The sequence below is a fragment of the Cynocephalus volans genome, chromosome 13 (assembly GCF_027409185.1).
Source record: "Cynocephalus volans isolate mCynVol1 chromosome 13, mCynVol1.pri, whole genome shotgun sequence".
In the NCBI taxonomy this organism is placed as follows: Eukaryota; Metazoa; Chordata; class Mammalia; order Dermoptera; family Cynocephalidae; genus Cynocephalus; species Cynocephalus volans.
Window position 1 is genome coordinate 22386609 of NC_084472.1, and position 269277 is coordinate 22655885.

At 37.3% G+C, this 269277-nt stretch overlaps 2 protein-coding genes and 2 pseudogenes across 8 annotated transcripts; 2 read left to right on the forward strand and 2 right to left on the reverse strand.

Annotated features, from left to right (window-relative positions):
- Nucleotides 1-12706: 12706 nt before the first annotated feature.
- PSMA8 (proteasome 20S subunit alpha 8) lies at nucleotides 12707-61105 on the forward strand. Of its 3 annotated transcripts, none has more exons than XM_063077431.1 (7): nucleotides 12707-12808; nucleotides 33258-33384; nucleotides 41107-41249; nucleotides 44874-44996; nucleotides 59887-60006; nucleotides 60122-60184; nucleotides 61013-61105. In XM_063077431.1, the coding sequence occupies exons 1-7, from the start codon at nucleotides 12707-12709 to the stop codon at nucleotides 61103-61105; spliced, it is 771 nt and encodes a 256-aa protein (XP_062933501.1). The 3 variants fall into 3 exon arrangements, with proteins under 3 accessions (XP_062933501.1, XP_062933502.1, XP_062933503.1); XM_063077432.1 differs by having other exon boundaries at nucleotides 41125-41249; XM_063077433.1 differs by having other exon boundaries at nucleotides 33258-33270; nucleotides 41125-41249.
- A 30364-nt stretch (nucleotides 61106-91469) lies between these two features.
- Nucleotides 91470-238561, forward strand: TAF4B (TATA-box binding protein associated factor 4b). Of its 5 annotated transcripts, XM_063076909.1 has the most exons (15): nucleotides 91470-92227; nucleotides 105415-105560; nucleotides 107159-107266; nucleotides 112571-112732; nucleotides 112840-112962; nucleotides 116677-116766; nucleotides 119473-120090; nucleotides 124420-124555; nucleotides 125359-125464; nucleotides 156261-156430; nucleotides 160991-161121; nucleotides 167207-167332; nucleotides 173650-173706; nucleotides 201236-201343; nucleotides 236809-238561. In XM_063076909.1, exons 1-15 carry the CDS (start codon nucleotides 91888-91890, stop codon nucleotides 236971-236973), a joined length of 2586 nt encoding a protein of 861 aa, XP_062932979.1. In that variant the 5' UTR covers nucleotides 91470-91887; the 3' UTR covers nucleotides 236974-238561. The 5 variants fall into 5 exon arrangements, with proteins under 5 accessions (XP_062932979.1, XP_062932982.1, XP_062932983.1 ...); XM_063076912.1 differs by lacking the exon at nucleotides 201236-201343; XM_063076913.1 differs by lacking the exon at nucleotides 112840-112962.
- A 2105-nt stretch (nucleotides 238562-240666) lies between these two features.
- LOC134362217 (adenylyl cyclase-associated protein 1-like) lies at nucleotides 240667-242043 on the reverse strand (annotated as a pseudogene).
- Nucleotides 242044-264699: 22656 nt separating this feature from the next.
- On the reverse strand, nucleotides 264700-265212 carry LOC134361606 (eukaryotic translation elongation factor 1 epsilon-1-like; annotated as a pseudogene).
- Nucleotides 265213-269277: the final 4065 nt, after the last annotated feature.

Sequence of the window (269277 nt, forward strand, 5' to 3'; positions counted from 1 at the left end):
TTAAGTTTTACCTTTCTTTGGTGACATAAACATGTCTTAGTTTTTTGTTAAGGTCTTGAATAGGTCTCAGAGTGACTTGACATAGATTCCTAGTTGTTACGTGGGAAGCCTTAATGAGTCCCATTGCACAATTAACCAGTGACCAATTTGTTCCCAAATTTTTACGTTAAGGACAAGGTTGTTTAATATACACTAACAGTTTTACAAGCTGCCATTCAGTTGCTTACAGCCTCTGCTTTAAGGAGACATTGGAGTTGTAATGTATGTTCAGTCTCCCCTTTTAACGAATTATCCATATTTTAAAAGTAAAGGGAAGGAACAAAATACCTCTGGGGCCGAAAAGACCTAACTTTGACCCGCCACAGGCATGCAATCGCTAATCAAAAGCCACCTGTGACTCCCTTACCAGGATGCAACTCCCTAATCAGGGACTCCCTTGGTGGGATGAATTGGACGTCTTATTCCTCTCCAATGCTTGGCAGGTCAGTCTCCGATCCGTGGAGACAGCCTCACATGGGGCACCATTTTGTTGCTTACTCCCACATGGATTTGTCACCCAACTTCCCCTGGGTGACAGAGCCACAAAGGATTATTCAAAGCCCATCTCTTCTGAGCAGTGAGAAGCCCTAAAGTAGTTAACTTCCCTGGAACCCTCAAGCGAGAGGCATCCCTTCCTTGGGAAATTAACCCCAAATTGGGGTTCTCTTCCTGCATTTATTTTCCAGACCAGGAAGTTACAGGAAGAGAGCATAGGTAGGGTTATAGTTTAACAATATAGGCTGGTAATTCTCAGTGAAACAAGTCAGATGACATTCCCTTAGACAATTAAATGATCCATTAACAAAAGCTTGATCTTAGCAAACATTCCCTTCTTACAGCAATTTCCCAGTATCTTTACATTTCAGTCAGTAACTAGTCTGTCCTTGAATTAGCAACCTTGCTGTGCCACCAATCTTTATCTTACACCAGAGACTTTAAAGCTTGAGGAAAATTTCCAGTCTTCTGCAAAGTCAATATTTGAAACTGCAAGGCTTTGGAAAACCAGGCCCTGTGAAGTACATTTGCTTTAAGAATCCTCTCCAATACATGGTGTTTTCTACTTATGTTGCTGTTACTGATTTCTGGCTTAATTCCATTAGGGACAGAGAATATACTCTGTATGCTTTTAATCCTTCCAAATTTGTAAAATATGCTTCATGGCTTACTATATATTCAATTTTTGCAAATGTCCTGTGTTTGCTCCAAATGGATGTGTAGTCCACAGTTGTTTTGGTATAGTGACATGTATATATAAATATGGTGAGACACACACAGAGAAAGCATGCCAAGTTTATTAGTTGTGGTATTTCAATATTCTATATCATTTTAATTTTTTGTGTCCTTATTTGCAGGGGCACGCCAGGGGTCCTCCCACAGACCCAGAAGGAGAAGGAGCTGACAGGATTACCCCTGGTGTTGGGACCAAGGGATCTCGGGGAAAAGTGAGCCTGCTGCCCGCCAACCCAGCCCCATGAAAGAGACACTCAGACGTGGCAGGGGTTCTGTCAGGGCAGTTCCACTTTATTGCCATTGCACTGCAATTTATATAAGCAAGCAAGTAGGTGCTTTCCATGAACTAACCAATCAATTAAAGGATCACACGGGCATGCATTTTGTACTAACATGTTGAGCATAGCAATCACACAGGGTTCATGAGTGTGGAAATACTGGAGGACCAATAAAAACCTTTTGGAGCTATCTTGGGTTACACCTCCCCTACTTCCCATGGGCGCCATCTTCATCCTCCACCCATAGGCACCATGTGGCTCACAGATAATGTTTGCTCCTAAAAATGGACCCAACACTTATTTTATCAATAACCAAGAAAACAGTGTAACATTTCCAACTCCAGTAGTTCATATTACATACAAATTTAGAATTTTTAGGTTTTCCTGGTAAATTAAAGCTTTTATCATTGCAAAATATCCTTCAGTATCTCTTGCTATACATCTTGACTTAAGGGCTACTTTGTTATACTAGCTCTCTTTATTTAGATCCCATGATGTATCTTTTTCATCCTTTTACTTTCAAATATTCTTTACTCCTCAGTTTAATGTTTATCTCTTGTAAGCAGCATTTAGGTGCATTTATTTTTATCCAGTCTGAAAAGATTTGTCTTAGAATTAAAACATTTATTCATTATAGAGAATATAAATATCAATATAGCTTTAAATCTACTATAATACTATTCACTTTCTATTCTTCCAGCGTGTTATTGTTCCTTTTTCTTCCTTTTTAATGTTCTCTTTACTGCTTTTTATTATTTTTGCTTATGTATTTTTTGTTTTTTGTATTTTTTTCTTTTTCTTTTTGCTTATGCATTCTTGTGTGATTCTCTTAGTGTTTTCCCAAAGATTATGTCTTCTGGATCACTTAAAGTTTAATATAAATTAGAAGTTTTCCTACTTTCTGCTACAATGAAAGGAAATTAGGACACTAAACTTCATTTTCCCTCTTACCCAAGTTATATATTATTTTTGTCACAAATTTTAATACTATATTATCTTTATAACCTCATAAGAGATTGTGATTTTTTGTTTGCTGTTTTTTTGGCAGCTGGCTGGCATGGGGATCCGAACCCCTGACCTGATGTTATAAGGCTGCTCTCTAACCAATTAAGCTAACTGGCCAGCACATGAGAATATGCTTGTTTTAATCAGTTAGTGTTTATTTGAATTTATACTTATATTTACCCTTAATGCTCTTCTTTTCTTCCTGCATCTCCAAACTTTCATTGTTGATCATTTTCTTCTGTCTGAAGAACCTTCTTTATTATTTCCTCTAGTGAGTATCTGTTGGTGACCAGTGTTTTCTGTTGTCTGTGCATGAAAGTTACCTTAGTTTTGCCTTCAATTTTGAAGGACATTTTTCACTACATATAGAATATCATGGTTGCATTTATTTTCTTTAAGCATGTTTAAGATAGAATTCCCTTATGTTAGTTTAGAAACAAGCTGGCAGTCCTATCATTGCTACTTTTTAGTAATATGTCTATTATTTTTTTTCCCTTTAGATAGCTTTGAGATTTTTGCATTGTCTTTGGTTTACAACAGGACTATTGTTTTTTTTCTAAATGTTCATTTTAACCTGCCTGATGCTCAGTCTTTCCTGAATCTGTTGCTTAATTCTTTTGTCAGTTTTGAAAAATTCTAATCCAAATTTCGTTTGTTTTTTTTTTTGTCTTTTTCGTGACCGGCACTCAGCCAGTGAGTGCACCGGCCAGTCCTATATAGGAGCCGAACCCGCGGCGGGAGCGTCGCCGTGCTCCCAGCGCCGCACTCTCCCGAGTGCACCACGGGCTCGGCCCCAAATATCTTTATATATAGTCTTTATTGCCCTATTTTTCTATCGTCTATCCTTCTTTACATGTTGATATTACCCTATTTTTCTATCTTCTATCCTTCTGGTACCCCACTATACATACGTTAGATTTTTTGACATATCTAATGTGTGTTTGTGTTTGTGTGTTTTCAGTATTCTCTATCCTTTTATTTATGACTGCTTTGATACAGATTTTTTTTTTTTTTTTTAGTGGTTGGCCAGTATGGGGATCTGAAGTTTTGATCTTGGTGTTACCAACGCCATGCTCTAACCAACGGATCTAACTGGCCCATCCCTTACTCAATTTTAAATCCATTAATTGAGCTCTTTATTTCAATTAATGTAGTCTTCATTTCTACAATTTCCAATTGACTATTGATAGTTCTAGTCCCTGCTGAAAATCTGAATATTATCCCTTTAATTCCTTGAATATAATTATTTGCTTTAAAAATCTCTATCTGATAATTCCATTATCTGGATCTTATATTAGCCTGTTTCTACTGTCTATTGTTTCTCTTGTTGGATCACACCATGTCTTTTGTGTGCATGGTTATTTTTATTTGGGCACAGGATATTGCATATGAAAAATTGCAACAATTATTTGAGGCTCTGCATAATACTATATTCCTCTACAGAGGATTTACTTTTGCTTCCAGCAGGTAGCTAGTCATTTAATGGCACTAATAATGCTTTATTGCAGTACTTACAAACTTTTGCCCTCAAGAACACTTTGATCTTTTAAAAATTATTAAAGACTTCAAAGAGGATTTTTAATGTGGGTTATACCTATCAATACTTACCTTATTAGAAATTACATGTTAAATACTTTACTTATTATTTCATGAAAAATAATAATTACATAGTGACACATGGAACATATTTCTATTTTTAAAAACTACATTTTCCAAAAGAAAAAAAAATGAGTGAGAAGAGTGACATTAAAAATCCCTTCAATATTTGGGTTAATAGAATATAGCTGGATTCTTGTAATTGCTTCTACTTTCAAACTTCTGCAATGCTATTTTGGTTGAAACATAGGGGGAACTATTGAGCCTCACAAAGATATATATTAGAAAAGAGAGGAGTATTATTTAAATAGCCTTTACAGATCACTTCAGATCAATTATTCAATAATATCAGATCATTAGACATTCTTTGATACTAGACACAAACTCTAAAAGTGGTGGTTTCTTAAAGATTAGTTAAAATGTGTAATCTAAAATAATGTCAATGAACTTTCACTACTTTAATATTAAAATCTATAAGCCTATCTATTCGATTGAATGTCTCTTTTACTTATACATAATTGTGTATCACATTTTGGTTACTGGAAAATAGTCGATCACAGAATCATGCATATCTTCCAAATGTACTATGTCAAAAATTACATTTGTTAATATCACTATCAATCTCATCAGTAAAGTCTTTTTTTATTGTTTGCCATTTATTCTTTTTTTAATTGGTTATAAATATTCATGAGGTACAAAGCAAATTGTCACCACTTATACCTAAGATGTGATGGCCAGATCCATACTGGCAGCATGCCCATTAACACAAATTGTGATTATACCCCATGTCCCCCCCCCAATTTTTCCCCCAATTATCCCCCACCTACCTCCCCATCCCCCTTTCCCCACTTTGTATCCCTAGATATGTTCTCTCCCTCTGCAACTCCAACACACCACTGTGGTCTTTCTTTCCTTCCTTCTCTCTCTTAGCTCCCACTTATGAGTGAGTACATACAATATTTATCCCTCTGTGATTTGCCTATTTCACTCAACATAAGTTTCTCCAAGCTCATCCATGTTGTGGCAAATGGGAGAATTTCATTCTTTTTTATGGCAGAGTACTATCCCATGGTGTATATATAACACAGTTTCCTTATCCAATCATCTGTCAATGGACATTTAGGTTGGTTATGTGTCTTGGCTATTGTTAACAGAGCTGCGATGAACACAGGAGTGCAGGTATCCCTTCCACACGATGATTTTCATTACTTTGGGTATATACTCAGAAGTGGGATTGCTGGATCATATGGAAGATCTATCTATAGTTGTTTGTGAAACCTCCATACTGTTTTCCATTGTGGTTGCACTAATTTACAGTCCCACCAACACTGTAGGAGCATTACCTTCTCTCCATACCCTTGCCAGCATTTGTTATTCTGTCTTTTTTATTATAGCCAGTCTAACTGGGGTGAGATGATATCCTAATGTGGTTTTAATTTGCAGTTACCTGATGACTAGCAATGTTGAGCATTTTTTCATGTACCTATTTGCCATTTGTATGTCTTCCTTTGAAAAATGTCTATTCAGTTCCATTGCCCATTTTTTAATTGGGTTATTTGGTTTTTTACTGTGTAAACTGCTTGAGTTCCTTATATATTATGGATATTAATCCCTTGTTGGATACATAGTTAGCAAAAATTTTCTCCCACTCTGTTGGTTGTCATTTTGCTCTGTTGATTGTTTCCTTTACTGTACAGAAGCTTTTTAGTTTAATATAGTCCCATTTGTTTTTCTTTTGTTGCTTGTGCTTTTGGGCTCATGTTCATAAAGTCTGTGCCCAGACCTAGTTCCTGAAATGTTTCACCTATATTTTCCCTTAGTAATTTTACAGTTTCAGGTCTTATACTTAAGTCTTTAATCCATTTTAAGTTGATTTTAGTATATGGTGAGAGGTGAATGTCTAGTCTCATTTTTCTGCATATGGATATCCAGTTTTCCCAGCACCACTTGTTGAAGAAGCAGTCTTTTCCCCAATGTATGTTTTTGTTCCCTTGGTCAAATATCAGATTGCTGTAAGCCTGAGGGGTGATTTCTGGGTTCTCTATTCTGCTCCACTGGTCTGAGTGTCTATTTTTATGCCAGTACCCCACTGCTTTGGTTACTATAGCTTTGTAGGATAATTTGAAGTCAAGTGGTGTTATGTCTCTGGCTTTATTTTTTTTTGCTCAGGATTGCATTGGCTATTCGGGTTCTTTTGTTGTTCCACATGAATATTCAGATTTTTTTTTCCATTTCTGTAAAGAATGTCACTGGTATTTTGATGGGGATTGCACTGAATCTGTAGATTGCTTTGGGTAGTATAGACATTTTCACAACATTAATTCTTCCAACCCAAGAGCATGGAATGACTTTCCATCTTTTTGTGTCTTCCTTAATTTCTTTCAACAGTGGTTTGTAGTTCTCATTGTAGAGATTTTTCACCTCCTTGGTTAAATTGGTTCTTAGGTATTTTATTTTCTGTGTGACTGTTGTAAACGGGCTCACTTTCTTGATTACTCTTTCTGTTAGCTTATTATTGGAGAATATAAATGCAATTGATTTGGGGACATTTATTTTGTATCCTGCAATGTAACTGAAATTATTAACCAGTTCTAGGAGTCTTTTGATAGAGTCTTTAGGTTTTTCTATATATAGTATCATGTCATCGGCAAATAGGAACAGTTTGACTTCATCTTTTCCAAACTGGATACCCTTTATTTCTTTCTCTTGCCTGATTGCTCTGGCTAGTACCTCCAGAACTATGTTAAATAGAAGTGGTGAGAGTGGGCATCATTGTCTTGTTCCTGTTCTTAAGGAAAAAACCTTCAGATTTTCCCCATTCAGAATACCGGTGGTAGGCTTGTCATAGATGGCTTTTATTGTATTGAGATACTTTCCTTCTATATTTAATTTGTTAAGAGTCTTTATCATGAAGAGTTGTTGAATTTTTTCAAATGCTTTTTCAGCATCTACTGAGATAATGATATGGTTTTTGTCCTTGAGTTTATTGATGTGATGTATCACATTTACTGACTTTCGTGTACTGAAACATTCTTGCATCCCTGGGATGAATCCCACTTGATCATGGTGTATAATTTTTTTGATATGTTGCTGTATTCTGATTGTTAGTATTTTGCTGAGGATTTTTGCATCTATGTTCATGAAAGATATTGGCTTGTAATTTTCTATTTTTGTTGTGTCTTTATCTGGTTTCGGTATCAGAGTTATGTTGGCCTCATAGAATGAGTTTGGGAAAGTAGCTTCTGTTTCAATTTTTTGGAACAGTTTCAGGAGAACTGGTATTAATTCCTCTTTAAAGGTTTGGTAGACTTCAGCTGTAAAACCATCCGGACCTGGGCTTTTCTTCATTGGAAGATTACTGATCACTGCTTCAATCTCATTGCTTGTTATTGGTCTGTTCAGATTTTCTCTTTCTTCTTGGTTCAATCTGGGTAGTTTGTAACTGTCTAGAAACATCCATATCTTCCAGGTTTTCATATTTGTTGTCATATGTTGTTTATAATAGCCTCTAATGATTCTTTGCATTTCTTTTATGTCAGTGGTAATGTCTCCCTTTTCACTTCTGATTTTTATTTGGGTTTCTCTTCTTTTTTTTTTTTTTTTTTTTTTTGATTAACCTAGCTAATGGTTTGTCTGTTTTATTTATCTTCTCGAAAAACCAGCTTTTTGTTTTGTTGATCTTTTCTACCGTTTTGGGGGTCTCTAATTCATATAGTTCTGCTCTGATGTTAATTATCTCTTTCCATCTACTACCTTTAGGATTGATTATTGTTGTTTTCAAGTTCTTTGAGGTGCAGTGTTAGGTCGTTTATTTGAAGTCTTTCCATTCTTTTCATGTATGTGTTTATTGCAATAAATTTGCCTCTTAGTACTGCTTTTGCAGTATCCCACAGGTTTCAGTATGATGTATCTTTATTTTCATTAGTTTCAAGAAATTTTTTGATTCCCTGTTTAATTTCTTCTTGGACCACAGGTCATTCAGGAGCCTGTTGTTTAGCTTCCATGTATTTGTATACTTTCCAGTGTTTTGCTTGTTATTGATCTCCAGTTTTAGTCCATTGTGGTCTGAAAAGACATTTGGAATGACTTCAATTTTTTTAATTTGCTGAGACTAGATTTGTGACTGAATATGTGGCCTATCCTGGAGAATGTTCCATGTGCTGACAAGTAGTAAGTATATTCTTTAGTTCTTGGGTGAAATATTCTGTATTTATCTGCCAGGTCCACTTGTTTTAAGGTGTAATTTAAATCCTGTGTCTCTTTGTTGATTTGTTGCCTGGAAGATCTGTCCCATACTGAGAGAGGGGTGTTCAAGTCACCCACTATTAATGTATTAGGGCCTATTTCATTCTCTGGGTCTAATAGTGTTTGCTTTATATATCTGGATGCTCCAGTATTGGGTGCATACATATTTATGATTGCTATGTCTTCTAGCTGGACAGATCCTTGATGGAGTTTGGATGTGTTGTCCCCTCCAAAACTCATGTGGAAATTTGATCCCCAGTGTGGCAGTGTTGGAAACTGATTGAGTCATGGGGGTGGATCCCTCATGAATGGATTAATGCTCTCCCTGGGGGGGTGGATTAATGGGTGAGTTCTCACTCTATTAGTTCCTCTGAGAGCTGGTTGTTTAATAGACCCTGGCACCTCTTCTCTCTCACCATGTGATCTGCTTGTACCCACAGGCTGCCTGCCACTTTCCACCATGAATAGAAGCAGCCTGAAGCCTGTGCCAGATACAGCTGTCCCAGAATTGTAAGCTAAATAAACCTCTGTTCTTTATAAATTACCCAGTTTCAGGTATTTCTGTTATAGTAACACAAAACGGAATAATACAATCCTTTTATCATTATACAGTAGCCTTCTTTGTCACTTTATTTATTTATTTTTGGTATAAAGTCTATTTTATCCAAAATAAGAATAGCTACTCTTGCTCATTTTGGGTTTCCATTTGCATGGTATATCTTTTTCTTTTCTTTCTTTTTTTTTTTTTTTTAAAGATGACCAGTAAGGTGATCTTAACCCTTGACTTAGTGTTGTCAGCACCAAGTTCTCTGAAGTGAGCTAACCAACCATCCCTATATGGGGATCCAAACCTGTGCCCTTGGTGTTATCAGCACCACACTCTCCCAAGTGAGCCACAGGCTGGCCCTGGTATATCTTTTTCCATCCCTTCACTTTTAGTCTGTCTGTGTCTCTATAGGTGAGATGGGTCTCTTGAAGACAGCATATACTTAGGTCTAGTTTTTTAACCCAACCAGTCAATCTGTGCCTTTTGAATGTGGAGTTTAATCCATTCACATTTAGGGTACGTATTGACAGGTATTGTTTAATTCCTGTCATTTAATTGGTTTTTGTTTAGATGTTTTAAATATCTTTTGATTATTACTTCCCCTTTTATTCCTCTTCTTCAATGTTAGTTGGAAATTTGAGGTGGTATAATTTAGCTTCTTACTCTTTCTCACTGGCGTTTTTGTTTCAATGGCGGATTTTGCTCTTTCTTGTGTATCCATGATAGTGATCCTCATTATTCAGATTCCAGATGCAGGACTCCCTTGAGAATTTCTTACAGGGCTGGTTGTGTGGTGGTGAACTACCATAATTTCTGTTTGTCTGGGAAATACACTATTTCTCCCTCATTTTTGAAGGAGAGCCTTGCTGAATAAAGAATTTTGGGCTGGCAATTTTTTTCTTTTAGTATTTTGAATATATCATTCCACTTTCTTCTGGCCTGTTGGTTTCAGTTGAGAAGTCTGCTGTTAGTCTGATGGGGATTCCCTTATTGGTAACTTGACGCTTTTCTCTTGCTGCTTTTAGAATTCTCTCCTTGTCTCTGAGCTTTGCAAATTTGACTACAATGTGTCTTGGAGATGATCTTTTTGGACTAAATCTGTTTGAAACTAAAATTTACTTATTGTAAAAAAATTTTAAACAATACAGAAATATATATGCAGTTTAAAATAGTAACTTCTCTCTCCTTACCATGTCTTCCCATTCTCTTTCCAAACCCTGGCCTCCTGCAAAGAAAACCATGTATGTCAACTTGTTGTATGTACTTTCACTCTTCTGTGTATATTTAGAAACATAATTTGTATAAAGATACATTTTTTAAAGTATAAATGGGTTCATGCTACATTTTTATTCTTCCTAATTTCTCCCTAACAGAGTAATCTTAACTTTTTAGTTACCTCAATGATAAATAACAATAACTAACATTATTCAAGTGCTTACTCAGTGTCAGGCACAGCCCTAGGTGCAGTAATGCATTATATCATTTGTTCTTCCCAACAAACTGGTGACATCAGTATTATCCCCATTTTACACTTCAGGAAACTGAGTTTTAGTGAAGTGAAATATACCTACCCAAGGTCACACAGTTAAGTTATAGTGTCAATATGGTGAAGGCTGATTGTGTTAACAGTCCTTGTCAACATTTTAATGCTATCATATTCCTGAAATATATATTATAATACATTATAACATTTACAAAATGCCTTTCAATCAAAGGTATAAACATGCTTCATACCAATGTCAATTTTTTGGTTTTGATATTGTACTATAATTATATCTGATGTAACAAATTGGGGAAACTAAGTGAAGGGTGCAAGAGACCACTCTATACTGTCATCTTAACATACTGAGAGTCTATATTTATTTATTTTTTTAAAGTCACAAAAATCTACATACTATATGATTCCATTTATATTTAAATATTTTTTTTCTTTGTTTGGCAGCTGGCCAGTATAGGGATCTGAATCCTTGACCTTGGTGTTTGTTATAAGCACCAAGCTCTAACCAAGTGAGCTGATTGACCAGCCCACATAAAATTTTTGAAATTACAGAACTACAGAGATGGAGCACAGATAGTGGTTGCCAGAGGTGGTAGGGGGGAGAAAGACAGATATGATTTCTAAGTAGATAACATAAAGGATCTTTGTGGCCATGGAATACTTCTATATCTTGATTATGACAGTGGTTCTACCAATCTACACACGATAAACTGCAGAGAAACACACCCACACACCCATGGAAGAGTGAATATAAAACTAGTGAAATCTGAAAAAGCTCTGTGGATTGTACCAATTAACACTGGTTTCCTGGTTTTGTTATTGTATGCAAGATATTGCCATTGGAGGAAATTGGGTCAAGGATAAAGAAAACCCCTCTGTACTACTTTTTTTGGCAGCTGGCCGGTACAGGGATCCAAACCCTTGACCTTGGTATTACAACACCACATTCTAACCAACTGGGCTAACTGGCCAGCCCTCTTTGTACTGTTTTTGAAACTTCCTGTGAATCTATAATTATTTCAAAATAAAAAGAAAAAATGATCATTATTTAATAAGTACACTAAAACACTTCTCAAAAAACAGCTTCTGGCGAATGTTGGTTTTTTATAATATTGTAAAGTAAACATTTAGAGCGAATTGTTTTGGTTAGAAATTATTGTTTTTGTCAGTAAAACCAAATATTTCAAGAGTTTCTAATTCTGAAGAAAAAGGATAGGGGAATAAACACACACTGCTTTCAGAAATCAACTAAAATTCTAAATTAAGGATTTGGAATTGAGGGAATCAAGCTTTCCTCTTTTGTGGATGATCCTTTTTTTCTTATTTTACTTAAGGTTGATTTAACCAACTTTAAGATCCTCTGCAATGGAAAACTGCATATATTAAACAATGCACGAAAAGTAATAACTAAACTTACCTGGCTATTACTACCCAGCAGGCACCATTTTAAGTTCTTATGCATATAAACACATTTTAACCTCAGAATACTTTGCTGCAGATTTTTTAATATTCCCATTTTACTGATGAAGATAAAGAAACAGAGTTGTTTCACAGGTAGTAATAAACCAGGTTATCCAGAGTTTCGGCTACAGCTAAATTTCCAGACATCTTTTAAGTCGCATAGGTTGGGCTTTTACAAAATTTCTTCAATTTCAACAGTACTATCTTAATTCCCATCATTAGCATTATTTTGACGGACTATTTGCTCTTTTCAACGAACCATTTGCTCATCTCCTCTATCTTGCTAACAAGGCAGAAAATAGAAGAGGGAACACTATTCTGAATTATCATTTCTTTCCTTGCTTTTAAATAGCAAAAGATAATCTGAAAGAGAAAAAAAAAAAAAGAGTAGGAAATTTAGAATTTGAAACCAAAGGGAAGGGATTGAAATTTAACTTACCACAGTTCTCTAACAGGTAAGCTAGAACAAAAATACCTGATCTTTGAAAACCTCTTCTTTAAGACCTAACCTTTGATATCATTTTTATAATCCGATGACTGGAACATATGCGCCAGGCTCCAAGCGTAGGGCAGGGACGCGGTCAACGCTGCCAGCATCACACAGGTTGGCGGGCGCAAGGATTTCTGGGAGGCAGCGGGAAGAGCACACGCAAGCACTTCCGGGCGTCTGCAGGACTTCCGGGTGGCTTCTCAAAGCGGGTCTTCAGGCAGTTACCGGCTGTGGCACGTGGTGGCACAAGCTGCCGCCTGCCAGCCTCAGCTGCAGTAGCTTTGGAAGCTCCACGAGAATCCTTGTAGTCCCGTGCGATGTCATCTCGGTACGACAAGGCAATCACCGTTTTCTCCCCAGATGGACACCTTTTACAAGTGGAATATGCCCAGGAAGCGGTGAAGAAAGGATCCACTGTGGTGAGCGAGCATCTCCCCAACTGTCGACCCATGTTCCCTGTCAGGCCTTCCTTACCCCACTGCCCCAGATCACCGCCCCGGCCTAGGGGGTCTAAAGAGGAGAGTCCCCCACTGGTGAAAATTGCTTCCTTCCTTTTATTGAGGGAGATGCTGCTTCTGAGATTTAGGCTGTAAGTGGCCTAGTAAAAGTTAGTAGATTTCATCGCGTTTCTGTTGTACAGCAGCCTTTTTTAATGTTAGCTACAGAAACAACTAGGGGTGTGGATGTGTGTGTTATATCCTTTACTCTAGAAGAGATATTAATGCTGTGTCTGACTGTAGGAAAAGAATAGAGTTCTTCTAGCCTGTGACAGCTTACCTCATGCCCCAATTCCTAAGGAATTCACAGGCCCATGGAAAAGTTAACAGTTCCTTCATGTTGGCAACTATTGTTTAATAACAGTTATGATAAAAGTTAAAAATTGGCCATGCGTGCCCTGGAAATATGGACTAAGCCAATATAAAATTAAATCCTTGTCGACGAGGAAATGGTTAAAATGCTAAATCAAATACTTAAGCCTGTTAAAAATAATTGTCCCCAAATTGTTTCAATAATTGGCGGCCTTTCAGAGGCTTAAAAGCCCAGGAATCTCCACTTACTTACTTGCCACATTTTTTGGTTGTTTTTAAATAATTTTGGAAGTTTCTTGAGAGATTATAGCTTCCTTTAGATGTATGTATCCACATTACTGAGAAACTTTTTAATACTCAGGGTAGCAGTAATAATGCTGCCAAATTTTAACTACATTTAATAATCTTAGCGATTTATAAAAATTAAAAAAGGACAAAACTGCCCTAGTGACCCAAGATCTATTACTCCAAAGCTTCCAAGTCCTACCCTATGAATTCAAAAGGATCCAATTTTTCTTTTAAATCTCTCAAATGTCATGAGCATGTTTGTTGTGTATTTTGGAAATCAAGACAGTAGCTATGAGAATACACAGTGCATTTCTAAGTCTAGCAGTGTCTGTATTTTCTCTCACCTTTCATATTAACTTTTTATGCAAGGAAATAATCCATTTTTGTTATAAATCTATCAAATATCAAACGGTTTTTAAAAAACTAGAAAATAACACTAGAAAGAAAAATCATTTTTAAAGTATTTTTCTATTTAATTGGGCCCACCAGTTTTGTTTCTGTTTTATAAGTAATTTTTTTAGAATTGTAAATTTAAGAAAGTGTGATGTAACTTAAGCCAAAAGGGTACCATTTTGATAAAAACAAAAAGTTATATAGTCCCCAGCATGGCATGTAGCATATGGTTAGAAAATAATGCCCAAGTTTTAGAGCCTAAAATAAAGGGAGTAATGGGAGAAGACTGGGGTGTAATAAGAAACCACATTGGCTCATTTAAAATGTTTTAAGAGCGCTGTAGAACTGATTGATAGTTCCTTTGTAATGAGCTGTAAAAGGGTAAGGATATAAAAATACCTATAGTGGGCATTTTTAAAGATGCATTGGAAAGATGAGGCACTTTTGTCTCAGGATTCTGAAATTATAATTTGCATCTTAGTATGGAGTCATTCATTGTGTTTGCTTGAGGGTGCTATGGCCTTTTACACAGGGTAAAGTTTATGATGACACTTGTTTATTAAAATATGTCACAAAATATTCTGTCTATAAGTGACAGTGGATATGATGAATTATAAATAAGTCATGGTTGACTAGTTTTGACCAGTACGTTAATGTGATATTATTCAGTAATATAAAAATTTATGTAGGCCACAATTAGAGGCCTTGGGTTCTACTTCCTTCTTGATGGTTATATTACAACATGAAGTGAGACAACAGGCCTGTTTTCTTTTTCTTTTGTTCCCTTTTCTATAAATGCAAAATATGTTTGAATAACATTTTGAGAGGTAGTACTTTTCTTCTTCGGGAAAAAAATGAATCCTTCACAATATTCCCATGAAAAAGATAAGATTAATTATATCATTCTTCATTCTGTCCTTTTCCTTGATCCCAAACCGTTATTAGCTCCATATTTCCTACTTAATCAAATCTCACCTCCACGATCTAGCCATCAGAATGTTCCATAATCCTTATCCACCCTCTTTAATTAAGAGGGAAGCTTCTTGGTTTCATTGATGTATGCTTTTGCCCATATAGCAGGGATAGGGGAAAACACCTTTCTGCTGCTCTGCATCCTGCTTATCCTTTAAAAATTTCTGCACATTTCTGCTCCTTCATGATGCCTTCTCTGATCCACTCCAGTCATCATGGATCTTTTTCTTCTTTTGAATTATAATCTGTATCACAGAGTAAATATTTACTATTTGGCCTCATATTCTCTTTAATTTCAGGTATATTTAATAATCTCACACCAACTGAGTAGTAAGATCTTTGAGGTGGCATAATTCCTTTTTGTGTTTCTACAACACAGTATACAATGGAGGGGCTAGAAAGGAAGTAACTAACATTTAAGTAATACTTTTACCAGGCATTTTTTATGCATTATCTAATATTAAGGACATTATTTATCTCCTTTTTATATATGTGAAACTATGATTTAGAAGCTTTCATAGCTTACCGAAAGTACCCAGATAGAAAGTGATGAAGCCCATATTCGTACTTAAATTTTTCTGGTTCCAGAGCCTCTGCTCATTGCATTGTACTATGAAATTTGTTCATTAACTATTTGTATAGCTATTACCTGTCGTTATCATGATGTGGAAACCAGAAATGTACCATTTAAAGCAATTAACTTCTCTAAGCTTCAGTTTCTTTAGTAGTAAAATAAGCATCAAAATAGCACCTGCTCCACAGGGTTGATGTGAAAGTTGAATGAATTAATAATATATGTTAAGCAACTTTCACCATATCTAGTGCACAGAAAGTATTTAATAAACTGTAGCTATTACTATTTAGTGTTCCTTTGTTTTTCTTTTTTCTTCAATTTTTAAATTTTTTTATTTTTGGGGTTTTTTTTTAGGTTTTTTTCATTGTACATGTTTATAGGGTACAGTTTGTTGTTTCAATACATGCATATGTTGTACAATGATCCAATCAGAGTAGTTAGCATATTTAAACATTTACTTAAACATTTATCATTTATTTGTGGTTATAACATTCAAGATCCTCTTCCTGGCTATCTTGAAATATACAATACAGTGACATCAGCTATTGTCATCCTAGTGCACCAGAACTTATTCTTCCCATCTAACTGTAACTTGTAGAGTCTACCAACCTTTCCCTGTTCCCTCACCCACTCCCTTTCCCTGCCTCTGGTAACCACTATCCTACTTTCTATTTCTTTTTTTTTTTTCTTTTAAATTTATTTTTCTTAATTGACCCCTGATAATTGTATATATTTATGGAGTACAATATGATATTTGGGTACATTCATACTGTGTGCAGTGATCACAGCAGCACGCCTAGTATATCCATCACCTCAAACACTTGTCACCTTTGTGTTGGTAACATTCTATATCATCTCAACCATCTATACAAAGATACACAGTACTTTGTTGTTGACTGTAGTCTCCCTGTATGACTATAGAAACCTAGATCCCATTCTTCCTCTCTCGCTACGGTTTTGTATCCATCGACACCTTCTCCCCATTCCCTCTCCCCACTCCCCTTACTAGTCTCTAGTAACAACTATTCTACTCTCTACTTCTGTAAGGTCAGCTTTTTTAGTTCCCGCATATGAATGAAAACATGTGGTATTTCTCTTTCTGTGCCTCGCTTGTTTGACTTAACATAATTTTCTCCCAGCTCATCCATGTTGCTGCAAATGGCAGAATTTCATTCTTTTCTATGGCTGAGTAGTCATCCATTGTGTATATATACCACTTTTTCTATATACAGTCATCTGTAGAAGGACATTTAGGTTGGTTCTAACTCTTGGCTTTGTGAATAGAGTCATGATAAACATGAGAGTGCAAGTATCCCTTCAACTTGCTGATTTCCATTCCTTTGGACATATACCCAGTAGTGAGATTGCTAGATCAAATGATAGTTCTATTTGTAGTTGTTTGAGAAATCTCCATACTGTTTTCCATAATGGCTGTACAAATTTACATTCCCACCAACAATGTATAAGAGTTCCCCTTTCTCTGCATCCTTGTCAGCATTTGTTATTTTCTGTCTTTTTATAATAGCCAGCCCAACTGGGGTGAGATGATATCTTATTGTGGTTTTGATTTGCATTTCTCTGGAATGCAAGGAATATTGAGCATTTTTTCATATACCTGTTGGGCATTTGTGTGTGCTCTTTTGAAAAATGTCTATTCAGTTTTTTTGCCCATTTTTTAGTTAGATTATTTGATTTTTTATTATTGAGTTTGAGTTCTTTGTATATTCTTGATACTAATTCCTTGCTGGGTGCATAGTTTGCAAATATTTTCTCCCATTCTGCCGGTTGTTTTTTCACTTTGTTGATTGTTTCCTTTGCTGTACAGCAGGTTTTTAGTTTGATGTAATTCCATTTGTTAAATTTTGCTTTTGTTCCCTGTGCTTCAGAAGTGTTATTCATAAAATCCTTGCCTAGTCCTATGTCCTGAAGTATTTTCTCTATGTTTTCTTCTAGAAGTTTTATAGTTTCAGGTCTTACATTTAAGTCATTAATCCATTTTGAGTTGATTTTGGTATATGGTGAGAGATAGGGGTCTAGTTTCATTCTTCTGCGTATGGATCTTCAGTTTTCCATCAATTTATTGAAGAGACTGTTCTTTCTTTGATGTATGTTTTTGGCTCCTTTGTCAAAAATCAGTTGGCTGTAGGTATGTGGATTTATTTCTGAATTCTTTATTTTGTTCCATTGGACTATGTGTCTCTTTTTGTGTCTGTACTGTGCTGTTTTGATTACTATAGCTTTGAGTATATTTTGAAGCTAGGCAATGTGATACTCCCCACCTTGTTCTTTTTGCTTGGGATTGCTTTGGCTATTTGGGGACTCCCGTTGTTCCATATAAATTTTTGAATTGTTTTTTCTATTTCTGTGAAGTATGTCATTGGTAGTCTGAAGGGGATTGCATTGAATCTGTAGATTTCTTTGGGTAGTTTGGTCATTATGATATTGATTCCAATCCATGAACATGGGATGTCTTTCCATTTTTTGGTATCTTCTTTAATTTCTTTAATCAGTGTTTTACAGTTTCACTTGCCTTTATCTTTCACCTTCTTGGTTAAATTTATTCCTGGGTATTTCTGTTGTCGTTGTTGCTATTGTAAATGGGATTATCTTCTTGATTTCTTTTTCTGCAAGTTTGTCATTGGTATATGAAAATGTTACTGATTTTCATATGTTGATTTTGTAGCCTTCAGCTTTACTGAATTTATCAGGTATAGGAGTTTTTTGGTAGAGTCTTTTGGTTTTTCTCTCTCTATAAGATCATGTCATCTGCACCCAGGGGACAATTTGACTTCCTCCTTTCCAATTTGGATGCCCTTTATTTCTTTCTCTTGCCTAATTACCTTGGCTAGACTTCTAGTACTATGTTGAATAGAAGTGGTGAGAGTGTGCATCCTGTTCCAATTTTTAGGGGGAAAGATTTAGGCTTTTCCTATTCAGTATGATGTTAGCTGTGGAATCGTCATATATAGCCTTTATTGTATTAAGATACTTTCCTTCTATACCTAATTTGTTGAGAGTCTTTATGATGAAGTAATGTTGAGTTTTATCAAATGCTTTCTCTGCATTTATCAAGATGGTCATATGTTTTTTTTCTTTCATTCTGTTGATGTGATGTATTACATTTATTGATTTGCATATGTCAAACCATCCTTACATCCCTGAGATAAATTCCACTCGATCATGGTGTATAATCTTTTTTATGTGCTATTGGATACAGTTTGCTAGTGTTTTAGTGAGGATTTTTTTGTATATGTTCATTAGGGATATTGGCCTATAGTTTTCTTCTTTTGTTCACTCATTGCCTGGTTTTGGTATCAGGGTAATGCTAGCCTCACAGTATGAGTTTGGAAGAACTCTGTCCACTCTGATTTTTAAAAATAGTTTTAGAAGTATTGGTATTAGTTGTTCTTTAAATATTTGGAAGAATTCAGCAGTAAAGCCATCTGGTCCTGCGATTTTCTTTATTGGGAGGCTTTTTATTACTGATTCAATTTCATTGTTATTGTTCTGTATAGGTTTTCTATTTCTTCTTAGTTCAGGCTAGCTAGGTTATATGTGTCCAGGAGTGTATCCGTTTCCTCTAGGGTTTCATATTTATTGGCATATAGCTGTTTGTGATAGTCTCAGATGATACTTTGTATTTCGGTAGTATCTGTTATAATGACTCCATTGCGTTTCTGATTTTATTTATTTAGGCCTTTTCTCTTCTTGGTTAGTCTGGCTATTGGTTTGTCAATTTTGTGGATCTACTCAAAGAACCTACTTTTTGTTCGATTGACCTTTTTTGTGTTTTACTTTTAGTCTAAATTTCATTTATTTCTTCTTTGATTTTTATTATTTCTTTTCTTCTACTTATTTTGAGTTAAGTTTGTTCTTGCTCTTCTAGTTCCTTGAGGTGCCTTGTTAGGCTGCTGTGTTAGTCCATTTCTGTTGTTTATAACAAAATACATGGAACTGGGTAATTTATAAGAAAATGAAATGCATTGCTTACAGTTCTGAAGTTGGGAAGTCCAAAGTCCAAGGACCACATCTGGTGTTAGTGACAGTGACTCAAAGGTCTCACGTCACAAGATGGTGAAAGCAAGGAGAGAGAGACTCCTTGCTCCTCATTTGCTCTCCTTTTAAAGCCTTCCAAACCACACCTGTGATCACCATTTTTAATCCATTCACTATGGCATGGTCCTACAACCTAATCACCTTTTCAAAGCCCCACCTTTCTATTACTATAATAGGATTTTCCAGCCTCAACAGTTACAGTGGGGACTAAGTTTCTAATATATGAAATTTGGGGTACACAATTCAGTTAATCCACAACAGCTGGATGATTTGAAATCTATTTTTTGTTTGTTTGTTTGTTTATGTTGGCATTTATTGCTGTAAACTTTCTTCTTCATACTATCTTGACTGTATTTCATAGGTTTTGGTATGTTGTGTTTTTGTCTTCATTACTTTCACAAAATTTTTTTATTTCCTTCTTAATCTCTTCTTTCACCCGTTAGTTGTGCAAGAGCATGTTGTTTAATTTCCATGTATTTTTGAAGTTTCCTAAGTTTGTGTTATTGCTGATTTTGAGTTTTATTCCATTATGGTCAGAAAACATACTTGATTTTATTACTTTTTTTTTTTTTCCTTTGGCAGCTGGCCTGCCTGGTATGGGAATCTGTACTTGATATGATTTCAGGTTTTTTGAACTTGTTGAGACTTATTTTGTGGCCTAACATATGGTTGATCCCAGAGAATGTTCCACATGCTGATGAAAAGAATGTGTATTCTGCAGGTGTTGGATAAAATGCTCTGTATATGTCTATTAGGTCCATCTAGTCTATGGTATCATTTAAATCCACTGTTTCCTTGTTGATTTTCTCTTTTAGTGATCTGTCCAGTGCTGAAAGTGGACTGTTAAAGTCCCAAACTATTATTGAGTTGGTGTCTATTTCTCAGTTTAGATCTGATAATATTTGCATTTTATATATATTTTCTCCAGTGTTGGATGCATATGTAATTGTTATATCCTCTTGGTGTATTGATCCCCTTTTTTATTATATAGTTCCCTTCTTTGTCTCTTAGTACAGATTTTGATTTAAAGTCTGTTTTAGCTCATGTAAGTATAACTGGTCCCGCTCACTTTTGTTTTCCATTTGCATGGAATATCTTTTTCCATCCCTTCACTTTCAGTCTGTGTGTGTCTTTGTAGGTAAGTTGTGTTTCTTGTAAGCAGCATATGGATGATTTATGATTTTTTATCCATTTGGCCAGTCTGTGTCTTTCAACTGGGGTGTTTAATCTACTTACATTCAAGGTTATTATTGATATCTGGTCTTACTCCTGTCATTTTGTTAGTTGTTTCTTGATTGTTTTGTGTATCCTTTGTTTCCTTCTTCCTCTCTTATTGCTTATCCTTTTGGTTTGGTGGTTTTCTTTCTTTTTTTTTTTTTTAATTTTATTTTGTCGATATACATTGTGGCTGATTATTGTTCCCCATTGGTTTGGTGGTTTTCTATACTGATAAGTTTTGATTCCTTTCCCTTTCTAATTTGTGTATCTACTCTACCAGTGAGTTTTATATTTTCAGGTGTTTTCATGATGGTTCTTACAATTCTTTCTCTTCTGGATGTAGGACTCCCCTAAGCATTTCTTGTAAGGCCAGTCTAGTGGTGATGAATTCCCTTACTTTTTGCTTGACTGAGAAAGACCCTATTTTTCCTTCAATTCTGGAGGGTAGCTTTGCTGGGTATAATATTCTTCACTGGCACTTTTTTTTCTTTCAGTACATTGAATATATTATCCTATTCTCCCCTGGCTTGTAGGGTTTCTGCTGAGAAGTCTGCTGTTAGTCTAATGGGATTCCCTTATAAGTGACTTGATATTTTTCTCTTGCTGTTCTTAGAATTCTCTCTTGGTCTTCAACTTTAGATACCTTTACTACAATGTATATTGGAGAGGACCTATGTGAGTTGAATGTATTTGGAGATTTTTGAGCTCCTTGGATTTGGATGTTCATATCTTTACCAAGTCTACAGAAGTATTGAGCTACTATTTCATTAAATAGGTTTTTGATATATTTTTTGTTTGCTTCTACTTCTGGAATGTTTGCAATTCAAATATTTGCTCACTTAGTAGTATCTTATAAACCTTATAAGATTCGTTCATTCTTTTTTATTCTTTTTTACTTTTTTTGTCTTCCTGTGTTATTACAAAAGTGCTATCTTCAAGATCAGAAATTCTTCTGCTTGATTTAATCTGTTATCAAGACTCTCACATGTATTTTTAAATTTCATTTAATGAAGTATTCAATTCCAACATTTGTGTTTTTTTGTTGTTGTTGTGTTTTGTTTTGGCAGCTGGCCAGTATGGGGATCCAAACCTGTGACCTTGGTGTTACCATGATCTCCCAAATGAGCTAATCAGCCAACCCTTGATTTTTTTTTTCAATGTTACCTATTCCTGTCGAATTTCTCATTGAGATTTTGGATTTTTTTCCTGATTTTGTTGAATCATTTGTCTGTATTCTCTTCTATCTCAGTGAGTTTCCTTAAGATAATTAATTTGAATTCCTTTTCTGGTAAGTTGGCAATTTCTCATTCTTTGGGATCAGTTATTGGACAGTTTTTTTTTTTTTTTTTTGATGGTATCATGTTACCTTGTTTTTTCATGTTTCTTTATTCTCTGTGTTGAAAACTGTGCACCTGGTGGAACAGACACCTCTTTGAGTTTTTTACAGTGGCTTACATGGGGAAAGACTGTCACCTGCAAATGCGTCCATCTGGGTAGAGTGCAAGGGCTTTGTTCAGGATAGATGCAGTAGTGTAGACTGTGTAGTTTCTATAGCTATAATCCACTTTTGCTATGTCTGTGAGTGACTCAGTGACATGCTTGGGAGGTTGTGGTAGCAGTGGCACAGCTTTGTCAGGGGAGGGATCACTAAGTTGGTTCCCGGGCTGAGATGTGCACATGCACCCTGTGGGTCAGTCATCTCAGGAGCTGGCTCACTGGGGATGTGGTTGCTGATTGATTCTTGGGCTTGGGGTGTGGACATATGCCATGTCAGGGTCTCTGGGACTGATTTGCCAGTGGTAGAGTCACTGTGCTGCTTCTCTTAACAGGCATGGTCCCACCAGGGGTACATCAGCCATGCTGTTTCTCACTTATGTGAAAGTGCATATGATGGCTCAAAGATTCAGGAGCAGGTCTTGCAGGGGTGTGACAGCTAAGTTGTGTCTCTGAGTTTGCGTGGCTCAGCTAGCTGAGTGTGGGTCTACCCGTGGCCCTTCCACTGTGCCACTTCTTCGGACCCAGTGCAAGGCTGTGCTTCCCTTACTGGTTTAGGAGCTGTTCGGCCAAAGGCAGAGCTGCTGTGCCACTTTTCAGGAAGTGGTGAGACCACTTGGCAGGGCTGCATTGAGGGGGTCCACTTAGCTGCTTCTGGATGTTGGGTGGGGCCACTAGGCAGGGCTGAAGTGAGGGGACCTGTCCAGCCACTTCTGGGACTATTGGCAAGCTTGCTATGTAGGATTGTTCAGGATGGAACCACCTGGCCACTTCTCCAGGAGAGTGCAGATGTGCTTTATTTCCACTGGCCCAAGGGTGTATTTGTTTAGGGTACAGACCCCTGAGCTGTTTTCCAAGTTGAGGACTCAGATGCACATGACTCAGCTTGTGGGGCTAGGAGGAATGAAGGGGTGGTCTGCTTGAGATGAGTATGCCTATGTGATCTCTGGCTGGGGACATGGTGATTCATCAGTTCTGCAGGTGTAGGGTTGGCTTCCCAGTCTGCAAAACTAGAGCTACAGCCAGTGTGAGCCCAGACTTTAATCTGCTGGAATCAGAGTATTATAACTTCCTGTGTGACTGTGCTGAGAAAAGGGCAAATCCTTATAGCTGGGGAAGCACTGTGGCTACTGGCCCCAGGGCAGGATGCATTCCTGGCAACAGCTCTGGTTTCAAGATGGCATTGTATAGTGTCAGCTTAGGTCACAAGGGCGGGGGTGGGGTGGGGAGTGCACAGTTTGTGCTCCTGTTCTAGAGTGATACAGTGTGTGTATTCTAGACAGCTCCCCATGCTTGGCTCCAGGCTTGTCCTGCAAAAGGATCTGCAAGCCTCAGTGGTGGTGATGGAGGTTGGTGTGGGTACTCTGCTTACCTTTGTGCTGCAAGGAAAAATTCCTCCTGCCATTCCCAGTGTTGGAGATGTGGTGGGTTAGGCCATGTGTCTCTGTCTTCTCTCTATACTGCCATCCTGGACTTTCGTTCTTCACAGGGATCCCACTAGTCTCCTGTTACACTCCTGTGCTTTTCCACAGATCCTCCTACCAGCATTTAGCTTTTATTAGTTATGGTTCTTTTCTGTGGGAGGAGTGCACTCTGGGCACCTGTAGTCTGCCATCTTCTCCTTCAATTTGTCTATGGTTCTTCATGCATATTCACTTATTATTTCAAGACATTTTTGTTGTGTACTTAACATATGCTAAACAAGGTACCCCAGCACCCTAGGGTTTCACTGTGAACAAGGTAGACTCAATCCCTGTCATCAGAGTGCTTATTATCTAGCAGTAAAGTTAGATGATTAAGTAAATAGTCCTAACAAGGCCTAGAAATGAGTATTATAATAGGGAAAGTATGGGGCACTATGGGAACTCTGGGTGTTAGGGAAGTTTTCCTGAGGAAGTAATATTTAAGTAGATACCTGAAAGATGCAAGGTAGTGAAGTGAAGTAGTGGAAAGAGTGAATAGTATTTTAAATGTAGGAAATAGTATGTGGGAAATCAAGTGGCAAAAGAGCTATGTTCTGTGAACTGGAAGGCATTTAGGATTGTTGAAGCAATGGAAAAATAGGAGGAAAGATAGAAACAGAAGCCAGATGATGGAATGACTTGAAACCATAATAGTGAGACTAATCTTTATCCTGAAGGAATAAGAGGCCTTGAAGGGTTTGGATGTGACTATTGTCATTCTCTAGATTATTACTGTTCTGTTGTTCTACTAACAGAGTGCATTTGTCCAACCACAGAGATACTCTCATGATCCAGGTAGAGTCATTCATAGTTTCTGTCCTCTTGGCCACAGCAGTGAGCATGTGACTCAAATCTAGCCAATATAAGTCCACCCTTAGAACTTTTCTGACTAGAGATAGTGGTAGTTTTTCTTCTCTGGGAAAACTGTGGGGATGTGAGTCCAAGGTTGCTGGTGGTTATGATTTTTTTCTGTTCAGAGAAAGCCTCTGCATTAAGAGAGCAAAAGACCAGTATGGAGAGTGAATGTTGTGACCACAGTATTCACTTAGAACCTTTTGTCCCAAGTCTAACTCTGGGCCATCTTGGTTTGCTTAGTGAGAAATGGTCCTTGCCTATACAAGTTTTAAGTAGAGGAATGCCACATTCAGGTCTTTTTTTTCTTCATCATTTTCTTTTCCAAAGATTTCTCAGGCTGCATTGTGGTCAGCTTGATGGATTGGGTGAAATCAAAACTAGAAGCAGGGAGACCATTTAGAATCCTGTGGAAATAATCTAGATGAAAAATGATACTAGTTTTTACTAGGGTTGGGGCAGAAAGAGAAATAAGGCAGATTCCAGAGAAATATTAGCAGTACAGTTGATAAAATTTGATGATCATTTGGATGGTGTTGGTTGGGGAAGAAAGAGATATTGGAGAGAGAGGAGTCAAAGTTGGTGCCTTCACTTCTGGATTTGGCCACTAAGTAAATGGTGTACCCATTTAATTAAAGAATATGAAGCACTAAGTTTGAAGAGGAATATAACTCAGCTTGCTGAGGTTGATACCTGTGGAACTATAGTAGGGAGCCTCTAAAATGGTCTGCAATGATCCCCACGTTGTTCATGCCCTTGTGTAATCTTCTCCCCTTAGGTGTGGGCTGAACCTAGTGACTTGCTTTTAAAGAATGGAATAGACAAAAGTAGTGGAATGTCACTTAAGGGATTAGGTTACCAAGAGATGGTGACTTCCATTTTTCTCACCCTCTCTCTCCCTTGTTCTCTTGCTTGCTCACTCTGGTGGAACCCAGCTGCCATATTGTGAATTGCCTTATGGAAGGGCATATGTGGCAAGAAACTGAGGGAAACTTCTGTTCAAAAACCAGTACAGAACTGAGGTCCTTAGTCCAGCAGCCCAGGAGGAACTGAATCTTGCCAACAACCATGTGAGTGAGCTTGGAAATGGATCATCCCCCAGTTGAGCCTTGAGATACATGCAGTCCTTGTTTGCAGCCTCGTGAAAGACCCTGAGCCAGAGAGCTTAGCTGAACTGTATCCAGATTCCTGACCCACAGAGACTGTGAAGCAGCTGAACATATGTGTTTGGAACTCAGTAAATTGATCTTGGCTGGAGATGATAATTTTGTTTTAAGAGGTTTATTTTATTTATTTCTTTTTGGTGGCTGGCTGGTATGGGGATCTGAACCCTTGTCCTTGATATTACAACACCATGCTCTTACTGACTGAGCTAATCAGCCAGCTCTTGGAGATAGTAATTTTGAAGTTCATCCTTTATCTCCCCTGCTTAAAACCTATGTTGAAGGTCAAGTAGGGCTGAGCCCATGGCGCACTCGGTAGGGTGCTGCGCTGGGAGCGCCGCGACGCTCCCGCCGCGGGTTCGGATCCTATATAGGAATGACCAGTGCACTCACTGGCTGAGTGCCGGTCACGAAAAACCAACAACAACAACAAAAAATAAAAAAATAACTTAAAAAAAAAAAAAAAAAAAAGGTCAAGTAAATGAGTACTCTTTTTCCTTCAAGAAGAATAAATTGTCAACTATGTAAAGGATATCTTACAGCTGAGTTTGGAGGGAGCTTAATAACCTATGTATAACCTGGCTAAACTCTGAGAGGAGTGGGGTAGAAACCAGGTTGCTGTAGGCTGAGGGATGATGACAATATTTGTATTTGAAGGGGTTAAGAGAAAAAAAGGTATGATAAAAATGGAGTGGTCTTTTAATTTTTTGTTTAAGATAAGAGAGACTTTTGTAATATTCTTTACAATAAACCAGAATATTTAGTGTTTCCCTGAGTTCTGTGAACTGCTCTAGCAAATTAATCGAAACTGAAGAGGAGGTTGTGGGAACCTCAATTTATAGCCAGTCAGTCTGAAGCACAGATAGAATAACCTTGGCCTTGCGATTGGCATTGGAAGTGTGGGGCAGTCTTGGGGACAGAGCCCTCAACCTGATGCTATATCCAGGTAGATAGTGTCAAAACTAATTGGAGGACACCCAGCTGGTGTCTGCTGCAGAACTGATTGCTTGCTTGCTTGTGGGGAGAAATATATACACATCCAGTGTCAGAAACGTGTTGTAAGAGCATAGTGGGAGAAACAGAGATTGTTTCCCATTCAGCTTGTAATTTTGTTTTCTTCTAATGTCCTTCTCTGACTTCAGTTTAGAAGTGATACCTCCTTTCAGTTTTTTTGGAAGAGTTTCAGAATTGGTATTAATTCTTCTTTTAGTGTTTGGTAGAATTCACTAATGAAGCCATTAGGTCCTGGGCTTTTCTTTCTTGGGAGAGTCAGATTACTGATTTGATTTCCTTACTAGTTATTGGTCTGCTTGGATTTTTTTATTTCCTCATGAAATCACCTTGGTAGGTTGTATGTTTCTAGGAATTTGTTCATTTCTTCTAGGTTATCCATTATATTGGTATATAATTGTTCCTGGTAGTTTCTGATAATCCTTTGTATTTCTGTGGCATCAATTTTAATTTCTCCCATTTCATTTATAATTTTATTTGAGACTTCTATCTTTTTTTCTTAGTCTAGCTAAAGGTTTGTTGATTTTATCTTTTGAAAAAAATCGTCTCTTAGTTTCATTGATCTTTTCTATTTTTTTTTCTAGTCTCTTGTGTATTTCTGCTCTGATATTTATTTCTGTCTTCTGCTAACTTTGGGGTTTAATTTGTTCTTTTTCTGTGTCTTTGAGGTGTAAAATTAGGTCTTTTTTTCAGATCTTTCTTTTTTCATAATGTAGCCTTTTATCAGTATAAGCTTTACTCTTTGAACTGCTTTAGCTGCATTTGGTAGGTTTTGGTATGTTGTTTTTCCTTTTTCATTTGCCTCAAGTTTTTGATATCCCTTTTTATTTCTTTTTTGACCAATTGGTTGTTTAGGAGTATGTTTAATATCTACATATTTATGAGTTTTCTAGTTTTCTTTCTGTTATTGATTTCTAGTTTCACATCATCATAGAAAGAATAATTGCTATGACTTCAATCTTTCTGAATTTAAGATTTGTTTTGTGGCTTAACATTTTATCTCTCCTGGAGAATGTTTGTGCTTGAAAAGAATGTGTATTCTGCGGCTGTCATGTAAAATGTCCTCTATGTGTCTGTTAGGTCCATTTGGTCTATAGTGTTATTCACGTTTATTGTTTATTTGTTGGTTTTTTTGGTATGAATGATGTACCCATTGTTGAATGTGAGGTGTTGAGGTCCTTTATTATCAATGAATTGCTGTCTGTTTCTCCCTTTGGTTTTACTAGTGTTTGCTTTATATGTATAGGTGCTTCAATGTTGGGTGCGCATTTGTTTACAACTGTTACGTCCTCTTGTTGAACTGACCCCTTTCTCATTACATAATGATCTTCTTTGTCTCTTGTGACAGTTTTTTACTTAAAGTCTATTTTTTCTGGTATAAGTACAGCCACTCCTGCTCTCTTTTGTTTACCATGTACCTGGAATGTTTTTTTCCCATTCCTTCACTTTCAGACTGTTTGTCCTTAAAGCAAAAGTGATTCACTTGTAGAGAGTATATCATCAGATCTTGCTTTTCAGTCATTCTGTGTTTTTTGATTATAGAATTCACTTATATTTAAAGTATTTATTGATAGCCAACTGGTTAGAGTGCAGTGTTGTAACACAAGGGTCAAGGGTTCGGATCTCCATACCAGCCAGCTGCCAAAAAAAATACAAAATAAAAATAAAGTATTTGTTGATAAGTAAGAGCTTACTATTGTCTTTTTAGTTGTTTTCTGAATATTCTGTAGTTCCTTTGTTTCTTTCTTTCTCTCACTGTCTTTGATTTGATGATTTTTGTGGTCTTGATTTTTTTATCTTTTGTGCTTCTACTGTGCTTCTAGGTTTTGCGTGTGTGTGTGTGTGAGTTTGTGTGCACGTGCGCGTGTGTGGTTATCATAAAGCTTACCTAACACACCATATAGTTATATCAGTCTGTATTAAGCTAATAACAACTCCAATTGTATGCAGAAACTCAGCACTTTAACTTCTCCCTCCACATTTTGTGTTATTGATGTCACAACTTTTTTTTTTTTTTTTTTTTTTTGTCTTTTTGTGACCGGTAAGGGGATTGCAACCCTTGGCTTGGTGTCGCCCACACCATGCTCAGCCAGTGAGTGCACCGGCCATCCCTATATAGGATCCAAACCCGTGGCGGGAACGCCGCTGCGCTCCCAAGCGCTGCACTCTCCCGAGTGCACCACGGGGCCGGCCTGTCACAACTTATTTTATATGTTGTGTATCTATTAACAAATCATTGTAGATATATTTATTTTTAAAACTTTTGTCTGTTAAGTTTTTTTTTCTTTTAGCATTTATACTAGAGTTTAAAATGATTTATGCACCACCATTACAGAATTAAAGTATTCTGAATCTAACTACATTCTTACCTTTATAGTAAATTTTATACTTTCATATGTTTTCATATCATTAGCATCTTTTACTTTCAACTTGACAGAACTCCCTTTGGCATTTCTTTAAGTGAGGTCTAGTGATGATGGATTCCCACAGCTTTTGTTTGTCTGGGAAAATCTTTATCTCTACTTCATTTCTGAAGGGTATAGTAGTCTTCATTTGCAGTTGTTTTCTTTTAGCACTTCAAATATATCATTCCACTCTCTTTTGGCCTGCAAGGTTTCTGCTAAAAAATCGCTGATAGTCTTATGAGGGTCTCCCTGTACTTGACAAGTCACTTTTCTTTTGCTGTTTTCAAAAATCTCTCTGCCTTTGGCTTTTGAGAATGTGATTATTATGTTTCTTGGTGAAGATAGCCTTATATTTAATCTACTTGGGGTTTTGGGGGATTCCTGGATGTGGGTGTTCATTTCCTTCTTTGGATTTGGGAAATTTTGTAATTATTTCTTTAAATGAGCTTTCTGTTCATTTTTTTTCTTTGCTCCTTTTAGGACTGTCATAATGTAAAGATAGGTTCACTTCACAGTATCCCTAAGTCCTATGGGATTTCTCAGGCCGGCCTGTGTCTCACTCGGGAGAGTGCAGTGCTGATAAGTCCTATGGGATTTCTTTACTATTTTTCTTTCTTTTCCTTTTCTTCTTTTCTTTTCTTTTTTATTTGCTTTTCATTCCTCCGATTGAATAATTTCAAATTGCCTGTCTTCAAGCTTGCTGATTCTGTTTTTGTTTGTTTCATCAAGCAACTGTTGAAGCTTTCTATGGAGTTGTTTTTTTTTTTTTTTTTCAGTTCAGTCATTGTGTTCTTTAGCTCCAGAATTTATTTTATTCCTTTTGTTCATCATCCTTGTGTCCTTATATTGGTGACTGCACATTTGAAAACATAGGCACCTCTTCCAGTCTTTACAGACTGGCCTAGGCATGGAAAACCCTTCACCAGTCAGATCATCCAGAAATTCTGGGTGGGCCTTCTGCTAGAGTCTTCAGGCAGACTGGCCTGGTGCCTATGTTAGTGGGTGGTGCCTGAGTTCACAGGGGCCAGCCTTGTGCCAGGGTTCAGCAGAACCCAATGAACTCGGTTCCTTGTGGAACCCAATGAACCTGGGTCCACAAGGGTGGGCTTGGAGCTGGATCCATGGGGTCCACAATGAAGTTGGGTGTGCACTTCACTTTCCTTACCCTACATGGAGGGTGTCTCTCTCTGTGCTGCGTTGCCCAGGCTTGGAGGAGGGGTGACATGGATAATGTGAAACTGTCTTTCCTACCCTCTTTGATGCATCTTTTGTTATTTCTGTGCTTCCCCCAGGTGCTATAGTCTCTCACATGGATTCCTTTGCTTTTATGAAGGTATTGTCATGTGTAGCTGTTCAAATTGATGTTTCTGCAGAGGGATGAATGCTGGAATCTCCTATTCTGCTATCTTGTTGATATCGCTTCCCTCACTTTTTTCTTGAATATCTTGTTTTGAATTTTTTGTGTCAGCTTTTCTAAGTGATAATTATTGCTACTTTTCTTTATTTAGAAAGTGTTATGTTTGCCAGATTTTAGCATTCTTACATAGTTTTTCTAAAGAGAGTTAGGAACTTTTCCACTTTTATCTGTTCTGTAGAATAATTGAAATAGTATATAGGAATTACCCATAACAAGATTAGAAAGAATTAATTCATGAACCTTGTATATCTGAGACTTGTTTTTGGGGGATAGTTCTTTTCTGAAATTATTGCATGTTTGTTAGTGAGACTGAATTTTCTGTCCTTTCTTGAGTCCATATGGGCAGTTTTTAATTATTCTAGCCCATCATCCTCTTCAGTCAGGTTTTCAAATTTATTAACTTAGGGTTACAATTTTCAAATTGCTGTTTCTTCACACTTGTATATATTTCTGTCTCCTTGGATAGATTAACTGAAAGACCTACTTTAATTATTTGTTTCAAAAAATTCAAGTCTTGTTATCATTTACCAATTTTATTATTTTCTTCCCTAACCATTAATTTCTACTTTTTCCTTTTTTTTTTTTTTTCCTTTAAGCTTAGGTTAAATATTTTTATTTCTTTTTATTCTTCTCGAATGACTTATTAATTTCTTTTAATTTTTTTATTATTTGATCAATAAAGTAAGCATAAATTTTCTTCTTAGCATAATTTTGACCACATCCAAAAGACTTTGATATTAATGTTTATTATCAACATTTTCTAGATCGTCTGCATTGGCAGTTTTAACTTCTTTCCTAATTCAAAAACTATTTAGATGAGAGTTATAAAAATTATTGTGTTGTCTTATAATCAATAAATTTAATTTGATTTATTTCAACTGGGAATATTTCAAGATTTTCTTTGAGTTCTAATATATGTATATTAAATTTTTACAATGTCGCATGACTTGATGAGAAGACATGTTCCCTATAGTGTATAAAGTTCAACATTTGTCTATTTGATGAGGGATGTGGAGGGAGAGTTTCTGATTTTAGATAAGATGGTTAAGGAAGGACTCTTAGATAAACTGACAGATTGTAATGAAATGAGGAAACAATAAGAGCAAAAGCCTTAGTAAATTGTTTCTGCTTTCATTGAAAGAGGTAATCTCAGATGTAGTTCTATATCTAACCTGTTCTTTATTTTTACTTCAATGAAATGCTAATTCAGAGCAGTCCTTTTGCATAGTTGTTTTGTATAAAACAATACTAGTAACATCACATTTGGCCACAAGGCAATCATTAATACAACTATACGTACATCAACATTTTTAGATTACCATTGTAATACAGAACTAAAATTGTAATAGACTACTCTTGGACCCCCGAGAGTATGCCTCTGTTTTTTCATAAGTCCCTGTTTGAGAACTACTACCACTGTAGATTTTTCTTTAGAATTTTTTCCACTTCCTTCCACAAAACAGGGAGAGAGGAAAGAGTAGTAGTTACTCTACTTGTTTTATTCATGTTGAATTGAGACTTGCTTTACCAGTGTTATAGGGCAAGGGCATGTGGTCTTTCTCTTGGCTGCTTATGGTCACTGTCCTAACTTAGTTCATTCAGGCTGCTCTAACAAAATACCACAGCATAGGTAGCTTATAAAAACAAGGTATTTATTTCTCACAGTTCTGAAGGCTGGGAAATCTGAGGTCAAGACTGATTTGGAGGGCCAGCCTGTGGCTCACTTGAGAGAGTGTGGTGCTGATAACACCAAGGCCACTTGTTTGGATCTCTATATAGAGATGGCCAGTTAGCTCACTTGGGAGAACGTGGTGCTGACAACACCAAGTCAAGGGTTAAGATCCCCTTACTGGTCATCTTTTAAAAAAAGACTGATTTGGTGTCTGAGGAGGGCCCATTTCCTGGTTCATAGATGGCACCTTTTTGCTGTGTCCTCACATGGTGGAAGAGGCAAACAAACTCTCTAGGGCCTCTTTTATAAGGGTACCAATTCCATTCATGAGGGCTCTACCCTAAGGACCTAATCACCTTCCAAAGGCCCTACTTCTTAATACCATCACCTTGAGGATTAGGATTTCAATGTATGAATTTTGGGGGAGAATAAACATTCAGCCCACAGCAGCCCTCGTTTACTATTCTTCCAGATTATGAGATATGTGTGAGAGCTTTTGAAGAATTTTATCTACTTAACTTTCTATACTACTACTACCAGTACTTGCACTACTCACTCTATAAGGAATCCACATGGATTCCTAACATCTTCTTTTATTAAGGTTAAAATTTTAGTTAATTTAGGGCTGGCCCGTGGCTCACTCGGGAGAGTGCGGTGCTGATAACACCAAGGCCACGGGTTTGGATCCTATATAGGGATGGCCGGTTGGCTCACTGGCTGAGCGTGGTGCTGACAACACCAAGCCAAGGGTTGAGATCCCCTTACTGGTCATCTTTAAAAAAAAAAAAAAAATTTAGTAAATTTAGATACCATTTTTTCAGGTGTATTGTATAAGATTAGGATACTCATGTGGTTTCAGCATTGATGGTATTTTCATTGCATTTCTAACTATTTGTGTTCTTTGCTTTGAGTTTGGGGAATGGACTTCCAGTAAGCCTGTACCTATGTAGCTATTTTCCTAGTAGTCTACTTTTCTCATTTTTATTGAATGTCTAAGAAACTTTTCTCCCAAGTCATGAGTTAGAATAACTTGATTTTAAACTTAAAACTGACAAGTTTTGTTTTTTTAATTACTTGACAGGTCGGAATTCGAGGTACCAATATAGTTGTGCTTGGGGTAGAAAAAAAATCTGTTGCCAAGCTTCAAGATGAAAGAACTGTGAGGAAAATTTGTGCCCTTGATGACCACGTCTGTATGGCTTTTGCAGGTATTTATGGACCTACAATAATGATGCATTGTATCTTACTGTGCTAGGGCAACACTATTGGCCCCCTTGCCACAGTTGTGCTGTATTTGTACAACACATCAAGTTTTACTTTATCTCTTATTAAAAGCAAACAGTATATCCTATTATTGAAAGAAAATCATACCTCTGTAAACTGAGAGTTCTGATAACGAACTTTGATAAAGCGTAAGTGTTAGAAGATATATATTATATTGCCTTACTTATAACTTTAGGTAGCTATTTCTTTTTAAACTTCTTTTTTTTTAAAAAAATTATAGACTTGCAAGAATTTAACAAAAAACACAAGGAAGTCTACTTTACCTTTTACCCAATTTCCTTCAATGGTAATACCTTTAGGACCAGAAAATTGACATTCATACAATCCACAGAGCTTATTCAGATTTCACCAGTTTTACGTGCATTCATTTGCATGTGTATGTGTGTAGTTTTGTTATGCTTATCACATGCGTAGATTCATATATCCATCACCATAGTCCAGATACAACTCTTTCATTACCACAAAGCTACCTCATGCTATTCCTTCTCCTATCTCTAACTTTTGGCAACCACTAATCTATTCTTTATAATCTTATCATTTTGAGGATGTTGTAATGATAAAATCTTATGATATAAACCTTCTCAGATCAGCTCTTTCTATCCAGCATAATTCCCTTGCAGTCCATCCAAGTTGTTTTATGAATCAATAGTCCATTCCTTTTTATTGCCGAGTAGTATTTTATGGTATGAATGCACCACAGTTTATTGATAACTCAGCCATTGAAGGACATTTGGATTATTTCCAGTTTTTGTCTGTTATAGTAGTTTCTTCTTATTGATAGGAGATATATTCCAAGACTCCCCTTGGATGCCTGAAACCTTGGATATTACCAAATGCTATGTACCTATGATAAAATTTAATTTATAAGCTAGACACAGTAAGGCATTAACAATAATTGATAATAAAATACAACAATTATAATAATATGCCAGTATCACTACTCTTGTGCTTTAGGGCCATAATTAAGTAAAATAAGTGTTACTTGAACACAAGCACTGCAATACCAGGACAGTTGATCTGATAACTGAGATGGCTATGGGTGGGTAGCATATACCATGTGGATGTGTTGGACAAAGGGATGATTCACATCCCAGGTGCGATGGAGTGGGACAGTATGAGACTTTATCACACTACTCAGAATGGGGCACAGTTTAAAATTTATTAATTATTTTTATTTGGAATTTGTATTTAATATTTTTGGACCATGGTTAACTTCAGGTAACTGACACTGCAGAAAGCAAAACCACAGATATGGGGAGAACTTTTGTACAAGTAACATTTCCATGAACACTTCTGGACAGATTTTTGTGTGAACATAGGTTTTTATTTCTCTGGGATAAATTCCTAAGAGGGTAATTGCTGGATTGTGTAGTAATTCATGCTTAGTTTTATAAAATACTGCCAAATTGTAGTCCAGAGTGGCTGTACTATTCTACATTTTCACTAACAATATGAGTGACTCATTTTCTCTGCATCCTCAGCAGCATTTAGTGGTGTTACTATGTTTTATTTTAGACATTCCTATAGGTGTGTGGTGATGTCTACTTGTAGGCTTAATTTGTATTTCCCTCAAGGCTAATGATGTTGAACATATTTTCATGTGCTTATTTGCCTCTGTACAGCAAATAAGACATGTCCCTTGTCATTTTTTTAGCTTGTTTTTTAATTGTGTTTTTAAAAACTAGAATCTTATATTGAAGTTTAAAAACCTCATTCAGCAAAAGATAGCCTTTATCCTACTGTTTTAAAAAAAGAATTATCTTGCCACAAAGCAGGTTTTAATAAATTTAGAAAGATTGAAGTCATCATACAAAGTATCTTTTCTGATCAAAATGAAATGAAACTAGAAATCAATAGCAGAAGGAAAACTTAAAAATTCACAAATATGTGGGTATTTAACAGTATACTCCTAAATCACTCATGGGTCAAAGAAAAAAATCTCAAGAGAAATTAGCAAATATCTTGAGAGAAATGAAAATGAAACCACATCAGAATTTAGGGGATATAGTGAAAGTAGTGCTAAGAGGGAAATTTATAGCTGTAAATGTTTGTATTAAAAAAGAAAGATCTTAATTCAACAACCTAACTTTATACTTTAAAACTAGACAAAGAAGAAGAAACTAAATCCAAAGTTAGCAGAAGGAAATAATGAAGATCAGAGTAGAGACAAATAAAAGAAAATAGAAAACGATAGAAAAAATCAACAAAACCAAGAGTTGGTTCTTCAAAAAGATCAACAAAATTTGCAAACCTTTAGTTAGATTGACTAAGAAAAAAAGAGAGAAGACTCAAAACAAGAAATGAAAAGGGGGACATTATTGCCAATTTGCAGAAATAAAAAGGATTTATAAGAGAGTACTGTGAGCAGTTGTGCACCAACAAAATTTCTTGAAACACAAATTACCTAAAGTTAATCAATAAGATATAGAAAATCTCAGCAGATATAGCAAGAAAAGACACTGAATTAGTTATCAGAAATCTCCCAACAAAGGAAAGTTCAGGACCTAATGGCTTCATTGGTGAATATTACCAAACATTTTAAAGAAGAATTAACAGTAGTCCTTCTCAGACTCTTCAAAAAAATTGAAGAGTGAACTCTTCCAAACTCATTCTGTGAGCCAAAGCCAGACAAAAACACTACAAGAAAACTACTGATCAATATCCCTTATGAAGTGATGCAAAAATTGTCAAAATACTAGCAAACTGAACTCAGCTTATTAAAAGGATCACACACTATGACCAAATGAGATTTATTCCTGGAAAGCAAGGATGGTTCAACATATGAAAATCAATCAGTACAATACACCACATTAACAGAAAAAGGAAAAAACTACATGATCATATCAATTGACAGAAAAATTTGACATAATTCAACATTCTTTTTTGTTAAAAACACCCCAAAAACTAGAAATAAAAGAAAATTACCTCAACATAACTAAGGTCATATGTGAAAAACCCACAGCTAACATCATAGTCTGGTGAAAGACTGAAAGCTTTTCCTTTAGAATCAGAAAGAAGATAAGGATGCCCACTTTTGCCACTGCCATTCAACATAGCAATGAAAGTCCTAGTGAGAGCAATTATGCAAGAAAAATAGGTAAAAAGCATCCAAGTTGGGAAGGAAGAAGTAAAATTATCTGTGTTCACAGTTAACGTGATTTTACATGTAGAAAATCCCAAAGATTCCACAAAAGAATTGTTAGAAGTAATGAATGAATTGAGCAAAGTTGTAGGATATAAAATCAACACTCAAAAATCAGTTGCATTTCTATACACTAACAATGAACAATCAGAAAAGGAAATTAAGAAAACCAGTTCCAGTTACAATAGCATCAAAAAGAATAAAATACCTGTATGGAATAAACTTAACTAGAGGAAGCAAAAGGCACTGAAATATACAAAACATTGATAAAAGAAATTAAACACAAGTAAATGGAAGGACATTCCCTATTTATGGATTGGAAGACTTAATATTGTTAACATGTCAGCACTACCCAAGGCAATCTACAGATTCAGTGTTATCCCCATCAAAATCCCACTGACTTTTTTGGTAAAAATAAAAACTTCTATCCTTTAATTCATATGAAATTTTAAGGAATCCTGAATAGGCAATAATCTTGAAAAAGAAGAACAAAGTTGAATTGATTTCAAACATCTTGATTTCAAAACTTACTACAAAGCTACAGCAGTCAAAACAGTACTGGCATAAAGATAGACACATAAACCAGTAAAGTGGAATAGAGAGCCTAGAAATAAACTCTTGCATATATAGTCAAATGATTTTCAACAAGAGTGCCAAGACCATCCAATAGGGAAAATATAGTCTTTTCAACAATTGGTGCTGGGCTAACTGGATATCCACATACAAAAGGTGAAGTAGGATCCTTACCTAACACCATATGCAAAAATTAACTTAAAATCGATTAAATACCTAAACATAAGAGCTAAAACTATAAAACTTAAGGGGAAAGTTTCATGAGATTGGAATTGTCAGTGATTTCTTGGATATGACACCAGAAGCACAGACAAAAAAAAAGAAAAGAAAAAAGAAATTGGACTGCTTCAAAATTTAAAACTTTATAAAAAATAAAAATTTTTTAAAAAATTAAAAAAAGAAAACAATCAAAATCTTTAGTGTAACAAAGGACACAATTGACAGAGTGAAAAAGCAGCCTACAGAATGGAAGAAAAAATACAAGAGTACTTCAAAAAGTTCATGGAAAAATAGAATTAAAAGATAATATGAATCTTTCCAGGAACTTTTTGAAGTACTCTCATATTTACAAGTCATATATCTGATAAGGGATTAATAGCCAGAATATATAAAGAACACTTAAAACACACAAAAACAAACAACCCAATTCAAAAATAGGCAAAAACTTGAATAGACATGTCTCTGAAGAAGATATATGAATAGCCAATAAGCATGTGAAAAGATGATCAACATTACTAGTCATTAGGGAAATGCAAATCAAAACCACAATGGGATACCACTTCACACCAATTAGTATGGCTGTTATCATGCAAACAAACATAAAACAGAAAATACCATTGGTGGGAAAGTAAAATGGTGTAACCCCTAGGGAAAACAGTATGGCAACTCCTCCAAAAATTAAACTTGGAATTACCATATGATCCAGCAATTTCACTTCATAAATATCTCAAAGAATTGAAAACAAGGACTCAAACAGGTATTTGTATACTGTGTTAACAGCAGCATTTTTCACAATAGCCAAAAGGCAGAAGCAACCCAAATGTCCATTGACAGATGAATGAAAAAGCAAAATGTGGTAAATACATACAATACACTCTAATTCAGCCTTGAAAAGGAAGGAAATTCTGACATACTCTACAATATGTACAAACCTTAAAGACATGCTATGTGAAATAAACCAATCACAGTAGGACAAATACTGTAGGATTCCACTAAGTACCTAGAGTAGTTGGATTTATAGAGACAAGAAGTAGAATGGTACTTGCCAGGGTGGGATGGAAGAATGGGCATTTATTGTTTGATGGGTACAGAGTTTCAGTTTTGTAAGATGAAAAACATTCAGGAGATGGATGGTGGTGATGGTTGCACATGTGAATGTACTTAATGCACTTTAAAATGGTAAATTCTATGTATATTTTACCACAGGAAAAGAAAACAGAAAAAAAGGAACTTATTTTAATATTAATGATGTGAGGGTTGGCTGGTTAGAGTGTGTGGTGCTGATAACACCAAGCCCAGAGTTTAGTCCCTGTGCTGGCCATCAGCCACAAAAAAAAAAATAGCAAACAAAAATAAATAATATAATTTATGTGGAATGGTTTAATTTCTGGTACTCATACATACCTTTCTGACTTTAATATAAAAATAATTTTAATATGTACATATCTTTTTTGCAGAGTAAAATAAACATTTACAAATATTCTTCCCCTTTCTGGCCAGTTAGCTTGGTTGGTTAGAGTGCAGTGTTATAACACTAAGCTCAAGAGTTCCGATCCCCATACCGGCCAGCTCCAAAAATAAATACACATACATACACACACACATACATACATACATACATACATACATACATACATACATACATACATACATACATACATACATACATACTTCCCCAGATGTTAATTGGTTTTATAATTGAAAAATACCTGAATATCTATTGTTGAAGAATTGGTGTAATGAATCATGGTATATCCATGCAATGACTTCAAAGTATAGACTTCGGAGTAATATCAACTGGAAGGTAAGCCAGACTCCATTGTCTACAACACCTGTGACTGTGGGCAAGGTACTTAACTGCGCCTTGCCTCAGTTAACTCATCTATGGGAGTACCTTATTGAATAAAGGGAGTTAATACATGTGAAGCATTTGGAATAGTGCCTGACATGTATGAATGTTTAACAAATATTGCTACTATTATTACCATTACTATTACTACTACTACTACTATATTATCATCATTATTATTATTACTTAGTACAAAATTTAAAAAGGTGGTAGGATCTGTATGTATTGACATAAAGTATCCATGATATATATTTTTAAAAGTGGGTTAAAAAAAAAGATAAGAGTAGGTTACAGAAGAATGTATATAATATAGTTATATTTATTCATTTTGGAATTATATGGTAGCTTTTATTTGTTAGAATACTTTATAGTGAGCCCATATCAGAGCAAAAATATAGTTCCATTTTGAAAAAAAATCGCACTCTTGATGATGTTGTATTGTGCCTTTAACATTTAGAAAACAAGTCTTAGGAAAAATCAAAGAATTTGAAAAAAAATATTTCATGTAGCATGTAGAATTTCATTTAGTACAAATTTTATATTAAGATAGTATCTTCAAGGTAAAGTTGTGGTATAAATGTAAAAGCATTAGAATGAGAGCTCATCGATTCTGTAGATAGCTTATATATAAACAAAGTGAAAGTGTAATTTTAAATGTTTTCTTCAAATAGAATTTGTTGTCTTTTGCCTAGCCAATTAATATTGATTGGCATAATTGCTATTTCTTTTGTTAATAACAGACACATACACATATACTGTGTTTCTCATATAGTTTGACAAATTTATCACTAATTTTTTCCCCTTTATTCAGTTTTATTATTACTAAGTATGTTATTTTTATATTTCTTCAGGTTTGGATTATATTAACATTAACTCATTAAAGAGGAAATACTTAGAAATATTCTATTTGATCATATTTCTAACTAAGTGAAGTTTTAATCCATATGGTAGACTACGTCAATCTCTTTCCATTTCTTTCTCTTAGATAACATTTGCAAAGAGAAGAGAATTAGTTTCTCTTCCTTTAACTGAGTGTCTGATTACAGTTTTTACCCTACCTATGAGTGTTAGGATGATTGTTCACAGTGGCATAATCTGTCAACTTCTTCATTGTTGATTAATATAAACTGTCTTTGGGGGCTGAAGATTCTTTCAGATTTGTAGAGATGGTGTGGAAGGGAAACAAGGTTTGTGACTAAAACACTAATGGTTATATGAGAAATGGCTACGTTTCCAAGATTTTGTGAATAAATTTTCTTGGCAATTTAGTTACTATTAAGAGAGCGGTGAAAGAAACAAAATGGCCATCGAAAAGTCAAATGCCAAAGAAGTGTTTAATAGAAATGTTTGCAACCATTGCATAATGGTTCCATTTGTTTCTCTTTTAATAAAATCACATTCTCTTTCCTTAGAGAAGTGTTGAGAATTAAGCACATGATGTTTTGGTATTGCAAAAGCAAGGTCAAGCATTTTCTCTGTCTTAACATTCTTGATTTTCAAACCCTTAGTCGCAGAGAAAAAACTGAAAAGTAACATGTCACACTTATATTGAATGTAGTTTGAATTCATTGGATATATGTTTGGCAATGAAATAATAACTCTTGTTTTCATAAGAAGAAATACTGCTATTAGTGTTTAAGCCACTATTCTTTAAAACCATTTTCCTTAAAAATTCAATAAGAATGCGTCAAATTAATTCTTAAAGGAAATAAATCAGAATGTAGGACAAGTGATACTTTATTTTACAAATCCTTTATAATGGGCATGTAGTGAGGGGGAAAAAAGGATGTTATAAGAAAGTTTTCATGGTGGCTAAAACCTTTTGACAAGGAAAAATATTGTAAAAAAATTTTTTTTGTAAAGTTTTGACTATTTTTGTAGGACTGACTGCTGATGCTAGAGTAGTAATAAACAGAGCCCGTGTGGAGTGCCAGAGCCATAAGCTTACAGTTGAGGACCCAGTCACTGTAGAATATATAACTCGCTTCATAGCAACTTTAAAGCAGGTAAGCTAATATTCTAACAGATTTCTTTAAGTTTTCTCCTTTTCCTTCATTATGGGCCTATCATAGAAATACTACAATCACTCCAACCATTTAGCCTATTAAATCTATTAAATTCCTTATTCTTTCTCACACTTATTTCATACTCACACTCTTATTACAGTAGAGTAAATTGATTTAATCACTAGAAATCTCAATCAGTATCAGCTCTGGGAATTATATTAAAAATAAGTCTAATCTTTCAAAGGGATTTCTACACCTCTGGAAATGTAGAAAGAACCATTCTTTAAAGTTTTCCAAAGAAATATCCATTATTCTTTTACCTACAAACCTTCTATGGTTTGAATGTGTCCCCCAAAAAGCATGTGTCAGAAACTTAATCCCCAGTGCAACAGTGTTGAGAGGTGGGGTCTAATTGGAAGTGTTTATGTAATAAGGGTTGCACTCTCATGAATGGATTAAGGCCAGATTATGAAATGGCTTGAGGCTGCAAATTCAGTCTCTTGCTGTCTCTTGCTTGAGCTGTCTTGTCATTCTGCCGTGGGATGATGTAGCATGAAGGTCCTGGCTAGATGTGGGCCCCTCGATTATGGACTTCCCAGCCTCCAGAACTCTGTTCTTTATTAATTACCCAATCTCAGGTATTCTTTTATAGCAGCACAAAACAGACTAAGACAAAACTTAAACACAGCTGATCAAGTTTAGATGTGATTTCTGGGCTGGCTGGTTAGCTCAGTTGGTTAGAGCTCAGCTTTGTAACACAAAGATCCCAGGTTCAGATCTCCATACTGGCCAGCTGCCAAAAAAAAGAAAAAGAAAAAGAAAAAGAAAAATTCTATTAAAAAAAGAAAAAGGTATGATTTCTTCCAAATCTATTCATAAATACATGGCTTAACATGAAGTATAAGCATGATATATTCAAATACAGCATTATTTTTTCACTTATTTTGTGTGTACTTTATATATAGCAACATCATCCTTATCATTCTTACTAACGATAAGATTATAATACTGTTTCTAGTTGCTGATAATTTAGTTACATTGTTTCATTTCTTTGTTCTCCTTCCCTCTCCTTCCCCTCCCCCACCTCTCTCTCTCTCCTCATCCTCCTCTTTGTCACAGCTTTCATTTTTTTATTTTGAATTAGATTGTTAAATTAATTTTTAGTATAGGATTACTAGATTAGAGATGGTAATTGGTTTTAAGACTCTTGTTATGTGTAGCTAAATTGCTTGCCAGAAATATTGAACCAATTTTTATTGTGCAACTAGCAATGCATAAATGTATCCCTGAAGAATCATCAACATTGGGTTTTTCATTTTTTCTTTGATTTTGCAAATAAGTATCACATAGTACTGTAATAGTTGTTTTAATTTGTGTTTTATAATTAGCAGTGAGGCTGAATTTTTTTCCACATGTTGGTTTGTTATCTCATTTCTGCTAGTGTAAACTATCTTTACTTTTGACAGGAATTCAAATGATTAAGAGTGTTCCTGTAGGAGCCAGAATTTGGGGGTTTGGATCCTGGCTTTGCTACTTCTTAGTGCCTTTGGCACTATTTAGCCTACTTTTGCTCCAATTTCCTTTTTTATAAGATGAGCATTATAATAATACCTACTTTCTTGAGCTGCATGATGGGTTAAATGATTCAATACATTTCAGACATTTAGGATACTTTCTGGCATGGATTTAACCAATTGTCCATGTTACAGATTTTTTTATAAACTCTATATATTCTAAATATTAAAGTTGTAACTGATTGGCTTATAACAAAATTGCCCTATTTGGGTTTTTATAGTTTGTTCAAGAAAATTCAACAGTTTTATATTATTCTACTTTTCTATTTTATTTGCTTTGATTTTCCCAGTTAAAAGGTATTCACCAAAAAAAGGAGACAACATCATATATACAAGGTTTCCAATTGGTATTTTTTGGTTTTCTTCTAGAAATATGAAGGCTATGCATAGAATATTTATGGAAACATAAATCTGTAACAGTGGAATTGCCACCGGGGAGGCCTGGGGTGCTGGGGCAAAATATAGATATCTCATATGTACCTTTTGTACTTCTAAATTATTTTAACCCTGTGCATGTATTACTTTTTCATATGTTCTGTTTTATTGATTTTTTATGCAATTTATGTTGCTAAACTTAGATATTTAATTTCTGTTCTTGATTTCTTATTATTAAATGGACTGGATTTGCTTAAAAATTAATTTGCCTTTGAGAAGTTTATTCATCTTCCTCTGAAATTAATTTGATATTTGCATGCTTTTGGAAGACTTAAGAGAGCTATATCAAATAATTGTAGAAATTATAAAATGAAATATGTAAATTTTAATGTTTTACATCTCCAGTTTTTGTGAAAATTTGAAGCCCTACTTCCTACAGAGTATTATGTTATTCGTCTGTTATTTAATTTATGTATTTGTTATTTGAACAAATAAATGCATATCCTTTAAAAAAAACAATAAATGTTTGCTAAATAAATGAAGAAATAAGTATGGGTAAAAAATGAATAAATAAAATAAAGTGAAAGGACTTGGAATCACAGAAAAACAAAATCAGAAAACATGGTTGATTAAGCAAATAAAGCAAAAGTGTCTCTCCTCTAAGGTATATTTACAAAGCATCTACTCCATACCTAGGTATGAACTAGAAGCATTAGAAAGTGCAAAAGAATTAAGACATAAACCCTATTCTTTAAGAGTTTATTTATGTTCATAGCCCAACTATTTGCATTCAGAATTTCAAGTGGCTTTTAAAAATACATATAATTAAATTGAAAAATAAAAAAAATAGATCTGATACATAAATAAGACCAAAAAGAAAGGTAGTATAAAGCTATTTCAAGCCATAGTTATATACCATGTTGTGTACAGCCACAGGGTTATATGCGCTTATGTAAAGTTGCCTATCAAGGCTGCCTCTTTAAATGACTTCTAGGGACACCAGTCTCAGTGTGAATTCCACTCCTTGGTGCACAAATCCAGGAAGTTCCCTAGCACTAAAATAAAAAGAAATACAATTGGTTTCCAGTGCTCCATTGTCTGTTAAGGAAAAACATACTTTTTCTTCAAGAGATACAAAGGTTTCCTTGTCTTGGGACTGAAAGAATTGTCTTACTTGGGTTATTAAGGAGAGATAACTTGTTATATAATGAACAGAATATACTGGATAATAACAGTATCAAGTAAGGATTCTTGATAATAATAGTAGTCATTATAGTGTTCCTCAAGGTAAACTAAGGACATGCTTCTAAAGCATAGCACATTGAAATCAGCTTTACTGAGAACCAAAATGGCATGGCATAAATACACTTCTCTGCTGTTAAAGAGATTACAATCTAGATATGTTATCAAAATGTACACAAAGCAACAAGAAAACAATTTTAAAATAATATATAAGTAAACTTATGATTTTATTGTGTAGACTATATATCTTAGTTTCTTAAAAATTTTATCAGAAATTGAGGTTAGTCCAGAGAGGGTTAGGAGAAGGATCTCAAAAAATATGTAGAATAAGAATCAGGAAAGTAGAACATTTTGGCAGCAATGCTTTATTTTTATTAGAATTTTTTATTTGATAAGTAATAGTATTGTGCTAAAAATACATTTTATTTTTCAGAAGTATACCCAGAGCAATGGACGAAGACCTTTTGGTATTTCTGCCTTAATTGTAGGTTTTGATGATGATGGTATCCCAAGATTATATCAGACAGACCCCTCTGGTACTTATCATGCTTGGAAGGTGAGTCATGAGTTTGTTAATTTTTTTTAGAAGTTGACTAAATGTATTCACTGTAAAAGCTTTATTGCTTTCAAGGGCGTGACAAAGTTATATTGTATTAAAATATTGATGGTGGCACAAACTTCATAAATGTAAATAAGCTAGTCAGAAACTATAATGGTTTTGGATGTATAGAGAAACACATTGGTTTATTAATCACAGGGTCTTTTCCTTACTTTTGAATAAAATGTGACAAACCTACATGTTTATAAATGGCCAAACAAGAGAAATATTCAGTTTCTATTCATTGTTCATTCTTCCAAATTAGTATTGCATCATATAGATGCTTGCTTTGAATAGAAATAGTTTTTCTGCTTTTAATAAAGAATTAGATGGGCATTTAAACTCCATACAGGAATATTTAGTGCATCATCTATTCTAGGAGAGACAGAGCACCCCTATGAATCTATACTTATTTACGTGTTAGTATGTGGCGGTGATCTCCATGTAATTCCTGGAATATAGTTTGTTTTCTGGACAAATTATTCTTCTTTTGTTGTTGTTTCTTTTTTTTCTTTTCTTTTTTTTTGGATAAATTGTTATTCTTGTTCCAGTACCTAACTACTAACTTTGTTTAATAGTGCACTCAAATCCAATATAAAAGTCTAGGGCCTGGAAAAACTATTGGCAGTTCCCAGAAGTGAATTTTCGTATATTCTTGTATATAGGAATAAATAAGGTTAAACTACAGAATCTAATATAAGTGACTTTAACTTAATTAAAAGTTTAAATACCCAGGCCTAAAATAATTTCATGCAGAGTTTATGTTACTATTTTTAAGAGCCAAATAAGTTAATGGGGAAATATTGTTGTGGTCTTTATGGCTGTGTTAATTAAAGGATTTGATTTCAGCTGACCATGCTCATAATATTCTTTTATATACTAGTTAATCAGGCCAGCAAAATAGTGGATTATGTTCTCACAACAAATATACTTGTGTCAGTTGCACATCTTCTTTTAACGTACTTGGGTAATCTGATAATCAGAAGGCATGGATTTACCTGCTGCAGGTATCAGAAATTTTTTCTGCCAATGAGACGTCTCTTACAAGTACTAGATTTCTTGTGCCTTCCAAATCTGTACCCTAAATAAACCAAGTTATTACACTCAGTCTTTAAATATTTTAAGCCTGCCATCTTCTGTTTGCATTTATCATTACATCATTACCCTCCATTTCAATATGCAACAATTTCTAAGTTTATATAATTTGTCATTTTAATTTGATTGCTTTCTGGGGACATACAGAGAGGTATTTTTATTTTATCTCAGTCAGTTAGAAAATTATAGAATTTTCAGATTATTGGGAATTTTTTTGATCATCTTGGTTTGAAACTATGCTCTGCTGTGCTATCTTCAGGCCACGTGGTGGGCCAGGGAGAGCATGAACAGTGCGTGCACATGCATACACTGTACACCCCACTATCATCATTTTATGTGTGTACTTTCTTATGAGATTTTGGTTGAAGGAAGTATTAACAGCTTTAAAAAAATTATAACGAAAACATTTGAAACCATTTTTATTTTACACATTTGTAAACCGAGATTCAGGGGTTAAGTAAATTTTTATGTTCACACTCCAAGTTAATAGCAGTACTGGAATTAGAGATCAGGGTCTTCTATCTTGAAAGGTAGAATAAAATCTTCTCATTGATTTCTACTTCTGGGAATTATAGCCCTTTAGCCATGAGATCAAGCTTTCTTTATTTTTATCTATTGTTTATTTTTTTGTCTTTGTTTGTTTGTTTTTATTCTGGCATATTATACTAGGTAGCCTAATAAAATGGTGCAGTGGGCTTTTGAGGACACAGCTATGGCACTGGCATGACAACACTTTGCAGAACTAGTTTGTAGTTTTATAAAGTGCAGGTAAAGGAAAATGTGGAATAGGTAGCAGAAATAGAAAGGTATAAATATTAACTGACCACATGATCTGTTGCAAAAATGAGAATAGAAATAGCTGATACCAGCACTTTGGTTTGTTGGGGTTTTTTACCTGGCGTGTGGCACAAACATTTCTTTCTGAAGATTCTTTCTAGTGATTCTGCTTTAATGGGTTACAGAGCCTTCCTTTAACTTTTTTCACTTTACATGGGAGTACTGAGACCTCTAGAAAATCCCTTGAGTTGTAGACACTTCTTCCGTAGTCCCATTATATAACAGTGACTTTATTTCCCTTGATAATCAAAACAAATCATACTATCTGCTATGGTTTATCCCCAACAAAACCCATGTTGAGGCTTGGTCCTTAATGTAATGCTGTTCAGAGGTAGTGGGACCTTTAAGAGGTATTTGGGTCATGAAAGGATCTGTTCTCGTGAAGTGATTAATGTAGTCTCAAGGGAATAAGTGAGTTCTCGCTCTCATGTGATTAGTTACCTGCGAGAGCAGGTGTTATAAAGTGAGGTTGCCTTTGGTTTTTGGTCCCTTTTTCCATGCACCTGGTTCCCATTTTGTTTCTTGGCCATGTTTTGACGTAGCACGAGGCCCTCACCAGAAGCTGCCAGATGTGGCTGCCCAATCTTTAATTTCCCACCCTGCAGAACCGTGAGCTAAATACACCTCTTTTCTTCATAAATTACCCAGTATCAGGTATTCTGTTATAGCAACACAAAATGGACTAAGACACAATGTATGTTAGTCCATTTTCTGCTGCTTATAACAGAATGCCTGAAACTGGGTAATTTGTAAAGAAACAAAATTTATTTCTTACAGTTTTGGAGGCTGGGAAGTCCATGGTCCAGGGGGCACATCTGGTGAGGGCCTTCTGGGTGGGAACTCTCTACAGCATTGCTGTAGTGAGAATGGTATGAACAAGAGAGTTAACATGCTCATTTGTTCTCCTTATAAAACCATCAGAACCGTTCCCATTAAACCATTAACCCATTACTCCTGAATGGATTAATCCATTCACAAAGGCACAGTCCTTATGATCCAATCACCTCTTAAAGGTCCCACCTTGCAAATACCATAGTTGGATTTCCCATCCTCTTAATATTGTTGCAATGAGATCAAGTTTTCAACACAAACTTTTTGTGGGGGACACATTCACCCATAGCATCATCCTTACAATAATCCCTTCCTTGCCTACTGGTTCAATGGCTTGAGGAGCCCAAAATGGCCCAGTCTCAAAATGGCAGTCTCAGCTTCAAGTTCAGTGAAATTATTATGTTCCCTGATAGAAACATCCTTCCCTACCCCACTTCCTCCTCTACCTTAGAAACTAGGACCTTTAAACTAGCAGAAGCAGGTGGGAACTGGAACCAAACATTTTACAGGTGGGCTAGTAGTTGTATTAATGAGATACATATATTCTTTGACTACTAGATTTGTGGCTATGGGAGAAATTAATTACTGGTTTATGGTTCAGGGTACATACAAAATCTTATAAAACAGAACCCTAGCCCTGGAAGATGTCACCTAGCTGCTGCTGAAACTGAGTCTTCAGTAGCCTATCCACCTTTCTATCAGGCTGGCTACTTCAGGATGATAGAGAACAGGATAAGACCACTGAATCCCATGGGCATAAGCCCATCCCCCTATGTCCTCACAATCAGTTTCTTGCTCTGAAGCAGTGCTTTGTGGGATACCTTGGTGGTGAAAAAAGCATTCAGTAATTCCACGGGTGAGAGAACTGACAGAAGCATTTGGCCTAGGTAAGAGAAACTTATATCCAGAGTAAGTTTTTCTTCCAGTGAGAGCAAACTGCTGCCCCTTTCCTGACAGAAGAGTCTAATGAAATCAGTCATGTTAGCAGGTTGCCATGAAGCTCTGCCAGTATCCAGATCAACTGTAGTGAGGAAACAACCATTTTTAGATTTTTTTTTTTTTTTTTTTGACAGCTGGCCAAGACAGGGAATCGAATCCTTAACCTTGGTGTTACAAGTTTGTACTCTAACCACCTGAGCTAACCAGCTAGCCCCTAAATTTTTTTTCTTCACATGTTTTCATACTGAAGAAATTCTTTTTCACTTGTTTAATGAACAAATGGAAAAATTGTATATATTTATGGTGCAAATGTGATGCTTTGATATATAGCATGTATACATTGTGAAATGCTTAAATTAAGCTAATTAACATATCCATCACTTCACTTACTTATTTATTGTAATGAGAACATTTAAAATCTACTCTTTTTAAGTACTTTTCAAGTATACAATTCATTATTATTAACTATATTCACCATGTTTTACAGTAGATCTCCAGAACTTATTTCTCCTGAACAGAAACTTTGTACCCTTTAACCGACAACTTTCCATTCCTGTCTCCTCCTTCTTTCCCTCCCTCCCAGCCCTGGTAACCACCATTCTATTCTCTGCTTCTATGAGTTCAATTTTTTTAGATTCCACATGTAAATGAGGTTATGTAGTATCTATACCCAGCTTAGAAGAAAATATTTTTTAATTGGAGCAATAGGTTCTGGGGTTTGGCAAATTATGTTAACTAAAAACTCTCATGCTGTAAACACCTACAGTGTTAGAATGATCATTAACATTTTTTAATGTATAGCTGAACTCACAAGAAAGAAAATCCTAAAGGGCCAAAAATAAAGAAAGAATGGTGGGATTGCAAAATGGTGCAGCCTCTATGGAAAATGGTATGGAGGTTCCTCAAACAATTGCAGATAGATCTACCATATGACCCAGCTATCTCACTGCTGGGAATAAACCCAAAGGAAGGGAAATCATCAAGTCGAAGGTATACCTGTTCCCCAGTGTTCACTGCAGCACTCTTTACAATAGCCAAGAGTTGGAACCAGCCCAAATGTCCATCATCGGATGAGTGGATACGGAAAATGTGGTACATCTACACAATGGAATACTACCCAGCTATAAAAACGAATGAAATACTGCCATTTTCAACAACATGGATGGACCTTGAGAGAATTATATTAAGTGAAACGAGTCAGGCACAGAAAGAGAAATACCACATGTTCTCACTTATTGGTGGGAGCTAAAAATTAATATATAAATTCACACACACACACACAAAAAAAAAACGGGGGGGGAGAAGATATAACAACCACAATTACTTGAAGTTGATACGACAAGCAAACAGAAAGGACATTGTTGTGGGGGAGGGAGGAGGGAGGGAGGTTTTGGTAAAGGGCAACAATAATCAACCACAATGTATATCGACAAAATAAAATTTTTTTTAAAAAAAAGTAAAAATAAATAAATAAATAAAGAAGAAAATTTGAAATAAATAAATAAAGAAAGAAAGAATTGAGTACCAGAGCAATAAGCATGTGTGTTGATAATACTTCTGCACATAAGAGTTATTATAGTACAAGATTTTCAAAGATAATTCACCATCAAAAGTTGTAAAATGTGGGCCGAGCCCATGGCGCACTTGGTAGAGTGCTGCGCTGGGAGTGCGGCGACGCTCCTGCCGCGGGTTCGGATCCTATATAGGACTGACCGGTGCACTCACTGGCTGAGTGCCGGTCACGAAAAAACGACAAAAAAAAAAAAAAAAGTTGTAAAATGTTTAAACAGTCCATCATTTAACAAATATTCAGTCTATAAGTATTGAATTCTTATTACATATCAAGTACTGTTCTAGGTTCTGGGGATATAGAGATGAACTTCGGACCAAAATACCTGACCCTATGAAAAAGTAGGGGAAGGGGACAGACAATATAGAGATATATAATATGTCCAGTGGTGGTGTGGTATAATATGAGTGCTGTGAACAAAAAAAGAAAGAACAAGGTTAGGGAGGATAGAGAGTGACTGGTATATACAAAGTGGTCAGGGAATGCCCTTTGAAAAGGTGACATTTGAACAGAGATCTGAAGAAAGTGAAAGAGCAAGCCAGATAGTTATTTGCTATGGAATTCCAAATAGAGGAAACAAAGGGCAAGATCCCAAGGCAGCAGCATGTTCCATATGTATGAGAAATAGCACGGAGGATGTTGTAGCTAGAGCATATGACTATGCTATAGCAAGTCAACAAGAAAGATAGTGGTAAGAGATTGTATTAGTCCATTCTCTGATGCTTGTAACAGAATACCTGCAACTGTGTAATTTATAAAGAAGTGGAATTTATTTATTACAGTTTTGGAGACTGGGAAGTCCAAGGTCAAGGGGTACATCTGGTGTAGGCCTTCTTCTTAGTGGTAACTCTCAGCAAAGTCTCCTGGCAATGCAGGGTATCACATAGCAAGAGCTGAACAAGAACATATCCACATGCTTTCTTCCTCTCCTTATAAGGCCACCTGATAACTGTTTAAACCATTAACCCATTATTCCATGGATGGATTAATCAATTCATGAGGGCATAGTCCTCATGACCCAATCACCTCTTAAAAGGCCCCACCTTTCAAATACCATAGTCGTATTTCCCACACTCTTAACATTGTTATAATGGGGATAAAGCTTCCACATGAGCTTTGTAGGGGACAAATATTCAGACCATAGCAGAGACAAAGTAACAGAGTTAGGAGGGGGCTTGATCTTGTAGGACTTAAGAATAGAGTAATATAGAAATCCATTTGAGGTTTTTGCTTATTGGAGTAACATGATCTGGTTTATATTTTTAAAGTATCTCCCTAGCTGCTGTATTGAGAACAGATTGTAGGGAACTAGGATAGAAACAGAGAGACAAGTTAGAGGCTGTGTTCAGTAATCCAGGCAAGACATGATTTAGATCGGGGCATTGGACCAGTGGAAGTTGGGAAGGACCCTGCATAGTGTGTGAAGGAAGAGATCAGTGTCCTAGATCCCAAGTGGAAACAGTATTTGAAGAAGGAGTTATCAACTCAGTCAGTGCCACTGATGGGTCAAGTAAGAAGAGGACTGTGAAATGATTGGATTTAGTAATGTGCAGCTCATTGGTGACCTTGACAAGAACATCTTTAAAAGAGTGATGGTGATGAAAGCCTGATTGAAGTAGATTTAAAGGAGAAATGGAGGAAAGATCAAGAATTATTAAAGGATGCTAAAACTATCGGCTAAAAAGAGGGTTGAGAAAAGGATATTCACATGGTTTCACATATTACTTATTAATCATAAAGGCAAAAAGGTACCTTTTCAGTGGAGAGATCTGGTAGACACCACCATCACCATCAAACTTTGCATCACATATAATGGGATAAACTGATATGTGCCTCATGGTGTGGTGCAATGGAAAAGAAATAATATCACCTTTGTAGTATTCTCGCTATTGGATTTAAGTTAAATCCAATCAAGAGGGAACAATCAGACAAATTTAGATTGTGGAACATTCTACAGAACATTTCAAAATGTTCATGTTATTGAAAAACAAAATAAAGGCAGGGAGATTTTTCTAGTTTAAAGGAGACCAAAGAGACTCACTAAAGAGATTGTGCTAAAGAGAACAATCCATGATCTTTGATTGGATTCAGCATGAGGGAAAAACAGACCCAAAGGACATTTGGGGGACAACCAGAGATACTTAAATATGGAGTATAAATTAGATAATAATATTGTGTCAGTTTTAAATTTCTTGGATGTGATAATTGTAATGTAGTTATCTAAGAGAATATCCTTGTTTTAATGGGATAGATACTGAAGTATTTAGGGATGAAATACTATGATGTCTGCAACTTTAGCATTAAAAATTATACGTGTGTAAATGTATATAAATGAAGAGAAGTAAAAAAAATCTCAAAATGTTAATAGTTCATTAATCCAGGTAAAGAGTATGTTGTCAGTTCATTGTACTTTCAACTTTTCATAAGTTTGACAATTTTCAAAATAAAAAGTTGGAGAAAAGGGAATAGGAAGGAAGTAGAGGTAGTCTTTTAAGAAGTTTGGCTGTAAGAAGGAGCAGAGAGATGGAGTAGTAGCTAGATATGGGTTCAAGAGAAGTTCCACCCCCAGACTGGCAACACTACAGGATTCCTCCATTCAGTAACAGTATTCAGCTCTTACTATGTGCTAGGCACTCTTCTGGGCAGTGGGAATGACAGTGACTAAAACTAAATATCTACATTCTAGATGTAGAGAAAGACAAGTAAATGCATAGTATATTAAGTGGAGTTAAGAAGGATCTATCCAAAGATTCTGTTGATCTGCCAGATTTGAAACCCATCATTTAGACTTGAAAAACTGTAGCATTAGGAACTGTAACGTTAGGTCTGTGTGGAATTCTTACTATGTAGGACTTGCTCAGCCTTATAATCTTAAAGGACTTAGCCAAATATGATATAAATTATAAAGTGGCAAATTATTATAAAACTAGTTTTATAATAATTCTAAGACGGTATTTCCTTTTTCCACTGTGTAGACATATGCATCAATAGTGGATAAACTTGCTTGTACCTTAGTACCCAACTGTATTAGTACTCATTTTATTCTTTATTATCACACATTTGCAGTAAACAAAGGAATACATTCTTTCTCATTAATTGTCTTTGAAGAAATGGTAACAATTACTAATTTTATTAAATCTGGACTCAAATACACATCTTTTTAGCCTTCCATGTGAAAGTACGCATAAAGCATGTCTGCTGCAGGTACGGTGGTTATCTTGAGGAAGACCAGTTGTGCAGTTGTTTGAGTTGCAAGCTGAAAATAGTTCAGTTTTTTTATAGGATTTCATTTTTACTTGATAGAACAACTGACAAAATAACTATGGTTATTCAGACTTGGAGATTTGGCAGGACACGGTCTCAAGAATGAGCAAACTGTGCCTATTACTTTAAAGAAAAAACTGACAGTTTTTATTGCCAATGATAAAAACCAAGTTTTCAAGCAAAAATATTAGAATTGTGGAAAATATTTATTTGCCACAATGAGTCTGACAGTTTCTCAGTAGTTAAAGACTTCTCCGATAATGGGTGGTAAAATTAATGAGCATAATTATTTGATATCTTAGAGATCAAATGGGTCAACATTTGGAAGAGCTGCATAAGTAAGTGAACCAGTGTTTTCCAAATGAACAAAGCATGATATTACAAAATCTTGCAAGATGAGTGATCTATTTAAAGCAAAATTACGTAGGTTTTACTGATCCCTATTGACTATTAGAAATTAAAATTGAGAAATTTAAAATATTTATTAATTTATTTAAGAATATTAATAAGTCTAAGAGACTTTAATATAACACAGTACAAAAAGTTCATTCATGTGGTTGTAGATTGCAGGTTGCAATTAACTTTTAAGAAACCACCACCTTTTGATTGGAATATCCACGTTTTTCTGAGAAGGGTGTTAAAGTATTCCTACCTTTCCTAATTACATATTTGTGTAAGGCTGTACTTCAGCCACAGTACGATATTGCAATATATTGAATGCAAAACAGATAGAAGAACTCAACTTTCTCTTATGAAGTCAAGACAGTAAAGATACATACCTGTATAGATAGACAGATATGGACTTTTTTTTTTTTTTTGGTGGCTGGCTAGTACAGGGATCTGAACCCTTCATCTTGGTGTTGTAACCACACTCTAACCAACTGAGCCAACCCTCCAGCCCAGTAAAGATACTTTTAAAAATATAAAACAGTGCCATTCTTCTCATAAAATAATTTTTTTGTTTGTTTTGGGAAATAGAACTTTTTATATAAACATGTTATTTATATTAACATGTATTATAGACTGAATTGTGTTTCCTAAAATTCGTAGGTTGAAGCCCTAACCTTCAATATGATTGTATTTGGAAATAAGGCCTTTAGAGAGATAATTAAGGTTAAATGAGGTTGTAAGGGTGGGGCCCTAATCCCATACGACTGGTTTCCTTATAAGAGGAAGAAGAGACCCCCAGAGAGCTCTCACTTTTGTGTGCAGATGCACTAGCACACTCACACAGAAGAAAGGCCATGTGAACACAATGAGAAAGCAGTCATCTGCAGGCCAGGAAGAGAGCCCTTACCACAAACCAAAATTGCCAGCACCTTGATCTTAGACTTGTAGCCTCCAGAACTTTGAGAAGATAAATTTCTGTTGTTTATACCATCCAGTCTGTGGTACTTTGTTATGGCAGACCAAGCAGACTAATACAACATGTAATGGGTTTATTATTTTAAATTAATTAGATATTTAAAATTTTTTCAGTCCTATTTTTTAATCATTGGGTCTGGAGTTTGATTTTACAATACTTACACACTGATAAATTAGCCTGCTACTGTTTCATGGATACCAGAAGAAGACTGAAGACACCTCTGGGTCAAAAACCAAGGACTTTATTAGTCATGGCACAGCAACCAGCATGAGTATCAGCATATTTGCATAGATTTCCTTTTGCCCCAAATCCCACAGGGTTGATGTAATATGGCCTGCTTAGATGCTATGCATAAAGTTGGTTTGGTTCAGGGCAGAAGAACATGGATCATGGAGAACCTGTTGTTTTTATAGCAAGTAGTAAGCTACCCTGCCTTTTGTTTGAGGAAAGACATTACTGTATCTCAATATTACCAGCTGCATAGACAACCCTGTAAAACAGAACCTTGCCTAGGGGCCCAAGGAGCCTGATCTCTCTCAACAATAATATGGTAAATACAAGTAAGTATAACACAATCAAAATACTTTGGAGTTATCAATACAGGTTGAGTATCCTGTATCCAAAATGCTTGGGACCTGAAATCTTTTGGATTATGATTTTTGGGGGATTTTGGAATATTTGCAAGATACATACTGGTTGTGCATCCAAAATCCAAAATGTCCCAATGAGCATTTCCTTTAAGTGTCATGTTGTTGCTCAAAAACTTTAGGATTGTAAGCATTTTGAATCTTGGATTTTTGGATTAAGAATGCTCAACTTGTAATTTTTAAGAGTATAAACTGCTGGTCTATAGCAGGGATCAGCAAACTTTTTCTTATAGGGCCAGATTATAAGTATTTTAACCATGTAGGCCATATAGTCTCTGTTGCAACTACTAACCTCTGCCATAGCAGCCTAAAACCAAGACAAGACATGTAAGTGAATGGCTGTGCACTAATAAAGCTGTATTTATAAAAACAGGGAACTGGCCATAGGCTATAATTTTCTGACCCCTGGACATTGGTTTATATATCTGTAATGAGCCGACACAGACCTTATAGAGTAAGATTCCTGAGCATAGGGTTAAGCTATATATGGAAGTAACCTTTCTTAGACACCAATTGGGAAGGCATAAACCACTCAGGATATCCAGTCTATTATTATGTAGTAAAAAGTCAACCTAAAAGTACTCTTACATCTTCCATCATACAAGAAAAGAGCCTCTTGATCACACTTTGCATTTCAAGTACCACCTCATTTCACAGCAACCAACATGAGCTTCATGGTGGGAGACATTACCTCATCCCTCAAAGTTGTTTGCTGCTAACACAGTCCTGAGGAATGGCCCTGTCAAGAGTGGTCAGTGCCATGCAGTCTAATTGTCAACAGGGCGATTCTATGAAAATTTAAATCAGATCAGGTCACCCACTGTTCAAAATCCCCTCTTGCCTCCCATGTAATTTAGACTAAAAGCCAAAGCCCTTAAAGAGGTCTACAGGCCTTGCCTTATCTGGCTCCCCTTTAATTCTCCAGTCCACATTTTACTAACTCTCCCCTTGCTTCTTTGCTCAGCCAGACTGGCCTCTTTATTGTTCTTCAAGAGCTTAGACATACGCCTTCTTCAGGGCTTTTATCCTTTGTCCTTATTTTTCCCTCTGCCTGGTCTCTTTTCTTACAGATGTCTGCATGGCTGCCATTTTTACCCTTTGTGTGAAGCCTCTCCTAACCAGCCTTTCTAGCATTGCAGCCTCCTCCAGTGCTCTTTATTCCCTTTCTTAGTTTTATTTTTCTCCTTGCCACTAACATACTGTTTATTTTACATATTTTCTTGTTTATTATGTTACACCCCCAGCCCCTGACTTTAAATTCATGAGTGAAGGGATTTTTTCTACTTTTTGTACTGTTGAAAGACCAGTGCTTAGAATAGAACCTTATATGTAAGATGATCATAAATATTTAATAAATAAATAAATAAATAATGAATAAATAAATGAATGTATATAATGCTATCTACTTATTCTCTCCCTTTAAACTTTTTATTTTAATTTTTATTGAATCAAAATTGATTATACATATTTTGGTGGTTCAACATTGAGATATGTTGATCAAATCAATATTACTAGCATATATATTGTCACAAATAGTAATTATCTTCATGCTCCTTGTCCAATCTCTCCCCATCTCCCTCTCCCTCCCTGTTCCCCCCTCTAATTACCCTAGATTTCATCTCTCCTCCTGAAAGAATAATGGTTACTCTGTTGATTTGTTGTCTAGATGATATGTCCAATGCTGAGAGGTGTGATCAGGTCCCCCAATATTATCATAGAGCAGATGCATTAGTAATTTTTTAATAGTTTTTTTTTTTTTTTTACTTGTTTTATTTCCTTTACTAACTAAAAATATATTAGGGGAAGTTTATGTCTTAAGCATACAAGGTCTGTTTTATAGTAAACACTAATCATGTATTTTAGGGTGAAAACATAATATTTATAGCATTCAGATCATGAAACTATGTGCCTAAATGCCTACTTTGACAATAATTCTACTTTATAGATTTTTTTAAAAAATAATATTTTATAGACATTTATTTGTTTGTTTTATGATGGCTGGCCAGTGTGGGGGTCGATGTTTCTCAAAGTGTATTTCTTTTTACGTTAATAGGTATAAGGTAAACAAGCTCTCTAGCTAAGTAAATCGGGAAAATATTTATCTAAAGAAATTAGTAAGTTTCATTACTGAAGTACTTCTGGATCTTCTAAAAACATTGTAAATCTAGAAGCAGGTAAAATAGTAGTCCCCAAGATAACTTGAATTTAGAACCTTTTTATCATAGGTTGTCTTTTCACTTGGTATTGTGTGGAACTCACTTTGGAAAATGCTGTCATAAAGATACAGAACCTTCAGGCTAAAAAGACTTTAAAAGCTGTTTAATATAACCATCCAGTTCACTGTTACTGACAACACTTGGCCAGTTTTACTTTCTGTTGTTGATATTTAAAAGATAATGGAAATTGTAATTAATTTTATTTATTATAGTAAATTTTCTTATTCATTCCCACATCTCTTTTTTTCTTAGTATGAACGAGCACACTCAAAAATATTTACTCTGGAATTTTGCAAAACTTCAAATGGGAAAAGCTGCTATGTACATATTACCTGAGGTCTTGTCCTTCCTGGGATCACATAGCATCAAGGGAAGATAGCCAGGGGACCAGAGACCCTTGTCTTGATCTTCTTTATGTGTGTCTTGTAAGAATCATGATCACTGGCAGAAAGCACAGGCATTAAAGGGCAGAACAAAAAGTAATTTCTAGACTTTGAAAGATTATTACAAGTTAAGTTTCATAAAAACCAACTCTGAGACAGGGATTATAATTTTTAGGAAATGTATTAGGAAATACTTTGGGGATCAGCATTTGTTGAAGGGAAGGGATTAGGACTGGGTAGAGTGAGAAGCTGGGCTGCAATGCAGTCTTAATAAAGGCTTCAGTTTGTGCCATGGGAAGCTCTGGACCTGTGGTGACTTTTCAAAATTGTTCCAAGTTGGGGTAAAGGGACCAGACATTAATAGCTCTTCATCACCCAGTCATTTGATAGGGCTGCCCCTAGAAGAACATGTGACCTTACATGAGGCAGCTCTTGTTAATGAAGGAACTTCCTAAAGAAGATTAAGAGCTGAGCACAGTGTGCTGTCAGCACTTCCAGCAGCTGCAGGAATAAGGCTTAAACATTTCTAAAGTTATATGGGGCAGTGTGTCAAAGGATCCGCTTCAGAGGTATACCAGAGAGGTATTGTTTTTGGCTGCTAACAACAAAGACCTGATGATACTTAAAGACTGATTTTTCTCACATAATGAGAAGTTTGAAGGTGGACAGATGCTGGCATTTGCTGCTTTTATTCTTAGTCTTTTCTCATGTTCTCAAGGTGGCTACTAAACCTCCAGCTAACATGTCTGCCTTCCAAGCAGCAAAGGTTCCTAGAAGCTCCACCCAGTGACTTTCACTTGTATATACCTATTTGAACAGAGGCTAGGAAATTACGTTTTTCAGCAGTCACATCGCCTGGAGTTCTGTCACAAAGGAAAAATGGACATTGGGATTAGCTAATAGTCTTTGCCACAGAAAATCATTACTAACCTGGGTAGGCAGTAGGAAAAACATTGCAAAACTATCAGTCTTTTTGAAGTGGGCTGCGGTGGATGATGAGGGCCAAGGGTGGTGGGGGTGGGTGGGACAGGAGATGAGTGTGGCAAGAACAGGCTAGATTTGAGGAGACCAGTCAGGTCAATAACCAGTACTGCCTATAGCCATGCAGCCAGGGAAATCCATTTGCCTCTTTCCTTCATCTGATGAAAATTTCTAAAGAACAAAGAAAATCGGGAATGAAATAGAAGCCCTTCTTGCTTATAGAATCAAAGAAGATAATTAACTATAATTAGGTGACCACCGTGCTTTACTCTAAGTTCTAAAAAAGTGGTACTCAGTCCTTCTCACCTAGGCAGCTTTCTTCTTCACATCGATGTCTCTTTTTTTTTCTCATTTCTATTTTGTTTTTACACCATATTGTAAAGTTACAGCTGCTTTTCTCTCCATATCTTTTGGAGTTTCACTTTTTTTCAGTCTTTTCTGGTTATCAAAGACTTGGGAGTCATTAAACTAATAGAAAGCATTGGCCAAAACAAAACATTGGTATATTTGAAAATAAAAGTATGCCACCATTACAGATTATTCATATAGTAATCAAATGAGCTGCTGAAATGTTTGCTGAGTTTTTAAATCCACAATTTTTTTTTTTTGTATTTCTATTAAGGAATACTGGAGTAAACTCTAACCCCCTAAACTTCACTTAGTAACCATAAATTTATTCATATTGCAATGATGTTAATAATTATCTTTTATTTTTCAAGGCAAATGCAATAGGCCGAAGTGCTAAAACTGTTCGAGAATTTCTAGAAAAGAATTACACAGAAGATGCTGTAGCAGATGACAATGAAGCTATCAAATTAGCAATAAGAGCTTTGCTAGAAGTAAGTGATCTAGTAAAGCATATTCAGAAAAACATGGGGTTTTTCTTCTCATTCATTTTTATTTGTAAACAAAATTTGCTGAAGTAATTCCAGGATTGTACTTGTTCTACATTAGGTTGTCCAGTCTGGTGGGAGAAACATTGAGCTTGCTGTAATAAGAAGAAATCAACCTTTGAAGGTAAGTAATTAACCAAAGAAGAAAGACCATCTGTAGTATAAAGTATTTCGACAAAAGTGAAAATGTTGATAGCTGTGAATCTTTATTATAAGCGTGAAATATTCATTAGCACTCATTGACACCATGATGACTTACTCTGACCTGTCCTTGACAGTTCCCATTGATTATTCACTTATCAGTTTCATAGATAACTCGTTTCAGTATTAAGTTTAGGTCTCCCTATATAAATTTCTTAAGTTTAATGGAATAGTCTCATAGTAGCAATCAGGTAATCTTGGATCTAGTTGTGAGCAGTACAACAGAAAATCAAAATTGCATTGCAAATTCTTAGAAAATAAAAACTCTCTGCTTTCTACTCTGAGTGAGGGAGACATAAGTGAAGCAGCTTAAATTACTTTTTCCTACCTCTTTTGGCTGTTCTCTGACTGACAAATTACTTAAGTCCTAACATACACACAATCACTTGGTAGGGTGAGGTGAGGGTAGTTCAATAATAAGTTATTTGCTCATGAATAGAGATAAGCCTTGCTTAAAATGTTTTCAGAGTTATATGCATATCTAGGATATGTAATGCCATATCACATTTTGCCCTGCTTTCTTTTTTAGCATAATGATAGTGGAAATGTCAGAGATCTGGTTTTGTCCATAATTGTTACAAGTGTATTGCTTTTGAACATTTTGAATCATTTCATTGTGTATTTGAAGTTATAAAATAAAAAGTTATAAATAGAAAATATAAATTAATAAAATATTGGATTTCTTCATATTGTAAATATTTAGATACTATTGGGTAATTGAAATTTGCTTTTTAAAATTTTTTCTTTTCAGATGTTTAGCGCCAAAGAAATTGAATTACAAGTAACTGAAATAGAAAAGGAAAAGGAAGAAGCAGAGAAGAAAAAATCAAAGAAGTCTACCTAATTCTTAGGAAGACTGCTGGGAGCTTTTAATGTTTTGTTGTACTGCTTGGAATTATTTAGAGAAGTTTTAGAGGAAATAAGTTACTTCGCAGCATTACATTTACTACTTATGTGCTGTTTTGAGAATGCTAGATTTGTGTCTGTCTTCATTCTATTACATAGTCAAACATAGATTAGCGTGAAGACTTTCTTTGAACGGAAATTTCAGTTATGGTTGAAAGCAGTCTTAATTCCGCATAAGTTGAGACTATACTTTATAATTTATCCAATGTGTTACTTTTCTTCATATATGCAAATTTCATTTTTTAAAAATTTAAATTAAAAAAAATAGTCTGGTGAAGTTTGAGTATTGACTGTCAGTTAAAAAGATAGCTATTCTAAAATAAACTAAATATAATATTGAGTTGCATCTCTCAATGAATGATAAAAACATTCTTGTGTTGGTGAATAGTCAAAATTTTGTTAGAGCTTTCTGCATTTTTATGTATTTTGTCCTGTTTAATTTACCTTTTCCATTTTATAAGTTGCAACAGATTATTTTGTTCGTGGAACAGATATTAAAGGCCTAATCCAAATAGGCAATTAGGGGGCTAACTGGTTAGCTCAGTTGTTTACAGCACAGCCTTTATAACATCAAGGTCACAGGTTCAGATCCCTGTACTGGCCAGCTGCAAAAAAAAAACAAAAATAAATAGGCAATTAAAGTGTAGAAAGAGTTTATAAGGGCATCCTAACAGGATACTATATAAAAATAAGGAAAGAAATTAGTACATATAGTTTTTAGTTTAGATTTTTATTTCATCTCAAGTATGTCTGGTGTGTTAGGTTTATACTTTGTGCCTGGCATTGTATTCTGCTTATTGGGAGGAACAAGAGAAATGTAAAAAGTGGTCCCTGCCCATGGAGGGGGTGTAATCCAGATGCCCCACAAAAAGAATGTGCTTAATGCCTCTAACAAGTTTATATTTTTAAAAACAAGGATATAAATAGGCATAAACACAAAAGCTCATGTACTTTGCTTTGTCTTTTTTTTTTTCTTCAATGCTCTTTTTTTTTTTTTTTTCCCTAAAAGATGAACGGTAAGGGGATCTTAACCCTTGACATGGTGTTGTCAGCACCACGCTATCCCAAGTGAGCCACGGGCTGGCCCTATTCAATGCTCTTTTTTTAAAACAGGGAGGAGAAAGGATGAGTTTTTGCAGAGGAATAAAAAGCTCAGGGGAGCTGGTAAAGAAAAGAATCAGCTTGAGTTAGCAACTGTCATAAGAAGATCTATGCCATTGATGGTTGTAGTCCTCTAAAGCAAGGGCAAAGGAAAGTGTGGGGTCAGTATTTAAAACATAGAAAGACTTTATAGGGCTGCCTCACTGGTGTTCATATTGGGCTAAAGTCCTGTGGCATCCTGCTGCTGCACTTCAGTTCCTCAGACATAGAAATTATAGGGTATTATTCTAGCGCTGAATGTACAATCTGTATTACTGACTTTGACTTACACCTGACTGCCTTTCTAGTTTCATTAGAACCATGGAATTTTGTGACTCCTATACCCCTTCTCTTTAAAGCTTAGAATCAAAGCCAAATACTTGTTCCCTGATCCCCCCTGGCCCTGTTTAACTTTCCAGAAGCAAAGGTGCTTCCTAAGTGGAAGGTGTACTAAGCAAAATTTTACTACTTTGGGAGAAAAAGAATAACTTTGACAGTATCACTGCAGAGATGTCTCTCAATGCATGTGCACATGGGGCTGTATGTTTGCATTATCCTTCTATACTGCAGTAAACCCATTGTGAAGCCTTGATGTCCTTGATACATGGCTTAACATGTTGCACATACCTCTTTCTGTGTATTCATCATGTTATCTTGGAATTATCTATTTTATTTACTTATTTGACAGATATTAAGCACTTTAAGTGGCAGACACTGTGTTAGGTGCTAGAGATATAGTGGTAAAGAATAGACTTAGTTTTTGTTCCTTATTACGATGTAGTGGGGAGAAACATTAAACCCAATTGGGAGTAGTGTTGTGAAGCTCTGTGTTTGTCTTCTCTCCAAAACTTAAAAATTTTCAGTAGCTTTAGGGCTGGGATCCGTGTCTCTTTATTCTTTGTTTCTACAGCTTGCCTGTGGTTAAAACAAAACGTGTTTGTTGAGCTGTTGTTAATTTGCAGATTGTCCCCTTTAAAACATCAGATATTAGGAGAAAGAGGGAGACTGATCAGCTAGTCTAATCTCTCACTTGGTGTAGAAGTCAATATCCTAATTTCTTTGGCATTTGTTGAACATTATGGTGATGGAAAGATGCCACATAGTCAATGAATGTATATTGCATGCAGAGCCCCTGAAAGTGCATTCAGACCCTGGAAAAATAAAAATGGGAACACTTCCAGGTAGGGAGGACTGTATTGTTATGAAACATAGTACGGCCTTGGGAAAGCTTTCTGAAGGTGCAGTAATTTGGAGTAGCATTTCCATACTACTCATCCCTCATGAACATTCTCTGTGCAGGTACCAGAAGTGAACATGATAGTCCTTGTCTTGAAGAGATCAGAATACCAAATAGTTAAGCCCATTCTTACAAGTTATATGAATGCTGATAAGGATGTTTTCCTTACAATCCGTGAACAAAATATGGGGCATGTTGCTAATAGTTTCTGGAGTAACTTATTTAAATCTTCCCTAGTATATGTAGCAAATAACACCAGATCTTTCAGAAAGGAAATGATAACTATTTAGTCTGTTAATAAACAAAAGAAGGGGGTGAAACTTCCCTGTGTTCCAATTTCCACCTCTGATCTGAAGACAGGACATCCTATACCTCTGCAACGATTTGATTATAAATAGATTTAATGTTAATGTCTGTCTTTCTAAACCTCAGCTCAGCTTGTGGGTCTCCATGTTTCCTATCTGTAAGGTATAGGGACATATCATCTAAAGGATATGATTGTAATTTTGTCCTTTACAGGTACTCATATAATACTCACTACATGCTAGACACTGTTTTGAGTTCTTTGCAAATATTAACTCTTTCAATTCTCTTTACACTTCTCCTGAGACAAATTGTATGATTTATGCCGAGGGTGCAGATACTTATAATGCTTTGCCACCACAACTATCCATCAAAATGGAAACATTTCTCACCAATCTCCCCCTTACAAGATGTATCATGAGAGGCAAGAGCTTTTTTATCTCATTGGCTTTATCCCTCCTGTGACTCAGTTATACTCAGGTTATCAGTTTGATTATTTTGGCTCAACTGCTTTATTTTACTTTGGAAACCTTAGCATTATTTTGGCCAGGTTTCACTGATCTGTACAAAATGAATTTTTACTTAATGTGAAGTTTTAACCAAAAAATATTCAAACACCATTGCTATTTAAAATGTCACTTTTATTTGTTTTACTGAGAGAAAACTTCCCAATATGCGGATACTTTGTACTTTTTCTCCCTCATATCCCCAAGGTGAGATGATCACAAACATTTGGTTTTAGGAGTTACCTAAACAACTTCTCTTCCCAAAGTATTGGATTATGGTTAACTGAAAAATCTCTCACTACAGGTGTGGAAGTGCTGGGTAAAATCTAATCTTTAAAACACATAGGTGAGCTCACAAGAAGGAAAGGAAAATCCTCAGGGAACAAAAACAGAAAGTGATTTGAAAATCAGAGAACACATCTGAGCAGATGCTGGTGCTGCCCTGGAAGAGGCTGTATTGACACAGGGAATAAACAAACTGATGAATGAAAGAACAGAGAGCCTAGAAACACGCCCACACTAACTGGGTACTTGGTTTATGGCTGCTAGCGTTGCATATCAGTGAGTAAAGGTAAACTCAGCAATAAACAGTAATAGGACAGCTGGTTATACATTTGGAAAGAAAGAAAACTGTACTTCTACTTCATACTATTTTTAAAAATTCCAGGTGGATTAAAGGTAAAAGATAAAGCTATAAAACTTTTAGAAGATAATACAGGAAAATATCTTTAAGATTTGGGGACTAAGGATAGATTTCTTAAACAAGATACAAAAAGTGCCAGTATTTAAGGAAAAGACTGATAATTCAACTACCTGAAAATTAATATAAATTTCTCCACATCAAAAGATACCATAAAGAAAAGACAGGCCACAAACGGGAGAAGACATTTGTAACACATGTGATAAAATATGTATGTCTGGAATTTATAAAGAACTGTTGATTCAAAGGAATAAAAAACAATGCAACAGAAAAATGAGTGGAGCATCTAACAGTTCATAGAAGAGGAAACCTGAATAATTTTCTCTTATGAGGATCTTATTAAATGAAGTTCTACCCGACTAATAAACAAGGAATCACATATTGTAACTATGATGAGATACTATTTTACAGCTATCAGACTGGCAAAAATTAAAACTGAGTATAAAGTGTTGGTGAGCATGCAGAGCCTAAAGAACTCTTGTCAACTTCTATTAGAACTGCAGACTAGGACAACTGTTTTAGGCAGCAATTAGTGATATCTAGTAATGTCAAAAAGGCATGTGCCCTTTAGCCAGTAATTACACTCCCAAATGTTTAGTCCTACAGAAACATGCATATATGCATTTAAAAAATCATGTATAAAGATATTCTTTGTAACAGCAAAAAAGATGAGAAGTAACAATATTCATCAACAAGAGGATAAGTGAATAAATTGTGATATATTTTTATAGTAGCATACCATATAGCAGGGGAGAAAGAGGAAGGAACTATAGTTATATTTTGATAGAGTATGGCTGTTATTGTCCCCCCAAAAGTCGTGGAAATCTGATCCCCAATGTGGCAGTGTTGGCAGCTGTTTGAGTCATAGGGGCAGATCCCTTGTGAATGGATTAATGCTGTCCCTGGGGGATAGAGGTAGAGAGTTCTCTCTTATTAGTTCCCCCAAGAGCTGGTCATTTAAAAAAACCCTGGCACCTCCTCTCTCTCTCTCTCTTCCTTCCTCTCGCCATGTGATCTGCTTGTACCTGCTGGCTGCCTGCCGCTTTCTGCCATGAGTAGAAGCAGCCTGAGGCCTACACCAGACACAGCTGTCCCAGAATTGTAAGCCAAATAAACCTCTTTCCTTTATAAATTACCCAGTTTCAGGTATCCTGTTATAGCAACACAGAAACAGACTAATACATACATATAACAAATCTTAAAAACATAATACTGAGCAAAAAAAAGTAAATTGTGAAAGAGTATGTATAATGTAATGACATTTATGGAAAGCTTAAAGACCTACAAAGCTGAATATAGTGTTTAAAATATAAAATGTTTGAGATATAACTGAAAAAAATCAAGGGAATAATAGTGTTAGAAAATTCAGAATAGTGAGTTCTTCTATTGGGAGCTGGGGAAAGGAATGCCCAAGAACTGTTACTGCTTTTCTAAAGCTAGGTGGTGGGTTGTGTGCATGTTCACCTCATTAGTTCCTAAATGTATAAGTGATTTGCACTTATTATATATTTTATGTATTTCACAATTATGAGTCTAAAATATATTCAATGAAGAAAAAAGATTAAGAAAAACTTAAACATGAATACCTTAAAAAAGCACACTGAGAAAAAAAAGCATGCATAACTATACTATAAGTGATGTCTATAAATGCATCCACATATAGTAAAAATAAAAAGCAAAATTAGCTTGGAAGAGAATGGGACACAAGGGGCTTCAACTGCATTTGACACATCATTTTTCTTAAGTAGTGAATGGTATGTTAGTGTTCATCATAATATTCCCTATTATTTTTGTATATCTTCAAGATGTTTAAATAACTGTTTGACAGAGCCAGAGACTTCTTTGCTTCCTTATGAAGGATAGCTCTTAACCTTTTTTAAAATTCCTTTTCCCTCATTCCTGGTCACCCTGGTCATTGAAGGAGATGAACAAGTGGGTGAAGTAATGAAAGGTGACAATCACCATTATTTAAAGTGAAATCAGAATTAATTCTCTTAGGAAACATCTGGAATTTGCATAAAAAGTTTTAAAGGACATTCAGAACCAAGTAAACTTCTACTTGATCTTTTTGGAAAAAGGATGCGAGTGAAATACTCTCCAAGTTTGCAAGGAAGTCTTAACCACTTAATCTACTCATATTTCATATTTCCTTAAGGCTCTTTATTCCAGCTAATTCCCATGCTTTGCATAATTTAATTGAAAATATATATGTGTTCATGTGTTTATGTACATTGACTGATACTAACTCCTTCAGAAAGAAATTAAGCAATTAAGTACATGGTGCATGATTTTTTAAAAATTATATAATCAAATGTCTCCATCTCAGTTTTGTCTCCCAGCAACTAAGTTACTCTTCTTGGAGGCTACTCATGGTATACATATGTTTCCACTGATATTTTCAGTATACTTCCAGTGGTATTATATGTATATATAAACAAATACGAAAACACCTTTTTATGCAAATGGTAGCAAATTATATAGCGTTCCATACCTTGCTTTTTTTCCAATATGAAAGTGAGGAATTGAGGATCTTTCCATGTGAGGATCATTCTCTCCATTTTGTAAAATAATTAGCCAGTCTTCCATTGATGAACATTAGTGTTCATAGTGTTGCTATTGCAAATAATGTTGCAATGAATAAACTTATGTTTGTCATTTCACATATGCAGAAGTACATTTACAGGGTAAGTCACTAGAATTAGAATTGCAGGGTCAAAGATACATTATACAATTATACAAACTTGTGCTTTGCCTAACAGTGAGAATCCCTTTTTCTCCACACCTTCTCCACTGTAGTTGTGCTGACTTTGTGGTCAGCTCAGCTAAGCTGGAATTATTTTTCCCAGAATTCTGTTCCCTGTGTAGTTCTGGATCAGAGTTGGCCACGAGAGAAATTTGCACCAGGTGTGAAAGGCTGAAGAGAAGCAGCTCAGTGTGGGATGCCAGATACTGTTGCAGCCAGTTGATTAGCTGGCTCACCTTGTTGGTGTGGGGAGGCATTCAGGCCCATAGCTAGTCCAGTTTCTCCAAATCCTGCCGTTTTCTTCCTTTGGATTCTCTGGGAACTGGGCCTGGCATGCACACAGCTTCATGACAAAGGGCGTGAGCTTTTCTTGAAAGTCACTGGTATCAACAAGTTTGCAGATAGTGAAAGATGTATGTGGGTACCAGCTGTTCTTACCCTCCCCCACTTCACAGCCAATTTCCTTCCTGATTACCAGACTGAGCTGACCATAGTGCTATCAATCCCAACACCAGACACAGGGGCAAGAACCTTTTACAGACTCCTCCATCAACTCCCACGATTGTGTGAGGTCTGATTCCTACAGAAAATCATTTATTCTATATCATTGTCATTTTTCTTCTCTAATTGTGATACAGTAGAGCTTCAAACTTTTTTGCCGACCATTAGAAGAAATCTCAATATATAATTTCATAGCTTTTTACTTTTTATTTTAGATTTCCCAATATAGTTTTGATTTGCATATCTCTTATTATAAGTAATGTTGAACATCTTTATGTTTGTTTAAAAACCTTTTGAATTTTCCTTCCATTGAATGTTCACATCCTTTGCTTAATTTTTCCAGTGGGATTTTGGTCTTTTTCCTTAGCGATTTGTAGAAGCTTTTTTTATATTTGGGAAATTACCCTTTTGCCTATGTATTAAGGTAATAATATCAACTGTAATAGATGATCCCACACAGTAGAGTTTATCTCTGAGTAACAAATCCTATTGCTGATAGAGAGCAATTCTCCAAACAAAAATCTAGGAACCACAGTCCTTCCATTTTGTGGCTCTGCCATTTTCAACACTCCCAAGATTCCTGTGTCTATCTGCATTAAGCCACCAGATAGGGAAAGAGTTTGAGGGATCAATTGCAATTTAAAAAATTTTAAAAACTCAGTAAACTAAGGATAAAAGGAAACTTGCTCAACGTGGTTGATAAAGGGATTTTTTGAAAAACTCAAACCTAACATCATACTCAATCTGAAAACTTTTCCTCTAAGATAAAGGATGCCTGCTTTTGCCACTTTTATTTACCATCGTGTTGGAAGTTCTGGCCAAGGCAATCAGGGAAGAAAAGAAAAAAGGCATCCACATTAGAAAGGAAAAAGTAAAATTATCTCTGTTGACAGATATTTGTTTATTCTAGCACCAATAGACAAATTCAGCAAAGTTGTAAAATAGAAAATCAACAAGTTGTGTTTTTATACATTAGCAATAAACAATCTAAAAAGGAAATTAAGAAAACAATTACATTTATAGTGACATCAAAAAGAATAAAATAGGAGGGCTGGCCAGTTAGCTCAATTGGTTAAAGAGCAGCCTTAAAACACCAACGTCATGGGTTCAGTTCCCCATATCAGCCAGCTGCCCCCACCCAAAAAAAGAATAAGATAGGAATAAACTTAACAAAGGAGGCAAAAGACTTATAAACTGGAAATTTTTAAAAAATCACTGAAAGAAATTAAAGACAAAAATAAATAGAAAGACATCCTGTGTTCATAGACCAGAAGACTTGATATTGTTAAGATGTGACTACTATCCAAAGCTATCTACAGATTCTGTGCCATCCCTATAAGAATCCTAATGATTTATTTGCAAAAATAGAAAAACCCATCCTATCTGAAAATTAAAGAAAAAGTGATCATTGTGGTTTCCTATTTTGCTGTAGAAAAAAGCTAACTTACATAATCTAAACTAGAGCTTCTCATATTTTAATGTATATACAGATGTCTGAGGATCTTGTTAAAATGCAGATTCTGATTCCATAGTCCTGAGGTGGAGTCCAAGAATCTTTTCTGTCAAGCTCCCAGGTGATGGCTAGGATGCACTAGCATCACCTAGGAACGTGTTAGATCCCATTAGCTAAGTATTTAGAAGAAATCTATACATAGCCCCTATTATGGCCTATGTGATCTTGCCACCCCCCCAACCCCCCCACACATTGTTTTTCTTCATCTCCTGCCATTTCTCTCTTTCCTCCCTCAGCTAGAGCCACACTGGCCTCCATGCTGTTTATTCCTCATCTACACTAAGCATGCTTTTGCCCTCTGTCCTCTGCCTGGATCACTCTACCCACAGCCCATATGGGTATGACTTCATTCCAGTTCCTACACAAACGTCACTTTATTGGAGAGGCTTTCTCTAACCAACATATATAAAATAGAACCCCCAATCCTCAACACCTAATAACACTTGAAATATGTGTATGTGGGGGCAGGCTGGTTAGCTCACTTGGTTATTAGAGCATGGTGCTGATAACACCAAGGTCAAGTCTTCAGATCCCCGTACAAGCCAGCCACCAGAAAAAAAAAAAAGAAAGATATGTGTTGTGAAATACATGTTTGTAATATGTTTACTGACTGTTCTCCCTACTGGAACTGTAAGTTCCATGTCATTTTATTCACTGGTAAACGGCCAGTGCCTAGAACAATGCCTAGCACAGAGCAGACACTTAATAACTACTCATTGAATGAATAGTAGAAAGTCATTCACTTAGATTAAAACTTCAAAATCCCAGATCAGATGCAAGTTGTTTCTATGCCTCTTACTTAAAAGATACATGATATTACTGGCTAAGATTTATTTTTTTAAACTTAGTATAATGTTTATTTACAGATAATGGAGAAAACAACAGGAAAGAAGTTTTGAAAAGTTCTCCATATGATATGTTTATTTGGTGAATTATAAGTCTATTTTTGAAATGCAGCTAACGTGAGTGATTGCGCATATGAAGTTGGCCTGGCTGCACTAGGAGTTCAGGGACAATTCAAGGCCACCTAATTCAGTCATGGTACTTGGATGTTGCTAAGTGTCTTGTTTTCTCTATGCCCATTTCAGTTGAGATCTTTTGGTTAAAAGAAGCAAAAATTCATTCAAGTGGCCTCAAGTAAGGATACAAGGACATAAAGCCTCTGGGGGGGGGCAATACAAAACTGGGAAAATAGCATCCTAGGAACTGGCAGCCCTAGAAATGTCAGCATCAAGAGCTTTTGAATCTTAATCATAAAATTGAAGAGTAAAAAACAAAAAAGAAAAAGAAAAAAATGTTTAAAAAAGAACATAAACACACACACAAAACAAAAAACAAACAAAACTGTAATATTGAAATAATAACAGCATCAATTCCTTTCTGTATATCTGTTTCTTCTCTCTTTTCCATCTGACTTTTTCAGCCTCATTTTATTTCTTTAACTTATTACTTATGCCAACTCACGGTTGTTGTTGTTGTTTTTCTTATAACCTAGCATATACATGGCATTTCTGACCTCTTTTTAAATTATGAGCATGTAGCTTCAGTTTTTATAGCTAACTTCCCTTCTCCATTTAAGGTTCCCAATTCCAATTCTGCAAAGAGTAAATGTTCTTGAACTGGCTGACGTTTTTGTATCAGGAACACTGTGGCCAAAATTGGCTCATCTTGGGCCAGCTTCCTGTTACTTGTCCACTCAGCAGTGGCCCTTGGTAGAGGGTCAAGTGGTTCCACCTGGGGATGTACTAAGATGTTTGCTTTTTTCACTGCATGAACATTTACATTGATGGTGCAAAATCAATGGTAAGTAAACCTCTGGAGCTTTAGGACAAATTAGAGCAGTGACACAGTGATGGTTAATTTTAGGTGTCAACTTGACTGGGTTAAGGGATATCTAGGTAAAGTATTTGATATGGGTTGACTTGCGTCTTCAAAGTTTTATGTATTTGAAGCTTAATCCCCACTGTAACTGTTGAGGATGGGAAATCCTATTATAATTGAAAAGTGGGGCCTTGAAGAGGTTATTAGATTGTAAGGACCATACAGTAGTTGATAGGCGTGGTTCTGAGGGGTTTAAAAGGAAAGCATGTGAGAGTCTCTCTTTCTCTCTCTGCTCCACCATTTTCTGCCATGTAAGGCCTCTGCATTGCTATAAAGCCACTACCAAAGAAGACTCACACCAGATGTGTTCCCGGGACTTTGGACTTCCCAACCTACAAAATTGTAAGCAATAAATTCTGTTTTCTTACAAATTACCCAGTTCCAGGGACAGAAACAGCAACAGAAATGGACTAATATAGCATTATTTCTGGATATGTCTGTAAGGATGTTTCTGGAAGAGATTAGCATTTGAATCGGTGGACTGTGTAAAGAAGATCAACCCTCACCCAGTGTGGGTGGGCACCATCCAATTGGCTAAGGCCTGGATAGAACAAAAAGGCAGAGGAAAGGCAAATTTGCTGTCTCTCTTCTGGAGCTAGGAAACCCCTTTGCTCCTGCCCTTGGACATCAGAACTCCCAGTTCTCCAGCCTTTGGAATCCAGGACTTACACCAATGTCACCTCCTTTTTTCCAACCCACGCTCCCTACCACCCAGGTTCTCAAGCCACTAACTGAGAGTCATACCATCAGACTGAGAGTTACACCATTGTCTTCTCTGGTTCTGAGGCCTTCGGACTTGGCTGAGCTACCAGTTTCCCTGGTTCTCCAGTTAGCAGATGGCCTGTAGTCGGACTTCTCAGCCTCCACAATCATGTAAGTCAATTCCCCTAATAAATCTCCTCCCATATATCTATATATTTGTATGTGTATCTCTATATATGTCCCATTGGTTCTGTCTTGCTAAAGAACCAATACAGATACCAAACTGTCCAGTAGTATAGCATATTGTAGCTATACAGTAATCATTGTATTCTTTACTGCCACACACATTTTTTTTGAAAGGGCAGTTTTAAGAATGTTCTTGATGAAGCAATAAAAATTACATATCTTTTAAATGTTCTGTGTGATAAAGTGGGAAGTACACATAAAACACTTCTATTTACCACAGTAAGATGAGAGATTTGAGGAAAAGCACTTGTGTGACTGTGTGAATTGCCCACTGAACTAACCACTTTTTCATGAACCAACCACCATTTCTTACTTGAAAGAACAACTGACAAACTATTTTTTTTAAGACTTAAATATTTGACAAGCATTTTCTCAAAAATGAAAATAAGAAACTGGTCACTTCAAAGAAAACAACTGACAGCATTTATTGCCAATGACAAAATTCAAGATTTCAAGCAAAAATTAGAATTTTTGAAGACTTGTATATACTACCATGAGATTTACAGCTTCCCAATACATAAAGCTGTTGATATTAATGGTGCTATTGAGAAATATGACTATTTGATATTGTATAATAAATATGTCAACATTTGGAAGATCTGAATAACTTAATGAACCAGTATTTTCCAGACATGCACAATGTAATAAAATGATGTATAAGTGGGCCGAGCCTGTGGCGCACTCAGGAGGGTGCGGCACTGGGAGCACGGCGACGCTCCCAGCGGCCGCGGGTTCGGATCCTATATAGGAATGGCCGGTGCACTCACTGGCTGAGTGCCGGTCACGAAAAAGAAAAACAAAACAAAACAAAACAAAACAAAAATGATGTATAAGTAATAAAAGACCCATTTAAAGAAATCTCATGTGGACTCGAAGATAACAAAGTATGAAAAGTTAACTGATGTGATTTCAACTTCCACTTTGCTACTCACCTTTAAGAAATTAGCATTTGTCAGGTTTTGATGTAGCACAAGGAAGAATATCTGCAACAATCTGAAAAGGCTATTAAAATACTCTTTTCTAACTACACTCCTGTGTGAGGTCAGATTTTCTTGAACCAAAATAACATATTGCAACAGACTGAATGCAGAAGAAGATATTAAGCCAGACATTAAAGATATTTGCAACACTGTAAAACAATGTTACTATTTTTTGAAACTATAGCTATTTTTCATTAAAAATATTTATGAAATATTATAAAATATTGGTAAGGTGTGTGGTCATTGTCAATTTCTTGTTACCTAGCTACAAACCCACCTTCTTTCATCATCCTTTTTGATAGTGGAGCTAAACCCTGACCTGAAAACATTTCTCCTTTGCCACTTGGTGAAATGTTAAGCTTAAGGGCACTAAAATGATACTGCTGAGCTCTATAGTAGCAGGTAGATCCTTGGCTTCTGGATTCTGGTACTTCGTTATTATTATTCAGTGCAGAAGGACTCCACTTACTCCCTCAGGCCACACTTTGGCTTCCTTCAATTGCTTTATAGATCCATGATGGCCCATTTCCTCTGGCAAGTTTCTTCACACTGTCAGCCCCTCTCTTTGAGGAGGTCTGAATCTCAGCCCTGGTGAGTGGTCTTCTAGTCCTTGCTTCCTTTGTTGTCCATTCTCCCTCTGGAGGGACTAGATGATTTTTTTTTTTCTACTTCTGGACACCTTAGAGTCCTCTTCTATCCCTTTCAGTAGCTAACCACCTTCTACTAGCTAAAAATTCTTTTTCTTGGGGTGGCGGGGCAGCAGCTGGCTGATATGGGGATCCAAAACCTTGACCTTGGTGTCATCAGCACCATGCTCTCCCAGGTGAGCGACCAGCCAGTGCCCTCAGCTAAAAATTCTTTATATTAAAATTTCCCTCTTCAAATAACTAGTATGATATATGTCTCCTGAGTGGACCCTAGCTAATAGAATATGTAATGAGGCTTGTATTGTTATATTTAAATGGACTAATAAATAATTTATAATTTTACCAGTTTTAATTTCTAACATGGTAAATATTGACAGATATAATCCATATAAAGAGAATATTTTGGGGGTCCTCAGTAACTTTAAGAGTGTAAAAGTTTCATGAGATGAAAAAGTTGAAAACGGCTGCTTTACTGCAAATCTTCTCAGAGCCTTTGATATATGAATGCACATTGCAAATCTGAATTTAAACCTATATGTAGTGTATATGAAGCTGTAGGAGACAGAGAAGTTGACAATTTTTAAGAATTGAAAATGTGAAATGTTTCTCATTTAGAAGTTTAAAAAAAAAAAAAGAGAGATCACACCTCATCAGCCAACTGGTTTAAAATGTAATGCATTAGCTGGAATTATTTGACAGAAAAGAGAAGATATAATGGAAAACTTATTAACATTTAGAAGATAGGGGAGAGTCTCTGGGGAGGAATACCTGGAAAAACAAAACAAAACAAAAGAGAGGTGATGGCAGATGAGAGGTTTTAGCCCAGTTGCCATAAAATCTCACGGTACTGTGTCAGATGCTGCAAGTTAAACAGTAAAATAACACAGGCCCTTCTGTTAAGGAACTTAGAGTCTACTGGGAAGACAAGGAATTAATGCATATACCAGGAGGAAAACAGAAACACAAAGAAGGGTATTTTGCGGGGGGATGGTCAAAGAGAACTTCCTTGGGGAAAGCTCTTCTGCTACTTCTTTGCCAGGGAAGAGGAACGTGGCATCACAAGATCAGTGTGGGAACAGGCGGGTAGCCAGAAGTGATGCCCAGCAGGGGCCACATCATGACAGGGCTTCTGTTCTGTGTTAGAGTGTTAATCTTGAGGCACGGGGGTAGGGTGAGGGGGAGCCACAGAAAGGTTTTATTTATGGAAGAGACATCAAACTTTTGTTGTAGAGAGGCAAACATCAAACAATTTAAAATCACTTGAGGAACTATTATATCAAGAATGAGACCAGGAAGCCTATCATTGTTATTATTCAAAATTTTTCTAGAGTTATAGCTAATCGATGCAATGATACTACAAAAACACATGATGTACAAATTTATTCATTCAGCCAACAAATATTTGTTAAGCACCTACTGTGGGCTGGGCACTGTTCCACGCTATAGGGATACAGCAGGAACAACAATAAAAGATCGATGTCTTCATAAAGAATCATTCTAGAAGAGGCAAAATTGAAATCATATTCATCTGTCAGCAATTCATCTAGTTAAACACTTTTATCCTGGCTTCCTGGCTTCACCCCTTTTGATTGTTTTTACCTACTTCTGCAACCTCATCTACTTCTCTGTTTCCTTTTATTGGCTTCTTTTTCTATGCTGCTGCTAAATGCTGAAAAAAAAAATTTTTTTTTTTGACCGGTAAGGGGATCGTAACCCTTAACTTGTTGCTGTTAGCACCACACTCAGCCAGTGAGCTCACCAGCCATCCCTATATAGGATCCGAACCCGCGGCCTCGGCACTACCAGCACCACACTCCCCCAAGTGAGCCATGGGGCCGGCCCTAAATGCTGAAATTTGATATGGGTTCCTCTGTCTTTATACCTTTTCTTCCTAAGTGATATCATTCAGTCCCATTACTTCAAGTATAACCTATACTGAGCCAGGAAGGGAAGGTATAAATGTAATATAAAACCTAGACTATATTTCACTTTCAAGTTCCATGTGATCTTTCTTGAACTTGAACTCATGATCTTTCTCATCAGAACTACTCCATCTCTAAGCTTCCCCATCACTGTGAATGAAATCATCATTCCCCCCAAATTTTAAGATAGAAATGTGAGAGGCATTCTTAGCACTTCACTCCCTCCACTACTTTATTCAATCTACTGCTAAGATTTATAGATTTTAGCTCCAAAATATATTTCAGATCTGCCCACCTTTTTCCATATCTGTGACTACCACCCTTTTTCAAGCCACTCTCATCTCTCAACTGGCCTGCTCAAAGAGCCATCTAGCTAGTTCTTTGTCTTCTTTTTTGCCCTCCCCAAGTTCATTCTCTGTATAATAATTAGAATTATGATATTTTAAGAATGTTAAGTTACTCAGAAAATGATAAGAATACACCAAAAGAATATAGGAGATAATTTAAAGGAGAGGGGCTGGCCAGTTAGCTCAGTTGGTTAGAGCACAGCCTAGTAACACCAAGGTCAAGGGTTCAGATCACTGTACTGGCCAGCTGCCAAAAAAAAAAAAAAAAAAAAAAGTAAAGGAGAGCTCACTCTCCAAATCTGGGATAATCTGAGAATCAAAATAAATCATGGTAATAATTTATCATAATCCACTGACTAAAAAGAATGCATGAATCCATACTGAAACATAAATAAGAGATATGGGAAAACCACTTCTTCCAATAGAATGGCAAATAATAATGTCAAAGAAATGAGTTAGAAAATCATCATTTTGCAGCCATCATACTTATAATTAATTCATCCAAGAGTCACAAATGGGTGCTAAAATTAATGTCAAACGTTGATGAAGAGCAGGGTATTTACATAGTCTCAAAGTATGTCCCACATGTTGCTTATTAATTACCAAGAAGAAAAATAGTAACTTACAGTGAGAAAACTGTCAGATATCATCATAGACACATGATCAAATTTAGTGTGAATAATAGTAAGACAAACCTACTTCATGTGCCTCCTAGTGTGACACAGAGGTCATAGCACTACTTACGTAGTATTTCTGTCAAATGCATAACTTTAATCTAATCATTAGGAAACAATAGACAAACCCAAATTAAGGACATTCTACAATGTTCTCTTCAAAAATGCCAGTATCATAAAAAGCAAAGAAAGGCTGAGGAACCATTCTATATTCAAGGAGACTAAAGATATATGTGTATATGTGTATACACACACACACACACACATATGTAATGCATGATTCTGGGTTGGATCCTGGACTAGAAAAAAACTGCCATGAAGAACACTATTTGGACAATTGGCAAAAATTGAAAAATATCTTTGATTTAAGATCTTGTCTTAGTCCATTTTCTGCTGCTATATCAGAATACCACAGACTGGGTAATTTATAAAGAAAAGAGATTTATTTGGCTCACAGTTCAGGAGGGCAGGAAGTCCAAGAGCATGGCACTGGCATCCGGTGAGGGTCTTCTTCCCACATCATAACATGGCAAATGGGAAAGTGAGCATTAGAGACAGAAAGAAATGAGGCCTTATCCTTGCATCGGGAGCTCACCCCCAGGATAACTAGCCCATGAATCCATTCATGAGGGCTTCATGCTCATGACCTAATAAGCTCTCAAAAGCCCCACCTCCCAATACCATTATATTGGCAATTAAATTTCAACATGAGTTTTGGCGAGAACATTCAAACCACAGCAGATCTAAATAAGGCCCCTCTCTCCCTCTCCAATGTCATTCAGGCCACTCTCCTTCAGGCTTACTCTGACCAGTCTCATGAGCATTCTTTTAATTTCTGGAACACTTTCCTAGCTTCCTATCTAAATTATATTTGTCCATTATTCTCTTTCAAAGCACCCTGTGTTTTTCTTTCATAGCATTTGTCAAAATTTTTAACTACACATAAAGCAATGATGTATTCTTGTTTAGTAAGTGTTATGTATAAAATAATAATTATAAAGACATTTTAGAAATATGCAATTATTATGTGTTTAGGCATGGAAAATTATTTAGGTAAAGTTTTAAATTATATACAAATTTATTTGTACATTCGACATAGTAGTGAGCAGCAGGGATTAAAAAGTAATACGCAAAAATGAGAATTTAAAAAAACGAGAATTCAGAGGCAAGAGATCATGCTTGGGCTTCTAGACAAGGAGCTGTGGATTGCAGCCCCCTCCACCTGGAAGCAGGAAAATCAGCATGCCCAGGGACCTAGGCCAGGAGCTGAGGGCCACAGCCACCTCCGTCAGAAGCAGGCAAGACAGCACACCTGGGGTCCTACACAAGGAGTCTAGGGCTGCAACCCCTCCATCCAGAAGCAGGAAGAGAGCACACCTGGGGTCCTAGGTAAAGAGCCAAGGGCAGTACTCCCTGGCCAAAAGTAGGTAAGAGAGCATGCCAAAAACACCACTTCTACATGGGTGGCCCACCACAGCCACAGCTGCTGAAAAAGTGGTTTGATGGCCATAGCAGCAACCACTGCCACCATGTAGGTGGCCCACCAGACACTCAACTACATCGACACAAGGAGAGTCACCAGCAAAGACTAGAAAAAGAAAAGGATTTCTCTCTCCTCAAAGCCCACTTCAGAGTAATAGAAGAAGCAACTGCTCTACCAGATGACCTGACATCAACAGGGATACTAGAGATATGAAAACCTAAGAAAATATGACCCCACCAAAAGAATACAGTCATTCCCTAATACCAGACCCTACAGAAAAGGAAACCCTTGAAATGACTGAAAAGGAATTTTGAACAACAATCTTAAGGCAACTCACTGAGATATGAGAAGACTCAGTTAGACAGTATATTGAAATGAGAAAAAAAAAATCCAGGATACGAAGTAGAAAATTTACAGAGATTAATGCCTTATAGAAGAATGTAGCAGAACTCATGGAACTGAAAGATTCACTCAATGAAATAAAAACACAACTGATAGCTTAAGCAGCAGGCTAGAACAAGCAGAAGAAAGAATTTCTGATCTTGAAGATAGTATTTTCAAAATAACCCAGGTGTACAAAAAAAAGGAAAAAAGAATTTTTAAAAATGAAGTAAATCTAAGAGAGCTAACAGAAAGCCTTAAGCACACAAACATTCTAATCATGGGTGTTCCAGAGGGAAGGAGAGAGGAAATGGCATGGAAAACCTATTCAGTGAAATAATAATGGAAAACTTCCCCGGTACAGGGAGAGACATGGACCTGCAGATCCAGGAGGCTCAAAGATCCCAAACAGATTCAACCCAAAAAGATCCTCTCCAAAACACATCATAGTCAAAGTGGCAAAGCTCAAAAACAAAGAGACAATCTTAAAGGAAGCAAGAGAGAAATGTCAAGTCACCTGTAAGGGAGCCTCTGTCATACTAACAGCAGATTTCTCAACAGAAACTCTACAGGCCAGAAGAAAATGGGATGATATATTCAAAATACTAAAAGAAAAAAACTGCCAGCCAAGAATACTATGTCCAGTAAGGCTATCCTTCAGAAATGAGGGAAAAGTAGTGTATTTTCCAGACAAACAAAAGCTGTGGGAGTTCACTACCACATGACCAGTCCTACAAGAAATCCTCAAGGAAGTCCTGCATCTGGAATCCAAAAAATGATAATCAGTACCACAAATACAGAAGAAAGAACAAAACACACTGATAGAGCAAAAAAATCAAATGAGAAAGAGAAGGAAACTAAATCTTACCACCACAAGAAGCCATAGTGACAATGTAATAATGCTCCTACTTTATTTCTGATCTTAGTAATTTTGGTCTTCTCACTTTTATCTTGGGTCAGTCTAGATAAAGGTTTGCAAATTTTGTTGATCTTTTTAAAGAATCAACTTTTGGTTTTGTTGATTTTCTCTATTTTTTTTTAATTACCTAATTCTTATATTTGTGTTCTAATCTTTGTAATTTCCTACCTATATTTGCTTTTGGTTTAGTATGCACTACTTTTTCTATTTTCTTCAGATAGAAGTTTACATTACTGATTTGAGATTTTTCTTATTTTTAATACAGGTGTTTTTACAAGTATAAATTTTACTCTAAGCACTGCATGAGCCCAGAGTCCTACAAATTTCTATATGTTGCTCTTTGATTTTTATCTCAAACTATCCTCTAATTTCCCTGTGAATTTTCTTTTTACCCATTGTTCATTTAGGAGAGTGTTGTTTAATTTTCACACACTTGTGAGTTTTCTAATTTCCTTCTGTTATTGTGTTGAGAATCTATTTTCTATGATCTAGTCTTTTTTTAAAAAAAAAAGACAGAAAAGGAAAAATTTGAACAATCAAACAAAAAGTTCATGGAAAGATTTCCATTATCTTTCAATTCTATTTTTCCATGAACTTTTTGAAGTGCCTTGTGTTTATATTCTGTTCTATAGATTTTTTATGCAATTTATATTGCTAAACTTAGATATTTAAACAAACAAATAAAACAAACAAACAAACAAAAAAGAATTCAGCCAGAATGATAAAAATATAAATAGGTAAAAATTAAAAATTGGTTTTTTAAATTTCCTTTTAATGAGAAAGAAAAATAATCCTAGGTCAAAGAGTGATGATAATAATTACAATATTAGTGCTTAAAGGAATATTTTGAATAAAAATCTCTCTGATTGCAGGGAAGATGATGTTGGAGGAGAAGTTCTGGGAAGGCCTGGTAGCTGGCCTCAACCCACCCCATCTTCTAGCAGGTTCTTCACTCTGCCACAGGAAAGAATTTAAGGACAGAGTCACAGCACAAAGTGAAAACATGTTTAATATAACATATGAGAAGTATAGGCTTCACAGGGAAAGCGAGGTGTAGCTCCAGAAACTGAGCAGGGTCTGCATGAAGTTTAAAACAAAAGAAAGAAATGCACACTTAATGTTTAGTACAAAAGGTAGGCTGGCTCAAGAGAGTGAGCAACAGCCCCTTAGAAATAGGTCAGCTCGTCTGGTTTGAGTGCAGCCATAGAGCACCAAAGTCACGGGTTCGGATCCCCATACAGTCCAGCTACCAAAAAAAAAAAAAAAGCTTAACACAAAAGTAAAGTATATGCACCTCTCTCCGTGAGGTGTGGGTGGGCTCCAGGAAAGCAAGCAACCAACCCCAGCAAGTCTGATACAAAAGTAAGAAATACACATTTATGAACAAAGAGCAGGCTGGCCCCAGAGTGAACAGCAGCCTGCTAGAGGCAACTTTCATACAAACAGAAAGAAATATGCAACCTCAGGCAAAAGGCAGGCTGGTTGTTGAGAGAGTGAGCAGCAGCCCAGCCTTCTGTCAGGATTCAACTTTTATAGTCTTGCCATCTAATACATACTCATGTTGTCTGATGAATATTTAACTAAGGGGGTGGTTTCCAGTTATGTAACATAGTCTTGTATATGCTCAGCTCGTCTCTTTTAGAGCCTGCTCAATGGTTGAATTCCAACATACCCACTGGAAAATGCCTAGAATATTCAGTACTCTTCAGTGCCTCTAGTGGAAGGTCCTGCAAAGGATAAACTCCTCTCTACTGAGCGTGCTTGGCTATTAGGTTTATATAACCTTTCTTTACTGAGCATGCACAGGCACTGGGTTTGCATAAGGTCTCAATTTCCCCGTGTTGGTGCCCAAAATAGGTCCAACATGCAATAGTAACTCCTCTTTAGGGGAGGGCCTAGAGAAGGGGTCCAAGACCTTAGGGAGTGGCTTGAAACCCAGAGGTGTGTCCTGAAACCTGAATCATTGAGACCGAACACCTCCTATCTCAAATAGAATGAAAGAGGAGCAGGGCTGGAGGCTTGGAGGGAGCCCACTTGGGATAATTCAAGTGGGCACACTTGGGTTTGAACTAAGGGAGTGACAGTGGGAATGAGAGAGATTGATGGATTCCAGTGACATTACAGATTTGATGACAGGATTGACAGGTTCTAGTGACTTATTGAAAAGGGCGAGGGAGGGAGCTGGCTCGTTAGCTCAGTTGGTTAGAACATGGTGTTACAACACCAAGGTTAAAGGTTTGGATTCTTGCACCTGGCCAGCAGCCAAAAAAAAAAAAAAAAGAGAGAGAGAGAGAGAAATGGGTAAAGAAGGGGAAAAATTATTCAAGGTCAATTCCTAATTTTACATCTTGGGTAATTGGAAAGAGGTTGATGCAGTTCACTGAAATAGGCATCACAGGAAAAAAGGCAGTTTGAAGATGAGACAAGTTTAGTTTTGAACTTGTGAGACATTTAGGTGGAGGTAGTAAGCAGCTATCTATAGTCTGAAGGCCAGAAATCTGGGTCACAGATCTAGAAAGTTATAAAGATATAGATAGGAATTAAGCCATGGAAGTCTATGTTATCACCCAAGAATAGTATAGACTGAGAAAAGAAAGCTGAAGTATTTATTAAGCCCCTATTACTATATAAAGAATTGCAGTAGGCACCAAGCATACACAGACAAGAGAAAGTTCTTTTTTATTTATTTATTTTTTAAAGATGGTCCGGTAAAGGGATCTTAACACTTGACTTGGTGTTGTCAGCACCATGCTCTCCCACGTGAGCTAACTGGCCATCCCTGTATAGGGATCCGAACCCGTGGCCTTGGTGTTATCAGCACCACACTCTCCCAAGTGAGTCACAGGCTGGCCCTATGAGAAAATTCTTGAACCTGAGGAGCCAGTTTAGAGGTTGAGTGTGAAACAGAAGTCAGAGAAGTATTCTTTGTCAAGTACCAACTATGTATTAGGTTTTCTCTTCTGGTCCTGAGATGAACATGACACAGTCTCAGCTATTAGGAAGTTTACAGTTTAGAGGGAGAGGATAGGCAAGGAAGATAACTTGAACACTATGATATCAGTAAGTGCTTATGGCAGGATGCTATGAGAGAAAGGAGAGGTACTGAATTCATCCAGGGGAGCCAGGGGATATTATTGAGTTTTGAAGGCCAAATAGGGGGGCCGGCCCGTGGCTCACTCGGGAGAGTGCGGTGCTAATAACACCAAGGCCCCGGGTTCGGATCCCATATACGGATGGCCGGTTCGCTCACTGGGTGAGCGTGGTGCTGACCACACCAAGTCAAGGGTTAAGATCCCCTTACCGGTCATCTTTTAAAAAAAAAAAAAAAAAAAAGAAGAAGGCCAAATAGGAATTGGCCAGGTAGAACATGGGTTTCAATGGGAAAGGTCTTCAAAGAGAGGTATCAGCACCGCACTCTCTCAAGTGAGCCACGGGCCGGCCCCACTTCAAAGAGAGGTAAAACAATGTATGTAGAGACATGAAGTTGAGAGAGAGCTTGGGACACTTGGAAAATTCCTGCAGTTATCTATGATGCCAGTGGAAGGTGCCCATGGGAAGATGGAAGATTGAGATTGCTTGAACAATTTAGCTGATGCTGGATCATAATGAATCCTGTATGTCATGCTAACCATTTGAGATTTATTCTGCAGACAATGGGAGGATGTGGCAAGTGGGGGAGTTATATAATTAGATTTGCATTTTAGGAAGATCTTCCTAGAAACAGTGAGAGATGTGGATTGGATTGGTGGAAAGAAGAACAATTAGAAGAGAATTTACATAAGATCCCACCATCACAAACATCCCCCTGTCAGTGTCTGTGACCAAGAACTCTGCCTTCTCCTCTGCTACTTAGGGGAATAATCTGTTACTGTAATCAAAGCTCAGCTCCTCCAGTTGTGCACTAGGTTCCATCCCTTTTTTCCTTCAAGGACATGTCTCCAACAAATCTCCCCTCTTTATTCCCCTATCAGCAATTTCCCCTCCCTACTTGATCATTGCCATCAGCATACAAGCATGCTTTTATCTTGACCTCATCCCCTCCCACTACTGCCCCATTTCTCTGCCCCATTTTGAACTAGACCTTCACAGTCTTCAAACCCTTTTTTCCCATTCATCCTTGTATGTACACTGAACAGGCTTTCACCCCCACATTCCACAGAGACTTCTCTTGTCAAGGTTACTAATAACCTCCACATTGTGTTGCTGTATCTAATGGGCACTTGCCAGTCCTCACTTTACTTGACCTGTCACCTGCAGTTGACACAGTTGATCACTCTCTTCATCTGAAACTCAGTCATTGCTTGTCTTCCCAACACTTCATTCTCTCCTGATTTTTCTCTTGTCAATGGAGATTCTTTCACCATCTTTTATTGCTGAACCCTCCTCATCAATCTGACCTTTGACATTAGAGTACCCGGGACTCTGGCCTCTTCTCTTCTCCATTTGTATTCCCTTCCTCCGTGATCTTATTGAGTCTCCAATGGCTTTTAAAATACCTTCTACATGCTTCATAGGTTAGTATATTCCTTGAATTCCAGGCTTGTATATCTAGCTGCTTATTCCACACTTTATTTGGATATCAAATAAGCATTTCAAATGAAAATATCCCAAATTGACCACCTGATTTCTTAACCTCCACAGCATTCTTCCATATCCCGATTAACCGCAGCTCACATTTCAAGGTTGCTTTGGCCAAACACCTGAGTCATCCTAACATCTCTCATACTTCACACTCAATCTATCAGAAAACCTGATGGCTCTACTGTCAGAATATCCCCCAAATGTGACCACTTTTTACCACTTCGACCACTATCACCCCATCTTCTATTACCTGGATTTTCCTACAGCCTCCTTCAATGGTCTCTCTCCTGTTGTTCTTGCTCTCTTGGGCTATTCACACAGCAGCCAGAGTGAGGATTTAAAAATATGTCAGATAATATCACATCACTACTCAAAATCTCTGAGTTCCTTTTCATCTCACTCAGGGTAAAAGCCAAAATTCCTACACAGGCCTTCAGGGCCCAGTATGATTTCACTGTCTTCCTAGTCTTCCTTCTTCCACACATCAACAGTATTTCCTATGGTTTCGCTTTATTTCTTATTCCATGACATTTATCACCATCTAATTCACCATTATAATTTTTCGTTTCTTTGTTTTATCTCTTTCCACTGGAATGTCTGCTTCACTGGCATTGACCATTGATTTCTTCTTTACTGCCAAGCACATCATAAGCACTCAAATATTTTTTGTATGAATAAATGACTGAAGGGAGGTGCAGAGAAGAGGCTCTTGAAAATATCTAATTCAAGGAAATGAATGTTATAATAGCTTATGCAAGTACAGAGTTCTGTGTTTGCAGAATCTTCTAGAAAATAAAAGATTATTTCTGGTATTATGGCTTTTTGAGTAGTCATTACTTTTTCTACACTTAATATGAAATGAAAGGAAATGATTACTCACATTGTTAGAAAACGGCCCTTCCTAGGTTAAAGCAGTATTTGTAATAAGCTTCTGCTTGGCATAACTTCAACAGGCTACCATATTTGCCCAACTCCATGAAATCCAGGGATGTTTCTTAGGTGCTATTTGGTTGGAGGAGACTGGGAGTAATGAGCTATACTTAACATATTTCAGTTGTCACTATGAATACACATTTTAAGAAAAAGCTGTGTTAATTATTGATTATGCAAATATTACACATTCTCTGTAGAAAAATTAAAAAATAGAGAGACAAAAAGAGAAAATTGTCACTTAGAATGTCTCCAGATAGAGATGTCCTCTGTTAATAGTTGGGTGTACAATCTTCTAATGTTCTTCTGAGCATATATATATGTCCATTGGTTTTTTGTTTGTTTGTTTGGTTTTATTTGTTTATTTTTTTGGCATTTGGCCAGTAGGGGGATCTGAACCCTTGACCTTGGTGTTATCAGCACACTGCTCTCCAAGTGAGCTAACAGGCCAGTCCTGTTTTGATTTAAAAGGTTTTTTTTTATTTACAAAAAGTGGAATCATATTTTACATACTGTGTTCTAATCTCCTATTTTCACTTCGCAATATACCATGATCATTTTTCCATGTCAATAAATGTACCTCCCACAAATGTAAATCTTAATGGCCCATTAGTATTCTGTAGTGAGATGGATCTCCTATATTTGGATCTTTCAGTTGTATTAATTTTTTTCTAGGAGTATTACTTTTAAATACTAAAAATTTTAGGCCATTTAGCTCAGTTGGTTACAGCATGGTGTTATAACACCAAGGTCAAGGGTTTTGATTCCTATACTGGCCAGCTGGAAAAAAAAAAAAAAAGAAAAGAAAAAAGATGTAAATAAAATAATAGATCCTTTATTTTAAAATTAGTAATAATTTTAAAAAGTGCCTCAGACTTCATTAACTGGAGGCATAAAAAATGGAAGTCACTTAAAAAGTTTTGACTTTTTAAGTGTTTAAGCCACATTTCTGTAAAAGGAAAGGAATGAAAAAAAAAGAGGAACGACGGAGAAGGAATTGTATTGTTGCAGAAAATATTTATTTATTTATTTTTATAGAACTCATCAAAATTTTATTGCTTGAAGAATACAGCACATGAAATCATAATAATGTCAAAATGAAGTCACTAGTCTTCAAACATACAGTACATTGTCAGATACAGTAAAATATTAATAACCTGAACTATGCATCAGAAAAAAGGTGTGGAAAAATATCTAAATTATTTACTTAAGAAATAGATGTACTTAAAATAGAAAGCATAAGGATGTTACAGTACACATTAGAAAAGCCAACACTAATTATTTCTCTTGACTAGACTATCTTTGGTATTTAAACTTTTAAAGAAACAATTCCTTTCATCCCAACACACTTCATAGATATGACATCGATGAAGTAACTTCAACTTAAAACATTAAGTAAAATTAACCATTTCATTACACAGGGGAAGTGTCTTTAATAAATGCATAACAATATTTCTTTTCTTCTAAAACTGCAAAATATGATCATTAAGAAATTTGGCTGGCCAGTGGCTCAGTTGGTTAGAGGGCAGCCTTATAACCATAAGGTCATGGGTTCAGATCCCCATACCAGCCAGCCCATCCCCCCCAAAAAAGAAAGAAAGAAATATAATAATTACAAATTTTACATATTTAGCTCTCCAGTTAAAATTGGAATCCTGGCAGCCACAATCTATTTTGGGGCTTAGTGAATATAGAATTTTAAATGATTTGGCAATTGACATAGGAATTTAATTACCTCATACTATCTTAAGTGGCTTTTTCTTTATGTTTCCAAAATGCAAACAATATGCCATTTCTTCAACATGCTGGATTCCTCTAACAATCACTACCATACTTTATTTACTGGAACCAAATTAAAGCTTTTCCCTTTTAGTCAGCAGGTTGAAACTATTTATGTCTCATATAGGGCTGATCAGTTATGACACACTTTCTTAAACAAAGCCAATCTTTTTTCAAAGCTATCACTGAATTATGATGGCGACACTGATGCCATTTCAAAAGGCAGTGTTGGACTCCCTAGTCTATCTAGTCAAGAAAATGTAAAAGTAACGCTAAAAACAAACAATAAGTAAACTATACATGTTAAGTTAAAAACAAAAAACAAACAAAAAACTCTTTTATAAGCAGGTATGCTCATTAACTTTCATTTCTTTCCCCCAGCAAAGGTCTGAATATGTAGGAACTCAGTTTAAACCAAGGGAACGCAAGTGATTATTTCACAAGTCCCATCTATATAACTGAATAATATAAACATGGATGGACTAAGTAATACTATTAACAATTATTGAATTGGAGTGAAATAGTAAGAATCGTGACAGTCCTCAAAATTGGGCAGTCTTTGAAATATAATATTATAGCTCAAAATGAATTATGCCATAATAAAACTGTAGTTTTTAATCTCTACACAAAACAAAAACAAAATCAACCCACTGCATTTATACAACTACTATTGAACATACTCCTTTCTAGTTTTTGAATGGCAGAAAGTATTTAAATACTCTGATGTAGTGGATTGAACTATGTCCCCCAAAACTCATTGAAGCTTGAATTGTGTCCGCCAAGTTTTATGTATTAGAAACTTGGCCCCCACTGTGACTGTTAAGAGGATGGGAAATCCTATTATGGTAATTGAAAGGTTGAATCTTGAAGAGGTGATTAGATTGTAGGACCACGCCATAGTGAATGGATTAAAAGTGGTGGTCAAGGGTGTGGTTCTGAGGGCTTTAAAAGAAGAGAGAGGAGAGTGTCTCTCTCGCTCTCTCTCGCTGTCTCTTGCTCTCTTTGCTTCCACCATCTTGCCATATGAGACCCCTGGGTACTGTCACCACCATCAGATGGACTTTGTATTTCCCAGACTCAGAAACTGTAAGCAATAAATTTCATTTTCTTATAAATGACCCAGTTCCATGTATTTTGTTATAAGCAACAAAAACTGACTGATACAGATGTTAAAGCACACAGAAAGTGAACCAGGTTCAAGAATCTAGAACTTGAAGGCATTTGTTTCTAACCTATTTCGAAGCCAAGGTCATAACCATCTTAGCCTCAGGGAGATTTTCTCAGGCAGATTTTTTTCAGCCATCTCTTTTACAGATAAAATGGCTTCCTTTTAAAATTCTAGAGAAGCAGACTTTCATTTATTTTCTGAAGAGACTTTAGGCACTTGGAAAATCAAAAGGACAAAAAGAATAATTTACATTGTCCACCCAATAAGTGTATCTTTAGCCTTTGGTTTTGCTCAAGTTAAATTCTGTTCTTGTATGTGTAAAATAGTGAAATATTGGAAATAAAAATTTTGTATTTGTTCAGTTTTGTTTTATTATCTGAATTGATGACCTGCATATTTGGACACTTAATAACATACTCCCTTATAGAAGGTAGATGAGGGCTGGCCAGTTAGCTAGAGTGCAGTGTTACGACACCAAGGCCAAGGGTTTGGATCTGCATAGGGGCCAGCTGCTGCACCCCTCACACCCCAAATATGTATATGTATGTATGTATGTATGTATGTGTGTATGTGTGTGTGTATATATATATATATATAGAGAGAGAGAGAGAGAGAGAGAGGGAGAGAGAGAAAGTAAATGAGTATTTTTTCAACATCTAAACTCTAAATTCAAGATAGTGGTTACTAGTGTTGGGTAGGGAGGAGTATATGCTCTGGAATGAAAAAACTGAAGTTCCCATAGTGAGACAAATTATAAAGCAAACAAACAATTATAACAAAAATGTGCAAGGTCACCTTAAAGAGAAAGTATAGTTTCTCAACCAAACCTGTTCATAACTTGATTAAAGTTAATTATATGTCTAAACAAAGTATGTAAGTTGGGATTGGGGTCTAATGAAAGTTTAGAACACTTCCTTTCAGCCTTCCTTCCACAAGTATTCACTGAACCATACTATATGGAGGGAGAAAAATCAAGAGTAAACCATTTGCCCAACTAGTGAAGAACATATATAAGATTCGAACCCACTATACCGTTTTGCTTCACTGAAAATGTTGCATAGCTCCATTCAACTCATTCACTTAGCAAATATTTATTAAATATATTTTATGCCCAAGAAATTTTGCCAGGGGCAGTGTGGGACACATGATGAATCAAACATTTCTGGAGTAGTGGAAAAAGATGTACTTTGGCATCATACTGACTGGTTTGAATCCCAGCTTTGTAGATAAATTACTATTTTAACTGCTGTTTTTAAGTCAGTAAAATGAGGCAGTTATTTAATGAAAAGAAGAAAAGGAAATGCATCTCTTAGTGACCAGCACACAAGAGGTGCTCTATAAATTTAGTTTTCCTTTCCCCAAGTCCACCTTGAGGTGTTTGTTAGAAGATAAGTGATCAGGAAAGTCGTGATTTATTTGGGTCATGAGATGGCTCTTGATTTGGACTGCTTGAGAAGAGGGAGACAGCAAAGGTAGTGAAGTGTGGGAACCTCATCCTGTAAGTAGATCCTGTCTATTGGACTTTACATGGAGGGAGAAAACTAGAGGCTGTAAATGTCAGGTTGCCTGCTGCTTTAGTCCGTCTGGGCTGGTATAACAAAATATCATAAACTGGGTGGCTTAGAGACAACAGAACTTTATTTCTCACAATTCTGGAAGTTGAGAAATCCAAGATCAAAGCAGATTCAGTATCTGGTGAGGGCCTACTTCCTAGACAGTAGTCTTTTCACCATAACCTCACATGGTGAAGGTAGGAGGGATCTCTTTGGGGTTTCTTTTTAAAAAACTTTTCTATTTAGTTAAATAATTAATTCTCATTTATTTTATCTTTTCTTTTTCAAAAGACAGCAAGAATGGATAATTATTTATTTTTAACTGACAAAGATAATTGCATACATTTATGGGCACAATGTAATGTTTTGATATATTTTGTGTAATGATGAAATCAAGATAATTAATATATCCATCTCTTCACATACTTATTTTTTGTGAGTTGAATCTTTTATAAGGGTACCAAGCCCATTCATGAGGACTCTGCTGTCATAATCTAATCGTCTCTCAAAGGCCCCACCTCCTAATACCTTCTCCTTGGGAGTTAAGATTTCAACACATAAATTTTGGAGGGCAACACATTCAGACCATAGCACCTGCCGACTTACAAAATCTCTTTTGGTATTGTTGGTTCCTACAAACATACACCATTTGGACAATAGCCTGAAATAAAGGCATCTCTTCTGATTTTGAAGGGGCAGGTTTTTCTGTATTGGATTGTGTAACTGATTCAATCAACATTTTCCACTTATTCAAAGATTACCTAGGATTGCACTAGAGATATAAGTACTGGAATGTGAGGATGTAGGTATCAAAAGACAGTCCCAGTTTCCAAGGATAGAGACATGCAAACAATTTTAACAGCAGCATCAAGAATAAAAGATTTTCTATTTTAGATTTTAGGTAGTTCACCTCTAAAATGATATGAAAATAGGCACATTTTACAGACTAAAACTACATACTATTCTTATTTTCACAATGTCAACTGTAATGCTAATTTTAGCAACGATTTAGAGTGAAGCCCGCAGGAAAACACTGAAGAAGCGTGATTGAGTTCCTACTAAGTTATACCTCTCCAAAATCAGTCCTCCACATTTCTTCCTTAAAAAACAGAAGCCTGGAGAAAGTCTAATTCAGGCTTTTCGAAGAACACACAACTAGGGAAACCAAGGACAGGAACACAGACGCCGCAGCTCTCCAAGCGCAGTTCGCCCCCCGCCCAACCCCCACGTGACAGGTTTTTGGCAACCCGCCCCTCCTCCTTCCGATTCCGGGGAAGATTCTAACGCCCTCTGGAGCCATCCCTAGTGACGTCACGGGCGCGATTCCGCTCCGTGGCCAATCACGCGGCCGGGTTCTGGGAAAGCCCGGGGCAGTGGCGGCTTGGGCGCGTGCGCGAGGGCTCCGCGTGGCTATATAAACATGGCTGGCGTGGCCGCGCGGCTGGGTCGTGTGGAGCGCGCGCAGGGGGCTTTAGGGCGCTGAGGGTTTGTAGTTTTGAAATTTCTGGCGGGGGTACCGCCGGGCCGAGTTAGGCTCGGAAGTGGGAGAGACGCCCTTACCGGAGCCGCGCGGCTGGGCTCCGCGGCGGCGGGACACCAGGCTGAGGCTCACGTGCGAGCGCCGCTGACGAAGCGGCGAGCGGCCGAGCGGGTGTTGCTGCTGGGGGCGGCCCCGGCTCGCGCGGACTGGAGGAAGGTCCAGGACGCGCGAGCTCTGCCGCCCAGCTGGCGCCTGTCACTGACTTCTCTGCCGCGGCCCCTACGCCTTTCCCCAGCGATGTTGTGGAGCCCGAACTGCACTGGTGTCGGCTGCCGCTTGCCAAGCCTGTCCTCGCCTCTGCTCCAGCAACGGCAGTGCCGCAGCTGCCACTGATCCCCGGGGGGATGCCCGCGGGCCTCACCGAACCGGCGGGCGCCGCTCCCTCCGCTGGTGTGAGCTCCTCGGGGACCGTGACCATGGTCCCCCCCGGAGCTCTGCCGGTCCGGGTGGAGAGCGCTCCGGTGGCCCTGGGCGCCGTGACTAAGGCTCCAGTCAGAGTCTGCGTGGAGTCCACGGCGTCTCAGCCCCTGCGGTCCCCTGTGGGGACCATAGTGACCAAAGTGGCTTCTGTCAGTGCTCTTCCTAAACTCAACAGCGGCCCTAGGCTATCTGCTCCTCAGATAGTCGCGGTGAAAGCCCCAAACACAACAATCCACTTGCCTGCTAATTTGCAGCTCCCTCCAGGTATGTTGATTGCCCTTATCCGCCAGTCCAGCCAGCGGTGGCACGTGAAAGGTCGCAGCCCGGGATTGCTCCTTCTTGCTGGTAGCTCTGAAAAACTCCGAGCCAAGGGAACCTTTCATAATCTTGACTTTGCAGTGATGGTACAGGAAGCTGCCTATTGGGCAGTGATTTGCCTTTATAATTAATATTCCTATAGTCTCTTTGTGTCATCACTGCATAGTTTTCGTATTTAAGAAAAGAATCTTTCCATCCAAGTGACAGTAAAAGCTGGAGCAGCCTATTCAGGAGGGCCTTTGAGACACTGGCTCCTAGGTGGGGCAGATACGGTATAGCTAAAATTTATTTTCATGAGGAGAAAGGACCCGTTTGTACTCTCACACGCTTAGATTATCATTTTTTAAAAAAGTGTATTTTAAAAGTTCTTGTGTGTTAGTACTGAAAGAGAATTTTAAATTTAAGCAAGCCGGAATAAGTTTACTGCTCTCTAGTACCATAAACGAATAATGCTGCTTCCTGCACAGTCTTTAAGTGTGTAATAATTGTAACTTTAAATTTGAAGAATCCTTCTCACAGGGAACAAGTGCCAGAGTTGACAAGTAGATCAGAGTCATGGATTTGTTATATTTGCATTTGAAGCGATATGTGAATGCTACCGCTTTGAGTCTTTGACTCCTTTCTGTACTAGGGCTTATTACTCTGTTGGGCTGTTTTCATGATTTACACACCGATTTTGCTTTGTGATAATTTACATATTGTAAATATGCTGAATGATATTTGAGTGTTCTACCTTCTTTCTTTCCTCAAGTGAAAATCCCTTTGAATTTGTCTCCTATTATTTTGCTTAGCAGTAATTGCAACTCTGACCAGCAAAGATGGTAAAGAAGTGAAAGCATTGATTTGAAAGATTTCAGTATCCCCTAGCAAGATCAGGGGCTCTTTTTGAAACTAATGTTGTATTTGGTCGTGAAAATTGTGAACAGATTATGAAGTTCTATTTCAGTTTTGTATGGTACAGAAGGTACACAGACTTGTTAAGGCTGTATGCAATACTGGATACATTACTTGCCAGTTCTAAGTCCTCATCCTGCATACACATATAAAATAGTTACGAATGTGTTTGAATCAAATTACCCCCTAATTTGTTAAAATATAAATTCCTGTTTAGTCATTGAAGTTTGTTTAGAAACAGTAATTTTAAAAATGTTAATATAGAAACTGTCAAGAATGAAAACTTGCTAACAAGTCACTTATTAAGGGCTTACTGTACTAGGCACTTTTTATACATTAGTTATATGTTTTTATTCATTGGTCATAATAGGCAGGTAGCAATAAGGAAAGAGGTCTCTAAGGGTAAATAATTCGCCCAATGCCAGGCAACTCATAGGTGTCAGAGGGGGTTTGAATCCAGGTTTATTTAACTCCACTCTTCCTACAACACTGTGCTTACCACTTGTGGGTATACAATATGCCTTATTAAGTATCAGTGCTGAAAGGTGATTTTGAGAATTTTAGAGGCTCGTCATTCTTTTTATGCACCAGGAAACCAAAACTGAAACTTGCAAAGCAAAATCTCAAACTAGGACCACAGCCCAAGTAAAAGCGTTTATTGGAAACATTTTATGCTGTTGACCATGAAGAAACCCCACAAAAGAGAGGAGATGCTTTGTCTTTAGAAATTGTTAGTTACAGAGGAGACGGGGGAGGTGCTTTAAAAAGCTGCTTTTGGGAATTTCTGCTGATGTGTGGCAGAACTAACACATTTGTGCTCTTGTTGGTGCAAAATAAGATAAGCCATAGTTGAAGGATGAAATGGAAACACTGATTAAAGGAACTTTCTAAAAGTTATAAATCCTAGGGCCGGCCCGTGGCTCACCCGGGAGAGTGCGGTGCTGGTAACACCAAGGCCACGGGTTTGGATCCCTATATAGGGATGGCCGTTTAGCTCACTTGGGTGAGCGTGGTGCTGACAACACCAAGTCAAGGGTTAAGATCCCCTTACCGGTCATCTTAAAAAAAGTGTTATAAATCTTGTACTGTTTCTTTTGTGAATTGAGGATTAGCAGTTGAATACTCAAGGATGCTTAAATAATATGTATCAGTTCTTCATTTTCCAAGTTAATAAATATTTTAAGCATTTGATTTTTCTTCACTGGTTTTAAAAAATATACATATGCACCACAGGTTTTTCCAGGGAGCAGGGGCTGGAAATAAAAAATATGTGGGGGCATTTGAGGAAATAAATGTTTTTGGTAATCTCTTATGTCATCTCTTTTACATGTGGGATTTTTAGGCTTTTAAACTGTGGCCCTTTCTGTGTTTGGTATTCTTCAGCTCCACTATCACTTGTTTGAGAATGACAAGCAAGGACTTGAGTACTTCTTTTATGTCATAAACTGATAAATTCTGCATGACAGTCATACTGTACAAAAGTTTGTGAAAGTTACTTGTGAAGTAGTTGAGGTCCTTTTTCATCAATCTGTGTTCATGCTGAGTATTTGCATCTTCTTTCTCAAATTCCTGAACCAGTCTCTGGATAAGCTAGTGCTTCTTTGTTTCCACTCGGCTTTATCAAAGGGATACAATGTACATGATCATCAGCAGCACAGTTGTCACAGGGCTACTGGGCTTCCTGAAATAAGAAGCTGTTCTTTTCAGTGTTCACCATAGCCATCCGCTTTTGGATTCCGAAGGCTGTGGAGTCCCCTTAAGGCAATAGCATCAGTGGCATTATTCTATGGATAGTCATCCCTGGGAGAAAGTGCTGGCACTCCTTTTGTGCTGCCCTTCCTTAAGGCTAGGTTAGGTTCTCCTATTAAGTGTTCCTACTTGCAAACTATACTTTCACCACCATAGTACTCTCACACTTTGTTATTATTACTTCCTTTTTTGATTATAAATTCCAGAGAAGCAGGGACTCTTATGTTGCTTCCTTTATTATTCCCAGGGCCTATAAATTGCTTGGCACAAAGAAGGCACTTAAGTATTTGAATGCAGGCATATGTGGAGAGAGTATGGGGCAACAGGGCTGCAGCACTTAAGGGATTCTGAGGGCCGTGATACGTATGAGTGTGTTGAGTTTTGATTTTGCTTATTCTGCTTACAAAAGGTTACTGAAATGTAATCCCCACTTCACTAGAGTATTACTATTAACACTTTTATTGTATCTTTTTCATGTTAGTACCTATAAGTCTTCCTCATTTTTTCAACTGCGTAGTATTGATGTGCCATTGTCTTTTGACCACTTTCCTATTCATAGGCATTGATATTGTTTGTACTACTTTCTGCTATTACAAATGATGCTGTAATAAACATCTTTGTATGTTTTGTGCAGTTTTATAAACATGTTTTTATGGGATAAATTGTTAGAAGTGGAATTGTTGGTTCAAATGGTAATATATCTATAGATATTGCCAAACTTTACTCCTAAAATATTGCTTAAATACATAACAATGTTAATACTTAATTTTAGAAAACTACCCATGGAATCTAAGAAGTCATTTTCCAGACTTCTTAAATTAAGTAGGAGAAGGTGACCTTTGAATATAGAGAAATGTAGGCTGCATGATAGTACTATTATGTGGATTTGTTACTTATTGCATAACTATGCCTAAGAGGTCTCTTGTTAGCTTGAAGTCTACTAGTTATATGATATATGTATGTCAGCGTGGAAGGTTCAGTCCAAGGCCACAGAATAAGGACTGTGGTATGCTAATCATGCTAATCAAGTTTGTAGATAACAGAGGGCTCGGAGGGGTATTTAGATTGTAATATGCACGTTGGTTATTTTGCTGGGACTAATAACAAGAACTGGAATTTCTTTTTTTTTTTTTTTTGGCATCTGGGTGGAATGGGGTTCGAACCTTTGACGTTAGTGTTACAAGGCCTCGCTCTAAGCAATTGAACTAACTGGCCAAACCAGAACTGGAATTTCTAGATCAAGGACATATGAATACTTTAAGGCTATTGATATATTTTGTTATTTATTCATACATTTCAGTGCTAATTATATGCTCGGTTCTATACTAAGGTAACGTGGGTGCAATAGTAAATAAGGTAGACATAATTCCTCTCTTAGAAATCAAGTAAGATTTCCTGAATTTCCATAGATTACTCTGAGCTTAATTTTTCTCCAATAATCTTATTTTTTATAAAATAATACATGCATATATAAAACAACCAATATGGAGACTAAAAAGAAGAAAGTAAAAAATCACCTGAAATTTTATAGGCCTACTTTTGAAAGATGAAATTTAATAGAGATAAACAGAAGCTCAGTTTTGGCAAATCAGCTGTGTAAATAGAGAATAAGGAAGATGTACAATAACTAATAGCAGGACCTGGGATGAAAACTCATTAATTTTTTCTTTCCTTTACTCAATTCAGGAAATGAAGGAAAGAGAGAAATTTAAGTGACTTTAAGCTCAGTAAGGGAAACTATGACATGTGAAAAATTTTAAAAATTGGACCCATGGTGCCCGAGGAAGAAAACAACTTAGGATATGTTGGCCACATGGCTTATTTTGTATAGTTGCAGAAGGGACCCTCACATCTGTGAATATTAATGGGAGGCATATTTTGGTTCCATTTTAAGGAAGGACTTTGTATTTCTGGTCTGCTAGTGAGAGAGTGACATGTATACCATCCTCATCTTCCTAACCCTGGACTTATTTGAGGAGAGGCTAGAAGGTTACTAGTTAGACATTTTGTATAGGTATTAAATTGTAACAGATGAATTCGAGGGTTTTTATGGATCTTAGATTTGTATGGGTTTGCTATTCTTTCAGGTGCAATATTTGCAAATGCTGGGCATATGAAGAAATCAGAGATCCTTTATCCAGATCAGCTTGCCACCAAGACACTGGCTTTTGGGACAAAGCAGTTTACTGGGCAGAAAAGTAGAGTATGTAGAGAGAGAACACTGGACTAGTTTATACCTCAATATCTTAATATTTATAGAGGAAAGGTGCTATGTAACCTAACTTATGATTACTTTCTCTCAACAAGCCTGTAGAGTAAATTAGGCAAAACTAGCCATCCTTTTGTGGTTGGAAAAAGTCAATCTCAAGTATTTATCAGGATTGGATTCAAAGAGACTTACTTGGTCACTGGTCTTCAGAGAAGAGATGTTCTGTTTCCTTTGTGTATTTTTAAGTGCTTTTTACTACATCGTTGCTGTGCATAGGAATTGGGCCTTTGAGATAGATAATTGTTTAAGATTGTACAAGGAGATTAAAAACGCTTCAATCAGAAGAACATTCAAAGTTCAGATGAGCTAGTGATTTTATTCTCAGTATTTTATATATATATATATTTTATATATATGTATATATATAAAACCTCCTAGTGATGTTTTGAGTACATAGTTGAAGAAAAGTTTAAATTATGGATCTTTTGTCATTAATAACTACTACTACTTCTAACTTTAAAATTCAAAAATCCTCTCACATGTCTTGTCTCATTTGATCCCATTAACAATCCTGCAAGGTAGGCATTAAGTTTCTTGATTGACGAACATGGTATGTCTTTACATTTATTTAGATCTTTTAAAATTTCTTTTAATGTTTTGTAGTTTTCATTAATTTTGTGCTTGTTAAATTTATCTAAAGTATATTACCCTTTTCTGGGGGGGGGGCTGGCAGGTACAGGGATCTGAACCCTTGACCTTGGTGTTATAATGTAAAGTATATTACTCTTTGATGCTATTATAAATGGAATTTTCTTAATTTTTTACAGTTAATCTTTGCAAGTATATAAAAATACAGTTGAGTTTTGTATAACTTATCAATTCCAATAGTTTCTTAGAGGATTCATTAGGATTTTCTATATACAGTAGTTCCCCCTTGTATGTGTTCAGTTACCCATGGTTTCAGTTATCCGCAATCAACTGTGGTCTGAAAATATTAAATGCAAAATTCTAGAAATAATTCATAAGTTTTAAATTGTGTGCCATTCTGAGTAGTAGAGGGATGAAATCTTGAGCTGTACTGCTTCATCCTGCAGGAGATGTGAATCATCCCTTGTCTAGCCATGGTAGGTATACACTACCTACTCATTAGCCACTTAGTAGCCATCTTAGTTATCAGATCAACTGTTGCAATATTGCAGTGCTTCTGTTCAAGTAACTCTTATTTTACTTAATAATGGCCCCAAAGTGCAAGAGTAGTGATGCTGGAATATTGTTATTACAGTCCTATTTTATTATTAGTTATTATTAATCTATTACTGTGCTTAATTTATAAATTAAGCTTTATCACAGATATATATATATATATATGTATAAGAAAAAACGTGGTATGTATAGAGTTTGGTGCTATCTGCTGTTTCAGGCATCACCTGGGGGTCTTGGAACATATCCCCCACTGATAAGGGGGGACTACTGTACAAGGTTATATCATCTGTAAATAGTTTAATTTTTTTTTTTTTTTTTTTTTTTTTGGTGGCTGGCCAGTATGGAGATAGTTTTACTTCTTTTTTTCTGATCTGGATGCCTTTTATTTAATTTTCCTGCCTAATTGCCCTGGCTAGAACTCTCAGTGTTATGCTGAATAGAAGTAGTGATTGTAGGCATCCTTGTCTCATTTCTCATCTTAGATATCCTTGTCTTGTACCTGATCTTAGGTGGAAAGCATTTAGTCTTTTACCATAAGTGTGATGCTAGATGTGAGTCTTTTATAGATCCCTCTTATCACATTGAGAAAATTTCCTCCTATTTCTATTTTGTTAAGTATTTTTATTTGAAAGAAAGGTGTATTGAATTTTGTCAAATGCTTGTTCTACATCTGTTCAGACAGCCATGTGGTTCTTGTCCTTTATTCTTTTGTTATGGTATTTTACACTAATTAACATTCAAATGCTAAACCAACCTTAAATATTCTTGAAATAAATATCGTTTGATCATGTTGTGTAGTGCTTTTTATATGTTTCTGGATTCAATTTGGCTGAGAATTTTTGTATCCGTGTTCATAAGGGATATTGGTCTGTAGTTTTCTTGTGGTGTCCTTGTCTGTTTTTGGTATTGTTAATACTGACCTTACAGAATGAGTTGAGACATATTGCTGCTTTTATCTTTTGGAAGAGTTTGTGAAGGATTAGCATTAATTTTTCTTTAAGTGTTTGGTAGAATTGACAGTGAAGCCTTCTGGACCTCGACTTTTCTTATGGATACTTTTTTGATTCAATATCTTCATTTGATGGAGGTCTATGCACGTTGTCTATTTCTTCTTGAGTAATTAGTAGTAATGCCATCTCTTCATAGTGGTAATGCTCCCTCTTTCATTGCTGATGTTAGTGGTTTGTGAGTCATACTTTCTTTTCTTTGTTTTTTTTTTTTTTGTCCTGGGTAAAGGATTGTCAGTTTTTTTTATCTTTTCAAAGAGCCAACTTTTAGTTTCATTGACTTCTTAATTGTTATTCTATTCTCTATCTCTGCTCTAATCTTTATCATTTTTTCCCCTTCTGCTTGCTTTAGTTTTTATTTTCTCTTTTTTTTTCTTGTGTATTAAACTGGAAGGTTTTTATAGATTTGAGATTTTTTTTTTTTCTTTTTAAGACAAGCATTAACAGCCGTAAATTTCCCCTGTAAAGACTGCTTTAGCTGCATCTTTTAAATTTTGGTATGTTGTGTCCTCCTTTTCACTCATCTCAAAGTATTGTCTGGTTTCCTTTGTGATTTCTTCATTGATCCATTGGTTACTTAGGAGTGTGTTGTTTAATATCCATATATTTTGTGACTCCCACTTTCTGCTACTGATTTCTAATTTTATTCCATTGTGGTTGGAGACCATACATTGTATGATTTCAATCCTCAAAGTTTATTGAGGCTCGTTTTATGTCCTGGTAATGTGACCTATCTTGGAGAATGTTCCATGTACACTTAAAAAATGCTGTTGTTGCTGGGTGAAGTATTCTATAGCTGTGTGTTAGGTCTAGGTGGCTTAAGGTTTTCAAGCCTTTGATTTTCTTGTTGATCTTTTGTCTAGTTCTGTCCTTTATTTAAAGGGGGGCATTGAAGTCTTCAAGTATTATTGTTGAATTGTTTATTTTTCCCATCATTTACATAAGTTTTTGGTTCATATATTTTGGGCCCTGTTGTTTGGTATGTATATCTTTAAATTGGTGATTTTATCATTATAAAATTCCCCTTTTTTATCTCTAGTAACATTTTTTGTTTATAGTCCATTTTGTCTAATATTAGTATGGCCACTCTAGCTTTCTTACGGTTGCTGTTTGTATGATATCTTTTTTGTCTTTTTATTTTCAACTTTTTTGTATCTTTGACTCTGATATGTGTCTCCCGTATACAGCATATTGTTGGATCTTGTTTTTTATCCAGCCTGACAATTTTTGCCTTTTGATTGGATTATTTAATTCATTCACATTTAATGTTATATTGATATAGTTGGACTAGGTCTAGCATTTATTTTTATTTTCTATATATTTCTTTTCCTTTTTGTTTCTCTGTTTCTTTTCCCCTGCTTTCTTTTGCATTAAGTGAATTTTTTTTTAGTGTAATATTTTAATTCCTTTGTAATTTTTCAACTTTTGGGGGGAGTTTTTTCTTAGTGGTTGCTCTAAGATTGTGATGTATCTTTTTGGAATCTACTTCACATTTATATTAACTTATTTCAGTAAGATAAAAAGCCTTTATTCTTTTTTTTTTTTTTTTTTGGCAGCTGGTGGTATAGGGATCTAAACCCTTGACCTTGTTGTTATCAGCACTGCACTCTAACCAACTGAGCTAACTGGCCAGCCCCTGAAACCTTTTTCTTATGCACAGCTCATTTTCCTCTTATGTTTGTGTGTGTGTACATATGCTGTTATTGCTCTACATATTGCATGCATCTAGATATATTTCAAATCCAGCAATACCTTGTTATGATTATCCTATCTAATTTTATGTCTTTTAAAGAAGCTGAGTGGAGAGAGAACAAGGACATATTTATAGCATTTGTTATATTACCTTCTTATTTGTCATTTCTGGTTTTTTTCATTTGTTCTTGTGGCTTGGAGGTACCATCTGAAGTCATTTCCTTAGTGCAATGTAGCTTTGCTCCCATCCATCTTCTCTGTATTATTATTTGCACAAATATTACATTTCTGTATGTTGTAGTTCCAAAAATACAATTATATTTATATTCTATGCAATTGTTTTTAAGCCAGTTAAGAGAAGAAAGGGGAAGTAGTATGCATTTATATTGTGAAATTACATAATTACCTTTACAGTGCTCTTCATTTTTTCGTGTGCATTCTAATTATTGTCTGGGGTTACTTGTTTTCTGCCTGAAAAACTTCGTTTAGTATTTCTTATATGGCATATCAGCTAGTAATGAATTCTCTGTTTTTGTTTATCTGGGAATGTCTTTATTTTGCCTTCATTTTGTCTTTGTTTTTGAACATTTTTACTAGGGGGCGTGTCTTGGAGTGGCTCTCTTTCTATTTGTCCTTCTTGAGTTTGTTGAGTTCTTAGATGTCTAGGTTGTTTTTCATCAGATTTGGGAAGTTGACTGCCATTGTTTTTTTGAATATTTTTCCTGCTCCTTTCTGTCTCTCTTGCCCCTTCTTCTGGTACTCACATAATGCCTATGTTGGTGTTTTTATTGGTATCCCACATTTTCTGAGGCTCTTTATTTTTCTTCATTCCTTTTTCTTCCTGTTCTTTGGATTGCATAATCTCTATTGATCTATCTTCAAGTTTGCTGATGTTTCTTTTGCCAGCTCAAGTCCACTTTGAGCCCCTCTTGTGAATTTATGTCAGTTACTGTACTTTTTAGCTACGGAATTTCCTTTTTTTAAATAATACTTATCTCTAGTGATATTCTCTATTTGATGAGATATTATCATCATATTATTCTTTACTTCAAGTATGGTTCCTTTTAGTGCTCTGGACATATTTATAATGGTTATTCTGAAGTCTTTGTCTTTTAAATCTGACCGCTAGTCCTGCTCTCATAGGTGGTTTCATTGCCTGCTTCCCCCTACCCCCATTTGTCTATCATACTTTTCTGTTTCTTTGCATGTCTCATAATTTGCTGTTAAAAACTGGACATTATAATATAGTGTAGCAACTCTAGATACTGGTTTTCACTCCATTGGGTGTGTTGTTGCATGTTTGTGTGTGTGCTTTTGTGTTTAATGTCTGGCTGGACTATTTTAGTGAGGTCTGTTCTCACAATGAGAAGCCTCTGGTGTTGCTTCTCAGAGGGCACAGCTTTTAGCATGAGGACTGTCATCTTTAGCAAGGCTCTCTCTCTTTCCCTCATCTCTCTGTTAAACTGCCTGCTTCTGCCTGTATCATACTGAGCTGTTAGAAGCCACTCATTGCCAGGTGGTTACCCTGTTGTTTTCAATAATACCTTAGGGCCTAACTTGCTCCACAGTCTGATCCAATTAAATCTGGGCTCCTTTACAGGTGTAGTTTCTGAGACCAGTATCTGAGGTTTGATCTGACCACAAGAGGATCCTTCTTAGTTGTCTTTTTGATTATCTCTGGTAAACTAGTAAACCTATGGTTTAGCTTGTATTTCTCATGAATCTACCAGCCAGCCTCCTCTCAGTTACTCCACAGTATTTTAGAGTGCCCTTGTGGTATTGTGAAAATATTTATATTTGGTCTTCATCCCCATCTGCTGACATACAACTCCTAAAATCCTTAGCATTTCCAAGGTGATGAGTCGTTTTGTATGCTAATGATGGCTGGCAGCCCATAGGTAGCTTCAGAATTGGGGGCTGGTTACAGGAAAGACCAGCTGGGACTTTCAGTCCCACCTCCCAACCTCTGGGGAGGGGAGAGGGGCTGAAGTTTAAGTGGTCACCAGTTACCAATGATTTAATCATTCACACATACGTGATAAAGCCTCCATAAAAACTTAGGAGGCCCTGGTTTGGAGAGCTTCCAGATAGCTGAACACATAACACTTGGAGGTTTCTGGAGGGTGGTGCACCTGGGGAGGGCATGAAAGCTCCATGCTCCTTCCCTCATACCTTGCCCTATGCATCTCTTCATCTATATTCTTTGTAATATCCTTTATAACAAACCGGTGAACGTAAATATTTCCCTGAGTTCTGTGAGCCAGTCAAGCAAACTAATTGGAGGAGAGAGTTGTGGGAACCCTGATTTATAGCTGGTTGGTCAGAAGTTCCAGGGGCCTGGACTTGTGACTGTCATCTGAAGTGGGGGCAGTCTTGGAGACTCAGCCTTCAACCTGTGGAATCTGATGCTAACTCCAGATAGATAACATTGGAATTTAATTGGAGGACACCCAACTGGTGCCCGCTGCAGAATTGCTTGCTTGCTGGTGGGGTAAAGTCCCCACACATTTGTTCACAGAAGTCGGTCTTTTGTGTTGATGATTGTGCTATGAGTGTAAGAGTGTTTCTCTTACTCAGACAGCACTTAGCTTGAACTTATCCACACTCTGAATTAAAGTCAGTTCTTTTAGAGAGATATTTGGAGGAGGAGTCAGGATTGTGGCACTCTGAGTGACATCCTCGCTTTAGGAGCAGGGTACTGGCATGAGTGGTACTTTGGTTTTCTCTACTTGCCTCCCCCAACATGGAACCTGCTACCCTATGAAAAAGCTGGGGTGAGGGCAGTTGGGGCCCAAGTATTCTCAGTGTGCCATCCCTGAAGTGTACAGACTTTCTTTTATGAGTGGTAATGGGTGCAAGAAGGGAGCCTTGAACCTCTTGGATGCTTCATCTCAAATTTTTCCTCTTCAATATGCAGCTGGGGTGGGAGTGGGGATGAGGGGAGGATGAGAAATGATGGTGGACTGCCCCTTGCAGGAAGATACCTTCAGCTGGGAGCTTAGGAGAGAGGGAGCCCTGCATTCTTGGCCACACTGCCAGCACTGGAGTTTCGGTCATGCTAAGCTGAGAAGAGAGAGTGGGTTGTGGTTCAAATGCCACAGATTCTTGCTATATTTACTAAGTCTTAGATCTTCTTTAATAATTGTGTGGTCATTTTCTGTATGCCTTAGGGCAATTACCAAAGTCTTTGAATGCTCGTTTTCTAAAAATATTTTTCACCAATTAATGCTTGTTTCACTAGGGAATGAGTTTGTGGAGCTCCTCATGCTGACATTCCAGAAGTGGAACTCCTACTATGGATATTCTTGTTTGTACCTCCTATTGACACAGGCAAGAATTTCTTTAGTTTGGAAATACTGCGTTACAGGGTTTGCAAATGGAAATCAATTTTGTGCAGTCCTGTAAAGCTGAACAAAGTACTTGAACCAAGTTACACTACCACCAGCAAGATGTTCGAGTTCCTGTTGATCTCTCTAGTATTTGGTATTGCTATTGGACTTCTTAATTGTTGCCTGTCTACGTAGATATAAAGCAATATCTCACTGTGGTCCTAATTTACGTTTCCCTGATATCTGTATTTCTTTTGTGCATTTTGGATACTTGTCATTTGAATGTATGTGAACTAAAATTTTCTTCCATTTTGTGGCTTGTCTTTTTGCTTTTGCTAAAAGTTCTTATAGTGTAGTTGAACATATCAAACTTTACTTATTTTAAGTAATCCTTTCTCATCCCAAGTTCAGAAAGATAATGTTTTACATTGTCTAAGAGTTTAAAATCTTTTACTCTTTACCTTTGCAGCCTTAATACGCCTGGGTTTTTGTGAATGTGCATGAAATAGGCATCCAGTTTCATCTTTTCCATATAGATAACTAATTGACCCAGCCCTGTTTATTGTATAGTCACTTTTTTCTTCATGAATCTGGAGACCCCCTTAGAAAAATTTGATGTGACATATTTGCATGAGTCTATCTCAGGTTCTCTATTCTGTTCCATAGGTCAGCTTGTATAGTCTGTTGCTATTACCACACCATCTCAGTTACTAGCTTAATAAATAGTTTTGATGTTGTGAAGGAAAATGTTTTGCTTTCTTCAGGAGTATCTTACCATATACTTAGTTTTATTTATTAATTTTTTTTGGTGGGGGCAGCTGGCTTGTACGGGGATCTGAACGTTTGACCTTGGTGTTATCAGCACCTGTGCTTTTGACAATTTGAGTGAAAACATTTTTCCATCTTGTATGTGATAATTAGCAGACATGGAATTCAGTATGTACAAATCACTTAGAACATTTTACAGTGTTGAAAGAAATGGGAGAAGAAAATAAGTGATGTTTATGCTTTATTAGCTCAGAGGTCACTTTCTTTTTCTTTTAACTATAGGAACAGTTTTGATGAAAAGTAACAGTGGTCAGTTGATGTTGGTGTCTCCTCAGCAAGCTGTAACAAGAGTGGAGACCACAAGTAACATAACTCCAAGGCCAGCAATACCAACGAATACTCAAACAGTCAAAATCTGTGCAATGCCGGTAATATACCTTAAAGTTTTTTATCATCTTCTTAGTTTCCCAGCCATTATATTCATGTAAATGTGTATGTGTTTGCCAGTAAAAATAATTTAATATGAATCTGCTCAACTATTTAAATTAAGTGACTTTCTTTGAATATGTTAATTTAATCAGGATTTTATTTTTTATTTTTTTAATATTTTATTTTACTTCTCAATACACATTGTAGTTGATTTTCATGCCCCTTTACCTGCTCCTCTCCATCCTGCCCCCCCACATCATATGTGTTCACTTGACTTAAACAGTTCAAGGAATTTTTGTGGTTATTCTGTCTTCTTCCCCTCCCCACCCTCGATTTGTTTGTGTGTTTATTTATTTATTTTTAGCTCCCACAAATAACTGGTATTTCTCTTCTGTGCCTGACTTGTTTTACTTAATATAATTTTCTCTAAGTCAATCCATGTTGTTGGGAATAGTAGTATTTTGTTCTTTTATATAGCAGAGTAGTATTCCATTGTGTAGATATACCACACTTTCCTTATCCAGTCATCAGATGATGGACATTTGGGGTGGTTCCAACTCTTGGTTATTGTAAATAGAGTTGTAATAAAAATTGGAGTACAGGTATCCCTTCGGCATGATGATTTCCATTCCTCTGAGTATATTCCCAACAGTGGAATAGCTGGGTCATATGGCAGATCTATCTGTCATTTGATAATTGCTAAAATAATGAAAATTCAGTCTTCAGACTCAAAGATTTTATGGTCCTCAAAAGAATGTTCAAAGAACTATTTACATCCTAAATGAGAAGAAAATAACTATTCTGCTTCAATTTTAATTTGTGGTAAAATAGTAAGTTAATAGTATTCACTTTTATTCATATGTTGTAGAAATCATCCTTAAGAAATACAGAAATCTGTAATATTTTATTAAATTGGCATTGTTAGAAAGTGACTCATTTTACATGCATGGTGATTTTTCTAGTGATTTTTTGAGATAACTGAAGCTTATGTTGTGTGATGGAGTTAAAATAATATTTTTTGGGCATCTTTCTTTATTAAAACAGTAAATGCTGAATGTAGTTCAGTGTTTTCTTGCTGACTCAGGTTCATCCTAGTGAAAGATTGCATTGTTTTTTTGTGGTGATACCATTCTCTGTCAGTTTTTTTTTATTTTTGGGCTCTCTTATTTTGATTCTAGGTTTTCATCCAGTCATTTTCTCTATTAATGTAACTGTCAGTAATAGTTGCTCCTTCTCTTTCTAGTTTGGTTTATCTAATAGCTGTATGTTGATAATATAGATTAGCAGGTTTTTGTTCATAATTAAATATTAAATAAGAATCTGTTTTCTTTGTGAACCAAAGAGTCAAAGATAAGATTTTAATGCTGAATACTATAATATTTATTTAGTTTGAAATTTCAAATAAATGGGGTATGTATTGCATGCCTTTTTAGGTATATGAAATGAGTGTCAACTGGCTAATTGATGAGTTAGGTTTATAGTATAGAATGTGCATAAAACCCGTAAGGTTACAAAGCCAGTTATAATAAATAAGTTTGCTATGGTAAAGTGTCCTAATTCCTATAATTTTGTGCTATCTCGCCCCCTTCCTGCAAAGAATTCTAGCCCATGGTTAACCAAGAAAGTGGCAGTAGCACCTGTTAAAAAGTTGGCACAAGTAGGAACTACTGTGGTAACCACTGTTCTGAAGCCTTCCTCAGTACAAGTAAGTTCTGACTTGTTGCCATGTGTGCACTGATTATTCTTTCATCTTTCTTTGTTATTTAGCTATTTCCTGCCAGATGTATAAGTTGCTGACTATGACACTGAAGAGAGTAATTCAGTGATATATAACGACACTTACTAAACTGTGAACTATTGGAGATATGGGAAACAAGATATATGTAGTATATATTCTTGGAATATCACTTTTACTTAAATGTATTAAATTAATATAAATATATCTATTAACCATGTATTGCAGTTTTTAGAAGCAGGTGCTGAGACAGAAGTTGGTGCGTGGGATATTTATTAGGGATCGATACCTGTGGAAAGGAAGGAGAGTAAGAGTTTGAACTAGAGCAGGCCCAAAAAAGCCTCACCCAACCTAGTGGAGAACTTTGGAGCATTTATGGCCTGTCAGCATTGTCTCACTGTGGGCCAACATGATTGGCTGGGCCTTAATTCCCACTCTGTTATCAGTAGGTAGATATGGACTGTCCTGGGAAAGTTGTGCTTTCGGACAAGGTGATTCTCTGCAGCTGAGATAAACCCGATAGAACTGATGCGAGGCTGTCAAATTGTATTCCTAGCAGCTGGGACAATACGTATTTCTCCTCGTAGTAGTTCATCACAGTCTACTCCTCACTTCAATCCACTTCCTCATACATGTTGGAGACCAGCTATTCTGGGATCTTATGGCTTTCTTCCTTGGGAAAACAAAGAGGTGGTTACTAGCATGAACTACATTTCCCACTGCCGGAACTGGTCTTGGTCTGCAGCTGATACCAATCATTTTCCTCCTCCACTATCCATTCTAGATCCCCCTCACTCTCACCTACCAACTATGGCCTTGGTAGTTTAACTGGAGCATGACTAGATGCTCATCCCTGAGGGATCTGAGGCCCTAATAACCATGCTCTTTTGAGGCCAACATTGCTATACTTGTCCATTTATCACAATTGGGCAAGGATATAGCAGGAGGTATTCAAATGAATCATCTTGATACACCACATGTTTCTCTTTGCTTCCATTGTGTAATAGCAACCCTACCTCCTCCGGATGATCAGAGTTAATTATCCCTATCAAGATAGTGACTCTTCTCTTTCCTGGTGGTCCTTGGACACAAGGAACCTGAATGTTTAGTTTATAGGAACTCTTGCTCTGTCCTCTAGTGGAAGTGTGCCACCTGTGGGCAGAAATGGAGAGCACACAGTCCCCCAGTAGGTCTTTGAGAGTGTTGGTAACTGGGGCCATTCATACATCTACTCCTTGGTTTCTTGATCCTTGTATTTATCCTATTAGGGACATCGTACTATATAGAAGATTTTGATTCAGTGAGTATACTGAGTCTTAGAGGATAGAATTTCATCCTCATAGAGTATTGCCTTTGAATTGACACATTACTTATGCCTTCCATAGGCTGTTCTCATATGTTACCAGGTTGGCAGTTTTGGGGTCATACCATATATGGTACAAGTGGATCCATGGTCTTGGGACTACTGTCACACTTCCTTTGCTGTAAAAAGGGTACATCATCTTGGAGCATGTTTTTGTGGAATCTCACACTGGTAGACTAGACCCTTTGTTGGTGTTTCAAAATTTATTTAACCATATTGCTCCTGTTCTTTTTCTCTAACAGAGGTAATGAGCAGTGAATCTGTTTTTAAACACAATGCTTTTCTAATGATGGCCACCATTTATTGAGCACTTAAAGTGCTTGACACATTTTTCGGTGCCTTACATCCATCATCTCATTTCATCCTGTGACTACTCTATAAGGAAGTATTGTCTCCATTTCATATATGTGGCGATAGGTTTAGAGAAGTTAAGAAACTTGCCTGATTTCTGCTAATATGTGGCAAAGTGAGGATTTGAACCTAGGTGTCTCTGACTTTGAAAACTCTGTTCTCAATAACCTGTACTGATTATCGCTAATTCTAGTTTTTTTGGTTTTTCTTTTGGTAGGATTAATTCTAAGGAGATTATTGGTCCATAAAGTATGAATTTAGGCCTATTGATATCTACCATCATGTTGTTTTATGCAAAGGTTTAACCACTTTAGACTAGCAGTACTTTGAGTATATCAATTTTTTCATTGGATATATTTCTTAAAAAGTTAGTATATATATGTACAATGCCACAGGTTAAAAAAAATGTATTGCAGAGAGAAGACATACTTAACAACATGATCTTAGTTATACTTAAGATTGCCATTTGTACATTACAGGTTTTCAGGATACAGAGAGCAAATTATGTTTTACCAGGGGTAACTGAAAGAAGTCTACTACACTCATCCTTCTGCAGGGCCCTTCTGGGAGACAGTTTAGTGGTAAAGTGAATTTCTTGGACATTACTTCTTAGAGTGTATAAGAGATTCTCCACATCCATGGACTTTAATCTTCCCCTTGTCTGCTACAGCCATGATTTTATTTTTGTGCTCTCTGAATATTCAATGAACTCCTAATAGTTCTAGAAAGTGAATGCTTATGCTCATTTAGTTAGTAATCACAATTAGTAAACACTAATTATACATGTAGTTTTTATAAAAGGGACAACCAGGAGTTTTTAATATGGAGTCTGAATTTAGATAGGGGGAAAAGTATTAAGTTCAAACAGAAACTAAGAATTTCTTTAGACTATAAACATAGGCTTCAAACCGTGAAGCCATGGAGTACTGCATTGTATTAGTGTATGCCTGTGACTCTGTCATAGTAGAAATCACTGATGTTTTTGTATTTCCTCACCTTATCTTGAAATGTTCATGCTCATGATCATATTGGAATTATAGTAGTTATTAGCTCCACTACCAATCTTGTTATATAATATTAATAAAGAAGTTGCCTATTACTATATCAAAATTTTAGTATGTAGTTGGTCTAAAATAGTATATCTGGGTTGCTTAGTTTTTTTCCTTGGGTTATTTTTCCATATATACATCTACCATTGATATTTCCGCATGGATTGTTTGTTTTTCCTAATTTTAGACTGACACATATTCTAAGCTGGGTTGCTCCTCATTGGTAGTCTAGGGCAGTAGAGATTATTAAAGAATGAAGTTAATGTGTCCAGTTTGAAAGGTAGAGTGTCTCAGTTTTAGGCACTTCTTAGAAATAAGGAACTAGAATTTAGAAATAAGAAAAGAATAGGACTCCTTGTACTTGACTATTTGACTGTAAAAGCAAATGTGTGTGTGGAGAAATTTCGAAAGTATTTTCTATTAATAGGTATTGATATTTGTTTAAAGTGGCTTGACACATGGCCTAGTCTAGTAACTGTAACACAGGAACTAGTTTGAAATCTTCATATTCACTTTTATGTTGTATTCAATGATGTAGATACAGTTTGGCTCATTGTTAGGTTGAATCTAAATGTGCAAATGATTTAGAATTAGTATTTCTAATTAAATATGAATAAATTTAAAGTGATTGTTTGCAGTTTGATCTTCTGAATTTGCATACAGTTCATTTTACTGGCTGTATGTGTAACTGATTTTACACAGATGTATTTTACATGTACTCCAGTCTTTTTCTCTCCTGTCTCCAAGACATGCCTACTCAGTGCCAGTGTAGTTCTAAAATGCATGGAAGTACCATTAGCTGGTCTGGAATATCGAACTGGAATATCGAATCTAAGGCGGAGTTGTGATTGAGTTTAAGGGAGTCCATCCAACACTGCTGTGGGATTAAGGAAGTAGAATAAGACCAGGATTATGATATACCTCTCCATGCCCCTTAAGAAATGGAATTGGCATGGAGGGTGCATGTATCTGGTAAAGTATGGTAGTAGCTATATTAGAAAGTCTTATGAAAGACAGATTTTGTACTGGAGATAGGATAAAATATTGACAAGGAAAGTAGAATGCCATAAATGCTTCTTCTACTTTGCAAACAATAGGATACTTTTCCTGAGCTCGCATTTCACTGAGCCTTATTTTGCATCATAAGGGAGGGGGACAGTACTCCTCTGAGGAACTCCTCCTATTAGTCCGCAAGGGCAGTCATAATTACCAGCTAAAATTCCAGATTACAATATTCCTAATAATTTTGTACATGAAACAAAGTTTGTATGCATTGAACCATCAGAGGGAAAAGCTGTGGAATTTTCCACTTGTGGCTTCATTTCAGCACTCAAAAAGTTTGGAAGTTTGGGGCATTTCATATTTTGAATTTTCAGATTAGGGGTGTGCAACCTGTACTAATTTAGGTGTAATTTTTAATTTTACCTCTTTTGCTCAACATTTCATCATCAGTTCTAGTCCTCATCATTGAACAGTGTTTTAAATTTCCTTTAAGTTCACTTATCTTGTCTATTACAGAAGGAAGTCTTCTTGAAGGTAATAGTAACTTGACCATTCTGTGTTGTATGCCTGTATAGCACAAGTATTCAAATTAAAATGATGATGTAATGTTCAGTGAATTGTAAATACTATTCTTTCCCCCTAAACTTTTTTCATGTTGTAACTTATGGTGTTTGTCTTTAAGGTAAGATTGTTGCTTTACCTTTGTGTTGTTATTGTTGTTGTTTTGTTTTTGCAGCTGGCCTATAGAGAATCCCAAACCCTTGACCCTGGTTTTATCGGTACCAGTCTCTCCCACGTGAGCTATCTGGCCAGCCCCTGTTGCTTTATATTAATACAGTTTTTTCTAAATTACTACCTGACTTTTGATTTCTTGTATTAAACTTTTTATCCTGCAGGTGGTGCTAAAGTCACACCTCATTTGGATAGAAGGTAGAAGAAACAACCAAATTTCTTTTCAGTGTGAAAATAAGATGTTACATTTTGTAATATTCTTAATGCTTACTCTAATGGTCTACATAAAAGCATTATCTGAATATGAGATAATAAGTAGATTGCTCTGCCCTAAACTTAAGAAAAGCAGAAAATTATAGGACAGTAAATTCTGTATTTTCATATAAAGACTTGCTATTTCAAATACTTTTGGAGAAGTATTAGTATTTTTTGAGGACTTTTGTGCTTGGCACTGTTTTTCACAAAGAACGTTAAAACAGTATGTACTATTGCCATCCTTGTTTTTTTGTAGAGAGGAGTCAGGATTAGCGGGACTAAGTAACTTGCCTATAGTGAATACTTGGTAGGTGGCAATGAAAAGTAGGTGGGTAGGTGAGAATGACACCCACGTCTGCTGGAATCTAGAGTTCTTATAAATGTGTTACATCGTTTTAGACTAGTAGAGCGTAACATAAAAGGAAAGATGTTAAGATTTATTTGTAGTCCAAGAATAAAATGAGGCACCGACTAATGTATCCTAGTAATATGCATCTAAATATATCCTACTTTTAATTTCAGTCTGTGGCTGTGCCAACTAATGTCGTCACAGTTACTCCTGTAAAGCCATTGAATACTGTGACTACTGTGAAGCCTTCAAGTTTGGGAACATCGTCTACCCCCTCAAATGGGCCCAATCTCAAAGCAGAGAACTCAGCAACTGCTCAGACTAATCTTTCTCCAGTAAGCTTTCACTTGCACCTGTGTATATACAGTTCCTTACAAATTTTCTTGAATTCTGTTTGCTAGCTAACATTTGTGAATGTTTATATTTATATTTTAATATTTAGACAATGCTAGAAAATGTGAAGAAATGTAACAACTTCCTTGCAATGTTAATAAAACTAGCATGTAGTGGATCACAGTCCCCAGAAATGGGGCAGAATGTGAAGAAACTGGTGGAACAACTTTTGGTAAGTTAGTACAATAAAATCTTGCAAGTTCTTTAAAAAATCCATAGAACATTTTAAAATGGGAAATATATATTTTTTTAATGAGGCTTATTTTAAATGTACTTCTTCATAAACTTTGTTTTTGCTTCCTGAAAACTTTTAATCTTATAAATCTTAGATAAATAGATTTATTTTATATTTCTCTTTTAAAATTTACTTTTTATTTTTTATTGTATATTTAAGGTATACAACATGATGTTTTGATATATATATATTATTTTCTCTATACCAGTCTTGCTTTCCTTACCCTGAAAATGGCCTTGGGGGGAAGGTCGACTGTTTTGTCATATAGGAAATTGTTATTGGATTTGCAAAATGCCAGACAGCCAAGCTATCAGCAAATAATGAAGTTCAATTCTCATATGTCCAAACACCAAACACCAAGCATTGGCACCTTCTTAGTCCTCAGTTTCCTTATTTGTAATACCAGAAGAGTTAATGTGATGATCTTTGAGGTTTCTTCAACTGCCAAGATCCTGTGTCTTTTAGCTAGCAAATTACACATCCCTCATTTCTTATATCTTCTTTCAGGTAAAATACTTAGATACACTAAAGAGAATGAAGATGGAAGTTAACAAATATTTCATATTATGTGCTTAAGACATATGCCAAGGATACAACAAACAAATGTAATGTTGTATTTTTTGAACTACTATAATCTACAGATTTCTCTGGCCATATAATTAGAATTTGTGTGTATTTTCATATAAAATGGTCACTTCACTTTTTCCCAGTAGAAAACATGTATACTTAAAATATTTTACAGGGAAAGAAAGCATACTTTATAAATATTAAAATACCTACAAATTTAATGCTATCTATAAGATGTTAGAAATAGAGCACATTTGAAATGGTTAGTTTTCCATTTGGGAAGATGTTTTCATTTTAGATATTTAAAGTTGTAAGTAATATAAACAAGTTTTTTATTTAACCTTTGGGCATTTTTAAAAAGTAAACATTAGTGGGCCGGCCCGTGGCTCACTTGGGAGAGTGTGGTGCTGATAACACTAAGGCCACGGGTTCGGATCCCTATACAGGGATGGCTGGTTAGCTCACTTGGGAGAGTGTGGTGCTGACAACACCAAGTCAAGGGTGAAGATCCCCTTACTGGGGGATCTTTTTTTAAAAAAAGTAAACATTAGGATTTTGATCTTCCCTTTTCTTTCTTTTTTTTTTTTTGGCGGATGACTTGGTGTTATAAGGCTGCGCTCTAATCAGTGAGCTAGCAGCCAGCCCTCATCTTTCCTTCTCCAGGTATGCTAGTTTTGAAAAGGAATATGGTGACCTGTTTCTCTGAAATGGAGTACTCTAGATGTAGAGATATGATGGAAAGGAACACATATCTCATAAAACATTAAAAAACTTTTAAACACAAAAGTTTTGTGTGAATTTTGTGGATGGATAGAAACAGTTAGGAATTAATCAGATATCCTTTCTAGCTGAAGATATTTTTAGCTTAGAACAGCAAACAGTTCTCAAAACAGTTGGTCTCAGGATACTTTATATTCTTAAATATTGAGGACTCCCCAAGGCATTTTGTTTCTGTGGGGTTGGAATTAAAACTGAGAAATTTTTTAAAAATTTATTTATTTATTTAAAAATAACAACAGGGATGGCTGGTTCACTCTGTTGGTTAGAGCGCAACCTTTTAACACAAGGGTCACGAGTTCAGATCCCTGTACTGGCCAGCTGCTAAAAAACAAAAGTAACAACAAGCCCCATTATGTTAACATAAATAATGTTTAAATGAAAACTATGGTTTCTAAAATGACAAAATTGAGTGAGAAGAGTAGCATTGCTGTACATTTTGCAGACATTTAATGTCTGACTTCATAGAATATAGCTGGATTCTCTTATCTGCTTCTACATTTAATCTATTTTGTGATGTGTTATTTTGTTGGGAGTATTTGGAGAATATCTAGTCTTACTTAGAGAGGTGTTTGGAATAGTGAGTATTTTAATACTTTCCTCGATCATTGTGGATATTCCTTAGAGTCTACTGCTTTATCTTGCACTCTCAGTGGGTCTTTTATCCATGTATGATTTTTTTGTAATAGCACGCATTGGTCATTTGGAAAATACTCCTTCACTGAATTATGCAGATGTTGAAAATGTTTACACATTTGTTATTTAAGATATCAAAATAACATGCTCACTGATTTCACCAACAATCTTAGAAAATTCAAGTACTGAGAAGCTATCAAACTCGGAGTGGTAGTTATAAATTTTCCAAAATTCTGATTTTGGCTTGAGAGCTTTAATTTTTATCGTTAGCAACAAATTATCATCAGTTGTTTTCCATACAATGACTGGCTTAGTTTATTTGTTTTTGAGAAAATGTCTACCAATACTCAAGTCTGAGTAATCACATTTGCTTTGTTATTCTTTCCAATAAAAATGGGAAAAAAAGCAACTACTAGTTCAGCTAGTGACTCAATCACAAAGTCCTTTCCCTTGAGCATCTTACGTCGGTCTTCAGCAGAAATGATTTATGTGTGGTTCCTATTTTGTTACACACAGTATTAAAAAGATACCTCCTGAAGATATGAGATTTAGTAAAATTAATTTTCACTGCTTCATCAGGGAAAATTTAAAGTGAAGCTGGGTCTATTTTTTTTTTAACTGCAAGTACATATCAATGTAAAGTATGACAACTATTTAACTTTGCCATTGCCTTTTTTACCAACAGTTTTCCCTGCAGTTGCTTTTGTACCATCAGTGTAAATCTTATCACAGTGGAAAGACCCCTGTGTGCTCCCCCTCCCCACATCTTAGTATTAATGTGAAAATAATTTATACCTCACAGAGACCTGACATGCTTAAGAGTATAAAGCAATATATAAGTGTTCCTTAGTTCTTTGGAACTGCTATTATGAACTTGCAATAGTATTCTGAAAATACAATCGTAACTTGGTTAAGGTTATTTAATTAATTAATTTGTTAGTTTCTTCTCCTATATCCCATTTATTAGTGGGGGCTTTTGATTCTACCTTTAAATTTGATCTTGAATAAGTGCTCAGTCCTCTCTGTCTTTCTGTCCCTCTCCTCACTGCAGTCACCGTAGAGCATACCACTATCATTTCTTACTAGCATAGCTGAAATAGTCTTATAATTGATATCCTGACCTCCACTCTTGCTTCTCTCCAATCCATTCTCCATGTAGCAGCAAGAGTGATTTTTGTGTGTGTGTGTGTGGCTGGGCACAGGGATCGAACCCTGGACCTTGGTGTTATCAGCACCACACTCTAACCAACTGAGCTAAACACCCAGCCCTAGTTAAGGTGACTTAAAAATTGAAAAAACAGAACAAAACCCCCAGGGCTCCCAAACCAAATAACTTCCTGTTGCCGACCCTAAGAAATGTAGTACTCCTCTTGTCTTCACTTCTTAATTGTTCTTAACAGACTAATAATGTAGTATTTTTCATCCAGTCAGCTCTTCTCTCACTTTGCTTACTGGGATCTTCAGAAAAATCCCTTTATTTGTACTCCCTGCGAATAAACATCTCTATAATTTGTTTACTCATATCACAGGTGATATGAAAAAAATCTCCATCTAATGATGAAATTTGCCATTTATGAAAAGCTTGCTATGTCTACAATTATGAGTTATACTCTTTGCCTCTTTTAAAATATTTGTAGATCTAAAAGTGTTTTTCTTTTTCCCATTCCTCAGGATGCAAAAATTGAAGCAGAAGAATTTACTAGGAAACTTTGTGTTGAGCTCAAGTCTTCACCTCAGCCTCACCTAGTTCCTTTTCTTAAGGTAGTTATGTGTGTTACTTTGAAGGCATTGTTTGGATTAAATTACTTTAAGATAATTAAAAACCTGCATATTTCAAAATGACAGCAATTCAGTGTGAAGATAACAATGTGGGAGAAACCTCTCAGTGCTTTTGCAAACTATAGCTTTTCTTTTCACTTGGACACTTTGGAAAAACAGAAGTAACATCTTATTCGTGAGCATAACTTAATGATTATATTGCTTAATTTGTACAGGAATATACTCAAAGATTCTTGACATACGGTGTGTGTGTGTGTCTGTGTGAAACTAGGACCTTCTGTTTTGTCCTAACAAGTCATGTTCTCTTAAGAATAATAAACTACATAGTGCCAACTTTGGCTGAAAGGCTATTATTTTTTAAAACTAATTTACATTGTTAGGTATATTCTCTATGAATTACTGAGTTAAACAAAATTTTGCTGGAGAACTATAATTTTGATAACGAGCTCATTTTGGCAGACTAAAAAAAAAAAAAAAATCTGTATTCCTTGTAGATTCTCAGAGGTTGAAAAGGGATCAAATTGAAATTTATAAAGTTATTAAAGACTTAGGGCTATAGTGAACCAAGACTCATCCCATAAATTTTGACATAATAGAATGAGGAGTTGCCTTTAGAAAATTTTGGGTTTATTGTCTAGGGGAGGTGAAAGAGGCTTCATAGTAGAAGACTCCTTTTGTTGCCTCATGAAAGAAGAGTGGGAAACGGGGCAGGGGCACCACATTTTCATAAGGGTCTTTAAATAGTGGAAACTGTTCCTAAGAGGATAATAAAGTCGATTAGGAGGGTATAAATCGTGTAATATGAAGTGTGGCTAAAGAAACTGAGAATGTTTTAGCCAGAGAGGACTTGGTGTGGAGAAAGGAAAGTTGGAGGATCAGCATAATACCTAATATTACATGTTTTAAGTACATTTACCTGAATGAGATTTGACGTGTGTTGTTCTAGAGCCCCTGGCTAAGACTGGATAGATTTGTTTAAAAATGTAATGATGTTCTTTGTGAAATGACTCATGCCCTTTTTCTGGATGACCCTCTTAAGAAGTTAGAGACAATTCTTCCTTTCTTTCCTTGGTCCCATCAGTGCAAAGGTTCTGTGAGCTCTAGGTGCTGTATATAAGGACAACTCCCTTGAGTTTATCTGTGTTTCTTACTCATTGGATACACTGTGGAGAAGGAGGAAAATTAGTAACTGCCTACTATGTGTCAGATTCTTTGCTAAATACTTTATATTTAATTTGCATTGTTTGCACTTAATTTTCTTACAGTCTTTTGAGAATAGGTGCTTGATAGTATAGTGTTTTCCATTTTAGAGAGTAGAAAACCATTGAAACTGGCTAACTTTTGATCAGACTCACAGGTCTAGAATTTAGGCTATTTGCTAGATAGTACTGCCTTTAGGTTACCAAATATTATTATGAAGTCTTTGTACTTTGTATCTGTTTCCTAAGAATCTATTAGTCTAACTTATGCTCTTTTTTCTTGAGAATTTTTTTCCCTCATTGTAAAGAGCTTTTGGGGGTTGGATGTTGCATAGGGATGAGGAATTCAGCTTTTAAGCTTAAACCTGGTCAGGTGATCAAGAAATAATTCAGATGTACATTTATATTATTGGTTCTTTACATCTCAGTACTTTAACATTTCTTTCTAATTGTATTTTTCTGAGAATCCCCTCCTAGATTTCCGCTGTAAACTTACTTAAATCATTTGTTCGTGTATTTCCAAAGCAGTTTGTTTTCTGCCATTTTTAAATTTTGAAAAAAGATTATGGGGGATTTCCTGCTTTTTATTTTCCTTTTGTTACCATTATATGTGTTTTTTGAAAATCTCTTCAGATAAGAATGTCCTAAACCTTTTTTTTTTTTTTTTTAAATAAAATAAAGGATGGGGAGCAATAGTTCTCATTTGCTTCTTAAATAGGGAATGTGGTTTTATTTTTGGCTTTTTATTTTTGTTTTTTGAGTACTTCCATTGTTTCTAGCTCCTTGTAGGCAGTCTGACTGACATGAAGTGTCACAACAAGGAATTCTTCCCAGACAGCCCATGAAGATAACCTACCATCTATCTACTTTTGAGTGTCTTTTATGCAAAGCAAACAGAAACCCCAGGGATGAAAGGGCAGAATGTACTAGTTTTTAGTTAGAACTGTCTTTACTCTTTCAGCAGGATACAAATATAGATACCAATTTACAATCTGGTCGGAAAATATGCTAGCTCCATTAAGTAAATTGTTTCATAGGTTAAAATTTACTTTGAATTGGCTTTATTTTGATGTGAAGACTTTCATCTGAAGTTTGAAAGTTATTTATGTAACAAAAAGGTCTAGATTGTGCTGTGGTGTGAATGAACTTATAGATACTGAAGTTATTAATGATCTATTATGAGGTTTAAATAAATACAGATAAGTATAGTATGGTGTTTTATTTTACCAAATTGATAATGAGGCATACAAAATAAGTTTAATACTGAGACAATTTCATATTGAAAAATAAAGAAAGCACTTTTAGACTTTAGGTTGATTGTACTCTGGATATCGACAATATATAAATTACTGGTATCAGGTTTCCTTAACTGAACCACTTGATATACTTTTGATTTGCTTTATGTTGTAAAGATATGAAATACAAAATTTTTACTAGTAGCTAATTTGTTTAGTTATTAGTGTTTTTTTCCCTCCCCCTATGTTTTTAGAAAAGTGTAATTGCCTTACGACAACTTTTGCCTAACTCCCAGAGCTTCATTCAGCAGTGTGTTCAGCAGACTTCTAGCGAGGTAGTCATTGCTACCTGTACCACAACAGTGACAACTTCTCCTGTGGTGACAACTACAGTTTCCTCAATCCAGTCTGAAAAGCCCATCATTGTTTCTGGAGCAACAACACCCAGAACTGTTTCAGTGCAAACTATGAATCCACTTGCTGGTCCAGGAGGAGCAAAAACTGGAGTTGTGACACTAAATTCTGTGGGTCCAGCCATTGTACCAGGCGGAACAACAGCTGGAACTGTTTTGCTTCAGACTTCAAAACCACTTGTGACACCCGTATCAAATAAAATTACAGCAGTCTCACTTCAACATGAAAAGCCAGTTATCTCTGGAGCTGCAGTAACATTGGCCCTTCCATCAGTAACTTTTGGAGAAACTTCAGCTGCAGCTATTTGTCTTCCATCCATGAAACCTGCCATTACTTCTGCTGGGACCACGTCTGACAAGCCTGTTATTGGCGCTCCAGTCCAAATCAGACTTACTCAGCCAGGCTCTGTCCTTTCACAACCAGCTGGCATTCCACAGGCAGTTAAAGTCAAGCAAGTAGTGAGTAACATTTTGTTTCTTCCTCAATTATTTACTTTGAAAATTTCAAACATTCAGAAAACTGGCAAGAATGTATACCCTTTACCAAGTTTGACCAGTTAATTTTTACCTCATTTGCTTTGTATGTGTCTCTCTTGACTCACATGCACAAAACACATAATTTTCTGCTGAACCATTTGGGAGTTGGTTGCAGAAATTGTGACAGTGCTAACTGGGAGTGTCTTTAAGAATGATTTATACTTAGAGATAAGGCAGAAAGTTTTAGTATTATTAAAGATATTTTCTTATGTTAAATATATACAAGGGTACTTCAAAAAATTTGTAGAAAAATAGAATTGAAAAGGATAATACGAATCTTTCTATGAACTTTTCGAAGTACCCTTGTATTTCCCCAAATGACTCTGTTACTTGCATATCTTCTCTAACAGAATTGTAGATATTTGGTAAGTTGCCAAGTACATTCAACAGCCACTCTCCAAATACTACTGTTTTATGCATATGAAAAAAAATTATTAGTGTATTATAACGTGGCAACTTTCGATTCCATTATATTGAAGTAAAACTAAAATCCTAAAATAAATTGATGCAGAGTATTAAAAAAATTTTGTTGTTGTTGCATCATATTTTTTTCTTGTACCTGTTTATTTTGAAGTAGGAGAAATCCTTGTAGAGTTTTAAACAAATATATTTTATATGAAATAATCAGCGGGACTTAAGTGCTGATTGCCTCTGACTTCACAGTTTTCACAGGATAGGAAAATATTTTCAAAGTGTAAATTTTAGTCGCTTAGCGTGCTGGTGGCCAGTACTTTCTTTAGAGAAGAGGAAATAAAAATTGAGTAGGAAAAAAGAATTGTTCATTTTGTTTGCTCGATTAGTTAACCTTCAGTTTCTCATTGTACTGACCTACTAAGATCTAGACTTAAGCAGTTTGTGCCTGTTTTCTTCCCTTTTTGCATTCTTTTTAAAAGTGAGAGGAAAGGTAGAGTTCTGTTGTTGATTTTTAATCTCACTTAAATAAGACTAATGAAAGGTTTGGTGAAGAAAGAGGTTCCAAGTAAGGCCTACCCTTTATTTATCATGTGTAATTAGGAGTTACCTAGAAAATTCTTCATGGGCTATAATCAGAATTTATACACTAATAGTCTTGATATATAGGTTGGTTAATCCTGGTTTGTTTAAATTTACTTGAGGGATTTTAAAAAAATGTTTTGTAAGGGTACATTAGAATTTATGGAAGATAAAACTAATTAGAGACAATATTTACAGTGCACATGTCCTTTTATATTCCCGAAGAAAATGCTTTATAATGAAAATATTCAAACATGAAAAGTTGAAATTTGTAGAGTACCAACCACTTAGATTCTTTTATTTATAATTACTATACTTGATTTATCATGCATTTTTCTAGCCATTCATCCATCCTAACATTTGGATAGATTTCAAAGACTTCTTCCTAAATAATTAAACATGCAAATCACTAACTTCAGTTCAATATTTGTTTACCTTTTTTTCTTTTGAAGTAAAATATACATTCAGTGACATGCACAAATTTTAAATGTACCATTGGATAAATTTTTTTTAAAGTTTTTAAAAAATAATTTATCGAGGTAAAATTCACATAACATATTAACCATTTTAAAGTGAACAATTCAGTGGCGTTTAGTATGTTCACAGTGTTGTGCAACCATCATCTCTATCCAGTTCTAAAACATTTCTATTTTGACAGACAGTTCATACCCCTGTATAACTCAAACCCCCTATCAAGGTATAGAATATTGCCATCGTCTCAAAGTTCTCTTGTGCCCCTTCCTAGTCAGTTCCCGCCCTCATTCTCGCAGAAGCAACAACTCCTCTGATAATTTTGTCCAAAAGAGTAGTTTTGCTTATTCCAGAACTTCATATAATTAGAATCGTACAGTAGGGGCGTTCCCATCTACTTGTTAATCCATACTTGTGTTTCTTTGCTTCCTTTCCATATGAGATTTCCTTTCCTTATGGATGTCCTTATCAGATATCCTGGTTCATAGTTAATGTAAAAACAACTGTCACTTAAAGAATATTGTATAGTGTTTCTAGACCTGTAGTATCTATGAGTTATGAGGATGTTAATTTATGTCAACATCTCAAAGACAACATTAGAACTTGACATGTCAAGAGAAAAAGCTAAAGTATATTCTCTTTACCTTTCTTTCCTTAATTCTAGAGAGTTTTTTTGGAGGGAAATAAAACAAAAGACTTAATTTTTTAAGAACATAATAGCTCTTTCCTTGGCTTGCCAAGTAGGAGGAAATATCTCTTCTTTGGGCCAACTTCTATCTCTCAGAAATAATTTCAGTCTCCATAAGAAGCCTAATACTGCAGCTTTACGTGGTACTCTCTTTGAAAGAACGCTAATGAATTCTTACACATTATCATTTATTATATTTTATTTTGTTCAGGTGTGCAGGATTATGCTGCCCATATTTTTTAGATTAGGTACATATTCTGCCCTAGGTGTTACAGTCATTAAAATGAGGAGTGATGGGAATCTAGAGTTGTTAAATCCCAGCCCAAAACTTTGTATTATAATTTTGTATACCCATTAAAAATAATATGAAGACTGGGCCGGCCCTGGCTCACTTGGAAGAGTGCGGTGCTGATAATACCAAGGCCACAGGTTCGGATCCTATATAGGGATGGCTGGTTCGCTCACTGGCTCAGCGTGGTGCTGACAACACCAAGCCAAGGGTTAAGATCCCCTCACCGATCATCTTTAAAAAAAAAAAAAAAAAAAAAATGAAGACTAATTGGTGAACAACTTTCTAATAATATTTTATTAGAATATTATCTTTTAGAATTAAAATACTGAAAAGAATACCCAATAAAGAGTGTCAAGGAGGAAAATACCAATGGGGAGATAAGCCAGAATTGTTGGGAGTGTTTCTTTTGAGTATCAATCTGAATGCATAGATGGGACTCTGAATGTATATTACTTTGTATAATTTAAACCTGATTCCTAGAACTTTACAATATGTGAGTATGATCTCAGCTTTATTGAAATGCATCATTTTTTCAAGAATTTTTGTCTGTTCTCAGAATGCTGGCAATTGAATTAATCCAACATATATTTCTTCAATAGGGGCATTATTAATTCCTGTAGGATTACTTACCAGGGTATTTTGTGTTTCTCGTTACCTTTTTTTTACTTTTTTGGTAATACACACCAGACTTTAAAATTTTATTTACGAAAAATAAGGAAGTGAAATAAATCGTACTCCCAAAATTCTGTTCAGAAGTCTGTCTCCTGGCAAGACCGTTACTTGTTTATGTTAGCCATGCAGGTTAAGTATCCCTTACCTGAAATGGTTGGGACCAGAAGTGTTTCAGATTTTGGATTTTTGGGGAATATTGGAGAATACATACTCAAATAGTTGAGCATCCCTAATCCAAAAATCTGATATGCTACTAGCATTTTCTTTGAGTGTCGTGTTGCCACAGAAAAAATTTTGGATTTTGGAGCATTTTGGGGTTTGGATTTTTTGATTAGGAACGTTCAACCTGTAAATGAGTTTAAGTTTTAAATAGTTCACTGTCAGTAGCTGACTCAAATATGTGATGTGACTGTTTTTCTTTGACGTGAAAAAATGATGCTCTGCTCTTCATTTTTTTTCTTTTTCTTTGAAGCTAAAACTATGGCCTTGCTATTACTTTAATTTCTGTTCCTTTATCCCCAAACTGCACCCTTTGGGTTTCTTGAATTGTTGCCTTGGAGAATGCCTTTAGCATTGTCACTTTTCAAATGGTTTAGGAAGATACTTTTTAAAAATGGCACATAAAAGGTTCTTATCTTTTAGAGGTGTATTTTGAAATATTTATGGATAAAAAGATTTGTCTGGGGCTTGCTTTAAAATAATGAGGGTGGCAGGGAAGTGTGGGTAGGGGTGTAGGTGAAACAAGATTGGTTAAGAATTAGTCATTGTCGAATCTGGGTAATGGTATAGGTGGTTTTATTTTATTTTGCCTACTTTTGTACATATTTGAAATTTTCCATGTTAAGTTAAAAAGGAAAATAGGATCCATGTGGAGATTTAAGTTGGGCAGTGTGAAATGTAAATTTGAATTTTACTCTGAAAAATAATATAATGTATGAGATAGTCATATTTTTAATTTTTGAACACGACAATTTTGCTACATACAAATTTAAATTTTAAGTAAGCATTCTTGTTATGCTAAGATAAAGGTATATTTGTAGATGGGTAAGCACAATCTGTTGTTGAAACTGAAAGCTTGCCCTTTCCTAAGGCAGGTTAAGTTGAATAACTATATTGACAGTTCTCATTGTTTCAGGTAGTCCAGCAGCCTTCAGGAGGCATTGCAAAACAACTGACCACACTTTCCCATTCCTCAGCATTGACCATTCAGAACTCTGGACAAAAGAAGATGCCAGTGAACACTGTAATACCTACCAGCCAGTTTCCTCCAGGTAGAAGCTGGCCCATCCCAGCCCCATCATACTGGGTTTGAAAGATGGAGGGGTTTTGCATAACTTTTTTGTTGTCGTACTAAGAGAAGAGAGATTTGGTCTTTTAAAGTTGGCACCTATGACAAAAGAATGAAAAACAACTATTTATTACATCTTTGTACATAGATAGACACTCTCAGAGGTATATGTTGTTTGGAAATAAAAGGAGCAACTAACTACTCATGGTATTCTGTAATTAGATAAAACAATCTAGTAAATAAGGACTATCTTAACTTACAAAATTTGCCATAATCTTATCTCTTCTTATAATGCTGTTTTTTCTCTGACTTTGGAAATCAGTCTTACATGTATAAAATAGAATTTTTATCTGTTTTTATAATGTACCAATATAAAATGTAATTAACATGTTTCAGTCACCTTTTATACATGATATTTTTATAATACTGCTAATTCTATAGATATTTTGAGACCATTTAAAAAGAAATGGAAAGATCTTTTTTGTAAGATATTTCTTGTGCAGGGAATAAATTCATTGTCATGTTTGAATTTAAACATAGTTTTGGGGCTGGCCAGTTAGCTCACTCAGTAGAGCGTGGTGCTGATAATACCAAGATCAAGGGCTTGGATCCCCGTACGCCAGCTGCCAAAAAATAAAAAAATAAAATAAACATAGTCCTAGTGCAGCTTGAAATTTTCTTTGGCTATTTTATATATATATATTAAAAACTGTTGTCCTGAATTCTAATGTGGCATGATTGCTTTTTTTGTATTCTATTTTTTTCTTCCTTGTTTTGTTTTTATAGCTTCCATTCTAAAGCAAATTACTCTGCCAGGAAATAAAATTCTGTCACTTCAAGCATCTCCTATTCAGAAAAATAAAATAAAAGAGAATGGAACAACATGCTTCAGGTAAGAAAATAGTTAAGCTTGGTTTAAGGAAGTAATATTTAAAAACAAAACAGAGATGACAGAATACCACCTGAATAAAATAGATATATTGATGTCTTTTTAAAAAGCTAACAGTACTTTATTGAGTATAATTTATAGCCAGTAAAGTGCACGAAATCTTAAATGTATAGCTCAGTGAATTTTAACATGTATGTATACCGGTGTAATAGTTGATATAGATCAAGATACTGAACATCATCTTTCTGTGCCTTTCAAATCAATTACCTTCCTCTGGCCCTCACTGTTCTTATGTCCATCAGCATGGATCATTTTTGTCTATCTGTGCACTTCACATAAATGGAACATTACATTATTATGTACTTTTTTGTACCTTTTTTCATTCAGCATGTTTTTGAGATCATTTATGTTGTTTCGATACAGTATGAAGGAATATTGTTCTTTTGTATTGCTGAGAAGTATTCTATTTTACAAAATTAAATTTGTTTATCCTTTGTGCTGTTGAGGGACATTTGGGTGGTTTCCAGTTTTTGACAATGACATATAAAACTTATATAAACATATAAAACTTGTATAAACGTTCTACAAAAATTTGTGTGTGAATGTAGGTTTTCATTTTGTAAGTATCTAGGATTGTGATTGCTGAGTCATTAGGTAAATGAATGTTTAACTGTTTAAGAAACTATCAAATTTTTTTACCAAAGAGACTGTACCATTTTGCATTCCCTGCAGCAGTAATGAGAGTTCCAGTTGCTTTCCAACTTCATCAGCAATTGGTATTCTCAGTTCTTTTGATTTTTACCATTCTAATAGGTGTGTCGTGGTTATTACTATTGCGGTTTTAATTTGTATTTTTGTAATGACTAAAGATGGTTATCTATTCTTGTGCTTATTTGTTATTCATATCTTTGGTGAAGTGTGTGTGTTCAGATCTTTTGCCCATTTTTGTTTACTGTATTTTTGTTTTATGGTTGAGTTTTTAGAGTTCTGTATATATTCAAGATCCAAGTCCTTTACTTTTTTAAAGGAATTTAGTTTTTAATTGACATGTATTGATTGTGCATATTTATGGAGTACAGAGTTATATTTCAGTACATGTGTACAACGTGTGATGAAGATCCAAGTCCTTTGCCAGACAAAAGATTTGGAAATATTTTCTTCGTGGTGTATTTTTTTCTTTCTCTTTACAGTGTTTTTTACAGAGCAAAAGTTTTTAATTTTGTTGAATTATAGTTCGTTAATTTTTTTCTTGTAGATTATGCTTTTTACACTTTATCTAATAAATTTTCGTATAACCCAAGTTTGCAAAGAGTTTCTCCTATGCTTTGATCTAGAAGTTTTACAATTTTAGGTTTATCCTTTTTCTTTTGTTATCCTTTAATTCCCACCTGTTGCCTATATAAAAATTAGTGTGTACATATTCTAGTTTCTCTACCTTCCCCCATTTTTAATTGCATAATTTCTTTGTAACAACATGTAACATTAATACCTTAGTCCTCCTTCCTCATTCTTACATACAGTTTAGTTGTCGGTTTACTTTTATATAGTATGTATATTAAAATGCTCACCTTTAGTCCTTTTTCTGAAGTTTTCTCAGTTATCTCTTGGTTGGTTGAAGTTCATCTGCTAGTAGATTCCTCAAGAAAGGCAATAGGTATAAAATTCCCTAAGGTCTTGTATGTTAAAACTAGTTTTCAATGTCCTTCATACTTGGAGTACAGCTTGGCTGGATATGAAATTAACACTTTTTGTATTGATTTTTTTTTTTAAATGCTACTTCATTATTGTCTTGATCTGTATGTTGTGTTGATTGGATTTGTGTGCTGTTATTCAGTCTTTTTGTCTGAAGGCCTTGAGGATTTTTTATCTTTGAAATCTCATAGTTTTGCATCAGTATACATAGTGAAGGTGGTCATTCTGTCTTAATTTTCTTAGGTTCCCATTTGGCCCTTTCAGCATGTAGCTTCTGGTCTTTTGAAATGTCTGAAAAGTTTTCTTGGATTATACTTGTAGTTTTATTTTATTTTATTTTATTTTATTTTATTTTTCTTTAAAAGATGACCGGTAAGGGGATCTTAACCCTTGACTTGGTGTTGTCAGCACCACGCTCACCCAGTGAGCAAACCGGCCATCCCTATATGGGATCCGAACCTGCGGCCTCAGTGCTCCCAGCGCCACACTCTCCCGAGTGAGCCACAGGCCGGCCCTATACTTGTAGTTTTAAACATCAGTTCTAGTCCATTGTTTTGTGCTTCTCCCTCTCCTTTTTGCCTCTCCCCCTCCCCCCAAGAATCTATATATTTCAAAGTCTACCAATTTAAGTTGCATGTAGCTTGTGCTTTGATTTACCAGAGCACCTTTTTAGTGTTTTCTGACTTGGGTATATTTAGTCTTCCTGCTGATAGAATGTTTCATCCTTATGCCTGCTACTAGTTCTCCCATCTCACTTTCCTGCAGTTTCTTTAGTCTGTTTTTACTTGCCACAAGCCTTGAGGCATGTGAGAGGTGGGTGGGGGGAAGAGACTGGGCACTAGAGCACGAACATGTGCACTGGGATTTGTTTTTCTTTTTCATTTATAGATAGTTCAGAGTTTGGGCATTCTTTGTCTTTCAGATTATGCTGAAGCTGTGGTTATTCTGTTTTGTTTTCGAGGGAAATATTGGAAGATGGTTATCTAAGCAGTCATCATTGTCTTCCAATTCATTGAGTTTGACAGAAGGCAAAACCCATGTACCAAGTATCACAATCAAGATGCATAGAACATTTTTAACACCCCAAAAGGTTCCTTTGTGCTCCTTCCCAGCCAGTTCCCACATGACACCCCAGGCTCCAGACAACCACTGATCTGCTTTCTGTCATTGTAAATTAGGTATGTTTTTCTGAGGGTTTTGCGTAAATGGTATCATACAGTTTGTATTCTTGTGCCTGGCTTCTTTTCCTCAGCATAATGTGTTTGATATATATCCAAGTTGTTACATGTATCAGTAGTTTGCCTTTTCACTGCTAAGTAATATTCTGTTGTATGGATATACTTCTTTTTGCACTGAATTGTTTCTCTTCATCTGTTGATGGACATTTGGGTTGTTTCCAGTTTTCAGCAATTATGAATAAAGCTGCTAGGAATATAATTTATTTAATCATGAATAAAGCTGCCAGGAATAAAGCTGTCCCAAGTCTTCCTGTTGACATAGATTTTCTGTTTACTTCTGTAGATATATAGGAGTGCAATTGCTGAGTCATATGGTAAGTGTATGTTTAACTCCAAACTGCCAAACTATTTTCCTAAGTGGTTGTACCATTTTATGTTCCTACCAGCAAAGTATGAAATTTTATTTTATTTTATTTTATTTTTTAAAATTTTATTATGTCGATATACATTGTGGCTGATTATTGTTGCCCATCACCAAAACCTCCCTCCCTCCTCCCTCCCCCCCGCAACAATGTCCTTTCTGTTTGCTTGTCGTATCAACTTCAAGTAATTGTGGTTGTTATATCTTCTTCCCCCCCCCCCCGGTTTTTTTTGTGTGTGTGTGTGTGTGTGAATTATATATTAATTTTTAGCTCCCACCAATAAGTGAGAACATGTGGTATTTCTCTTTCTGTGCCTGACTTGTTTCACTTAATATAATTCTCTCAAGGTCCATCCATGTTGTTGCAAATGGCAGTATTTCATTCGTTTTTATAGCTGAGTAGTATTCCATTGTGTAGATGTACCACATTTTCCATATCCACTCATCTGATGATGGACATTTGGGCTGGTTCCAACTCTTGGCTATTGTAAAGAGTGCTGTGATGAACATTGGGGAACAGGTATACCTTCGACTTGATGATTTCCATTCCTCTGGGTATATTCCCAACAGTGGGATAGCCGGGTCGTATGGTAGATCTATCTGCAATTGTTTGAGGAACCTCCATACCATTTTCCATAGAGGCTGCACCATTTTGCAGTTCCACCAACAATGTATGAGAGTTCCTTTTTCTCCGCAACCTCGCCAGCATTTATCGTTCAGGGTCTTTTGGATTTTAGCCATCCTAACTGGGGTTAGATGGTATCTCAGTGTGGTTTTGATTTGCATTTCCCGGATGCTGAGTGATGTTGAGCATTTTTTCATATGTCTGTTGGCCATTTGTATATCTTCCTTAGAGAAATGCCTACTTAGTTCTTTTGCCCATTTTTAATTGGGTTGCTTGTTTTTTTCTTGTAAAGTAGTTGGAGTTCCTTATATATTCTGGATATTAATCCTTTGTCAGATGTATATTTTGCAAATATTTTCTCCCACTCTGTTGGTTGTCTTTTAACTCTGTTAATTGTTTCTTTTGCTGTGCAGAAGCTTTTTAGTTTGATATAATCCCATTTGTTTATTTTTCCTTTTGTTGCCTGTGCTTTTGGGGTCATATTCATGAAGTCTGTGCCCAGTCCTATTTCCTGAAGTGTTTCTCCTATGTTTTCTTTAAGAAGTTTTATTGTTTCAGGGTGTATATTTAAATCCTTAATCCATTTTGAGTTTGTTTTAGTATACGGTGAGAGGTATGGATCTAGTTTCATTCTCTTGCATATGGATATCCAGTTATCCCAGCACCATTTGCTGAAGAGGCAGTCCCTTCCCCAGTGAATAGGCTTGGTGCCTTTGTCAAAGATCAGCTGACAGTAAGTGTGTGGGTTGATTTCTGGATTCTCTATTCTATTCCATTGGTCAGTGTGTCTGTTTTTATGCCAGTACCATACTGTTTTGGTTATTATAGCTTTGTAGTATAGCTTAAAGTCAGGTAGTGTTATGCCTCCAGCTTTATTTTATTTGCTCAGCATTGCTTTGGCTATGCGTGTTCTTTTATTGTTCCATATAAATGTCTGGATAGTTTTTACCATTTCTGAGAAAAATGTCTTTGGAATTTTGATGGGGATTGCATTGAATTTGTATATCACTTTGGGTAGTATGGACATTTTCACTATGTTGATTCTTCCAATCCAAGAGCATGGGATATCTTTCCATCTTCTTGTATCCTCTCTAATTTCTCTCAGCAGTGGTTTGTAGTTCTCATTATAGAGGTTTTTCACCTCCTTGGTTAACTCAATTCCTAAGTATTTTATTTTTTTGGTGGCTATTGTAAATGGGCAGGCTTTCTTGATTTCTCATTCTGCATGTTCACTATTGGAGAAAAGAAATGCTACTGATTTTTGTGTGTTGATTTTGTATCCTGCTACTGTGCTGAAATCATTTATCCATTCCAAGAGTTTTTTTGTAGAGGTTTTAGGCTGTTCGATATATAGGATCATGTCATCTGCAAATAGGGACAGTTTGACTTCATCTTTTCCAATCTGGATGCCCTTTATTTCCTTCTCTTCTCTGATTGCTCTGGCTAGTACTTCCCACACTATGTTGAATAGGAGTGGTGAGAGTGGGCATCCTTGTCTAGTTCCTGTTCTTAAAGGAAAAGCTTTCAGCTTTTCCCCATTCAGGATGATATTGGCAGTGGGTTTGTCATATATGGCTTTAATTATGTTGAGATACTTTCCCTCTATACCTAACTTATAGAGGGTCTTTGTCATGAATGAGTGCTGAACTTTATCAAATGCTTTTTCAGCATCTATAGAGATGATTATATGGTCCTTGTGTTTGAGTTTATTAATATGGTGTATCACATTTATTGATTTGCGTATGTTGAACCAACCTTGCATCCCTGGGATGAAATCTCACTTGATCGTGATGAATAATTTTTCGTATGTGTTGCTGTATTCTGTTTGCTAGTATTTTAGTGAGGATTTTTGCATCTATATTCATCAAGGATATTGGCCTGTAGTTTTCTTTTTTGGTTATATCTTTACCTGGTTTTGGTATCAGGATGATGTTTGCTTCATGGAATGAGTTTGGGAGATTTGTGTCCGTTTCAGTGTTTTGGAATAGTTTGTAAAGAATCGGTGTCAATTCCTCTTTGAATGTTTGGTAAAATTCTGCTGTGAATCCATCTGGTCCTGGGCTTTTCTTTGTTGGGAGCTTTCTGATAACAGCTTCAATCTCCTTTATTGTTATTGGTCTGTTCAATTTTCTACGTCTTCATGGTTCAGTTTGGGGAGCTTGTGTGTGTGCAGAAATTTATCCATTTCCTCCAGATTTTCAAATTTGTTGGCATACAGTTGTTTATAGTAGTCTCGAATGATTCCTTGTATTTCAGATGAATCAGTTGTAATATTGCCTTTTCATTTCTAATTTTTGTTATTTGAGTCTTCTCTCTTCTTTTTTTAGTTAGCCATGCTAATGGTTTGTCAATTTTATTTATCTTTTCAAAAAACCAACTTTTTGATTCATTGATCTTTTGAATTGTTTTTTGGGTTTCAATTTCATTCAGTTCTGCTCTGATCTTAATGATTTCTTTCCGTCTGCTAACTTTAGGTTTGGATTTTTGTTGTTTTTCTAGTTCTTTAAGGTGAAGTGTTAGGTTGTTGTTCACTTGCCATCTTTCCATTCTTCTGAGGTGAGCATTTAATGCAATAAATTTCCCCCTTAATACTGCTTTTGCAGTATCCCACAGGTTTTGGTATGATGTATCATTATTTTCATTAGTTTCAATAAATTTTTTGATTTCCAGCTTGATTTCTTCTTGGACCCATATGTCATTATGTAGAATGCTGTTTCATTTCCATGTGTTTGTATAGTTTCCAGAGTTTCGTTTGTTATTAATTTCTAGTTTTAATCCATTGTGGTCTGAGAAGATACATGGGATAATTGCAATTTTTTTGAATTTATTGAGACTTGATTTGTGACCTATTATGTGATCTATCCTGGAGAATGATCCATGTGCTGATGAGAAGAATGAATATTCTGAGGTTGTTGGGTGGAATGTTCTGTAGATATCTGCCAATTCCAATTGGTCTAGAGTCTTGTTTAGATCTTGTGTTTCTCTACTGATTCTTTGCCTAGATGATCTGTCTAATATTGACAGTGGGGTGTTCAGGTCCCCTGCTATTATGGTATTAGTGTCTATTTCCTTCTTTAGGTCTAATAGAGTTTGTTTTATAAATCTGGCTGCTCTAACATTGGGTGCGTACATATTTATGATTGTTATGTCTTCTTGATGGATCAGTCCTTTTATCATTAAGTAGTGTCCCTCATTGTCTCTTTTTATGGTTTTTAGTTTAAAGTCTATTTTGTCAGATATTAGAATAGCTACTCCTGCTCGTTTTTCTTTTCTGTTTGCATGGTAAATCTTTTTCCATCCTTTCACTCTTAGTCTGTGTGAGTCTTTATGGGTGAGGTGGGTCTCTTGTAGGCAGTTTATAGTTGGGTCCTCCTTTTTGATCCAGTCAGCCAGTCTGTGTCTTTTGATTGGGGAATTTAAGCCTTTTACATTAAGAGTTGTTATTGAAAGGTGTTGATTTATTCCTAGCATTTTGTTGGTTGTTTGGTTGTCTTAGGTGTCTTTTGTTCCTTGCTTTCTGATTTACTGTTTGGTTTCTGTGTTTGTTGGTTCCTTAGGTTGTAGATAGCGTTTTTGTTTCCTTGTTTTCTCTTCATTAATGCTATTTTTATTATACTAGTGGGTTTTGATTTTTCTTGGGTTTTTATGGCAGTGGTAGTTATTTTTCAGGACCCAAACCCAGTACTCCCTTGAGGATTTCTTGTAAGGGTGGTCATGTGGTAGTGAACTCCTGCAGTTTTTGTTTGTCTGAGAAATAAACTATTTGCCCTTCATTTCGGAAGGATAGCCTTGCAGGGTAGAGTATTCTTGGCTGGCAATCATTGTCTTTTAGTATTTTGAAAATATCATCCCATTCCTTTCTAGCTTTTAGGGTTTGTGATGAAAAGTCTGATGTTAGCCTGATTGGTGCTCCCTTATAGGTGGTTTGACGCTTCTCTCTTGCAGCTTTTAAGATTCTCTCTTTGTCTCTGAGTTTTGCCAATTTGACTATGACATGACTTGGAGAAGGCCTTTTTGGGTTGAATACGTTTGGAGATCGTTGAGCTTCCTGGATCTGAAGATCTGTGACTTTTCCTATACCTGGGAAGTTTTCTGCCACTATTTTTTTGAATATGTTTTCAATGGAATCTCCATTTTCCTCCCCTTCTGGAATACCCATGACTCGGATATTTGAGAGCTTAAGGTTGTCTGATATCTCTCTCAGATTTTCTTCCATGTCCTTGATTCTTTTTTCTTTCTTTTTGTCTGCTTGTGTTATTTCAAACAGCCCATCTTCAAGTTCAGAGGTTCTCTCTTCAACTTCGACAAGCCTGCTGGTTAAACTCTCCGTTGTGTTTTTTATTTCGCTGAATAACTTCTTCAGTTCAGCAAGTTCTGCTACATTGTTTTTCAGGACATTGAGTTCTTTGTACATTTCCTCTTTCAGATCCTTTATACTTTTCATCATTTCATCATGATGTCTAGCTGTGTTTTCTTGTATCTCATTCAGTTTCCTTAGAATTATCACTCGAAATTCCTTGTCAGTCATTTCAAGGGCTTCTTGTTCAATAGGATCTAGAGTTTGAGATTTATTAACTTTTGGTGGTGTACTTTCTTGATTTTTTGTATTTCTGGTATCTTTTTTTTGATGTTTATTCATTGTGGCAGGGGGTTTCACAGTCCACCAGCTTGAGACTAATGAATAACTAGGATGTTGCTGTGGTTGCCAATTTCGTATGGCTACCTCCGTGGCTGCTCAGTTGGCCTCTAGTGCCTTGTGTATGTGTTTGCCTTGGGTCTTGGGCTTCTCCAGGGAGCCACCTTTCTGGTCAGCTTGTACTCTGCTGGGCTGGTGGATCACGTACCACAGGGTGTGTGATCGCTGTTGAGCTTTCACTTCCTGTGCAGGACTTCTCCCTGTTCCGTGTGCTCTGGCTCAGGCTGTTGGATCGTGCAGTGGCGACCCCACCGGGTGTGTGGTTTCTGTCGAGTCTCCGCCTCCCTAGCCGGACGTCTCCCCACTCTGTGCGCACTGTGCTGGGCTGGGGCTTGTCTTCTGCAACCCTCGTCTATCAGTTGGGCCTTCAAGACCCTGCTCGGCACCGCCTCGCCCAGGAAGTCTACCAGGTTTCTGCTAGGCACAGATGACCGGTTGCTCTGGGTGCCTTTGTAGCACTGTGTAGATCTTTCTCGGGACTTGTTCACCTTTGTATCCCCCCAGTATAAACCGAGTTTAGTGCCCGCCTGCAGCTAGCTCTCCGGCAGGTTCAAGCGGACCTGGGAACTCTCCTACCACACTATTCCCAACCAGAAATTGGTTAGGCTTTTTTTTTCTGAACTGGTGGCCGCAGAGATGGTATCTGCCTCCCAGTAACAGGAAGTTTACCGGGGGCCGGAGTCCAGGGTGTCGTGGAGTGACAGTCAGCCCGCCCGTACTTCCTTGCCCTCCCAACACTGGCCGGGGACACCCCATGCCACCAACCCGCCAGAGAACCGCGGAGGGAGTGGGAGGGGAGGCTGGCCCGCAGGCTCCGGAAAGCCCCGTGCCAGGCCAAGCAAGTGGGAGGGCTCAGTGGCGGCCGAGCCCGGTGGAGCTGCCTGGACCTGGGAAAATGGAGGGAGCCCCGGGGCAGTGAGTGGCCTGGTGATGCAGGCGGGAGTCGGGTGGGCATCTGCCGCCCACAGGACTGGTCCAGGGGTCACTCACAGTGCTGTGCCAGGTCGGGCGCTCACTCTCTGTCTCTGGTTTGCCGCCTTCCCCGTTCTCGGCCGCTGCCGCCTTGGGCTGTTCAGTCGCGGCGCGGCTCGGGCGCTCCCAGGAATCTTCTTTAATGCCAGCCTGAAACCTCGAATCCTGAATAGGGCAGCTGGCCGCCTTCAGCGCGGCCCCGGCCTCCGGGATCCTGTCTGCATCCACAGCAGCCCTGGCGCCGTGTTCCCTGTTTCGAGACTCGCTTTTGCAGCTAAGAAACAGTTCTTTTCCTGCTCCACACTTCAAAGCTGTTGCCTGTAAATGAGGCAGCGTCTCCTGCCGAGGGCAAAGTGGCGGTCACCCCCCACGACCGGCCAGCAGCAGCGGTCCTCCCTTAAGAGATGGCAAGAGGAAGGTCCACAAGTTTCCCGGCTGCCTGAGGCCCAGTGACCACCTTTTCCACCTCATCTACTCCGCGCCAGCCGCCGCAGCCGCCGCCATCTTGAAAGTGTACTCAGGCTTTTTGGGTTTTGAGTTTTGGACTAGTTCCATCACTTACTGAAAATGGGCATTAAAATCTTTAATTATGATTGTGGATTTGCCTATGTTCTTGGTCTTGGTTAGTTCTGTCAGTTTTTACATTATTTATTGGAGGCTCTATTGGCTATTAGAACACCTCAAGGCATTGGGAATGTGGCTGCTGCACAGACTTGGGAGTGATCTCAGGCTAGAAGATGTAAACACAGATTTTACCCATTGTTGTTCCCATTGTCCAAGGGTTGACTTTCGTCCAGTTTCTACCTGCTTTTGTTTAGTTTTCAAATGGTTACCTTTTTAAAAATTGTATGTAGATTTTGTGTTTTTAAAAAATTTATTTATTTTTGATTATGCATATTTATGGGGTACAGAGTTGATTATCAGTATTTGTATACAGTATGTGATGATCAAACCAGTATTACTAGCATGTTCATCATTACAAATTGTTTTTCTTTGTGTCCCTTACCCAATTACTCCCTAGCCTACCTCTATCTCCCCCTTTCTTCCCCTTTCTACCCCTTTTCCTTCTGATAGTTCAATGCTTTATTGTAGTCTGTCCTTCCTCCCTCCCTCCCTCCCAGTTATGAGGTATTTCTCTTTCTCTGCCTGGCTTATTTCTCCAGGCTCAACCATGTTGCTGCAAATGGCAGAATTTCATTCATTTTTTATGGCTGAGTAGTATTCCATTGTGTGTATATATACCACATTTTCCTTATCCAGTCATCCATTGATGGACATTTAGAATGTTCCATATCTTGGCTGTCGTAAATAGTGCTGCAATAAACATGGGAATACAGGTATCCCTGCAGTGTGATGATTTCCATTCCTTTGGGTACATACCCAGAAGTGGAATTGCTAGATTTTGTGGTAGGTCTATTTATAGTTGTTTGAGAAACCTCCATCTGTTTTCTGTACTGGCTGTACTAATTTACAATTCCACCAACAGTGTAGAAGAGTTCCTTTTTCTCCACATCCTTGGCAGCATTTGTTATTCTCTGTCTTTTTGATAATAGCCAGTCTAACTGGGGTGAGATGATGTCTCAGTATGGTTTTGATTTGCATTTCCCCGATGATTAGTGATGCTGAGCAGTTTTTCATATACCTGTTGTCCATTTGTATGTCTTCCTTTGAAAAATATCTATTCAGTTCCTTTGCCCATTTTTAATAGGACTGTTTTTTTTTTTTTTTTACTCTGAAGTTGTTTGAGTTCCTTGTATATTCTGGATATTAATCCCTGTCAGATGTATAGTTTGCAGATATTTTCTCCCATTCTATAGGTTGTATTTTCACTTTACAGATTCTTTCCTTTGCTGTGCAGAAGCTTTTTAGTTTGATATAAACCCATTTGTTTATTTTTTCTTTTGTTACTTGTGCCTTTGGGGTCTTATTCATAAAGTCATTGCCCAGTCCTACTTCCTGTAGTGTTTTGCCTATGCTTTTCTTCTAGCAGTTTTATTTTATTTTATTATTTTATTTTAATTTTTTTCTGACTGGTAAGGGGATTGCAACCCTCAGCATGGGCTGTCTGCACCACGCTCAGCCAGTGAGAGCACCAGCCATCCCTATGTAGGATCCGAACCCGCGGCCTCGGCCCTCCCAGTGCTGTACTCTCCTGAGTGAGCCACAGGGCTGGCCCTTCTAGCAGTTTTATAATTTCAGGTTAAACTTAAGTCTTTAATTCCTTTTGAGTTGATTTCAGTATATGATAAGAGGTAAGGGTCTAGTTTCATTCTTCTACACATGCATATCCAGTTTTCCCAGCACCATTTAATGAAGAGGCTGTCCTTTCCCCAGTGTATGTTCTTGGTGCCTTTGTCAAAAATCAGTTAGCTGTAGGTACATGAATTGATTTCTAGGTTTTCTCTTCTGTTCCTTTGGTCCATGTTTCTGTTTTTAAACCAGTATCATGCTGTTTTGGTTACTATAGCTTTGTAGTATAGTTTGAAGTCAGGTAGTGTAATGCCTCCAGCTTTATTTTTTTTGCTTGGGATTGCTTTGGCTATTTGGTCTCTTGTGTTGTTCTGTATGAGTTTTAGGACTTTTTTTTTTCTATTTCTGTGAAGAATATCTTTGATACTTTGATGGGAATTGCATTGAATTTATAGATGGCCTTAGGTAGTATAGACATTTTCACAATGTTAATTTTTCCAATCCATGAACAAAGAATGTCTTTCCATCTTTTGGTGTCCTCTTTAATTTCAGTAGAGTTTTGTGGTTCTCATTGTAGAGATCTTTTACATCTTTGGTTAGGTTTATTCCTAGGTAGCTATTGTAAATGGGCTTACTAACTTGATTCCTTTTTCTTCTTTTTCATTGTTGGTGTATACGAACACTGCTGATTTTTGTGTATTGATTTGGTATCCTGCAAATTTACTGGATTTCTCTATGAACTTTAGGAGGATTTTGGTAGAGGTTATGAGTTTTTCTATATATAGGATCATGTCATCTGTGAATAGTGACAATTTGACTTCATCTTTTCCAATTTGGATGCCCTTTATTTCTTTCTCTTGCCTGATTGCTCTTGCTAATACTTCTAATACTATGGTGAATAGGAGTGGTGGGAGTGGGCATTCTTGTCTTGTTCCTGTTCTTAAAGGAAAATCTTTCAATTTTTCCCCATTTAGGATGATGTTGGCAGTGGGTTTGTCATATATGGCTTTTATTGTGCTGAGATATTTTTCTTCTATACCTAATTTGTTGAGGGTCTTTATCATAAAGGGATGCTGAATTTTGTCAAATGCTTTTCTACATCTAATGAGGTAATCATATGGTTGTCATCTCTCATTTTGTTGATGTGGTATATCACATTTATTGATTTGTGTGTGTGGAACTATCCCTGCATCCCTGGGATGAATCCCACTTGACTGTTGTATATAATCTTTTTGACGTGCTGTTGTATTCTGTTTGCTAATGTCTTGATGAGGATTTTTGTGTCTGTGTTCATCAAGGATATCAGCCTGTGGTTTTCCTTTTTTGTTGTGTCTTTGTCTGATTTTGGTATCAGGGTGATGCTGTTCTCATAGAATGAATTTGGGAGAGTGTCCTCTATTTCAGTTTTTTTGGAATAGTTTGAGAAGATTGGAGCTAATTTCCCCTTAAAGATTTGGTAGAATTCAACAGTGAAGCCATCGTTCCTAGGCTTTTCTTTGTTGGGAGACTACCAAGTACTGCATTAATCTCATTGCTTTTTTATTGGTCCATTCAGTTTTTGTATTTCTTCATCGTTCAGTCTTGGTAGTTTGTGTGTGTCCAGAAGTTTATCCTTTTTCTCCGAGTTTTCAGATTTGTTGACATATAGTTGTTCATAACAGTCTCTAATGATTCTTTATATTTCTGTGGTATCAATTGTAATATCTTCTTTTTCATTTCTGATTTTTGTTATTTCGGTCTTCTCTCTTCTTTTTTTTAGTTAGTCTGGATAATTGCTTGTCTATTCTGTTTAACCTCTCAAAAAACCAAAGTTTTGTTTTGTTGATTTTTTTTTTTTTTTTTTTTTTGTATCATTCTTTTGGTCTCTATTTCATTTAGTTTTGTGATCTTAATTATTTTTTTCTGTCTACTAGTTTTGGGGTTAGATTGTTCTTGTTTTTCTAGTTCTTTGAGATTTAATGTAAAGTTGTTTTTTTGAAGTCTTTCTATTCTTTTGATGTAAACACTTATTGCAATAAACTTCCCTTTTAGTACTGCTTTTGCAGTAAACTGTGTTTTTATTTGTTTCAAGGAATTTTTTGATTTCCTGCTTTATTTCTTCTTTGACCCACTGGTCATTCAGGAGCATGTTGTTCAATTTCTATGAATTTGTATAGTTTCTGTAGTTTTGTTTGTTGTTGATTTCTAATTTTATTCATTGTAGTATGAAAATATACTTCATGGGATTTCAGTCTTTTTAAATTTGTTGAGACTTATTTTGTGACCTAACACGTGGTCTGTCCTGGAGAATGATCCATATGCTGATGAGAAGAATGTGTATTCTGTCTTTGGATAAAATGTTCTGTGTATGTCTGTCAAGTCCATTTGGTGTAAGGTGTTGTTTAAATCCATTATTTCTCTGATGGGCCTTTGTGTAGATCATCTGTCCAGTGCTGGGAGTGGCATGTTAAAGTCCCCAGTTATTACTGTGTTGTAGTCTCTCTCTCCCCTTAGGTCCAGTAACAGTTGCTTTATATATCTGAGTGCTCTGATGTTGGGTGCATTTGTATTTATGATTGTGATATCTTCTTGCTGCATTAATCCTTTTATCATTATTTAATGTCCTTCTTTGTCTCTTTTTATAGCTCTTGGTTTGAAGTCTATTTTATTTAAGTATGGTAACTCCTGCTCATTTTTGGTTTCCATTTGCATGGAATGTCTTTTTCTATCCCTTCACTATTGGTCAATGTGTGTCTTTATTGAAGTGAGTTTCTTGCAGTGTTTAGTTGGGTCTAGTTTTTTAATCCATTCAGCCAGTCTATATGTTTTAAGTAGGGAATTTAGTCTGTTTACATTCAGGGTTGTTATTGAAAGATATTGCCTTATTCCTGCCATTTTATTAATTTCTCCATGTTTTTTTATATTTCTTATGTTCTTTTCTTTCTCTTTTATTGTTTATCTTTGCTGTTGTGTTTTTTCATAGTGATAAAGTACATTTTCTTTCTCTTTTTCATTTGCATATCTGTTCTACTAGCGGTTTTTATTCTTTCTTATGTATCTCTCTTGTGATTCCAGATGTAGGACTCCCTTGAGGATTTGTTGAAGGGCCACTCTTGTGGTGGTGAATTCCTGCAGTTTTTGTTTATCTGGGAAAGATACTATTTCTCCTCCATTTCTGAAAGGAAGCTTTACTGGATATAGTATTCTTGGTTGGTGGCTTTTTTCTTTTGGCACTTTGTGTATGTCATCCCACTCTCCCCTGGCCTGTAGGGTTTCTGTTGAGAAGTCTGCTGTTAACCTGATGGGGATTCCCTTAGAGGTAATTTGATGCTTTTCTCTTGCTGTTTTTAGAATTCTTTCTTGGTCTTTGACTTTTGATAATTTGACTACAATGTGACTTGGGAAGGTTCTTTTTGTGTTGAATCTATTTGGGGATCTTTGAGCTTCTGGGATCCATAAGACTATCTCTCTCCCAATATTTGGAAAGTTTTCAGCTATTATTTTATTAAATAGGCTTTCAATTTCAATACCTTTTCCTTTCTCTTCCCCTTCCTGTACACCTAAATATGGATGTTTGTACACTTAATGTTATCAGAAAGATTTTGCAGGTTTTCTTCATTTCTTAAAAATTTTTTTTCTTTTCGTTTTTTTTTTTGGTCTAACTGTGTTAATTCACAAAACCTGTCTTCTAGTTTGCAGATTCCTTCTCCTGCTTGTTCTAGCCTGTTGTTTATGCTGTTGGTTACATTTTTTATCTCTGGTTGAAATACTTCAGTTCCAGGATGTCTGCTTGATTTTTTTTTATTGTTTGTATCTCTTTGTTGAATTTCTTGCATGTGTCCTGGAATTTCTTTTTGACTTCATTGTGATTTCTATCAATTTTTTCATACATCATTTTGAATTTCCTTAGTATTGTCCTTTGGGATTCTTCCTCAGGCAGTTTGTCTGTTTCCTGTTGTTTGGGGTCTGGTATTGGAGAATTGTAGTCGTCTTTGTGGGGAGTCAAGCTTCCCTGATTTTTCATCCTTCTCATATCTCTGTGTTGACATCTGGACATCTTGTGATGTAGTCACTTCTTTTAATTCTAGGAGTGGCTTCTGAAGGTGGAATCTCTTTCCAGTAGAAATATTCTAGATTGTCAGTTGGGCTGGGTTTTTTATGTTTGGATCTGGATGAGTGCAGTAGTGCAGCCTTCATGTGGCTTCTTCAGCTGTATTCAATCTTAGAGTTATCAGTGGGTGCCTTTGTGGCCTAGGTGGAGGAGCCCTTGGTGTTTTCTTGTTGGGGTGGGTTTCTTGGTGGGGTGGGTGATCTGCTGTCAGTCAGTGGATAGAGTATTCTGTTGTTGCTGTTTCTGGTAGGTCTGTAGGCGGCCACTGGTGCAGCTGGAGCAAGCCTGCGTAGATGCTGCAGCATCCAACTATTTTCTAGAGGCATGCTGTAGTGAGGAAAAGCTGCTACCCAATCAGCTGTTGGTTTGGGAGTAGGTGTATACAGCTGTCGCAGAGCCTGGCAGCTCTGAAGGTGGTTGTCTTATCAGCTGTTGAGCCTGATGTAAGCCTGTAAGGGTGCAGCTGAGTCCAGCAGCTCCGCAGAAGCCTGTCTTGGGGCATCAGAACCCCTACCTGATCTGGTGTTGGTCTGGGAGTAGATAGACGCTGAGGCATCAGGTTCCTGGAGCTGTGTAGATGGTCGTTGGCTCGGCTGTTGAGCCTAGAGCTAGCCTGTGTGAATGATACAGGACCCAGCAGCTCTCTGGAGGCATAGTATAGGAAGGGAAAGCTGCTACCTAGTTGCTATTGAGCCTGATGCAAGCCTGCAGGGGTGTAGCTGAGCCCTGCAGCACTAAAGAGGCCTGCCTTGGGGAGGGTGGGCTGCATGAGTTCAGATGCTGGGGTCTCAGTCCTTCCATCTGTCCTAGGCTCCAGGCAGCCTGCTCCTTGGTTTCACCTGCAGCTTGGTCCCACCTCCACCTTGGTCCCACCTGCACCTTGGTCCCTCTTGCACTTGAGTGAGCATGGCAGAATGCAGACAGGGCCTCCAGACAAAGGGTCTGAGGCTCATTGGGTCTGGTACAACGGTCAAGGCTCCAGATAGTTGGGATTGTGACCCTATCAACATCCATGTGAGCATGTAGAGGGTTGTGGGGAAGGTGGGGCTTCTGCCGATTTAGCTGTGGGTCTTGTGGACGACACCTGTGGGCTCAGCCCCCATGGGCTATGCAAGGCGAGCTGTGAATGTGGGGAACTGCTACATTCCAGCGGATTTTCTGCTCAGCCAGTCTGCCTGCTTGCCTGGTGGAGAGGGGTGCTGAGTGAGTTCAGATGCTTGGGTTTCAGTCACTCTCTTAGGCTCCAGGCAGCTTGCGCCCTGACCCTGCTGGCATCCAAGCGAGGGCTGTCAAGTGCAGGCAGTGTCTCCAGACAAAGGGATTTAGGCTCTGTGGGTCTGTCACAGGGGTCTAGGCTCCAAATAGCTAGATGCCAGGGCCCAAGTGAGGCTGTGGAGGGCTCCAGTGGGAGGCAGGGCTGCTGCCATGTTCGCTGTGGGCACTTGTGGCCTCAGTCTCCACGTGCCCTGCAAGGCGGGCAGTGCACGTGGAGAACTGCTGCACTTTAGTGATTTCCTACTCAGTAGGTCTGCCTGCCCACCTGGCAGGGAGTGAATGAGGAGTTCAGATGTGGGTCACAGAAAGACTGGGGGGGCTCCCCCAAGGTGGAGATGGCTGGCATTTGTGATGGCAGTGGGAATAGCCGGGGTCTTTTCCAGCTTACCTTCTCTCCCCTGGTTCCAGGCTGGTCCCTGCGGTGGGGCTGAGGCTGGATGCCCTGCTCTGTTCTCTGTGGTGCTTTTCCCTTCTTCAGTGCTTCCTAAGAATCTCCTCATTCTCCTGGTGCTCTGCACCGTGTTTCCTCAGGTTCCAGTCAAAATATATCTGTTTGTTGTTTTGGTCTTTTTTTATGGGGAGGGGACCAGTGCCACACCTCTCTAGTTGGCCATCTTGGGAACAACAACAACAAAAAAGTATGTAGATTTTGTAGTTGTTATTTATCAAGCTATTCTGCCAGCACCAGAAACCACAACACCCATTTCCTTTTTATGGCTTACTGTTTTGTTGTATAATTGTCTATCTTTTCATCTGCATTCTTGAACAATTAACCATAGTTATTTTAAAGTCAATGCCTAGTATTTCCAATATCCAGATTACTTGTAAATCTGTTTCTGCTATTTGGCTTTTTAGTCTTGTTTCTTGGTGTACTTGGTGATGTTTAATTCATTGTTAGATATGTATAAAAAGTTATAGGATTAATTCCCTCCAGAAAGGGAGTTCATTCTGTGTCTTGGCAGGCAGCAGAGGATCAGATCACCTCAATCTAGTCAGTGACTGAGATGGTTCAAAGCTAGTTGTAATCCTTCCAAGACTCCATGTAATTTTGGTTCCCGTACTCCAGGATGCAGTCCCTCAAGGATTTCAACTAAGATGTAAAGTGCTTTTTTTTTTAATCACAATTTTTATTTCCTCAGTACTTCCGGAGTACCCAAAACTCGTGTACTTTTCATAAGCTTTTGCTCAGCTTCTTTGATTTTTCTTCTGCAGTGTGTTAGTGGTAAATGCCTTACTTCTTTATAGGATCATGGCCCATCCCTCAAGTCTTGGCAGCCTTGGAAGGCTTGAACTCCAGCTTTTTGTTTCCCCATCCTCATGAGATTGCCTAATGCTCTTTTGGCTTTTCTGCCTCTTAGCAGCTACTGTCTCTGGGGCTTCTTAGAGACTTGTTACATAGCAAGAATCAGCATATGCCCAAGGGAAAAACAGCATGTAGACCATTGGGGTTAGGGTCAGTGAGGTTCTCTTCTCCTTGTGTTATTGTTTATACTTCTTGCGTGTTGCAAATATCTATTGGAGTTAGTTTTTTTCAATTCACTTTCCTTATGGTATATTTTGATGAACAGAAGTTCTTAATTTTAAAGTGGTTAAATTAGGCAATTTCTTTTATGATTAATGTTTATTTATGCCTTAAGAGATCCTCCTGGAGAGCATATAGTCTCCTGTATTATCTTTGAAAAGTTTTAAAGTTGTGCTTTTTATATATAATATTTCTTGGTGTCTGGCTGGTTGGGGATTCAAACCCTTGACCTTGGTGTTATTAGCACCATGCTCTAACCAACTGACCTAACTGGCTGGCCCTATTTTTTATATTTAAATCTTTATGTCAGGGCCAAGCCTGTGGCGCACTTGGTAGAGTGCTGCGCTGGGAGCGCGGCACGCTCCCGCCGCGGGTTCGGATCCTATATAAGAATGACTGGTGTACTCACTGGCTGAGTGCCGGTCACGAAAAAAAAAATAAATAAATCTTTATGTCTTCAGGAGGTAATATTGTTTTTGTTTTTTTCTTGGTGTGAAATGGGGATCCTAATTGTATAACTACTTCTTCCAGTAGCGTTATTGAAGAGGGATCTGTAATGTCTCCTATGGCATATATTTCACTTTTACTATTGGTTAATTTTTAAATTTCCAATAGCATAGTATTTTATTTACTATAACTTCAAAATAAATTTTATATCTAATAAGGCATGTTCCCCACCTATCTCTTTTTCTCCTTTATTTCTTTTCCTTCCCCCATTTCCATACCCCTTCCTTACCTCTTCTTGATTTCCTTGGTTGTACTTGGGCTTTTGCTATTCCCTATAAATTTAAAAATCAACTTAAGTTCCACCAAAAATGTCTGTTGGAATTTGAATTGGCATGGCTTTAAGTCCATAGGTCTATTGTCCTCCAGCTGATTTCTACGTAATTTTGAGCCTCTGTTTATGAACAGGATTTATGTCTCCATTTATGCATGCCTTCTTTAACATCTTTCAGTAAAGTGACAGTTTTATCTATACAGATCGTGCACAATTTGTTACATTTATCTGTTAGATTTATTCCTAGGTACCTTATCTTTTTCTTGTTATTATAAGTAATATTTTTGGTAATTGCCTTTTCTGTTACTGTTATATAGAAATGCAGGTTGTTGGGGTGTTTTGGTTTTTGGGGTTTTTTAACCATATGCAAACAGCCTTGTTAAATCTTACTCTAATAATTTAATTTTTTGGTTGTTTTGGTTATTTATGTAGAAAATGATGTTAGGAATAAGGTTAGAATTATGGGTTGACTTTTTTTTTTTTTGCTTTTGGCACTTTAAAGAGGTCATTCCATTTTTTCCTGGTATTTATGTATGTGTTCACATTTAAAGATAAATATGCAAGGAAAAGTCACCCTGAGTCAAAGTACAGGGAAACAGCAACACATTTGGAATTCCAGTGACTTCAAGTACTGGATGATCAAATACCGAATATTAAAAACTATCATAAAATGTTTTAAAATAGAATACGGATTCAAAAATGAGCAAGCAATTATTTTGTATTAAAAAATGAACACAGGCTGGCCAGTTAGCTTAGGTGGTTAGAGCGTGGTGTTGACAACACCAAGGTTAAAGGTTTGGATCCCCTTACCAACCAGCCACAAAAAACACAAAAACAAAAATGATTTGAAAGAGAACCATTTAGGACATTTAGAAGTGAAAAATGTAGTTGTTGAACGTAAAACTTCCTTGGGTGGGTAAATCAGATTAAACCTGAGGCCTAAATTTAATTTGCTTTACTCCAGAGAGGATTTGTGACTTTATGGTAGGGACCAGGAATAACTATTGACTTGGGACCACTTTAGTCCTGTTCTAGGGAACCTGATTTACCCCAGTAGGCTCGGATCTAGTCTTCCCACTGTTACAGAAACCAATAACTAGTGCTAGCCACAGGCATTTGCCTCTAAGCCAATTCTTCCTTTAGGGTGTACTCATTGCTTATTTTTACTGAAACCTTTTTTGACAGATTCTGTGAACCCAACAATGGAATGAAAATGTCTTATGCTGGTCTAGTTATAATGTCATGTAATTGTTCCTCAGTAAATCTAGTCCACTTACTGCCTCAAACAAAAGGGTCATCATTAGTGTTTTCTGTGAGAGATTTCTAGTCTGTTACTTTTGCTCATTTATCCATTGAGTGCTTATTGCTCTCTAGACATATATAAATACCAGAGAGTAATCCTTTGTTATATATGTTGTAAATATTTTCTTCCAGTCTTTTTTTTAACTTGTGATTTTGTCTTTAGTGTCTTTCGTACATGGAAATTTTAAATCATGTTGTTAAGTTTAATAGTCTCTTCCTTTATTGCTTTTGAATTCTGAGAAATCCTTCCTTATTGTGAGCTTGTAATGAAGTACTCCTATATTTTCTTCAGAGATATCTATACACACTTAGCTCACATATGCATATTTACCTTTACATCTTCAGTAATTCTTGATTTTATCTTTGTAAATGTCTGAAACAGACTTTTTCTCAAATAGATTGCTCTTCTGAACAGTAGTTACTAAAGAGTTTATTATCCTTACTTTTCTGATGTGAAATGCCACCTTTATGTTATGGGGTAAGATCCCATCTATATATAGGGGTATATTTCATTTTAGTGACATGTTTTTTTTTCTTTTTGTCAATATTTTGGTGTTTTTGATTATTAGAATGTCACTATTTATTTTTATATCTGATTATTGGAATGTCGTTTATTTTTAAATCCTCTTTTTGTATTACTTTTTATCAGTGGTATCCTGATTTTATATGTTATTTTTCTCTTGTGCATTAATTTTAGAATAAGTATGGAAGTTCCATGAAAATTTTCTATTGAGATTATGTGACTAAGTTAATTTGGGGGGAAGAATTGACTTTTTTATGATGTGAAAGAGTCTCATCCAGAGCCATAGTTATAACTGTTAGAATTCAGTAAGGTTGTAGGTAACAAAAACTGAAAAACAGTTGCATAAGGAAGATAGAATATTAGTTCTCAAATTCAGGAAAACTGGAAGTAGTCTAACTGTTGCAGGTATGACGTTCCATGGTCTTAGGGGTCTATGCTCCTTGTTCTTCAGACATACTAGTCACGTTCCCACTGTACAGTTATAGATGTGGATGCACTGACTTCTCTATCTCCTGGTCCTTCATATTTTCAAGTTACCTCCTTAGAAAGGCTTTGCTTGGCCAACCAATGGAAAGTAGCTTCCTTGGTCACATCTGCTGTCTTAAGGCACTTAGGTAAAATTATCTTGTTCACTTATTTGTTTACCTTTCATGTTTTTCCTCCCCCCTTTAAATTTTCTTTGGGGGTTTACAATGACTATTGTTTACTATTGTATGTATACTTAGTGTTTAGAACAATGCCTGGTTCATAATAAACATATAAATATTTGCTGAAATAATGAGTTTTGAAAAGAGAATAGAAGTATTTGTAATCTTAGCTAGTTTTTAGATACCTTATTTTTGCACTAAGATTCAGTTCATTTTTGTACAATACTTTCTAATAATTCATATCATATATGGCTTTATGCATATCTTTTCATAGTGATGTCTTTTTTTGTTTAAATTTGCTCTTCTGGATACTCATCAGTGCAACTTTAGTTATTGTTAAAATAAAGCTTAAAATACACCCTCAATGTTGACTTTTTTGTTTGTTTGTTTTGGTGGCTGGTCAGTACAGGGAACCCATGACCTTGGTGTTATAAGGCTGTGCTCTAACCAACTCAGCTAAACTGGCTAGCCTATTGATGTTGACTCTTGTTAAATAAGAGTGCATAGTAATGTATGGCATTAGATCTTGTCTTGACTAAACTGGATGAGGTTTAATAATAAAGTGATATCTGCTTATTTTTTCAGGACTACCTTGTTAACTTAAATTTTTGGGGTTTTTTTGGTTTATTTGTGACTTTTTCCACTCAGAAAATTGTATTTTCTATTCTACTTGTCAGTACAGCTGGGATGAATATAGGAAGCTGTATAGTGCATAAACACCAGAGGGTGCCAGAGATTCATGTTTTATCATCATATTTCAGAACTGGAAGTGACAAATATTGTAGTACCTCTGCATGTTTGTATGTTTAATCCTATTCTAACTGACTGAGTATTCAGTGATAATAATACTGATTTTTTGATAATGCTTTATGATTAAGGTTTTTTTAGAGTTCTTATGTTTTAAGGACACACAATATTTGTGGATAAATAATGCATATTATTTCTGGTAGTGAAGATATTTTAACCCCTAGGGATTTAGTGTGATTTTATTATTTTCTTTAGAAAGACATTTTTAGAAAATATAAGATTACATGCTGTTTGCATAGCAAGTATTAATCCACCAATTTTTAAATTGTCCTTTTTTTCCGTATTGCAGGAATCAGATTGCCTAGTGTAACTCAAACATGGGTGTACCTTTGATTGTATGTAACTGTTTCGTGTATTTGTTAAGAGTCTATTTGTCCTTTTGTGAACAAGTTTATCAATAATATGTCTTGGTTACATAATATATGATATAATGGTTAATCATTGTTAAGAGTCTATTTGTCCTTTTGTGAACAAGTTTATCAATAATATGTCTTGGTTACATAATATATGATATAATGGTTAATCATTTCAGGTCAGGGATTTTAAAAAGAGAGGAAATACTCTCTGGTGACCAAAAATACCTTTCATTTTGGAGTTAAAAGAGAGACAAGGAGGAAGCATCCATGTGAGCCATGCCCAGATTAGGACATAGGGTTAAAATTCAATAAAGAGGTCTTATGCAAGATATTGATGAAAACTAGTTTCTTGAACATTACACACAGGGGAATTACATGAGTGAAGACTTAGAGATGAGATTGTAAAGTTTTTCAAAAATTTTAGTCACATTTTGTCATAGTAAAATGATGGTCAGGGAAAGTTATCTTTGAACTTATGAGCAGAATGGACTGAGAAGGAGCGACATTATAGTTAGGTACACCATGAAGTGAAAGTTGAATTTATGTGGGCAGGAGATAGGATATTCTTACTTATTTGTCATGAGCATTCTCAAGAAGGATCAAAGCCAAGATACAGTGATAATGTTGAAGTGTGATTTATACTAAAAATTTCTTAACATGATTAATAATCTAATTGAAAATATATAAATATAGGAAAAGAGCTGGTAGATACTTCTAAAGCAATTTGTAAGTGTTTGCTAGTGTAGGAGTCTGGGGAATATCTAGAATGAAATCTCTGGAGACTGGGCATGGCAGGAATCTATATTTTAAGAACCCTTATAATATTTCTGACATTCACTACAGTTTTTTATTTTTTTAAAAAATTTTTAATTTTATTTTGTCGATATACATTGTGGCTGATTATTGCTCCCCATCACCAAAACTATTCACTACAGTTTTAAGAAGTATAAGTACAGGTCTCAAAATAATGGTCTGCAGAAAAGAGTTTTGAAACTGAGACTATTCCAGGGGGTTTGCAAGGTCAAAACATCATCATCATCATCATAATAGCCTTTTTCAGTGTGTTTTTTGTATTGGTGGTTCAAAAGCCATGGTAGTAAAACTTTGTCACCTTAGCATAGACCATGACAGTGGCACCAATCCATACTATAGCCACTTGTCCTTTACCCTCACACACTTGTAGTAAATAAAAAGAAAAGAAAAGGAGTTTTACAAAAAATGTTCTTAATGAGGCAGCATAAATTATTAGTTTATTAAGCCTTAACTCTTGTGTACATACCTTTTAATATTCTGTGCAAAAAGATGGGAAGTTTGTATAAAGCTCTTCTGCATGCCATAGTCCAGTGGCTGTCTCAATACCAGTTCTTGTGCTAGTGTTTAAGTTGCGAGCAGAGCTGACTGCTTTTTTCATGGATCACTATTTTTACTTGAAAGAACAACTGACAAACTATAATTATTTTAACTTGGGAATTTAACAGATATTTTCATGAAAATGAATCAAGTGAATTTGTCACTTCAGGGGAAAACCCTGACAGTATCTTTTGCCAATGATAAAATTCGAGCTTTCAAACAAAAATTAAAATTTTGGAAAAGTTATATCCGCAACTGTGAGTTTCACAGCTTTCCAATACTTAGATTTTTAAAATTTATTTAAAAAAATTGATGCATAGTAATTGTACATATTTATGGGGTACAGAGTTATATTTCAATACATGTATACAGTGTGTGATGATCAAATCAGGGTAATTATACCCATCACTTTAAAATTTTATCATTTCTTTGTGATGAGAGCATTTGAGCTCCTCTCTTCTAGCCATTTGAAAACATTCAATAAATTATTGATTATAGACACCTAGCACTACTGTAGACCACCAGAACTTATTTTTTCCTATCTAACTGTAATTTTGTAACCCATTAACCAACCTCCTCATTTACCCCCACTGCCAACCCTCTCCTGCCTCTAGTAACCACAATTCTACTCTCTCCTTCTATAAGCTTAACTTTTTTTAGCTCCCACATATGGGTGAGATCATGTGACATTTATCTTTCTGTGCCTGACTTAGGTCACTTAACACAGTGTCTTCCAGGCTCATCCATGTTGCTGTAAATGACAGGATTTCATTTTTTTTTTTTTTTTTATGGCCAAGTAGTATTCCATTGTGTGTATATATACCACATTTTCTTTATCCATTCATCTGTCGATGGACACCGGGGTTGATGTCATATCCTGGCTATTGTGAACAGTGCTGCAATAAACATGGGGGTGCAGATACCTCTTTGATATACTAATTTACTTTCCTTTGGATAAATACTCAGTAGTGGGATTGCTGGATCCTAAGGAAGTTCTATTTCTTTTCTTTTCTTTTTTTTTTAAAGATGACCCATAAGGGGATTTTAACCCTTGACTTGGTGTTGTCAGCACCACGATCTCCCAAGTGAGCCATGAGCCAGCCCTGGAAGTTCTATTTCTAATGCTTAGACTTTCTGATCTGATTGGTAGAGATATTAAAATGTGATTTTTTTTTTCTTTTTCATTTTAGGTATTAACATGTGATTTTTGTTTTGTTTTTCATTTTAGAGATATTAACATGTGATTTTTGTTTTGTTTTCTTTTTCATTTTTTTTGCTATAATAATGAATATTTATTTTGAATGAGGAAAAACATAACAAAAAGAATCACATTTTATTTTATTTTATTTTATTTTATTTTATTTATTATTTTTTTTTTTAAATTTTATTTTGTCGATATACATTGTGGCTGATTATTGCTCCCCATCACCAAAACCTCCCTCCCTTCTCCCTCCCCCCCTCCCCCCCAACAATGTCCTTTCTGTTTGCTTGTCGTATCAACTTCAAATAATTGTGGTTGTTATATCTTCTTCCCCCCCCCCCCGGTTTGTGTGTGTGTGTGTATGTGTGTGTGAATTTATATATTAATTTTTAGCTCCCACCAATAAGTGAGAACATGTGGTATTTCTCTTTCTGTGCCTGACTTGTTTCACTTAATATAATTGTCTCAGGGTCCATCCATGTGGTTGCAAATGGCAGTATTTCATTCGTTTTTATAGCTGAGTAGTATTCCATTGTGTAGATGTACCACATTTTCCGTATCCACTCATCTGATGATGGGCATTTGGGCTGGTTCCAACTCTTGGCTATTGTAAAGAGTGCTGCGATAAACATTGGGGAACAGGTATACCTTCGACTTGATGATTTCCATTCCTCTGGGTATATTCCCAACAGTGGGATAGCTGGGTCGTATGGTAGATCTATCTGCAATTGTTTGAGGAACCTCCATACCATTTTCCATAGAGGCTGCACCATTTTGCAGTCCCACCAACAATGTATGAGAGTTCCTTTTTCTCCGCAGCCTCGCCAGCATTTATCGTTCATAGTCTTTTGGATTTTAGCCATCCTAACTGGGGTTAGATGGTATCTCAATGTGGTTTTTAAATAATCAGATAATGCCAAATAGCCCTTTATGGAGATTGTATTATACTTTCAGCAACAAAGCTGAAGATGGTTTATTTTCATGTGTTCTGTTGAACTTTAAAAACATTTTGCCAATCTAACAGGTAAAAAATTATATTTCTGTTATGAGTGGGATAGAACATCTATGAGTCATTATTTTCTATTAACTAATATTCATACTCTTTGTCCATTTTTCTATTGGACCATTATTTTTCTCCTTGGTTATTTACAGGTGCTCTTTATATTAAGGTAATTCCTTTTTCTATGATGTGAATCACTCCCTTCAATCCTCAGTGTAAGAGTAGGGACTATTGTTGTCCCCATTTTACTGAAGATGAAATTTTAGAGAGGTTAACTGCTTTATTTCACATAAGTAATAAGTGGTAGAGTCAGGATTCCAGGATAAGCAGATTGACTCAGAACCCTCATTTTAACCCACCGATCTACTGCTTCTCAGTATGTTGTAATAAACAGCACACTGCTCTGAGCACATAGAAATTCCTTAAATATTTAGATGAGATTTACACACTACTATGTTAAGAATGATAGGTGATAATGATGATTAATAGGATTAATAAAATTAGTCTAATTAGAGTTGAGGGCAAACACATTGACTGTTAGAAGACAGAGTGAGACCTACTATAACAGAGACAAAGATGTACTCTCAGAAGTTCAAAAGTTGTAGCAATTGGATAAATGATTTAAAAGTACAAAAAAAAAAAAAAAAACGCATTTCTAAAGCAGGCATTTGAAGTGGGCCTGGCATTTAGATAAGGCTTCAACAGTTGAAACATAAGAAAACAAGGGAAGTTGAAGATGAACAGGAAGGGAATAACCAGAACCAAGGCCAGAATCAGTAGGAGCTGTTTGGTAGTGAGTAATGGGAGGGGGGAAGAGTGCTCAACTGGGGTCATTACCTGGAAGGACTTGAATGTCAGGATGAGTTCATGTGAACATGAAAGGTTTTTGAACAGGAAAGTAATGTGATTTGCTCTGCTTTAGAAGAATTAGTCTAGTGCTATTATAGGTCTTAAGAGGGTAGAAGACATTTAAGAAGGCAGGCATGAGAAATGGTTATAACTTTATCAAAAATTAAAGAATTAGATTAGTTTCAGGAGCCAGAATGCAAGGCCTTTATGATAACGCGTGATAATTAATTTTTTTGCATAATACTGTATTACACCGCATTGAATCTTGAGTCAGAAGACTTTCTACTGAGGCACTACTAAATTTCTTTTTCTAGATGTCTTTTGAAGCAGTACAGGGCCTTCATCAAAGACACTGCACTAGGCCAGAAGACTTGAAGACTTGATTCCATGATTCTCACTTCCTTTTCCTTTAAAATTAAAACCAAACCAGAATAACAAATATTCCTAAACATCAAACCCTTTATTACTGTCCTGGCCTATCTCAGTCTTATGGATAATACTGCTGGAACACTGTGTTGTCTCTGCTTTCCTTCAGTCAGCCTCCTTTCTTAGAGGAAGTTTTTATTATTTTTTTTTTATTTTTAAAGATGACCAGTAAGAGGATCTTAACCCTTGACTTGGTGTTGTCAGCACCACACTCTCCCAAGTGAGCTAACCGGCCATCTCTACACAGGGATCCAAACCTGTGGCCTTGGTGTTATCAGCACCACACTCTGCCACGTGAGCCATGGGCCGGCCCAGAGGAAGTTTTAAACGGCTTGGCTGCTATTTATTGTGGCACCTTTCCCTCTAATCTCAGTGGGGTCCTCCTCTATTCCTCCTGCCATCTGTTATCACGGAAACTGGCAGCTGTACTGGAGGGAGCTGTGTTCAGTTTGGGGTTAAATAGAAGGAGGATGGCAGGCAAGAACAAATCCTATTGGGCAGTTAGTTCCCTACTTATTTGTAGGGAAAGGCTATAAGATTCTAAAAGACATGGGACTGTATCCTCATTGACTGAATGCTGTTCTGTTCTAGTACTATGCTAGGTACTGATTGTAAGTAGGTCTGGTGGTAGTCTCTCCAGCCTGTGTGTGAGATGTCAACAGGGGCTATATAGGAACCCTGCTACCGAAGCAAGGCACAATTTACAGGAGCCTGTGTACCTGGCACATATCTGAAATTAGAAGCACTTCATGTTGTATGTATATGTAAAGGTCACACGGAGTTACCTTTAATAACTCCTATTTTATTTTCAAGGGAAGGATGAGGTTACATGTCCAAACTTCCTCTTATTTCCTATCTTTAGTTTTCTTTCTCTAAATGTTTACTTTTTTTTAAATATCACTAATTTTTGATTGGGTAATCTATGTATATACTACAACATTCAAAAGATAAAAAGGGGTGTAATAGGGCATAAAGTGTCTTCTTCCAATCCCTCCTTTCCTATTTCCTTCTCCAGAGGAGACTTTCTCATGTGTCTTTCCAGAGATATATTAAGCCCATATAAGCATGTATGTATTCAAGTTGCAGTCTCTGTGTTCTGTATCAGTCCGAAGAGAGCTACCTCATTTTTTAATTGGCAGAGAGGGATCTTAGAAAGCAACTAATCTAAGTTATTTTTCAGAGGAGGACACTGAATCCCAAAGATATTAAGATATTAAGGTTAGGATTCTGTTTTGGAGTGGACTTCACTGATGTGTATTTGGTCTTTTTGAAATATTTTTTTACCACAGGCCTCTTAAAATATTTTTGTACTCAGATTTTGGTCCACCTTTAGGTTTATGATTTCTACCATTCTCACACTTTAGATGTTTAAATGTTCAAATCTGGACATACTTACTTACATGGGTAGTAAGGTGATTCTGAGAGCCATTCTCAGCATCCCATATCTCTGACAATACCATCGTGACATTTAATAAGATGGAGTCTGACCATTTTCTTTGTACTGCATGTTTCATTTGGTGGTTTGAGAGATTAGTTTTCTCCTTTTTTCCCCCATTGAAGAGACACACCTTTGAATGTTGAGCTTTTAGTATACTGTTTAGATAAGACCATTGATCTTTCATTCCACTTTCAGTTGCTCTGTCTAGCATTTTACTTTCATTTAGCTTGCATCTTTTTATATGTTCAAGTATGAGCTCTTTTCCCCTTCACCCCTAAAATGCAACTTTTTAAAGTTGAGCACCAGATGCCTTCATTTCTTGAGTGTTTAACAGTTATAATTTATTTCTCTTTTCTGTACATAAATGCATTACCACAGGGAGGTTTGTAATTTAAATCTATTGACATGAAAGTACATGATAAACCGTTTGGCCAGTGCAATGAAGAGAAACAACATCTTTTTTATGTAATCACATTTGTGTAAATTATGTTATGCATTAGTATATGAGTTATGACCAATAACATGCTTGTTATTATATATGGTGGTGAGGATGCTGTGAGGGAATTTTAGTATTTCTTTCCTTTCTCTCTTCTCTACCCTCAAATATATATACTCATCTTAGTGCTGTAGCCATGTAGCAATTCTGTTAGATTAAAAACAACTTTTTAATTTTGTTGGTACAAAGCAAGGAGTCCAAACATATTTCGTATTTCATATGTATGTCTCATACATGTGCGTATATGTGTGTATATGTACGTGTGTGGGTGTGTGCAACTTTAAATTTTATATATAGGCCCTTTGCAGCCAATTGCTTGGGGTAGTTTAATGAATTCAATTGGTACGATGGAGCACACCAAAAGGCTGAAGCAGAAAAACAAAACTAACTGTAACCATTTGGTTTCAGAATAGTAGTCTAGTAAGTTTCTTTTCAAGGTCCTTTATGTGGGTACAGACCTTTCAGAACTGGTACATTTCTCCTCCCCCTCAGTGGAACTGTGGAGTGCACTGGGGAAATCTGAGGGGCTTTTAACCATCTTAGAGGAAAACAATATACAACAATATCTGTTTTCATTTCTTTGTCTTTCGTTTCAGAGGATCTGTGAATGACTTAGTGTAACTCGGAATCCCTTTTGATGTATCTCATTTACCAGAGAGAGAGAGAGGTGGGCCCCAGAAGACAAAGATTCTTCTGGTTATCTTTCTGATATTAAATGTGCACTAATGGTTAGAGAAACCAGTTAAATTTACAGGCTTGTGGAGAAAGATAGCCTATTCAATTTCCTCTTGAGTGAATGAATTAAGTAAAATAATGTTATTAGTTGCAAGGAGAGATCTGTAATACTTCTGTCTGAAATCAGTCATTCTCTCTCTCTCTCTCTCTCTCACACACACACACACACACACGCGCGCGCGCACATACACTCCCCACACCAAAAAACTATAATTTTTTTTTTCCATTAGAGATGAAGATGACATCAATGATGTGACTTCCATGGCAGGGGTCAACCTCAATGAAGAAAATGCCTGCATCTTAGCAAGAAACTCTGAATTGGTTGGCACACACATTCAGTCATGTACAGATGAACCATTTCTTTTTATTGGAGCTCTACAAAAGAGAATTTTAGACATTGGTGAGTACAGAGTTATAATTATTGACATGATAGGAATTTCTGTTTGAGGGAAAAATGTTATCAAAAGAGACAGCCTGGGTTGGTTGTCCTGGAACTGAGGCTTAAATAGGGCTCTAGAAATAATCAAGATTTCCTGAGTGTTATAGAAAGAAGTATTTTATTTTAAAAATTATTAATATAACTTAAATCATATAACCTAGTTTTGAGCTTAGATAATAGAAGTTAATATTTTATTTATATTTCTTAATGAAGGAATAGTTGCATGTACTTTTAATAAGTATATAATATGGTACACTATTTATTTTTCTGTCCCGTTCTTTCCTTGGTTGGCCTTTAGGCATGTATGTGTACAAATGTGCACATATGTTACATGTTTGTGTTTATGAAATGCAAAGGTACTTCATAAAGTTTGTGGGAAAGTGGAATTAAAAGTCTGGGCTGGCCAGTAAGATCAGTTGCTTAGAGTGCGGTGTCATAACACCAAGGACAAGGGTTTGGATCTCTATACTGGCCAGCCAAAAAAAAAAAAAAGGTAATATGAGTTTTTCCATGAACTTTTTGAAGTACCCTCATATAGGAATAGCCAGTGAGAGTAAGTACATTTTTCCTTATCTCAACACAAAATTTAAAACAACCCTTCTCTTAAAAGAATTGAGTTATTAGAAATTAGAGTTTTCTCTAGGTCCAAGAGCAGCTGTTAGGTGGCTGCAGTATGTGAAAGAAAATGGAAGAGAATATACCAGTGTTATTCTAGAGCCAAACAGCTTTTCATTGTTGTTTAATCCCAGACTCAATGTAATGTGAAAGACTGCATTCTCCCCAAATTAACTGAAAAAAAGAGACAGATTGGAGAGAGATTGTTGCATGTGACTTATACCATTTCCTGTGTCTTGACCCTGGGACTTAATCAGAGACCAGCTCTTCTTCTTCACCCATGTCAATTCTGAGGGGCCAGTACTAATGAGCTTTGAGTATACTTGAGTAAGAACGCTTTGCGTATACTTGAGTAAGACCATTTATGTTTTATATTGAAGGCTTAAATACAAATGGGAAAATTCGTGATTTTTATATACCCATGGTACATTTAAGGACTCCAGAACAACAAAAAGTTCATGGAAAGATTTTTACTATCTTTTAGTTCTCTTTTTCCACAAACTGTTATTTGAAGTACCCTTGTATTACTATTAAACATTTTAAGTCTACTTTACAATTACTCAATAAATAAATGTTTGAGCTACTATATGTTATACAACTGATCGCTTTTTTTGATTTCTAGTTTAAATTGAAGATATATTATCTTTCATCATGATAAACTAGAATTTATGAGTAGTTCAAAAGATAGGAATTCAAAAAAGCTGATTACAAATTTTTTTCTTTCTTTTTTTTTTTTTTTGCTGTTCGCTTGACTTTTTGCCCACCTTTCTGCCTGCCTGCCTGCCTGCCTTTTTTTCTTCCTTCTTTTCTTCCATTTCCTTCTTTGCATGTGTACTGTACAGGAACCAGTTCCTTAATTTTGGAACAAGCCTAAACATTATACCTTCCTGTGGTAGCTTGGGAAATTTACTGGTGAAAACTTCTTAATACCATGTAATATCTAGAACTTTGGTAGAATATAAGTAGATAGATGGTTTTATTAGTTCCTTTTCCTTCCAAATTTTATTTCTAGTTTGATTTAAACCTTGATTATATGATAGAAAAATTTTTAGCATTGAAAGAGCATTTTTGTTCACTTAGGATAGGGATCAGCAACTGTTTTCCACAAAGGGCCACATAAATATTTGCCAATTTGTGGGCCATATGGTCTCTGTCACAACTGCTCAACTCTGCTGTCAATGTGCAAAAGCAGCCATAGAAAATATGTAAACAAATGGGTGACATTATTATCTTAAGTTGGGCTGCTGTAACAAAATACCATAAGCTGGATGGCTAACACAGTAAACATTTATTTCTCAAAGTTCTGGAAGTTGGATGTCCATCTAAGATTAGGGTGATGGCAGCGTTGGATTCTTGGTGAGCGCCGTCTTCCTGGTTTTCAGACAGCTGTCTTCCTGCTGTGTTCTCACTTGGCAAAAGGAGAGCTCACTAACTTTCTAGCCTCTTTTTATATTAGGGCACTAATCCCATTTGTGGGGGCTGTACCTTTATGACCTAGTATCTCTCTCAAAGGCACCATTCCAAATACCATTATATTGGTATTACGGTTTTAACATGAATTTTGGAAGGACATAAACATTCAGTCCATTACAACTGTATTCACAGAAAACTTTATTTACAAAGAAAGATCAGATGTAGCCTGTTAGCCATAGTTTGGCAACCTCTGATTTAGGAAAATAAGGGGACAACTATTTGCATTTCAGTTCTTAATGATGAAATACAAACTTGTCATATAATATGATGGAAAACTGCAAAAATTCTTACTTCTGAATTATCCAAGCTTTTTATTTTTAGCTTTTTAGTTTTTAGTTTTTGTTTTGATATCTAAGCCTTTTTAAAAAAGTAAAACCATAGAATGAATAGAGTTATGTATTTCTAGGAATGTTTTCCATTGATAATAAAATTCCATCTTTACAGAATAGGTCAGAACCAAGGTCCTCCCTTGAGAACAGAAATTATAAATTTACCCAAAGAATTTTTTTTCTGAAAAAAGGATTTTTCTATTTTAATGATGTTAGAAGATTAATGCCAGCATTCTTTTTTTTCCCAATTATGTAAATTAAATTGCACAGACATTCAATAAAAATCGCATAACAGGCATGCACACACCAACTAGATCTCCTTAATCAGTTACTTTGACTTTGTTAAAAAGAGTGTTTTATTTAAAATTGGGAATTTTTCTACAGTATTTAATGTTGTAACTTTAAGTCATGTTTTATTACCAATTTAGTGAACATATTAGAACATTTGGTTGTTCCCTAAACCCAGGAATTGTTTGTTAATCCCAGCACTTGTTTATTTGTAGTATTTTAAAACTTCAGATTTTTAAAAAATATATGATGGATTATCTGTGTTTACATACATATGTAATTTTTTTCAAAGCTTTCCCCCAACACTAAATTTTCATTTTTTCATAATTTTTTAATTGATACATATTGATTGTACCTATTTATGGGGTACAGAGATATATTTCAATACGTAGTACAATGTATGATCTTCAAATCGGTAATTAGCATATTCATCGCAAAAATTTATCATTTCTTTGTGATGAGAACATTTGAGCTCCTGTCTTCTAGCCATTTGAGAACATACAATACATTGTTCTATTTAGTTGTAAATTTAATCATTGGATTGTTTTGAAATTGTACTATTCCCTCTGTAGAAAGCCCCAGTATGTGTTTATGCTGAGGGTTTTCATAAAGTAAATTTGACTTCGGAGTGTTTTTTTTTTCCCTGCTTGAATCTGAAATTGGAGATGAACTCAGTGTTGCTACAAAGTAATGAATTACATTTTGAAGGCTTGGCTTAGGAAAAGTTGGGTAATTTTTTATCTTCTTCCTGTTTGGTTTACTTATATATTACCTTTTAAATTAAAGTTTAATATTTATTAGGTAGTAATGTCGTAGAATGTATTTAACAGTTGTTGACTTTTAATTAAAGCATGTTTTTGCTGTGGTCATTCATCCTTTGAGAATATGAGTATGTTTCAGATAAATTAGAATGCAAAATCAAACAATAATATTTTAAAAATCTCTGTGTATATGAATATGTTAAAAACAATCACAGGAGCTCTTTTAAAAGTCCATTTCAGTTAGACTACCTAATTGCCTATATTTTTATGTCTCTGTTGATATAGGTGGTTTCACTCTGCCCAAGAAATACTATTTAGATACTCATAAGGTTGATTAATAAATGAATTTCTGCCTTTGGGTACGTGGTTCAAATTGTGTTCCTGAAACTTTCTTCTTAGCAGAAGGAAGAAAAGAAATTTGGTTTGTTTATGGAAAGCAGAGCTAGTGAGAGAGAAGTTATTAAAATAGGTGGGTGAAATGATGGGGCTTTGAACCCATTTCAAATTGTAAATTGATTACCAGGTCAACTTATCAGAACATGAGTTAGTGTAAATTAAGCATGTTGGTAATGGACAAAAAGTATAGACACTATCTTGTGGACAAGGCATTAACAGAGGAGACTCACCATCTGAATTCATCGAAATAAATGTCATAAGTTGTTAACAGTGTCAAACAGGGCAAAATGTAATTTTCTTTTTCTTTAATTACTAAAATTAACAGAATACAGCAGTAATTTCTGCAGTTACCATTTTCCTCCCTGAACACTAGACTTGATTTGTGTTCTTATTAACTCTGTCCTATAAATGACCTTGCAAGGAGAGTGATTCTAGAGGCTAAGTGAAACAATGTCTATATTTTCTGAGGCTTCAGGCTAGGTTTTATTAATGTAATGTCTAAGATCTTTGAAGTTGTGACTTTACCAGGAAAATCGTAATCTCTAAACCTTTATTCATAATGGGTAGGACTTCCAGGGGGAACAGAATACCTGCTGTGCTAATTATTTCAATTATCAGCCAATACTAAAACACGTAATGGATTTTCTGTGCTTCCACAGGTAAAAAGCACGATATTACAGAACTCAACTCTGATGCTGTGAACTTGATCTCCCATGCAACACAGGAGCGATTACGAGGCCTTCTAGAAAAACTGACTACAATTGCTCAGCATCGAATGACTTCTTACAAGGTAAAAGAAATGATTACAAGAAGTAGAGGCTCTTGTCTCTCCTTTGTAGTGTTAAAGGTGGTTTTGGGGCATGCATACATATTCTAAATATATTTTTAAGGAAATGGTTGAGACTTACGTTTCCTATCGGTCAAGGTCTCATTCTTCTTGATTTGCCTTATTTAGATATGCTTACATGACAAATGAGATTAAAATAGAGTTTAAAATGTTATCAAAGCTTCAGTGTAGATTGAAATATACATCTGTTCTGCCTGAGGCTTCTCCTCCTTAAGCTTTTGATTGGGAAGGAGGATATGTGAGAATGGAATATTGGCTACTTGTGTTCTCTTCAGTGGTCAGTACTTTGCTGACATTTCAGTTCCTTTTTTTTTTTTTTTTTTTAAGGTTTGCAGAGATTTATACTTTCATTTATTTATTTTTAAAAAAATTTGTTGTGTATTTAAGGTCTACAACATGATGTGTTATATATAAGATACATACATATAGTAAAATGGTTATACTGTAGTGGAACAAATTAACATATTCATCATCTCACATAGTTACCCATTTCCTACCCTATCCCCAGCAAGAGCAGGTACAATCTTCTCATTTAGCAAAAATTCTGAATATAGTATACTATTATTAACTATAGTCCTTATGATGTACATTAGATCTTTTGATTTGTTCATCCTCTGTTCCTTTTAATAAGTTAAATGATTTCACTGAGTGCTAATTAGTGCCACTCGTTACTGTTATTGGCTGCTTATAAAAAACTAAATGCCTGTCTTATCCCTAGTGGTGTGAACCAAATGACTTGTCACTATCAAGATGAAAGCATTTGATGTATTTGAATTGTTTTGGAGGGTGGGTATGTTGGGTGATTGGGCTGGGAAAAAAAAAGATAACCTGGGATTAAAAAAAAATTAGATAACCCTTTCCCTCTTTATCAAGAAATGTTGATAGCTGGATTTTGAACAAGATGGCATGTAGGTGACCATGTTAGGGGCTGGTGTTTACTTTGGTTTTTCTTGGTGGCTGGCCAGTACTGTGTATTAGGTTTTGTTTTAACAAGAATGGTAATTTCCATGGTATCCCAGCCATAGTTTAAAAGGAATCAAGGAAAATATCAGCTACTATACATACCACTGGTAAGTTCCCTGGAGGAATCATTCTGTTTTCTTTCTGCTTCATTTAGAACTTTAGAAGAACTATACACAGTTGCTGAGATCCTTGCTTGCATAACTGTTAGAATTTGTTGGACTGATTTAAAAATATATGACCAAGGCCGGCCCGTGGCTCACTCGGTAGAGTGCGGTGCTGATAACACCAAGGCCACGGGTTCGGATCCTATATAGGGATGGCTGGTTTGCTCACTGGCTGAGCGTGGTGCTGACAACACCAAGCCAAGGGTTGAGATCCCCTTACCGGTCATCTTTTGAAAAAAACAAAAAATATGACCAACAGGAGAAAAAGCTGTGGAAGGACAAAAAATTATTATATTTCTCATTGTATATTTTTAGGAATTTGTCCATATGTTCTAGGTTATCTAATTTGTTGTCATACAACTGTTCAAAGTATTCTCTTATTATCCTTTTTATTTATGTAAGGTCAGTAGTAATGATCCCATTTTCATTTCTGATTTTAGTTACTTGCATCTTCTCTCTTTTTTTCTTTCTTCTCAGTCTAGATAATGGTTTGTCCATTTTGTTGACCTTTTCAAAGAACCAACTTTTGGTTTTGTTAACTTTCTCTATTGTTTTTCTGTCCTCTATTTTATTTATCTTAGCTCTAGTCTTATTTCCTTCCTTCTGCTATCTTTGGGTTTAGTTTGCCTTTCTAAGTTCTATAATGTAAAAAGTTAGTTTGTTTATTTGAAATCTTCCTTTTCTAATGTAGGCATCTATTGCTATCAATTTCCCTCTGAGCACTGCTTTCCCTGCATTCCATATGTTTTAGTATGTTGTATTTTTGTTTTCATTTGTCTCTGAGTGTTTTCTAATTTTGAGATTTCTTTGAGCCATTGGTTAAGAGTGCGTTGTTTAATTTTCACATACTTGTGAATTTTTCAGTTTTCCTCCTGTTGTTGATTTCTAGCTTCTTTCCATTGTGGTTAGAGAAGATACTTTGCATGACTCAATCATTTTAAATTTACTGAGACTTGTTTTGTGATCTAACATATCCTGGATTATGTTCCATGCGCACTTGAGAACAATGTATATTCTGCTGTTTTTAGGTGTTGTGTTCATATATGTCTGTTGGATCTAGTTGGTTTATAGTGTTATGCCCTCTATTTCCTTATTGATCATTTATCTAGATACTGTATATTACCAATTATTGAAAGTGAGGTATTAAAGTCTTCAACTATTGTAGAACTATTTTTTAAAAAATTCTGTTAATGTTTGCTTCATATTTGAGAATTCTGTTGTTTGGTGTGTATTTCTTGATGAAATGTCAATATGTAATGTCCTTGTTTGTCTCTTTTAACAGTTTTTGACTTAAAGTCTATCTAGTCTGATACTAGTATAACCACCCATGCTTTTTTGGTTATTATTTGCATGATCCTTTTACTTTCAAACTATTTGTGTGTTTTCATCTAAGGTGAATCTCTTGGAACATATAGTGGGGTCATGTTTTTTTTTTTTTTTTTTAGTTTTAATCTATTCTGCCAGTCTTTACTTTTTGATTGAAGAGTTTAATCCATTTACATGGAAAGTAATTACTGATAAGAAAGGACTTAACTCCTGCCATTTTTCTGTTTGTTCTTTGTATGCCTTTTAGATTTTTTGTCCCTTATTTCCTTTATTACTGACTTCTTTTGTGTTTAATTGATTCTTTTTTTGTCTTGTACCATTTTGATTCCCTTTTGATTTCTTTTTGTGTATATTTTTTATACATTTTCTTAGTGGTTACCATGGGGATTAACAATTAACATCCTAGATCTATAACAAGCTAGTTTGAATTGATATCAGCTTACCTTCAATTTTGTGACCCTGAAAAATTAATCTTTTTTTTTTTTTTTTTTTTTACTGTAACTTTCTAAAGTGTCTTATAAAATTTTCAAACCTGGATTCTCCCCTCCCACTCTAACACAGAACATGAGTTAGTGCAAAATAAGCATGATTGGTAATAGATAAAAATAGTATGGGTATGTCTTGTAAAAAAGGCATTAACAGAGACCCACAATCTGAATTCATTGAAATAAATATCGTAAATTGTTAACAGTGTCAAACACAGTGAGATGTAATTTTCTATTTTTGTTGTTTTAGAGATACATGAGTACATTTTTATTTGTAGTGGACCATTTCTATACAAAATGTAATATGTACAATTTAGTGTAGAATAGAATTTTTCGTAGTAATGTTTACTGAGTGCCATTCACAGCTCTATTGTGTACAGTCTTCAGATGGAATTCTTCTGTTGTTTATCAGTAGCATATGTTCCAAGGATTTAGTTGCCCTAGGCAAAGTGGATAGTATCTACCATACCTGGAAGACCTCAGTAACTTAGCTTAAAGGTGACACCTCCTTAACCTTCTGTCTTGTACACTGCCTATTCTCATTTTCTCATGCCCACCTTTCCCCACACTCATTCCTATTACAGCTAATGCCACTGTCTGAATTTGCATATATAGAAAGGCAGAAAGGATTATCATCCTTTAAACAGTAATAGTAATCATTTAGTTATATTTGGATCTAGTTTAGAATCACCTTTATTTTGTAGACTTTGATTGCAATAATCTTGGTGTCACAGATTTAGCCCTGTCCTTGTATTTCAGTTCACCTATGGGATTTTTTTTATTTGTACAATTTAGGAAATTCTAGTCCATGAATTTTACAAAACCTAGCTACTATTATTAAAAGCAAAATCCCACTATCTCTTTCCACTCTGGATAGCCATTTACTTTTGATAATCTTTCAGCTGGTACAGTATAATTCTCTAATCACAGGCCATAAACTGATATTTAAATAAAGAAATAGAAAGCAATATGTGATACAAAGCTTTTGATCTTGTTGTCAGGTGTTTTCCCAGTGAGGATATATTATAGTCTTCTGCATGCCTGTGGTCATGGAGAAGCTTCAGTGTTTTCTAGATGAATGGTGCTGTAGTGGTCCCTTTAGATGTAATTCACTTATTCATGTTTATACCATTTAGTTTGGGTTGTTATATTTTCATTGCTAAACCGTTTAATATGTAGTAGTCCTAACATTGTAAGGCCCTACTCTATTGCTGCATGAAGACTTCAGTTAGTTAGGCCAGCTGGGTAGACAGGAAGTAACATGGTAAGATTGTTACTCTTATTTAAATAAGGTTAGGGACTCAGGAAAAAGGTGGGGTGGGGGTGTGGGGCACTCATTTGTTTAGTTGTATCTGTAAAAGAGAAGGAGGGCAATTATGTCAGAAGCAGTTGTGTCTGAATTGGGGGAGAGAGAGGAATCTTAGCTTGGGAATGTGATTGGCTTAAAATTTAGAAAGTCTGTGCTCTTTTTAATTTAGTATTTGTTTTCCCTTTTAAATTAAATCCTGTCAGTAAACTATCTTCAGAGTGTCTGAACACAAAAAAATGGTAAAGATGAAGTATTTAAGAAACCACTGGTTTTTATGTTTAACCTCTATGGCTGGCCTGTAATGTATTCCATATTCTATCTTGTATTATTTAACTTAAAAACATTTGGGAATTCTTTTTGTATTAAACATGAAGCAAAATAAGCACTAATATGTCCTTGCTCTTAAACTATGTAATACTCTTTTGATCTAGTTAAATACCAACAATAAAAATTTAATTTAAAAAGAATCTTGGGCATATGAAATCTCTCAGTCCCAGTTAATTGAATCAGCTGTAAGCATGGGGATAAAACAAAGATGGGAGTAGTAGTGCTTTCTTTACCCGTGATTTGCAGGCCAGGCATTGACTGTTGAACTAGGTATTTGAAAACATTCCATTTTTGTACTATATAGTTTCCCTCAGATGTCTGAATTACTGAGATGACTAGATGACAGGATGTCTTAAATATTGACTGGGAAGATCCACCTTCCCCCCTTCACTCCCCTCCTCTCCCCAGCATACACAAACTCATATATATTATAGAGGAGAAATAGACAGTCATAAAAGTGAAGAAAGTTAGAAAATATTTAGATTGGAAAGCACAGTTTTATACTCTAGATTATCAGAATAAACAGAACAATCTGAATTTTATTATTTTATGGAATGATCATTTTATGAAATAATTAAGACAAATAGTTATTCTTCTCTGTGATGCCATTTATAAATTATGTACTTAATTTCTTTGACTACTACAGTTTCTGTCCAAATTAGTACTTTAAAGGAACTGTCAAAACAGGGTTTCAGGATCTTAATGTTTGCCATATTGTCTTACATTGTATTTTGATAGAAGTTGTATTTATTTGTGATGGTTAAACCAGTCCAACCATGGTAGCCCAGGTGAAAAATTGCAGCTTTGGTATATTTTTCAGTGAGGTGACTGTTTCTTGCTTTTTATCTTTCACAGGCTTAAGGTTTAAATACATATTCATATTAAGGTCTGCTGAGATAAACAAAAGTTTAACTAAAAAGATTTAGGTTATCGGTAGATGGTACATTCACTTGCTTTTTAGTTCCTGTTGTTAGGATCTAGTTGGTTTAATCAACACCCCCCTCCCTGCCCCATGAGATTTACAAGGAAGCCTCTTTGAAACATAAATGCTTGATCATCTGTCAAATTTTAAGGATGATTAAAGCTTCTTCTTCTTTTTTTTTTTTTGGTCTTTCTTTCTTTCTGTTTTTCTTTTGGATAAGTTCAACAGAAGAAAAATACTACCTCCTGAAAAGTTTTTTTTTTTTTTAAAAGATGACCAGTAAGGGGATCTTAACCCTTGACTTGCTGGTGTCAGCACCACGCTCTCCAAAGTGAGCCAACCAGCCATCCCTATATAGGGATCCGAACCAGAGGCCTTGGTGTTATCAACACCGTACTCTCCCAAGTGAGCCACTGGGACGGCCCTTACCTCCCTAGTTATGTTGGTGTTACTGTCTTTAGCTGATTTAAAGCAGTACCTAAGGCAGAATATGTTGCCCAGGATCATCATAAGACTTTTTTTTATTCCCCAGGCAAGTGAAAATTACATCCTGTCCAGTGATACCAGGTCACAGCTCAAGTTTCTTGAAAAGCTGGATCAATTAGCAAAACAGAGAAAGGATTTAGAAGAAAGAGAAATGTTACTTAAGGCAGCCAAGGTAAGGACCTGTGTGATTTATTTATTTTAATTTTAATTTTTTATTTTTTTTAAAAGATGACTGGTAAGGGGATCTTAACCCTTGGCTTGGTGTTGTCAGCACCTCCCTCAGCCAGTGAGCGAACCAGCCATCCCTATATAGGATCTGAACCTGGGGCCTTGGTGTTATCAGCACTGCACTCTCCCGAGTGAGCCACTGGCCAGCCCTAGGACCTGTGTGGTTTATGAGTGAGCATGGCCTGGCAATGTGGTCAGAATGGGCTATATCATTGGTTGACTGTCTTGGTTTTATTAGGCCTTTATATTTCTCTAGAGGATTTCTTAAAATGAAATTACTAATAGAATGTTTCACAGCCAGGATAGCGTAGTACAGTGGCTTTCAGTTAATTTAGTTCAATGAATCATAATTTTTTGTCTCCTCATTCTCATTTCCTGTTTGCCTGGCATCATATCTCTCCTCACCTCCAGGCAAAAATGTTTAGTAAAATTTCTAGGATCTTTTTAGAGATGTGATTTGATATGTGTCAGGTTGAAGTTAAGAGAGGAAAATTTGGAAAATAGATGGGAAAGTTATGGGTTAAATTAGAAGTAATTTGGATTATATGGAACAAAATATACGATGGGTGGAAATGGGTTAGAGAGTAGAAGAAAGAAGTGAGGCTATTTATTTATTTCCTTTCTCCCTTATTTAAACATATTCCTGGACTAATAGCGCCAGATGGGGTAAAAGCTAACTTCATTGTAGTATGCATTTTGTAGCTCCACCCTTCTTCCTAGGCTTAGGACCCTTGCAAGAAGTCTTAAAGGCTGAGCAGTTGAGTCTTAATTCTTGTTTTAAGCACTTTAGTTTTAATTTCTAGTGTTCTTGGCAGCCTCCCCTTTTAGAGTATTTGTTCCTAGTCACATACCAATTGCTTTTTTAAAAACAAATTTATTTTGAAATGATTTCATACATATAGAAAAGTTGCCAGAGCTGCACAAAGAATTCTCAGCCCCTTTTGCCAGATTACCCCCTTTTAACATTGCTGCATCTGTTCCATCTCCACCATCTTCTACACATCTTCCCTACCCTTTCTACACATAAAACCTCCCATGTTTTCCTTCCTCCCTCCCTCCCTCCCTCCCTCCCTCCCTCCCTTCCTTGTTTTTTTCTGAACCCTTAGTTTTTCTGTACTGTAGACTTTAGACATAGTGTCACACCACCCCTAAACATTCTAGTATATATTTGTGAAGACAAGGGCATTCTCCAGTATAACCCACCAAGTCAGAAAGTCAACAATATAACACTACCATCAAACGTGCAGACTCTATCCAAATTTCTTTCTTTCTTTCTTTTTTTTTTGTTGTTGTTGGCTGGCTGGTACAGGGATCCAAACCTGTGACTTGGTGTTATAAGGTAGTGCTCTAATCACCTGAGCTAACCAGCCAGCCTCCCATCCCATTCAAATTTCACCAGCTGTCTCAACCGTGTCTCTTTTTTCTTCATGGTCCATTTTACCATTCAGGAATATGTGTTTCATTTAGTTGTCATCTCTTTTCAGATTCTTTCAGTCAGAGTTTCTCAGTCTTTCTTTTTCTTTCATGTCCTTAACAGTTTGCAAGAGTATAGGCCTTCTGTAGAAAGACCCTCAACCTGGGTTCATCTGATATTTCCTTATGACTTGACTTAAGTCATGCATTCTTGGCAGGAATACACAGAAATGATGCTACATTCTTCTCATATCAAAAGGAAATCTTGAGGGCCAGCCGGTGGCTCACTTGGGAGAGCATGGTGCTGATAACACCAAGGCCACAGGTTCAGATCCCTATATAGGGACAGCCGTTAGCTCACTTCAGAGAGTGTGGTGCTGACAACACCAAGTCAAGGTTTAAGATTCCTTTCCAGTTATCTTTTTAGAAAAAGGAAACCTTGATCACCTGGTCATGTGGGTGCCTAGCAGTTCCCTCCATTTTAAATTTGTCATTTTCCCCCTTGTAATCAATTAGTTTTTCATAGGAAAGTATTCTAAGATGATGCTGGCATCCTATTTCTTATCACACCTCCATGTATCAACCTTAGCATCCATTGTGATGTCTACATGAATCAGCCACCTCTATGATGGTTGCCAAATGGTGATTCTTTATTCCCATCAACTCTCCTACATTTATTAGCACTCTACTATGCGGAAGAGCTTTCCTTTCTCTTACTCATATCAGTATGGGCTCCTGAATTTCTGTTTGATTCAAAAGGTTGTAATCCATTACTGCCTTTATTTGTTTTGATGCTCTAATTGCTCCTGAGTGGGAGACCCTTCCAGCTGGCACTTCTGTCCTATAGTCGTGTCTCTGTCACTCACTGAGCATGTTCTTACTTTCTGGCACAAGATATTCCAAACCAGCTTTTACTTTTCTTGCCCTAGCCCTGGAATCAGTCATTTCTCTAAGTAACCCTGTTTCTTTTTAGTTGAGAATGATGTTCACAAACCAAGATTAGAGCATACAGCTTGCTTATTGCTAACAGGGTATCATTATATGCAGACCCTCTCAATGGACGGATCTAGGAAATATATGTATGGTATGTGTATATGTACATATATGTGTATATACACACATACATAGGTCTGTAACTATTTCTGTGTCTGTGTGGATATTATTATAAACCCATAAGTTCATATAGATACCTTCAACTCTAATCCAGGGCCTGATGGTTTTTTCTACCCTTACCTTTCCATTTTTGTAAAAACTTTCTCCAGTAGTCAGAAACTTGGCTCCTGTTATCCTTGATATACTTAACTTATATCCTTAATCAGTTTACTTATTGATCAATTTAACTAATCTCTTAACCATCCATGCTGGCTGACTCCTCTGTTTGCTACTACTATTTCCTCACCCCTATTTCATTGTACATGTAATTGGCCACCATGCCCACTGGCAATGCTTTGGTGAGGCTCCCCAACCCTTCACCACCCTGTCCTCTTGGCCACTGGTCTGTACCAGCATGTGCCCTAACCCCCTTGAGGATGTGGGCACCACAGTCTTGTCACTGTGCAGCTTCCAACTGTCCCACAGTTTTAGCCCCTAGGCTTACACCCTCTGTACTGGGAAGAGTGGGGAGGTGGGATAGGCAGATGCTCTTCCTTGAACCCTTAAGTGTTTATGTGCAAGCACACAGCCATTGTAATGAAGTGGTTTATTGGTATTTTATTTCCAATTGATGTGCTGTAAACAAGGTCATAAAGTATTAAATACTATCTTAGTTATTACTGAATATAATGTATTATACTTGCTCCCAATCTCTTTTGGCTTTTGCTTCTTTACCAGACTTCTTAATGTTGGAGTGTCCCAGGTTTCAGTCCTAGGACTTTTTTTCTGTCTTCATTCCCTCTTAAGTTTGTATTTCCAATTCAGCCTACGTTCTGAAACTCTGGACTCATGCTGGTAATTGCCTACTTGACATCCCTTTATTGGCTAATAGGTATTTCAAATTTATTATATCGAAAAGGACTCCTGATATTCCTTTCCCCTCTAAATACCTTTTGCAGGTTTTTCCATCTCAGTAAATGACACCATCATTTGCCCAGTTGTTTAAGCCAGAAAACCTAGGAATCATTTTTAACTCCTCTGTCTCTCCTCTCCCCATATCCAGTTCACTTTCTATTATGTTCCCAGAATGTATTCATCTTCTCTTCATCACCCTTGTCACCACTTTAGTGTAAAGCATTTTTTACTGAACTTTTCTAATATCGTCTAACTGATCTCCTTTTCCTTCTACAATATTCTCCATACTCTGGTCAGAATAATGTTTTTATTACCATGTGTGTCTCCATTGCTTATTAGCCTTCAGTGGCTTCCTGTTGCTCTTAAAATAGAATCCAGACTTCTTAGCAAATTTTAAAAGGCCTTGCATTATCTGGTATCTACCCGCATCTCTGAGCTTGCCTCATATCACTCCCTTTAGTCACTCTGCTCCAGTCACATTGATCTTTCTGTTTCTGGAGTATGCCAAGCATGTGCCCACCTTAGGATATTAGACTTCTACTTAGGCATTGAAAACTAAACCTTGAGTTCCTTTCCCCTAAATCTGCTCTTACTTAGATCTTTGCCCTCTCAGAAAGTTGGCATTTCCGTCCTCCTAGTTGCTTAGGCTAGAATCCTAGGAGTCATACTGTATTCATCTCTTTATTTCATACCCTATATCCAGTCTGTCAACAAATCTTGTTGGTCTTACCTGCAGAATGTTTCTAATCTAAACATTTATCATCTTCTTTGCTATGATGCTAGCCCAAGCTGCCCTCATCTTTTTCCCAATCAGTCTCTGATTTATGACAGTTGTTTTAGGACAGTCCAATTATTCTGTGTGCCCTGTGCATCCCTATAGTGCACTCTCTATGTAGCTGCCAGAGCCACTTTTCAAAAGTGTCACATCAATGGCATCTTATTTCTGTGTTGCAAACCCTACGGTGGCTTGTTTGATAACTGTAAGCAATCCCCCAACTTCCCAAACCTTTCTCTCCTTCAACATTTCTCTATGCCTCACCTACATAGCCCTTCTTTCTTTCCTCAGATAGGTCCAAGCTTGTTCCCATTTTAAGGTTTTGACAATTACTGTGCTTTCTTCTTGGAATGTTCTTCCCCCAGATTTTTGCATGGCTGCTTCCTTCTTGTTATTCAGATCTCTTCTCAAATGTCAGTCCTCAGAGATGCCTTCCCTACCATCCTAGCAGAGAAGTACCCACCACACTTCTCTCTCTTCCTCTTCATCACTATTTTATTTTATTTATAGCATTCTTCTTCACATTATTTTATTTTATTTATAGCATTTTTATCACATTTTATTTTATTTATAGCACTTACCAGTATCAGCAATTTGTTTTGTGTTTTTACCCTTCATAAATGTTTTACATATCATAAATATGTTTAATTTTTATAAAATTGTTTTTATTATTTTTCTCTCCTTAAAATGTAAGTTACTTGAGAGCAGGGACTTTGTCCAGTTATTTCATCTCTTTATCTCTAAGGCCTAGAACAGTGTCACACAGAGTAGAATCTGTATTATAGATGACCAGTAAATATTGGATTACTGTCAAAGACTTTATACCCAAATATGCCCATTTTATACTTGGGCAAAAAATTATATATGTGCACACATACATACATATTTTTATATAAACACATATATACACATATTCATTCTCTCCTAATATCTTAGGTGGAAAAACAAAGGAGTTTGTCTTAGTTTGAGTTGAAATGAAGCTGTTTTAGTAGATTGGGGACTAAGTGAAGGAAAAATTACTAGCTTTTTGTAGAATTTTGTGTATATATTTAATTAAGATGTTTGAAATTAGAAGGCATTTGTAAATCTAAATCGACTGTCTCTTGTGTTTTCCTTTCACAAAGGTAATGGTCAGTCAATAAAACTATCAGGTAAACTTAGTAAATAGGAAAATACTTTTAGCTTTTATTTTATTAGCTATCTTTAGCTTAGTTAGCTAAGGTTGCATTTTTATCAGCACCACACTCTCCCGAGTGAGCCACGAGCCGGCCCTAAGGTTGCATTTTTAGAGAACAGCTATTCAGATTTGTAAGGAGTTAACTTCATTAGGATGAGCAAAAAGATACATCTATCCCAAGTGTGTTTTCCAATGGGTTAATGTTCATGGTATCAGAAATAAAGTTTCTTACCCTTTGTTCCATCACAGCATTATGTATAGAAGGTAGCTCTCTTCTTATACCAGTCCTGTACTAAGGAAAAGTGACTTTCAGTAAACATTTGTTGAACATATACTTGTGCACAACTTTCTATTAAATGCTGTAGAGGACCCAAGGATGATAAATACTCTAATGAAAACACTGGGATGTGTTTCCTACTTATACTTTCAGCAATTATGTTTTTAAAGAGAATGATTCGGTTCAAGGTTAGTCAGGTTCTTGATTTTAATAGTCCTTGAAATACCTCCAAAATAGCTTCACCTGAAGATCAGCCAGTGTTGTTTTCATTCCTTTGAACCAACAATTCTTCTTTTTCTCTTTTCCTTCATTCATACCCTCTGTTTTTTAGTTTTCAGTGTTCCAACAGGAACATCATGCCTCAACTGGACCTGACTGACATTGTTAGCATCATTTTCAGTATAAGCTTCCTTCAGGCTAGAGCTGCAGCAGCCGGCCCAGATGATGAGGGGGGAGTTAGGGTGGGAGTGCAGCTAAACTGGATTGAGGCATCTTCCCCTGGAGCTAAGATTTTCAATCACAAGAGAAAATTGTCATTTATTAAATATTTAACAGCAACTATGGTGTTTGGATGCTAGTAATTTCTATTAAAATTTTCTTTTCCTTTGATAGAGTCGTTCCAATAAAGAAGATCCAGAACAGCTGAGATTAAAGCAGAAAGCCAAAGAGGTAGGACTTTCAAGTTACCATGATTGTCTTTGTGTTTGAGGGAAGGTTGGCAGCTTTCTCCTGGCAATTAGGTCAGGGTTTATTTTGCTGTTGCATACCATTTGCAGAAGCCTTGGGGAAGGACAGGAACTGCTAAAGGCAAGGGCAGTACTTCAAATGAGGTCAATGAGTTATGTGCTCTCTTTTTAAAATTTATTTTCAAGGCTTAGGCCTGTCTAGAAATGGCCCTTTGTAAACTATAGCAGTAGTGTACTTGGAGGAATATAATGTGGGATTTAAACCAAAAAAAAGAAACTTTTGAGATTTAGCATCTGGGACTGTACAATAAGCTACATTTTTCCAGGGTAATTGTTCGTTTTGTAAATCTGATACTGCTTATAATTCTTTGGCTGGGAGGCGGTACTGGGATTTAGTTTTAAATGGAAAACGCCTCTGGCTTTTAATTTTCTGGGCCCAGCAGTTTTCTGTTCTGGAATGGAGCCCTTGTTTCACACAGTTCATGTTTAGCTGCAGGGGTTTTAGTTTATAGCTTAGACTGGTTAAGCTTTTACTCCCAGAGGCCTCTGCATAGCAACTGTAGAAATCAACAAATAAGTTCATTTATGTCTGCAGCCTCCTCTCAGTAGCTGACTTTTTACATTTCCCAATATCCATTTCCTGACTTTTTTAGCCCCAGAGAAAAAAGCTCCACTAATTGGAGCTTATTTTAATTGAGCCTTAATATTGTATCTCACTGGAGTTGCCCCCAGAGCTGCTGAGAACAGAATGAAATGAAAGTACCTAAGGTTGAAGATGTGGTGTTGTGTACGGGTGTGTGTGTGTGAATTTTTTCACTTGACCTACAGATTCTTTTCCCTCTTGAATAAATCATCAAGCCTGTTCACATTTCTGATTAAGGATCTGACAGCAGACGATAATAAAGACAATTGAGGTGTGAGACGTGTGATATGGAGCTGAAGAAATTGGTTTCTATAGTTACTTGACTGATTTCATGCAATTTTTAAGGATCTTTGTTCTAAATAAGAGTGATTTCCTGAACAACCTTTTTCCTTAACTGTGCCTCTTGAACTATGAAATTTGTTGTTGCTTAACATTGCTGCACTTGGCTCCTAGGTGCCAGCAGCAGCAGGTTATTTATGAATGTTTTAAAGGCCCTTATTGTTTGGATTAATGTAGGAGCTGAGGCAAAACAAATGGAAATCTAGTAAGATTCTCACAATCATTGTGGTGTGTTTTCATTAACAGAGGGAGGAAAATACATGAGCTCTGGGTAGAGGGATTTCAGGACTGGGACAAGGAACACTAGAAAGGGAGAACATTAAAATGGTTTGAAACCAAAAACATTTAATTTTCAAAAACAAAATATTTGTCATATTTTTTCTTTCCAGTGGAAAATATATCTAAATATATTAATATGGGAACTGTACCTAGCAAACCTGGCTTCATGATAGATTATTTGGGGATGAACAACCTATTGTTGCTCATAATCATGGGTATCCCTCTCTGTTTTGATTAAGGACTGATTAGATGCTTATCTCACTTTCTAATTGCATCTGCTTTTTGGAAAATATAGAAAGCCTACCCTTTTAGCCTTAAGGATCTTCCCCTGTCTGTTCCTTCTTCATAAACATCTGTATCTTAGATTACTTTTTTCTTCAGCTTTGTATAGAATGGTTTTGTTTGTTTGTTTGATTTTTCTTTTAGTATTGTGTTTAATTATTCCCTGAGGGATAAATAGGTGGATACTTTTCAGAGGAAATTGTGAGAAGAAATGTGCAAAAGTAAAGTCTCCCCTAATGAGAACAGGTGGTAGCAAACCTGTTTTTTTCCTCTTCCTTGTACCTCTATTTCTTTTTTCAAGCAAAATTAAAAGAACTCAATATAATTTCTTTACAAAATATTTTGAAAGTTTTCTAGTTGCTTCCTATTATAAATCCTCTTTGATCAAAAAAGTCAACTACATTGGTCTAGTTCCAAGAACAAAGCCGTTCTGTATTGCAAATGCTTGGTGAAAGTTAAATATTGTCATTTTTGTCATCCTCTTGCCCCCTAGAGCTCTTAATAACTTTAATGTTCTAAGGGGCTGTAGTTCAGAATCAAGCACACAGAGATACCATATTTAGTTTGATTTCATTAATATTGACCCTATCTTAATAGAGAGTTGAATTGTTCTCTTGTATGGTAATTTGTAAGGTTAGCATTTGGGATGTACTAATCGCTGTCACACTGGTATAAACTATAATGCTTTGGTTTGTGATTTTTTGGTATTTGGCTATCTGGGAAGTATTCTTTGTTCAATTGTGAAAATTAGTACAGATTCTTTATCGTTGCTTGATTTGGAACTGCTTTCCTTTCCCTTTCCAGGTAACCACCTACCTACCAAGCTGGTCACAGGAAATAGATTAATGACAGTATCTTATGAGTGCAGGACTCTGAAGAACTGTTTAGAGGAGTTGTAGGCTTTATTTACACTGGGAAATATTTTAGTAGTGGTATTTGTCATATAAATATTAAATCACAACTTGAATCCGTTTCTTACATAATCTTATAATCCAGTTTTGCTTTTAACTGTTAAGGACTAGAATTTTGATCTTGATCATTTCTCCTGTGGTTTTTCTTTCTCTAATACAGTTTTAGAGGCTATTCATTTCTTCTTTGCATTCTGGGTATAAGGAAAAATTGTGTTAAATTGGGCAGGTTTTTATAAAGGTATTTCTTTTTCATTCTTCCTTATTGACTTCTTCCGATTTTGTCATTCTCATTTGGCACAGAAAAAAAAAAAAGGCTGCCTTTGGGTTTGCCTCCAGCCTCATCTAAATCGTTGAAGTAGTTCTTGCTGCATACTGTTCTTATTGACCTGACGGGTTATCTATCTATTTGAAAACATTACTGTTGTCTGGCTGAAATGTCTGTGCATAGCCCTATAATTCAAACATTTTAATTTAAACTTAGAGGCTGTCTTTTTTCTTTTTTTGTGTTTTTGCAAAAAAAAAATCATTATAGGCATATTTTCAATGCCAGCACTTTCAAATTCTGAACTTTTGGATTTTCTTAGATTCTTTTCCTAAAATGTAAGTTCTGACATTTTTCTATTTCACCATTTATTTGTGAAAGGTTTTTAATAGATTACTAATTGTCAAATTCTAACTTCAAACAAGCAGGCACATCTTTGCTTAATGCATCTGCAGACTTGTTCAAAATGTGTTCGTGTGTGTGTGTGTCCTAGATTAACATCTAGCCCTTAGTATTTCCCTTTCTTACCAAATCATCCAGAATCCTTCAGTTAGCCATTTGACCTTGTAGTTCAAACATCCTGATTCTTTAAGCATTTGTTATATATTTGTGATCCTTATTTTATTTTGAATTTCTTCTTTTTAATTGGGAAATGTGAGTTTGTTTATCTGTGCAGAGTGAGTCGAATTCATTTACTTTCTTTTTAACAAATCCTAGCATTCCCACTTTGTTATCAGACAATAGAGTGGAGAAAAAGGAATGCAAGACATACCTGATGGCACATTGGCTTCCCTGTGCAACCTGTAGGAACTGGGCAAAAGAATAAGTATTAAATGATTAAAATGCATAACAGATTAGAACACATGTACCCTGAAGTATTTAGGACTGTTAAATAAAATTTATAGGAGGCCATTGGTTTGGACTGAGCTCCTGCACTAGTCCCAACATACCAAACCAATATAGAGTTACTCATGCTGACATTCCACACCACCAAACCAAAACTAAGTTGTTTATCTGAACTTCCAGGAAATCACGCACATGTGCACACAGAAAGAAAGAGAGAGAGTGAGAGAATGAGAATGAGAGAAAGAGAATAGCCAAATCCCCAAACAGGTCAGTTTTAACCAGCATGATAAGGAAGTCCCCTTTGCTTTAACCTTTATGAGGAAAGTAACTTGGATACAACCAGTCAGCTTTTTATTCTCTGTTTCTGCTTTCCTCGGCCCTTTTCTATCTATAAAGCCAACCTTCTCTGCCCAGTTCATCAGAACACTCATTTTATTTTATAGAATGAGGTGTTGCCCAATTCTAGAATCACAAATAAAAGCCACTTAAGATCTTTAAACTAAATTTGTTATACATAATTTTGTCTTTTGATTGGATTTTTGTTAATAGAAAATGTAGGTTATAAAAACTTTAAGTGCCACTCTATAAAGCATTATTATATAAGAAATAAAATACTGAATCACAAGGCTCATTACTGATTAGAAAATATATTATTTAGGTATGTGAAGAGAAAGATTTTTTAAAAAATGAAATTTAAAGAGATACGTAGTCAGTGAAACGTGATAATTAAGGCTGACTATTAAATTACAGCAATTTGTATTTAAACTTTATGCTAGTTCTGCATGGGACAATAATGCATAGAACACTGGATTGAGGAAAATGAAATTTGTCATTGAAAGTACATTCTAGAACTAGCCAGCCACCAAAACAAAACACACACACAAAAATGTACATTCTAGCAATCAAATGAAGGTAGTATAGAGAGAAACAGAGATTCAGAGGTTTCAAAGCATTGATAGTCTAGGGCAGTTCTCAAACATTTGCATGCATGAAAAGTATCTGGAGGGCTTGTTTAAAATACAGATCACTGGGCCCCACACCCAGAGTGTATGATATCATAGGTCCAAAGTGGGGCCTGAAAATATGCATTTCCAACGAGTTCCCATATGCTGCTGCTATTGCTGCTACTCTGCAGATCACACTTAGAACAGTTGGTCTAGGAGGAGAAACAAGGGGGTCTTTAAAATGTTATTACTTTTATTTTCCCACTAACTAAATGGTCAAGGAAAGTTAAACAAAATCTTGTGATTGTGGATCTGAGATTTGGTATCTAGAACTGGCATAGTTTAATTACCGCCTGATTACATTCAATAAGTTCTCTCTTGGCAAAAGAAAAGCCACACTAGGTTTTTTCGTGGGCTTTTTCACAAGAGACCTTTATTGGAGGTATTTCTTTACTGGTATACCTTACATTGAGAAGATGACATTTTATTTAGAGATTCATCAGAAGATTGCACGCATCCTTAATTTTGAAGTGTAGGATCTGTGTGTCTTAAGAGACACATTAATCTCTTGGTGAAATAGATGAATATTATAAAAGAAATAGCATTGAAGTAGAAATCAGTAGTGTTAGCTTCTAGATTCAGCCTGCCATTTGTCTACATCTCACTTTTGGGAAGTTACTTTACCTCTTTGAACTTACCTCAGTTTCTTTGTATTTAAAATAAGTGTAACAAAACCTGCTCTGCTTATGATACAAGGCTGTTGGAATTTAAGGAAAGGTGAAGCATAAAAGAAAAAGTCAGTAGCTTAAGAACAGTAGCTATAGGAACACTTAAGATAGATGCCATCAGGCTGTTAGACTTAGGTTTGAGATTGACCATGGATATGTTAGGTTTTTTCTCCCTCTTCCAGCGTATTGGAAAGGGAGATGGAAAAAGAGCGTAAGGGTGAGAACTTAAAAAAAAAAAGTTTTGTAATATAGAATAACGATAGCACATTATATTTTAAACAATTCATAAATCAAGTATTATGTTTAATTTAAAGGGAGATGGTATCTAATTAAGATTATGAGGAATATACCATTTTTCTGAAAGGTAGGGATGGATGAGAAGGGCTGACCAGCAAGGCATCAGAATGTATATTTCAATTTCCAAGAATCTCAGGTGTTCTGGACAATGTCTAATAAGAATTTGCCATAGTGACTGGGGAAGGAAAAAAAAATCCGACTCTGTACTGTTTGATGTGGTGGAATGCCTGCCAAATAGTTGTCTTTGGGGGCTTGAAAAGGATTTTGCATTTCTGTTTTGGTATCCTTAAATTTTAGAAGAGGTGTAAGGGTAGTGATTTTGGGGGACTTGCTTTTTGGTTCCATTGGTTTAAGATTCACCTGGGGTTTTTTGTTTATTTTATTTTATTTTTTAATTGAATCGTAATGGATTATACATGTTTTTGGTGTTCAATGTTGATGTATGTTGATCAAATCAATATTAATAGCATATACATTATTACAAATCGTATTTATTCTTTATGCCCATTATCCAATCTCTCCCCATCCTCCTCTCCCTCCCCCATCCTTACCTCTGATAATCCTAGATTTCTTCTCTCCTTATGAAAGAGTAATGGTTATTCTGCTGATTTGTTGCCTAGATGATCTGTCCAGTGCTGAGAGAGGTGTGTTCAGGTCCCCCACTATAAGTGTAGAGCAGATGCTTCTATCACTCTGGATAGAAAGGCTTTGTGGAAAGAGACATCCTCTTCTTTTCTTTGGTCTCTGCTTGTGACTCTCCTGTCATCTCCTTGTGTCAATGCAGTTGAGTGGCTGGTGGGCCATTTGTGTGGTGGTTGTAACATCTAGCTGCTTTTGCAGCAGCTGTGGTTATTGTGGATGTGGTGGGCCACCCACGTGGAAGTGATGTTTTTGGTGTGCTCCTTGCCTGGTTGCAGGAGGAAGGGTCAGTCCCTGGCTTCATGCATCAGGACCCCAGTTGGGCCCCGTGGCAGCGGTGGCCTGCCTGGTTGTGGGAGGAGGGGTCAGTCCCTGGCTCCATCAGGTTTTACATTCTAAGATGTTGTTGCAGAGCATTTGGGTGGGAGGGGGAGAGGGAAAGGGGACAGGAAATAGGGTGGGAGAAGGAGGAAGGAGGGGGGATGTGGTTGAGGTCCGTGGCACCTCCCTCATTCCTGCAGGGGAGAGAAGGGGGCTTCTGGTGGTGGCTTGGTCATTGCTGGGCTGAATGCAGATATCTGGAGGGTGTGGCCAAAGCCTGCAGCCCCACACTGCCCTGGCTGGGGACCATGGGGTATTTCCTCTGGCAGCTCACTAGTTGTCACTGGGCTGGATGCAGGTGTCAAGGGGGCATGGCTGAGGCTCTTGGCCACCCATCCTCCCAGTTCGGGGGCCTGGGGCACTTCCTACAGCAGCTCAGTGGTCATGGCTGGGCTGGTTGTGGGTTTCAGGAGGCATGGCTGAAGCCCTTGGCCCTCCCCCATCTCTGGCTTGTGAGTCCAGGGGTCTTCGGGTCCTTCTAGGTTTTATAGGTGTTCTTTGGTGAAGTGAGATCTTTACCAGTTAGTATCAAACTATGTCTCTGGTCTGTGGGTATTTTATTTTTTCTTTCAGTTCTGTGTTGGATTGTTTGCTGTTCCCACCACTCAAACTCTGCACTAGAACGAATTTGTTGTCCTTTGCTTACTTTGAAAATGGAGGAAATTCCTGTGGTGACCAGTACTTGAGCCCTGGGGTTGAGCTAAATTGCTGTTTTGCTGTTGATTCCCTGGGGAGGGCTTTTTGCGCAGCTCAGGTTTTAATGATTGACTTTGTAGGTACTTCTGGGTCTTGTGAGATCCAGTACGCCTGGGTTGTGTAGGAACTCTGGTTTGGACCTGAGTCTTTTCAGCAAACTGCACCCCCTGCAGTTCTCTATTCCTTACCAGTCTACACAGAGTGGGCCTATACTGATTGGAGGGCAGATCAGCTGTCCATGCTGTGCCCCAGTGCTCTCCCAGTGAGCCTGGCTCACCCACCACCTTCACTCCAAACACTTCCCATGGGATGGGCTGTGCTCAGGTCCCTTGTGATGACTTACTGGCCTCTGAGTGGCTTTTTTTTCCAGTTGTTATGGCTCTTTGCTCCTATGTGGGGCACCAGGGATGTCTTTTCCCCTGCCACCTCTAAGCAACTTCATCAGAAGGGCATAGCTGTCGCTTTTGCCAGCTCTTCCTCTGTGTGCTCACTGGGGCCAGTCTTGAAGTGGCTGGGATTTCAAATGGTGTGATCGATCCTTTCTTTCTTTCATCATGGCCTCTCCTGCCTTCATGCACTCCGTAGGTCTCTCTTACTCTTTCCTGGAGCTCCAGCAGCCCCAGCTTGACTGTCATTGCTTTTTAATCGTTGTGAATTGGTTGATTTGTGGGAGACAGTGACGCTGGGGACTGTCCATTCTGCCATCTTGACCAGAAGCCCTAAGATTCACCTGTTAATGTTTCATGATTATTTGCTTGTTTTGTAGTAAAATATTTTAGGATTTACGTTGCTTTCCCCAGTAAATTTATTATTTTTAGCATAATTTAGAATTAATTATAAGCCTCATTGAGAATTGTAGAGTTTGGTTAGTAATTTTTCCAAAGCACATCTAAAATTTAATTTAAATTTTTATTGTTTTTTAAAGTTTTTTCCAAGTCAGTACACAAAAAGTTTCTATTGTTTGGTGTTAGGGTTTTATTGTTATCTTGATGTATAATTTTATTGCAAAATATAAGCAGGACATTATTCTTATGTCTTCGTATGCTGAATTCAAAACCTGGTAATGTATTTCTCTTATTTCTTTAGATTCTTTCAAACATTCCTATTTAATGACAATAGCTATTTTCAGTGCTATTAAAGTATTTATTGTGTGACAACACACGTAAACCTTGGAAAGACGTTAACTTACCTCTCAGCTCTTTCCTTATCACCCCTGCCTCTTTTTGGTCTTGGGGATAACCCATCGTTTTATACCTTATTACTTTCCAAAAGTTTGTAGCAAAATCAGACTGAAGACGACACCACTTCATATTTTTGGATCATTTGTGATAAGAGGTAGTTTTCCTGTTCTCTTTTGTATTTTTAGTGCCTGTATTTTGCCCTTATATCTTCCCTTCCATAAGCATGAAAAAGAAACATATTTTTAGATTTCCCATACTGTTAGTGTGGAACTGTAGAGATATATTTGGTCCTTCTTAACAGAAGAATATAACAATATGTCCCTATGTCTGTCTAGGCATTTGAATTATTTAATACATGTTTAATTGAAGGAAAAATTATAACATCAAGGATTTTCAATGTATGCATATGTCATATATAAAATGATTGCAACAAAGCGTAGATAAAGGGACATCCATAAGGGTAAGGTTTCTATATTCTGCTTGATGTGACTAAATATTGATTCTAAGTAAATTTAAGAAAATTGTAACTTTTAGAACCACTCCTGAAATTACAATTAAATATATTCAGAAATGTACTTAAAACACAATAGATAAGTTTAAATGAAGTATTAAAAATATCGGACATACCCAAAAGAAGTAGGAAAGGGGAAACAGAGCAGTGACAAACAGAGGGAACAAACAAAAGAAATAATAAGTTTCAAGATGGCGGCGGCTGCGGCGGCTGGCGCGGAGTAGCTGAGGTGGAAAAGGTGGCCACTGGGCCTCAGGCAGCCGGGAAACTTGTGGACCTTCCTCTGGCCATCTCTTAAGGGAGGACCGCTGCTGCTGGCCGGTTGTGGGGGCTCAACGCCACTTTGCCCCCGGCAGGAGAGGCTGCCTCATTTACAGGCAACAGCTTTGAAGTGTGGAGCAGGAAAAGAACTGATTCTTAGCTGCAAAAGCGAGTCTTGAAACAGGGAACACGGCGCCAGGGCTGCTGTGGATGCAGCCAGGATCCCGGAGGCTGGGGCCGCACTGAAGGCGGCCAGCTGCCCTATTCAGGATTCGAGGTTTCAGGCCGGCATTAAAGAAGATTCCTGGGAGCGCCCGAGCCGCGCCGCGACTGAACAGCCCGAGGCGGCAGCGCCGAGAACACGGAAGGCAACAAACCAGAGACAGAGCGAGCGCCCGACCTGGCACAGCACTGTGAGTGATCCCTGGCACAGCTCTGTTCGGGGGGTGGATGCCCACGCGGCTCCCGCCTGCACCACCAGGCCACTCACTGCCCCGGTGCTGCCTCCATTTTCCCAGGTGCGGGCAGCTCCGCCCTGATCGGCCATCACTGAGCCCATTTGCTTGGCCTGGCGCGGGGCTTTCCGGACCCTGCGGGCTGGCCTCCTCTCCCACTCCCTCCGCGGTTCTCTGGCGGGGCTGGGGGTGTGGGGCGTCCCGACCAGTGTTGGGAGGGCTAGGAAGTACAGGTGGGCCGACTGTCACTCCACCACACCCTGAACTCCGCCCCGGTAAACTTCCTGTTACTGGGAGGCAGATACCATCTCTGCGACCACCAGTTTGGAAAAAAGCCTAACGAATTTCTGGTTGGGAATAGTGTGGTAGGAGAGTTCCCAGGTCCGCTAGAACCTGCCGGAGAGCAGGCTGCAGGCGGGCACTAGACTCGGTTTATACTGGGGGGATACAAAGGTGAACAAGACCCGAGAAAGATCTACACAGTGCTACAAAGGCACCCAGAGAGACCGGTCGTCTGTGCCTAGCAGAAACCTGGTAGACTTCCTGGGCGAGGCGGTGCTGAGCAGGGTCTTGAAGGCCCAGCTGATAGACGAGGGGTGCAGAAGACACACCCCAGCCCAGCACAGTGTGCACAGAGGGGGGAGACGTGCGGCCAGGGAGGCGGAGACTCGACAGAAACCACACACCCGGTGGGGTCGCCACTGCACGATCTAACAGCCTGGGCCAGAGCACACGGAACGGGGAGAAGTCCTGTACAGAAAGTGAAAGCTCAACAGAGATCACACACCCTGTGGTACGTGATCCACCAGCCCAGCAGAGTACAAGCTGACCAGAAAGGTGGATCCCCGGAGAAGCCCAAGACCCGAGGCAACCACACACACAAGACACTAGAGGCCAACTGAGCAGTCACGGTGGGAGCCATACCAAATTGGCAACCACAGCAACATCCTATTTAGTCATTAGTCTCAAACCCGTGGACTGTGAAACCCCCTGCCACAATGAATAAACACCAAAAAAAAAGACACCAGAAATACAAAAAATCTAGAAAGTACACCACCAAAAGTTCATAAATCTCATACTCTAGATCCTATAGAACAAGAAGCCCTTGAAATAACTGACAAGAAATTTCGAGTGATAATTCTAAGGAAACTGAATGAGATACAGGAAAACTCAGCTAGACATCATGATGAAATGAGGAAAAGTATACAGGATCTGAAAGAGGAAATATACAAGGAAATCAATGTCCTGAAAAAAAATGTAGCAGAACTTGCTGAACTGAAGAAGTTATTCAGCGAAATAAAAAACACAACAGAGAGTTTAACCAGCAGGCTTGTCGAAGTTGAAGAGAGAACCTCTGAACTTGAAGATGGGCTGTTTGAAATAACACAAGCAGACAAAAAGAAAGAAAAAAGAATCAAGGACATGGAAGAAAATCTGAGAGAGATATCAGACAACCTCAAGCGCTCAAATATCCGAGTCATGGGTATTCCAGAAGGGGAGGAAAATGGAGATTCCATTGAAAACATATTCAACAAAATAGTGGCAGAAAACTTCCCAGGTATAGGAAAAATCACAGATCTTCAGATCCAGGAAGCTCAACGATCTCCAAACGTATTCAACCCAAAAAGGCCTTCTCCAAGACATGTCATAGTCAAATTGGCAAAACTCAGAGACAAAGAGAGAATCTTAAAAGCTACAAGAGAGAAGCGTCAAATCACCTATAAGGGAGCCCCAATCAGGTTAACATCAGACTTTTCATCACAAACCCTAAAAGCTAGAAAGGAATGGGATGATATTTTCAAAATACTAAAAGACAAAGATTGCCAGCCAAGAATACTCTACCCTGCAAGGCTATCCTTCCGAAATGAGGGGCAAATAGTATATTTCTCAGACAAACAAAAACTGCGGGAGTTCACTACCACAAGACCACCCTTACAAGAAATCCTCAAGGGAGTACTGGGTTTGGTTCCTGAAAAATAACTACCACTGCCATAAAAACCCAAGAAAAATCTAAACCCGCTAGTACAATAAAAATGGCATTCATGAAGAGAAAACAAGCTAACAAAAACACTATCTACAACCTAAGGAACCAACAAACAAAGAAAGCAAACAGTAAATCAGAAAGCAAGGAACAAAAGACACCTACAACAACCAAACAACCCATAAAATGCTAGGAATAAATCAACACCTTTCAATAACAACTCTTAATGTTAAAGGCTTAAATTCCCCAATTAAAAGACACAGACTGGCTGACTGGATCAAAAAGCAGGACCCAACTATATGCTGCCTACAAGAGACCCACCTCACCCATAAAGATTCACACAGACTAAGAGTGAAAGGATGGAAAAAGATTTACCATGCAAACAGAAAAGAAAAACGAGCTGGAGTGGCTATTCTTATATCTGACAAAATAGACTTTAAACTAAAAACCATAAAAAGAGACAATGAGGGACACTACTTAATGATAAAAGGACTGATCCATCAAGAAGACATAACAATCATAAATATGTACGCACCCAATGTTGGAGCAGCCAGATTTATAAAACAAACTCTATTAGACCTAAAGAAGGAAATAGACACTAATACCATAATAGCAGGGGACCTGAACACTCCACTGTCAATATTAGACAGATCATCTAGGCAAAGAATCAGTAGAGAAACACAAGATCTAAACAAGACTCTAGACCAATTGGAATTGGCAGATATCTACAGAACATTCCACCCAACAACCTCAGAATATTCATTCTTCTCATCAGCACATGGATCATTCTCCAGGATAGATCACATATTAGGTCACAAATCAAGTCTCAATAAATTCAAAAAAATTGGAATTATCCCATGTATCTTCTCAGACCACAATGGATTAAAACTAGAAATTAATAACAAACAAAACTCTGGAAACTATACAAACACATGGAAATTAAACAGCATTCTACTTAATGACATATGGGTCCAAGAAGAAATCAAGCAGGAAATCAAAAAGTTTATTGAAACTAATGAAAATAATGATACATCATACCAAAACCTGTGGGATACTGCAAAAGCAGTATTGAGGGGAAAATTTATTGCATTAAATGCTCACTTCAGAAGAATGGAAAGATGGCAAGTGAACAACCTAACACTTCACCTTAAAGAACTAGAAAAACAAGAACAATCCAATCCTAAAGTTAGCAGACGGAAAGAAATCATTAAGATCAGAGCAGAACTGAATGAAATTGAAAACCAAAAAACAATTCAAAAGATCAACGAATCAAAAAGTTGGTTTTTTGAAAAGATAAATAAAATTGACAAACCATTAGCATGGCTAACAAAAAAAAGAAGAGAGAAGACTCAAATAACAAAAATTAGAAATGAAAAAGGCGATATTACAACTGATTCATCTGAAATACAAGGAATCATTCGAGACTACTACAAACAACTATACGCCAACAAATTTGAAAATCTGGAGGAAATGGATAAATTTCTGGACACACACAAGCTCCCAAAACTGAACCATGAAGACGTAGAAAATTTGAACAGACCAATAACAATAAAGGAGATTGAAGCTGTTATCAGAAGGCTCCCAACAAAGTAAAGCCCAGGACCAGATGGATTCACAGCAGAATTTTACCAAACATTCAAAGAGGAATTGACACCGATTCTTTACAAACTATTCCAAAAGATTGAAACGGATGCAAATCTCCCAAACTCATTCTATGAAGCAAACATCATCCTGATACCAAAACCAGGTAAAGATATAACCAAAAAAGAAAACTACAGGCCGATATCCTTGATGAATATAGATGCAAAAATCCTCACTAAAATACTAGGAAACAGAATACAGCAACACATACGAAAAATTATTCATCACGATCAAGTGGGATTCATCCCAGGGATGCAAGGTTGGTTCAACATACGCAAATCAATAAATGTGATACACCATATTAATAAACTCAAACACAAGGACCATATGATCATCTCTATAGATGCTGAAAAAGCATTTGATAAAGTTCAGCACTCATTCATGACAAAGACCCTCTATAAGTTAGGTATAGAGGGAAAGTATCTCAACATAATTAAAGCCATATATGACAAACCCACTGCCAATATCATCCTGAATGGGGAAAAGCTGAAAGCTTTTCCTTTAAGAACAGGCACTAGACAAGGATGCCCACTCTCACCACTCCTATTCAACATAGTGTTGGAAGTACTAGCCAGAGCAATCAGAGAAGAGAAGGAAATAAAGGGCATCCAGATTGGAAAAGATGAAGTCAAACTGTCCCTGTTTGCAGATGACATGATCCTATATATCGAACAGCCTAAAACCTCTACAAAAAAACTGTTGGAATTGATAAATGATTTCAGCACAGTAGAAGGATACAAAATCAACACACAAAAATCAGTAGCATTTCTTTTCTCCAATAGTGAACATGCAGAAGGAGAAATCAAGAAAGCCTGCCCATTTACAATAGCCACCAAAAAAATAAAATACTTAGGAATTGAGTTAACCAAGGAGGTGAAAAATCTCTATAATGAGAACTACAAACCACTGCTGAGAGAAATTAGAGAGGATACAAGAAGATGGAAAGATATCCCATGCTCTTGGATTGGAAGAATCAACATAGTGAAAATGTCCATACTACCCAAAGTGATATACAAATTCAATGCAATCCCCATCAAAATTCCAAAGACATTTTTCTCAGAAACGGAAAAAACTATTCAGACATTTATATGGAACAATAAAAGACCACGAATAGCCAAAGCAATGCTCAGCAAAAAAAATAAAGCTGGAGGCATAACACTACCTGACTTTAAGCTATACTACAAAGCTATAATAACCAAAACAGTATGGTACTGGCATAAAAACAGACACACTGACCAATGGAATAGAATAGAGAATCCAGAAATCAACCCACACACTTACTGCCATCTGATCTTTGACAAAGGCACCAAGCCTATTCACTGGGGAAGGGACTGCCTCTTCAGCAAGTGGTGCTGGGATAACTGGATATCGATATGCAGGAGAATGAAACTAGATCCATACCTCTCACCGTATACTAAAATCAACTCAAAATGGATTAAGGATTTAAATATACACCCTGAGACAATAAAACTTCTTAAAGAAAACATAGGAGAAACACTTCAGGAAATAGGACTGGGCACAGACTTCATGAATACGACCCCAAAAGCACGGGCAACCAAAGGAAAAATAAATAAATGGGATTATATCAAACTAAAAAGCTTCTGCACAGCAAAAGAAACAATTAAAAGAGTTAAAAGACAACCAACAGAGTGGGAGAAAATATTTGCAAAATATACATCTGACAAAGGATTAATATCCAGAATATATAAGGAACTCAAACAACTTTACAAGAAGAAAACAAGCAACCCAATTAAAAAATGGGCAAAAGAGCTAAGTAGGCATTTCTCTAAGGAAGATATACAAATGGCCAACAGACATATGAAAAAATGCTCAACATCACTCAGCATCCGGGAAATGCAAATCAAAACTACATTGAGATACCATCTAACCCCAGTTAGGATGGCTAAAATCCAAAAGACTATGAACGATAAATGCTGGCGAGGCTGCGGAGAAAAAGGAACTCTCATACATTGTTGGTGGGACTGCAAAATGGTGCAGCCTCTATGGAAAATGGTATGGAGGTTCCTTAAACAATTGCAAATAGATCTACCATATGACCCAGCCATCCCACTGTTGGGAATATACCCAGAGGAATGGAAATCATCAAGTCGAAGGTATACCTGTTCCCCAATGTTCATCGCAGCACTCTTTACAATAGCCAAGAGTTGGTACCAGCCCAAATGCCCATCATCAGATGAGTGGATACGGAAAATGTGGTACATCTACACAATGGAATACTACTCAGCTATGAAAACGAATGAAATACTGCCATTTGCAACAACATGGATGGACCTTGAGAGAATTATATTAAGTGAAACAAGTCAGGCACAGAAAGAGAAATACCACATGTTCTCACTTATTGGAGGGAGCTAAAAATTAATATATAAATTCACACACACACATACACACACACACACACAAACCGGGGGGGGGGGGGAAGAAGATATAACAACCACAATTATTTGAAGTTGATACAACAAGCAAACAGAAAGGACATTGTTGGGGGGGAGGGGGGGAGGGAGAAGGGAGGGAGGTTTTGGTGATGGGGAGCAATAATCAGCTACAATGTATATCGACAAAATAAAATTAAAAAAAAAAAAAGAAATAATAAAATGAGACCTAAATTCAAATGTATCAATCATTATATTAAGTGTAAGTGGTCTAAATTTACCAATTAAAAAACAGATTTTCAGAATGGATTAAAAAACTATGAACTCTATTTTATATTTGTCTATGAGGAAATTAATTCATATATAATGGTACAGGTAGATTAAAGTAAAAGGATGGGGAAAATGCTCATATTAGAAAAGAAGAAATGTCTTAAATCAATAATGTAAGTTTCTGGCTTAAGGAACTGGAAAAAAGAAGAGCAGTATAAACCCAAGGCAAGCAGAAGGAGGTACATAATAAAGGTAAGAGTAGAAGTCAATGACTTTGGGGAAAAAAAAGAAAAGAAAAGAAACAAAAAGCTGGTTTTTTGATTAACAAAATTGATAAATGTCTAGTAAAACTGAGAAAGGAAAAAACAAAGACCAATCACCAATACCAAGAATGAAAGATAGACTGTCACTACAGACCCTTCAGATGTCAAAACAATAAGGAAATACAATGAGCAACTCTGTGCATAAGTTTGGCAACTTAGATGAAATGACCAATTTCTTTTTTTCTTAATTTTATTTTATCAATATACAATATGGTTGATTTTTGTGGCCCGTAACCGAATCCTCCCTCTCCCCTCCTTCTCTGTCCCAACAAGCTCATATCTGTTTGCTTGTGTTAACAACTTCAAAGAGTTGTGATTGTTATGTCTTCTTCCCTCCCCCCCAGTTTTATTTGTGTATTTATTTATTTATTTATTTTTTGCTCCCACAAATAAGTGAGAACATGTGCCATTTCTCTTTCTGTGACTGACTCGTTTCACTTAATGTAATTTTCTCTAGTCCATACATGTTGTTGCAAATGGCAGTATTTCATTCTTTTTTATACCAGACTAGTATTCCATTGTGTAGATATACCACATTTTCCATATCCACTCATTTGATGATGGACAATTGGGTTGGTTCCAACTCTTGGCTATTGTAAATGGTGCTGCAGTGAACATTGGAGTGCAGGTATACCTTTGACTTGATGATTTCCATTCCTCTGGGTAGATTCTCAGCAGTGGGATAGGCGGGTCATATGGTAGATCTATCTGCAATTGTTTGAGGAACCTCCATACCATTTTCCATAGAGGTTGCACCATTTCGTAGTCCCACCAACAGTGTATGACAGTTCCTTTTTCTCCGCAACCTCACCAGCATTTATCGTTCATAGTCTTTTGGATTTTAGCCATCCTAACTGGGGTTAGATGGTATCTCAGTGTGTTTTTGATTTGCATTTCCCTAAGGCTGAGTGATGTGGAGCATTTTTTCATGTGTCGGCCATTCGTATATCTTCCTTTGAGAAATGCCTATTTAGCTCTTTTGCCCATTTTTTAATTGAGTTACTTGTTTTTTTGTCATAAAGTTGTTTGAGTTCCTTGTATATTCTGGATATTAATCCTTTGTCAGATGTATATTTTGCAAATATTTTCTCCCACTCTGTTGGTTGTCTTTTAACTCTTTTAATTGTTTCTTTTGCTGTGCAGAAGCTTTTTAGTTTGATATAATCCCATTTGTTTATTTTTCCTTTGGTAGCCTGTGCTTTTGGGGTAGTATTCATGAAGTCTGTGCCCAGTCCCATGTCCTGGAGTGTTTCCCTTATGTATTCTTTAAGAAGTTTAATTGTTTCAGGGTGAATTTAATTCCTTAATCCATTTTGAGTTGATTTTAGTATATGGTGAGTGGTATGGGTCTAGTTTCATTCTCCTGCATATGGATATCCAGTTATCCCAGCACCATTTGCTGAAGAGGCAGTCTCTTCCCCAATGTATAGGGTTGGTGCCTTTGTCAAAGATCAGATGGCTGTAGGTGTGTGGGTTGATTTCTGGATTCTCTCTTGTATTCCATTGATCCGTGTGTCTGTATTTATGCCAGTACCATGCTGTTTTGGTTATTCTAGCTTTGTAGTATAGTTTAAAGTCAGGTAGTGTTATGCCTCCAGCTTTATTTTATTTGCTCAGAATTGCTTTGGCTATGCATGGTCTTTTCTTATTCCATATAAATATATAAATGTTTAGATAGTTATTTTCGTTTCTGAGAAAAATGTCATTGGAATTTTCATGGGGATTGCATTGAATTTGTATATCACTTTGGGTAGTGTGGACATTTTCCCAATGTTAATTCTTCCAATCCAAGAGCATGGGATATCTTTCCATCTTCTTGTGTCCTCTTTAATTTCTCTAAACAGTGGTTTGTAGTTCTCATTGTAGAGATTTTTCACATCCTTGGTTAACTCAATTCCTAAGTATTTTAATTTTTTGGTGGCTATTATAAATGGGCAAGCTTTCTTGATATCTCTTTCTGCATGTTCACTATTGGAGAATAGAAATGCTACTGATTTTTGTGTGTTGACATTGTAATCCTGCAACTTTCCTTAAATCATTTATCAACTCCAAGTCTTATTTTGTAGACCCTTTAGGCTGTTCAATATATAGGATCATATCATCTACAAACAGGGACAGTTAGACTTCATCTTTTCCAATCTGGATGCCCTTTATTTCCTTTTCTTCTCTGATTGCTCTGGCTAGTACTTCCAACACTATGTTGAATGGGAGTGGTGAGAGTGAGCATCTTTGTCTAGTTCCTGTTCTTAAGGGAAAAGCTTTTAGCTTTTCACTATTCAGGATGATATTGGCAGTGGGTTTATCATATATGGATTTAATTATGTTGAGATATTTTCCATCTATACCTAACTTATAGGGAGTCTTTATCATGAACAAGTGTTCAATTTTGTCAAATGCTTTTTCAGCATCTATAGAGATGATCATATGGTCCTTGTGTTTGATTTTATTGATATGGTGTGATGGAGTTTGGATGCGTTGTCCCCTCCAAAACTCATGTAGAAATTTGATCTCCAATGTGGCAGTGTTGGAAACTGATTGAGTCATGGGGTTGGATCCCTCACGAATGGATTAATGCTCTCCCTAGTGAATTCTCTCTCTGTTAGTTCCCGCAAGAGCTCATTGCTTAAAAAGACCCTGGCACTTTCTCTCTCTCTCTTGCTTCCTCTCTCTCGCTTCCTGTCTCCATGTGATCTGCTTGTACCTGCCAGCTGCCTGCCATGAGTAGAAGCAGTCTGAGGCCCATGCCAGATGCAGCTGTCCCAGAATTGTAAGCCAAATACACCTTTTTTCCTTATAAGTTACCCAGTCTCAGGTATTTCTCTTATAGCAACAAAAAACGGACTAAAACATGGTGTATCACATTTATTGATTTCCATATGTTGAACCAACCTTGCATCCCTGGGATGAAACCCACTTGATCATCATGTTTAATTTTGCATATGTGTTGCTGTATTCTGTCAGCTAGTATTTTATTGAGGATTTTTGCATCTATGTTCATCAAGGATATTGCCCCGTAGTTTTCTTTTTTTGTTGTATCTTTACCTTGTTTTGGTGTCAGGGTGATGTTTGCTTCATAGAATGAGTTTGGGAGAATGGCCTCTGTCTCAATCTTTTTGAACAGTTTGTAGAGAATTGGTGTTAACTCCTCTTTGAATGTTTAGTAGATTTCTGCTGTGAACCCATCTGGTCCTGGGCTTTTCTTTGTTGGCAGCCTTCTGATAACAGCTTCAATCTCTTTTATTGTTATTGGTCTGTTCAATTTTTTGCGTCTTCCTGGCTCAGTTTTGGTAGTTTGTGTGTGTCCAGAAATTTATCCATTTCCTCCAGATTTTCAAATTTGTTGGCATATAGTTGTTTATAGTAGTCTCTAATGATTCCTTGTATTTCTGAAGTATCAGTTGTAATATCACCTTTTTCATTTCTACGTTTTGTTATTTGGTTCTTCTCTCTTCTTTGTTTAGTTAGCAATGCTAATGGTTTGTCAATTTTATTTATCGTCTCAAAAAACCAACTTTTTGATTCATTGATCTTTTGTATCATTTTGGGGGCTTCTATTTCATTAAGTGCTGCTCTGATCTTAATGACTTGTTTTCGTCTGCTAACTCTGGGTTTGGATTGTTCTTGTTTTTCTAGTTCTTTAAGGTGAAGTATTAGGTTGTTTACTTGCCATCTTTCCATTCTTTTGAAGTAAGCATTTAATGCGATAGATTTCCCCCTCATTACTGCTTTTGCAGTATCCCACAGGTTTTGGTGTGATGTATCATTGTTTTCATTAGTTTCAATAAATTTTTTGTCTTCCTGTTTAATTTCTTCTTGGACCCACATATCGTTAAGTTGAATGCTGTTTAATTTCCATGTGTTTGTATAGTTTCCAGAATTTCATTTGTTATTGATTTCTAATTTTAATCCATTGGGGTCTGAAAAAATACATGGGATAATTCCAATTTTTTTGTATTTGTTGAGACTTGATTTGTGACCTAACATGTGATCTATCCTGGAGAATGTCCCATGTGCTGATAAAAAGAATGAATATTCTGAGGTTGTTGGATGGAATGTTCTGTAGATATCTGCCAAGTTCAATTGGTCTAGAATGTTGTTTAGATCTTGTGTTTCTCTGCTGATTCTTTGCCTAGGTGATCTGTCCAATATTGAGAGTGGGGTGTTCAGGTCCCCTGCTATTACGGTATTAGTGTCTGTTTCCTTCTTTGGGTCTAATAGAGTTTGCTTTATAAGTCTGGCTGCTCCAACATTGGGTGCGTATATATTTATGATTGTTATGTCTTCTTGGTGCATGAATCATTTTATCATTATGTAGTGGCCCTCTTTATCTCTTTTTATAGTTTCTAGGTTAAAGTCTATTTTATCAGATACAGGAATAGCTACTCCAGCTCGTTTTTCATTTGTTTGCATGGTAAATCTTTTTCCATCCTTTCACTCTTAGTCTGTGTGAGTCTTTATAGGTGAGGTGGGTCTCTTGAAGTCAGCATATAGTTGGGTCTTCCTTTTTAATCCAGTCCGTCAGTCTGTGTCTTTTGAGTGGGAAATTTAATCCTTTTACATTAAGAGTTGTAATTGAAAAGTGTTGATTTACTCCAAGCATTTTATTGATTTTTGTTTGGATGTCTTAAGTGTCTTTTCTTTCTTTCTTTCTGATTTAGTGTTTGTCTTCTGTATTTGTTGGTTTCTTGGGTTATAGATAAACTTTTTTTTTTCTCTCTTCATTGTTGGCATTTTTATTTTACTAGTGGGTTTTGATTTTTCTTGAGTTTTCCTGGCAGTGGTAGTTATTTTTCAGGTACAAAACCCAGTACTCTGTTGAGAATTTCTTGTAAGGGTGGTCGTGTGGTAGTGAATTCCCGCAGTTTTTGTTTGTCTGAGAAATATACTATTTGCCCTTCATTTTGGAAGGATAGCCTTGCGGGGTAAAGTATTCTTGAGTGGCAACCTCTGTCTTTTAGTATTTTGAATATATCATCCCATTCCTTTCTGGCTTTTAGGGTTTGTGATGAAAAGTCTGATGTTAGCCTGATTGGGGCTCCCTTGTAGGGGACTTGATGCTTCTCTCTTGCGGCTTTGAAGATTCTCTCTTTGTCTTTGAGTTTTGCTAATTTGACTCTAACATGTCTTGGAGAAGACCTTTTTGAGTTGAATACATTTGGGGATCTTTGAGCTTCCTGAATCTGAAGATCTGTGTCTTTTCCTATACCTGGGAAGTTTTCTGCCACTGTTTTGTTGAATATGTTTTCAGTGCAATCTCCTTTTTCCTCCCCTTCTGGAAAACCCATGACTCGGATATTTGAGCGCGTAAGGTCGTCTGATATCGCTCTTAGATTTTCTTCAATATTTTTGATTCTTTTTTCTTTTCTTTTTGTCTGCCTGTGTTATTTCAAACAGCCCATCTTCAAGGTCAGAAGTTCTGTCTTCTGTTTCTTCGGGCCTGCTGGTTAAACTCTCTGTTGTGTTTTTTATTTCATTGAATGAATTCTTCAGCTCCGAAAGCTCTGCTGCATTCTTTTTCAAGGCATTGATTTCCTTGTACATGTCTTCTTTCAGGTCCTGTATACTTTTCCTCATTTCATTGTGTTGTCTAGCTGAGTTTTCTTGGATCTCATTTAGTTTCCTTAGAATTATCACTCGAAATTCCTTGTCAGACATTTCAAGGGCTTCTTGTTCTATAGCATCTAGAGCTTGAGAGTTATTACCCTTTGGTGGTGTACTTTCTTGATTCTTCCTTTGGTGTTTAGTTATTGTGGCCTGGGATTTTGCAGTCCACATTTTTGACCCTGTTGTCCTGCTAGGATCCTGCTGGGACTGTCTATTTGGCACAGCTGCCTCAGTGCCTGTGGGTGGAAGGTTCGGGCCTCTCTTGTCCATGTGGACTGGACTGGGTTGGGAGTCCAGCCAGCAGTGTCACCTACCTTTTCCCATCTGGGTGCCTTGTGGTGTGTGGTTGCTGTGGCTGTTGGGCCTCTATGGGGTGGCCTCCCTGGTTGGCATGCACTTGCCCAGGCTGGGGATGGCGTCCAGGGGTGGAGGCGCCTACCTGCTGCAGTGCGCTTGCGCCTCAGGTTGCATGGTTGCCACGGCTCTCGGGCCTCTCCAGGGGATGCCTCTACGGTTGGTGCCAGATGAAATAACCAATTTCTTTCTTTCTTTCTTTCTTTTTTTTTAAAGATGACCAGTAAGGGGATCTTAACCCTTGACTTGGTGGTGTCAGCACCATGCTCTCTGAAGTGAGCTAACCGGCCATTCCTATATAGGGATCCGAACCCATGGCCTTGGTGTTATCAGCACCACATTCTCCCAAGTGAGGCACAAGCTGGCCCTGAAATGACCAATTTCTTAAAAAGCACAGAACTATCCAAACTTGGCAAGATTAGAGTTCTGTAATTATTAAATAAATTGAATTTGTAGTTAAAACCTTCTAATAAAGATATCTTCAGGCGTAGATCATTTTACTTAGTAAATTCTATCAAGCACTTAGAGAAGAATTAAAACCACTTCTACACAGTCTCTTCCAGAAAATAGAAGAGATACAAACACTTTCAAAGAATTTTATGAGTCCAACATTATCCTGATAATCAAAACCAGAAAGATATTACTAAGCAAGGAAACTATAGACCAATCTCTCTCATGAGTGTAGATGTAAACCTCCTCAACAAAATATTAGCAAACCAAATCTAGCAGTATGTAAAAAGAATTATACAACATGGCCATGTTCGGTTTACCCCAGAAGTTCAAGGCTGGTTTAATATTAGAAAATCAGTCAATGTAATCTATTATATTAATAGTCTAAGAAAGAAAAACTGTATGATCGTATCAATTCAGATAAAAACTCAGGAATCTGGGATTAGAAGGAACTTCCTCAATCTGATAAATGACAGCTTTAAAAACCCTGCTGCTGATAGCATTCTTAATGGTGAAAGACTGACATGCTTTCTTCCAAAGATTAGAAACAAGACAAGGTGGGCCGGCTGGTTAGCTTAGTTAGAGTGCAGCCTTATAACACCAAGATAATGGGTTCAGATCCCCTTACTGGCCAGCCACAAAAAATTTAAAAAATTAAAAAAACAAAAAGGAAAAGGCGAGGATGTCTGCTTTTTTAAAAAATTCAACATTATACTGTAAGTCCTAGCCAGTACAATTAGGCAAGAAAAACAAATGAAAAGCAAATAGATTGGAGACAGAGAGATAAAATAGCTTGTCTTTTCATTCTCTTGAATTACATAGACAAAGTTTTTAATTTTGATGATGTTCAATTTGTCAATGTTTTTCTTTTATGGACATGCTTTGGGAGTCCTGTCTAAGAGTAGTTTGCTAGACCCCAAATCACAACCATTCTCTTGTGTTTTTTTTCTAGTATTTTATAGTTTTAAATTTGCATTTTGAGTTGATTTTTGTATAAGGTGTGAAGTTTAGAATCAAATTGATTTTTTTTTTTTCTCGTGCACATGGATGTCCATTTGTTGGAGTGACTATGCTGGACACCAAAATGGTAAGGACAGATTTTAATCAGTAATATACTATTGCAGTAGAAAAGAATCCAGCATGAACTGAACCCAACTTCAGTTGATTTGTACAGAGGTGACTGGCGTTTTAAAGGGAGAATGAGGGAGTTGGGAAGGGTGTGAACAGGAGCTCAATAGAATCAGGGAACTGAAAAATTTATTAAAGTGGGAAGGGTGTTGGTCCATTTGAAACCCATGTGGGTTTGCTAATAATGCTTCTACCCTTCCACAGAGACTGGGAGACAGGGGCTTTATATTCAGGTGTTAGCTGGAACAAATAGTAAATTCTTTTGGCAGCCTTGAGTTTTCTCAGATAGGTCCTTTAAAAGGGAGGTATGAATGAATCAACCTAGGGATGTGGCCTTAACCTGTTAGAAACTGTGTTTGTATTTTGTTGAAGTCTTTTTTAAGGCCAGGTTGAGACTTACTTGAGAAGAGGGCTGGCTCATTGGAGCCTGGTGAAGGTTGGTCAAGGAGAGAATTTTTGTCATTTCTCAACTGAATTGTTTTCCAAACTGGTCAAAAATCAGTTGGCCATATTTATAAGGATCTTATTTCTGAATTCTCTGTTCTGTTCTATTAATCTATGTGTCTGTTCCTTTGCCAATGCCATATTGTTTTGATTACTTTAGCCTTATAGTAAGTCTTAAAATTGGATGGTGTGATTCTTCTAATTCTGTTTTTTTTTTTTCAAAATTGATTTTGCTATTCTAATTCCTTTGCCTTTTCATATAACCTTTAGAATCAACTTATTCATATCTATTAAAAAATTGGACTTGTGTTCAATCTGTAGATCAATTTAGACAGAATTGAAATCTTTATTATGTTGGGTCTTGCAATCCATGAACACAATAAGTCTCTCCATTTATTTATGTTTTCTTTCTGTCGTGAACGTTTTGTGGTTTATAGCATACAGACACCTGTAGATGTTAGATTTATGCTTGAATATTTCCTTTTTAGCAGAGATATTATGAATGACATTGTTTAAAACTTTTTTCCAATTTTACCTTAATGGTAGTTGGAAAGATGACTGTTGTGTGTGCTGACCTTGCATCTTACAACCTTACTAAACTCACTTATTATTCCTAGGAGGATTTTTATTTTTGCTTTTTTCATAGATAACTTGGGGTTTTCTGCATAGAAAATCATGTATTTACCTGTTTCCACAGGCAAGCCTCTAACTCAGTGGCTGTTTTTAGTGAGCTGAGCTTGTTTATTGTTGTCTTCACCCAAGGTGTATGCCAAATCTGCATTAATGCCCAGAACTTCCTCCTGTTCTGGTTAAAAATGCCTGGTTTTCTGTTTTGTCCTGGCCAAGATAATGTTGTTTTCAGGACATTTATTATAAATACAGAGCCAACCAAAACTATGGTCAGTTTAAAACATTGTGTGTGAAACTTCAGAAAACCAAAGTATAATTTGCAAAGGAAAGGAAAATATTTTATTATATTAATAGGGGAATTTGACGACAGGGGCCAATTTAAAAACCTTTTGTTTGGTGTGACTATCTTGCAGATGCCATTTCTCTACAAGGACTGACTTTAAAATATAGCTTGTTTGATTTGTGCTGCAGGATAGATGAACTAAAATCCTTATTTTGTCACCTAGAAATTCTGGACTGTGGCAGCATCAGACTCAAAAGATATTTTACAACTTCTGAAAACACTTTTCTAACAGTTTATTTATAAGTAAATGCACAGTTTAAAAGAAGGGTTTCTATCCTGTAATTTATGGAGCAAATGAAAAATGGTTCTTAGATTCACTTTCTTTAGTCAATCGTTGAATTAGTCTGTTCAGGCTCCTATAACAAAATACCTTAGACTGAGTAGCTAAAAACAACAGAATTTTATTTCTCACAGTTCTGGAGACTGAGAAGTCCAAGATTAAGGAGCCAGTAGATTTGGTATCTGGTTAGGGCCTACTTCTTTGCTGCATTCTCACATGGTAGAAGGGGCAAGGAGTCTCCCTGGGGCCCCTTTTATAAGGGCACTAATACCATTTGTTAGGGCTCTGCCCCATGACCTAATCACCTCCCACAGGCCCCACCTCCTAATACCATCACCTTGGGGGTTAAGATTTCAAGATTAGGATTTTCGGGGGGAAGGTCGGCCATTTAGCTCAAATGGTTAGAGCATGGTACTGATAATACCATCCAGGGTTTGATCCCTGTTGCCAACCACCAAAAAAAAAAAAGGAATTTGGGGGGGGTTACAGACATTCAGACCATAGCAGTTGTTTTCTGCTTTACTGAATATTCAGTTACCTATGACTTATTGTTTTTCCTCTAATACTAAATGAATCTGAAGTGATCTTGAAGTGGGATTTATTTACTTGGTATATCCTTAAGACTGGCTGTTTTATCACAAACTATTTCCTATTTTTACCCTGCTCTTTTTTTCGACGTGTGTTAAAAATTTAGTTAGTGTTCTTTTAAAAGAGTATTCTCGGTATATGTTTAGGGTTTCTTAACAGGTTACTTTCAGTTGACTATCTTGATTTTGTTTGAATGTGTGACTGTCAACTAGCCCCAGGTACTTCCCTCTTTTCCCTCCATAGTGATAAGATTTTGATGAAAATTGAACATTATTTCTCTCTGGAAAAGCTAAGGTCCTGTGTAATGGTGTTTCATTTTGGCTTTCTTACTTTAAAAAAAAAACAAAACAACCTAATTTGACACTTAAGTGCCTTGATGAAGTGATGGTGTTTCTGTCTTTCAATAGGACATCTTTCATGTGTACCCCTATGTAGTTTTGCCACATACTAAAAAATTCTGCCTTGTAGATTTGGGCATTCTGGGTTAAATATGATGAAAGCTGTCCAACAAAACAGTACTAAATCACTTACTGCTTTCAGTTTTTGCCATGAAGTTAAATATAACATAAATCCATGACTTTTATTTGCAAATGAGAAAGTATGATGTATTAAAAAGCTTTAATGAGAACACTTGGCTTTGAGTGCTGTTTCTACCACTTATTACTTGTATGACTTTTATGTAGTTGTCCTAGCTGCATGCAGTCTCACTGTCTCCATTAGTAAAAAGGGGGATGACGTGTGTATGATTTTCATGTGCACATGAAAATTACCTTTAAATATGATTGTGAGAATTAAGAAAGTGCTTTGTAGATCATATAGCATAGTAGAACTGTGTCCTGTAATATATAAAAAATCTTTATTTTAAAGTAGATTTTTCTTTTTTTTTTTTTAAAAGAAGATCACTGGTAAGGGGATCTTAACCCTTGACTTGGTGTTGTCAGCACCACACTCTCCCAAGTGAGCTGACTGGCCATCCATATATAGGGATCTGAACCTGTGGCCTTGGTGTTATCAGCACCACACTCTCCAAAGTGAGCCATGGGCCAGCACTAAAGTAATTTTCTTTTCACCTGAAAAGGTTGACTGTAATTTGACCAATCTCTCTCCAACTTACTATTTAACTTATTCTTCAGGCATTTTTTTTCTTTAACCTGTGCTTAAACTGAGTAGAAATTAAGCTTTAGATACCTTGTCTTCTTTTACCTGTACTTCTCCTTTACCTAACTTCTGCTTCTTTTGTACATAGATTAAGGACTAATTTTGTTGGAGAAAAAAATCAGGAAATGTGCCCTTGTCTATTAAGGGAATCTAATATGTATTTTATACTGTAAGTTTATTTGGGAAGAACACAGAAATAGGCTTAGTGATCAGTTTCTTTCTCCAAGAGTGTGGCTGTGTGTAAAAATTGATTTTTTCTCCCCCATCTTCTAGTTGCAACAGTTGGAGCTCGCACAGATACAGCACAGAGATGCTAATCTTACAGCTCTTGCAGCAATTGGACCAAGGAAGAAGAGACCACTAGAATCTGGAAGTGAGGAGGTATTGAAATAACATTTATTATTTTATTTTTCATGTCAAGAAAGCAAGCCAAAAGGGGCAAAGATTTGAAAATCGTTTACCTTGCTGTGTATGCTGCTATTGCCAAACTCTTCTTAAAACTCTTCTTTGTCAATTGTATAAGATCTTATTTTTTGCCAGATTTTTAAAATGTATATCACCTTGAATTCTATTCCTATTGTTACTTATTTTATACTTGTTTCTGTCTTTCATCTCCAATCATACTGAGTCTTACTCTTTCAATTTTTTATTTCTATGCATTCTTTCTGGTGGTTTTCTGGTGGTTTTGTAATCTTCTCCCCTCTGTTTGTCTAAATGTGGCTCATCCGTTAAGACTGAATCTGCCATTTTCTTTCATGAAGCCTGATTATTTATTCCCACACCAACTTCTACTTTTCTGACCCCATGTGTTTGCATGGCAATTAATTGTTCTCTGATTGTTCCTTATGTGAATAATTTTTCTTCTGTTAGATTATAAACTTCTTGAGCGAGGACTATATTCTTTTGTATTCCCCCTAGAACTAGGCACATATATGCTCGATAAATATGGTTAATTGTTTGATTAACGCTAAGGAAGGATCCTTCTTCAGAGTAATTGTTTGAGATAATATTAGACTTCAGGATCAATCATCAGGGCTGAAACTGAGGTATGGTAAGAGCAGTACTTGGGATGCAGTCAGCAATGAAAGTGCTACAGTTCATCTCTTCTGCTCTGTAGAATTTATAGTACTTTGAGGCAAGCTCTCCACCAACATTGTCCCTGAACATTAGAAGTGCCTAAATGAATGCCAGTCACCTTGAGTGATGAGATTTTAAAATTCTAGTTCATTTTCATTTTAAATGTAACAAATGTAATATGCTCTTTATCCCCTATCTAACCAGATGTAACTATCATTAAGTTTTTCAGTATTCTTCCAGAAATTTGTTTTGAATATGGGCACATTTCTGATGTGCATGTACAAATCTGCATGTTTGATTTTGTTTTTACTTAAATGTGATCAAACTGTACCTGTTGTTCTGCCCTTGGTATTTCCCCCTTTTCATAATCTACCTTATATAGTGATGCACTTCCATACTTTTTAAAGGGTATATGACATTACTTTGTTAAGAAACCATACTTAATTCAACCAGTTGTTTCCAGGTATTTGCTTTTATAGCCCCAGACAACATCCTTTTACATGGTCAAGTGCTTGTTCAATTTAACTGTATGCGAAATTCCTAGAAATGGAACATCTGGATTAAAGGGTACTCACATTAAGAAAAACTATGGAAAAACTCAGATGTAAGCAAAGGTACAGGTTTGGGCCATAATCACAAACATCATAATCCTTAACATTGAAATCCCGAAAGATCAAGATCTCTAAAGTCTAAAATCCTGAAAATGACAATCCCCAAAGATGAAAATCCCAAAAATATAATTCTGGAAAAAATAATTTTAAAAAATTCTCCAAAAGACATTTATTTGCATTTTAAAGGGGGTTTTATTGAGAAATGTATAAAAACACGACAGAACACTTCATAGGCCACTTTACACAATAAAATAGGCAATAAAAATGTACATATTTTTGTGAGCATAAACACCCAGGAGTGCTAATGACAGTCGCACAGGTATTACAGTTCTGGGCAGACAAATTATATTCATAAAGAAATAGGGCAAAAAGTGAAATGTATAAAGGCATATATCATTATTGTTGGTAATTGTGTGCACTTGGCTTTATAACTGCAGTCATCTGAAGTACTGTGATGAACAACCTAAGACTTTTGATGAGATTGATTAAAAACCATGTTGGGTCACCACCACATATACAGTTGTCCAAAGAGCCAAAATCTTGAGAAATTTTATCTTTTGAAAATGCAGATGTACAAAAAGAGCATCATTTATTGAGGAAGTTTCAGCGTTTTAATGTACACACACAATACTTACACACAAAGTCAACATTGTGATAATGCACTTTATCACTTTTGCCCTGGGATGCCGGTAGCATGGCTCAGTTTAAGCCTGAAGGCTTGGGAACCAGGGAAGATGATGCTGTAACTCTCATTCTGAGGGTGAAAGCCTCAGGACCAGGGGGCCAGAGAGCCTGGGGTTCCAATCTCCAAAGTAGCAGAAGAAAAGTCTGTTCCAGCTCTCAGAGAGACACCAGTTTGTCTCTGTGTTTGAGATAATATTGAACTTCAGGGTTGATCATCATAACTGAGATAGAGGTCGATTGAATGGTGCCTTGCCAGCATTGAGGGTGGATGTTCCCCACCCGGTCGACTCAGACTCACACACTAATACTTTCTGGAAAAACCCTCACAGATACACTGAAAATAATGCTTTACCCATGTTTCTAGGTATCCCTTAATCCAGTCATGTGGACTCCTAAAATTAAGTCCACAAGTCCAGCCCTTATCAACTTGGCATCCACAAGCATCTCTTTAAACCATATTTAATATTCAAATAAAGATAATAACAAGGTAATAGTTCCACCTAACATGATGTAGCTACCCTGTGTACAACTGAAAATGCACTCTTCCCCAGAATTTAGCTTTCAGGATTTCAGCAATCAGGATTTTAATCTTTTGGGATTGTGATTTTCAAGATTTTAGATGTTAGAGATTTTACATTTTAGGAATTTTAGATTTTAGGGATTTTAATCTTTGGGAATTTTGATCTTTTGGGATTTCAGTATTCGGAATTATGGCATTTGGAATTGTGTCTGGGATTATGATTGGCACTGCAAAGGTAGAGAGAGCAGTATAATGAACTCCATATACCCACGACGCTGCTCTAATGACTATCGATTTATGCTTAATCTTGTTTCATTTATATTTACACCAACTTTCTTGGATAAGTTTTTCACCCCTCAGATTATTTTAAAGTCAATCACAGATTCAATATTATTTTATTCATAAATATTGTAGCTTTTAAATTACCCTGTGAATAAGTTGTATCAGTTTTTACATCCATTAGTGCCTGTCTCTTCACACTCAAATTAACACTGGTAATTAACTTTGCCATCCTCTGGTTGAAAATGCAATTTTTAATAGTGTTTAAATTATGAATAAATTGAGCAATTTTTCACATGCATATTGGCACTGTCAATTTTCCCTTTTCCCATTGAGCTTTGTTTTTTAATTGATTAAAGAAATGGAACACTTCATCCTTCCTGCCTCCCATTTTCTTTCAGTTTGTCTGGTCTTTATTAATCAAAAAGTTTTTATCTTTCCCCATTGAAAGGCCACTTTTATCACACACAATTTTGTATCAAACACAAATATCTATATGCATTTGAGTCTGTTTTAGTGCACTTTGAACCAGTGCTATTTAACAGAACTTTCTGTGATTATGATAATATTTTGTGGTTTCGACACTCTGAATAACCACATACGGCTGTTGAGATCTTGAAATGTGGCTAGTGTGATTGAGGAAATGAATTTTTAATTTTTTTAAGTCAACATAAATTTAAATAGCCGTATGTGGCTAGTGGCTACTACTATATTGGGCAGTGCAACAGGACTATTCTTACTGGTATGTATCTATTTATGGCTCTTTAGTATTGGGACCAAATCTTTTTTTTTTTTTAACCATCTTGACTATTTTTAAGTGTATAGTTAAGTAAACTCATTCACATTGTTAAAGAGATCTCTAGAACTTTTTCATCTTGTAAAACTAAAACTCTGTACCCATTGAATTATTCCCCATTTTGTTACCAGTGTCCAGGTCCCACTGCTCTGTGCTCAGAAACAAAAGACTCATCAGTCCAAAATGTTGGTTCTAGACAGGAAGTTTATTATCCGACACCTGAGGACACAGACTAGAACCGTCTCCCTGCTTTAGGGTTCCCGGGGCGGGGGTGGGTGGGTTAAAGAGGAGCTGAGGAAGTAGTACATGGGAAATGAAAAGCATTAGGGAGAGGGATTTGCATGGAGTCAGGTGCAGTCTGGCCAAGATTTGCCTGGTTTCTGTTCCTGTCCTTCGTATTATCTCATGGTCCTGCTGTGGAGGGGTGGAAGCAGGATAGCTTTATTGATGTCTTCCTTGGTTTCCCTTAGATAGTACACGCAAGTTTGCAGCTCCAGGCTGACTGGAAAACAGTTTTATATTCATGGAAATAATGTCATCTTGCCCCATAACCAAGGTTCAAAACATCAAATAACCATGGGAAAAGAGAGAACACAAAAAAAATGCATGCCAAGGAAAAAACAAAACAAAACTATGTCCTTTTAAAAAGAATGATTGTTGGGAATGTTGTACAAATTTGCCAAATTAATGTGAATTATTTTTTCTCACTTGTCTCAAACCCTGTCATGTATTTAATAGGAAACAAAGTTAAAGAACACTTTTTTTTTTCAAAATACAATGCATTTTATTACTTCTACACCAGGTGTACATCTTTAAATATTACATAGGTAATAAAAAAACTCTTTTTAAGAAATAAACTTATTTTAAGAAAAATTAGGTTATCTAGGAATCAGTGCTGAAGCAGTGTAAAAATACATTAATTTAAAAATTAATTTCATATATATAACAAACCACACCATTAAATTGAGAGCATATTTAACTACTTACAAATAGTAAATTTTATATTAATTTTTTACCTGTATTTAGAGGTGAATTCTTGAATAATCCTTTACCCCAAATAGTGTTCCACAGCAGATGTTTACTGTAGATATTCAGTTAAAACTTTTTCTGTATAAAACTTAAGGTCTTATTAGTATTTATTTTATTATCATAGCAACTTGCCTTCCCCTCTAGCTCCAATATATGTTTGTTTTCTCTAGCTCCAGTTTGACATTTAAAGCATTAGGGTTGTTTGTTTGATTAGGGGTGATGGGGTAGGAAGGAGGAAGGATTTTTCAAAAGGTTATGGGCAATCTTTCCTACATGTTTTCTTTGTTTTTATTAGGCCCTGTGTATGGGTGCCATAAAACACAAATAAAATAGTTATACTCTGCTAGATACCTGGTCTTGTGAAGGGCAAAGTATATCATTAGGGCCTAACCCAAATTAGGTTAAGGATATCTGGTTCTAAAATTCACCCAAATTCATAGAAAAAAATACAAAAGGAGGACAAAGGCCTAAAAATAATTTCTCCAATTTATTATCAACAAAAGTGGTAATCTCTGAATATTAAAGGTACTAAATTATTCAGAATAGTAGATATACAATACAAATTTAATTTCATTCTTATGAAAAAGAAATATTTGTAGTTCCTTTAATAGACAACCAGAAATCACTTAGGAATTCCACTAATTTGAGTATATCTGAGAAAAAATTTACCAGAGTCATAGTGGCACAGCATCTCCCTGTTCCTCATGATTCAATATTATATCTTCAGTGTCTTAGCATGTTGTAGGCACTCTGTAAAAGAATTGCTTAACGGAGTCCCAGAACAACTCTGGGTTTATGAAGAAATCTGTGTGGTAGGTAGCCGTTTTTTCCCCTCCATGCTAATCCTCACAAAAGCATTTCCTCTCTCCCTTCCATTATTTCTGTGCTTCAGTGGTATGCTTTCTGGGGAGTCAAAGTCAGCTAGTTCAGTGCCAAGTAGTGATACACATGGTTTTTAAAACAAGCACAGAAAACATTCAGCAGCAACTTCCTACTCATAGCCAAAAGGGAAGTCTGGTGAATGAATCTAGGCGGCAGTGTCCTGGAAAGGCAGTGATGGTACCGGAGAGGGTTCTGTCCAAGAACAGTTGGAATTCTGATGGTTGGCATGTGTGTCCTTACTTGTTAGGAGGAAATATCAGGAGGCAGGGTGAAATGGAGTCTATTCTGCTGTCTTCCTAATAGAAGATGGTATTTGGGATTTATAGACTTAATTATTTTCCCCACTATTGGATTTCCACGAGTCATTTCAGCATGTAGCAGGATAGGGCTTCCAAAGCGTTAGCCCTGTGTTGGTCTTCTCAGACATAGGTGTCCCACACATTTCTTGGACTGTACCTGATAGAAAATATTATTTTGTTTTTATTTCTTGATTTTTCTTCTCTACTCCCACCCACTTTGGATATCCAGTTACATAGAATTATTAAAACCAGAGCTCTTTGGAATGTAATATTTAGATTTCAGGAATAACTTCCGACAGTATTTAAACTAGCATGAATTTACCTCAGTATGTAATTCCTAAGATCCTTTTCAGTGCCAACGTTCTTTAAGTTTCTCTGAAATGAAGAAGAATCTCCCTAAAAGACTATAAGAAGATAGGTTGCTCAGTCAACAAATGATTATTAATTTGGGGGAATATTAATTTGAGGGGGTCTTCTGTGTCTCCCATGCTTTTAAGGCAGTGCTGCCTAAAGCAAGGGGGTGTTAGAGTAGACAGCTTTTTATTTGAGAGAGGGAGTATTTACCTGTGGGCATGTTGGAAATGTCCAAATGGTATAGGCGAGTATTAAAAACAGCTCTTAAGTTTTTTGGATATTCTCTCTGAACATTTCTATGCATATATTGAGTGAAAACATATGAATTTACCATTTTTCACAGGTGAAAAACTATTAAGTACTGGCAATTTCATGTAGTTCAACCTAATACAATCATATATATATATATATTTTAAATATATGTAATAAGAGTATATTTATCAAGCAATTAGAATGTATTATCTTCATTAGTCCACACAACTCCTCTGTTATGATCATATTATTATTTTCCTCAAATGAAAAAATTAAGGCATGGGAAAGATTAGTTACTTATTCAAAGTTCCACAGTTAGTAAGTAGGGGAGCCCAGATACATATCCAAAGAATTTGATGTCTGTGCTCTGAATCACTATGATGGGATTATCCTAAAAGTATTGTTCTACAACTTGTGGAGCAACGTATCTTGGACATTGTATTAGTCAGGGTTCTCCAGAGAAACAAGACCAATAGCATACAGATAGATATAAATGGGAATTAGCTCACATGATTAGGGAGACAGAGAAGTTCCAAGATATGCTGTCTACAACCTGAAGACCCAGGAAAGTTGGTGTAATTCAGTCCAAGCCTGACGACCTGAGAAGCAGGGGAGCCAGTGATGTAACTTTTAATCTGAGGCCAAAGGCCTAAATATAGGGATGGGTTGGGTTTGGGGTGGAGATTGGTCACCAGTGTAAGTTCCAGAATAAGAACCTGGAGTTTGGATGTCCAAGAGCAGGAGAAGATGGATGTCTCAGCTCCAGAAGAGAGTGTGAATTAGCCCTTTTACCACCTTTTTGTTCTATCTAAGCCCTTAATGGAGTGGATCATGCCCACCACATTGGTGGGGGTGAATCTTCTTTATTCAATCTACTGATTTAAACGTTAATCTCTTCTGCAAATACTCTACAGACACACCCAGAAACACTGTTTTATCAGCTGTCTGGGCATCCCTTAACCCAGTGAAATTGACACATAAAATTAACCATCACAGATGTTTTTCTATGCTGGTACATACAAACTCTTGGGCCATAATTCACTGATCTTCTGATAGAAATTTAAAATAGTTTCACTTTTTATTATGAACAATGAATATCCTATATCTTCATGTATTCAGTTTTACAGAATTGATTTATAGAAGTAGTGCTTCTTGGTCAAAGGGTAAATACAACTTAATAGATATTTTCATCATACTTCCAAAAAAGGTTGTGCCAGTTTCCACCACTGAGAGAGTGCCTATTTTCCCATTTCTTTGCTGGCAACAGATATGATCAGTCACTTAAAAATGCTCGTCACTGTAATTTTTTATTTATTGCATCTCTTCCATTCTTATGTGCTTCTTCAATGGCTGAGATTCTGTTTCTATATGGAAACATGGTGTAGAAGTGTTGAATAACCTCTGAAATACCCTATGAGGGAAATATTTAGATTTCTAAAGATTTATTTAGTGTTAAAGTCATAAAGGGATTTTTCTTTTTTAATAACTTAGGAATGTGTGCATTTTGAAATATAGAACCAGGTTGAATTCTTATGGATATTTGAATGATCTTAACTACCTGTTATATTCTTTACCATAATGACTAGTTTTCATCATTTGAGGATATGCATAGATTAAAATTGAAATATTAAGCTTGAAATGATTTCAGAAAACCCAAAGGCTTAAAATCTGTTAGGGGACAATTTCTCAGAGAATTGTCCCTTTCTGGTCACTATTGCAGGTGATTCTTCACTCTGAAAAAGGTACATAAGTAATTTAACTGACATGAAAGTCCCAGCTTTAATCTTTATTACCTTATGGGGCACAGTTAGTAGCCATTCTTTACCTGCATCTTCTTCTACTGGGCTACGGGAGGCCATAATTTTCTGAATTATTTATTGTTATCTATTACAGCTCACTTCTTAGAGGTTTAAACAGATTTATTGCTATCTAACACTTTTAATAAGTATCATGTAGATTAATTAGAATTTAGAGCATGTTATTATTTTAGATAAAGAAGGGCTAGCTGGTTTGCTCATTTGGTAGAGCATGGTGCTGATAACACCAAGGTCAAGAGTTTAGGTGCCCGTACTGGCCAGCAGTTTAAAAAAAAAAAGAAAAAACGTCACCCCTAAGCTACTTTAGATAAAGAAGTAGCTCCTTATATTTTAAGATGTATTTTTTACATTCCGTTTTGTTCACACTTTCATAAATAAATCTGCCTCTTTATTCATAAATGACCTAAACATAAGTCTAAATTTTAGTTCTTTTAAATTTTCCAAAGGTTAAAGTTGATTATCACTATCTTAAGGGACTTCCTGTGAAATATGTTAAATTACACATTATGGACTTAACTTTCCCTTGTCCCAAATTCCCCCTTAAATGATAGTATAGGACTGAAAACAGCATACATCCACAGGAATAAAAAAGGAGAAAATAGCACTAAGGGTATACAGTAGTATTTGAGTTGAAATTGGTTCAGATTAGAGACTAGAGGTATTCTTTCTGAAAAAAAATAACTTGCATAAGAGAGGAAGCTTCAAATATTAACACTTGCATGCCTTACTTTTAAAAATGAACAAACTGGCAAGGATGACCAGGTATTTGAGGAAAGCCGCATATGTGAGAGATAAAAGTGGGAATGAGGAAGAAAGAAAAGGCATGAAGCAAAAGGGGAAAAAAAAAAGAAAGAAAAAGAAAGGAAGCAAAGTATATTGTAGCCATCAAGCAAGACTAGAAGGCTATTTTTAAAATGATTGGGGGAAGTGAGAGACCCTTTGAAAATAGAAAGTATGATGACAGAAATAAGCATGATAGAAGGGTTAGAAATTAAAATTCAGGGCAGCTTTAAGAAACTACTGTATTTTTTTTTTTACAAAAAAAGATGGTGTGCTGGATTTGTATTGTGTCAAATTAGTCAGAACTGTGTTTCCCAGAATCCCTTTTCTTGCATAGTTCCTGGTTAGCATGGGCTGTGAGACATTTTGATTTTGAAAGGTGGAAGTGAAACTATAGCTATATATTTTTATGCTCAGAAGGTCGGGGCGGGGACATCAGGCACATTGTAGCTCACAAATGTTGACATGGGACAGCAGCTGGGCTCCTCAGCTCCTCCTCTCTTTTGGTTTCTCCCACTTGTGGGCAAGACCCAGCACCAGATGCAGAGCCAACAGCTAAACATAAACTGTTTAACCATGCTCATAATTCATATGGCCAAATCTCTGTAATAAATGCCATATTCTTTACCATTTCTAGTGCTCTCTGATCAAATACTAACTGATAGACGATTTTGTACAATAAGTAGCTATAGTGGAGTAGCACCTTAAGGATTGGTTTCTGAGTTAGTTCTGGGTTTTTAACAATTGGTTCTCTGGTCTAGTTAGATCTAAAGGCAAGAATGACCCTGTTTTTAATAGTACTAGTTGTCCATTGCATGTAATGGCAAAAGTTACTTTACTTACCAGTTATAGACACTAGAAATCTAGTGCCCTTAGGAGGCAAGGCTTTGGGAAACCAGATGTTTACTACCACAGAACATTTTAGTGAAAATAAGGGCTAAGTTGGCCCCTTCATATTATACTGGAGAACTTAGGAAAGGAGAAGGTTTTAAATTCTGAGCTCAGAATCCACATAAGGGAGTGAAAGCCTCAGTGATTGCCTAAAAGAAACCCTTATGTCTTATAGCCAAAGGCAGAGATTTCTGGAAACTCAAACCCAAAGTCTAATCCTGCAGGTGGCTGAATTACAATGCAAATTGAATTTCAAGCCTTGTACGGTCTTTTGTAGGGTGTCAAAATTATAACATTTACTGGGAAAGAATAGAAAACTGAAAATTGGGATGAGGAATATGAACAGACTCCAATTAAACTGGTACCTTGAGCTCCTCAGTTCTGCCAAGTCACCCTTTGCTGGTCTTTCTGCCCCAGTCTGAGGGAGGTTAGTCTCCTGAAGAATCTGTAAGGTTTGCCTAAGGGTAGTTGCCTTGCAAGGGACTAGTCATCTTCCTCAGGACCTATTCTCACTCAATTTCCAACAGCTCCCAGAGTGCCCTTTGAGAACATTTGATACACACTAGAGGATTTTGTCTACAGTTATCTCGGGAATGGATCCTCAGGGTGTGGGTTCAGAGTAAAAGGAATATATCAGGCTGAATTTCTTGATATGGGCTCACTAAGCAGAGATTCCAGATAGAAGGTGTTAGGTCAGAGGGCTAGGAGTAGATCTATTATTTTATTCAATTGGTTGAGTGATAGCTAGACCAGAAGGTGGCCTAAACTAAGTGAAACTGAGATAAATGCTAGAACTTTATTTGTATATTATAAATATTTATATGCAAAGACTTGGGGAGATTGAAATGCCTGTGTCAATTTATCATATGAAACTTGATCATACATGTCCCCTGGGTAGGTCCAGAGGACACTTGTTTTATCAAAGCTATGAGAAATACAATCATGAGGGGAGCCTGAACATCCTTGAAAGTGCTGTTCACTTTAAGGCAGTAATGACAGGGGAACTGCTGTCATCAAACTAGGCTCCCTGAATTCACTGAGAATGATGGAATCCCAAGTAATATCACTCAGTTGCTGAAGATGAGGTGAGTGTGGTTACTGTAAGTCAGCTAAGTCAATACAGTAATCAGAATAGTCTGAGTTGCAGAGAACTTTGGTGTTGGCTAGTTGATCAGGTATATCCCTAGAACTGAAATAGATTAGCATCCTATTAAATCTCCCTTGATTTGTATAAACAAAAAAGTTCTATGGTCTCTTGTGAACAGAAGTGGGACTTGGGTGACCTCAATAAAGAGGTATAGCCCTTCAACCAGTCCCCAGATTTAAGCCAGTTCATAAACCCAGAGACCTTTGAATAAAGAGAGAGCCATGTCCTCTTGAGGAAACACCCTAACACACAGCCAGAAATTTATACTCTGAATCTCCTAGCCTTCTCTCAAAGGACTTGAGCCATTTACCAGGGTGATTGTGCATTGCAGAAGGAGAAATAACTAGAGATTGCTGGATACTGGCTATGAACCAACATGAATTCTCGGAGACCCAAAACACTACTGTTTTCCAACAGTCATTGGAGTTTTGGGTTAGTTTCATCTCACAATAGGCCCCTAAAGCCACACTATGGTTATTTCCATATTTCTAGGATGCATAATTATAGTAAAAATACTCAACAACTAACAGTTCCCACATTGGTTCCCTGACCCGCGGAAGTGAAAGAGAGTCAAGTGGAAGCCCCAGAATGGCATTTACCTACCAAAATAGTAAAATTGTTTCCTGCAGGGATTGCAGAGCCACCATCCAGGATTTGAAAACTGCAGGAGTGATGGTTTCTACCACATCTCCATTCAACTTATCTATATGGCTTTGAAGAAGGCAGATGGATCTTAAGAACAGTGGATTATCATAAACTTAATTGGGTGGTGGTTTCAGTTGCAGTTGTTCCAGGTTTGTTTTTGTTGCTTGAGTAAATTAATGCAACCCCTGGCTTTTGATATGCAAATATTGATCTGGCATATTCTTCTTTTCTCTATACCTGTTAGTAAAGATCATTAGAATCAGTTTGCTTTTGGCTGGCAAGGTCAGCAATACTCCCTCACTAATCTACCTGAAGACTGTATCAAGCCTTATGTCGTAACATAGTCTGCAAGGACCTGAATAGCCTCTCTTTTCCATGTTATGCCACTCCATTTTGATACAATCATGATTGACCTGGTGAGCAAGAAGTAACAGCTTCTCTAGACATTTGGTAAGGTGCATGTATGCCAGAGGGTGAGAAATAAATCCCATAAAAACTCAGGGGCCTATCAGAGAAGAGAAGGAAATAAAGGGCATCCAGATTGGAAAAGATGAAGTCAAACTGTCCCTGTTTGCAGATGACATGATCCTATATATCGAACAGCCTAAAACCTCTACAAAAAAACTGTTGGAATTGATAAATGATTTCAGCACAGTAGCAGGATACAAAATCAACACACAAAAATCAGTAGCATTTCTTTTCTCCAATAGTGAACATGCAGAACAAGAAATCAAGAAAGCCTGCCCATTTACAATAGCCACCAAAAAAATAAAATACTTAGGAATTGAGTTAACCAAGGAGGTGAAAAATCTCTATAATGAGAACTACAAACCACTACTGAGAGAAATTAGAGAGGATACAAGAAGATGGAAAAATATCCCATGCTCTTGGATTGGAAGAATCAACATAGTGAAAATGTCCATACTACCCAAAGTGATATACAAATTCAATGCAATCCCCATCAAAATTCCAAAGACATTTTTCTCAGAAATGGAAAAAACTATCCAGACGTTTATATGGAACAATAAAAGACCACGAATAGCCAAAGCAATGCTCAGCAAAAAAAATAAAGCTGGAGGCATAACACTACCTGACTTTAAGCTATACTACAAAACTATAATAACCAAAACAGTATGGTACTGGCATAAAAACAGACACACTGACCAATGGAATAGAATAGAGAATCCAGAAATCAACCCACACACTTACTGCCATCTGATCTTTGACAAAGGCACCAAGCCTATTCACTGGGGAAGGGACTGCCTCTTCAGCAAATGGTGCTGGGATAACTGGATATCCATATGCAGGAGAATGAAACTAGATCCATACCTCTCGCCGTATACTAAAATCAACTCAAAATGGATTAAGGATTTAAATATACACCCTGAAACAATAAAACTTCTTAAAGAAAACATAGGAGAAACACTTCAGGAAATAGGACTGGGCACAGACTTCATGAATACGACCCCAAAAGCACGGGCAACCAAAGGAAAAATAAACAAATGGGATTATATCAAACTAAAAAGCTTCTGCACAGCAAAAGAAACAATTAAAAGAGTTAAAAGACAACCAACAGAGTGGGAGAAAATATTTGCAAAATATACATCTGACAAAGGATTAATATCCAGAATATATAAGGAACTCAAACAACTTTACAAGAAGAAAACAAGCAACCCAATTAAAAAATGGGCAAAAGAGCTAAGTAGGCATTTCTCTAAGGAAGATATACAAATGGCCAACAGACATATGAAAAAATGCTCAACATCACTCAGCATCCGGGAAATGCAAATCAAAACTACATTGAGATACCATCTAACCCCAGTTAGGATGGCTAAAATCCAAAAGACTCTGAACGATAAATGCTGGCGAGGCTGCGGAGAAAAAGGAACTCTCATACATTGTTGGTGGGACTGCAAAATGGTGCAGCCTCTATGGAAAATGGTATGGAGATTCCTCAAACAATTGCAGATAGATCTACCATACGACCCAGCTATCCCACTGTTGGGAATATACCCAGAGGAATGGAAATCATCAAGTCGAAGGTATACCTGTTCCCCAATGTTTATCGCAGCACTCTTTACAATAGCCAAGAGTTGGAACCAGCCCAAATGCCCATCATCAGATGAGTGGATACGGAAAATGTGGTACATCTACACAATGGAATACTACTCAGCTATGAAAACGAATGAAATACTGCCATTTGCAACAACATGGATGGACCTTGAGACAATTATATTAAGTGAAACAAGTCAGGCACAGAAAGAGAAATACCACATGTTCTCACTTATTGGTGGGAGCTAAAAATTAATATATAAATTCACACACACACACACACACACACACACACACACACACACACACACACAAAACCGGGGGGGGGGGGGAAGAAGATATAACAACCACAATTATTTGAAGTTGATACGACAAGCAAACAGAAAGGACATTGTTGTGGGGGAGGGGGGGAGGGAGAAGGGAGGGAGGTTTTGGTGATGAGGAGCAATAATCAGCTACAATGTATATCGACAAAATAAAATTAAAAAATAAATAAATAAATAAATAAAATAAAGTTTTCAAAAAAAAAACCAAAACAAACAAACAAAAAACTCGGGGGCCTACCATATTGGTGAACTTTCTACAGGTTCAGTGGTTTGAAGCATGTTGAAATAACCTCCACAAGGTAAAAAACAATTTGCTGAATATGGTTTCTCCCATCACAAAAAAAGGAACATTTAGATTTTAAAGGCAGCATATACAGTTGGCTCTCCATATCTGTGGTTTCTGCGTTTGAGGATACAACCAACCACTGATCAGAAATATTTGGGGGAAAAATTGATGGTTGCATCTGTACTATACATGTACAGACTTTTTTTGGTCATTATTCCCTAAACAATACAGTATAACAACGATTTACACAGCATTTACATTGTAGTAGATATTTATAAGTAATCTAGGGATGACTTAAAGTGTACAGAAGGATACATTTAGGTTATATGCAAATACTATGCTATTTTATATCAGAGACTTGAGCATCTGTGGATTTTAGTATCTGAGGGGAGTCCTAGAACCAATCACCCATGGATACCAAGGGATGACTTTACCTTATTTGTTCTGAAATGAAGACTGTCTTCCTTTCCATGTGTCTTGCACTGCTCTATTGCCCTAATCAGGAACTTTAAACCTACCTTTTTCTTTTCCATTTAGAGTCTGAAGTCTTTCTCTTACTATTTTATTTTTGCTGGGCCTTCACTGTCAACTCTTCCCAGACCCCCCCCCCCCTTTTTTCCCCGTCACATATCTTTTAACTCCTCAGATTGGTGATTTCTTTTAGCTCCTCCCCTTCCTCTTTAATGTAAATTTTTATTTTTTTGCCAACTGGCCAGTACAGGGATCTGAACCCTTGACCTTGGTGTTACAAGGCTGCACAATAGGCAACTGAGCTAACCAGCCAGCCTAATGTGAATTTTTAAATTTAAAATTTTTATTTTCATCAAAAAAATGTTTATTGTAGAAAACATAAGAGGAAATGAAAACTTAGTCACATTTTTACAAAATCCATAGTGTAGTAATATTTTTGGTAATGTACTTTTTTACTTAACAGTGTAATCTGTATAGTATCCATGTCATTAAATGTTCTACACATTTTGTTGACATATTATAATTTATTCATCTATTGTTGAACATGTTTTAGTTTCCAGTATAATGTTGTGTGAGCCTATTTGTAATTAAATATTTTTTTTATTCCAGAAATAGAATTGCAAAGGCAAGTGGGATATTATTAATTTTTAGAAAAATATCAGTTGCCAGTTGCTATCCCCCCAAATTGAACTAGTTTACATTCCTACCAGCGATATATGAAAGTGTCAGTTTATTACCATCTCATCAATACCAGACACCATTTTTAAAAACCTTAATGCCATTTTTTATCTCTCAGTCTTTTTTAAAAAAATTTATTATTATTATTTTCTTTATGTTCAAAGATGTTGTGGGGCTGTGGAAGGGACAGGTGGGAAGAGGGGGTAGGGAAACATACATGGAGGTGGTGGGGCAGGACTGGTCTCTCAGTCTTTTGAATTTTCAATCTCCTTTCTATCCTTTATCATGGAGTCATAGTATACTTAAGATGGCATTTGTATTTATTTACCTAATTGTGTTAGGTACAATGATGAGAAGAATAGAACTAGGTCACAGCTTGCTTAGAACATAGTCCAAAAAGTTAAAGTTTTCTTTATCACAGCAGTGCTGGATTTATGCTGCTCTGGCTGTTTCTGCTTATAACTAAGCATGATTTGGGGTGTACTTGGAGCATGTGATACAGGAAAAGGTAATGAATCTTGTTAGCATGGAGGTCATTTTAGCAGTCGGCCATGGGTACTTGTGGTTGAACTTGAAATTAGCATGATGTGTGTAAAATATTGAATTATCTGTGCAGAGCTGTCTGTGAACCTTTAGGATTCCTGTCTTTTCCTCAAGTATTTTTATCGTTACATTCTACTGCTCCATTAAGTATTTTGGTCAGTTCTTCCCAGGGCAAATTGTGGTTGTTGTTTTTTTTTTTAATGATCGGTAAGGGGATCGTAACCCTTGGCTTGGTGTTGTCTGCACCACACTCAGCCAGTGTGCGCACTGGCCATCCCTATATAGGATCTGAACACGCGGCCTCGGTGCTAACAGCACTGCACTCTCCCGAGTGAGCCACAGGGCTGGCCCCAAATTGTGTTTTTATTGTGTTTTATATGTAATATTTGAGGCTTTATGTGGTTTTTTTTTTTTTTTTTTTTCTTCAAAGCACTTTAATTATAGTTAGCCTAATGATGAGCTTATGGTGAGGAAAAAAAATTTTTTAAGTTGTCCAGCTTTAAGATGATTCCTATGATTTTTCAGGCTCCCAGGAAGCAGTTTTTGAAATACTGTGTCTATATGCATGCTTCTTCTGTAATTTAGACTGATATTACTTGCCTTAAGTTGTAGTATTCTCACATGTCATATTGTTATGATTATTTCCTAATGTTGTATCAGTAACTGTTGCAGCTTCTTATGCCACTATTTGGTTAAAACTTTAAGAGATTATGAGAAGCATGAATTTGTTATATAGGATTACTTATAATAAGTATCAGTCAGGTTTTAGAGGATTTTCCAAAGTGATATATGACTGCTAACTAACAATGAACTAATGTTTGTGGGGAAGTTGTTAGTAACTCCATTACTAAGCATACCTTTCCATAGTTTAAATGACAGTTAATTTCTCTGTGAAATTTGCCCACATTGGATTTCAGATTTTCAATAAATGTTACCAGCAAAAACCCAGGTTTACATGAAAAAAACAGTGAATCTGCCTTAGGTATACTTGCAGTGGTACTTTTTAATGGTATTTAGAGTACATTATTGAGGTCCTATTTCTACATTTTTCCCAAGAATTCTATAGAGTATTGAATGGAAGAGTAAATTAGTTGATTTTGAAGTGTTTATTTAACTTGTTTCTTTTGATTGATCAATAGGTGCCAGTTTTGGAGTGTTTTGTTTGTTTGTTTGTTTGTTTGTTTGTATATATAATTCACGTGAAGTAAATTCACCATTATGTAGTATGTGATTTTGTAGTTTTTAGTATATTCCTAAGACTGTGCAGTCATCACCAATATCTAATCCCAGAATATTTTAGCACCTCAAAAAGAAATAGCCATATTTCTTTAGCCATTAGCAGTCACTCCCCTCATTTCCTGGCAACCACTAATCTACTTTCTGTCTCTAAGGATTTGCCTGTTCTGGGCATTTGTATAAATGGAGTCATATAGCATGTGTGGCCTTTTGTGTATATCTTTCACTTAGCGTAATGTTTTCAAGATCCATCCGTGTTGTAGCATGTATCAGTACTTCATTCCTGGTTTTGGTTGAATAATATTCCATGGTATGACTATACATTTTGTTTATCCATTCATCAGCTGATAGACATTTGGTTGTTTATACTTTTTGGGTATTATAAATAATTCATATATATGTTTTTGTATGGGCATATATTATTATTTCTCTTGGGTATATCTCTAAGAGCAAATTTCTGGGTCATCTGCTAACTCTAGGTTTGATGTTTTAAGGAACTGCCAAACAGCCTTCCATAGCAACTGCAGCATTTTACTTTCTCACCCACTGTGCATGAGGGCTCCACTTTCTCCACATCCTTGTTAACACTTGTTACTGTCTTTTTTATTTTTATTTTTTAAATGATAGCTGTCCTAGTGGGTGTGAAGTGGTATCTCACTGTGGTTTTGTTTTGCATTTCCCTAAAGACTAATGATGTGGAGCATCTTTTTTTGTCCTTATTGGTCATTCGTATATCTACTTTGCAGAAATAAAGTCTAATTTATCCATTTTTTTTGGTTGCTTGTGTTTTAAATGTCATATCTAAAAAGACATTACCTTATCTACTGTCACAAAGATTAACACCTGTTTTTATCTAAGAGTTTTATAGTTTTAGCTCTTACATTTACATCTTTGTAAATGACAGATGAAATGAACATTTTTTTTCACATACAGATATCCTGTTATTCTACCCCATTTATTGAAAAGGCTTTCTCTGTTGCATTAATTTATGGCTTATGTTGAAAATCAGTTAACCGTAGATGTGGACATGTATATACATTTTGATTTTTTTTTCTAAATTTATGCCCATACTACATATAATCTATAATAATCACACTACTATATCTATAATTATTATACTAGTATAATCTCTTAATTAGTGTAATAGTTTTGAAATTAGATAGTGTAAGTCTTCCAATTTTGTTCTTTTTTAAGGTTGTTTTTGCTATTCTAGATCCTTTGCATTTTCATGTGAATTTTATAATCATTTTGTCATTCCTATAAAAATGCCTTGTTTTTTTTTATTAGGATGGCATTGAATCTATAGATCAATATGCAGAGAATTGACATCTTAACAATATTGAGGCTTCCAACCCATGAGTATCATATATCTCTCCATTTTCTTCTATTATCTTTAGTTTCTGCTCAATGTTCTAGTTTTCCATGTACAAGCACTTCATATCTTTCATTACATATATACTTGGTATAATTTTTGATGCTATTTAAAATTATATTTCCAAAATTATACTTTTCAATTGTTCATTGCTCGTATATCAAAGTAAGGTTGATTTTTACATAGATTTTATATCCTCTGTCCTGCTAAATTCACTTAATTTTCCAGAGGTTTTATTGTGTAAATTCCTTAGGATTTGCTAAACAATCATGTTGTCTACAAATGGAAATAGTACTTCTTTCTTTCCAGTCTTTATGTTTTTTTCTTTTTATGAGAGCAGACATCCTTGCTTTATTCATTATCTTATTATTCCTTATTTTACAGGGAAAGTATTTCACTCATAATATGATATTGGCTGTCTTGTCTTTCTAATGCTGATTTTAAAATTTTAACCAACATTTTAATCCTGGGATAAATCCTACTTGGTGATAATATACAATTGATTTTACGTATTACTGGATTTGACTTGCTGTTCATTTATTTTGTTGAGGACTTTTGCACCTGTGTTCATGAATGATATTGGTCTGTAATTTTCTTTTGTTGTAATGTCCTTGTTGGCTTTGGTTTGAGTTATGTTCATAAAATGAATTGGGAAGTGTTCCTTCTTCCTCCCATTTTTGTTTGAAAGTGTTTGCATAGGATTGGTCTTACTTCTTCCTTAAATATTTGATAGAATTTATGAACAAAGCCATCTGGGCCTGGAGTTTTCTATGTGAGGAAAACTTGATACTGGATTTTCTTTCTTTCTTTCTTTCTTTTTTAAATTTAATTTTATTTTGTCAATATACAATGTGGTTGATTATTGTGGCCCATTACTGAAACCTCCCTTCCCCACCTCCTCCCTCCCAACAACCTCATATCTGTTCGCTTGTCATATCAACCGCAAGGAATTGTGATTGTTGTGTCTTCTTCCCCCCCCCCAGTTTATTTGTGTATTTATTTATTTATTTTTAGCTCCCACAAATGAGTGAAAACGTGATATTTCCCTTTCTGTGCCTGACTTGTTTCACTTAATATAATTCCCTCTAGGTCCATCCATGTTGTTGCAAATGGCAGTATTTCATTCTTTTTTATAGCAGAGTAGTATTCCATTGTGTAGATACACCACTGTTTCCTTATCCACTCGTCTGAAGATGGATATTTGGGCTGGTTCTAACTCTTAGCTATTGTAAAGAGTGCTGCAGTGAACATTGGAGAACAGGTATACCTTCGACTTGATGATTTCCATTCTTCTGGGTATATTCCCAGCAGTGGGATAGCTGGGTCATATGGTAGATCTATCTGCAATTGTTTCAGGAACCTCCATACCATTTTCCATTTTGCAGTCCCACCAACAATGTATGAGAGTTCCTTTTTCTCTGAAATCTCTCCACCATTTATCATTCACAGTCTTTTGGATATTAGCCATCCTAACTGGGGTGAGATGGTATCTCAGTGTAGTTTTGGTTTGCATTTCCCGAATGCTGAGTGATGTTGAGCATTTTTTCATATGTCTGTTGGCCATTTGTATATCTTCGTTTGAGAAATGCCTATTTAGCTCTTTTGCCCATTTTTTAATTGGGTTACTTGTTTTCTTGTCATAAAGTTGTTTGAATTTTTTGTATAATCTGGATATTAATCCTTTGTCAGATGTATATTTTTCAAATATTTTCTCCCACTCTGTTGGTTGTCTTTTAACTCTTTTAATTGTTTCTTTTGCTGTGCAGAAGCTTTTTAGTTTGATATAATCCCATTTGTTTATTTTTCCTTTGGTTGCCTGTGCTTTTGAGGTCGTATGCATAAAATTTGTGCCCAGTCCCTCTTCTTGAAGTGTTTCTCCTATGTTAGCTTTAAGAAGTTTTATTGTATCAGGGTGTATATTTAATTCTTTAATCCATTTTGAGTTGATTTTAGTATATGGTGAGTGGTATGGGTCTAGTTTCATTCTCCTGCATATGGATATCCAGTTATCCCAGCACCATTTGCTGAAGAGGCAGTCTCTTCCCCAATGTATAGGGTTGGTGCCTTTGTCAAAGATCAGATGGCTGTAGGTGTGTGGGTTATTTCTGGATTCTCTGTTGTATTCCATTGATCCGTGTGTCTGTATTTATGCCAGTACCATGCTGTTTTGGTTATTCTAGCTTTGTAGTATAGTTTAAAGTCAGGTAGTGTTATGCCTCCAGCTTTATTTTATTTGCTCAGAATTGCTTTGGCTATGCATGGTCTTTTCTTATTCCATATAAATATATAAATGTTTAGATAGTTATTTCCGTTTCTGAGAAAAATGTCATTGGAATTTTCTTGGGGATTGCATTGAATTTGTATATCACTTTGGGTAGTGTGGACATTTTCCCAATGTTAATTCTTCCAATCCAAGAGCATGGGATATCTTTCCATCTTCTTGTGTCCTCTTTAATTTCTCTCAACAGTGGTTTGTAGTTCTCATTGTGAAGATTTTTCACATCCTTGGTTAACTCAATTCCTAAGTATTTTATTTTTTTGGTGGCTATTATAAATAGGCTAGCTTTCTTGATATCTCTTTCTGCATGTTCACTATTGGAGAATAGAAATGCTACTGATTTTGTGTGTTGATTTTGTATCCAGCAACTTTGCTGAAATCATTTATCAATTCCAAGAGTTTTTTTGTAGATGCTTTAGGCTGTTCGATATATAGGATCATGCCATCTGCAAAGAGGGACAGTTTGACTTCATCTTTTCCAATCTGGATGCCCTTTATTTCCTTTTCTTCTCTGATTGCTCTGGCTAGTACTTCCAACACTATGTTGAATAGGAGTGGTGAGAGTGGGCATCCTTGTCTAGTTCCTGTTCTTAAGGGAAAAGCTTTTAGCTTTTCCCCATTCAGGATGATATTGGCAGTGGGTTATCATATATGACTTATCATATATGGCTCATATGGTTTATCATATATGTCTCAACATAATTGTTGAGATACTTTCCATCTATACCTAACTTGTAGAGAGTCTTTATCATGAAAGAGTGTTGAATTTTATCAAATGCTTTTTCAGCATCTATAGAGATGATCATATGGTCCTTGTGTTTGATTTAATTGATATGGTGTATCACATTTATTGATTTCCATATGTTGAACCAACCTTGCATCCCTGGGATGAAACCCACTTGATCATCGTGTATAATTTTGCATATGTGTTGCTGTATTCTGTCAGCTAGTATTTTATTGAGGATTTTTGCATCTATTCATCAAGGATATTGCCCTGTAGTTTTCTTTTTTTGTTGTATCTTTACCTTGTTTTGGTATCAGGGTGATGTTTGCTTCATAGAATGAGTTTGGGAGAATGGCCTCTGTCTCAGTCTTTTGGAACAGTTTGTAGAGAATTGGTGTTAACTCCTCTTTGAATGTTTAGTAGATTTCTGCTGTGAATCCATCTGGTTCTGGGCTTTTCTTTGTTGGCAGCCTTCTGATAACAGCTTCAATCTCTTTTATTGTTATTGGTCTGTTCAATTTTCTACGTCTTCCTGGCTCAGTTTTGGTAGTTTGTGTGTGTCCAGAAATTTATCCATTTCCTCCAGATTTTCAAATTTGTTGGCATATAGTTGTTTATAGTAGTCTCTAATGATTCCTTGTATTTCTGAAGTATCAGTTGTAATATCACCTTTTTCATTTCTAAGTTTTGTTATTTGGTTCCTCTCTCTTCTTTAGTTAGCAATGCTAATGGTTTGTCAATTTTATTTATCGTCTCAAAAAACCAACTTTTTGATTCATTGATCTTTTGTATCATTTTGGGGGCTTCTATTTCATTAAGTGCTGCTCTGATCTTAATGACTTGTTTTCGTCTGCTAACTCTGGGTTTGGATTGTTCTTGTTTTTCTAGTTCTTTAAGGTGAAGTATTAGGTTGTTTACTTGCCATCTTTCCATTCTTTTGAAGTAAGCATTTAATGCGATAGATTTCCCCCTCATTACTGCTTTTGCAGTATCCCACAGGTTTTGGTGTGATGTATCATTGTTTTCATTAGTTTCAATAAATTTTTTGTCTTCCTGTTTAATTTCTTCTTGGACCCACATATCGTTAAGTTGAATGCTGTTTAATTTCCATGTGTTTGTATAGTTTCCAGAATTTCATTTGTTATTGATTTCTAATTTTAATCCATTGGGGTCTGAAAAAATACATGGGATAATTCCAATTTTTTTGTATTTGTTGAGACTTGATTTGTGACCTAACATGTGATCTATCCTGGAGAATGTCCCATGTGCTGATAAAAAGAATGAATATTCTGAGGTTGTTGGATGGAATGTTCTGTAGATATCTGCCAAGTTCAATTGGTCTAGAATGTTGTTTAGATCTTGTGTTTCTCTGCTGATTCTTTGCCTAGGTGATCTGTCCAATATTGAGAGTGGGGTGTTCAGGTCCCCTGCTATTACGGTATTAGTGTCTGTTTCCTTCTTTGGGTCTAATAGAGTTTGCTTTATAAGTCTGGCTGCTCCAACATTGGGTGCGTATATATTTATGATTGTTATGTCTTCTTGGTGCATGAATCATTTTATCATTATGTAGTGGCCCTCTTTATCTCTTTTTATAGTTTCTAGGTTAAAGTCTATTTTATCAGATACAGGAATAGCTACTCCAGCTCGTTTTTCATTTGTTTGCATGGTAAATCTTTTTCCATCCTTTCACTCTTAGTCTGTGTGAGTCTTTATAGGTGAGGTGGGTCTCTTGAAGTCAGCATATAGTTGGGTCTTCCTTTTTAATCCAGTCCGTCAGTCTGTGTCTTTTGAGTGGGAAATTTAATCCTTTTACATTAAGAGTTGTAATTGAAAAGTGTTGATTTACTCCAAGCATTTTATTGATTTTTGTTTGGATGTCTTAAGTGTCTTTTCTTTCTTTCTTTCTGATTTAGTGTTTGTCTTCTGTATTTGTTGGTTTCTTGGGTTATAGATAAACTTTTTTTTTTCTCTCTTCATTGTTGGCATTTTTATTTTACTAGTGGGTTTTGATTTTTCTTGAGTTTTCCTGGCAGTGGTAGTTATTTTTCAGGTACAAAACCCAGTACTCTGTTGAGAATTTCTTGTAAGGGTGGTCGTGTGGTAGTGAATTCCCGCAGTTTTTGTTTGTCTGAGAAATATACTATTTGCCCTTCATTTTGGAAGGATAGCCTTGCGGGGTAAAGTATTCTTGAGTGGCAACCTCTGTCTTTTAGTATTTTGAATATATCATCCCATTCCTTTCTGGCTTTTAGGGTTTGTGATGAAAAGTCTGATGTTAGCCTGATTGGGGCTCCCTTGTAGGGGACTTGATGCTTCTCTCTTGCAGCTTTGAAGATTCTCTCTTTGTCTTTGAGTTTTGCTAATTTGACTCTAACATGTCTTGGAGAAGACCTTTTTGAGTTGAATACATTTGGGGATCTTTGAGCTTCCTGAATCTGAAGATCTGTGTCTTTTCCTATACCTGGGAAGTTTTCTGCCACTGTTTTGTTGAATATGTTTTCAGTGCAATCTCCTTTTTCCTCCCCTTCTGGAAAACCCATGACTCGGATATTTGAGCGTGTAAGGTCGTCTGATATCGCTCTTAGATTTTCTTCAATATTTTTGATTCTTTTTTCTTTTCTTTTTGTCTGCCTGTGTTATTTCAAACAGCCCATCTTCAAGGTCAGAAGTTCTGTCTTCTGTTTCTTCGGGCCTGCTGGTTAAACTCTCTGTTGTGTTTTTTATTTCATTGAATGAATTCTTCAGCTCCGAAAGCTCTGCTGCATTCTTTTTCAAGGCATTGATTTCCTTGTACATGTCTTCTTTCAGGTCCTGTATACTTTTCCTCATTTCATTGTATTGTCTAGCTGAGTTTTCTTGGATCTCATTTAGTTTCCTTAGAATTATCGCTCGAAATTCCTTGTTAGACATTTCAAGGGCTTCTTGTTCTATAGGATCTAGAGCTTGGAAGTTATTACCCTTTGATGGTGTACTTTCTTGATTTTTTGTATTCCTGATATCTTTCCTTTCATGTTTAGTGATTGTGGCAAAGGATTTCAAGGTCTACTGGTTCGACACTATTGTATGGCTAGGATCCTGCTGGTGCTGAGAATTTGGCATGGCTGCCTCAGTGCCTGCTCGGTCGCACAGTGGTGCCTCGGGTGTGTGGTCACTGTGGCTGTTGGGCCTTTCCGGGGGGGCGCCTCTCTGGTTGGCACACACTCGGCCGGGGTGGGGATCAGGTCCAGTGGTGGCAAGGCCCACCTGCTTGGTCATGGGCTGGCACTGCAGTGCGTGTGGTCACCACGGGTCTCTGGGCTCTCCGGAGGGGCGCCTCTCTGGTCACTGCGCACTCAGCTGGGCTGGTGATGGGTTCTGGTGGTGGTGAGGCCTACCTGCTCGGTTGCACGCTCGGATTTTCTTTCTTTTTGTGTTAGTTGTCAAAAGTTGGGTTACTCAAAGAATTGAAGTAATTCATATAAAATTATTCATCATGTCTCATCTTTTGAATGTATGTAGCTATGTTATCCTTTCTTCCGTTCCTGATATTGATATTTGTTTTCTCTCCTTTTCCTGATTAGTCTCGTTAAAGGGTTCATAAATTTTATTAATCTTTTCCAAAAACTAACTTATGGTTTTAATGTTTTCAAATTTTTTTTCTGTTTCCTAAGGCATTGATTTCCACTCCTGTTATTTCCTTTATTCTATTTACATTGAGTTAATATTTTCTTCTGGCATCTGAAAGTGAAAGCTTGAGCAATTGGCTTTATACCCTTCTTTTCCGATACAAGGATTTAAAGCTATAAATTTCCATTAGCTTTCTGCATTAGCTTTACCCCCACAAACTTTGATATGTTGGATATGTTTTTATTATCGTTAAGTTCAAAAATATTTCCTAACTTCCTTTTTGATATCTTCTTTGACTTACTGACTGTTTAGAAGTGCATTGTTGAATTTTCAAATATTTGGTGTTTTCATTTTGGTTAGAGAACACAGTGTGTGATTTCAGTCCTTTTAAATTTAGTAAGACTTGGCCTGTCATTTGGTTTATCTTGATGAATATTCTCTGTGCACTTGAGAAGGATGTATGTTCAGCAGATTTGAGTTTAGTGTTTATACGTCTTCTGTATCCTAATTGTTTTGGCTGCTTGTTCCTTCAGTTACTGAGGGAAGTGTGTAAGTTTTTTTGTTTTTTAAAAAAGCTATGGTTGTGTATTTGTCTTTTTCTGCCTGTCAATATTTTTTTTCTCTTATTTGATGATCTGTTATTAGGTGCAAACACATTATGTCATTCTGATGAATTGCTCCCTTTGGTTGATGTGAAATGATCCTTATTTCTAGTAATATTCCTTGTCTTCAAGTCTCCTTTTTTTGATGTTATTATAGCCATGTCAGCTTTCTTGTGCTTATTATTTTCATGGTTTATCTTTTCTCCATACTTTTACTTCCAACTTATCTGTGTCATTATTTAAAGCAGGTGTCTTATAAATAGCATATAATTGAGGTTTTTGGTTTTCTTTATGCAGTCTGAAAATTTATTTGGAGTGTTCAGTCCATTTACATTAATGTGATCATTACTGTGATTGGAGTTAAGTCTACCATTTTGGTATTTATTTTTTATTTGTTCCCTCTGTTTTTTGTTTCTCCTTTCCTGTCATCTTTTTGGTGAATCCAGTGGTGTTTTAGTAGTCTGTTCTATATCCTCTGTTGGCTTTTTAACTATACCTCTTATTTTCTTTAATGGTTTCTGTATCTATCCATATAAAGGTACAATATGCATTCTTAACTAACTGTACTCAACCCTGAATTAATACCTCTTCACATATAATATAAAAACTTTTTAAACTGTGTAATTCCGTTACACATACCGTTCCCATCCTTCGTGCTATTGTTGTCACCTATTTTACTTCTACATGTATTCTAACCTCCATAGTAACTTATTACTTGGTCATATACAAGGGTACTTCAAAAAGTTCATGGAAAAATAGAACTAAAAGATAATACACATCCTTCTATGAACTTTTTGAAGACTGTTCATATCTTTTATTATATTTTTATTTTGTATTTTGGGGTTTTTTTTGTTTTTTGTTGGTTTTTAGACTGTTCATAGACTGTTCATATCTTTTAAAGGATTTGTGAAAAGAAAAATTTATGTGTATCATTTCTAGTGCTTTTTTATTCTTTTCCTATAAATCCATGTTTCTTTCTAGTATCATTTTTCATCAGCCTGTATGCAACTCACCAACTCTAGAATCACAAGAGTTTTAAATAAAGCTACTCTTAATACATTTAAAAATATTATTAAATACACCTTTAGTTGTGAGGGACAGCAACTCTTACTGATATTGTAGCTTTTGTTATATTCACAATACTCCAAGGATAAAACCAAAGCTGGTTCTTAAAGAAAAATATTTAACTGGCAGTCCTTTGAAAAAGTTTTAACAAGGGCCGGTCCCTAGCTCACTTGGGAGAGTGTGGTGCTGATAACACCAAGGCCACAGGTTCAGATCCCTATATATAGGGATGGCCGGTTAGCTCACTTTGGGAGAGCGTGGTGCTGACAACACCAAGTCAAGGGTTAAGATCCCCTTACCAGTCATCTTTAAAAAAAAAAAAAAAGTTTTAACAAAATAATTTATAAAACTGATCTGTAGACATAGTTTATATGAATTTTCAGAGGGCTTTGTGTCTTAATAAAAGTTTAAAGAAAATAACTGTAGTCCAGCTGGCCGATTAGCTCAGTTGGTTAAATTGCAGTGCTGATAACACCAAGGTCCAGGGTTTGATCCCTTTACCAGCCAGCCTCCAAAAAGAAAAGAAAAATAAAGGAAAGTCCTAACATGGGCTTTTCAACTTGGCTGTAGGAAGCAATGAGATTACTGCCTTTCAGAGTTGACTGTTTATTTGGCTGTTTGCTGTTTTTGTGTATTGGGTTATTTGTAGGCTGAAGCATTTTCTCACTGTTCGGAGAAAGTGGTTAAAAAAAAAAAAAAGTAATCTTTTGAACATTCCCATCTAGTGGCAGCTTGGTGGGGGTGAGTAGGTGAGATAAGTTGTTAGAGGGCTGGGTAATACTAGTGAATAAGCCATGAGAGGACTTTACATCCCCTTCCCAACTCTCCCAGTTTTGTTTGGCTTAAAGCTAAGAGTGACAGCAGGATCTTGAATCAGAAGGTCCAAAGCCCATAATGTGGCTCATTTTCAACTTTTGTTCATTCATATGAGTGATGTTATTGGATTACAGTACACACATTGCTCTACAAAAATTGATTGGATACCACCCAAGTGCCAAACACTTAATATTTACAGGTATAAAATCCTTCCTTTCTAGTGAATGATAAGTTAAAGAGATAATTGCGTTGCACTGAAGACATGTGATGGTAGAGGAAACTATGGATTACTACTGAAGTGCATAGGAGTTGCTAGGAGACCAAGCATAGGAGACCTAGTGTGGACCTGGGGTAAGTTTGTAGGCATTGGTGAAACACGATACCTAAGTTGATTCCTAAAGAACTTAGGTGATGTGACATGAAGATAGGACAGATGGATTGGAGAATGGAGTTCCAGAAAGAGAGAATGCTATGTATGAGGATACTTCAAAAAGTTCATGGAAATATTCATGTTATCTTCTAATTCTATTTTTCCACATACTTTTTGAGGTATCCTCATCCAATTAACTGGATCAAAGAGTCAAAAAATCTTCTGTTGTGTTATCACGAGTTTGAGACAGGAAGAAAGGAATGAGGGATGAGACTGGGTAGAGAGGCTTTGGTGTGGTCATAGATATTTGGACTAGGTTCTGTGGGAGATTTTTAGCCATTGGAGCATTTTAAGCAGGAAAACAGTATTGTCAGATTATTTATTATTTTAAAAAGATCATTCTCATTGCAGTGTGAGCAACATTAACACTGGAAATAGAGAAGTTTCTTAGAAGGTTGTTGAAGTAATATAGGCAGAAGATAATGGAAGTAAAAATGTAGAAAGAAGTTGATGATTTGGAAATTGTTAAGGAGATAGAATTGATAAGTGGTGGTGATGGATTATAGAGGAAGAAAGGGTTGAGGATGAGTCCAGTTTTCTGGCTTGAGCACTGGAGATGAATGGTATCACTGTTCCTTAAAATAGAAGAGGAGGAAGGGAAGAAATAATGGTTTGAAACATACTGAATTTGGAATATCTGTAGTACATTCAATTGTAGACTTCATTAGGAAATTGAACAATGGGGTTTGGAATTTAAGATAGCATTCTGTTGGAGATAAAGATGGAGGCAGAGTGGCCATTAGCGTATGACAACTAGTATACTATCTTTTTAAATTTTAATTTTTTTTCATTATACATGTTATGGGGTACAGTTTGAATACATTTGTATATTGTATAGTGATCTAATCAGAATAGTTAGCATATCTGTCACCTAAACATTTATTGTTTTTGTGGTTATAACATTCAGTATCCTCTTTTCTGGCTATTTTGAAAATATACAATGTAATATTACTAGCTATTGTCACCCTAGGGCACCAGCACTTATTCTTACTATCTAGCTTAACCTTGGAACTTTGTACCAGTCTATCAATCTTTCTCTGTGCACACCCCACCCCTTCCCTGCCTCTGATAACCACTATTCTGTTTATTTTTTTCTCCTTTTATTTTCTTAACTGATCCATGATAATTGTATATATTTGTGGAATAAAATATATTTGGGTACATTCATACCAGCATATTATCTTAATAACTCCTATAATTACACAAGCAGAATTAGAACTCAAAGCCCATGATTCCATCAGTCTATTTACTTCTGTAAGAGACTGTTGAAACAAAGATATTTAGCAGTGACAAATTCCTAGGGTAGAAGTTAACTTACGGGTTGTCTGTATTTTGGAATAACTTAAAATGAATAAAATGAAGGTGATACAAGTGACAGATCTGTTGCCCGAAAAGTTCTGCTTGTTATCCAGCAGAGGGCAGTGAGTCTCGAAGCTCGGTATTTTCTGCTCTGTGTTTTCTTTAAGGCCTAGAAGTTCAGGTCTTTTGAATGTAGGTTTTCAGTGCTCTTATTACACTGGATCAGGCATCCAGGGCACTTTTATTTATCCATGCTTCTGAGACTTAGATGTTCAGTTTTAGCTGAGGAGCCAGGTCTTTATTCTGCCCTTTATTTTCCATGTCTAGTCTTTGTTTCCTCTTTAAAAGATTTGAGTCATCTCTTAAGAGCTGCCGTGATAGCATGGGATTGGGATAAGTAAATTTAGTATAAATTGGGCAGAGAGTCTGTGAAATGTAGTGAATATTTTCTGTCGATTCCTCTGTCTATAAAAATGTCTCAGTTTTTGCGCTTGGTTAACTGTTAAGATTCAGGGACACATTTGTGTTTTCTTAGCCTTGTGATTCAGGGAATAGCATGAAAGAGGTTGACTTCTAGCTTCTAGAGACAGTATTGATAAGCTTTCTTAGTTCTGTAAAGCAGTAAGCTCCTCTACTCTTTTATTTGAGGGGTGTAAGAAAAACTTCCTGTCCTTGGATATATCCTTCATCCACCTGCCACATGTCAGAAATGCTTTTTAGTATACTTTTTAGCTTTAGGCATTCAAGTCTCTACTAAAATGCAGAAGTTTCACTGAGAAGGACAAGATTAGTGTGGCAGCACGAATTATTTCTCTTAAGTTAGCTGCCAGAGTAAATAGTTTTAACTAGGGAGTGGGAAAATAGGTCTTGGACCTAGGATTACACCGTTTCCTGTTTGTAAACCTCCAATGCCTCCCAAATGAGTAATGAATTCATTATGATAATAAAGGCCAACATTTATAGAGTATATAAACTGTGTGCCAGGCACTCTCATTTAATCTTCAAACTAACTTTATAGATAATTGCTGTTACTATCCCTGTTTTGCAGATTAAGAAACTGAGGTGTACAGAGAAGTTAAGTAATTTGTCTGAGATTGCTTATGGAGGAGACAGCTAGTATTTACCTGTTTATTTTCCTGTACATTTTATGCTGCCTGGTACAATTCCTTGCCCATAGTAGGAGCCCAGTAACCCAGATAACTTTGAATTGAGTCAGCATGGACTAGCATGAAGCTAAGTAACCTTGGATGGTGGCTCTTGGAAACAGAGGCCCATCTGAGAACCTCAGCAAGATTCATGAAGTCACCGGGTTCATAAAGTTCTTTCTGCTTCTAACTTAGTATCGCAGTAATCTAATTTAGGGAAATGTGGGAAAAGAAATAGAAAAGCATTTAAAGGTTTTACTTCACAGCACCTGCTCTATTAGGTTGGAGGGTTAAAAATTTAGATGACTGGTTATTTTTAGTTACTTAGTGTTATTCTTAAAATGGTGTTATTTCTCTGAAATTGGTAACTGATGCTCAATTTTTTCATATTAGAACAAAAAAAAAGAGTTCCTCAAAAGTTTCATTATAAAAATAAGAAACCTTGTTTAGTGATATAATTTAACAAATTAATGTAGTCTAAGTTAATTGATCTTGACAGTTTTAGTGTATGTTAACATTTAGGTTTGATTAGGCTTCCTAGAACATAGTTGTGCACTGGGTACGTGAATTATTTCTTTCACATTTCAGTTCACCTCTTTTCATCCAGGTGAAGAATCCAGATTAAGGAATATCATCATGTAGAAAGTGGGAAAACTTTCTGTTCCAGAAATAAATAGTACATTTTCACAAGAATCTTTTTTTTTTTCCTTAAAAACTTGGGCCCTTAACTGCATTAGTGTTCTTTGACAGTGTAGTAAGACTAGAAATCAGTCCTAGTCAGCTTTGAGGAAAGGACTTGATGGGGTGAAAGGAAAATTAAAACTGGTGGTGAAAAGGCATTTTGGTTTTTATGGCAACAAGTTATCAGTGCACTCTCCACCTTCTGTACTGTGGATATTTGAGAGGTAGCTGATTATTCTGGTCAGCTCATTGTGAAACTGACAGGTCAGAATTGTAGACTTTCCCAAATCATAAGCATAGCAGTAAAAATGCTATGTATTTTGTAACCGAATTCAAGAAAGATTGACTTTCTAAGCCAGTCACTATTTGTGAGGAGAGAATGCTATCACGTTTGTAAAGTTGTGAATTATGAAGGACGTTTCTGTTGGGTTACTGAATATCCCTTGGGGTTTGTTTCATTTATAACATTGCCTGAGGCCTTCTGCTGCCTCCTGTTGGAATGACCTCCTTTTCAACCCTGTGCTGGCAGCTGTAATATGGCTCTTTCTCCTGGATCCTTCAGGCTTGTCACATGACAAACATGAACTCTGACCCCTTTGTTCTTTACCCACATGATTATGTGTCTTTATTTTTTTTTTCTGTTTAACAATTTTGTCTTATTTTCTTTCCTTTTCTGCTCTTTGCTCCTCTTTCAGTTTCCTACCAAGACAAAGTGTTTTGTTTTTGTTTTGTAGCAATATGATTTTCTTATTGAAGTATAAGGTTGATGCAGAAAGCACACAAATCATAAGCTCAGTGAATTTTCACAGCATGATCACATCCACGTAGACAGTAGTTAAATCAAGAAAGGGAGTATCACCAGAACTCCAGAAAACCTCTATCCCCTTCTAGTTACTTCTCATCTCCCCCAAGGGGGCTCAGTATCCTAACTTTTATAGCTTTGCCTGTTTTTGAACCTGATAGAAATGGAATCATATAGTATGTGTTCCTTTGTGTTTTGGTCCTTTCATTTAACATCTTTGTGATATTCATCCGTGTTACACAGTTATTGCTATATAGTATTCTACGGTATGAATATACCACAGTTTATCTATTCTCCTCTTAATAGGCATTGGGATTGTTTCTAGTTTTGGACTATTGTGAATAGTAGTACTAAACATTCTTGTACATGTCTTTTGATGAACATTTGACATATTTCTGGGCATTTACATAGAAGTGGAATTGCCGAGCTATAGTATCCATCTAGCCATTAAATTAAAAATTTTATACAAAACACTAAACTACTGATTTTAGGCAAAGTCTTTGTAGGAAACATTTGTAAACATATATAGATTAAGCTTTAGCATAATATACCTAATTTATGGCTAAAGAAAGTGCCTCTAGTTAAATGTACTATAGTTTTAAACATAACTACTGTAGACAATAAAATTGCCACTCACTGACAATGACACATTTTACTAACTTTCTTCCTAATGTGTACTTCTTATTCCATTTTCCAACGCTGAGTTGGTTTGACTGTTCTGTAAAAACCTTATGAAAATATTTGATGGTTAAAAAAAAAAAGAAAAGAAAAAATATTTGATGGTAATAAGTTACAGTAAAGATTACATCTGAGTTATACTACCTCCGAGTGGTGATGCTAGCAGAGGAGAGTGAAGTACTAGTGCTTGACTGCCACCCTTTGCTGAAGTTAGAGGCAGACCCTTGTAATTTACAAATTGCATTCATTACCCAGAACCCTGACGAAAGGCTAACTGTATACTGTAGATGGGCTCCAGGATAAGTAGCCAAGCAATTGAGAGCCAAATACAATCTTTTCTTTCCCCCTTCTAAAACATGGACTTTCCAAAATTTAGTCCATGGATACGTGTGAATAAATTTAACCTCATGAGTGTAGAAATATGATTGTGATATCATATCTCTCAAAAACTGTATAGTATCTCTTAAGGAAATTTTATTTGACCATCCAATTAAAGTGCCCCCCAAATCATGCTGTGAACATGCATGGAATTATGTCGACTGTTTTGACTGTGGTGTTTTGGAGACTTTAAAGGATTTCTCTCCCTTCTATCAAAACAAAACAAAAAGCCAAAAATGTGGAGGGAGTAATTCACATTTGATGGTTATAAAAGGATAGTAACACTGGGCTGGCCCGTGGCTCACGTGGGAGAGTGCGGTGCTGATAGCACCAAGGCCGCGGGTTCAGATCCCATATAGGGGATGGCCGGTTAGCTCACTTGGGAGAGTGTAGTGCTAACACCACCAAGTTAAGGGTTAAGATCCCCTTACCGGTCATCTTTTTGGGTGGGGGGGGGGTGGAAGATAGGAACGGAACCAGAAGATTTGCCTCCTGTGTTAGATAAATATCTTTGCTTGTATGTCTTTTGGGCAGATTAAGGAGAGTTGCCAATCCTGTTGATGTGTTTTGAAATGAACTATGGTAAAAAGAATGAAAGAACAGAAGGTTTTATTTTTACAGAATTATGCTTTAAGAATTCTGTGTTTCTCATTTCTTCCAATTTTATTTTAAAAGTAGTACTCTGTCAACATATTGATACTTAGAAAACTGTCTTAATATAGGAGTATTGGGTTTCATTCCATTTTGAATGACATTTAAAACTCACAGTGGTTGTTGTTTTAAACCAGTACATTCAATTCAGAAAATATTACTGATAATCTGTGTTCTTCTATGTACTCTGCTAAGCCCCAGAGGGAACAGGAACAACAGTCCTTGTCCTCAGAAAGCTTATGGTCTAGTGGGTATTTGGTGGTGGTGGGAGCATATACAGATTACTGTAATACAGTGTAAGGTAATTGGCACAGTGAGAATTCCTTGGTGGGAGGAGGGCAGGTAGACCCATTAAAGATGAGTAAATTGGCCATTGGCAGAGGAATTATGTGGCTAGAGTTAAGATGCTTTGTAAAGGAGCAGTGGTCAATGGGAAGTAAGACTGGAGTGAATCCAGGGTGATGAGTTTATTATCCCTGGTATGGTAGATAATATAGCACAGTGATTAAGAGCATTCACTTTAGATCAAATTAGAAATTGAGTCCCAGCGCAACTTTGCTATGTGACCTTGAACAGATTGCTTAACCTATCTAAGCTCAGTTTCCTCATTTGACAAATAGAGACAGCATTCATTTAACCTGCTGCAATGTTGGATGAGAGAAAAGAGATAATGTGTGAAAAGTGCTTAACACAGTTCTCAATATTTAAGAAGTTCTCAAGTAGCTACCCTGGACAGTGGGGAACCATTGAAGGTTTCAGAACCATAGTGTGGTGGGATGTGAACCATTCAAGCCTTTTACTTTTTATAACTGACAGACAAAAGACTGCACACATTTAAAGTGTACAGTTTGATAGATCTTTATGTATGTATACACCTATGTAATCACACCACACTTCAAAATAGGAAACACTCCTTTACTCCCGAAAGTTTTGTATAAGACTTTTAAAGAGGAAAGTCTGGTCTGTAATGTGCTGGAAAGAAAGGAGCAAAGCCAAGCCTGGAAGTGGAGAAATCAGATCACAGGCTATATTGCCATGGTCCAGGTGAGAGAAAAAAGAATGGGGTCATGAGCAAGCTGTGGTGGCCATTTGAGACGAGGCTGCTGGAGGACAGGGTTTGAGTCTTCATCATTACATTTTCTTCAATACCTAGCTCAGTGACCAGAGGATAGTGGGTGTATTAGTCCGTTTTGTGTTGCTATAACAGAAATACCTGAGATTGGATAATTTATAATGAACAGAGGTTTATTTGGCTCATGATTCTGGGACAGTTGCATCTGGTGCAGGCCTCAGGCTGCTTCTACTCATGGCAGAAAACGGCAGGCAGCCAGCGGGTACAAGCAGATCACATGGCGAGAGAAAGCAAGAGAGAGAGCAGGGAGGTGCCAGGGTCTTTTAAACAACCAGCTCTTGCGGGAACTAATAGAGTGAGAACTCACTCAGGTCCCTTTCCCCCAGGGAGAGCATTAACCCATTCATGAGGGATCTGCCTCCATGACTCAAACAGCTTCCAGCACTGCCACAATGAGGATCAGATTTCCACATGAATTTTGGTGGGGACAACACATCCAAACTCTATCAGTGGGCTCTTGCATGCTAAAATTGATAGGCTTTCCCTTTATGAGAGATTCCTTATTATAAACTGCTTCTTTTATTCTGTTTAGGGCTTAAAAGACAATCTTGCTTCTGGGAGATCCAGCCTAACAGCTTCCAAACAGTTGCTTTGTCCAAGAATCACAAGAATCTGCCTGAGGGACTTGATATTCTGTATGGAACAGGAAAGAGAGATGAAGTATTCTCGAGCTCTATACCTTGCCCTTCTGAAGTGACCACTCCACTCTCCATCCAGATCCTTGCTATTTACTGCCAAAGAAGACATAAGGAAAATTGTTGGACTGTCCCAAAATGTCAGTTTCTGGGAAATAATCACCAATATGGAAAATCATTGTTTACAGTTATAAACTTTTCTTAAATCTTACCTATACATCTCATGGGGTTCTTACAGACTAGAATTCAGCTTTGTCTTCTGAAATCTGTTAGGAAAAGAAGTAAGCATCTGCCTACCTGTGCATTTAATCACAGCAAGTTAAGGCCCTGTTATTACCTGCTTCATTTGCCAAACTGTAACAGGTGAGGTGTCTTTCCCTGATACAGCCTAACGGAGCCTGTATTGAGATGCAGGAGAAAGGCAGAGTCACCACTTACTGAGAAAAGTGTATTTCATCCTATACTGAACCTGTCTCAAAGTGTTAGGTGTTCTGGGCTGCAGTCAGAAGTTGCTTAGCTAACTGTGACAGTTACCTTCTGTAGTTGAAGGTGACAGGCCACAGAGTAGGGCCTGTGGTGACTTTGGCTGGCTAAGTCCCAGTGTTGTCAAAATGAGACAAGTGGGGATAGTTTGTGCCTGAGGTTGCTAATTCTCTGGTTCATATCACCGTGTGCTACTTCTGAGACCAAGTGAGGGGACAGCCTTGTCAGGGAAACCTTAAAGTTGTAGCTGCTGATATATACCTCATTGAAAAAACGGAAGAGATGGAAAGTATTGGAAGGAATGATGGGGTGTCGAGTTCAAACTGAGGGGAAAATGAAAATGGAATCGTAAAACAAGAACTGTGCTACATATGCTCAAGAGGGCTAGGGGTGGGATTAGAACTCCGAAACAATTAATACATGTGTTATTGATGAAACAGATCATAGCCCAACCAAAAAGGAAAACTTATCAAACATTTTCAACTTACAGTATTTCAAAAGAAAGAAGTTACTTTTTGTTTTATACTGTTTTAACTCTCAAAAAGGATGGTTTTTGTAGTTCCTTCTCTTGTAAAATCTTTTAGTTACCCTAAGTTTTAAGCATCTTGGTGCATTTAAAAATTCTAATTTTGGTGATTAGAACTTTTAACAATAGAACTTCATTTTGGATTCTATACTTAAAAGGTAATGTCAGCATCTTACTCCTGGGCCCCTTGGCTCTGAATATGAGAAGCATGTGATGTATATTAATCTGAGGAAGAAGCTGATGTACAAAGCCACCACCACCCCCTTTTTTTAGTTCCACCTGTGTGGAATGTAGCTGGTGAAAAATAATGGCTATAGTTAGAATCATATACAGAAAGAATGATTAAATCCTCCAAGAAGGTTTAAAAAATGGGAACTGCTTTGCTGCTTAGAAAAAGAATTCAGGGGAGAAAAATACACCTCAAGTATGTTATTCTTCATCCTGTTCTTCCCATTGGGACTGTTAAGGCCATATTCTATACTATAGTAAGTTTTAAATTGGCCACTTTTTTGTTTCAGCAAGTTACTATGTAAAATGCTGTAAGTTATGTAAATGTTAAAAGAGTACTTTAAGAGATCTATACCCAGAGTTGTTTTTGTATATTTAAAAGCTTAGCTTTATTTTTTTGTAAAGTGCAGCATTCTCCCATATTTGTGTATAATCTTATTGATCAGATGTTTAAACTTATTTCAAATACTTCATTAAAATAATTATTTTATTATAAGAATAACTTTGTTCAGTCACTGACTTTGAAAACCAGTGTCATTATTAGTGAGCCCCTGAAGTGCTCAAATCTGCTGGGCGGTGGATCTTTCTTGGCTCTGATTGTTACTTTGGAGTGTCAGCATTTGGGTTCCAGAACCTCACTTCAAATCCAAGTTGCTATATCACTTTTTTTGAAATACTTGTAAATTTGCATGCTATTTGACTCTCTAAGAAATCTAAGCATATTCTTTACAAAACCTTTCTTTGGCGCATTAGCGTTTTCTTACTAAGGTATTGTTTTTCAAAACTTATTTTTAATATACATTTTAAAACTTTGTGTTGTTTAGTATATCTTACAAAAGAACAAGCGTTTCCAGGGTATTCTGCAAACTGAGCAAATTTGATCTATAAATGCATTCATCTCGACTCACACAGCATTGCCAATATTTTAATTCAAAAGAATCTATTTTTTCATTTTTTTGAAAAATTAGAAGGCCCAGAATCACTAGGAATACCCTTTTGTATGGCAACAATTCATTAGAGTCAACCAGGAGCTGTCCACTTTAGATATCAGGGCATAAGTTTACCTTCCCTTTGATCTCTTTAAACATCGGAATTTGTGACCCTCTGCCTTCAGTATTTACCTTAGGCGATGAACAGTAAAGGGGAAAGTACCAGACGTTCTCCATTTATTTTTTTTTTAAAGCAACCTTATTGACGTATATTTTACACCCAGTTACCCATTTCATTCATTAACTTTTACTTGACTTTTTAGATGGTTTCCTCCTAAACATCTTTGAGATTCTTCTTTTCTTTGAAAAAGAAGCAAAATTTAACATTCTTTGTAAGCTTAAATGGTTTCTTAAAACCTGCATTTGAGGTAAATTTTGTTTTGTTAGAAATTTGGCAAAACTTCATTTAGAATTAAGACCGCTTATACAAGTTATGTCACGGTTGTAGCAAAGAATGCAAGCAATTTAAGGCATATTCTTTAGAAAAATATGGAACCAAGATCTCAGGCTGATTATGTTGGACTTTATCTCTTTGCCTGTTTGTAAAACGAACCAACTATGTGTTTATAAAACTTGGTCCTCAACAAGACTCAGTGACTCTGCAGGAGATAAAAGTGTAATGTATCACATTTATATATGACCTAGTGGCCAGTTTTTGTTTTCAGCATTTCTATCTTTTTAAACACTTTCATATGCATCTCTGTACTGATACAACTTTATTTTTTTAACGTGTGGGCATGATTTTCATCTGATATCAACATCTTTTTCTCTGACTATTTAAACACCTCAGTATTTTTAATGTATTTTGGTCATATTGCATTGGCACATTAGCTTTTACACTGAAATTATTTCGCCAGCTGGAAATTGGTCCTCAGTAAAATATTTTTGTCATATTTTTCTTTTGGGAAACATTAAGAGACTATGCAAACAAGAAACCTAAAATGTTCACCACCGTATACCTGAACACTGGCTGGTTAGGTGAAAGGAACAGACACATAATAATAATAGAGTCAGAGTCTCTGTAGACCTTGCCACACTGAATATTGATGGGAGGAAAATAGTCTCAAGGAACTAATTTTAAGGATTTTGACTTTGTTGGTAAGCCATAATGAGAGCAATATTAATGGCAACTCTTCTTTAAAATAATAATGCCAGGTTGACATTTTTTTTTTATTGTTAATTCCTGGGACTGCTTTATTCTTCCCAAAGGACTGTTTATTGGTAGAATAACCCCCAAAAGCTGAAAGCAAAAATGCACTAGTCCTGGCCTATAGTTCTTTAAGAATGGGCTGGTGGTAGTGAAGCTGATGTGAAAAAGCTGAACCTTCCTCCAGAAGATCAAGTGACCTGCTATCCCACCCCAAATCTCAGCCTGCAGTGTATTTCAGTGAAGGCAGATAGCTGTGCTTCTCAGAGGTGAGAAGCAGTTTAAGAGGAGAAAGGTAGCGCAAATGTAGAAAAAAACTGTTTTGATACAGATTTATCCCATGGTGTGAAGAGAGAGGGCAAAGAACCCAGCGGTACTTTGCTTATCCAGCAATTTCTGTCACTGTGGTGACTAACTTCTGCCCATTCCATAGGGTCTTGAACTGCTCAGGGACTGGGAACTTGTTAAAGTCACTGCTTTCTGTAGGAATGAAGACGTTCATCTCAGAAGATTTGGCACTATCTCACAATCCAGAGAATTCTTGCTCAGGTAAGTGTGGCAGCCACCTGTTTTGTTGATGGAAATGGTTGGCTCTTAACCCATTACTGGAACTTTGACTCCCTGCTATTGATTGTCTCCACAGTGCCCACCATGTCATTGAATATCAGACTGAGTTTCTTACAGTTGTCTACTGTAATGCAGTTAATTTTGCCCTTGATTTGCAATGTTGTGTTGACAGACTTGTGTATGTAAGCCACCTGTTTCAGCTCAGTGTCATCAAGCACCAGGTTGGAAACATTCTCCTGATTTTCTGCTGTCCACTTCTTGCCCTCCGGTTCAAGTATAGCTGGTTCGTTCTTTGTGGCTGGTTTAGGAGATGGGCTGGTTTGGGGTTTAGGTGCAGAAAGTGGTTTGGGGCCAATTGATACTGGACCTCTCTGAGACTTCAGGGCAGGAATCTTGTGAGTCTTCATGTCATCAGAAACGTGTTTCAGGGCATGTGTGATGCTCTCTCCCTGTTTAATCTGTGCAAACAGTGCTGAGCAGAAGGCAAACTCATCAGAGCCTGAGCTGGTGGGGACTAGTGGGGGCGGTGGGCCTGATCCAGCAGATGGTCCAGATGGCAATCTACTCAGTTCTTTTGCCACAGGCCCCGTTTTGTTTCAGCCCAGTCCGTTGGTATAGAACTCCTTAACATAAGCCTGCGGCTCTGTCGATATACTTAAGTAAGCTTTGACCCAGTCCACATGCTTCTTATCCACATCTTTGTACTCCTTAAGGACTTGGTTTTTATAAAACGTGGCAGCATCATTCATTTTCTTCACATAGGGGAGCCATAGCCACCCAACCCAGGGGCTGACAGCCGACAGGTGATTGAACAACTTGCCACCTTGGTTCTTCTTCCAAAAGGTTATCACTTCTTGGTTCTGCTCTGAGATGGGTGCCAACAAATTGGAAAGCTTATTGCCTGCTGGCTGCTGGCACTGAGAAACTGTAAGCAAGAGAGCTTGCTCCAACTTCAGACCTGTGTGGACCTCTCCACGTGTTTCTGAATGTGTCCCCCAATCTCTTTACTGATCTTCAAGTACTCTGCCACAGGACTGGCAAGCAGTGAGGCAAATGCTTGCACATATGGGGCTGCTTCTGTTTTTGAAGGACTGACTCCCTACCCACGGTGCATGTCAGAGTTACTGGATACTGGCTTCAGGCGGCTCACTGCCCTCTCCAGTCTTTTTACCAGATTTTGCATGGCAGCCATAATGTACCACCTCGGGACTGAGATCAGCCACTCTCCCCATGTTGACATTTTTCTAAGTTCTCTTACTGTAGGTGGTATTGAGGCAGTATTGTCCATGGGTAAAAACATACCCTGTCTTCCCATCTCAGTCCTGGGCAAATTATTTAACTTCTCTGTGCCTTTGTTTCCTTATCCGTAAATAATAGTACCTACCTGCAAGGTGGTTATTAGAATTTAATTAGTTTGCCATATGTAAGGCACTTAGTAGAGAGTATCACATGTAGTAATCACTATATATGTTAGTAATGGTTGTTATACATCTTAAATGGTATAGTTCTACTTGCTGCCCACCTACAATACTGTATCATATTGATGAAAGTCACTGGCTGAATGTATGAACCTTAGTTTCTTATTTAACTATAATCTACGATCATGCAAAATTCTTATGTATTGCAGTGGGGATTGGGGAATAGGAAGAGAAGGGTATGATATATAGTGGAGCCATTTGACAGAGTAAATTGTCCATGTCTTTGCCTGATAACTTTTTAGAATGGTTTGAAGTAGTTAAAAAGTCATGCCATTACTTCTAAATTTTTAATTAAAAACATTACAGATACATATGGTGAATATTCTAACATTATAAAAGGGCATACCAAAATAATTTTCTTACTCCTTGATGTCTCCAGGTCCCCTACTCCCTTCCCTAGGTCCATCCACTTCTACCAGTTTTATATCTTTACAGACGTAGTCTCTATATAAGCACATAGTTGTCATATGACGGCATACTGATCTATCCTTTGCCATTTCGCAATCCCATTATTATTCAATTTATTGCTGTGTTCTAGGCCAGGAGTCCTGATAGAATCTTGCTGTAATCTTTGGGAAAACAACACGTTTTTTCCTTGAGGGTTTTAGTCACAGGTTTTCTTACTATTTTGTAAATTTTGCTCTTTCATTGGAAGAATCTGGTTATGTCTGAATGCTCAGCAGTGTTCCTCTACCAAAGAGCCATCATGAAAAGCAACAAGGGGAGTGGAGATGTTCTAACAGAGGGAGTGAATTGAGTGGGAAAGAAGAAAAGTCATTCAAGGGAAGAGTCGAGTATTCCAGTTGTAATGGTAAAGTTTTGCTGACAGCTCCCTCCCAACCTGAACCACTAGTAGCCTGGAAACCAGCCTGAATTTAGGATCACTCCAACCTCTTTTCTGTGAGATTTGTATTCTTCATAAAAAATTAATGAATAGATCAGAATAGGGGTGATCTAAGTTTGACATTTCTGGGAGTCATCCCTGATGGAATGTCTGATACCCAAAATGCTCACTTAGCAAACTTGTAAGAATTTTCTGTATATGAGGCACTGTGGAGAACAAAGATGTATATGACACAGTCCATGTCCTGAAAGGGCTCTCTAGTGAGAGAGATGGAATATGTACATGAACACACTGATGAAGATAGCATATGCTGTGCTCCAAGGTGTAAAGCTACGCGACTACGCCAATTGTCAGGTTGGGGTTGTTGTCAGACTCCTGTCATCATAGCCAATTGTATTGTTAAAGCAATTCATAACTAAAGCCAAAACGTTTCATTATTTTAGTTATACTAAGTTTCCATTTGTATTGTCACGGCTAGGGCTCACACCCTTCAAACCCATTGTACAGACTGGGTCACCAGACCCCTCACAGGCATGTCCAAGCTAGGTAATTGGGAAAGATCCTGGGAACCATTGGCAGACAACAGGAGCTCAGTCCTCAGCAGCAGCAGCAGCTGACAACAGCAGTAGCAGCAGCGGCGGTGGCCTCTCTGGGCATCCCTGGGGGCACTAGCAGTAACAGCCTCTGGCAGCAGTAACGGCCTCCCCATGGCCCTACTGCGGGCATCCCAGGGGTGGGGGGCCCCGTGGATCAGAGCCACTCGTCCTTTATACTGAAGTCCATAACCCAGGAAACCTGGGTGCACATGCGCAATAACATTAGACAATAACCTAGGAACACCTGGGTGCACATGCATATTTACATCAAATGCTCGGTAAGATTCTGAACATCTGAGGGGCCCTGACCATTTTCCCTACAACAAGGAAAATAAAAACACACTTGACACTGTTAATATTTTGATGCATTTTTTTCTAGCCTTTTTTTCTGTGCCAAATCTGCAGATGTTTTAGGTCACACTGTTGATCTTGCTTTGTGACTTGCCTATGTACCATTGCAGATGCTAGGAGAAAATGAGAAGAAACACAACCAGGAGAATAAAACATTACTTGAATTCTGCTCCCCAAAGTGATGTTGAGGCCATGCTTTTTGTTTCCTCAAATAGCATGTGGATTTGTTTAAAACCATTTCAATTTGTTGTCCTCAGGTGTGAAAGGAAAGTATGCTTTTAGTTTCATTATAACTTACACTGGTGAAAAATTGCCATAATTCTGTGCAAATTATTTAGCAGACTCAAAGATAATATAGAAATGTAACCCCTGAAGTTTCAGCTATAGGACTGATAACTTTTCCTGTTTGTAATATTAATGTCTGAAGCTGAAGGAAAGTTAAGGACTTGCTGGTTGGCTTCTTGACAAAATCTTATGTCTTAGGCCTCTAGTTCCCTAAATAGAAGTATGAAATTTTGCTGGGGGGGTCTCCAAGGAAGCTTTAAATTTTCATTTGGCAATATAAATATCTCAGTGGATACCTCTTAGCAATGTTAATTCTTGTAAAAGTAGATGGTGGTTGCCTCTAACACTAAAGGAGGAAGACAATTGAATAAATGTTGCATCGTGTCTTTTCCATGCCTTCTGCCATTATCAAAAAGCATCACAGGTGGTGCTAGGCCAGACCCCAATTAAGAAACAATACAAGCGTTGTTATATTTTGAGCTGTATGAGTTTCATAGGGCTGCCATAACAAATGACCCCAAACTGGGTGGCTTAAAACAACAGAAATTTATTCCCTCACAGTTCTAGAGGCCAGGAGTCCAAAATCAAGGTGTCAGCAGGACCACTGTCCCTCTAAAGTCTCTTGGGGAGAATCCTTCCTTGCCTCTTCCAGTCACTGGTGGCTCATGGCTTGTGACAGTGGAACTCCAATGTCTGTCTTCATCTTCACGTGGACTTCTCTGTGGCTTCTCTTCCTATAAGTCATTGGATTTAGGGCCCTCCCTAATCCAGTATGATCTCATCTTGACACTTAACTAATTACATCTGCAAAGACCCTATTTTTTTATCATTATTTTATTTATTGAATCAAAATCGATTATACATATTTTTGGGGTTAAGCATTGAGATATGTTGATTAAATCAATATTACTAGCATATACATTATTACAAATCGTAATTATTCTTTATGCCCCTTGTCCAATCTCTCCCCATCCTCCATTCCCTCCTCCTCCCCTCTCTAATTACCCTAGATTTCTTCTCTCCTTCTGAAAGAATAATGGTTACTCTGTTGATTGATTGCCTAGATGATCTGTCCGATGCTGAGAGATGTGATCAGGTCCCCCAATATTAGCATAGAGCAGATGTTTCTTCTGTCACTCTGAAATGGGTTTTGTGGAAAGAAACATCCTCTTCTTTTCTTTGTCTCTGCTGGTCACTATTGTGTCAATGCACTCCAGTGGTTGGCAGACCATCTGCATGGTGGCTGTGGCGTCTAGCTGCTTTTGCAGCAGCCATGGTTATTGTGGTGGCTGTGGTGGGCCACCGATGTGGAGGTGCTGTTTTTGGCATGCTCCTTGGCACTGGCAGTATGCCTGGTTGTGGGGTGTGTTTAGTCCCCTTCTCCATGCCTCTGGTCCCTGGGCAGGCCCCAAGGTACTGGTGCCATGTGCCTGGTTGTGAGAGAGGAGTCCAGTCCCCTTCTCCATGTCCCAGGTCCCTGAGCAGGCCCTGAGGTGCTGGCGTGGTGTGCCTGGTTGAGGGAGGGCGGTCTGGTCCCCTTCTCCATGCCCCTGGTCTCTGGGTGGGCCCCAAGGCGCTGGCACCATGTACCTGGTTGTGCGAGGAGGGTCCGGTCCACTTCTCCATGCCTCGGGTACCCAGGTGGGCCCCAAGGTGCTGGCGTTTTGTGCCTGGTGTGGGAGGAGGGTGTAGTCCCTGGCTCCATACCTCAGGTCACTGGGTGGGACCTGAGGCACTGGCTTGATGTGCCTGGTTGTGGGAGAGAGGTCCAGACCCCTTCTGCATGCCTCAGGTCCCCAGGCAGGCCCTGAGGTGCTGGCATGGTGTCCCTGGTTGTGGGAGAGAGGTCTGGTCCCCTTCTCCTTGCTTTGTGTCCCCATGTGGGCCCCGAGATGCTGGCATGGTGTGCCTTGTTGTGGGAGGAGGGTCCGGTTCCTGGCTCCATGCCTTGGGCCACTGGCTGGGACCCAAGGTGCTGGCTTGGTGTGCCTGGTTGTGGGAGAGAGGTCCAGACCCCTCTCCATGCCTCAGGTCCCTGGGCAGGGCCTGAGGCACTGGCGTGGAGTGCCTGGTTGTGGGAGAGAGGTCCAGTCCCCGGCTCCATACCCCAGGTCCCTGGGTGGGCCCCAAGGCACTGGCTCAGTGTGTCTGGTTGTGGGAGGGTGGTCCAGTCCCCTTCTCCATGCCCTGGGTCTGGGTGGGCCCCAAGGTACTGGCATGGTGTGCCTGATTGTGGGAGAGAGGTCCATTCCCCTTCATGCCTCGGGTCCCCGGGTGGGCCCTGAAGCACTGGCACGGTGTGCCTGGTTGTGAGAGAGAGTTCTGTTCCCCTTCTCCTTGCCCCGGGTCCCTGGTTGGGCTCTGAGGTGCTGGCATGTTGTGCCTGGTTGTGGGAGAGAGGTCCGGTCCCCTTCTCCATGCCTTGGGTCCCTGGGTGGGCTCTGAGGTGTTGGCATGTTCTGCCTGGTTGTGGGAGGGTGGTCTGGTCCCTGACTCCATACCCTGGGTCCCTGGGTGGGCCCCAAGGCACTGGTTCAGTGTGCCTAGTTGTGGGAGAGAGGTCTGGTCCCCTTCTCCATGCACTGGGTCCCTGGGTGGGCCCCAAGGTGCTGTAGTGGTGTGCCTGGTTGTGGGAGGAGGGGTCCAGTCCCTTTCTCCTTGCCTCCGGTCCCCGGGCAGGCCCCAAGGTGCTGGCGTGGTGTGCCTGGTTGTGGCAGGGGGGTCTCCGGGCTGGCCCCGAGGCACTGGCACAGTTTGCCTGGAAGTGGGAGTGGGGGCTGGTCCCCGGATCCAAGCCTCCGGTTCCCAGGCAGCCCCAAGGTGCTGGTGGTGTGCCTGGGCCAGAACTAATTTTTTGTCCTTTGCTTCTAACACGGAGGAACTTCCTGTGGGAACCAGTACTTGAGTGTGTGGTTGTTTAAATTGCTGCTTTGCTGCTGTTTCCCCAGGGAAGGCTTTTTGTGCAGCTCAGGGTTTAATGGTTGATCTTATAGGTACTTCCTGGTCTCCAGAGACCCGGTGGATATGTGTTCTGTAGAATCTCTGATCTGGGCCTGAGTTTTTTCATCAAACTGCACCCCATGCAATTCTGCATTTCTGACCAGTCTCCTCTGAGTGGTCCTGCGCTGATTGGGGGTCAGGTCGGCTGTCCTTGCTGTGTCTTAGTGCTCTCCTGGTGGGCACGTCTCCCCCACCACCCGTGCTGCCAACACTTCCCATGGGATGGGCCCTGTGCTGGTCCCTTGTGATGACTCACCGGCCTCTGAATGGCTCCCCTTTTTCAGTTGTTCTGGTTCCTCACTCCTGCATGGGTCCACAGTAACCCTATTAGCGGTCTTGCTGTCCTGGGGGCTGCCAAGGTTGTCTTCTCTCTGCTGCCTCCAAGCAACTCCATCTGAAGGACACAGCTGCGGCTTCTGCTGGCTCCTGCTCCATGTGCTCAGCAGCTCAAGACTTAAAGCAGCCGCAGCCCGAAATGCTCAGAGCAGCTTTTTCTTTCTCTCATCATAGTTTCTCCTGCCTTCATGAACTCCATAGGTCTCTCCTCCTCTTCCCCTGAGCTCCAGCAGCCCCAGCTTGGCTGATGTTACATTTTTATAGTTGTAAATTGGTTGATTTGTGGAAGAAAGTGACGCTGTGGACCATCTATTTCACCATCTTGATCGGATCCTCTGCAAAGACCCTATTTGTGATAAGGTCACATTCTCAGGTTCCAGGTGGACGTGAGTTTTGGGAGGACACTATTCAACCCAATACAGGAGCATAATGAGTACGATTTTATATTCCTGATAGCACTTCTACTTTCTATCTCTGACTTCAATAATAGTGAAGATCTTACGGTTGTTAAAATGTGAAGGGGTTGATTTTGTGTCTCCTTACCTAAAAACTTAAACTTTTGAGGTCTGTCAAGATGCTAGTCCTTACCTTCTCTCCCCTTCTCTTCTACTTCAGGCAGGGTCCCGGAGTTCCTAGTAGGTGGCTCTGTCCTGAGAAATGTCTTTGCAGTTAAGACAGTGCAGTCCTGGTCTTTATAGTACTACATTCGAGCGAATGTCTTCAGAAGCCTTTTGAGGTTTTGAATACTGTTTACATGTTGACTGTTCTTAAGGAAATTCTCTACGCTATGAGCAAATTATAAATTTATTTCATGTGAAAGTGTTGATTCTTTTTTGTTTGTTTGTTTTTTGGTGGCTGGCTGGTATGGGAATCCAAACCCTTGATCTTGGTGTTGCAAGGCTGCACTCTAACCAACCGAGCTACTGGCCAGCCCTTGGAAATGCTGATTCTAACAGCTGTTACTTTAGTCCTTCTAAAATGGGAATGTGCCAATATGTGGAAAAAGTTCACTAACTGTTCCTCTCTCAATCTGCTTCCAAAGTACCAGTTGAAGCCCCAATGCCATTAAACCCATCCAATCAATTAATTTGACACTGGCAGGCTTGCTTTTGAGGTGGGAATCTGTGCTATTGGAGAAAGAAAAGAAGGAACGAAGTCTAGAATTACTGGGGAAAGATGCATCACCAAGGAGACTTGGAAATTGGGGAAACATCAAGAATAGCTTTATTGATTAACCACAGATGCCACCATTGGGCATTAGCCTCTGGAATTGGGATTTGATAGCACGTTATAAATCTAGGATCCTATAGGCAGCTCAGTTCTTATCAGATTTTCTGTTACTCCTAGAATATTAAAAAGATCCTAACTAATTTTTTAAAGATTGTGTATTTTTGCCTACTATAACTGTAAAAAACCATCCTCTGTCTACTGCTTATGAATGTATTGAATAACTAGGCAAATAGTTGACAGGGGGTTGGGGGAAACTCCTTTAGAAGAAATCTGCATGTAATGGAGGGAGAATTGTACAGAAAAGTTTATCTAATGCAGTCTGTAAAGAAACAGCAGGCTTTGCCTAAAATGTTAACATAGGAACAATCATCTACTAGATTCTCAAACTTGTTTTCATGACAGTGTCTGTAGTTATCTCAAGGGAGGACTCAAATCTCAGGTTCCCAAGATTACGTTTTAATCCATCTTTTGGAAAGATGGAGGAGTAGGCATAAGGATATCAAATCAATTCAAGCAGACTGATAGGACATTGCATCCTCTATCTGGTTAAGTCTGTTTCAAGGTTACTGGTGACATCAATTACTAAGATGCAGGCTAGGTTACAAAGATGAGCATCTGTAGAACAAGGATGTTGATGTAGTCTGCCACATTTAAGTATAAATCCACTTAGAATCAAGCCACTTATGTGCAGCCCAAGGTTCTTGATATTTCTGAGGATATCTCAAGATTATCTAGTCCAACATCCCATCTAATGAAAGAATTCCCTTTAGCATCCCTGAAATAGGTCTTCTACTTGAATAGTTCTGCCTTATAGCTTTCATAATTGAATTATTTTATTATTTCTACATTCTGACTTGGTTTGGTTTGAAATCTCCCTTCCTATGGTTTAACATTTGGGGCCTACGTTTCTCCTCCAAAGGTGCATAATAGTAACAGTAGCAATTTGTTGAACACTGACTGTCAGATACTGTGCCAAACTAAGCATTCTACCTGTGTTACCCAAATTAATCCTCACAACAGCCTAAGGGAGAGAGAGTGGCAGAGAGGGGCTAGCTGTGCACCAAACCAGTTTCCTCCCAGGCACGCAGCTAGACCACACTCCGAGCTTCCTGTAGTTAAATGTGGCCCTGTGTGTAAGATCTGGCCAATGACACTCAGGCAGAAGCAGTGTATGTCACCTTCAGATATGGCTCCTGACAACCTCCCATGCGTGATCTCACACACTCTTTCCCCTTCCGTGGTGACCTCAGAAGGTTGATGAAGATGGCAGAGGCACCAGATGGAAGGAACCTTGAGTCATTGAATTGTGGTTTGGTGTAAAACTGCCTGCTAATCAAGAACACCCGTTTTAGACTTCATACAGTGAGAAATAAACCCCTAATAAGTGATCCACTAAGACAATGTATCTATTATAGTAGTTAATATGGCTGAATTAACTAATACAGACAGTGACTGTGCTGGTATTTCCATTGTACTGCTAAGGACACTGATGTGTCGAGAGATTAGCTAATTTACTGGAAGTCACAGAGAAAGTAGTAGAGTTGGGATTTGAACCTAGGTCTGTCCACCCTCAGAGCCTGTACTCTTGATCCCTATACCGAGATTTGTGGGAGCAGGGGGCAACTGGCTGGTATGAGGACCCAAACCCTCAACCTTGGTGTGACAACACCACACTCTAACCAAGTGAGCTACATCGTCAGCTCTGAGATGTATTTATTTATTTTTCGTAATACTTCAGAGCTAGTCTCTCTCCCACATGATGGCATTTTACATATCAAAGGATAGCTATCCATTTCCTTTCCTACACTTAGTATTTCCATCTGCAGGCTGAAAAATCCCAGCTCTTTCAATTTTCGCAATATAGATGCTAGATTTTTCAGTATTTTAATTGTTCTCTTGGTTGTATTCTAACATGATAAAAGTCACATTAACACATGGTTCCCTATGCTAAATGCTACGCAGATGGGGTTTGGGGAGTGTTGGGAAAATATAGGAAAATGGTCAGGGCCCCTCAGATGTTCAGAATCTTGCTGAGCATTTGACGTAAATATGCACATGCACCCAGGTGTTCCTTGGTTATTGTCTGTAATTGCGCATATGCACCCAGGTGTCCTGGATTATGGACTTAATTAAGTATAAAGGATGAGTGGCTCTGATCCACTGCTGCCCTCCATCCCCAGGATGCCACAGGGGGGCCACAGGGGGTGGGGGGTGGCTACTGCTGCTGGAAGTTGTTGCTGCAAGCTGTTGCTGCCAGTGCCCCCACAATGTCCCAAGAAGCCACCACCACTGCTGCTTCTGCTGAGGACTGAGCTCTTATCATCTGCAAGTGGTTCCCGGGATCATTCCCAATTACCTAGCGTGGATCTGCGTGTGAGGGGTCTGGTGACCCAGTCTGTACAATGGGTTTGAAGGGTCTGTGAGCCCTAGCTCTGACAATACAAAAGGAAACTTAGTATAACTAAAATAATGAAATGTTTTGGCGTTAGCTGTGAATTGCCTTGATATAATTGCCTAACCAGATAATTAGCATAGTTATTGCCCCAACCCAACAACTGGCGTGGTCATGTAGCAAATACAGGGGAGTAAGGAAGATAGTGGGCCCATTTGCTACTGAGAATTCTGTGCTACTGTTGGTGCAAAGTCAGACTGTGGTAGTGTGAAGCTGTGGTTAACTAACCCCCCCAGGGCTTTCCACTCTCACTGTTCAGAGTGTGGCCTGTGGACCAGCAGCACTGGCCTCACCTGAGATCTCAAGCCTCGTTCCAGACCTTCTGAATGAGACTCTGCATTTTAGTGGGACCCCTAAGTGATACCTGTGCACACTGAAATTTGAGAAGCGTGTCTCTAACTGATCATTGCCTTTACCAACCTAAGGAGAAAAGTTTATGTGTGTCCTGTTATACTTCATTTGTTGGTTTTGGCCTGTTATTCTGGCTGGACACAGTCATTTAAATAGTGATTCTATCACTTATTGAGGACATTTGAGTTCAAGTTGCTGAATCAAGTATGCAGTTCATTATCCCTCTCAGCCTTGTGTTTTCCACACATTTCACATGCGTGCCTCCTGTGTCATTCAGCTTGTCCGTAACTGTGTTGAACTAGACAGGGCCAGCTATAAAACGGTGAAACATGCACTGCCCTCCAACATCAGTCTGTGAGTTAGCACTGATATCCCTCCACAGCCCACCGTGACTCTGTCTGACAGTAAGTACTACTGTAGAGTTCACAAAGTTTTCATGAGCAACTCTGATGAACAAGTTGTTCATTTTTATACCCTACCTAGCAAGTGCTCACCCAGCCTGCAGCCATCTCAAAGAAAGAGCGTGACAATGGTTTAGAAGGTCTCCATCTGTTCCAGGCTAAGTTGTAAAACCCCCCCCCCACCATTTATATATTGAAGTCCTAACCCCCAGTACCTCAGAATGTGATTGTATTTGGAGATAGGGCCTTTAAAGAGATAATTTAGATAAAGAGGTCATCAGAGTGGGCCCTAATCCAATATTACTGGTGTCCGTGTAAGAAGAGGAGATTAAGACACAGGCATACACAGAGGGAAGACTGTGCAAAGACACAGGGAGAAGATGGCCATCTGCAAGCCAAGGAGAGAGGCTTCAGAAGAAAACAACCCTGCTGGCACCTTGACCTTGGATTTCTAGCCTCCAGACTGTGAGAAAACTAATTTCTGTTGTTTAAGTCACCCAGTCTATGGTACTTTATTATGGCAACCTGAGCAAACAAATACACCATCTCCTCCCCTCTTCCACTATTGCTTTTTCATAGAATTGTTCATCCTGGCTCTGACAAGATGATCTGAGGTGATATCTTACTGTCTGAGAAACCTGAATATAAACAATACTACATTAAAAATGCCTCAGGGGTGTTTGCTACAGTAAAATCCCGGGTGAAGGAAAGGATTGCCTGGAAGGGAAGAATCCCTTCATTAGGGTCACAAGGCACAGAGGAATGTTGATGGTGGCTGCATTCATGGGGTTTACTAAAAGTTATAGGGAAAGTCAGAATACAACACGCTTGAAATAGTTTCAACGCCCCTGAGCCAGGCTTCTGGGGGGAATGAAAAAGTCATATGCCATTGAGTGCAGACTCTAGCAGCCCTGTTGTCTTGTGCCCTCGACATCAGACTCCCTTTCTGTCAAGTCTGGTGCCTAAGCCACTCTCTCTGCTTCTCCTACTAACTTTTCTGCTATTGACTTTGTTCTCTATTTAGTGCCCTTCTTCTTGCACATTTTGCACCTGGACACAATTCTCTGTGTGTCATATTCAAACCTCCTAAGAGAGAGGAAGTGGTTGGCTCTCTTGAGAGCTCTTCCTTTTGGATATTCATACTTCTTGAATAGTGCTTTTGTGCTAAACTATCTCATTGGCAGCTGGCCAGTCTACAGATGGCTGCTTTGGAGTCAGGTGCTGGTGCCTGGTGAAGACGACCTGGCCAGGGTGGCAATGTTGCAGGTATACAACAAGGCAGATCGCATGCAGGAAGTACCCTTGGCAGTGTTTTCTAGAGGGAGGTTTTACTCAAAGTGTGGTCCATGGACCAGCAGCATGGGCATCACCTGGGAGCTTTTTAGAAATGCAGAACCCTGGCCCCACCCCAGAGCTGCTAATCTGCTCTGCATTTTCACAGGATCCCAAGGTGATTGGCATGTACATTATAAGTTTGAGAAGCACTGCACTACCAACCCCCCTCACTGATTTTTAGTAAATTTGGACTTTTCTGTATATTAGGTTTGCTTAAAACTGCATACCACTGTGGGTAAGATCAGATCCAGGCTTAGGAATTTTAAAGCTGAACTGAACCTCAGACATATAGTCAGATTTCAGAACAAGGAGTTGAAGCCCAGAGAGATTAGGTAGTTTGCCTGAGGACACAGCACTAGAATGCATTTTGATTTATGCACAATTTCTAGAAACACTGGTAATAAAAAAATTTTTTTTCAAATGCTACCTGGCAATGTGAGTCAGTTTCTGAGCCAGATAAATTTAAGAACTGGGCCTAAACTTAAAGCAATGGACAAATTTGCTGACTGCATACATTAACTACATTTAAAGGGGCTATTGCAACGGGGCATTAGGAGAAGTTAGGAGGATTGTTTGCCAAAGAAAAACACCACCATTCTTCCAGGAAGAGGGGCTGACCCTCAGCAGTTCGCTCTATTTGATCTTACATTCATAGGAGAAATTATTAAAGTCTGTCCCATCTCTCAGCAAATTCTCATACATATTTTGAATTTCCATTTTGATTCACATAGGAATATCTTTGACCTATACAACTTTTTCATCTAAATCAAACACCACGTAATAAAAGTAATTGTGGTAGCAGCACTGATACTGATTACAGTAACTGAAGCATTTTAGGTCTATCTGTATGAAAAAGCTATTCGGGAATTTGTTAAATTGATATTATGATTCTGAAAAATTGTACCAATGTGATCAGGGTTTTCTCTGCTGAATTTTTCATTTGATTCATAAATTGATCTTATATTTTAAAATGTTTTCCTTATGTTTTGTAATGGTCCTTATTCATTCAATATTCAGCCACAAAATATCCATTTTACAGGGCTTTTGGGTGGTAGAATTATACACACAAATACTCCAAGGAATTTTCAAGATTGTTATACAGGCACCTCATTCTACAGGTGAGGAAAATAATGTCCATAAATGGTCCATGGCAATCATCCCCCTGTAGTCATGAGCCTGGGCCTGAGAGCTGCCTGAGAGCCTGGTATCTGGGTATTTGCTTGGGCCACCTGGTAAAATCTGTACCCCTGGCCCCCAGTGACAGATCTGAGCTTTGGCTCTTCTTTATAGGACTCCGGGTCTTTTGTTTTTAAGTTGGATACATTTCAATCCACTCTCCCACTTTCCCTCAGCGTGTAGTGCTGCTGCTCTTGCTCTATGGATTTCTTGTGTTCGTTGGTTTTGCCATGCATCCAACAGACCTATATTTGGTGCCTCCTGTGTACCAGATCTTGCCTCTCATGCAGCGGATTCCACGATAAAGAAGACAGACACCCCACCTCTAGGAGCTGCCTGTGTGGTAGGTAGAGGGGACGTGCAGGTAAGCAGGAGGTTAGAACACACGTGGTGAGGGTTGCGTATGAACCAAGGGCTATGGGAGATTTGTTGCTGTGGTTGGCCTTAACTTCTACGTATTTCACTTTCTACCTTTTCTTTGTTTCCTTGTCTTCTTGAAAAAGAATGTGTTTATCAAATAGCTTAAGGTTAGTAACATTGTTTTTAATTTGATCACAAGTCCATTGTACCCCAAACACTGTGATGGGTACACAGGGATGGACCAAGTTGGGGAGACCCACCTATCACTAAATAACTACTGGGGTGTGCTGCTGAGTGCTGTGGCAGGATGTGCAAGGCCCGTGAGGTATACAGGAGGAGGGCCTGCTCTGGAAGAGATGGAGACCGGGGCGCTTTTACCCTGAGACTTGAAGAATAAATAGGAGTACTTCAGCTGAGCAAGAAGGTTTTCCAGAAAGAAGGCAAAGGTACTATGATTTGTCTTGTTTGGAGAATTGTTAGTTCACTGAGGCTGGGGCATGTCCGATGCAAAGTGCGCACTGACAGCTTTTGTGAGCCAAGCTAAGGAGAACAGGAGTTACACAGACTGTCTTGTCAGAGCCCTCTGGTGGTTTTGCAAAGAACATGTATCCCCACCTCCCTTGGCCCCGAAGCCCTTTAAATTATAACACGTTGATAAGCACAGGCACTCATGAAAGATAAGGCCTATTTGAACATAAGTAGGAGTGGTTCTGGCTTTCCATATAGTCTCCACTTTGCCTGCTGTTCACACACACTCCCCCTCTCCAGGTCTAATGACAATGTATCTGGCAGTGGCCCTGCCTGCCTGCCAGGCTCCACCACAGAAGGAGCAGCCGGAGGGTGGCCACTGCCTGGCTGCCTGAGTCAGTATTTGAAGGGAGGTCCTGCTGAGCCCCTGGCCTTGTAGGACCCTGGGGCTTCTTTCTGGAGCTCTTCCACTCACCCCATCCTCTCCTCCTCCTTGGTGGAATTGGTGGGGGTAAGTTGAGGGGGACACAGCTTTGGGGGGGGTCTACTGATAGCCTCACATGTAGGGTTGGTCCACTGAGGCCCCACTTAACTTGTATCATTGGTAACAAGCAACAAGTGCCTCTTCTCTGCAACCTGACGGTGGTGGGGGGACACCCATGGTGGGTTAGAGGGGAGGTGACTGAGGGAGGGGGGCCAGAGGGCTCAGCGCCAACAGGGCCCCCTCCCTGGGCACCTGGGGAGCCTCTTAACTGCCTGCCAGGTAGTCTGACCTGAGGGGGAAATGCCTACACAAGTCTTAATTAGGGATTTTATCTTTTTTTTTTTTTAATCTCCTCTAGAATGGAAATTCTAGAAGTCAGCAGGAACCAAACCAGAAGGGCAGGGACTGGCAGTTGTCCTCCTTACTGTTGGTGGAAGCACAGGCCACCCTTTGAGTCACAGGTATGTTTCTCTGGGTGTTTCCCTGAGGGGATGGTTGGGAAATCTGAGAGCAGAACCCTTTTAATCCACCTGATAGAAGTTTAGGCTATTTGAACCATTAACGCTGGCCAAGCATTTCCAAATGTGTTCTGGAATAAAAGACGACGCCAAGCTTTCCAGGCCCTTGTCAGAGCTGTTCTCATGTGGGTGCATCTCTGACCAGAGAGCAGGCTGCCTCTCCTCAGGCTGCACCCTGTCTGCTCCCACCAGCCATTACTCCCCTGCAGGACGACTGGCTGGCCCCTCTCCAGCTAGAAGACCAAGGAAAGAAGATGGGTGTTTCCTCTCTCATGATCCTTTTGTCCTGGGAGCCAACCTCAGGGTGGCAATCAAGATGGATAGAGCTGCTCACCTCCAGACCCTTCCACCCCTAACTGCAGCCCCAAGTTCTCTACTCTGGCACCAACTAAAGTCCTGTTAACCAACAACTGGTTCCCTAGCCATTTGCTGGGAGAACTAGTTTGTCATCTAGAAGGCTAGCCTGTCTGTCGCAGGAAGGGGTTTGAGAGAAGTCCCTTCCAGGTACCACCCCAGGTTCCTGGCAGAGTCCAGAGGAGATTCTATTGGAGCCACGTGTGCATTTAGGGTGCAAAGGAGATTGGTAACCCTCGCCAGCCCCGCACAGTCCCTGTGCTGTGGCAGTCATCGTCCAGGCTGGCAGAGAAGGACTGAGTGACAACCCGTCCACGGGATGCCACGGGGTAGGGGGTTGGGGGGAGCTGTGGGGCGGAGGCCGCAGAGGAAGCTGCCCAGTGTCCTGCACCCCTGGCGACGCCTGTTCTCTCCCCAAGCTCACAGAGCACCTGTCGGGCCACATCTCTTCGAGCTCAGAAATGTGGGCCTGGAAGTCAGGAGGATGGATATACTCGTTCTGCACCTCAGCGTGGGGACAGGGCGCAGGAGCTGCCCTGGGGTGCACTCCAGAAAGGTCTCCAAGGATGGGGTCCAGTGAAGGGCAGAGGCAAGGTCACTGTGGCCCTGCAGTCAGTGCCATATTTTCCTACTTAGAATCTAGATCCATGATTTGACATTGAGGACCCCAGCTACTATGTCCATAGTCCAAGAGCCTGAGGATCCACAGCAGTCGCCTCCAGGTGGGTACACATCACAGTTTGTGGGCGCACGTGTTTCTCAGGTCCCCCACCCGGATGGCGGAGGGGCCGAGGGAGGGGAGCAGAAAGGGTCTGGCGGGAAAGACCATGGGCAGGCGGCGGCAGCCTCTCGAGCCATTGGCGACTGAGCAGCGGGGGCAGGAAGGGGCCTGCCCTGCGGGGTCATCGGAATGATTCGATATGCACATGCCCGGGACAGGGGCTGGGGCAGGCACGGTGCTTAGGCAACCGGAGAGTAAGGGAGCAGACACGCTGCTTACCAAACCGGACACCCTTAGATACTTCCTCCTCACCCAACGCACGCTGTGCTTCAAGAATTGCCGCTTTAGGGAAGTGTGATGGAAAAGAACTGGTAGGAAGCCTGCAATTTGGAAATCGGTCTTCGGAGGCCGAGCAGCCAGTTTAGCAGGAAAGGGCAGGTCGTGGGGGTTAGTGGCTTCTGCTTTGCCCCTTGGGGAGCTCACTGTGTCCTCTGCTAAACCTGTTCAGGGTCTAAATAAACAAGATCGAATGCAATATATGAAACAGAACCACGGGAGTACCTCTTCATCCCGGCTTTAACAATTTCAAACTTTCATCTGATGTTTTTTCAGAGGAAGCGGGGGAGGGTCTTAACTCTTAATTAAAAAAACAGACCACAGCGTCGTCTTTTACTGCTACTGGACGTGGAGCCGCTGAGCTCTGAAAGTTTACTGTAAACATCAGTATCGCCAAAACCCACAATTGAGTGCTGGTACTGGGAAGTGGATGGATGGGTGATTTTTTAAAAAATTCCACAAATAACTTGGCTCCTCTCTGTATCTTTACTTCTCATGGGCTCTGAATTTGCCCAGCTGGTTAATCTCTCTCATAGGTTAAAAAAAAAAAAAAAAGTGCCTCTTTTATTAAAAGAAAGTCCTCTTAAAATGCAGCCGGTAAGCTTCCTGCTTACTAGTCCTCAGATTCCTTGTTGCAACTGAAGCAGTGTGTTACTTTGATAGTCCTGTGAAATAACCTTAACTTTGCCTGGGGATATTTATAACAAAACATGCAGAATTATTGCACCATAAAGCCTGCTTCACTAATTCTTGCTGATTAAAAACTTTAAAACAACAACAATACCAACAACAAAAAAAAACTACTTGTAATAAAAAACGAAAAGACCCAACAGCTGGAGCTCGGAAGACAGCCGAGCTGGAGCCGCTGTGGCTCCCCGCGCCCTTTGATACAAACCCTGCACTTGGAGAAGCTGGGCGGCTGGGTGGGCCCCTTTTCTGACGGGCTTCACGCATCACCTACCTTCCCGCCCCAGCTGAGGGGGAGAATGAATAGCCTGGGAGGGACAAGCTTGTCTCTCTGCCACGCTGGAGGCCAGTGCCAAGTTTTGCTTTAGGAAAAATGAAAGCAGTGCGATCCCTGGTATTAGGCGAGGCAAAGGTATCCCACCCTGTCCCCCGGCAGACAGGTCCAACAGGATGGAGGCATTGTTCATTGATGCTAGAACCTCGCAAGGGTAAGTTGGCAGGATCTGACAGAACCCTTTATTCTTCCTCCCAAGGTGCGCATTTACCAGGCACATCCTCAAGGGCACTGTGAAATCAGGCCCAGTGGGGTTTTTCTCCTGGCTGCTGGCCAGAATCAAACTGGCTTCATCAAGCAGTGTGTGTTAATTGGTGCATTAAGCATTAATCCTCATTTTCTTTGGGCGCTGTGTTGAGCTTTCCCATAACCTCTCCCATTTCGTGCCTGGTCTCTTTGGCCCTAACCAGCAGCACTATCACCCTCTTCTCTTTTCTCATTTCCCCCGTCCTTCTCCAACCCTCCCCTGGCCACATGCACATTGCACATATACAGTCCTTAATCCATGAGAGTCAGAGATGTTCCTGATTCTAGCTCAGCTGGAAAACCTGTTTGACAAAGAAAAGAGAAGAAAAGCCTTTTCTTATTCCTTAGGGTTGACTGAAGTTGCCAGAGTGGGAAGACCTGTCCTGTAGAGGCACTTCTGACCATGCTATGGCCAGTCCTGGCCGCCCTCACCGACTGTGTTTAATAGTGTTAAATAGAGCAAAAGAATAAGGATTCAGGGAACACTCAGGGACCAACACGCACGGAAAATAAAAGACCACTGCTCTTACCTTTGGGGTCTCCTGTGTGGCCCCCTCACTCCCTTTCTCTTCTCTTTCCATGAAAAGTAATTAATCATCCCGAGTTGTGTGTCCATCATTCTTTTGCTTTTCTTTATATGTTTATTCTGTATATTGGTATCTGTAACTAGAATATTCAATTTATATGTTTTAGGGCTTTACATGATGGAATACTACGGTACAGAGTTTTCTCAGCTTGCTTCTTTCTGCCAGCCTCAGGCTCCTGAGCAGCATCATTCAGCCCTCAAAACTACAATTAGTTAAAAGAAAATCCATTTTATTATATCTACAATTTTGCATGTCATGAACATGGGCAGGACTCAGCTTAGAGATACTCCCTCTGCATAGGGACTTGTCGAGGTCACTTGGTGGTATTAAGCTGGCAGATGGGCTGGTCTGGTGGGTCCGAGACAATCTTATTCACATGTCTGGCACCTTGATAGAGATGGCTGCAAAACTGGAATCCCATGGGATTGTCAACTGCAGTGTCTTCATATTGTCTTTCCAGCTGACATTGTCAGGTAGTCTTGCATGGCAGCTCAAGACTCCTAGAGAGTGTTCTAAGAGCCTGTTACCGGCAGACCAGGCTCGGCTTGCCCTCTCATGCTAAACATATGACTCGAAAGTCCAAAAGTGGGTACAAGGATTGGAAGGTTTATTCAGATAACTGGTACTCAACTAAATGTCTAATCAAGCAAACAAAGAGAAAAGAGGAACAGTGGGGTCCACTTTATCCTATAAAAAAAGTTCTCTCCACTGGTCTTTCCACTGTTCTTGGCACAAAGAAAAAAGTACAGACTAGATTTAAATCAGAGAAACAAAGCATAGCTGGGCGCCCTCCAGGTTGCACCTACATGGTAGCGGATGCAATCCTACCAAACAGCAGGAGAGGGTTCAGAAAATCAGAGAAAGGTAAAGAGAATTTTAGTGGCTTTCAGACTTCCAGTCATTGTGGGGCATGGGAATGAATCCCCATCCCTCTCATGAATCCCCTGTCAGGGGGAACCTGCTCAAGCAAGATCTGCACAGTGTAGGATCGGCCTTCCCATCTCTGCCAGTTACCGGTCAGGGCAAGCCGCTGCCAGTCAGAAGAAGCATGCTTCTCCCAGGCTGAGAGGAGTTTAAGCTGTAGATTTCCGGCAGTCACTTTAAAGAGGAAGAAAAGGGAAAGGAAAAGGTAGAGAAAAAGAGAATAAAGCTTTGTCTTGTCAGAATTTAGGCTGGGGGCTCCAGGAAAGACTTTCCAGCAGCAGAGACATGGGAGCAAAAAAATCCCAGTGGCCGCTTTCCTCTTGAGAAGTGGAAAAGTAACAAAGTGTCCTCTGCAGGGGAAATGGAGTCAGTTTGGTTCACAGGCCTAGGCTTATTCTGTCTCAAGCCTAAACAGAAGTTACAAGCTTGTCACTAGCCTCAGAAGTCATTCAATGCCAGTTCTACCACATAGTATTGTTTAATCACAGTAGAGCCTATCCAGATTCAAGGGGGAAGGAATCAGACTACACCTCAGTGAGAGGAGTAGCAAAAACTGTGTGGTCATCCTTCATCTGCCATAGTTGCCAAGTAGTTTATGGTTTTTACATCTATATTTCATAAGTGAGATTGCAGCTTCCTTTTCAGCAACTGTCCTTTATCTGGTTTGCTACCAAAGTGATGTTAGCCTCATTAAGACGAGGTGGCAAGTTTTACCTACTTTTCTCTATTCTGAAATCATTTAAGACTAATTTCATTTCTTGAATGTTGATAGAACTTGCTGATAAAATCATCTGAGTCTGGTGTTTCCTTTGTAGAAAAATTTTAAACTGTTGATTCAATTTATTTAATGGTTATTAGACTACTACCAATGGTTATAAAACTGTAAGTTTTCTATTTTTTGAGTCAGTTATGGAAAATTAAACTTAGGAATTTGTTCATTTCATCTATATTTTCAAATTTATTGGCACCAAGTTATTTTTAATACACTCTTAAATCTTTGTAATGCCCACAGCATCTGTAATTATGTCTCATTTTTCGGTTCTGATATTATTTGTGTCTTTTCTTTTTCTTGCTTGATCTTGCCAAATATTTACCAATTTTATTAGTTTTGTTCAAGAAACAACTTTTGGCTGAGTTGATTCTCTCTCTTTTTTTTATTAAAGATGACTGGTAAGGAGATCTTAACCCTTGGCTTGGTGTTATCAGCACCACGCTCAACCAGTGAGCCAACCGGCCATCCCTATATAGGATCCGAACCCAGGGCCTTGGTGTTATCAGCACCGCACTCTCCCGAGTGAGCCACAGGCCGGCCCTTGAGTTGATTCTATCAATTTTTTTGACTTCTATTTTACTAATTTCTTCTCTTTCACCTTTCTTTGGGTTTAGTCTATTTTTTTCCCCTGTTTTCTTAAGTTGTGTGCTTAGCTCATTAATTCTCTTATAAATTGTATCTTTATCTTTTTTAGCCATTGGTTATTTGTAAGTATTTTAATATTTCCAACATTAGGAAATTATCTTTTTGTTATTGATTTCTCATTTAACTGCATTGTAGTCAGACAATGCTCTCTGTATTATATCAGTACTTTAAAATCTGTTTAGACTTTTTTTGGCTCAGTTGTCACTAAAAATAATGTATATTCTATAGTTTTTGGGTACAGTATTCTGTAAATGTATATTAGGTCAATCTTATGATTTTTGAATTCTCTATATTTGTTCAGTTCTTTGTTTTTGTTTTTTGTCTTCTTGATATTTCAGTTACTGGAACAATATAAACGAATTCTCCCACCGTAGGGTGGATTTATCTATTTCCCCTTATACTTATGTATACTTTTGTTTTATATATTGGAGGCTATGTTACTAGGTATACACATATTTAAAGTTGAGGTATTTTCCCAGTGAAATAAAACTTTAATTATTATGTAGTGATTCTGTTTATGTTTAGTAGTGCTTCTTGCCTCAGAGTCTATTTTGTCTGCTATTTAGGAGTCCCAGCTTTTTCGATTAGCATTTGCCTAGAATACTGTTTATGTCCTTTTTACTTGCAACTTTTTATTTTCTCATGTTTTAAATGTGTGTTTTCTGTAAATAGCATACAGATGGATTTTTAAGCTAAAACTTAAAAATTTATATTGATTTTAATTATTGATATATTTGCATTTATGTATACAGTATATACCATTTTATTAACAGCTTTCTATCTGTATTACTTTCTCAATTTCTTTCTTTTCTTGTCTTCCTTAATTTTTTAAATATTTATTTTTTATTTTAATTTTTTATTATAGAAAATTTAAACACACACAAAAGTGAAAGAATAATCTCTGAGCTTCAACAATGATCAACAAACTTCATTTTTTCTGTCGTCAATACCATCCCCACAACCTAATACTGGATTGTTTTTAAGCAAAACCAAACCATCGTATAATTTCATTCATAAATTCTTCAGTATGTATCTATAATATTTAAAGGGCCTTAAATATTAAAACAAAACCACATTACCATGATTGCATCTTTAAAAAATAGTAATTCTTTAATATCATTCATTCAATACCTACTTAGTGTGAAAAATTTTCCAGTTTCACACACAAATTTGTTGTTTTGTTTTAGTTGGATCCAATAAGGTCCACCTATTTGTTTCTTCTTTTAGAGTAAGTATTATTTTTCTTGTTGTGTTTTCCCCTTATTAGCTTGGAAACTATACACTTTATTTTTATTTTTTCTTATTATTGTGGAAATACTAACTTATCAACATCTGAAGTTAATCAATATTTTTACTCTCTGAACAGTGCATGATCTTTGAAACACTTTAACTCTATCAAAAAATCCCTCCCTGAACCTCAGATTATATGCTATTGGTGTCTTGCATGTTGGTTCTAATTTTTAACCCTATAAAACATTATTATCTTGTACTATCAACATTTGTTTAGGTTTGCCTACATATTTACCACTTTTTTTGCTCCTCATTTCATCTTGCACCTCAGATCTTCCATATGCAATCACTTTTCTTCAGTCTGAAGTATATAACCTTTAGATTTTCCTTTGTGAGAGTTTTTTGGGAGATGCTCATCCAATTTTTATTTATCTAAAAATGTCTATTTTGTTCTCATTCTGGAAATACTTTTTCAGTGGGTATACAATATTAGGTGGATAGTTATTTTCTTAATATGTTAAAGACATCATTCCACTCTCTCCTGTCTTCCTGGGTTACTGTTGAGAAGTCAGCTGTCAGTTTAATCTAATTATTGTTTCTTTAGGTAATCTGTCTTTTCCCTTTTGTTGCTTTAAGATCCCCCCCCCCCTTTTTGGTGTTAAAATAGTTTCATTGTGAAGTATCTGGGTGTGAATTATGAGGATGATTTTATTTTTTTTTGGCTGGCTGGTATGATTTTAATTTTTATTTATCCTGGTAGTGATGTTTTAGGCTTCCTGAATCCATGAATTGATGTCTTCTATCAGTTCTGAACATTTCTTTTCTCTCTCTCTCTTTTTTTTTTTTTTTTGGTCAACCACGTATACTAGCTCATGTAAATATTTGAAAACAAATCTATCTGTGTTCCCTTTCTGTAATAAACTGTGGCACAGTTTATTATAGTTCTTAATAAACAAACTACCATCAATATCCATAAGGGAAAAATGAATTTTAAAATGTGAAAGAGAAATTAATAAATAGCCATATGTCAACCATTGAAAGGACTATTTTTTTTAAGATTAAGCCACTGACTTGCAACTTTTATTAGAATAAATTTCATCTATAAAAACAAAGTAATTTATAACTTGATCTCAACTCATTTTGATAGCAGTTCAACTTTTAGGGAAAAAACTGCACAACTTCAACTAAAGAACTAAAACAATCAGACACAGTTTTACACTTTAACAATTCTATCAACTTCATCAAATAAAGAGTAACTGCATATCAATTTATGTTAGTCCTGTGATCCAGAATATGCTTATCATTTACAACATTTTTAATCACTCTTCCATATGGCATGGAATATTTCTAGTAGGAATTAGTATATAGTCTGTTCTGGATGAAGACAGCACTAGACAGATGTTGCCTGATGCCTGCATAATGCTGAATGTGACAAAACCAGGGAGACACATTAAGATATTTCTCCTTTTCTTGAACTGTCAGGTCAACTATAAATTGATGAAGTCCGTAGTACAATAGGATATCTGGTAAGGTAAAGTTATATCCTGTAAGGTAGACTTTATCTTCAAAATATGGATTAAGATCCTTCAACAGAATGCAGATATCATCTTTATGGGAGTGTTTGTCTACTCAAGTGACCCTGTACTCTAACCATTGCAAAATGATTGCTTTTTCTTCTACAGTACTCCCCAGCAAATATTCTTTGTTGGCTTGCTTGACTAGAGGAGCTGCTATTGTAGTCAATCCTGTTAGGCTTGGACAATTGTTTGTTTGAACAACTGGAATCTGTCTGTCGCCCTGAGCACTGTATTTATTCTCCTTACTCAGCCCCAGAGATTTCTCCAGCAGTGTCAACTCCATGGCCACACCATTTTTTAGCCTGAGCTCCTCACAGGGGACTTTTTAACTCTTAAAATATGATATTCCTTATTCTTTTATCCCTCCCATTCTGGAATGCCAATTGAGATATATTAAACTTTCTCATATTCCCTTTCTTATCTTTTAAACTTTTGTCCATATTTTCTATTTCTTTAACTCTCTGTGATACCTTTTACCTAATTTCTTCAGAACTATCTTCTAGTTCACTAATTTTTCCTTCAGCTCTGTCCAATCTGCTGTTAAACTCAACTACAGAGTTTTGCATTTTAATTATTCTCATTTCTTGAAGTTTTATCTAGTTCTTTTTCAAATATGGTCATTTATAGTCTCTTGCTCTTTACTTGCGTTTTAAGTTCCTTATTTTATCTTTTGTTTTATTTTAGTCTTTTTTTTGGCTCCTGGCCTGTACAGGGATCCAACTTATTTTATCTTTTAAATACATTCAACATTTATTTCGTATTCTGTGCCTGATAATTTGAATATCTAAAATCTTTGTGGATTCGATTGTTCTGCTTGCTTTTTTCCCTACTTGTACTCACTCATGTTTTGTTTCCTTGTGTTTTTTGTGATTCTTGACTTTGAGTTCATACTGTGGGTATTATCTGAGTCTTGGTTGAATGAGTTTCTTTGGGGAATATTTGTATTTGCCTCTTCTGTGCATCTAGGGACACCAGCAGTCATCAACATCTTTAAACTAAATATTCAACTCGAGATTTTTCCTTTCTCCTCAGTTCAAGGTTCAAGGAGGAAAATTCCTTATACTCCCATGGGGGAGGGAGTGGGTGAGTTTATTTCCCAGTTCATTCTTACATGGAAGATAGAACCCATTGGGGTTCTAGCTCTATGCAGGGGGCTCTTTTATTAGATTCCCCATCTTGATTGTGCCCACTTCCTTCACCCAGTAAGGCTGTAAAAATCAAAATTCAAGTATACTGTTCCAGCAAATGTGATCAAAGAGTAAGGCAGCTTTGGTGTTATGCTTATCTCTGGTTTTCACTCTCACTTTTACTTAGTTTTCAGTTACTTGCTATTTTTCTTGCCAAAATTATCAATGCCTTTTGTGTATCACATTGTTCATTGTTTTTCCATTAAAGAATAAGCCAAGGTGTTTTCGCCATCATACTTTCAGACATTAAAGACCTCCCAACAGTTACTACTCCAGTTCCTATTCCCAGAGTGCTAATTTGTGCGAGATGAAGTTTTGGGAATTTTTAACATCAATAGAACCCACCTGGCTGCTTTGCAATCCCCATCTCCATCTCTTTCAGATTTACCTGAATGTTCACTACTCTTTCCAGCCTTTTCCTGACCTCTGCTTTCAGAGGATCCTCTGCTTTTCTACATTTTAAAGTGCAGTGAGACCATCAGTAATGAGTTCTTTCATTCTCCATCCTCTCTCCTTTACAATACCAATAACTCCTTATCCTATTGTCCTTCCTACTTATTCTTCCTGGAAGTCCCGTTTGGACACTTGTTCCTCCTTTCCAAGACCAAATCTCCTATCCTTCCCATGAATTCGACCTTTGCAACTGGAATTCCTTCTTTCCCATACTCTCCTTCTGCATCTTTTGACAATTATATTCTTGCTAATCTTTCAAGGCCGAGTATAGTACTTTCTCTTCTGTGATGCCTTTCCCCCTTTATTCCACCTTTTCTCACTGAACTCCAAGATCACTTTATTGTTAACATGAACATTAACATAGGACTTACACTGCCATGCAGTATTACTATTTGCATAACTGTCGTCTCTCCTACTACATTGTGAGCTCCTTTGAGAAGGCACTGTTTTCTGTTTTATGCTTATTATTTCTTTCTGTGCTGAACACAGTACTTTGCATATAGTGATTCATTATAAATGCTGTACAATTAGCAAATGTATCCCTCTTGCCTTCCCTAGAAATCAGTTTCTGCAATAATCTTTTTTCCTTACTCAGTCTTCATCTTCACAAGATCCCTTCCTTCTATGGTCGGCACGTTCAAGTATTTTGGAACTTGAAGGGAGAGAAGAATATCTTTGCTTGATCCTGCTGTTTCCTTTTTTATCTTTCCCCTTCTAAATATCTTAAACATATAGTCTATGACTTCTGTCTTCTTTCTTTACCCTGAGTCTTCAGCCATCTGCAACCTGACCTCCCTGCTCACCACTCGATTCAGACTACACTCCTAAAGACGAAAAGTTTCCTTCTCATTATCATCATGTTCTCTCCTTAGTGTCTTATATGTGATACTCTGAGCATCCCCTGCTGGGAAGGTGGTCTCTGCCCGTGTGACCCTGCGGTGCCTGGGTCTCCTTCCACCCAAGCCTGTTGTCAGCTTGCAGCTCTCCTCTCAGTACTGAGGGGTCCCACCATCCCTGTGACTTAAGCCGCAATGAATGTGGCTGTTTCTCATATCTTATTTCTCTGTCCTAATCCCTTCTGAAGTTAAAACCTTGTGTCCCTAAATTCTTCCCAGACATTATCGTTTGGTGTCCCTATGCTCAAGATGGCTCTCTTTCCTAAATTTTTTGTGTTTTTCTCTTCCATCACCTCCTGGGGCATTTAGACTCAAAAATCTCAGTGTTGTTTGGTCCCTCCCGATTTCTTAGTCCCCTCTCCCTCACCTGCTGTCAGGTTGGTTCAGCCCTCCCAATGTCTCTTTCCATTCAGTTGCTGTTACTTTGGTTTAGGACTCTTCCCCTGGATCAGTCCTTCAGGCGCCCTCATGTGCCTCTCCTCTCAGGCTCTTTCCTCTCCCAGTCACCTTGCACAGCATTGCCTAATATTCCAAAAATTCTCCCCAGGGTATGATGGAGGACTACGAATTTTAGAATTAGACAAACCAGATTTGAATCCCAACTCCAGTACTTACTGGCTGGGTGGGTCAGAATCCTCAGTTTCTGTGAGGGCAATATTATACATCTCATAAGATTTTAGTGAGTATTAAGTGAGATGATATAATACGGTTACTTTTCTATGTATATTTTTATTTTTAACAGATGAGTAAGCCATTTCAGAGCAACTATGTAATTTTCCCAAGGTTACAGTCTATAAAGCAGAGCAGGATTCTTCATACATCTCACAAGGCAAGGTGAATAATAGCATTTAATTAGTCTATATTATTTATTGAGTTCATATTCCTAATGTCCAGGAAAAATTCTAGAGCCACCCAGTTCTTCACAAACCAAGAGAAGACACTGATCATGAAAGGGCTGGAGCAGCTCCAGGTCAAGGTCAGGGGCTGAGGCCAGAAGTGGAAGACAAGGTGGTGTGGGGGGCCAGGAGGAGAAGACAGAGAGGCGAGAGAGGGCCATGCCAGAGGACCACTGCCCAGCACGACTATCACTGCAAAACGAGAAAGGATGTGGCGCTTCGTTGCTTATTTTTATGAAGTTGGGTGGATTTTATCCTTTTCTGCCCAGGGCATTTTGCTCTTCATGGGAGTCTTGGGGATGTGGCCAATTGTGAGAATGTCTCTGGTGATATTAAAGCTCATTTTATGAGGTTGGCAACCATTACTTTCAAACCATAAATCGTATCCTTTGAAACAATGAGAATGACTGCTTTGAAAAATCCCATTTAATAATGAAAAGTACAGTTGTAGGAAGTACCAAATAAAAACTCGGGATCCCCACTTCTGCCTCTGTCCTGGATGTGGGCTGGGGTCGGGCATCGGTGCCATGCGAGGGGCTGAAGCCTCACACCGAAGCCTCTCTGACTGATGCTGTAGACAATGAGGACACCCACTAGCAAAGACTTTTGGAATGAAGGTTGAGAAAAAGGAAGGGAGATGCGTCTCCATCCATGACACCTTCGCTTTGCTACTTGGGGTCATGCAGTGGCTTTGTCACGTGGCAGCGTCGCCTCGACCCACTTGCCTGCATTCTCCTTGTGGCCGGGAGTGTGTCTTCTGCCTTCACTCACGCCCTGAGATCCATGGCTCACGGTACAACTCATTCTGAATGGCTCATTCAGAACTCCCCCAAAAAAGAATTTTGTGGTGAATTTTGTTTGGGGAATGCTGCATGTTGTTCTCCATCCTCGGGAGTCACAGTGAACATCAGCAGTT

Coding starts and splice junctions, on each gene's coding strand:
- TAF4B (XM_063076909.1), top strand. CDS start 91,888: ATGCCCGCGGGCCTCACCGAACCGGCGGGCGCCGCTCCCTCCGCTGGT. Junction 125,465..156,260: donor AATGGAACAACATGCTTCAG/GTAAGAAAATAG, acceptor TTTTTCCATTAG/AGATGAAGATGACATCAATG. Junction 156,431..160,990: donor AAAGAGAATTTTAGACATTG/GTGAGTACAGAG, acceptor GTGCTTCCACAG/GTAAAAAGCACGATATTACA.
- PSMA8 (XM_063077431.1), top strand. CDS start 12,707: ATGTCATCTCGGTACGACAAGGCAATCACCGTTTTCTCCCCAGATGGA. Junction 41,250..44,873: donor TCATAGCAACTTTAAAGCAG/GTAAGCTAATAT, acceptor TTTATTTTTCAG/AAGTATACCCAGAGCAATGG. Junction 60,185..61,012: donor GAAGAAATCAACCTTTGAAG/GTAAGTAATTAA, acceptor TTTTCTTTTCAG/ATGTTTAGCGCCAAAGAAAT.